This window comes from Aotus nancymaae, unplaced genomic scaffold (assembly GCF_030222135.1).
Source record: "Aotus nancymaae isolate 86718 unplaced genomic scaffold, 86718_ANA_hifiasm-v0.15.2.pri h1tg000033l, whole genome shotgun sequence".
Classification (NCBI taxonomy): domain Eukaryota; kingdom Metazoa; phylum Chordata; class Mammalia; order Primates; family Aotidae; genus Aotus; species Aotus nancymaae.
This window is the reverse complement of record NW_026988447.1, coordinates 10,122,844-10,411,201: the sequence shown is the minus strand read 5'-3', so window position 1 is coordinate 10,411,201 and position 288,358 is coordinate 10,122,844. Positions and strand designations below refer to the sequence as shown.

The window sequence follows — 288,358 nt, the reverse complement described above, 5'->3', positions numbered from 1 at the left end:
GTGAGTGAGCCATTATGTTCTCTGTTACCAGCTGCATGACATTGTAAGAAAAACAACAATATTATTTACCTTTTTGATAGTAAACATATTTTAAAAACCTATGCTAATATACCCACAAAAACCTGAAAATGGTTTCCTTTTAGGTGTTAATTAAGGAATTATTATTTCTTATGATTCATACATTAAGAGATCACCCCCTACAGTGAATTAGCATTTTAAAAGTGTTAATAACACATTGTTTACATCTTTTCCTTCTCATCAATATAAAGGTACAAAAAGACAACGTTTTATTGCAAATATAATAAGATTAACAAACCAAAATTCAGTTCTCACTTTATATATTTTGCTGAACTGTCATTTATAACTTCAGACTTTTATTTAAAAAAAGATATTGATGTAGGTTAGCCTCTAGAGGAATTATTTTTCTCAAAGGCTTTTTTTGGTAAGTGTACTCTTTAAACATGAGCAAGCACTTATTGAATACCTACTATGTTGGTAACCCAATACCAAAATAAAGGAATATGTTATATGTTTAGTTTTGTAAACGTTGACAGTCTAATGAGGGATCAGATTCATAACTAAATTTTTATATTAAAATGTGGAAGTTCTGTAAAAAAATATAAAAACCACAGGAACATAGATAAAAGTCCTTGTATTAATCTGATCAAATGAAGACTGAAATCAACTCTACAATTGTAGAAGAGGTGCTAGAAAATCAACACTAGATTTGTTTCTGTTACCCAACGCAGGAACCTCAATTTTTGATTTCTGCTTCAACAATCTAAAGTGTTCTGTAGTAAACCTAATATTCAACCGTTCACTACAGTTTATTGAGTATATAATGGGTGCCAGCCATGTGCTAGGTACTAAGGAAAAATTCGTGAAAAAACTTACATAGCCGACTTCAGGTGGAAGAGGCAGGTATGTGTGCAAGCTACTCTAGCACAAGGTCCCAAGTACTATGAAAGAAAAAGTACAGGTTTCCACCATCATTCTCAGCAAACTGACACAAGAACAGAAAATCAAACACCACATGTTCTCACTCATAGGTGGGTGTTGAACAATGAGAACACATGGACACAGGGAGGGGAGCATCACACACTGGGGTCTGTTGGGGGGAAATAGGGGAGGGACAGCAGGGGGTGGGGAGGTGGGAGGTGGGGAGGGATAGCATGGGGAGAAATGCCAGATATAGGTGATGGGGAGGAAGGCAGCAGATCACACTGCCACGTGTGTACCTATGCAACAATCTTGCATGTTCTTCACATGTACACCAAAACCTAAAATGCAATTAAAAAAAAAAAAGAAAAAGTACAAGCATCTGAATAACTTTGGATAGGAAGCTTACCCTGATTGAGGAGCAGGGATGGCTTTTCTAGACAGAGGTATTTCTAAGCAGAGCTAGTGGAATTTATAGGAGATATTCAGAGAAAATTCTAATCAGAAGGCAAAAATAAAGCATGGCTTACTGAGGGGATTAAAACAAAGATAGGTAGTTTTAACTGGCTCTTGAGGCTCCCATTCTAAGGAATGGGAGAGGCCAACACTAAGTCTAGAGAGGTAAGTAGGGCTTGCAAGCCCGATCTAGAGTTGGGACTTTGACCTATGGGCAAGGAAGAATAGGAAGAATGACTTGATTCCAACGATGTTTTAGGATACTCCAGTGGCATGGTGGAGACAGAATTAGAAACAGTTCAAGAAGGAAAGCAGAGGGATATTTCATCCCACACAGAGTACAAAGAGAACTAAAGATTTTTGGGTGGCTCTAATTTCTTTCAATATTGTCGCCACCTCAGTTTCAGACATGGGGGTTTCCTTCTAGGGGTGAAAATTGTAGCAACTCCTTCCCTAATCCCCTCTTTTTCAATCTCTTTTCCCAGCCATCCCCACAGTCCTTTGAATCCCTAACAGCAGCTTTCCTGGCCTTTGGCCATCCCTTACTTGCTCCCACTGCCCCATTCTCCCAGAGTGGTGGAGGAGGCCAAGTTAGGACCAAGAATTTTAAAAACATCTAGTTTCTAGATAGACTATTTAAAAGAAAATCAGATCATAAATACAAATTTTAACCTTGAAGGCAAGAACACCTTCACAGTGTGCTTTCAGTATGTCAAATAAGTATCTGTCTCCCCTCCAACTCTGTGTTAGGCTGTCTTTGCACTGCTATAAAGAAATGCCTGAGAGTGGGTAATTTATAAAGAAAAGAGGTTTAATTGGCTCATGGTTCTGCAGCTGTACAAGCTGTACAGGCATCATCTGTTCAGCCCCTGGGGAGGCCTTGTGGAGCTTTTACTCATGGTGGAAAGTGAAGCAGGAACTGGTTTATCACATGCTAAAAGCAGGAGCAAGAGAGTTGGCAGGGGCTGGCTGGGGGGACACGGACGGTGCCATACACTTAAACAACCAGATCTTGAGAGAACTCACTCACTATTGTGAAAACAGCACCAAGTCATAAGGGATCCACCCCCATGACCCAAACACCTCCCAACAGGCCCCACCTCCAACACTGGGGATTACAATTCAACATGAGATTTGACAAGCATGTATATTCAAACTACATTTTTCTACCCTTGGCCCACTAAATCTTGCATCCTCCTTACATTGCACAATACAATCATGCCTTCTCAACAGTCCCCCGAAATCTTAATGCAGTTCAACATCAACTCAATTAAAAGTCTGAAGTCCAAGGTCCAAAGTCTCATTTGCAAATGAGTTCCTTCTACCTATGCATCTATAAAATCAACTCCCAAAACACAATGAGGGTACAGGCATTTGGTACATCCCCATTCTAAAAGGGAAAAAATGGCCAGATGAAAGGGGGTATAGGCCCCACACAAGTTCAAAACACAATAGGGCAGTCATTAAATCTTAAGGCTTCAAAATAACCTTTGACTTCATGTCCCTCATCAAGGACACACTGAAGCAAAGGGTGCACCCCAAGGCCTTGGGCAGTTCTGTCCTTGTGGCTGCTCCCTAGTGGAGCTGTGGAAAAAGGCCACCACCCTCCAGACTCCTGAATGTTAGAGCCACAACACTTGTGGTGACCTTTTTCCCATAGCTCCACTAGGCAGTGCCCCAGTGGGCACTCTGCACGGGGGCTCCAATCTCACATTTCCTTTCCACACTTCCCTAGTAGATGTTTTCTGTAAGTTCTCCTTCCCTCTACATCAGGCTTCTGCCTTAGCATCCAGGCTTTCTCATACATCCTCTGAAATCTAGGCAGAGGCTGCCAAGACTTCACTTTGGTACTCTGTGCTCTCACAGGCTTAACATCACATGGAAACAACCAGCACTTATAGCTTGTGGCCTCCAGAGCAGTGGCTAAGATATACCTGGGTGTCTTTGAGCTAAGGCTGGATCTGGAGCAGCCTGAATGCCAGGAGCAGTGTCCTGAGGCTGTGCAGGGCAGCAGGGCACAAGGCCTGGCCCACAAAACCATTCAGTCCCCCTAGGGCTCAGGGCCTGTAATATGAGAGGCTATCTCAGAGATCTCTGAAATGCCTTTAAGACCTTTTTCTCATTGTCATGGTTATCAGCATCTGGTTCCTTATTAGTTATACAAATCTTTCTAATAAGTGGTTACTCCACAGCCTGCTTGAATTTCTTTCCCCCAAAAAGCTTTCTTTTTCTGCCATATGGCTAGGCTGCAAATTTTCCAAATGTTTATACTCTGCTACCCTTTTGAATATAAATTCCAACTTTAAATCATTTCTTTGCTCCCACATCTGAATGTAGGTTGTTAGAAGCAGCCAGGCCATATCTTGAACATTTTGCTGCTTAGAAATTTCTTCTGCTTGTTACACTAAATCATCACTCTGAAGTTCAACCTTCCACAGATACCTAGGGCATGAACAGAATGCAGTCAAGCTCTTTGCTAAGGCATAATATACATTACCTTTGCTGTAGCTACCAATGAGTTCTTCATTTCCTTTTGAGACCTTATCAGCCTGGACTTCACTGACCTTATCACTATCAGCATTGTAGTCACAACCATTTAACGAGCCTCTAAGAAGTTTCAAACTTTCCCTCATCTTTCTCTTTTTCTGAGCCCTCCAAACTCTTCCAACCTCTGTCTTGTATCCAGTTCTAAAACTGCTTCCACATTTTCAGTTATCTTTATAGCAACTCTTTTGTACCAGTTTTCTGTATTAGACCATTATTGCATTGCTATAAATAAGTATCTGAGGCTGTGTAATTTATACATATAAGAGGTTTAGTTGGCTCATGCTTCTGCAGTTTGTACAATCATGGTGCTGGCAACTACTTGGCTTTTGGGGAGGCCTCATTGAGCTTTTATTCATGGTGGAAGGCAAAGTGGGAGCAGGTACATCTTGGGATGAAAGCAGGAGCAAGAGGGAGCATGGACTGGGGGGCGCTGTGCACTTAACCAGACCTTGTGAGAACTCACTCAGTATTGTGAGAATAGCAACAAGCTCTAAGGGATCCCCACGACCCCACATGACCCAAATACCTCCCACCAGGCCCTACCTCCAACAATGAAGATTACAATTCAACATGAGGTTTGGTAGGGACATATATTCAAACTATATCAACTTCCAGTTAATTCTTTAAAAAACATTCCTTTTATGATATGAATTTTCCCTTCCACCCCTTTGTTTGTCCCACACTGAGAGTAGATAGAGAGTGTGATGTCCTTGGTGAAGGATGTCCTTGGGGAAGTTGGGGAGAAAAAAAAATATCCTCCAGACACACAACAACCTATGAATTAAACTAATGTTCTTAAATAACGAATGTCCAAAATGCACTATTGCGTTTTCTATTTCAAAGCCAAAGGCAAAAAACAAAGAAAATATCAATATCTTACCAAGTCATGCAAAGAAGAATTTTTCCAGCAGTATAAATCTGTGAACTCTGTTCACTGAATGATATGAAATTCAAATTCTAAAACTGGGTATTTTATCACCAGATCCACGTCTCACTGTGAAGAGTCACCAGAAAAGGGTAGCTTATGTTTGGACACGAAAGTTTGCTGTGACAACTGAAGCAGGTTTATCAAATTAGTTGTACTTGGTGGAGAGCCAGCTGACCACAACTTTTTTCCTCCTACCTCGCTCTATAAAACTGTTTTGGGCTCTTCTCCCTTGTGCCTGACCAATGTATTAGACAGAGGTCACAACCTTCTAGTGGCTTTCAGATATTGGCACAATTTCATTTTTAGCTATTAAAATGTTGCTCCAAGTGAATGCCGTAATTCCAGTCTCTCAATGCGTCCCAGCTCAGATGCAGCCATGAGTTCTGCAGCTGAGTCTGGGAGTGAGTAGGCTGCCTTACTGTTTCCCCAATTTGTCCCTCCACAGCTCCTTCTCCTCTCATCATGCTGCAGCTGGCTGCCCTAGGATGAGGAAAGGGTGAAGGAATGAGAGTGAAAGGACCAATTCTTAAGGGACTGATGCTCTTGCAATATGGAATATGGGTCTTCTGTCATGGCAAATGCCCAAATAAAGTTTCTCTCATATTGGATTTGAGAATTTCACATTCCCGTCTTCACCCCTCCCCCTTCTGCAACACAGTACTGTTTCCTAAACCAAGCGATGCATTTTTTTGGCTAACATTTTCCTTACAATTGTCACTCAACTCTTGCCCCAGTGGTTTTCACAGAGGAGCAGAGCAGGCGTTAGTGTAGCGTTCTTTTCTGATGACTCACACCTGGCTACCTTCCAAGCTATTGCTTCTGGCTTTGGGAAACATTACACTTCTTTTGCCCACAGAATTCTTTAAGGCCTGGCCACTCCCCTGGCAGCTGCAATCTTTGCTCTGAATTTTGAGCGACTCCAATCCTAGACTCTTCTAGGAAAGAATCAATTATGAGTGTCTCAACCAGTTGCTTCCATCTGAATCCAGATGATCACAAACTACTAAGTACTTTGTTTTATGATCAGAAATACCTGAATTTCTGCAGCTTAACCCAGTCAGATGAGGAAATACATATATATTTTTTTTTTGAGATGGAGTTTTGCTCTTGTTGCCCAGGCTGGAGTTCAATGGCATGATTTCAGCTCACTGCAATCTCTACCTCCCGGGTTCAAGTGATTTTCCTGCCTCACCCTCCTGAGTAGCTGAGATTACAGGCATGCACCACCACAGCCGGCTAATTTTTTTGTATTTTTAGTAGAAACAGGGTTTCTCCATGTTCGTCAGGCTGGTCTCGAACTCCTGACCTCAAGTGATCTGCCCGCCTCCTACTCCCAAAGTACTGGGATTACAGGTGTGAGTCGTCGCGCCCAGCTGAGGAGATACATTTTTATGTTTCTAGAAAGCTGGAAAGCATCCCGTTTACTACAAATGACTATCTTAAATCAACTACTTCAAAGGTTCTTAACATGCCTTGTCGTTAGCTCTGGATTCTGAGCCAAAACTCCTAGACTACAGGAAAAGTCTCACCTTAACATGTACTTCACAATAGGTGAGTTACAGTAACTTTAGGAGAGCATATTTAGGATGATGTTGGTGCTCCTGGAGCTTAAACGCATATACAAGAACCAAGGTCTCCTTTAATCATGAAATTAGTAACCCTGGGTTAAAATTCTCCACAGGGCATCTGATCCAATTCTACAGGCAATAATTTAATCGATAGTAAAATAACTTTCATAAGTTTTTTTTCCAACTTGGCTTAAATACCCCTTAGATACAAAGAAATCCTTACATCACAAAGCTGACCAAACCATTTCTGTATAGTTCTAAATGTTGGAAAGTTTGAATTTACATGGAGTCAAAATTTATCTGTATGTACATTTCACCCAATTTTTCAGATTTATCATCTAAAAACTCATAAAACTTGACCAGAGCTTGATTTGGCTTTCTGGAAGAGTCAGTATCTAGGATTAGAGTTACTTGGAGATCAGAGCAAAAATTGCAGTCATGAAGCTCACTTTTCCTAAGTTTGTAAGGTTGCAGAAACATCCCAGCACTTTGGGAGGCCAAGGCGGGTGGATCATTTGAGGTCAGGGGTTTGAGATCAGCCTGGCCAACATGGTGAAACCTCATCTCGAATAAAACTGGACGGGCGTGGGGCTCATGCCTGTAATACCAGCACTTTGGGAGGCCGAGGAGGGCAGATCATGAGGTCAGGAATTTGAGACCAGTCTGACCAACATGGTGAAACCCTGTCTCTACTAAAAATACAAAAATTAGCTGGGTGTGGTGGCTTGCACCTATAATCCCAACTACTCAGGAGGCTGAGGCAGGAGAATCACTTGAACCCAGGAGGCGGAGGTTGCAGTGAGCCGAGAGCGCCATTGCACACTAGCCTGTGTGACAAAGCGAGACTCCGTTCAAAAAAAACAAACAAAACAAAACAAAAACAGACCTTTCTGAACATGGGGACCAAGTACTTAGAAGTTTACGTTTCTTAGGGTTTAGGAGTGAGTGGAGTCACTGATGATTTCCTCTTCCATGGAAGTGTCAGAGTCTAGTATTAGATTTCCTTAAAAATCAGATAAAGGATTGAGTCAGAAAACTCACTTATCCATATGGTAGCCCTAAAGGTTTTTTTAGAATAGTGGTCATTTCCCATGTAGACTATTCTTCTTTAAATTAAATTTCCCCCAAATTTGTCAATATATGACAGGTTTTGAAGTTTCCTTACTATTTGGTGACACTTCTGTTATTTTCCAGTTTTTCCAACATCCTATAGTATGGTAGCCAGAATTTCTAACAATGTCCGAATGAATGAAACAGGAAACCACTTCTATTAGGAGTTAACTTTAAAACAAGAGTAAAATCATGACTCTCGTGTAGATATAAAAACACATACATGTTAAAGATTTCATATAATCGATAAGGAAATCAGGCAGATATTTTAACCGTTTCAAAAGAAATATAAAGAGCAGATAGGTTTATAGAACAAAAACATTGAAAAGAAGTCCCAGCTATAGACAAAACTGCTGTTTTGTTTTTGTTTTTGTTTCTCTTGATAGTGGGAAGAGTCAGATAACCAGGAGACTGTCTCGAGTCTAGATTATGCGAAGTTCTCCACTGTAGCACAGATATTTTTCTTACACTTCCTTGCTCTAGATATTATGATTTAAAATTCAGCAGGATAATGATAAACATAGAACCCAACACCTAATAGTTGTAAAATTGCCATATAGCTTTAAAAAGTTTCATTATATTGTCAGGTTTAATAGAATATGCCAGTAAACACTGAGATTAGTCTTAACTTATGAAAAAAAGAGTAGATGTTGAAAGTTTGATCTTCTGTGGTATATCTTAAATGATCAATAGTTTGCTAATTGTATCTTTTCCCTCAAGTTTTCAATATTCCCTTGTCTCTGGATTTGCTAGTTTCAAATTAGTTAACAAATTCAAGTTCATTGAAAAAATACCGACTTAATTAATAAGGCTGCTATATGTACAACATACAAAATAAGTAAAAAATACAGTTTTTTATGGATAAATTATATTTTAGTTGAACAGAACAAGAAGAAGATATATATACACATATTAAAGGCAAATTATAACTCATTTAAAGGCAAAAGATAAGCTATTGGTATTTTTTAAATGAGTTAATATGCTAGGTTGGAAAAATCAGAAAGAACTTAATGAGAAGATTGAATTTCCACAAATTTCAACAAGACAAAGAATACTCACAGAGAATGAAACGAAAATAGTGGATCCTAGATTAGAATAATTGGAAATATTGCTGGATCATTCAAGAGTCTTGATTGTCAAGTTAATGAATTTGTATTTAACTCATAAACAAAATAGAAGTACTAGAATTTTTTAATGTTATTTAGAAAATAAAAACAATTTTGTGATTTAATCTGACATAGTTATGAAGGGTACATTGGAAAACACAGAAAGTGAGATAAGAAGACCACTAGAAAGTAAAATTTATGTAACTTGACAGCAATTCTCCTTCGACTATGAAGCAAAAGGGGATAGAAGTAGAGAAGAAAGAGAAAAAAATGAAAGTTGATTCCAATTTTTTTAGTAAATAATCTCTATTAGCTTCCTAGGGCTGCTATAATCAATTACTACAACTGGTAGTCTTAAACGACAGAAATTTATTCTCCCACCGGTCTGAAGTCTAGAAATCCCAAATCCTGGTGTCAGCAGGGACATGCTTCCTCTGAAAGCCAGGGAAGAACCTTTACTAACCTCTTCCTAGCTGTTGGTGACTCCTGCAATCTTTGCCTTCCTTGGCTTGCAGTTGCATCACATCAATCTCTATCTTCACATGGCCTTCTTCTTTGTGTTTTTCTTCTGCAGCTCTGGCATCCACTTCTTAAACGGACACCAGTCATTGGATTTTTAAGACTTGCTCTAATCCAATTTGAGTTCCTCTTGATCCTTCACTATCTGCAAAAACTCTGTCTCCAAATAAGATCACCTTCTGTGGTTCTTGGTATACACACATTTTTGATAGACACTTATTTAATCCACTATAGATAACTTGGAAAAACTTGGTGTCATGACTTCTAATAAATGTTCTGCTCTGTGCTCTTAGAAAAGCAGTTATTTGGGAAGGCAAATTCAGGTTAAGATTCCTGGAGCCAGATTTGTGAATGGAAAAGGCTGGAGTAGATCAACTCTTGGCTATCAAATGCAGAACCAAAAACAACAACAACAGTAATAATAATAAAAGATGGACTCAGTCGTGAAATTTAAATTATGAAAAAAGAAGACATTCTAAACAAAGCTTTGGTCTGAATTGGTGAAGCAAAGAAGCAGAAAGCAGGTAAGAAATGAAGTACCTTGACTCCCCGAGTATTATCAACTTGGTCCATTGCTAAGGCAAAGCTGAGTTTATTACTTACTCTACAAGGAGGAATACCACTTCCACATAGCTTTGGCAGTATCTCACAACAGGGGAAGGTAAGGTTCAATTTACTGAAAATGAGAAATTTGGTTTAAGTTAGGTCTTTTAATGCAAGGACTTGAGTAGGATTGCATAATGATCACAAATGACAGTCAAGGACTGCTGGAAACCACAACATGAGGATTTTGAGGAGAGGAAATTAAAGAATCTTAGGGCTCAGATTATTGATGCTTTCCACTGAAAAGCTAATGGGTCTTTCAAAAAGTTCCTCGAATTAAGAGGCAGATCATTTACCTGTGCAAAAGTCCGCAGGGAAAGTAAAATTGTGCTAATGAAGACAGTTAATAGCAAACTTCCATGAATGTGAACAATAAAGTGTGATTTCTGGTCTTTGTGCCCTTTCTGAGTATGAAGGTAGACAGCTTCAGGTCTTCACAGGAAACAGATCACAAAGCCACACCCAGTAGGTTTGGAATGAAGAGCCAGAAAAAAAAAAAAAATCTAGATGAATTCTTTGATATGCAGACCACAGAGCCTAAGATAAACTTTCGTTGGGCTTTCATTTTATTAAAAAAATGTCTGCTACCTTGGCTAAGGGTTAAAAAGGAGTTGTGAGTATATACAAATTTTGAAACAGTAATAATAAGTCCAATAAGGAAATGATAATAAAATTAAGAAATATAAGGCTTTAGGAAATACTGCATTGTTGTATTTAAAAATAAACTGGATAGTTTCCATGAAGGTTTATGGTAGACATTACTAAGGCTTCCTAATAGCCAATTGTCTTCTTTGTGGATTTGTGAAACACTATACTAACCAGTCCTCTTTCAAATAGGCAAAGCCACGTGATCAGCTATGACAATAGTTTGGAAATGGAAATAACTTCCATGTGTCACTTCTGGACTGAGGCAATAAAAATCTGTTGCGTGATCCTCCTCATGCTTTTTCAACCACTTAGACTCTGGTGGCTATATATGGAGATTCTGGATCCACAAGATAAAACCAGTCTAGATCTCTGACTCATTTGGAAGGGAGCCGCCCTGGAGAGCCAGTAGACTTGCACTGAACTTTCTGTAGGCCAGAAATACACTCCTTTGCATGCACATGTGTGTGTGTGTGTGTGTGTGTGTGTGTGTGAATCCAATAGAGTTTTGGAATTTATTTATTCCCATATTATATCCTATCCTATACGGTAATACTATACAAATATTGTAAGTGAAATGAAGAAATGATAACAGACTGGGTGAAAAAAATCGTAAAATAATTGTTGAAAGGACTTTGATGATAAAGAAAAAGAGGAGAGGTGATTTCAAGGTCCCAAAAGAAAAAGCACATTTTTCATGTTTTATCTAATTTTTAAAAATTTGGATGACAGAGCACTAAAACATTCAGAATTAACTTTTCAGATTTTTAGGATCATAAAATTAAGCCCTTTTCATCAGATAATGTCCCTCTTTACCTTCTGATCCCCAGGACTCATATTAAAATTCATGTGTTTGGTGATTTGCCAAGAATTTGACCTTATAGCCAGGAGTTTGAGCTCACTGAAACTAAAGGCATGCATTACGTCACTTTGCTCTTTTAAAAAATATTCTCTGTCCCTCTATCCTCCAGGTTATTGAAATATATTTTGATAGTATTTAACATAAAAATATTTTAAATTATTTTTAATTTATCATACACTATTTCCTTGAGAAATTGTTTTTATACTTTTTCTATCAATTGCCAGTTAAGTACAATGTGTTCTCATCATTCCAGGAAGTAGCGTTATGGCTGTCAAAAATGATGTGTTGCATAATCAGTAACAGTAAATAGGCTAATTCTTTGAAGCCATTCCTGCTGGAAGGTGTATAAGAATATTCACTGGAAAGTGTCAAAGTACACCTGCCAACAACTGAAGCCTAGGAGTTGAAAGAATTAGGGAGATAAATAAGGAAATGTGCTATAACTGTCTTGAAATATTGAAATATTAGACTGGGAGGGCATTGTGAAAGTACACAGTGATCCCTTGTTTTATGTGGCAAAGTGTTCTGTTGAGCAAAAAAGTTATCCATGATTAACCCACTTTTACTGCTAAGTTTTGAGAATATATTCTGTAAAAATGTATTAATATGAGAGAAAACGAACACTCGGCTTTTCAAAGCCCAGTGCACAATAAGTATTCAATACATTTTGGTAATAAAGGAAGTAAAAATGAAATAATACAGTCACTGAGCAACTGGTCTAGAAAATGAAAACCTATCTTTCAGTAACATTTAGACAAGCTTTTCCCCCAGGGTTCTTGTCTTCATTGTAAAAGCTTGGGCTGTTAGTGGATAATCTCTCCTGGAGAAAAACAGAGCCAGAGTGTTAGGTTTAGGCTCACGTTGTAAATAACTGAGCTGGATTTGGGAATGGGGATGTGGGTCACATGAATGGTGACAGTTGGTTTAAGTGGCTGAGCCCATTTTGGGACTATGATTTGAGTGACAGTCTTGGGAGGAAGCCAAAGCAGAAATAAGGCAGATGTCCAAAAGAATCACCAGATATTCTCCTCTGAAAAAGAAAAGAAATGAGGTTAAGGCAATGGAGCAGAAAACAGGAAAAACATAAGAGAGAGGATGAATGCTGGGACCCAAACAAATTTTTGGAAATGAAGCGTAATTAATTGTAAGCACTTCCTAGAAGATAAGGTAAATGTGCTGTGGCAGAGACTGCTAGCACTATCCTTACTTCCTTAGTATTAACAACCTTACTGCTCGATGAACATACTGCAGTCCCGGAAAAACTGAGGACATGCCCCATCCCCTCTTGTAGCTGGTTAAGGCCAAGTGACTAAATTTTATCCAATAATCCATAGTAAAAGTGCTGTGTGATACTTAGGGAAAATATACTTAAGAATATATACTTTAAAGAAAATAGACTTTAAGTACACACACACACACATTGTACACACAACACACACACACTCTCACATGCACAGACACACACACACATATTCCCTTACAGTACAAAATGCAAAATAAAAATAAAGTGCAAAATACAATACAAAATAAATGGAAAAAATAAAACATGTTTTAAATATTTATTTATTTAAATTTAATAAATATTTATTATTTAACTATTTAAAAAATACAAAATACAATAGCTATGACAAGCTCCAGAAACCATTTTGGATCATGGGTCTGGAGAAGGCAGAGTAGAAAGTGAAAGGAACTTAGGTCTGTAAGGACTTCATGAAGTTTCCATTGCTAACTCTGAATTGTTTATCTCTGGATCTATTTTACTTAAAAAAAATATATATATATATATATATATATATATATATATATATATATATATATATCTTATTCAAGCTCCTGTTATTTCAGTCTATGTTACAGGAAATAAAGGGTCTGATTGGCCTGGACAGTTACAGCTATTTCTCATTTTCTCTCCAAAAATGGAGTTGTCTTGAATATAATAGAAGCTTTTTGGAGACACATCTAAGTGCGAGCTTGACAAACATCAATAGTGACTCACAATGCTAAGCACTCACTAAGCCTTGAAATCTTTAATTGGTTTTGTGTCACAGTCCAAAGCAGAATGTAGTTTGTAATGGTAGTTTTATATATATCATGGTGAATTGATAGTATTAATCCTATGATTTAGATAGCAAGAAACTTTGGCCAACCCTCTAATATTTCAGATAAAGAGACTGATTAAGGTCTTGACCAAAGAAAGATAAAAAAACCAATTTATAGTAGAAATAAAACTAGCAACTAGGTGTAGTGATTTTCAGTCTATTTTCTTTCTATTCTACTACAATGCCAGTATTTCAAAAGGGACAAAGTTTTCTTCACTTTTGTCAAGATGTAGTTGTATAAGTTCTCTCATTGACCACAGATACTGTTTGGTATATATTTTGAAGGCCTAGAAAGTTATCCTTCAAAAAGTACACAGAATAAGTTACAATTTTTGAATATTATTTTGTAAAGTTTATATAAATTTCCATTCCTACCAGAACTATACTTTCATACTGACACCTTAAAACACAAATAGCATTCCATATTAGTATGTCTAAAGGGTTTTTTTTTTTTTTTTTTGCTGGTACAGAAAGCATCTAGATGATTCTAACATATGTGCAGAAATCAGGAGTGGATTCAGATTTTGTGCAGACCTGGACTTATACAATTTGGAGGCATTCTCTTTAAAAGGAAACAAAATTACAAAAAATGAAATCTCCAGTTTTGTAAACAAAAAGAAAAGAAATCACATGAAACATAAATTTTTAAAAAGTGACAAATTCCACAAACATTATACAATTGAGAAAAATAATATGCCATTTCATAAATTGACCATTATAATTTATAAATTATAAATTTCCCCTGTTAAATTTCTCCTACATTAATTTGAGGTATAGCTGAATTCACCTCTTTCTGTGACTCAATTTTGTAATAACACTTGCTAGAAGAGAAAAATCATTATAAAAAAAGAGAAAATGCTTATTCTTTTCTATAGCATGGTGGGTCAAAGTTTACTTATTTTTGATGGGTTAGAAATGATTGTTTTAGTTTTTCAACTTGTTATTGGCAATATGTTGTAAATTTTAGGATTGTGATAATATTAAAGGAAACCTCCATCTTGTTTATTTCAAATGGGAATTGTATGATTTTAGGACATTTCAAATTTTCTTGTGCCATGACTCATTTTTACCAGAATGTCAAGGTCATTCATTGAAGTGTCAATGTCCTTATTGTAGTTACATGATGTGAATTGCATATTAGTTTTTACTAATGTTAAAAAAGTGTTAATGTTTCATGTTAGTTAAATCATGTTAGTGCTTCATGTGAAATCAATAAGAAATTAATAAGATCATGAATAGCATGACACAGGCAAGCTTATTTTAGGCCAAGGAAAAAGCATTAACAAAATCATGGTCTGGCAATTGGAAGGCACTCAGTTAGAACAGAACATTGTGTAGAGTAGGGCACCATTGGATGATTCGATCAGAAAAGTGTGTTGAAGCCAAATTGGGAGGTAGAACAAAGTATCAAATTCCGGTAAATAGTTGCCGGCAGACTGTATTGCTTGTAAGTTAAGTAATCAAAGGCCTGTTAGTAGATCACAAAGACAACAAAAGGTAATATAATGCACTGTTAAGATCATGAGAAAGTGAAAAACGGCTCAGCTGGCAGATAGTGGATGGTGTTCCTAACTCATAAACAATACTCAGACAAGAAACATTCACTCTGCAGCCATAAAAGGGACTAAACATCCCCTCTTCCGATTCGCATGAGAGATTGCTGCTTCTTTACAAAGGCAGTTGTAGCTCTGCTTTAATTCTTCTGCCTTCTAGATAAAAAGTATTATGATATCTGGGCTCTATCACAGTGTTCACACGTGAGGGTTACAGATAATCACTGGCACAGGCTGGTGGCCCAGCATCTGAATATTTCACCAGAGGTGACATGGGAAATGACCTGGCCATTGTGATTCTGACATGGAAAAGATTTGAGGGAGTAGTGCGTATGTAAACACGGATGTGGAAAACATTCCCAACTGTGGCACGGTGAGTGGTGAAGCTGGGCCTCCACTTTTGTGGAAAGAGAAGTAACCCAGAGACACAAAGCATGCAGACTTCAGGCTGTGGTTAATGTACTTGCCAGAAGAGTGCTGGAAAGAAAAGTACTAAAAGAATCAGAGATAAAGAAATGGGAGGTAAAGGCATGTAGGTGGATATATAAGAATGGGCATGAAGTATAAAGATACTTTGAAAAGCACATGTTCGTGACCACCAGAAAACGTCCACCATGGAAAAGGTATCAAACAATTATGTGGGCCAAGTGACTTGACCAGACTTTGTCATCAGCCATTCAAAAACTGGCACAATGGACTCATAGATAAGGTGAGCATCATGGCAGAAATGGAAAATATACGTGTCCCAACTGGAAAGATTCTCACCAAAACTAACCTACTGCTGCCTCTGAATATCTAACTTGCCAGCAATGGAGACTGATGCTGAACCCCCAATATGACACCATTTCTCAAGTAGAACATGTAGATGATTTTCTGTCATAGGTGGAAGGCCCCATCATCTTCGAAGGGCTAGAATTCATCCTTATAGAAATAGCTACCTGTTCTGGGTAGGGATTTGTCTTTCCTGCTCTCAGAGTCTTAGCTAACACCACTATTTGGAGGCTCACAGAGTGCTTGATCCACAGGTAGTAAATCTCACAACACTTATCATCCGACCATTGAAAGGAATTTTGATACTAGGTTCATTTTTTATGGACTCCACTGATTGTGTTACATAGCACACCAACCAGAAGCAGCTGGCCTCATAAACTACTGGAATGGCTTTTTGAATGTGTACCTGAAGTGTCAGCTTACAGGCAATAGTCTTCAAGGAAGGCATGTCACCCTCTGGGATGCAGTATACATGTTAAATTAGAGACTTCTTGCTGTGGCATGAATGGTTGTCCCCTCTGAAACTCATTTCGAAACTTATCTGCAATGTATCAATATTAAGAAGTGGGGACTGGGGCGGAGGCAGAGGAGATAAAAAAAGGAAAGAAAAAGAAGTGGGGACTTTCAGAGGTAAGGGGGTGATAAAGGCCTACTTAGAACGTGGGATTAGAGAAGCCAAAAGATTGTTTTTTAGGAAGCTTTGTTATATGGCCTGTGGCCACCCCTTCAGTAAGATTTACATTATTATTAGAAAGTTTGGAATTTGATATACTTATATTTGTTTGTTTATTAATGTCACAGTGTAGTTGAGGTTGGCCCAGTGACATTCAGATTCACATGTATGCCTGTATATGGGAAGAGTGGAATAATGACAAGATAGCATGTATGATTTACTTTGTACAGGCGCATTAAAATTGCTTCACATGTATTATCTCATTTCGTTCCCGCAACAACCGTCAGAATTAAGTACTCTCATGACCACCATTTTACAGATAAGAAATTGAGATAGTTTTTCTAATGTGCCCAGCCTCACACAGCTATTAAACAGTGCAGCAAGTGTTCAAATTTAGCCTGACTCTGCAGCCTGTATTACCTATACATTACTTTCAATAACATAGAGAAACCCAGCAGTAATACATTCTTAATGTAGAGAAGTTCTGAATTATCATGTGCTCATGATAAGATCTGCTTTACTAATCTGCTCTATTACAGGGGTGCGCATCAGAAATTAAATGAAGCGGGGAGGATTATGATATTCTTTATGTGAATTAGTTTTGTCTTTCTCTTCCCTAAATATAAATCTCAGCACTCTGTGAATTCACGAGCTTTGGAGGGAGACAAGGCCTGAGTGTGAATTTTAGCTATGTTACTTAGCAGCCATGTTAACTGCAGTGGGATACTATTTCCTTGTTTTTAAAACTAGTGATAGTAGTATTTATTTTACAGGTTGTATTTACGTTAAGATAATGTATATGAAAAGGCCTAGTGTATCTACAGTAAGGGCTCCATATATTTCACTTTTCTTTCCTTCTTTACCAGGAAATTGGCTAATATCATTTTCCTAAGATAAGATAAAGATGCAGACTTATTTTAAAATTTTTATTTCCTTAAATAATATAATATTTTTATTCTGAATATTAATAGATTGGATCTCTTTTGATTAATAATTTTTCATATTGAGGTGATAAAGAAAGCACTGTATAATAGAAAATAATGTGTTTAAGAATTGAGAGTATATTGACATAGAATTTTTCCTATGTGATTTCCATATAAATATGAATAGCTTATTTCTCTTTTAAGAGTTAGTAATTTGATTTGTAGATCTTTTCTACTCCTTAATGCAAAACTTGCTGCTTTTCTGTTTTCCCACAAACCAAAAATATGTGACTTTTCAGTGGCCATGATGCCTGTTGAATATTATCCTTTAACACAAAAATACCCAGTATAAAGATCTTTATTTATTAATTTTTATTAGTTCATTCCATTCCGTGAAAGAGAATATAGCTTTCATATCACTGCTCCAAATAGACATTTTTACATGAAAAATGTGATAATTTTAGTTAGAAGTCTAATTTTAGGGAGCTCGCATGTACAAAAATGTTTTCTTTTTTAAAAAAAAAAAAAAGATATTGCAAACCACAGAAAAATAGCTACATAGACAGCAAACTGTTAGTAGATGCCAATAAAAGTAGTTTCTTACTGACATTTTACAAAATATTTTTGCTTTAAAAATGAATAAATTTGATTGCAACAAATTAGGAATGCAAATTTATTTTTATGAACCATTTGTAACAGTATTAAATCTTAGTCTCATGTATTTTAATAAATTGCTAAGAAGCCTAGCCAAAAAATAGGAAAGCAAATTTATTTTTATAAACCATCAAAATCAATATTAAATATTAGTATCATTTATTTTAATAAATTGCTAGAAGTCTAGCAAAATCATAGAATAAAAACAAAACTTTATATAATACATTGTTTAGCAGATACTCATCAAAAGAATATTGTAAGATTGTCCAAACAAATATTTTGATGCAAATTTATGTTTTCTATTGATGAACAAAATAATATTTGATACCAAGACAGTCAGCCTATGATTGTAATTTATTAACAATTTAAATATAAAAAAGAGAGCAAGGCCTGCTATTACCAAAAAAAATTAATTAAGCTTGTCATTTGATTGCATAAATTATGAAGATAAATGATCATTGCTCTTTGGCTATGAAGGAGTAAGCCTCTGATGCGAGAAAATTCTCTGCTGGTCTCTCATGAATAGCTCACAAGCAGAGCTCTGACAGCTTTTATTTTGGATTATCTTTTCACAGATGTTTATACAGCAAAAGGCCTTGGAAAATAGAGAGAATATCTTCCTCTGGGACAGAGAGCAGGTTTGTTTGTTGTCCACTAGAATAATAAAGATAATGTCTCTCTCCCAAGCAAAGGTTGTGTTCAGGTGTGCTTTCAGGTTTACAGATAATTAGAATGTCTTAAACCAGATGATATTTTCTTACAGCACCACTCACTGTGTGTGCAGGCACCGCTGGCTCTGGTCATGTTGACCTATGGCAATTGGGGCTCATGGAACTTGTGCAGGAAAATGAGGATACTCAGGCTATTGCTATTACTGTGAGTAATAAACTTTCCTTTTCTCTGGCCAAGAAGGACTGTGTCTTCTGCACATCCATGAAACTATAGCAATCTAATGTAGCTTGCAAGCAGGATAAAATCCCAAATCCTTCACTATTTTCGACTGTATTACATATTGCTTAAGGACCTAGATATGGTCTGCTAGATAGCAAGGAAGCACTTTTATACACCTGAAATAACTGGGAACAAATAACTGTGGTAAACAGTTACGTGAGAGAGAGCTCATGACTGTGTAAGAAGTTACAAGAAACTATCTTTTCATTGGTTTGGGATAGGTCAGCACTCATGGAATCCTAGAATGTTTCCAGCAGCAACTCAAAGAAAAGCCAACTTGTAGTGGCTGAGAACACAGGCCTAAAATGAAAACTTCCTATGCTGTAATCTAGTGTGAGAAGATAAGCTGGGCCAGTCGTGGTCTTTCTCTGGAGATTTTGAATGGGAACCAGAATCAGGCAGCAGCAGCTGGAAGGATTAAGAGAGAGGTGCCATGAAAATCCAGTCAGAACCATGAAGACCTTAGGCAAGTCAAACTTTTGAGGAGGAAGAATGTGAGTAAATAGGCAGAAAATAGAGCTTCTCTATAATTTTATAAAGTCTAAAAGTTGTCAAGAGGAGAGAAGTGCAAATGGACGGAAAGCAAGAGAGAGGTGATGAAGCCATGTGCTTGAGAGAAACAGGAGGAGAGACAGGAGGTGACCATCCTTGGAGCTGCTTGAACTGACTGATTTTCGGATTCAATTTATGCTCTTGTCTGTGTCTATTCCCACAATGAAACCTGTTTCTCTGTGTATAGTCCCAATGAGTTTCAGCAACAACAAAGCTCTACAGAGATCATATCTTTTGCCAGTCGTGCTAAGGTACTTCTCTTTGTTCCCAGCTTGATTCTAAACCCTAAACAGAAAAAAAATGGCCATGGCTATGAAAGATCATACATTTATACCGTTAAAAGAAAAACTGCACCCCAGTTAAGTTTAAAAGGGTTTAATTGAGCAATGACTGATTCACAAATCAGGCAGCCACCAGAATCACAGCAGATTCAGAAAGACTCCAGGGATGCCTTGTGGTCAGAACAAATTTATACACACGCAAAAAAAAAAAAAAAAAAAAAAAAAAAAAAAGGGCAGTGACATACAGAAATTGGCAGTGAGGTATAGAAATAGCTGGATTGGTTTCAGGTTGGTGTTTGCCTTATTTGAACACCGTCTGAACACTTAGCAGTCTCTGAGTGGTTGAAGCGTGGCCACTGGGATTGGCCAAGACTCAGCTATTGTTACAGCTGCATACTCCTATGTTAGGTATTCAAACTTGGCTACCTATTAAGCAAGGTTACAGTTTGTCCACAGGGACTCAAAGGTAGAAGTACGGAGTCCTTCTCAGGCCATATTTACTTTTCTTTAACAATACTAAATGTAATACACATGACTTACAACTGGTAATTCTTAAATACAAATTATTAGGTATTTTTGCTTTTTTTCCAGCAGATTGTCTCAAACACTTAAAATAAGTGATTTAAAAGGACCTCCTATATACCTAAAATTGCACAAAACTTTTCCTGCAAATACGCAAAGGTTTCCAGAAGTTGTCTTTTTGTTCTCATGATACAAAAAAAGAATGACATTTAAAATCTATGATTAAGAGGTATTTTAAGAGCTTAGTTGATTCATTCATTCATTTATACATTTATTCATTCACTCATTTAACAAACACTTCTTAAGGTGCCTTTTGTACTAGGACATAGGAGAAAGAAAAGAGGAATATATAAATAAGAATAAGATATAGGCTTTGCTTTCTGAAAGTTCCCACTCTTTCTTTGGGGTTAACAAGAACAAAACATCACAGCACAGTATGTTTGTGGAAGCAGAGACGAGTCAGACCTACAGCAGGCTTATTATGGTGAACAATCAGGGGACACTATTCACTCAGAACCCAAGACATTCTACACATTCCTTTTACGCAGTATCTTCTATGAGAACCGTACTACTAGGAATTGAGCAATGTTGTGATCCTGACTTAAAGTCAGGAAAAGTCATCACATAGAAGGAAGTACTAGAGCTAGATGTTGGAGTGGGTATTGTAGCAGGCAAAGACTAGGGAAGGAAAGCAATTGAGGCATTGAAACGACTATGTTCTGGATCGGCTCAGCACTCATTCTTACTTCCACGTGCGTTCGGCAACTATAGAGGTCAAAAACTGTTTCCTACACTTTCTGGTAGCCAAAGTCTGGATGCAAAGTAGGCTATGCTAATTAGATGCATTCCTGTGAATTTTGAAATGCGGCTGTGTGGTAGGAGTCTTTTATTTGGTGCTTTTTAACTAGCAAATGATGCGACAGAGATTTTAAGAGTTTAAAGAGATGTTAGGGTTTAAAGTAGTAACTAGACTTAATATTGCAGCGTCTATTGTAGCTAAAGGCTAGTCATAGTAATTGCAGGAGCCAGAGTCAGGATACCTGGGTCTGGCTGTCAGCATCAAATATGTCTTTGAGCTCATTGGTCCAGTAGCACTCCTATGACTCCCTCTGCACTCGCCCTTCTAATCATCTTATAAGCACTTCATTTCCTGTGATAGATCCCTTTCTGTTTGCAGTGCCTGTTTACTATTCTAAACTCTGGCTGATACAGCATGCTCAAAGGCAAGGAGATATAAAAATCATCTTGTAGTCAAGGAGGGAGTAGCTTCTAAGAATGTTAAAGCCAAAGATGGACGGGGGTAGAAAATACGGATGGAAGAAGAATAAGGTTTGCAAAGATTGTAGAGAGTTTTTCAGTTCTGTTTCTTCCAAACACTTGGCATCTGGCAGATTTTCATTAAATGTTTGTTGTATGGAATTGTATTTAAAATCTTTAGCGTTTAGCCTTTTTCCTATTGAGTCAGTGGGGTGAAGAAGTATTGAACGTATTTACTTAGAGAAGTAACATGATGAGATCTGTGCTTCTTATTTATGTCTCTGTGTGTTACCCACAGAAAATGAAAAGGAGGTAGAAATGGCTAAAGACAGAGAAACTATCACAGATTGCTCTGTAGCTTATCATGCTACCGAAAAAGCAGTTTACAAGTTTGGTCACATTTTATGCAAAGTTTATTATGTGATTTTACAAAGAATAACTAAAAACATGAATATCACACTTGGTAATATTAAGAGTTTGACAAAATTTTAAAATATTCATCAAATTTACATACTTTTAAAGCTATGTGGCAGAGGAAAATTGTAAACCGTGTTGGCATTATTGCCACACAGCAGCACCAATTTGGCTGGCAAACAGACATGTCTTCTTTAGTCAATACTGTGTGAATTTGTTTATGGGTTTCTGTCTTTGGGAGATTTTGAGATATTGGGCTGTATTTTACCACATAGTGTAATTATAATTCAGGATTTTCAAATGTCCTTTAGTAGTGTCACCTGGAGGTCATTTGTAGTGGTGGCATTACTGCAGTAACTGAATCCTTAAACTTTGAAATCGAGGTTAGATGTGAGGAAATGTGGGGTGGCGGGCTAGGGGAAGGATAGCAGGGACATGAGGGGCTAGGGGAGGATAGCATTAGGAGAAACACCTAATGTAGATGACAGGGTGATGGAAGCAGCAAACCACCATGGCACGTGTATACCTATGTAACAAACCTGCACATTCTGCACATGTACCCCAGAACTTAAAATATATATGTAATTTGTCAGAAAAGTCTAGCATCTCTATCATCTCAGTTTTTGCATTTATTGATTGTATTTTATTAAACTCAGTTCGAGATTTAAAAAAAGAAGAGCAAACTTTAAACTATTAGACCTAGACTGAGAAAATAAAAAGAAACTTTTAAGCAAAAATGTGTTAAAATTGGTGGAAAGCTATAACATTCTCCAACTTATATTTATCTTTATAGAAAAATTAGTGAATTATGTGTTTTAATATAAAAGTTTTTTGAAACTCAATCCTTGAATAAAGTGACTGCCTACATATAACTCTGTTATATCATTTACTATATTATAAATATTTTCTTTCTTTTTCTTTCTTTTTTTCTTTTCTTTCTTTTTTCTCTTTCTCTCTTTCTTTCTTTTTCTTCTCTTTCTCCTTCCTTCCTTCTTTCCTCCCCTCCCTCCCTCCCCCCTTTCTTCTTTCTTCCTTTCTTTCTTTTTTTAGAGGGAGTGTCATTCTTGTTTCCCAGACTGAAGTGCAATGTCATGATCTCAGCTCAGTGCAACCTCTGCCTCCCGGGTTCAAGTGATTCTGCTGCCTCAGCCTCCCGAATAGCTGGGATTACAGGCATGTGCCAACACACTTGGCTAATTTTGTATTTTTAGTAGAGACAGTGTTTCTCCATGTTGGAGAGGCTGGTCAGGCTGGTCTCAAAACTCTCGACCTCAGGTGATCCGCCCGCCTCGGCCTCCCAAAGTGCTGGAATTACAGGCATGAGTCATCACGCCTGGCCTGTAAATATTTTCTTATATGTATCTGTGACAGGAAAACACTGTGTTCTTTACTAACCCATTTAATTTCCTTCTGGCAATATAGAGAGATTCTAGAGAGATTCTATTTCCGCTCTCCTTTCTAGTTAGGTTGGGGCCATGTGATGTACACAGCTACTAGGCTTGTACCTGCAAGTAAAACATCACATACAGTGTTCTACATTTTGTCTTTTTTTCTCCCTTCTCCCCCTTCTTCTTCTTTTTTTGTTTCTTAAAGACCACATGTTGAAGGTGGAGACGCTAGGCAGAAAGAGCCTGAATTTCTGAGTCACTGCATGGAGGCAACCTTCCCTTCAACAAATTTCACCACCTGCCACATATACAGCAATCCATATTAAATTGTGATATAAATTGGAAATTGACTTCAATACTGTTCAGTTGCTGAGATTTTGACTGTTACAGAATTCAATCCACTTCGATATTTAAAGTCTACCACTCTATCTCATTAGATTCTGTGTGCTCTCCGAGGTCAGAGGTACTGCTGTATTTAAGTCTATCATGTTTTATTTGTTAAATCTGGGACAATGCTTAGCATAAAGTAAGTACTTAATGTATGAAGAACAAATGAATGAATGAGTATTCTAGGCCAGAACCTTTAACTAAGGCAATGGCAGAGGGCAGTATAAGAGTAACTAACTAAAGAGATCTTCAATTTAAAAATTGTTTTAAAAGAGAATATTTACTTTTTACAATATTTAAAATTATAAAATGCTTTTAAAATATGATATTTAAAATAGTATTCTTTAGAAAACAAACTATATATTTTCAAATATAAGACTTTCAAATACATTGCAAATATTGTGTCAATTTTCACACAACTTCTTTTTAACTTTTTTCTGAATAAACCTGGAATTGTTATGAAATAAAAAGTAATGTGTATTAAAATTTATTTTTATGTGCAACTTCTAGAATCAGTTGAATTAATTTTAAATTGTAATACCATATGTTGTAACCTAATTAATTTGCTTCATAGCTCTATTGTCTTAAATTCTTTTTCTTATATCAATTGAAAATAAACATAAAGCTTTTTGTAAACTTCCTTCTTATGAGAATCTAGCTAATGCCTGATGATCTGAGGTGGAACAGTTTTATCCTAAAACCATCTCCCTCCCCACCCTGCCCCAGGTCCATGGAGAAATTGTCTTCCAGGAAATCAGTCCCTGGTGCCAGCAAGGTTGGGTACTGCTAGTGTGGTACATTTGTTATAATTAATGAATTATTTTTGATCCACTATTACTAACTAAAGCCACAGTGTACACTAGAGTTCACTCTTTGTGGTGTACAATGTGTTGTGCCATAACTGTGTAATGACATGTTTCCATCATTACAGAATTATGCAGAATAGTTCCACTGCTCCACCTATTTATCCTCTCCTGGCTCCTTTCCCTGAAGCTCTGGTGACCACTGTCTCCATAGTTTTGCATTTTCCATCATGTCCTATGTTGGACTTATACATTATGTAGCCTTTTTAGATGGGCTTCTTTCATTTAGCAATATGCATTTCAGGTTCTTTCAGGCTTTTTCAAGGCTTGATAGTTCATTTCTTTTTATTGTTGAATAATATTCCATTGAATGGGTGTATCTCTGTTTATTTATCCATTCACCTGTCAAAGTACATTTTGGTTGCTTCCATGTTTTAGCATGTTTCTTTAGTTTTATGAATGAAGCTGCTATAAATAGTCATTGCAAGATTTTGTATAGACATAGTTATCAATTCATTTGGGGAAACACCAAAGAGTGCAATTGTTGGATCATACATATGAGTATGTCTGCTTTTAGAAGAAACTGCCAAACTGTCTTCAAAAGTGGCTCTACCATTTTGCATTTCCAGTAGCAATGAATGAGAGGTCCTATTGCTCCATATCAGCACTTGGTGTTGTCGGTGCTTTCGATTTTAGCCATTCTATTACTGGGGTGTGTTGTGCTCCTTCTCAAATATTTATCTCATGTTAATTTATTCTGTCATTTGTTTTTAGGCAAAAGTCCTTCTTACTTATGAAAAGGGGAAGAAAATAGTAGAGAACTGTGGTTTGCATTGGAGAAGCCAAGACTAATGTATTTGAGTCTTAGATCACCCTTGAATCCTAGACTTGACTTTGATTTATGCACCAAGAGGAGATTTCAGATGAAGATATGCCTCTAAGAATCAGAATTCTGTGCAATTTGCTTCATCTTCCCTCCCTGTAGCATTTTTTGGCTGACATCCCAAAGCAGGTCAAAAATGCTGTGATGAGTGAATGAAATGACATTGTGCCCCTGCAGAAATGAGAGGTGGTCTCAATCCTTGTAATGGCCCCCATCTTTGTCTTCAAAGTAGTCATACCCCTCCTTATGAATTTAAGCTTGTTATAAAATGAACAGGTGGACAATTGACATGAGCAGCTGGTATAAAATTCCTTTAGAGCCACTGAATATTTTACCCTTCTCCCTAGAGTTATGAAATATGACAGACAGATAACATAATAGTCAAAGAATGGCTGAATTATAAGGACACATGTATAAGGCTAATGGCACTGATATAGTTGCTTATTGCAAAGTGCCAAAGATCTGTTAACATTCTGAAATGACTATCAGGTGCTGAGTGATATTTTTAAAGGTACTGAGACTGGATAAGCCAAATTCCTCATCAGAGAAGCACATCGTGCCTTTGTTCACACTTTCCTTTCAGCAGTAGGCTTCAGGATGACAGCTCTAAGTCTGAACATTGTATGTAAATATTATCCCAAGGATAAAAGCTAAAAATTTATATAATTCAAAAAAATTTCAAACTCCCCACTAATGATACTGGGAAGAAAGAACGTGGGTTTGATAGTTGAAGAGATTTTACTTTATAACTGGTTCACATTATAGAAAAAATGTATTTCTTAAATGGAAAGCCAGGATAAACCTGGCTGATAGGCAGATTGATAATATTACGGTAGTACTAAAAGGCAACGTATTTGACAAATATACTTCATTGGAGCATTATGGTGACTGGACAAGCTTGAAGTTTGTCCAAAGGTGATAGATTCAGTTTCATATGTTTTGATATTACAGGTATAGAAATCATTATCACTCCCCACTGTTATTCTGGGTTACATATAATGTGTGTTGTACAGACCTAAATGTCTTACTGCATGCTCACTTGCTTCAGAATATATGCTAGCAGTAAGAAAATCGAGACAGCATTTTAATAAAGAAATTTCTGAAGAGCAAGGAGTATATAAGTTTCAACTTTGTTTCAAAATAATATCTAGTTATTTAAACTATTATTTCAACTATTGTGTGAAGACTAGAAGCATAAAAGATACTTTAGCATCGAATCATTAGTGATGTAATATGGATACTTCTATACCTTCATTTCCTTTTATTGATTGACATTGCAGTAAGACCAAAACAATTTAGCAACTGTGGTAAACTGTATTACCCTTACAGATATTCCATCTTCTCTTGCTACTGAGATAAATGCACTTTCTCATCCTATCAATATTGGGCTTTATCGTAGGGCTTGCTTTGGCCAATAGAATGTAGGTGGAACTTGCACATTGACAATTCTGAACTTTAAAAGATACCAGGCCCTATCATCTTGTGGAGCACATCTGAATCCAGTCAAATTCATGGCTGGAGCACGGCTGCAGCTCACAGCTAGAGCCAGTAATGATCGATATGAAAAAGACGTAAGTATTTGTAATAAAGGCCACTGAGACTTTGAGATTGTTTATTTTTCTTTCTGTTATGGAGACTAATCTACAACTAGAAATATCAATACCTAGAAATGAAGTGTTTTTCACAATGACAACAAAAAAATGCAGTGTTTCAGTACTAGATTGGGGCTGGTTTGTGTGGTAAGAGAACTTACGGGAATCTGGAAAAATGACAAACTATGGTAGATAATCAGGAAATATTTGGCTAAGCTTTTGAATGCTTTTGAATACATGAGAGACTAGGCATGCATTTACTGTGTTTGGTGTTTGGAGTTTGTTGCCATTTGCTCTATTTCTAAAGCTAATACACAAAGGACAAGCTCAGACATGAACTGTACTGTTTGTAAGGAGAATGGAGGGTTATATAAAGAGTCTAAGCAATCTTAAAGGACTGGAGAATGAAGTAGTCTCTCTCTTCTGTTAGGAAAAGATAAAATTGAGAAATCCCTTGAGCAATAAATATTTATTAATTTTCAAGACACAATGTCAGAGCAAAAACAAATCAAGGTGCGTGACAATCACACATTTTTTTAAAACTTCAGATTGTGGCCTCCAATAATTCCTTTTGGTTGGAAAGAATGGCTGAGGAAAAGTGACAAAGGACTTGGTCCCTGGGAGCACTGATAAGCAAGAAGTACTTGTAATTAAGTCTAGTGACAGATACCTGGCTCAAAAAGAATTTTGGTATGACTTCATCCCTAGAATAAAGAACATAAGTCAGTGAAGTTTCTGAATGAGTTGGATTACTTAACGCTACTGCTAGCCTGGATTTTTTTAAAAAAGGAGTATCACTATATTAAACACAAACTGACACTTGTATGCCAATTTCATGGCCAGGAGGCAGGCTGAGAAAGCAACCCAGCCACCCCAAATGTCAGAAACCCCAATGGCCTCTTAAGATCTGACCAAAGAACTAAATAGGAGAAAGGGCTTCCCAGAAGTGATTTCAATAGCCATAGAGAAAATAGACTGAGGAACCATTCTCAGGAAGACAAATTGGGGCCTAATCACAAAAACAGGTGCTACCTTCAGTACAGAGGATCTCTGCAACATTTGCCCAGCAAGGTTTCAGAATTTCATGAGCCAGTGACAGCTCGGCATCTCCCAATCGTCCTGTTTTCAGATGGAGTGTTTATTGTGGTTAACCTGCTTTGTCTTACCATTGTATTTAGGGTATACGTGAGGGTAGGTAACTTGTCTTTATATTTCATTGGTCTCAAAATCAAACAGACTCACAGTTAGAGTTGATGTAAAGACAGTCATGAGATCCTGTACTTCCATCCTGGCGCCATAATTAGATGAGACTTTCAATGTCTTCTGTATTAGTCCATTCTCGCACTGCTATAAAGAAATACCTGAGGCTCGGTAATTTATAAAGAAAATAAATTTAATTGGCTGTATAGGAGGCATGATGCTGGCATCTCCTTGGCTTTTGGGGAGGCGTCAGGAAAACTTACAATTATGGCAGAAGGCAAAGAGGAAGCAGGCACTTCACGGCCAGAGCAGTAGCAAGAGAGGAAGGGAAGGTGCTACACACTTTTTGTTGTTGTTGTTGTTTTTGAGATGGAGTCTCTCTCCGACACCAGACTGGACTGCAGTGAAGCAGTCTCAGGCTCACTGCAACCTCCCTCCAGGTTCAAGTGATTCTTGAGCCTCAGCCTCCCTAGTAGCTGGGATTACAAGTGCGCACCACCACGCCCGGCTAATTTTTTTATTTTTTAGTAGAGACAGGGTTTCACCATGTTTGCCAGGATGGTCTCGATCTCTTGACTTCGTGATCCGCCCACCTTGGCCTCCCAAAGTGCTGGGATTACAGGCGTGAGCCACCATGCCTGGCCGGTACTATACACTTTTAAACAATCAGATCTCAACAGAACTCTATCATGAGGACAGCACTAGGAAAATGGTGCTAAACCATTCATGAGAACTCCACCGCATGATCCATTCACCTCCCAACAGGCCCCACCTCCAACATTGGGGATTACACTTCAATGTGAGATTTGGGCACAGACATAGACCCAAACCACTTCATCTTCCTTTTAAGCAGAAGTAGTAAGTCAATGATGTATATGAAAGGAAACAAGACAAAGTGACCAAATGGGCAGATGGAGGTCGATTGCATTACTGTTCAACAAGTATTCATTCTCTTCTCCCTTTTCTCCTGCTTGGGAAAATCATATTTCCCCATCTCACTGCTGTTGGGCTTCAACACTCACCTGCTTTTTTGCCAGTGGACGAGGGACGGAAGTGACACTGCAACAAGTCTGAGATGAGGCTTCATGGAGCCTTGATTCTGACCGGCTCTCTGTGCTGTTGCCTCTCACTGCCTGAGCATCACATTCCAGGTAGGGGTGCTGCACACATGGGCCCTGGGATGATAAGAGATGCAGGAAGCATGTGTGAACCTCACCCTTAGCCTTGGAGCCGATCCACCAGCATACAATGTAACAGAAAAGTAAATACGTGTTGTTAGAAGCTCCTGGGATTTTGAGAATGTTTCTTCCTCAGGTAACCATAGTGAAATCTGACTAATACGGTAATTTTCAAGATAATAGTTTTCTAGAAATAAAGCCAGAACAGAAGCTTGTTGCCTAATATCCAGGCCAGGATTTTAACCACATATCATGTTAAATAGTCCTAAAAAATCATAAAATATATTTGTAAGGTGAAGTATCAGAATCTATTAACAAAACAGACAAAGAGGTAATCTTATTTTTTTGAGATGGAGTCTCCCTCTTGTCACCCAGGCTGAAGTGTTGTGGTACAATCTCAGCTCACTGCAATCTCTACCTCCTGGGATCAAGTGATTCTCCTGCCTCAGCCTCCTGAGTAGCTGGGAATACAGGCATCTGCCATCTTGCCCGGCTAATTTTTGTAGTTTTAGTAGAGATGGGGTTTTGCCATGTTGGCCAGGCTGGTCTCAAACTCCTGACCTCAGGTGATCAGCCTGCCTTGACCTCCCAAAGTGTTGGGTTTACAGGAGTGAGCCACCGCACCCAGCCTAAGAGATAATCTTAACGAATAAAACCTTTCTAGCTTTTCTTTACACATATTGAAGGGTAGATTGTACTATTGCTAAGCAATCTTCACTCTTCCCTCCAATGGCTTGCTAAGGGTAAAAAAGAGATGTTTGAAAGAAAGAGGTGTTTGATAATGACAGTAGCGTTTCATCTTTTATAACAGAGGATTTTTACAATCGATGGGATCATTTTTATGGAAAAAGGAATTGAAACAATATTTTCCCTTATTTTATCTACTTGCCTTTTATTTCTGAGTCGTACTACATTGAAAAGGGAAAACAAATTAAAAAACCAAAGTAAATGCTTCTTTAACTATTACTAAAATCTATAAAATATAAATTGAATAAAAGCAATCTGTAGTTTCTTTTTAAACATTGTATTTCATTTATATCCTAAGAATTTGACTCAGGTGGATTCTCTGAAGCAATGGTGACTGAGTAGATAAATATATTCACAGGTAGTCAAATACATTATTTAACGATTTCATTTCTTTATGATAGAAACAATAAAAGGTATTTTGTTAAATTGAGAAAGAAGGAAAGGAACATTGTGATTTGGGGAGTAGAGGATGCTTTGATACTTACAAGAACTTTACCTAGTCTGAGACATTATTCAGGTATGTTGTTGCTGATTTTATAAAACTAGACCAAGTGGTGGAGGTGAAGAGCCAGATGTCTCAAAGCCTAGAATACACATTTCACTCGAGACTGGGCTGATATTAAAAATAGCACAGTGATGAGCCCAAAGCTTTTTGGATTCATGATCTGCCCTACTTTGTAATTGTAGGTTTTATACGAACTCCTTGAGTACTTTTGAGTAGTTTCTCTTATTTGTCCATGGAATCAGTATTGAAGTTCTCCCTAAGAATTTGGCGACAAGGTAAATGAAGTTGCCATCTACGTGTTCAACAGAAAAGAAAGTCTGAGAAGATGTGTAGTCAATAGTAGAAGTTAAAGACTTAACCCCAGGTCAAAGTATCAGTTAGAATATATTAACATAACTGAAGAAAGGATGGGTAAAGTCAAAGGAAGACTGCTCATTCAAGGTAGTATGGACAAATTCTCAGAAAGAAGTGTTGACTGTGCATGTCTACATATTGTCTAAGGCCCCCAGGTTCCCACTGGAGCGTGGTGTTTTTCAGGAGATTTATAATGAGGCTTCATCTGCTCCAAGAGATTCATTCTCTTTGATGAGAAAAGCTATGAGAGAAATATAATTCTAAAAACAGGTACTTGGCTATTAACTTATAATTAACGTAATAGCTGCTAAGTAGCCTGAGCAATTGAGTGCTCAAAATTACTGTATTAGTCATTTTCTTTCTTTTTTTTTTTTTTTTTGGCAACAGAGTGTCACTCTGGCACCCGAGCTCGAGTACGGTGGTGTGAACTCGGCTAACTGCAATCTCTGCCTCCTGGGTTCATGTGATTCTCCTGCCTCAGCCTCCTGAGTAGTTGGAACTACAGGCATGCACCACCACACTTGACTAATTTTTATATTTTTAGTAGAGATGGGGTTTCGCATTGGCCAGGCTGGTCTTGAACTCCTGACCTTGGGATCCACCCGCCTTGGCCTCCTAAAGTGCTGATATTATGACATGAGCCACCACGCCCGGCCATATTAGTCATTTTCAAAGGAGGCACAGCGATACTCGACATCTATCGACCACTGCACAGACTACTAGGTTGCTCATGAAGCTGGAACTACAAACTCCATGAAACAGCAGATTATACTACATTCTTTCCAGTGATATATCCTTGAAAATCTGAGTTTGAAAATCAAGTACCTTGTAAAACAACACGGAACAGGAAATTAGGAGCTGATTGTGGATAATAATTTATAAATATTAATTTTTAAATTTATTTGTTATTTTCTCATATGGTTATTAAGTTATAGGATAATACTTATTAGATTGGCTCTAACTACTTAAAAAAGGAATAGTTAGGTATTTCTTTTGTCCTGTAGGCAACATTAAAAAAACAACTGGGGACACTAAGGGAACTGTGAACTGAGAAGATGTGAGGCTCTCTGGTGTTGCTGAGTGGAGATGAGTGGTGATGGTCAGTTTGAATATAGACTACACTTGACTCATCTCAGTGGCAGCAAGAATTCCTATATGGAGAGGGGATCATTCTACTCTTGAATGTCAGTAAATAATGGATTCACATGATTAACTTCTTCTTGTTCCACTTCCTTATCACCAGACATCTTTGGGGTACAATGTCAACTTCCTTGAGAGCAAGGTTGCTCTAGCCTGAAAACTCAGGTACTCAGTTTCCTTAGCAGCTGTACCATTAATTATAAATTAATAAACAAGAACTTTTGTTAGAGTTGTATTTCATTTGCAGTACAGCTTTTCTAAACAAAGACAATGAATCTCGTGGAGGATATAATGCCTCATTATAAGTCCTCATTATAAATAAAGGTAATGGCATTGTATCATATATCAGTCTCAAGTCACTCCTGAGAGACCATGATATTTCTGAATTTGGAAGGCCAGGAATCAGATTCTGGTCTAAAGCATTTTACTATAACAATAATAATGCTACTCTGTAATGCTCTTTGGAAAACAAGATGATCTGATCTGTTCCAGGCACTGCCCTCTTTTTTTTTTCTCAATTTTAGTCAAATTTGGAGTAAGACTGCCTGGGTTCAAATCCTAATTCCGTCATCATCTACTTTTGTGACCTTGAGCAAATTGCTCAACTTCTCTGTATTTCAGTTTTCTCATCAGTAAAATGATGATGTATTAGTTCTTCTCATGCTGCTAGAAGGACGTACCTGAGACTGGGTAATTTATAAAGCAAAAGAGATTTAATGGACTCAGAGTTTCATATGTCTGGGGAGGCCTCACAATCACAGCAGAAGGTGATGGAGCAAAGGCATGTCTTACATGGCAGCAGGCAAGAGAGCATGTCACAGGTGCAGGAAAACTGCCCTTTATAAAACCATCAGATCTCATGAGACTAATTCACTATCATGAGAACACCCTGGAAAAACCTGCCCCCATGATTCAATTACTTCCCACCAAGCCCCCCCCACAACATGTGGGGATTATGGGAGCTACAGTTCAAGATGAGATCTGTGTGAGGATACAGCCAAACCATATCAGTTGACAATAATAATTACTTTAGAGGTAGTTGTGATGATTAAATGAAACAATGTATCTTAAAATCTTAGAACATGCCGAGCACATTTTAAGGTCTTAGAACATACTTAGAACACCAAAAATTCTAAATAAACATCACTTCTTATTGTCATTCTTCTCCCTCTTAACATTATTATTTCTATTTTTGGTCACATTCATCTATTTCTTTTATTTTTCAAGCTTCTACATTTTCATCGAATTTATCTATGAATGCACTTAACATTAGCATGTAAGTTGGGTGTTTCATGAAATATCTGACTGCACTCCAAGTCTGTAAGTGTGGAAGAATCAGCAATACCAAATATTTCCATTACTCTTCCATATTTGCATCATGCCCTACATATGAGAGCTTTGTGACTACTTCTGGCCAACTAAATGTTAGTGTAAGTGAAAGTGAAAGAGTGAGATTGAAAAAGCCATACGTGATTCTTCATTTTTCTGGTTCCCCTGCCTCAGCACACAGGGAGAACTTGTGTTCCAGGAGGTGTAGCTATGAGATAGTGGCGCATCTATTAACTCAGATCCTTTTATAATTGACAAAGTGGAGCCACCTGTCAACTTACGTTGGCTATGTACTGTGATCAAGAAATGTGTGTTAAGCCACTGTGATTACCCAGTTTATTTGTTACCATGCTACATATTAACTTACACTAACACTGAATGTAAATGACCTCCAGGCACCTATCTCGTGATGGTGAGTTAATATTGAGGGAATAAAATTACATTTATAAATGCTTGTTCAGAAAACTTAAAGCATATCATACCCCGGTTCTAACTTCGGATCTCTACCATAGTTGAAGACAGACCACATCTGGGACTCTGGTTACCTTAAGTTCGCCTGGTCTGGGTATCCAAGATAGCTCATTTGCAGGGCAGTGGCTGATGGTTTTCACTTGGGAGCTCAGCTGGGGCTTTTGACCAGGATACAAATCCAGCAGCCTCTCACTGAGTAGCCAGAGGGAACTCCCAAGAATGAGCATTTCCAGAGAGCCAGGGATGAAGCTGGAAGTCATTTTATGACCTAGCCTTAGAAGTCCCACAATATTACTTCCAATGCATTCTATTATTCACATAAATCACTAAAGACAGTCCAGATTAAATTGAAATTCACTTCTCAGAGGAAAAAATGGAAAAGAATTTGCATTTACAGTCATCTGTAATTTATCACACCCTCCGCCTTTAATGGATATTTCTCCTCACACACACTCACATGTTAAAATTCTTCCAAGAAGCAGGCTGGATACAGTGGCTCATGCCTGTAATCCCTGCACTTTGGGAAGCCAAGGCAGGCAGATCACTTGAGGTCAGGAGTTTGAGATCAGCCTGGCCAACAAAGTGAAACCCCATTTCTACAAAATATACAAAAATTAGCTGGGCATGGTGGCATGTAATCCCAGCTACTCAGGTGACTGAGGCAGAGGAATCATTTGAATCCAGGAGGCAGAGGTTGCAGTGAGCTGAAATTGCACCACTGCACTCCAGCTGGGGTGACAGAGTGAGACTCCATCTCAAAAAAAATACATATTGCAAGAAGCAGCTATGCCTTATTGTAAGTCGATATCCATATTAGTTCCTATTTCTGAGATTTAGCACCTTGTATATACTCAGTAATAACTACTAGATAAATTTGCAAATGGTATATGTATATCTCTAAATTTTTCCCAGTATCTTCCACAGTTCCTAGATTTTAGATGCTCAATCAATCTCTTTTGAATAAATGAAGGAAGTATTTTCTGCATTAAAAATCAAACTTCAAAGCTTACCTAAGTAACACGTAAAATGTAAACATACATCTTCTTCATCTGGGCAAAAGTTTTAAATTGAAACATAGTGAAGAAAATAGCTAGAAGCACCAGGGATAATTCTTCATTTATATTTATTTATATAAATATAAGAATAAAAAATATGTTTTTCCCCAAATATATATATTGACCTGGAGTTAATTGTGTTTCTGACAAAGTATGGCAAACACCAATATCTCAATACGGAGGAAGACTGCCCTAAAGAAAGGATTGTCTACCAATATTTTTTCCTAATACAACCAGAATTAAAGAAGTCACAAAAGAGGTCCCAATAATTCTTGAGAAAAATATTATGATTAATGTTATTGAAAATTGGGACTTCTTTTTCCAAGTTTATTTGGTTTGTCATTCTATTGGCTTCTTCTTCTGAGTTTGCACCTGCTTAAAACTCAGGGGGTGTGAAATAGAATTGCCAATACCATGTCTCCATATAATGCAAATCAAAGAAGTCTGAGGCTTGTCATTTGTAACATGACTAAAAGAGAATTGAACTTGCATCTCTCAGCTTACCAATGAAATGCTCTCATTTATAAGCAGAAGAATTTAATTAAGCCTTCTAAAGCCTTGAGTCATTTTAGAAATTCCTTCCCTCTGTATTGAGTGTATATTTAATTTGATGTTGTGTTCTAAATGTGGTCTCATGAAAGATCCTGAATATATTAATATCCAAAGTACTCTTCTAGAATTCTATCCAGAAAGGAAATTCTGTTAGAAATGAGCAAATATAGCAAAACAGAAAATAAGTTTTGAATTTAAAATAGTGGAAAAAATAAAAATACCATTTATAAGACTAGAAGTTTAATGTGTCTTTTCAACACATACTTCAACATTTTTCATTGTTATTCATGAGTTTGATTATAAAATTCCTTGGTTTGGGCCAGGAATGGTGGCTCATGCTTGTAATCCCAGCACTTTGGGAGGCCGAGGTAGGCGGATCACCTGAGGTCAGGAATTCGAGACACTGGACCAACATGCTGAAACCCCATCTCTACCAAAAATACAAAATTAGCCTGATATGGTGGTGGGTGCCTGTAGTCCCAGCTACTTGAAAGGCTGAGACAGGAGAATCACTCGAACGGAGGCGAGGTTGCAATGAGCCAAGATAGTGCCACTGCACTCCAGCCTGGGCAACAGAGCAAGAATCCATATCATACACACACACACACACACACACACACACACACACACACATTCCTTGGCTTGACAGGCACTGGTTTTATATATTTTCCCTGGGCTTTTGTGAAAAATCAGTATTTCTCTCTAGTGTTTTACTGACTGTTATTTATTGTTATAGTTTTTATTTCCCTCTTGGTTATTTGCTTGTATAATTCCATTAAAATTAAATATAGGTTGAAATTTCCCCAATTGAAGAGAAAATGAATTATTTATTATGAAATAGCTAAAATATTTAAATTTATCAGAATTAAAGGAAGCTCAACATATTCCTTTGTACTATTCAGTGAAATGTTCTCAGAAATCAAGTACAACCTAAATTTTAAGTCCCCATCTTGAGAGAGAGAGTAGGAGGGATATATATATATGAATAAAGCAAGACTTTTATGACAGCAGTTTAAACAATGATTTAAAATACTTTTTTCTGGAAATTATCAAATTCTAAAATCATATATAAGTATACAATACTAATCTACTTCTGAAACTGTTAAATATAAATCATGCTAAATGTGTATTAAAAATCTGACTCTGTGAAGAAAGTCATTGATAGCTTGATGGGGATAGCACTGAATCTACAAATTACTTTGGGCAGTATGGCCATTTTCACAATATTTGATTCTTCCTATCCATGAGCATGGAATGTTTTTCCATATGTTCTCTCTTATTTCCTTGAGCAGTGGTTTGTAGTTCTCCTTGAAGAGGTTTTTCACATCATTTATAAGTTGCGATCCTAGGTATTTTATTCTCTTTGTAGCAACTAGAAATGGGAGTTCACTCATAATTAGGCTCTCTGTTATTGGTGTATAAAAAGGCTTGTAACTTTTGCACATTGATTTTGTATCCCGAGACTTTGTTGAAGTTGCTTATCAGCTTAAGGAGATTTTAGGCTGAGAAAATGAGGTTTTCTAAATATACAATCATGTCATCTAGAAACAGAGACAATTTGACTTCCTCTCTTCCTATTTGAATACTCTTTATTTCTTTCTCTTGCCCGATTGCCCTGGCCAGAACTTCCAATACTATGTTGAATAGGAGTGGTGAGAGACGGCATCCTTGTTTTGTGCTGGTTTTCAAAGGGATTGCTTCCAGCTTTTGCACATTTAGTATGATATTGGCTGTGGGTTTGTCATAAATAGCTCTTACTATTTTTAGATATGTTGCATCAATACCTAGCTTATTGAGAGTTTTTAGCATGCAGGGGTGTTGAATTTTATCAAAGGCCTTTTTTGCATCTATTGACATAATCATGTGGCTTTTGCCATTGATTCTGTTTTTGTGATGGATTACATTTATTGATTTGCATATTTTGAACCATCCTTGCATCCCAGGGATGAAGCTGACATTGACTTTCTTCACAGAATTAGAAAAAAAACTACTTTAAATTTCATGTGGAACCAAAAAAGAGGCCATATAGCCAAGACAATCCTAAGCAAAAAGAACAAAGCTGGAGGCATCAAGCTACCTGACTTCAAACTATACTACAAGGCTACAGTAACCAAAATACTGTAGTACTGGTACCAAAACTGATATATAGACCAAGGGAACAGAACAGAGGCTTCAAAATTAATGCCACACGTCTGATCTTTGACAAACCTGACAAAAACAAGCAATGAGGAAAGGATTCCCTGTTTAATAAATGGTATTGGGAAAAACTGGCTAGCCATATGCAGAAAACTGAAACTGGACCCCTTCCTTACACCTTATGCAAAAATCAATTCAAGATGGATTAAAGACTTAAATGTAAGATCTAAAACTATAAAACCTCTAGAAGAAAACCTAGGCAATACCATTCAGGACATAGGCATGGGCAAAGACTTTATGACTAAAACACCAAAAGCAATGGCAACGAAAGACAAAGTTACAAATAGGATCTAGTTAAACAAAAGAGCTTCTTCACAGCAGAATAAACTATCATCAGAGTGAACAGGCAACCTACAGAATGGGAGAAAATTTACGCAATTTACCCATCCAACAAAGGGCTACTATCCAGAATCTACAAGGAACTTAAACAAATTTACAAGAAAAAACAAACAACACTGTCAAAAAGTGGGCAAAAGATATGAACACATACTTCTCAAAAGAAGACATTTATGCAGCCAACAAATATATGAAAAAAGCTCATTGCTAGTAATTAGAGAAATGCAAATCAAAACCACAATGAGATACCAATCCATGCCAGTTAGAATGACAATCATTAAAAAATCAGGAAACAACAGATGCTGGAGAGGATGTAGAGAAATAGGAACGCTTTTACACTGTTGGTGGAAGTGTAAATTAGTTCAACCATTGTGGAAGACAGTGTGGCGATTCCTCAAGGATCTAGAACTAGAAATTCCATTTGACCCAGCAATCCCATTACTGGGTATATATCCAAAGTATTATAAATCATTCTACTATAAAGACACATGCACACATATGTTTATTGTACCACTATTCACAATAGGAAAGACTTGGAACCAATCCAAATGACCATCAATGATAGACTGGATAAAGAAAATGTGGCACATATACACCATGGAATACTATGCAGCCATAAAAATGGATGAGTTCATGTCCTCTGTAGGAACATGGATGAAGCTGGAAACCATCATTTTCAGCAAACTAACACAGGAACAGAAAACCAAACACCACATGTTCTCACTCATAAGTGGGAGTTGAACCATGAGAACACATGGACACAGGGAGGGAAACATCACACGCCCAGGCCTATTGGGGGTTGCGGGGCTAGCAGAGGGATAGCATTAGGAAAAATATGTAATGTATATGACAGGTTGATGGGTGCAGCAAGCCACCATGGCACATGTATCCTATGTAACAAACCGACACATTCTGCACATGTATCCCAGAACTTAAAGAATAATAATAACAATAATAATAGTAATAAGACTGATTATAAAGCTAACTGCTCTCAAGTGTTTTTATTTTAGAAAAGAATAAATCACATTTGCCAAGTAATAAATACATAATGAAAACAATAAGACTAATTGTTATCACTATAACTAGAAGCGTACTGAAAAGGGGGAACGAAGAAGGCGGAATAGGTAGGATTGCAGAAGACACTTTGGATACTGTGTGGCATAAGGGCATATGGAGGTTGAAGAATTACGGTAGTGAGAGGGAAATACGCAGGAATAGATCCTTGGTATTTTCAGGAAGCCCTGTAGTCAAGGTCTTCTGGTGTCTACCTCATTTATATTTTTAAAGTACTTATCACAGATGACATTCTTCTATATGTCCGATACAAACTTTATAAAATGATAAATGCAGTGATTTAGGAAGGACTGCCACAGTGTGCCTTAGATTCTAAAATTCCAAAAGAAAAGTATGATAAATTTGACACAAACTGATTCAGAAAGTTATGTAATGTACAAAATATTAAAGAGATAAAATACATTTTCACATAGAATCTAGAGGTTTTATAAAATTAATATTATACAATAGTAGCTCTTAAAAGCAAGATCTAGGAATTGGTCACTGATAGAAAATTGCCTACTTAAGTTTCTTTTTTGTTTTTAGAAAAACATCTAGATTCTCCATACAGTTAGCTAAACTTGAATCATAAATAGAGTGAAACAATTCCACCCAGCCACAAAAGTATACAAATCTAGGAATTTTTAACAATTACAGGATTCTTCTCCCTCTAGGTTGCCTTGTTAACACCTCTTCTTCCTATCCATGGCGCCTTCTTCAGACACCAAATCTCATAACATCACAGTATAATATCACTATCTTTGCTGAAGAACAACTTGACTAACTCATAAGAGAACTTTAAGTGGTGGACTACCGTCACTAATCTGTAGAGGTTTGTTGTGTAATAGACATAGCCACACTTTGTAACACCCAGCATTTGTTGATGGTCTTCTTTATTTGGGGATGTTTTCCCGTAATACAACTGCATTGTGCTCAGGCAGGGTTTCCTGTGCCTTCAGTTGTTACAACCAAGAATACTCCATCTTTTTGACCTTCTGTTTCTCTCTGTATTGCTCTTTTTCTGTCTCTCTCTCTCTCTCTCTCTCTCTCTCTCATGAACAAACACACACACACACACACACTCCTGATTATGACAAAAATACACTATCAGATGTTGATTTACTAAAATATATAATTTTTAAATTATTTCTAGTATTTTTCAGAAAATATAAAATAAAATGTTTTCAGCCAAAAAACACTGAAATAAAAAAAAATCATTTATCAGATCTCATTTTTTCATGCAGTAGGCATGTTGCTTGATAATGGAGATAAAACAATGATTTAAACCATAAGGATGGTATGTGAAATTTTCTCTCATAATGCTTCATAGTCTTATCAAATATTAGACCAGATTAAATTAAATACCCAATTTGATTCATTTAACACACACATGCTCATTACAGATTAATTCCTGACATTCGGGAGAGCAACAGCTGCCCTGAAAATTATATGCATTCTACAACAGGGTAGGTCAATGTGCAATGTTTTCCAGAGTGCTCTGTAGACCATTTGTAATGGAACCACCCAGGATACACACTGCCAACCTACTAAGTCAGAATCTCCAGAGAGTCAATCGAGCCCAGGGATTTTCATGTTTTGTATTCACTTTCTGACGATTCTAAGACACAATGGCAAATTATTTCTTGAGGAAAACTTATCTCCCAAAATGAAAATAGAGGAATTAATAATCTCTTCAAATGCTTTGCATCATGTTTCACACATTCAAAATTTCAGGTATATACATATATGTATATGTATTTTGTCTTGTTTTGAGGCAGAGTTTCGCTCTGTTGCTAGGCTAGAGTGCAGTGGCACAATGTCAGCTCGCTGCAACCTCTGCCTCCCGGGTTCAAGCAATTCTCCTGCCTCAGCCTCCGGAGTAGCTAGGACTACAGGCATGTGTAACCATGCCCAGCTAATTTTTGTATTTCAGTAGAGACAAGATTTCACCATGTTGGCCAGGCTGGTCTTGAACTCCTGACCTCAAATGATCCATCTGCCTCAGCCTCCCAGAGTTCTGAGATTACAGGCATAAGCCACTGCACCCGGCCAATTTTTGCATTTTTAAGGTACAGTTGCAGATGCTAAGCTTAAGGCATCAGTAGTCTCTGTATCCAAAAGTGAAGAAAACTGCAGCAAGTGCTTTCAAATAAAGGAAGCCCTAAGATTTAGATTAAATTTCAATACCCCTAAAATTTTGGCCCCGTACACCATTTAATTCCAAGGTATTAATATTTAGATTCCTTAAGCTTTCCTTTTCTACAACATCCCTACTATAGCAAGCTTCCACAGTAAGGTACAGAATTGGGACAAATATTTATAAGACCAATTTGGGCCATAACCCCAAATGTCTCAATGCTTTGTTTAATTTGACAATGACAACTAACCCGGCTGTAAATTTCAAGAAGATATGGATAGCCACCCAGAACAACATTTTGAAGTATCTCAGCTCAACTACAGGCCTAACGACTCAAGAGTTACTTTATTATACTTGTTTGGTAGCTCGTGAATGAAGATCAGTCAATACTTTCTAACAGGTCTGCCTTTAGCTGTCTGCCCCAGCTGGTGATCCTAGTTTCTTGGTATTGAGTCCTACTGATCTTATTGCTAGAATCTTGGGAAGTACCTACGCCTTCAGCTCCTTACCTTACTGCAGCATATAATCAGTATTATTCTAGAATGATAGCCCAAGCATGTAGACGATAATAAATATCTGTAAGTATACATTTTTTAAACATGGCCCTTTTGGCGAGCCCCAGTTAAAATGATTGTGTACTTTGTATGCATTAGCAAAACAACAATGAATTAAATAGATATTAAAAGGCTCTAAGATTCAGTTGGATGGCTTTGGGTTAAAGTGTTACAGCTTAGGGAAAATCCTCCATTATGTCTTGGTAATATATTCACTGGGATCATAGCCAAATCTATACTCCAAAAAGGGAATTGTAGAACCAAATCTAACCTATTTGTTTATTCAAGAGGTTGAGAGGTGACATCCTTTAGAATAGTCATGCAATGAACTAACATCCTTGAACACATCCATTCATTTGCTTACTTTTTCAAACAACAGCCAGTCTTTGATGTTGATCATTTTTGTTGGCTCATTAATTCAGTTTTCCTTTGTTCAATAAAATCCCCAAATGCTGATGTTGAATTGCCAGGAATAAGAGCACTGATGATAGAAATGGCACCAGAGAAGTCATTGCTATTCTTGGCCACAGACGTTTCCAGTCTGAACAATAGCTGTTTTCTTCATAGCTTTCACCGATGTCATATTTTAAGCAGGGATTTTGTGAGCTCAACAAATGAATAGAAAAGGCTGCATAATATGTTATAGGAATCTCTTGCAGGTAAGCAGGAAATTCGGAATAGATTATCAGGACAGGAAGTTTTATACAGCAATGTCTAGGTCAAAAGACAAAATAAAACTGCTGACGTATGCTTTAAAATGCACTGTGATTCAATCAGCAGCATAGGCACTATTATCCCAGCTGGCTTGGAATCCATTTCGATATGGGGAATGAAAGGAGGGAGGTCAGAAGATTATGCTATTTGAAGACTGAAGTAGTGAGAATGCAAGTTTTATAAGACTAGAAATAAGGTATTCTGTTTTATAACTCAATGTGATAAAATTCTTACCCTTTTTAATGATAATTATTTAAACCAAAATTTTCATAGCCTGCAAATATCCAATAAAAGACTCATTCTAGTGTTTGATGGATATGAATGACAGAGAATTGGGGAGAAAAGCAGTAATATGCCTGCGCTCTAGCTATCTACCTTTCCTGTCTTTTCTATCAAAGATTGAGTGGGAGGTGACACACCTAGAAGAAAACCAAATCCAGTTTGAAAAAACATTAGGGTACTAAGGAGTTTTACTGAAAAATACCTACTACCTAGGGAAACTTCCTAAACTTATTCAAATCTTTTGATCTCTGCAGAATCCTCAAAAGTGATGGCTACTCCTCCAATACTCCCTTCCAATCTCCAAATTCTAGACTTTTCTTGTACCATCATTCTATGCTGGTGTTTTTCTTCTTACTCCAGAGCAATCTCTGTATTGTGTGAGTCAAGATAATTCTTCCTAGACTTTTTTTTTTTTTGATCCCCGTTGTTGATTCTAACAATCAAAGGTACAAATAACCATCCTCAATATTGGATGATAGCAGTACTAGTGATTGGTGTTAGGGGAACAGAAAGACAGATTATGCACTTATATTCTTTTTTCCCTCAATATGCAGTAAAAACTTACTAGCCTAAAACCTCTCTCAATGCTCTTCAAAAGTGACCAAATTATTATAATAAGTGTCCTCTTTTCCTATCTGATTAAAATGACAAAATATATCATGTTTCTCATATTTAATATACTACAACACATTTCTTTACACATGATAAATGCTGAAAAAATGTGCACTGAAATGAATTTCACTATGACACAAAAACCCTAAAACTGGGCATAAAATTTGTATTGACATTAAAATGTATCTAAATGAACTTTCTATGGTATACCAACAGGTTATATACATTATAAGCTGTAAAATGTGATACAGACGGCATGAATTATTATGATTTCATGCCCTCTCTCTTGTAACATGCAAACCAAATTTTCTATGTTAGGTATAATTGTTCCTAGTAATAGATTTGATGATACAAGAACAGTTGGAGGCACTTTTCCAGAAAATAATGTTGAGGCCAAAATAAACAAATATAAAATGTAAATAAAGTATATGATAAACAAATAGAACATAAAAGCAGATTGTTTCCTGCTGGAATAAATAAAATATTAAGGGAACTGGGTCATGTTTATAAAGCCAGCCTAAAGCCACTAACCTATGGGTCTCAGAAGTGGCCTTATCCATGAAGAAAATAAAAAGTCCTGGAGCACACAGGTCCTACAGCTACTGCAGTGTAAATCTATCCTCAACCCACTGTCTCTTGTTGTCATAGGCAAGTGGTGTGCTGGAACCCACTGCTACCTGCTCACAAGATTTGACAGATGCATCTTGTTAGATATTCTGTGAACCAGTTGTTAGAAAGAATTATTAGCAAAAATTAACTTATATAACTTACAATTAAATGCATTATTTTAAAATCAATGGTAATAATTAAAACATCACTTTTAATTATTTCACTGTACTTTGCTATTATCTCTTCTTTTGAGCTGATTCATGCCTATTGTATCTGCATGGTAGCAATACTGTAGAATTCGGTGATACCATACATCTCATCCAGTTCCATATTCAGGAATGTCTTGTCAGACATGGTGGGAGTATTTTATGAAAATTGGAAAATTCTATAAATCATGGATTTCATCTCCCCAAAGAGATCGTTGTTAAGCATGTACTAGCACAACACTAACTGTAAGTCACATTGCTATCAGATGTTGCAGAGAACATGGTGACAGTCATCAGCTCAGAATAAATTATGCCTCCCCTGATACCAGAAATTGTTATTACTTAAGGTCACAGTTAGGAAAATGTTATCATTGAATAGGCTAGTCAATAACAAGAGTGGATGGCAATTTCAAAATTCCTCTTCATGATCCATGAGAGCTTTTGATCCTTGCCACAGCACTGAACTAACTTCAAATTCTAGTCTTCATATATTTCACATTAGGTTTCTGCTGTATAGGAGTCGTATCATTGAGTGCTTTAGCTTGTACAGGGAGAACATGTGGACTTCCTAAACTAATCGCGCAGCTCAAGTCTTAAGCAAGGAAGTGAGCACCTCCACAGTTTGGTAATGATCTTAATGTTTCTCAAGTCGATTTAACTGCCCAAAAATTACAACTTACTTTTAATTTTATCACCAATGTAGCTTATGACATTTTTCATAAATCCACACTAATTGAATACCTTTCCTTTTCCCCTTATCTTTTTGTTTCTTCAAAGGCAAAGTGAGAAATGCCTTGCAAGCTTTTTTAAAAAAAGTCAAAGTATGGATGCGGTGGCTCTTGCCTGTAATCCCAGCACTTTGGGAAACAGAGGCAGGTGGATCTTTTGAGCCTAGGTGTTCAAGATCAGCCCAGGCAACATGGCAGAACCCATCTCTACAAAGAATACAACAAATTAGCCAGGTGTGGTGGCATGCACCTCTAGTCCCAGCTACAAGGGAGGCTAAGGAGGGAGGACTGCATCAGTCTCAATCAAGGCTACAGTGAACCGGGACCGTGTCACGCCACACTCCAACCTCAGCAACAGAGAGAGGGAGAAACTGCCTCAAAAAATGAGAAAAAAAAAAAAATAAGTCTCACTTGTATAGAGTCATCCTCTAAAACTGTTCCATTTATGATATCTTCTGACAGTTAAAATGTGAAATTATATTATTTTGTGAGTGATTTGGGAATCTGTCAAATAAATGAATTGATTCAAATTCAGGTACACTTTATCATGATTCTTACCTTAGACTAGCGTTTCTCAATCTTTTTTACATGATCACCACTCTAAAGAGAAAAAATTAAATAGAAAGTCTTCTTACTGAGATAAGCAAAATACTAAGGAATAAGATTTTCTCAACTAAGTTTGAGTTTGGAGGGATACAAACCATCATAGTATCTAAATATTATTTTTGCCCCCTCAATAAGAATGAATTTTTATTTTGTTGGTGACCATATCCTCCTTTTGAGAATGCATACCTTTCACTAGCAGTGCTATTTTGGGCTAAACATGTGTTTAATTCTTCAAATTTACCTCCAACATCAACTGGTTTCTCTAGTTTTGAAGATATTTCTCTTATTAGTAAGAGCTGATTATTCAGAGATATTATATAGATTTACTGAAGTAGTTTCCTTTAGTTCTTAGACTATAAATTGGATATCAAGGGATACTGTATGAACTGTTAGGCAGTTTTGAGCAGCAGTCTCCAGTAAGATGGTCACTAGACATACATGGCAATATACATGCAAATTGATTTAACTGAAAGTAAAATTTCAGTCCCACTAGCAACATGTCTAGTCTCGATAGCTATCTATGTCTGCCTATCATATTGTAAAGCACAGCTATTGTTCAGCTTCATCACTGCAGAAAGTTCTATTGGACAGTGCTATTCTAGTGTCTCCATATTCAAAGTGCATTCCGTGGACTGGTAGTGTCAATATCATGCGGAAATTTATTAGAGAAGTAGACATGTAGACGTCACCCCAAAGTTACTGAATCATGATCTACACTTTTCACACAATATCTAGGATTGCATATGTAGATACATCAGTGCTATAAAGAGGTCATTTTTGAGTCTGTCTTTAAATACTAACTTCCTTGCAGATGCATAATGTTAAACTGTGCCTAATTTTTGAGCTGTAAACTCCTAGAGATCAGGGATCTATTTCAGATGTTCTTTTCATTCAATGCCAGAACCACAATTAAGTCCTTATAAGTTTATTTTAATAACAATAATTTTTCTACATTGATAATTTTTCAAGTTGTATAAATAAGTTAATCATTTGGTATAATTGTTTGAACATAAGCTTCTTTTAAACTCTGAAAACATGCCTATCTTGTTAGGATTCTCAGAAAAAAGGAATATAGCAAAAGAAAATCACAAGCAAAATCCTGCTCATCATGAGGGAGCACATTTTTAAATCATAAAAATATTTTTCCCAACATGAAGGGGTCAACACCTTGCAAAGTTCTACTGAACGAGGAGAACCACATATCCACACATGTAACAAATGTAGTGGAGTAATCTAATAAAGCAAAGATAATAAATAATGTGTATCCACATTGTGTATACCAATTTAAGATATTTAATATATTTTACAATCATTAAAACAATTCAGTTCCCAAAGTCACAAAGCTGTTCACTGTAGAAACTTTTGAAACTGAGAAAAATCTTGCTTCACATATATTGTATGATATCTCATGACTTATTTCATTAATAGTAAATTGTGTTTGTGACAATGAAAAGTATTAACATGCCAGATATCAGAGTTAGTACTGTGAATCTTCTTAGGTAGACTGACTATAATTATGTTCTACATATTTTTTCTTGAAGGTACCATTTCTTTACAAAATGACAAGATTCTGGGGTAAGAAGTTCTTGTAAAGATGTATAGGGTTTAGTTCAGGCTCTGAAAATAATTAGAAAGTTTCACAAATGGGCTGGCCCTGAATTCCAACCCTTGAGATAAACCAGGGATCCAAATAAAATAAGATAATCTGGCTCAAGCTTTATAAAATCATGCCAAAATTCCATCTTTAACTATTTTTAAAAAATATACTCTGTGGTGGCCAAACAGAAAGTAATCACATTATTTTAAGAGGAAGGCTATCATCAATGTCTTCCTCTGAAGTGAGATTGATTTTTTTCCTTTCTGGCTTGGATTTTCAGCTCAAACCTAATTAGTGAAGAAGTCATTCACAATGAAGTAAAAATTTTCGATCTTCCAAGTTCATAGACCGTCATAAAGAGCTTTCCCTTCACTCACCCTCATCAGATAGCTTTCCCCTCTTGCTATATTTGATATTACTTTTCGAAGCTGAAAGGCAGGATATTAAAAAATATATATATGTCATAAGAACTCAGACTCTTCAATTGGTCCCCAAGTGGTCTGCTGCACTAACATTTTACTAGGAATGTATTACTTTATCTGAAATCATATCATCTCCAAATACTAATTTTTATAAGTTGCAAAGTCCTGGAGTAATTTTTATAAACATTCAAATACATGAATCCTTTTATCAGATTTTTTACCTCCATCTGTGATGGGTGGCATGCGCTTTGAGGAATGTCACTGGGAATAAAAGAGAAAGGATATTGCTGGAGCTTAGAGCACTACCTATGGATGACAGGTTTAGTCAGGGCGCTAAGAAAACAATCTGAGGCTGGACGCGGTGGCTCACATCTGTAACCCCAGCACTTTGGGAGGCCAAGGCAGGCGGATCACAAGGTCAGGGGTTTGAGATCAGCCTGGCCAACATAGTGAAACCCAGTCTCTACTAAAAATACAAAAAAAAAAAAAAAAATTAGCTGGGCTTGGTAGCACTGGCCTGTAGTCCCAGTTATTCAGGAGGCTGAGGCAGGAGAATTGCTTCTAAAAATACAAAAAACAAACAAACAAACAAAAAAGAAAAATCACTTCTAAATACAAAAAAAAAAAAAAAAAAAAAAAAAAAAAATTAGCGGGGCTTGGTAGCACTGGCCTGTAGTCCTAGCTACTCAGGAGCTGAGGCAGGAGAATTGCTTGAACCCAGGAGGCGGAGGTTGCAGTGAGCTGAGGCCGTGCCATTGCACTCTAGCCCAGGCGCGAGACTGTCTCAAAAGAAAAAATAAAAAGGAAAACAATTTGAGCTTCCTGAAGCTCCAAGATGTCCTAAGTGGAAAGCAAAGTAATAGAGAAAGAAGGTAAAAGAACAGACTCAAATTTTATCTATGTCCTATTTGGCCCAGGACTATTATATTGGGAGACTATTAGTTGTGAAGAGCTTTCTAATTCAATCAAGAAAACTATATTTAAAGTCTGAAACTCAGTGAATTTTAAGGACTAACTAAGACAAAAGTCGTACCAAGCAAAGTACCCAAAGCAACACAGACTTTCCAGATATGAATAAAGATGATTTAAATAATCATGTCATTTTTATCTATGTTTTTAATATTTATGAGGAAGTAATTTTTTTGTCTGAAATATCTGTTAATAATTTTTTATTTTTTATTTATTTATTTATTTTGAGACGGAGTTTCTCTTGTTACCCAGACTGGAGTGCAATGGCGCGATCTCGGCTCACCGCAACCTCCGCCTCCTGGGTTCAGGCAATTCTCCTCCCTCAGCCTCCTGAGTAGCTGGGATTACAGGCACGCGCCACCATGCCCAGCTAATTTTTTGTATTACTAGAGACGGAGTTTCACCTTGTTGACCAGGATGGTCTCGATCTCTTGACCTTGTGATCCACCCGCCTTGGCCTCCCAAAGTGCTCGGATTACAGACTTGAGCCACCGCACCCAGCCAATAATTTTTTATTTTTAAAAACATTTGCCCTTGCCACAGATGTTGAAGATAATTTTTTTCAATATCACTTAATTATCACAGAGTTTACGGTGAGGGTAATAGCTGGACTATAATTTACATATTTTTGTTAGTTATCTTCTATAATTAAATAAGTAAATCATTTGCCATAATTGCCTATTTTGCTGGTTCAGGAAAACAGTTTTTCTAAAATCACAGAATAAATGCATAGAGAATAACATAGTTGAATAAACATATGAAAAGCCAAACTGATAGTGATGTGACTTCTGAGTGAAAATAAAATTGTTCATAAAATAAATTATTGATAATACAGCATTTGTAGGAATCACAAGAATTTACCTAGATAAAAATTAACTACAAAAAAGACTAACTTAAGACTATACAGAAAAATTCCTGCAAAACCTTGCATTTAAAAAAATCGGTCTTTTTCTGTATCTTTGTGATATAAGGCATCTATGTGGTAAAAACTATCTTTTATAAAAAGTTAATAGCAACAGTTTTTAAAAACGAGTATTTTTACAAGTATTTCCAGAGTAATATCATGTTCATTTGAAAATTAATAGAAAATTATAAGCATTTATTTTATGCTCAAATTCACTCTAGTTATTAAATCCTCCTAGGAATCCTTCTAAAATAGATGTAGTATAAGAAGTACATTAAATCATTTCTAATTAGCACAGTACTTATATGCTTATATCAGCATTTTTTAAAGGTCTTATATGTCTAGACAACTAAAACTTGGCTAGCTAACATTATGTTTCTTGGATTCCAAAACTATATCCTAGGGAACAAATAACATTTTAATTTCTACATTTTCTCACAACTCTACAAATACCTGACTTAGTTGCACAATTTAGTGATCCAGTGGACTGTATAAATCCACTTTTAAATTTGAAATGTAAGAGCTAAACAAATGTTCAAAAACTGAGAAATAATTTAAATAGGATTATTTATATGTTTCATAAATACTAGTAAAATATAATGTTTATTTTATACATATTTTATATAAATATTTTCAATATAATACTTTACTCAACACTACATGTACTTTAATAATGAACTGTTCAGGGATTTTCAAGGATGATTTGATTGGAACCTATTTTTGTTTTGCGCAGTGACTTTAGAATCTACTTTTGGTAGAAAATATGTTATTTCTCATGACTGACTATTTTTAGAGAACTTTATACCAGAGAAGGTAGACATTTAGAAATTAAGTCTACCATTTTTTCTCCCCTTCTCTCAAATGGTAGAGAGTTCTGAATTTAATAGTACAACATTCTGAATAATAAAGAGAAACAAAATGTCAAGACTTCCTCTTGATTTGGGTATTCTGTTGGAGATAAAGTGCTTTTAAATACGGAGATTTAATATAGGAAATTTGTTAAGCAGTTGTTGGAGGGTTTGGGAGCAAAGAGAAGCACTGAAGCAAACCACATGAAGTAAGAGCAGTAAGTAGCTCTCACCGCCAGTGCTGGAAAAGAAAGGGAAGGGATTAGAATAACCAGAACCCAATAGCAGACCTCTGAGTAGTGGACACTGTCTGGCTGCAGCTGTTACCTCTGAGCAGGAAAAGGCTGAATGCTGAAACCAACTGCCACTGCTGGGGTGCTGCTGATAGGCACCGCAAGCAAACAGGAGTAAAGAATTCCTTCCCCCTTTCCTCCTATCTCCTAATCTCCCTCTATTTCCTTTTATTGGTGGAACTTAACGTGATACCACTGGTAAAGAAGTCCTTGAAGTGTAATTTGCAGAGTTCTGGTTCCAGCTTTACAGAGCACACTATATAAAAGGGTAGATTGGGAGCTGAATGACAAAGATAAAAAAAACAGCACAATTAAAAAGCAGTCATTGACAAGGCTTATTACATTATTCGATTATGCATATCAAAATTCATTTGGGTCTCATTACAAATAGTATTTGCAACAAACTATTCAACGCTAACAAAATATATTTCTGCTGTAAAGCTACATCTTAGTAGTGCTTAAGTTCATAGACTTAAAACCTCTATACATTATTCATATTTAACTACATTTATTAGAAGTTCTTGAAATGGAAAATTCAGGAGATGATGTTGTGTAGAAGAAAGAACTTAAGATTTTGCATCTGAATAACTAGTTTCAATCCATTTTTGATTACTAACTAATTGATTTTGGATGAATCTCTTAAAAATTGCCTGAACCTCATATTCCTCATTGTGGGGCTTTATTTGATGATTTCTAATGTCATTTCAAGATCCAGGGATTAGAAGGTATTTGATTCAATGAATTATGGAACAATCCAATACATTTTGTTATCAATCTTTTCAGAATGCGGTGATAGAGTATAGAATTTACATCCATGACCTTAACAAAAACTAATGATGCTATAAAGAATATGAAGAAATGATTTGATTAACCTATTTCTTTCCCTCCACATAGCTGCGTTGGTATACAAAACTAAAAGAGGCCAGGTGCAGTGGCTCAGTCCTGTAATCCCAGCACTTTGGGAGGCTGACAGAAAGATCGCTTGAGAACAGGAGTTTGAGACCAGTCTGGGCAAAATAGTGGGACTCTATCTGTAGAAAAATAAGTAGATTATTTAAATTAAAATACAAGAAAAAATTATCTGTAGTGATAGCACTTTGTTGAAAGAAGTGCTCAATTGTAATAGAACTGGGTCTTTGTTTTGAATGACATTGCTGCATTAATGTAGTTCAGTTTGTCCCAAATCAGAAGACTATTGTTAATCATTGTCTTAATCGTGCTTTTCTTTGTAAATGTTATCATTTGGAAGGGAAGATACAAAGTACTATAGTTATTTGAAAACTCAATAAATTGAAACTACTGAATAATCTAGCATATACAGACTTTAAGATGTGGAAGAATTTAACATTTAGAAATGTTGCCATTATTCTGACATACGAAAATCAGAATGAAGGTGACATTAGCAAAATACTGGTTTTTGAAACAGGATTAAAATTTAGAAAAGAAATAAATAAATGGAAAGAACTGACTAGGCAAACATGGAAATGAAAATCCTGGAGTGTTGATGCTGACCTCAAGCCACTAGGATTCTGGAATTTATTAAAAAGGAATAATTCATGAAGCATTTGGAAGTAATCTCTCTGCTATATTATGCATTCATGAGATATTTATTAGGATATTGTGGCTACTTTTGGTCACTATGCTTTTTAAATGATGTGGACAAACTGGAAAAAATCAGGGAAGAATGAGAAAAACGAATAAGGTTAGAAAATAGTGACCTGAGGCAAGGTTTAAAGAATCATACTGTTTATAACAGAGAAGAAAAACCCACAGGGCAGTCTGATTGTTGTTATTAAATACCTGAAGTAGTTTCATAAGATATATAACTAATTAGTATTTTTCCTCCACAGTTGTGTTACCTAGAACAAAAGGAAGTTTAAATAAAGAACATATGTGTATGTGTGTGTGTGTATGTGTGTGTGTATATATACATACATGTATACATATACATACATGTATACATACATATATACATACATGTATACATACATATATACATACATGTATACATACATATATACACATGGAAGTGCTAGAATCTTATTTTGGTAGTTCTTAGGAGGATGAATCTCCCTTGACATCTGAAAATAGATCCCTCTCTTTTTTTGAACACGACAACTTCCTTGGTGTAGGAAGGGGCTATACAAGTGTCTTCTAGGTTTTAGATGGTATAGGCCCAGGACATTTAGCCAAGCAATCTTTAGGATGGTAGGTGAGTGAATTGGACAGGAGGGGTATATAGGGCTCTTTGAGTTTTTAGAGTTATAGAGGGAAATCATAAAGAGAAGTTAAACCTCTAGGCATCCAGATACTACTACAGAGCTACGAAGACAGTTGTGAAAATTTTAAAACAGTACTCCCAGAGACTGAGAGATGGCTGAATACGGCTGAGAGAGATGAGCCCAGGTAGCTGGATTATGTGAATCCCAGCAGCTGAGATCCTTGTTTCTTTTTCATTCGGAGACTAGAATCCTTTGGAGATTCATGGATTCAATCACCTAGCTGACTGTGGAGGACCAGTTGTCAACAGGGACACCATGTGGTAGGGAGAAGCAATGGCAGTAGAGAACAGTGAGAAATGAAGTTGTTCCATTTGAGTAGGGAGAGGTGAGAGCCCAGAAAGAATTGAGCTTTCTTTCTAATGTGGACATTTGAGACTGTAATAGAGGTATGATTGAATGTGCAACCAAAATTATGAGTAGCTTTGCAGAAGAGCAGCTATATTAAGAAAATATTCTTTGAAAGAAATAATAAAAATGTGTTAAGTAAAGATAAGTGGAAATATTTAATTATTTACAAATATCATTTGCTCCTGAAAGTTGTTCTTGATATGTCTAAATGAGATAAAATCATTCAATTTTTAACTTTCATGACACCATGAACTTTCGCTTAGAATCCATCAAAATTGAAATTTTGTTTATGACTGTTTTGTTGACAAGTCTGCCCCCCGTCCCCAGAATATACATTTCACAAGTGCAGGTAGGTGCTTACATCTCACCTTTGTATCTTCAACATAGTCTCACTTTAGATTCATAGGATCACCATGTATCATTGATATAGTTTGGCTATGTCCCCACCCAAATCTCATCAACAATTGTAATCCAAATTGCAATCCCCATGTGTTGAGGGAGGGACCTGGTAGGAGGTGATTGGATCATGTGCTTCATGATCTTTCCCCTGTGCTCTTTTCATGACAGTGAGTGAGTTCTCATGAGATCTGATGGTTTTATAAGTGGCAGTTTCCCTGCTCTCTCTCTCTTTCCTGCTGCCATGTAAGACGTGTCTTCCTTCTCCATTCACCTTAAGCCATGATTGTAAGTTTAAGTTTCCTGAGGCCTCTTCAAACCATGCAGAACTGTGAGTCAATCAAACTTTTGTGTATAATCACCCAGTCTCAGGTATTCTTTGTAGTGTGAGAATGGGCTAACACAATCATCGACCTCTATCATGATACATAACATACATTCAGTACAACACTTGGTACATAACACACACTCAATAAATATTTAGGGATTCAATGTCATTTTTTAATAGTCTAAAAGTTAAAGTTGAACACATTATTTAAAAATTTTCTCACAATGATGAAAATCCTAGACCCAGATAGCATCATTGATGCATGTTTTCAAACATATAAAGAAGAAATGCAAATAAGAAATAACACAAATCAGACACCAATTCTTTTAGGAGATTGAAAAAGAGTGAATAGTCTCTTGTTCTTTTTATGAGGTAGCACTCATATCTTAACTCCAAAACCAGACAAAGAAATTATAAGAAAGGTAAATTACAGACCAATCATGAGCATAGATGCAAGCATCCTTAATAAAATATGAGCATTTAAAATTCAGCATTTGTTTACATACATAAAACATCAGATAGAGTTTTTCCCATATTTAAAGTTAGTTTAGCATTGAAAAATCAATCAGTATAATTTACCACACCAAAGAAGAAAGAAAGGGGAGAAAAAGTGCATGATTATTTCGATGTATTTAGAAAATTATTTGACAAAATTCAACATTTATCTATGATAAAACTCCAAAAATACTAGGAATAGGGAAAATATATTAACCTATACATAACTTATAAGAATATCTATTAAAAAAATCCTAGTACAGAAATCTTATACAATAGGGAAATATTGAAAAATGATCTCTTGAAATTAGGAATTAGACAAAGATGTTCACTATTAACGTTGCATTCAATATTGTACTGCAAATCTAGCCAGTAAAACAAGGCAAGAAAAAAAGAATAATCAGAAAAAAATAAATAAAACTATCATTATTCACAGGCCTAATAATCATGTACCTAGCAAATGTAAAGAACTTACAAACAATCAGAATTAATAAGTGAATCTAGCAAAGTTATTGGGTGTATGTTCAATTTACAAACATTTAATTCCAGTATCAAAAGCACAAGAAAAACATGAAATGAAAACAATGATGTAATTACATTAGCATCAACAAGCATCAAATATCAAGGAATAAATATATCAAATATGTTCAAAATCTTTTACTAGAAGTTAAAATTCTTACTAAGTTTAAAGAAGACTAAAAAAATGGAGGGATGATTCACAATTATTGGAAGGTTTGATATTGGAAGGCATAGTATTAAGATGTCAATTTTCTCCAGAGAATGTGTAGATTCAATGAAATCATAACCAAAATCTAAGAAGTTTTTTTAAGAAAACAAAATTGATAAACTTATCAGAGAAGACCAATATTGATAATGCACTATTAAAGAAGGAACACAATGTTAGACCCTATCAAATATCAAGACCTATTATAAAGCTATAGTAATTAAAACAATTTGCTACTTGTGCAGGAATAGACAAGCTGAGCAATGGAACAGCATAACCATCCCAGAACTGTCCCTCACATACTGTCATCTGATAGTGGTGGATGCTCTGAGCTATGAGCAGCCCCTATCCCCCTAATACATGAAGGACTTATTCTCTTAGATGCTGGAAATGCTACCGGAAGACGATTCTAAACTGTCAGCCCTCTATGGGAATTGTCTCAGCTGAAGAAAACTGGCTCGCTCAAGATTACACTTACTTTCAGGCTTAGCTTGCATCCAACATGGTGATGTAAAGACCCAGGCCCTTCTCCTCAACTCAGGACAACTTCAGAAGGTCATCCCAGCTCCCTATCTCTCCCTGGAATCCACAGAAGCTTTTATTGGGACAGATTTTGGTTCAACATCTTTCTCTGAAATCTCGTTTTTTTAAAATAACTCTTCTACAGTTGTGAAATCCCAAGAGCAATTATTAAATGTCTGGCAGTCTAATCTCCTCAGAGTCTGATTCACATGGAAACCAAATTGCAGCAGTTAGTGCCAAGGAGTGTTCAAACAAGCAGATGCTAAAATGTGATTTCAGAGCTAGATCAAGGGCTGCTTGGCTGGAGGATGACAGTGGATTACTGCAGGTCAACCAAGTAGTAGTCCCACTTGCAGCTGCTGGGCCAGATGTGCTTATCTTTGCTAAAGTAGCATAACAGGTGCATGGTATATGGCCATTGAGTTGATGAATGTGTTCTTTTATTATCAGAAAAGAGGATCATAAACTCTGCATTTCTTTGGAATAGACAGGTATAGTTTGTCCCAAGACTATGATAATTCTTTTGCACTGTTATAGTATAAGATGATCTATACTCTCTGATATCCCATACATCATACAGATCCACTATATTGATGCCATTATCTTGATTGGACTGGATAAGCAAGAAGTGGCTAGCGGATTGGAGACCTTGATAAGAGAGCCATGTGTTACAAATAGCAGTAAATAAACTCACAGTGATTCGGGGATTAATCACATCAGTAAAACTTTTAGGGGTCGAGTGATCCTTTACTCTCCACATTAAAAGATAAATTATTGCATTCTGTATTTACCACTACAAAGAAGGAAGGACAATACTAGGTAGGTCCATTTGTGTTAAGAAAGCACCATGTGCCACATCTGGAAATACTGCTCTGACTTTTATACCAGGTAACACAGGAGTCTTTCACCTTTGAATAGGACCCAAGCAGAAAAGGGCTCTGTAGCAGATCCTATAATCTCTAAAAAAACAAAAAAACAAACAAACAAAAAACAATATTCTTCCATACAGAACCTATGATGTTTAATGTATCAGTAGTGAAATATGCTGTGATGAGTTTATGGAAAATCCCAATGAGAAAACTGTAACACAGACTCTTAGGGCTCTGTAGCAAGGCCATGTCATCTTCTGTGAATAACTACATGCCTTTTCAAAAGCAGCATTTGGTGTATTACTGTGCTCTGGTAAAAATAGAGTACTTATTCAAGTGACCATGGGACCAGAACTGCTCATTATAAGCTGAGTTCTATCAGTTCTACCATGTAATGATGTCAAGTGACCCTAGCAACAATCCATTGTGAGAGGGAGTGGTGCATCTGGGGAGTAAGCATGAACAGGAATTAAAGAAACAGGCTAGTTGCCCAAGGATGGAGGTCAGATCCCCATGCCATCCACCACCACTGCACAGTGTGTCTCAGCTCACACTTACGGCCAAATGGGAGGAGAAAAAGGCAAGCTTGATTCCAGTGTGGGACAGCCTGGTATGTGAGGGACAATCTTTCTAATGGAAAGAGCTTTTGACAAGTACCTGGTAATAAACTTTGTGTAAAAAGAGAAATGGCTCTAAATGAGAAATATATGGATTCATGGTCAGTGGCAAATGGCTTGTCTCCCTGCTGGGAGCTGGGAGGGGTAAAATGGAAAGATTTGGGATAAGGAATTCATGAGCAGGAGCATTTGGATGGCCATGTGAGAGTGGGTACAACATGTGAAAATCTCTGTGTTACTTGTTACTGGCCACCAAAGAACATCTGTTAAGAAAGAGTCACTAATCAAGCTAGACAAAAATCACTCAGCCAGTTGCCGTCGGCTAGCCTCTGTACCAGCCAACCCAATGCTGACACATGGCTATATGATGAAATAGTCCTGGTGGCAGAGGCAGGGAAAATGCATGAGCCCCAGAGCATGGGCTGCCACTTACCAAGGCCAAACTGTCTGCTCCTACTACCAAACATCTAGTCTCCCAGAACAGAAACCAGCCGTTATTAATTCCTTCTCATGCTGCTCTAAAGAAATACCTGAGACTGGGTAGTGTACAAAGAAAAGAGGTTTAATTGGCTCATAATTCCACAGGCTATACAATGTGCATAGCAGCATTTGCTGTTGGGGAGACTTCAGGGAGTTTTTACTCATGGCAGAAGGCAAAGCAAGAGCAAGGATCTTACATGGCAGGAGCAGGACTAAGAGATTGAGTGGGGAGGTGCCCCACAATTTCGAAGCAACAAGATCTCATGATAACTCACTCACTCACTCTCACAAGAACAGCACTGAGGGAATAGTGCTAAATCATTCATGAGAACCTGCCCCCATGATCCAATCACCTCCCACCGGCACCACCTCCAACACTGGAAATTACAATTCAATATGAGATTCCGGCGGGACACACATTCAACCATATCACCAACACTCATCCCCCTGTACTATCTTTCATTGAAGAGATCTATCAGTCACTGGGTAGAAAATTGACTACACAGGCCCCTTTCACACTAGACAGGTTAGTGACTAATCTTATAGAAAAAGATTTCCCTTAGTTGCTAAGTTGACACATAAAATTAATAATCACATACCTCAACTTACAAGTTTATTTAAGATATCACTTTATGTACCCTTAGCCTCTGATTTTTATCTGTAATACATCAGGTGTTATATATGTGTGTGTGTGTGTGTGTGTGTATTTGTACATATACATAAATAAAATATTCATTATATACATTACGAGTAGTTGAAAACTAACTTCTTAGGGTTTGGGTAACCAGTGTTATCATCATTTATATCAAGCCATAATTTAGCACTTTTGGTATGTAACCAGACACAACACTAAACTTCCTGGGCCTCATGTCTGCCTGTAAAATGGGAATGAAAATATCTAATAGTCCCTAGGAAATTTATGTGCCAAGAATTGTAGTTTCCTAGCATAAGATATTTTTTGTAACATTGGCTAGGTTTTTGAAACTATTACTTTGGGCTAGGTACTTATTTTCTCCATGCCTCAGTTTTTTCATCCATAAAAATAAAATAACGATAGCACACCCATAAGGGTTTTGTGAGGATTGAATGTGTTATGGCATAGAAAGTGCCTATATAGAAATGCCTGCAATATTCCTTCAATAAACATTTGGTATTAGTCTTCGGTAGATAAGCTAGTCAAGTAACCGATGTGCAGTGGCTATTTCAGACACCTCCTCTATTCTGAAAAGCCCCACTTTCCTTCTCCCATCCTCCTACTTTACCAGACAATCATGCCTCGTACCTGAAGGATAAGGTGGAATTTTCATCTCTCCCTTCGACCTGCATTTATAGCCATGCCCTCCTCCTTTTTGTCATACCTTGTTCTTTGACAAAATTGTCTCCCTCCCTATATGCTCTGGTGGGCGTGTTTCTGGAATCTGACAGTCTGGCCTCTGGTCGCCAAAGATGCCTTTACTCTTCTGCCACAGAACATGCTAACCTTCTGTATTAGAGTTTTATCAGAGGAGCGGAACCACAGGGAACATTATAAACCATGGGATTTTTTATAGGCAATTCGCCTTCTATGTGAAGCAGCTCCTAGACAGCAATTACTTCAGCACCTGGGGCTGGGCCTGAGGTCAGCAGTAGAGGAAGACAGAAGAAAATAAAATGGGAGTGAACAAGACCAAACTGGAACCTCCAAGGACAAGCTGAACCCTGCATTGTTCTCTCAACACCTTCAAGCCTCCAGCTGTGACACTGAGTGTGACCTCTGTCAGAAGCTGGAGTCCTTTGTCATGGAGCCACACACACGCACCTGCCCCAGAACCAGAGAAGCTGAAGGAGGAGGTCTGTTGGGAGCTGAAGAAGCTGCTGGCTGGGGCCACCTCACATCAAGGAGGCGAGCAGGCAGATCCCCTGCCTGTGTGAGCTGCAGCCCTGCTGGACCTCCAGAGTGAACCTGAGCATGCAAAGAGTCAGGCTGCTGCTTCCTGTTCCCTTTGAAATCTCATACAAATGCCTCTTGTGACACAAGTTAACCTGAAACTTTGCAGGGAAGGGAATTCTCAGAATTTTGTGGGTTGCTAGACTGCCACTGTACAAATTTACCACATCTCCTCCCCAAGGGAGACAACAAAATTCCGTCAAGTTCAAAATGCAGGGATGTCTGGGTCATGTGCTGTCTCTCCATGAAGTCCAGATGTGGCTCCTTGTGATCTAGTTACCCATGAACTTAAAATACAAGTTATTTGCTCATCCCTATCCTGCCCCTACCTCACACAAAAATCTATAATATATTGCAGTAGAATATCATAATAAACACTCCCATTCAGAAATAGAAACATTAGAAAACACATAGTAAATAACAATTTTTAGCAATGCTGAAATTCTAGCAGGCTGCATTTCCAGATTTGTCTTTTCTGACATCGAGAGAACTTCCTTGATGAATCAGTGATTCTGCTTGCTGGGACATGATTTCTTGTTCATGTACTTTGTGGTTCCTGGCTGGGCTTTCTTGAAAGTTATTCCTTGTCCCTTACTCTCCATGGCCTCTTCTAAATTAAGAACTGAGGAGGACACTCTCCCTGGTAGCAGGATCACCTTCACAACACACTGTACTTGTTCTGCCTCTGCAAATTTGGGGGCACAAGGGTTGTGTGTTGTAGTTGTTGTTTAACAATTAGATTCTAATCTACATGGATTTTATTTCGATGCCGATGTGAAAAATGATCTAACATTTTTTTTCCCCAAATGTAGAGTTGATTATTTCAAGGTCGTTTATTGATGAGTTCATCTTTTCCATGCTAATTTGAAATGCCAATCTTATCATAAATTAAACTCCCATATATACATGAAATTATTTCCAGACCCTTATTCTGTTTCATTGATCTTTTGTGTCTATACTGCAGTGACTTCAGCTAGGAGAATAGAGTATTTCCTGCCCCAGGAAAATTCGTGATGTCTGGATCCATTTTTGGTTGTTAAAACTGAGGCATGGGATCCTACAGTCATTTAGTTGGTGGAGGTAAGGAATATTGTTAACATCCAAAACACACAGGACAGCCTTCCACAACTAGGGATTATCTGGTCTTAAATGTCCACTGTGCTGAGGTTGAGAAATACTTGTGTAATGGTTTCAAAAATATGACTTTAAGTATTATTTTATGCATATTCTTATGGCATTCTCTTCCAGGTATTCTAATAATAAATTTGAGTTCCACAAATAAATATTGTTTGGGTATATTTCAGGATTTTATTGAATTTATAGATCAATTTGGAAAATGATAACTTCCCTATAATATTGAAAATTCCATGACTTTATAGATTAATTTCGAAAGTGTTAACATCTTCATAATATCAATAATTTCCATTTGGGATTATGATATGACTCTGTATTTACTTTAGTCTTTCTTTACATTTTTAAATTTTGCTTATTTACATTAGGTTTTATTCCTTTTTTTAAATTAATTTTTCTTGTTGCTCTTATAAATAGATTTTTTTTAAGTTACATTTTCTCATTTTATCTGCACCAAAAACTTTCTGCCCTTTCAAATATGATACCTATTTCAAAATATCTATAGAAAATACAACATTCTCATGTATTATATTCACTGTAATTATTATCTGTTACTGACGGTTTAAAAAAAAACAACAGCCTGTTAGTATCTTGAAGTGTTCTTTCAACATTCTGGACCATTCTTCTTTTCATGAGTTCTAAATAAATTAATAAAGAAAACAAAAGAAAGAAGGTGGAGGTCAAAATAATCTATTTTTATTGCAAATGTCTAAGCTACAGGATGTAACTTACAAGACCCAAATGGGCTTGCTAACTGAATTCCAGAATCGGGCAAACAACCCATCCAGTCACAAGCACTGATTGACTGCCTGCAGTTTACTCTCAACAACTATGACTTTTGCCCGTGTGTCACTTTTTACATCACATGTGAGTTTCTGTCATTGGTAGATGCGAAGCCACAATCACCCTGGTAACTAGATCCTGGAAAATGTTATTTCAGGATTCTCTTCTGAAATGCAGAGGAGATCTTAGGAAAGCTTGGCAAGAACTGAAATTGACATTAGGTACAGGTGGGTAACCTAGTGTTCTCAGGCCAATTCCATCCTGCCACCTGTAATTTTGGAATATAGTCATATCCATGAATTGCCCCTGGCTGGTTTCATGCTGCAATGTGGGAGATGAGTATTTGCCACAGAGATAGTACAGCTGGCAAAATCTCAAATATTCATTATCTAATCATTTACAGAAAAAAGTTTCTCAACCTTTGCAGTAGAAAATCTAGTAATACTTTTCGATATATTCTATGAGTATGGATGTTTTGTGTTTTTTTATGTCTTCTTGAGTTAATTTTGATCATTTACATATCTCCTTGAATGTCATCCTATTACTTTTAAATTTATTCTTTATCTTTACACTTTTATGTATCTTTTCTCTTTGCAATAAATGTTTCTAATGTTTTTTGTTTTGATTAGACTTAACCAGAAGTTATTTTACTTGATTTGTGTAATTTGTTATTTTTAATTAATTTTTGCTTTTGATTTTGTTTCCTTTGGTATTTAAAAGGAAATAGCCTTTTAAAAATAGGATCTTGGATTGAATGCTTAAACCATTTATTTAAAATATTCTTGTGTTATAATAATACATTTATAGTTATAAATTTTCTTTTCAATACTGCTTTGGATGAAGTCCATTACTTTTGAAATATGAATGTTTATGATTACTTTCTAAAGTTATGTTTCTAGTTTTAATAAGATCTTTAATTCAAGTTCATTTGGAAGTGTGCTTTAATTTTGAAAGTGAAGAAGTTTATGTCTTTGTGTTATATTTCCAGTTATTAGTAAACTTCTAGTTTATTGCATTTTGGCTTAAAAATCAGGGCTGTATGGATTCCTTTGCATGGAATTAGTTGAATTATTCATTATGGCCTTATAAATAGCCACTGTCACCTATAGTAGGGGCAAATAATTGGGGATTTTGATAATATTATCTATGGATTATTTTATTTTTTGTATATTTATTTTCTTTTTAAAAATCCATTATAAAATTATCTCAAAACTATCTATCATGTTACTTGTGTCATTAAAATTCTGTATCTTTCACTTCTTATTGTTTGCTTGATTTGAAAGAAGCATGTTAAAATCTTTCACTACTTTTGTTGAATTGTGTATTTTTTTTCCTTAATAGAACTTTTTATTATACCTTAGTTATATTGTGTGATACATAAACCTTCGTGGTTGTTTTAATTTTTTAATGTAATTTATTTGCCCAATCTACTAATGAGCTTGTCAAGGCATTCTTCATTTTTATTACAATATTTTCAAATTTCCACATTTCCTTTTTATTCTTACTTGGAATTGTTATCTTTCACTTTTGTTACCCATTTGATGTTGCATGTTGCTACTTTTCCTGTTAGAGCCCTCACTACAGTAATCATAGTTATTTTAAATTCCCTGTTTGATGATTGTGACACGTGTTTTGCATCTGAGACTGTTGTTTTTTCTTGCTTTTGGCTGTGCCTTAGTAATTTTTTGTTAGATGTTGGACATATTTTATTGGATATAGGAACAGAGGTAATAGACTTTTAGAATAAAGTTTCATATTAATCTGGTTAAGAGCTGGGCTTTATTTATATTTGCTATAGCTATAGGTGCCAAAATCTTGACTTGAGTGTTTTTACTTTTGTCTTTTTTCTTCATTTTGGGCTTATAATAGTCCCTCGTTATACACACAGTTTTGTTTTCTGCAATTTTAATTACCTGCCATCAACTATAGTCCAAAAATAGGCAAATATAGTAGAATAAGATATTTTGAGAGAGCGAGAGACCATATTTACATAACTTTTATGACATTATATTGTTAGAATTACTGCTTTATTATAATTGTAGTTAACCTCTTACTTTGCTTAATTTTTAAATTAAATTTTCTCATACGTATGTATGTATGGGAAAAACAGCATGGATAGGGTTCCATATTATGCACAATTTCAAGCATCCACTGGGGGTCTTGGAAAGGATCCCCTGTGGATAAATGGGAACTACTGTACTCTTCCTTAGAGTCTGTTTCTCAGCTGTCATTTACTATGATACAAAAGTTCTTTGGGTGCAGTGGTTAGGTAGGTGAAGAAGAATATTCTATAATCTTCTAATTAAATCTCAGTCTTTCACTGGGGCCTGTGTCTCTGGCCTGTGAGCTTCATAAGGGTTTCTTCTTGAATAACTTCCCTTCTTAGGTGAGACAGAAAAGCTGGAGAAGGCTGGAGTAAGAGGAGTGCTCTTCCTCTACAGCTCTGGAACAAGGCCCTGATAAAGTTTTTTCTCTGGAGAATAGGTCTTTGTTACGGAGAAGCCCATATTCCACCATGATTACTTTTCTTCTCCCCTTGCCCAAGCAAGGAGAATCTTTCTCCAGTCTTCATTGTGAGAACTTGGTAGAGTTCAGAGAAGAAACACTCATGAAGTATGGCGCCCCTGGGAATATTTCCCTCTCATGTTAGTCTGCACTCAGTCTCTAGTAATTTGTCAAAATTACCATTTAAATGTCCTTAGCGGTTTATATTTTTAATAGCTCCACTCTAGGTAGGAATTTTCCTGTCTCTCCAGATTCCAGGGTAGAGGTTTGCATGGCAAGTTTAGCTCTCTGATAGGTCTAAAAAAATCATTGATTTTCATTTTATCCAACTTTTTCTTGTTGAAGGACAGGAATGTCAACTTCCAAGCTCTTTATACATTGGAGCTAAAACTGGAAGTTTTGAATGCAGTCTTTATCATGATAAATATACATTTTTTTGGGGGGCTATTTAATAGATTTAGTATTATATCTCACTTAACTGATTTTTAAATTATCATTTATTTTAAACATGTATAGTCATCTTATATTTAGCCATTTGTCTATGTAATTTTGTTTCTGTGTCACTCCTTGTAAGAAGCACATAGCTGAATTTTGTTTCTTTTTTTAATGTAATCTGGCATTTTAATAGGATAATTTAATAGGATAATTCAACCCATTAATACCATTCTGTCATTGCACCTTCCACCTGTCTCTTTTCTTCTAACACCTGATTTTCCAAATTGATCATTTGTTTTTAGCAATCTATTTTTTACTTCCTCTGTTAACCTTTTTTAATATACAAAACTCATGTTGTTTTTGAGTCTTAAAACCTCTTCTTTCTTCTTTGATAATTTCCTTTAAATTGATTCTTGGATCACCTAAGAACTTATTTTTATTTCCTTACTCATATCTGGGGAATGTTTTACCCAGGTGGTGAAAGGTTAAAAATAAATTCTGTCACCTGCTGGCTAGGAGACAATGGTCTGGCATGGTATAATCCACAGATTGAGTGTCTATGCTTGGAAGCCTCCAGGTTTGTGAGCTCCTCATGGAGTAGAGCAGTAAGTTGCATTCTGCTGGCTTTCCATTCTCCTGCCACCTTTCTTTCCTTAGGAAGGCATATGAGCTGAGAGTATTCTGTTTTTTCCTCTGCTATGATTACAAAGCAGGTAGAAACAGTTCTTCCATGAAAGCCATGGCATGGGATGTCATCACCCTGATTTTCTGATGCAGCTTCTCCTTTCAGACTGCTCAGTCTTTTGCGATTGGAAAGCACATTTTATGAAAGCTACTCCTTGTGGCGCCTCCTTGTAAAAGGGGACATTTAAATGATTGTGAGATTCTCTGCTTCTCCCTAAACTGTATCCCTTGGCCCCAGATTCCCCTCTATTTTCTTTTTTTAATTGCATTTTAGGTTTTGGGGTACATGTGAAGAACATGCAAGATTGTTGCATAGGTATACACATGGCAGTGTGATTTGCTGCCTTCCTCCCCATCACGTATATCGGGCATTTCTCCCCATGCTATCTCTCCCCAACTCCCCACCCCCCACTGTCCCTCCCCTATCTCCCACCGACAGACCCCAGTGTGTGATGCTCCCCTCCCTGTGTCCATGTGTTCTCATTGTTCAACACCCACCTATGAGTGAGAACATGCGGTGTTTGATTTTGTGTTCTTGTGTCAGTTTGCTGAGAATAATGGTTTCCAGGTTCATCCATGTCCCTACAAAGGATGCGAACTCATTGTTTTTGATGGCTGCATAATATTCCATGGTGTATATGTGCCACATTTTCCCTGTCCAGTCTATCATCAATGGGCATTTGGGTTGGTTCCAGGTCTTTGCTATTGTAAACAGTGCTGCAGTGAACATTCATGTGCATGTGTCCTTATGATAGAACAATTTATAATCCTTTGGATATATACCCAGTAATGAGATTGCTGGGTCAAATGGAATTTCTATTTCTAGGTCCTTGAGGAATTGCCACACTGTCTTCCACAATGGTTGAACTAATTAACACTCCCACCAACAGGGTAAAAGTGTTCCTATTTCTCCACATCCTCTCCAGCATCTGTTGTCTCCAGATTTTTTAATTATCACCATTCTAACTGGTGTGAGATGGTATCTCAATGTAGTTTTGATTTGCATTTCTCTAATGACCAGTGATGATGAGCATTTTTTCATATGTTTGTTGGCCTCATGTATGTCTTCTTTTGTAAAGTGTGTGTTCATATCCTTCGCCCACTTTTGAATGGGCTTGTTTTTTCTTGTAAGTCTGTTTTAGTTCTTTGTAGATTCTGAATATCAGCCCTTTGTCAGATGGGTAGACTGCAGAAATTTTTTCCCATTCTATTGGTTGCTGATTCACTCTAATGACTGTTTCTTTTGCTGTGCAGAAGCTGTGGAGTTTAGTTAGGTCTCATTTGTCTATTTTGGCTTTTGTTGCCAATGCTTTTTGTGTTTTGGTCATGAAGTCCTTGCCTATGCCTATGTCCTGAACGGTTTTGCCTAGATTTTCTTCTAGGGTTTTTATGGTGTTAGATCTTATGTTTAAGTCTTTAATCCATCTGGAGTTAATTTTAGTGTAAGGTGTCAGGAAGGGGTCCAGTTTCTGCTTTCTGCACATGGCTAGCCAGTTTTCCCAACACCATTTTTTAAACAGGGACTCCTTTCCCCATTGCTTGTTTTGTCAGGTTTGTCAAAGATTGGATGGTTGTAGATGTGTTGTGTTGCCTCCGAGGCCTCTGTTCCGTTCTGTTAGTCTATGTCTCTGTTTTGGTACCAGTGCCATGCTGTTTTGATACCAGTGCTGTGCTGTTTTGATTACTGTAGCCTTGTAGTATAGTTTGAAGTCTGGTAGTGTGATGCCTTCCACTTTGTTCTTTTTGCTTAGAATTGACTTGGCTATGCGGGCTCTCTTTTGGTTCCATATGAAGTTTAAGGTAGTTTTTTCCAGTTCTGTGAAGAAGGTCATTGGTAGCTTGATGGGGATAGCATTGAATCTGTAAATTACTTTGGGCAGTATGGTCATTTTCATGATATTGATTCTTCCTAACCATGAACATGGAATGTTTCTCCATCTGTTTGTTTCCTCTCCTATTTCACTGGGCAGTGGTTTGTAGTTCTCCTTGAAGAGATCCTTTAAGTTCCTTGTTAGTTGTATTTTAAATACTTAAAATATTCCTAAGTATTTTATTCTCTTTGTAGCAATTGTGAATGGCAGTTAGTTCTTGACTTGGCTCTCTTTAAGTCTGTTATTGGTGTATAGGAATGCTTAAGATTTTTGCATGTTGATTTTGTATCCTGAGACTTTGCTGAAGTTGCTTATCAGTTTCAGGAGATTTTGGGCTGAGATGATGGGGTCTTCTAGATATACAATCATGTCATCTGCAAATAGAGACAATTTGACTTCCTCCTTTCCTATTTGAATACCTTTTATTTCTTTTTCTTGCCTGATTGCTCTGGCTAGAACTTCCAATACTATATTGAATAGGAGTGGTGAGAGAGGGCATCCTTGTCTAGTGCCAGATTTCAAAGGGAATGCTTCCAGTTTTTGCCCATTCAGTGTGATATTGGTTGTTGGTTTGTTGTAAATAGCTTTTATTATTTTGAGATACATTCTGTCAATACCTAGTTTATTGAGGGTTTTTAGCATAAAGCGCTGTTGAATTTTATCAAAGGCCTTCTCTGCATCAATTAAGATAATCATGTGGTTTTTTTCTTTGGTTCTGTTTATGTGGTGAATTACGTTTGTAGACTTGCATATGTTGAAGCAGTCTTGCTTTCCCGGGATGAAGCCTACTTGATCATGATGGATAAGCTTTTTGATGTGCTGCTGCAATTGGTTTGCCAGTGTTTTATTGAAGATTTTTGCATCTATGTTCATCATGGATATTGGCCTGAAGTTTTCTTTTCTTGCTGAGTCTCTGCTGGGTTTTGGTATCAGGATGGTGTTGGTCTCATAAAATGATTTGGGAAGGATTCCCTCTTTTTGGATTGTTTGGAATAGTTTTAGAAGGAATGGTACCAGCTCCTCTTTGTATGTCTGGTAGAATTCAGCTGTGAACCCATCTGAACCTGCGCTTTTTTGGGTGGTAGACTCTTAATTGCTGCCTCAACTTCAGACCTTGTTATTGGTCTACTCAGGGTTTCAACTTCTTCCTGGTTTAGGCTTGGGAAGATGCAAGTGTCCAGGAATTTATCTATTTCTTCCAGGTTTCCTAGTTTATGTGCATAGAGTTGTTTGTAATAATCTCTGATAATGGTTTGTATTTCTGTGGAATCTGTGGTGATATCCCCTTTATCGTTTGTTATTGCGTCTATTTGATTATTCTCTTTTGTTTTTTATTAATCTGGCTTGGTCTGTCTATTTTGTTGATCTTTTTGAAAAACCAGTTCCTGGATTTATTGATTTTTTTGAAGGGTTTTTTGTGTCTCTATCTCCTTCAGCTCTGCTGTGATCTTAGTTATTTCTTGCCTTCTGCTAGGTTTTGAGTTTTTTTGATCTTGCTCCTCTAGCTCTTTCAATTTTGATGATAGGGTGTCAATTTTAGATCTTTCCTTGCTTCTCATGTGGGCATTTATTGCTATATATTTTCCTCTATACACTGCTTTAAATGTGTCCCAGAGATTCTGGTACATTGTGTCTTCGTTCTCATTGGTTTCGAAGAACATCTTTATTTCTGCCTTCATTTCATTGTTTCCCTCTATTTTCTTAACCCAGCTCCAGTTCCTCAAAACATACACACAGAGTAATTAACAAAGAGGTAATTTTTTTAAAAAGAAGGATTCATTAGTAACCTAGAAAATCATCTTTATAGAATCTCTTGCTGATTATTATTTTTTCCAGCTTCTGAAATAACCAAAATGTTGAAAAATAACATCTTTATATTGAAGTCTGTTTAAATACAGTAATATATACCTTAGAAAGGTGGAAAAATGTTTATATTATGGCTTTTATAAGTAAACAAGATCCTCACATTTGAATTAGCTAAAATCCAGAAATATATCTATATCTATGTATTAGAAGAACTCTTCAGGTCAGGTGCAATGACTCATGTCTGTAATCCTAGCACTTTGGGAAGCCAAGGTGGGTGCATCACTGGAGGTCAGGAGTTCTGGATCATCCTGGCCAACATGGTGAAACCGCCTTTACTAAAACAAATACAAAAATTAGCTGGGCATGGTAGCAGGTACCTGTAATTCCAGCTACTCAGGAGGCTGAGGCAGAAGAATTGCTTGAACTTGGGATGTGGAGGGTGTAGTAAGCTGAGATCACATCACTGTATTCCAGCCTCCACGACAAGTAGGGAAACTACGTTTTAAAAAGTAAAAATAAAGATGAGCTCTTCAATTATTATTTTGTATCTGGCCAAGCCAAAGCCCTCAAGTCAATAGTGTCCTATTTATTCACAAGATAGTATTATCCTGATAAATTGTAGAAATGAAGAGACCTATTTCTTGAAATGTATTTTTGTCTACTTGTCAATGTGGAGATAATAAAATACATTACTTCAAAAACAATGGAAATAGTATTAAATTTAGTTAGCTTTATTTACATGTTAATATTCTAGTTTCCTTAGACCTTAAATTTTGGCCTTCTCACTCTTTCTTGCTGGCTTTTCTCATCCTCTTCCAGATCCATTACCATTTGGAGCTACGTATTTATTCAAAGCAGATTTAAATGTTCATAATAAAATCAGTGAAACTACACTGTCATTTATAGTAAAATTTAAAACTTATTATTTCACTAACCTAATAAATCCACTATTACATTTAGCTGTTCCATCAGTAACACTGTACCTGAACCGGCATCTGGCTGAGATATCCTGTCTTGGTTTTCAAGTGGAAACAATTAACTCAATCAATTGTACATATTTTCTAGGACTTATACTAATCAAAATGGAATGGTGGTAAATGAACAATTACTTCTGGAAATTTCTACATTTCTTTTGATAACATGCCAAAGCAAAAATTAAAAACTATAACTTTCTAAAGGGGAACAGACTCAAATCTCTTTCTATCTGTTTTCCTAAATGTAGACAATTATATTCCATATTAGAATAAAGGTAAGTATGTTGTCCTTATACCATCTAAACATATGATTCATCTGGAAATTTCCCAAAATCCACAAACAGAGATTTATATTCAATAGACAGGAATTCTGACTTTATTGTGTTAAAGATTTTTTCTAAAATTTGGTAGAAGAAATCTTTGATTCATTAATCTAATGAAAAAGATTCCCCAGGTATGCTCTAATTCCAAGCCTGAGATATAAATGTCTGTCTTCCTCCTCTTTAAATAGGTCCAGCATTTCTTGCACATGTCTGCCTCCTGTCTGACATCAAGCTGCTGGTGGTCCAGGGACCCCAGGTTGCAGTCATGGCAGTAGAGTTGGAAGTTCCTTGAATAACACTGACTTGTGTTACAGCAGCCATTCTTGCCAGTGATATTTTTTTACTAATTTATTTAGATATAAAATTATTTAACAAATTCACTGAAATAGAGCCAGTTATCAGCTGAGGATATTGATTGATTTGGCACTCAAGTTTCTTATAGAATATATTAATGGAGAGATTTAAAGTTTTAAAAAATTTCACAAAAACTCCTTAAATGAGTTGTACAGGTATTTTAATAAAAAATACCATAAAAGAATTCATATAATGCAAAACTGAAATAACATGGTATGTTATTTTAGAATCACAATGTTACTTTAAAAAGATTTACTCAGTGCAAAATCATTATTTTGTTTGCTTAATCTATTTTAATAAAATTCTTTAATATTTGGAAACAATTCAAAATTAACATGTTCTTTTGCTAATCATACTTCTTAAATATAAATCTGGTCGTGTCTTATCTCCTACTTAAAATTCTTCAGCGGCTCTCCTAATCTTCAGAACAAGGTAAGAATTAACTCTTTAGCATGGTGTTCAATGTTCTTCATTATCAGATCGTTTTTACTGCCCTGGCTTTATCTTTTCCCATTTTCCTACTATATTGCAGCAATACTGATGTTCTGACTAGTGACTAATTGACTCATGCCCAATTCAAATGTTCATACACATTGTGGTCTAACTATTTTGAATCAAAATCTTTGCACCAAAAGGACTTTAATACAGTAAATTCTTAATTGTTTTGCAAGGATCATCCAAGTCATCTCCTTTGAGAAGACTAAGATTCCCCCAGAGTGGGCTAACTGCTTCCGGACTTTTCTGTACTTACCTACAGAACAACTCTTACCATACTGTTTATGAACATCTATCTGCTTTCCTCACTTTAGACCTTTTTACAGGGGGTTCAGTTTCTTACTAGTCATATTATAGTTGTCTACCTAATGTTTAATCCATAGTAAATAGCCAAATAGCCAAAAAATGTTTTTATTAAAAGAAATATAAAATTAGTCTGGATGCAGTGGCTCACACCTGTAATCCCAGTACTTTGGGAGGCCGAAGCAGGCAGATAGCCTGAAGTTAGGAGTTCGAGATCAGTCTGCCCACCATGATGAAATCCTGTCTCTACTATAAATATAAAAATTAGCTGGGTGTGGTGGTGGGTGCCTGTGATCCTAGCTACTCGGGAGGCTGAGGCAGGGGAATTGCTTGAACACGGGAAGCAGAGGTTGCAGTCAGCCAAGATTGTGACACTGCACTCCATCCTGGGTGACAGTACGACTCTATCTCAAATATATATATATATAAATATATATATATAAATATATATATAAATATATATATAAATATATATATAAATATATATATATAAATATATATATAAATATATATATATAAATATATATATAAATATATATATAAATATATATATATAAATATATATATAAATATATATATAAATATATATATAAATATATATATATAAATATATATATAAATATATATATATAAATATATATATAAATATATATATAAATATATATATAAATATATATATAAATATATATATATTTACACACACATATATATTTACACACACACATATATATTTATATATAATATATATATTATATTATATATAATATATATTAATATATTATATTAATTAATATAATATATTAATTAATATATAAATATGTATTAATATATAATATATAATATAATTATATATGTTAATATATTTATATATAGAATATATTATTATAATATAGTATAATAATAATATATTATTATAATATAGTATAATATATAATATATATCATTATATATAATTAATATAATATATTAATTAACATAATATATATTTATATATAAATCTATAATATATAAAATATATATTTATATATAAATCTATAATATATAAAATATATATTTATATATAAATCTATAATATATAAAATATATATTATATATTCTATATATATTTATAATATGTAAATCTATAATATAATTTATATGTTATATAATAATTATATAATATATATTAATATATTATTATATATTATATATTATATATTAATATATTATTATATATTATATATTATATATTATATATATATTTAGACACACATATATATTTACACACACACACATATATTTATATATATTACATATAACATTATATTATATATATATTTATACACACACATATATATATTTACACACACACATATAATTAAAATGAGCTATGTGGTATTCAAACTTTAATGAGTAATTTTCTTACTTTTTGTTTTTTCATATACTCTTGTCACACACTGGGGTCTGTGGTGGGGTGGGGAGAGAGCATCAGGAAGAATAGCTAATGGGTGCTGGGCTTAATACCTAGGTGATTGGTTGATCTGTGCAACAAACCACTATGACACGTGTTTACCTATGTAACAAACCTGCACATCCTGCACATGTACTCAGAACTTAAAATAAAAGTTGAAGAAAAACATACTGCTGTCTGGTGTGTAATTCTAGCTCTCCATCCTTTACACCTTCACCAACTTGTGACAGTGAGATCCTAGGTTTTATTAATTTATAAAGGAAAGTACTGGACACTGAATTGAATTAATTGGAATGAATAAATAAAATAAATGAAACACAAGAATCAGAGATAAATCTTTATCAAAAGTGCAATTGGTTATTTTGTCCTGGGATAAAAAGTTTTCACTTGGGGCAATCAATTTTGAGTGAATTCCATGAATAATTATGGAAATATCCTCCTATTGATGACCCATATGTGACGTTGACAAATGTAAGATTTTGCTTTTCATTAATGTTTTCAGAGAAGATTGAGCTATCTGTCCAACTGTCTACCTATTATCTATCCTTTTTTACCAATTTGATTTTCCCTTCCATATTGTTTTGACTTCCATATTTTTAAGTTCTATATAGATAATTTGCTATAAATTATTCACATATAGCAGGATATGAAAAGATGGTTACATTTTAATCCTGGCCTTAATGCACAGAAAAAAAGAAACATATCTACCTTCAGAATGAGAGATATTACACATAAAGTTTCTGGTACGAGGCAACTGATTCATGCTTGTCTTTAGTCCCTTACTCTATCCATACCTGATTTTCCTGTGAACCCCATCTTACTCATTGAAGATGATGAATTGCAGCCTTTGGCTCTGGTAATTATATTTTTTCAAACTCTGTCTTTTCTTCACTTCTGTGACACTGTATTGACTTCCTTGTCTATATTGGCAATTCCTCTGTCTTTCGTCCTCTAAGTGTAAGCATCCCCAAGGATACAACCGTATCTTCCTGTATTTTCATATTCTCTTGTTTTATCAGTTGGTAGTGTATATTCTATTACATCTCTATCCCTGACACTCTCCTGAGTATAGGGTTTTTTATTTCTTCTTTTTTTTCTTCCTTTTTTGAGATGAAATCTCACTCTGTTGCTCAGGTTGGAGTACAATGTCATGATCTCGGCTCACAGCAAACTCTGTATCCCCAGTTCAAGTGATTCTCCTCTCTCAGCCTCCCAAGTAGCTGGGATTATGGGTGTGCACCACCATGCCTGGCTAATATTTTATATCTTTAGTAGAGACAGGATGTCACCATCTTGGCCAGGCTGGTCTCTTCTGACCTCAAGTGATCCACCTGCTCAGCCTCCCAAAGTGCTGGGATTACACGCATGAGCCATCACACCCAGCTGGGTCTTTCATTTCTAATAGCCTAATAGATATCATCATTTGGTGCCTCACTCTGAATTCATCTGAAATACTTCACCTTTCTTCCCACAATTGTACTTCTTCACTTATTTCATACTTCTAAAATATCCCATTAGGTACCTAGTTATGTGAATCCAAAAACTACAAGTTATCTTTGAGTGGTTTTTACCGTAATTCACATGCACTCAGTTTTCAAGGTTCACGGATCCTTCTTTTGAAATTTCCCTCTCACCATTTTATTCTCCATTTCAGCTTCTTCTTCAAAGTCCTATCCACATATCTGGTATCTACTCCAGGTGCTATATCCAAAGCCTGATTATTATAAGAGGTCTGCAATTTTTGCCTCTACTTTTGGAATAAGGGAATAAATTAATAAGCTGATGTTTAAGTACTCAATAAAATTGTAAGCGTCTTCACTATGCTTCCTTTTATATTTGCTTATAGTATTTATCATGACTGAATTATGTCCCCCCAAAATTGACATGCTGAGGTCCCAAAACCCCAGTACCTCAAAATGTAACCATTTTGGAGACAAGGTCATTAAAAACATGGTTAAACTAAAATGATTCCATTAGGGTAGAGCTCTACCCCAATATGACTGGTGTCCTTCTAAGACAAGAAAGATCCACTAGGGACTCTTATGCACAGAAAGATAATCTTGTGAAGAAGGAACAAGAAGACAGTCTCCTGAAAGCAAAGCAGAGAAAGGTCCCAAAGGCAAACCAACCTTGATCTTTGACTTCTAGCCTCCAGGTCTGGGACAAAATAAATTTCTGTTATTTAAACTTCCCAGTCTGTAGTACAGTTGTTCATCTAACATCTTTGGGGTATTGATACTCCAGAACCTTCCATGAGTACCAAAATCTGGAGATGCTCAAGTCTCTGATATAAAAGGTGAAGTATTTTCATATAACCTATGCACATCCTCCTGAATTCTTTAAATGATCTCCAGATTACTTATAATAGGCTGGTCTGAGTGCAGTGGTATTTGCAACTAATTGATTATAACCAGTTACAGTTTTCTTTGTTCCTTCTCCGCCCCATTGCTGGAGAAAATTTAACCTAATTTTTTTAAAATACAAATTTAAAAATAGATTACTTATGAAAACCAATACAATGCAAATGCCATGTAAAGAGTTTTCATACTGTATTATTCAGGGAATAATGACAAAAGTCTGTACATATTCAGTACAGATGCAATATTTTTTTCAAAAATTTTCAACCCATGGTTGGTTGAATCCATGAATGAGGAATCTGCAAATATGAATGGCTAACCATATTTTGTTATGACAAACAATCTGTATAACTGTATTTTTTATGGCAGCCCTAGCAAACTAATAGTATTGAGCCTAGGTGCAGCAATTTCCAACCATAGCCATCTTGTTTAATCTTTAATCTTGTTCCTCCTAGACATAATAAAGTCAGTTGATTATGTAAGTGGGAAAAAGAAAGTGCCAGCAAAAGGTGAGCCCAGATGTAGATGTAGTGCTTCAGAATCACGATGCTTTTAACTCACTGCTATATTTTTAATTATAAAGTTAATTGTAGGTTAGTTAACCTGTCAGTTTATCTTTACAGTGCTCAATAAAATTTAGGTAAAGCATCAAGTTTATAAAACGAAGTGAGGTGTAGAAGTATCCATTTTATTTCCTCTTCTTGACCTTCTGGATTTTTCCCACGGGTACGAGAAACAAAATTAAACAACCCAGTTTACTTATTTTTCCTTTTGGCAAAAGATAATTTAATTGATTTAATTAAATAAATTAGTAAAATATCTCACTGCACGATACAATATTTCAGACAGGGTCTCACTCCGTTGCTCAGGCTGGAGCGCAGTGGCACGATCTCAGCTCATTGCACCATCTACCTCCTTGGATCAAGTGATCCTTCCACCTCAGCCTCCTGAGTAGCTAGAACTAGGCACATGCCACCATGCTCAGCTACTTTTGTTTATTTTTTGTAGAGATGAGGTCTCACTATTTTGTCCAATGGTATATTTACTGTCAAGGACTATCAGCTGTAGACACATTCCTATTCATAGCTTTGACTAGCCTTTCCTGGGTTACCTGTGTAGCCTTCTGCATTTCGGCCTAGGGAAATATCTAATAAGTTTATTTAAAAAATATCATTAAGTTTCTATTACGTGGCTGTGACAGTGCTAAATGCAAAAGATACAGTGGCGATTAAGATCGGCATAATCTCTAAGAGATCTTACATTTTAGTGGAGGAGACAAACAAGTAAACAAGGTAATTGCAGGCTGTGACAAGGGCGGAAAGGAGACCAAATAGCATAATGAAGTGGAAAGTGATATGTCATGTTAATTAGGGGAACAGGAAATGCTAAGAACACATTTCAGGTAAAGATAAAGGAGAACATTCTAACTGTAGGAAGAATTGCTAAAAGAGCATTCCTCATAAAATGCACAATTGTAAAGGCCTTCCGGTGGAGATAGTTTTGGCTTGTTGGAGGAAGAGAAAGAGGCGAGTGGACTGAAGTATAATGTGTGAAGTTGTACATGATACAAGGTGACTGGGGAAGCTGGATACATAATGGTCATTTTAATTGAAATATTAAGCCCTAGAATATGAGAAGTTTGGAAAGATCTGCAGAGGATTGTATATTTCTAATTTGGAATTCTGGCAAAGAAGCAGTTGTTACATATTTCTGAAACTCCCAGAGAATTCTGGGCTAAAAGAGATTTTTAGGTGATTAATCATTATGGACTGAATGTTTGTGTCTACCTCAAATTCACATGTTAAAATAGAAACCCTCAATGCGATGATATATTAGAAAGCGAGATCTTTGGGAAGTAATTAGGTCATGAGGGTGCAGTTCTTAAGAATGGGATTAGTGCCCTTATAAAAGAGACCCCAAAGATGATTTCTCTCTCAGTCATGTGTGAATACAATGAAAAGACAGATGTCCACTAACCAGAAAGCAGCCCCTCATCAGACATTATGTCTGCTGGTGCCTGACCTTGGAGTTCCCAGCCTCCAAAACTGTGAGAAGGAATGGTTATGGTTTAACATGCTCAGTCTATCGTATTCTATTATAGCAGCTTGAACTGACTCAGATATTCACAGATAGGATGGTATTGGAAATGATAGAAATAGTTGAAATGAACAGAGAGATTATGTAGAGTGAGAAGACCTGAGGGTCTGAGAAGGAAATTTGAGGACCATTCGCTTTTAAGAAAGGTGTAGAGTAATAAGAACCTATAAATGAGATGAAGAATAAATAGTCAAAGGAAGCAGAGAAGAGAGAGTCAAAGGAAGAGCAATTTTCATGTAAGAAAAAAAACCATTTGTTACGTCAAGGGATGAAGAGAGGTCAAACAAGGTAAAGATTCTAGAATGTTCAAATCATTGGTCATGCTGGTTTCAGCAGCGCATGGGCAGTGGAAGACACTGGATTACAATGCGTTCAAGAGACGTGTAAGAAAATGAAGACAGACAGAGGGTTTGCAAGTGTTTGCTCTCGAAGGTCTGGCCGTTGAGAGTCAGAAGTGGAACCTGAATGGGCTTCATACTTAGGCTGGGGCAGTACAAGGTTTTTGTTTTAAATGTTGCAAAGCTTTGGTAAATTGAATAATGGAGTCAGTGGAAAGGGTGAGGATGAAGGTAAAGGAAAGGGAGAGGAAAATTGATGTATCAGAATTCCTGAATTCATGAGAGGTGGATAAAATTCAAAGCACAGGTGGAGGAATTGATCTTGGACAGGAGAAGAAACACAGAAGAAATATTTTAACTGAATAGAAGGAGAAAAGAAAAATTCATAGCATAAATAGATTTGTTGAATGAACTTGAAGGCATTTCCATTTTGATGGCTTCTATTTTCTCATCTCTTGAGACTGAGGAGGAAAAATATGCTTGGAAGTTGAGGAGAGTGGAGAATATAAAATAACTATTGAAAAAAAACAACCATGATAAAATTCCCAAGCATATAAAAGGCTTCTCTATTATAAATGTCATTTAAACTACAGATGTGTCTCCACTTACGTCAGGTTACATCCCAATAAACATAACTTAAGTCCAAAAGTAATATAAGTCAAAAATGCATTTAATTCTGGGAACAGAGCAGATGATCTCTGACAATGTTTCTACTAATGATTTATTGAGTTTACGATGGTGCAAAATTATACACATTCAGTAGAAACCTTGTTGTTCGTAAGAAGCTTCTTGAGTTTTGATGGGGTTATATCCTGATAAACCTGTTGTTAAGTCCAACCACTGTAAATTAAAGACCATCTGTATTCTGTTGCATAATTAATCTGTTGACTCAGTTTGGAGAAAGTAGGTAGTAGACTTTATTCCCATTATTGGAATTTTGTCAAGGGAATGTAGCAGGACAATAAAGTAGTGTAGTTCAGGCTATCTGTAAGAAAGTTATTTCCTGAAAATTTCTAACCACAATTTACATTCCCTTCCCTGGCACTGGAGCTGGGAATTCCAAGATCAAAGTGTCTGCCAATTCAGTGTCTGGTAGGAGTTCACTTTCTGGTTCACAGATAGCAGTCATGTTATGTCTTCACATGGTGGAAGGGGGCTAGAGAGCTCTCTGGGGTCCCTTTTATCAGAGGACTAATTCCATTCATGAGGGCCTACCCTCATGACCTAATTACCACACAAAGGTTCTACCTCCTAATGCCATCACATTGCGGATTAGGGCTTCAACATAGGAACTTTTAGGGTACAAAAACATTCAGTCCATTGAACTGGGTTAAACAATGTTGACTTTTTTTTTTTAATTTATAATATAACAAGCCATGTGTAGTGACCCATGGCACTAAGCATCTAGCACTTTGGAAAGCCAAGGGCAGAGAATCACTTGAGCTCAGGAGTTTGGGAAAAGCCTGGACAACATAGTGAGACCTTGCCTGTATAAAAAAAAATTGTAATGTTTAAAAAGAAGCAACAAAAATTAATATGCTAAAATATTTACAAATCTCAGATATTTAGAAAGAAAGACATTTTTCATTGACTTCTCTCTTTTTTTTAATCCGCATCATGAAGCATCCTGAGGGCTAATGTTGAATAGAACCTGCTTTAAAACAGGCTAACCTGAAGAATTTTCTCCACACATTTTATTCTAGTCCCATTTTTTTTTCTAACCCAACCTAATGCTTTATTAACATTCCTCCTGGCACATTTCCCAGCCAAGCCAGCCTCAGAACTGTATTTTTACCTCTGCTGATGCTATTACCCTAGAACAAATGTTCTTCTTCCTCTGCGCCAGTACTACATATAAATTCTATTGATAAAGAAAAATTTAAAAATTTGGCTAGAAAGATAAAATCTCAAAAGCCCCGGCAAACTCAAGTACTTCCTCTTAATGATGATGACATGTTGAGAGCTTGCTCAGTGAGCTCAGTGAGCCTAATTTTTCTGTTTCCTTTTTCTTTTTTTAAAGACAGAGTCTTACTACATTGCCTGGGCTGGAGTGCAGGAGTGTGATTTCAGCTCATTGCAACCTCAACCTCCTGAGCTCAGGAGATCCTCCTACATTAGCCTCCTAAGTAGCTGGGACCACATGCGTGCACCATGATGCCTGGCTAATTTTTGTATGTTTTGTAGAGATGGGTTTTTGCCATGTTGCCCAGGCTGGTCTTGAACTCCTGGACTCAAGAGATCCACACCTCTTGGCTAGAATTACAGGCCTGAGCCACTGTGCCTGGCGCAGAGAGGTTGTTTTTAAAGTCTTATTTTAGAACTGTAATGATTTGATAAATGCAGAGGTTTTCTTTCTATACCTAATTTTTACTATTTGTATGACTGTTGCCTGTTCACTTGCTTATTCTAAAAAAGTGACTAAAGTCGAGCGCTGGTTCTATATATATATTATAAATGGATTTTACTGGTATGGTTAATATAAAACATTTCCCACAAAGCCAGATTTAGAATTCATAATCTGTATGTTTGGAGCTTTTAGTTGAACTGTGTTGATATTAGAAGATCTGGAAGAATAAATTCTTTACATGGTCCTCATGTAATGCTTCTGCAATATTAAGTGTTTACCTAGATCTTAAAAGAAGGAGATAACAAACAAACAAAAAAAAATCAAGATCGACATTATTGACAAGTTTCTAGAAGACAGATTTTTTGATTGCTTATTAAACTAAGTTTGCAGATCTATTTTAGATTCCAGAGGAAGAGGACACATTATGATCACTTACGACTTGAAATCCTGGCTTGTGGAGGATAGCATGACCTCTTCTCAGATCTGCAGAAATGCTGATGGGCAGATTCAGAAGAGGCAACAATAACTTTGTTCAGATTTGGTAAAAAACTGCTTTTGGAAGAGATTCTGTTTGGGAAATTTGTGGGCCTGAGTTACTAGTCATCTGTTCCTGCACAGTAACTGTCATCATTGCTTCAGAGGAATGTTTGGCTTGGAGCAGTCCTGAATGAGCTGCCTATCACATGTTGACCACAAAACAAGAAGAATAAATATCACACACAAACTGATCTGTGGTTGACAGTTGCTTGGTAATACCTACTTGGATGTAAAGAATTTTGGCTAACATTCCTGATTCTGTATTATGAGTATTGGCCTAGCCTTAATAGAACACTAAATAATTAACAGATTTATTTGTTTTTAAGGCTATTCTGAAACACATTAATAATAATGTCATTTTCATAGAGGAAAGTGATTTTTTTTTGCTAAGGACTTAGAATATATGCCTAATTTATCTAAAAAGCTGTGTCATAGCAGTGAATACTTTGACAATGCATTACAATATTGATATCTGTTTTAAGTCCACATATATCAAGCCACAGATGATTCTTCCTCATGGGGGTAAGCACTGATGGCAGACTGGTACATACTATGATGGGTGATTTGATTGTTCTGGACTGTTTCCTCGATTAAATGAAAGACAGTGAGATGCTCACATTTATACCTGGAAATACCTTATTCACATTTCTTCTTTCTTCTCATATCATCACAATGAGTGTGGTATTTTGGTTGAATAGTATTGCTATTCTGTGTATCATGAGATATCATTAAATATACAATTTATAGTCACACAAAAATATTTTAAGGGCCCAACTTCCAGAATCAGACATATTTAGGTACATATATACTCTCAACCACTTACTAGTAAACTGATTTTGGAAAAAATTAAATGATGCCTGAAGATCTTTATCTGTAAATTCCAACAAGAATAGTATTAACCCCATGAAGGCGTTGAGGAGATAATAAATTCAAAGTACTTTGCTCTCAACAATGATGATGATCATTATTATTTTTGCTATTATTATGTCAAACAGAAAAAACATTAAATATAAAATGACTCACATATTAGCTAATCTTTAAGGCAAATTGGAGTTGGAGGTAAGCACAACCCCTTCAACTTCATTTATTTAATTTTTAGTCACTATTCTGTACAAAGACATCTATGTCTAAAAACTAAGCTTCTTTCACTTGCCTATGTGCAATTGGACTCAGAGTCGGCAATGTTGTAAAGGACATGAAAGATGAAATAATCCTGTCTCCTCCTCATCCAACTCTAATACTTTGGATAAGTTAATTTCCCCTTCTGAGCCTCTCCTCTGGTTTCTCATCAAAAATATGGATATGAAAATAACTTGCAAGTAAATTTTGAAGTTTTAAAAGCATAATGTAGAAAATTTTTTTTGCAATTAATAGGTAATCAATAAAAGATGGCTATTATTCTTTAAAAGTTAGTTTAAAAATAATTAAGAAATTAGAGAACATTTTAAGGATATGCTATTTGAGGAAAACATATGGAAGTGATCTTGGGTTATTAAATATGAAATGTTTTTATTACTCTAATAAGACTGGCTATACATCAACATTTCCTAATGTAAGTTTGACTGTCTTTTAAATTTTATGAATAGTGTTTGCAAGATGCTGAATAACTGCCCCACTATTCTCATCATCTCCTGCTGTAATCTTCTCTTTATTTATATTTATTCTCCCATTATCTATTTTGATACATGTTTAAAGATGGTGATTTAGGGGAGAACCACATTTAAAACAGCTAGATATACTTTTCTTGAAAATATCTGATTGTTACAGTGGTAAATGGACTGAAAGTTTGATGAAAAATCTCATGAATGACTATTACAGTGCAGGCTATCATTAGAGAGGAAGTATGACTCATGTAGAGAGAATACAGAAAAAAAATAATTTATATCTTTAAACCACTTTGTAAGGCTATTTAGGCAGTGACAACAGTGACGAATACTTATGTCACACACACAAAAATGATTTGGTGAGAACATTCTATATCCAAAATCCGATTTCTTAGTGTAACACAGATATTTATGGCTGTATTTAGGTTTTATGATCAAATCAAATCAAATAAATATATCACAGGCCAGGTGAAGATGGATGCATAGAAAATAGGGTTCTTTGCTACGCGGGAGGCTGAGATGAAAAGTTTGCTTGAGCACGAGAGGAGGAGGTTGCAGTGAGTCTAGATTGCGACACTGCACTGCAGCTTGGGCGACAGAGCCAGAAAAAAAAAGAAAAAAAAAGAAAGGAGGAAAGAAAGAAACAAAGAGAAAGAAAGGAAGGAAGAAAGAAAGAAAGAAAGAAGAAAGAAAAAGAAAAGAGGAAAAGAAAAACAACCCAAAAAGAAAATAAGGTTCTTAGTATTTACATGTAGACCTACAAAGTTTTTCCAGTGTAGGTGTACAAGAAAGAAATGGATAACAGGGTCCCAGTAAGAAAAAATCCATGTAGCCACAAAAATTAAAAATAAATAAATTAAAAAAACCAACAACAGCAACAACAAAATTCTATCATTTCATTAAGCAAATAAAAACAAGCAAAAATAGGGGAGGGTAATTATTTGTGACTTTTCTTCTCTAGCAGATTTTTAATGTCAATTAACCTGCTTATTTCTTAGAACAATTCTGCAAATTAGGCATTGTCATTTTCATTTTGCTAATAAGGAAACATGAAATTTGAAGAGGTTAAGAAATGAGGCCAAGATTTACTCATTCATTCAACACTATTCTAGATGTGTGGGCAACATAAATGGACAAAAGTAGATACAAATCTCTGCCTTCATCAAGCTTACATTTCAGCAAGGAAACAGAGGCCATAAACTGTACGTATATTGTACGATAAGCTGGGCTGTAATAAGTACTATGAAAACAAAAAGAAAAGCGGGCAAGGGGGATTGGCAATCCTTGGATGGGAGAGAGTTTGCACTTCTAAATAACACTGGATAAACCTCTGTGAGATGGTGACATCTGGGTTGATGTTGAAGATAAGATGGAGGTAAGTGTGGTATTTTGGTCTGGGGGGAAGCATTTTAGACAGAGGAGGCAATAACCTAAGATGGGACCATAGCTGGCATTAGCATGCTGAGAATCAGCAAGATCAGTGGGGCTGAAAGAGAAAGCAATTGGGAGAGAAGTCAGAGTTAGTGGGAGGAGATTTATAACAACTGAAGGCTTGTAGACCATTGTGAACACTTTGGTTTATAATCAGAGTGAAATGGGGACTAATTGCTGGGTGTCGAGCTGAGGAATGACACAATATGACATATGACATGTTTTAAAGGGATCACTCTGGCTGCAGTTTTGAGATTACTCAGGGATGGGAGAGGACCATGGTAGAGGCAGGGAGAGTAGCTAAAATGCTATTACAGGAATCTAAAGTAGAGATGAAGGTCACTCAGTCTAGGTTGGCTTCAGTCAAAATTATAAGAAGTAGCTGAATTCATGTTACAATTAGAGAGTAAACAGGATTTCCTCAGAGATTTGGTTGTGAGGTGTGAGAAAAAGAGAGGAATCAAGAATAACCTCATGATTTTGGGCCTGAGTAATTCTAAGGATGAGGTTGCCATCAACTGAGAAGAAGAAGGCTGAATGTGGGGCAGATGTTAGGGAGAACAATAGTTCAGTTTGGGACACGCTGCGTTTGACATGTTTATTAAATATGAAAGTTGAGATGTCGAGAAGGCAGTTAGATACATTAGTCTAAAGTTCTGGAGAAACATCTTGTCAGGAGAAGTAAATTTGGGAGCTACCGACACAGTATTTAAAACCATGTGACTGGATGAAATTACTAAAGGAGTGAATGTTGACAGAAAAAAATAGAGAAAAGCAGATCAACACTTGACACAATTGGGGAAAATAGTTTATTTCATGACATTATTTAGAAACATCCCTTTTCACACTATAATATAAAAGTTATGTAAATATAGGTAAGCAGATCATCCTCAAAGAAAAAATCTTCAAAATTCTGAACTTGACCATTTTACAGGCCTAGAAAAAGTGCTTTTAGGGCATCAACTGTTTTTCATAACCTTTGGGCAAAAACCCCACAAACCCATCCAAACTACTGGACATGCTTTTATTATGAATAACCTAATTCTCCAATATAACATCCATGGATGGCATAGAGACAGTACTAGGGAAGGTGAGCAAGTCAATTGTAGGTATTTTCAGCATAATTCTGCTAAATGTGTACATTAGAGTTTGTAAATAAAAGATGTTTATTTTATTATAGGAATCGCAATATCCTATTACTCTAAACTCTCAATTTCTTGATTACTTGAAAACTAAGTGTAAGGTTTTCTTCAACCTCTAAACTCCCCTGGTTGCATGAAAACTAATTCCTTTATTATTCCTCATATAACCTATTCACCAAAAGTTGTATCTTATGAAACGTGTATTATCAATATAGTTCTTTTTAATAAAGTGTTAAAATCCAAAGTTATACCCTGATTCACTTGGGGGGGGGGTCCAATTATTATAGCTCTTTAAATAATGATCATTTTGTAATGTAAATAAGGTAATGATCACTTATTAATGATCACTATTCTTAGGCAGCAGAATATCTCATGAAGCTTATAGAACATGATTATATACAGGAAATGTTTCTTTCCTCCATATACTATGGGTGGAAAATTTATTAGTGGATACATCTGTAGGTCCACAATACAGTGCTAAGTGATGCTCACTTGAGAGGACAATGCTTTTTTAATAAAAAATCAATCAGGGTCTGGCGATGTGGGGTGGGGTGGCTCAAGCCTGTAATCTCATCAGTTTGGGAGGCTGAAGCAGGTGGATGGCTTGACAACAAAGCTAGAGATCCTGTCTCAGAAAAAAAGGAAGGAAGGAAGGAAGGGAGAGAGAGAGAGAGAGAGAGAGAGAGAGAGAGAAAGAAAGAAAGAAAGAAAGAAAGAAAGAAAGAAAGAAAGAAAGAAAGAAAGAAAGAAAGAAAGAAAGAAAGAAAGAGAGAGAAAAGAAAAATAGTGGAGTGCAATGGCCTGTGCCTATTGTCCCAGCTACTCTACTAGGGAGACTGAGACAAGATCTCTTCATCGCCCAGAAGTTCAAGGCTGTGGATTGTGCCACTGCACTCCAGCCTGGGCAACAAAGTGAGATCCTGTTGATTATAAAATATAAATTAAAAAAATCAATCAGGCACACATTCAAGAGGTAATAAGATAACCATACCTGTTATCCAAGTAAGGGCTACTTCTTTACAACGATGAGGACAACGGCATTTTGCGCTCATTAAGGCAGAGACCATATCTGGCTCTGATATGTAAAAATCACTGACTTTGAGTCTCTGGTAAATTTCTTTCAAGATCTGTTATGCTAAGTGAATCTCTTAATATAACTGAGTTTCAGATTCTTCATCTACAGAAGGGGAAGGATGACAAAAACTGCCCAGGAATGTGTTGAGGGCCACACGAGGTAAGGTGAGTGAAAGGTATTTTGAAACTGTCAAGTTCTGTACACATGTTAATTATGTAACAGATGTTAAAAATAGTATCACCTGCATGACTATATTGTCAGTAATTTTGACCAATTTGAGCTTGCTCAGAAAGGTCAGGCTTTTAGAAATTGGAAGACTCGGAGATTAAGTTGGATATCTGGATTCCAGTCACATGATGAAATTACAGAAAATGTGTTTTGTTCTCTTTGATCCAAGAAGGTCATTTGTTGTTCTGTTGTTTGTTGCTAGTGGTCAAAAGCTGACCCCAAGCAACCCCCGCTCCTTGAAAGGTTTTTTCCATCTGTACGGACACCGTCATTCTCGCCCTTCCCCCCAACTCCTTCAGTCCCCCGAGGAGTGAGGGGGGGACACATTTCTGCTCGGTAACCCCTCCAATGCCTGAAGGGGACGGTGCCGTGACGTCGCTCTGTCGGGACACCTCTTCCCTCCCCCACCCGCAGTCGTCAGGTTCCCGCGCGACCCGCGCTGTCCCCGCAGCGGCCCCGACCGCGGCGCGCCACGGCGCAGGCTCCGCGGCCAGAGCAGGCGCGTCAGCCGAGCTCGGCGGTGGCGCGGGCGGCCGGGACGCAGCTGCCCCCTCTCGGCGCCCGCTGCACCCCCAGCAGCCACCGCCACCTCGGCCCGGAGCCGCCAAGATCTCGCCCGGCAGTTGCGGGCAGGGGCGCCTCCGGGTAAGTGCCAGGAGCTCCACGTAGGAGGGGAGGACGCGGGGTGGGGCGGCGGCGGTGGTCTGGGAACAGGAATAGACGCCTCTGCGCGAAGAGCGGGTCATGCCCGGGGCGGCGGGGCGCGAGGAGCACTGCGGCGTGCAGGGGAGGAGGCGCGCTGCCCTGCGCGGGAGAGGGGCGCGGGGCGCCTGGCCGCGGCAGCCGGGTCCCCTCTGCGGCGGCGCCCGCGGAGACGCTTGGGTGGAAGGATTCAGAGGGCCGGGGTAATTAGGGAATGCAAGGCTGGCCAGGAGGGCTCCTTGCGTTGTTTTGTTTATGAGTATCCTCCAGTCAATGCAGCTGTCCCTCTTGAAAAATTGGGGGTGAGGACAGAGCAGAGTGTTGAATTTCTCTGTCGCCTCCTTCGAACCGTTAGGAGGGCCCGGCCCTCCTTTTAGAGGGGTGGGGGTAAGGATGTGAAAGTGAGAGAAGTACCTGCTGCTGTGGGCAAAGGTGTCTGGAAGCAGGTGCCCCTGTCGGATGGGGGAAGGGAGCGTCCAATGCTGTAAAGTTGCCGGAGGAGAAGAACCTTGTGTTGTTGCTGTTGGTCTGATGAGCCCCCTCTGTTGTCTTCAATTTAAAGTACCCAGGTCCCTTTGGTTTGCCTCGAATGTGTGTAAAAAGAGAAATATGAGGGGAAGAATCCTGGGGGGAAAAAGATGAAAAACAAGACAGAGGGAGAAGCAAATTTATGAGGAAGAGACGGGAATTAAGTTAGCGTTGAAGAATATGACAAGTCTTTTACTCCGCAGAAAACAATGAAAGAATAATTTATGTTTAGAAATGAAGGAAGCAGAATAAGTTGAACCTCTCTAGTGTCAGCAGAGGCTTAACTATTTTTTATTTATCAGACTTTCTGGCAAGAATACAATTCTGATTTGAGCATGAAAAATGTTATTAAAATATGGCTAGGATGATAATTTGAAAAAAAGTACAGCACTTGTTTTATTTCATATGTTACCTAGAATTTCTGAAGTTATCTTTTTGATGATAAATGTTAGCAGCCAATAAGTAGGGAAGCTTTAAAGCTAACTTAAGAGGCAGCTTTTTGGGACAAAAAGGTAGCTTGCCAATTTAATGTGTTTAAATAAAAACACAATGAATTTAGAATGTGAAACTCTTTGATACTAATTTTTTCTTTCATTTTTCAGTTTTTTAACACTTAGAATTATCTTGTGCTTTAAAATAGATTGTTTTTGAAAAATATACATACGAATTTCAAACAATATAAAAATTTTAAAAAATACTGCCAGTGTACTAGCCCAAGATAATCATTTTAACGCTGTGTTAAAGCATGCTTCCAGAGGCTTTCTAAACATATTTTGATATACTGTGCAATTCAATATTAATTTACAATTTTATGTAGCTATAGAATCAGAAATTTTACACAGTAACCTATAATATCTCGTTGGGATCTTATTTTCTATGTGCCATTATTTAAACTGACTTTTACTGCTATATAAAAAAGATTTTACAACTTCTATATAAAAATACTAAATATATTGTGAAGTATTACCATGTAGGACTGAGCAATGAGAATTTGATATACAAATGTACTTGCCCTTGGGTAGTAATGATCATACTCCTTACTTAAAGGGACAGTCATAGAGTTAGCATTTGCTTCATAAATGTAAACATTTTCTTGTTCTCTCTTGTAGATCGATCTTCTGAAATTTAAGTTTTCAAGATGAAGCTTTTATTGGCAACTGCCTTTTTAATTTTAATTTCCTTGTGGGTGGAAGAAGCCTATTCTAAGGAAAAGTCTTCAAAGAAAGGGAAGGGGAAAAAGAAGCAGTATCTATGCCCATCGTATGTTCTTCATGTCTTATATTCTTATATGGAGAAATGTTATTGCATGTTTTATAAAAGTAAGAAGGCTTATGAAGACACACATCAACAAAACTTTTCATATCGGAATATATATCCATCTGTTTCATAGATAGAAAATGATAGGGTGAAGAGAGACTTAGAATGTGAGAATAAATTCCCAGTGTTCAGGGTAGTTTTATAGTTTTCTTTAAATCATGACATGGGTTTATATAATTTTTATACATTGTTTACAAAAGTAGGAAAAAGTCACTATTTCTTTCTTATGCTAAATATGCAACTTTAATTGGATACTGATATACTGTGTTTTGAGCAAATACCAGTTCAAAAAGTTTTTTTTTAATTCCTAAAATATTTAATAATTTTTCTTTTCTTTTTTCTCTTTTTTTAAGATGGGGTTTCACCATGATGGCCAAGCTGGTCTTGAACTCCTGACCTCAGGTGATCCACCCACCTCGACCTCCCAAAGTGCTAGGATTACAGGCGTGAGCCACTGCACCTGGTCAATATTTAATAATATTTTATTTAAAAGTCAGATAAGTAAACTGTGATCTTAAAGTCCGTTTATATGTATGCATGGCAAAGGAGATTCGTATGATAGATCAATTTTCTATTTTAATAATTGTAAATAAGTAATATTAGCAAATTACGATTTTTGTAAAAGGCGGGTCATTAACTTTGAAGTTACTTGAAAAAACAAAATCTAAATCCAACACAACCCCCACAGAAGACAAAGCTTTGTCGCGTGGAGTGTTTTTTTTTTAGACGAAGTCTCGCTCTATCACCCAGGCTGGAGTGCAGTGGCACAGTATCGGCTCACTGCAACCTCCACCTCCCAGGTTCAAGTGATTCTCCTGTCTCAGCCTCCCAAGTAGCTGGGATTACAGGCATCCGCCACCACACCTAGCACATTTTTGTATTTTTTAATAGAGACGGAGTTATGCCATGTTGACCAGGCTAGTCTCCAACTCCTGACCCCAGGTGATCTGCCCGCCTTGGCCTCCCAAAGTGTTGGGATTGCAGGCGTGAGCCACTGTGCCCCGCCGAGTCTTTTTTCTTTTAATAGGAAAGATTAACATTACTGGTGAATGAAAGTAACATAGAGCAATTGTACAGTATATAAGCAAATAACTTTCTCAAAATATAATGTGTTTTAGGTAATAATGCAACATATGCAGTGATTTGGAATAAAAATTAATTTTCTATTACAGGTAATCTTCAATTAATATTTCTCAAATGTAATATTGATCATAGATAACATTTTATTTTATTCCACCATAATTATTATTTAAATATATATTATTATAGTTTTACAGACATCCTGCAAGAGATAAGTTACATTTTGGGCAGTATATTTTATAAAGAAAGGACACTAGAAGTGGTATTTTTTAATAGTTGTTTGTGTGACTTTGTGAGAGTAAAATTCTGGAGACAGTATCATGATCCATGTAACATCTAGCATTAAATACAGCTCCATTTTAAGAGCTATCTCCTGATTTTCCCCCTTAATAGTCCTGCTTATTCTAGTGCTGCAGGACAGTCTGACGTCAGGATCCAATTTCTGGGTGTATGACACAATAGCCTTGAATTATGTTTGTGTGTCCCCTTTTGGCCATCTGCCCAGCTGGGTATGAACTGGGAACAATGAAGGCAGGTTCAGGAATAACCACAATCTACAACCATCTACACTGTTACACTTTTTGTGCAACAAGTTGGAGATGAGCATTTTAGGGAACTAGACGTTGTCAGGTCTTAGTCTTCCTAAATGAAAGGACATTCATGTTTTAGGTATTCTTTATATTACCTTTTCTTTGATTAATGTTGGCATATTAACACAAACTGTTGTCTATGTCTTATAGTCACAGTGATTCTATGTATGGAATCAAGCCATCTTGGGTTTCTCTATATGAGGAAGCTGATAAGGCTCTTGTTCTCCCCTGTACACTCACCTCCAACCTTACATCAAATATCATAATGAAATTATTCTGAAGATGGCAACAGCAAATCTTATGACTGCCATATATATTAAGAGAGAGTGTTTTAGAGGATGTTCTATCTCTTTTCAGAACTATATTATTAAATAGCCTTATGTATAGACTGTATATACTTATGGCGTTTATTATTTAAGACTGATTTTTAAAGTTAAGTTTAGTAAATAAAGAGTATAACAGTAAGAATTCTCTTTTGATGAATATGATATCTTCAAGTGGAAGGCCCAACATATACCTGTTAAGCCCATATCTCAATATTTTAGATATGTTGAATAATTAACTGAAATTTCATCTTTGAATTTTTACATTATAGGCTTTTAAAAATAATTATGAGACTAGATAAAGCCTTATTAACAGTTGCAATGGGATGCGGCCAAAAGTCTGGCTTGTTATAAAGTGGATATACCTCGGAAAGTTAGAGTTGTATATTTTTCGTTTGAGCATTTTATTAAGAATTCCGATTTGATTATCACTGAATTAAGAACTTCAGAAGACTAGGGTTGTCCCTGACTATGATTGGATCTATTGTATCAAATTGCTTCAGATATCTTAATTAAGAATTTGAGCTATAATAATGGGCTGTGAAAGAATATGCAAATTGTATGTATCTTAGAGAATGATCCAGTTTGCTCAGCCTATGTAAGTTGCTTATTTATTAAACGTCTTGATTAAGAGGAATATTTAAAATTACAAAACCCCGAAATCAACTACAGACTACCCTAATACTCATCAGGATGGTGAAATTCTTGCCTAGTGATGTTTTCATTTATTTGCGCTTTTGTGTTTTTGAGTAGAGCTGATGAAGCAATGTGGGTGCATATACATAAGCAGTCCATGTGCAGCAATCTGGAGTGAAATCTTCCACTTTTACTGTTATAGCAACATTTTCCCCCAAGACTGTAAATAGAGGAAACATGTTTTAAAATTTAGGAGAAATGAAAGACTTGAGTTCTTTGATATTCTAAGATTTATTATTCTTATAAATCAAATGCTGAACTTGAGTCAGATCATCATATTTTCTTGGCTTCTTTGCTGTTCCTTTTTTTAAACTGCATTGTTTTCAGATGTGAGAAAAATGGTAAACTGATGTGATTATCTGTTGTTTTTTTGATATATAAGTGAAGCACTAGTACCAGATTGACAAAGTATCTGATAAATTTGCTTCCAAAAACTTAGAATTTTCATATGTATGAACAAATAAGAAATAAACTTTAAATTAATAAAAATATTTTAGATAAGTCCTTGGACAGTTACCTTTTTATTTTACAGCTTACATTTGACATTGCCTTTACGCTTTTGGTCTTTCCTCTGGTTATCCATTCTACCTGAGCAGAAATCCATGGTCGTAGTTACCATCTACTCACCGTTAACTCATGAGTCTTTATGTACAGCTCAGACCTCTCTAAAGAGTGTCACACCCATACATCCACCATTTCAACCTCACTGTCCCATCGTGAACTCAAATTTAACTTGAAATGATAAAACCTGAACTCAGAATCATGTGAATAATACAATGAATGATCACTGAGAGTGGTGAACTCCTCAACAGATGATACCATTGCCACCTTTACCATTCATGCTAAAATCCTGGGGATTACCTTAGACCATCTCTTTCTACTTGTAAGCTTCTCAAATTCAGTAGTCACCAGAACTCATCAATTACCATCTCTGGAATATGTCTTAAATTTTCATTCCCATGTGGGATGTTGCTTTAGTTACTCCTTCCCACCCTCTTGGTTGACTCCTTTTCAGTCTTCCTGCTTCTTATCTTCCTCCCTCAACTCACTCTCCACACTGACCGTACTGTGTATTTTCCAGTAGTTTCCTGAGTCTAGTCAGGCCATGTCAATATTGAGAGCACTTTAAGGACTCCATAGTGTTCTGGATAAGGTGGACATTTCTAAGCTCCACACACACAAGGTTCCTGATGAACTGGCTTCTGAAGCTTCTAGCAGTATCTTCCCCAACCGGACCAGTGCCCCTGCCTAAGCCTCACGTGGTCAACTCTCATACACCGTGCTCTTTCACATCTCTGCAAGGGATTTTCCCTTTGCTTAAAAGGCCACTGCTTTTCTTCTCTTTTAGTTAACCTGTGTTAGTGGTTTCATCTAAATTCACGGCTGTAACTACCACTTCCTGTTGGTTTCTATGTCTGTATATAGAGCCCTTACCTCTCTGAAGAGCACCATACCCATATCTCCAACACTTTATTTAATCTGACTGTCCCATAATGACCTCAAACTTAACTCAGACTCAAACCCTATTGTCTTTGGGAAATGTTTCCTAATCCTGACAGTGAGATTTAGATAATTACTTTTTGTGCCTCCAGAGTTCCCTAATTGCCACTCATGTTTATAATACAGTATGGTAATTTATTATCTATTATAATTGTCTGCTTTCCCCACTAGATTGTAAGCTCCTTGAGATCAGTGTCTTGATTAACCCAATCACCGGAGAGTAACAAAGCTCCTGGAACATATACATATAATAAAAGTTTGTTTAATGAAGTGAATAAAAACATAAAGATCTTTGACTACCTCTTATTAAGTCATTATATCTGGATTTTGTTAGGTTACCTGAAATGGACTGATACTATCCCTGTGGAAAATTTAGAAATATGGTCTCAATATTAGGAAAACTAGGTGAGTTAGCAACTGGGTAGTTAATGGAACATCTTCATTCTGGATTATGTTACCTAGTTTGTTTTGGGCCTCATCATAGTCAATTATTTGTCAATGTCTGAAATAAAACTATACAGAGAAAAAATCCAAACTGAGGCTATGTGATATTGGGACATGTAGTGAATATATGAGACAGAATTAGGATTCAATATGATCTTGAAGGGCTAAATGAGGTAGATCTAACACTACTGAAGAATAAATTGCACTTTGGTCTAGAAGCCACTTACACAAGTATAGGATGAGGGAAAACATAGCTTGGCAGAGTACATTTGGGAAAAAAAATAATTATCAGACAAATGAATAGTTATATATTTTTACACATACATGCAATTTAGTATTTTAAGAAAGAAATTCTTAAAATTAACGTATTTTTAACATGAAATTAGTAAAATAAAAACTATTTTAGTAGTAAAATTATTTTACTAATTTTATGTTAAGTATATTACTTAATAGAAATAGTTAAAGAAAGGTTAACAGAAATTTCTACACTGTGCTAGTACAGAAAATATTTTCAGAAGAGAGAAATAGGAATAGTAAAAGTAATTAAAATCATGTCGTATTAGAAAGAGCTGAAGGAAATGAGATACTTGAAAATTGTCTTCAAAGTTTTAAAAAACTGATGGTGATAAGAAAGTAGACTTTGTTGCTTGGCACCAAAAATTAAAAGCAGTACTATTAAATAGAAGCTTCAGGGAGGGATATTTTTAGCTCCAAGTTAAGAACTTTCTAAGAGTTCTACCTAGATGTAATTGATTGGGAAGGGAGGTAGTGAAGTTTACGGTAACTGGAGGTACACAGGCATGTGGGATAATTACTTGGGGGTATATTATAATGTTTGAGCATTAGACAGGCGGTTAAACCAGAGTGTGATATAATATAGTGATGTTAGCGTGTATTATCCTACCTTGTAAATTATCTTTCCTCCAAGCTGTTGGCACTCTAGCTTTAAAAGAATTACATAAATAACTTTTAACTTTTGTTCTTGTGTATATTGAGAAAAATGTGATTTCTTTCTGTTAGATTTTTCATAAACTAAAAATTGTGTGTGCATATATAAATGACCCATAGAGAATTGTGTTTTAAAAATTTTATCTTGCTCTATTTATTTCAGTATGTCTTTATTTTGGGGGAATTGACTTAGAAAGCTCTACTACCAGAGATAATATATCTTGGTGATGTGTTAATAATAAGGATTAAGAAACTTACTATTAAGGCTTGAAATTTCATGAATAATAAGATTTTTAAAAAACATTTCTTTCAAACCCAGAAAAGCTTTTCTCTTTCCTGACCTTAGTTTTAGCTATAAAAGGAAATATGTCAAGGTACTATAGTTTTCAAGAAATGATGAACACAGTATAACAAATATAATGAGTTAATCAATGCCTGCCATAATTTATAAGACATAGTTATATGGATTTGTATTTGTAGGTACATCATATATGAAACTAGAACATGCTATAATATACTTTCAGATTTTTTGATTGAATAACAGTAATTTAAAAACCAGAACTACCTCAAAATGAAAGTGAATATTCTTTGCCATTTCTATTTTTGCTCATAGCAGACATAATAAGCACTTTTTAATAGTGAACTTGGCCAAGCTATACAACCCCTTGTCACATACTACATTATTTTTACCACCACTGAGTTAAGGAAACTTCCATCTTTTGTTGCAGACTGTTTGAATTCCAAACATTTGATAGCTGACAGTAAGGGCAACTAATATGTTTGAAATTTGCATTTGAAATCTTGCCTCTTTTCTCCCCTTTTGGCTCATACTTGTATCTTAGGTCTGGGAAGCTTAATAACAAGCCCATAAGTTTTGAGGGGTGCTATTATTTATAGTGATGTTAGCATGTGTTATCCTACCTTGTAAATTATCTTTCCTCCAAGCTGTTGGCACTCTAGCTTTAAAAGAATTACATAAATAACTTTTAACTTTTGTTCTTGTTCTCTGCGTATATTGAGAAAAATGTGATTTCTTTCTGTTAGTTTTTTCGTAAACTAAAAATTGTGTGTGCATATGTAAATGGTTTAATGCTGTTTATGAGATTTTTTTTTGTCTCTTTCAGAGAGAGATTGTACCATTGAATGAAACCTTTTTTGCACTTCAGTTTATATGTACTAAGAAGGATAGATTACTGTTGAATACTCAATGCCACCACATGGTGCCTGGTTATTATATTAGCCATCTTCCTATTCTGACTCTTTTATCTTCTATTCATTAATAGACTAAATTGATTTTAGTTTAATTCCAGTTTCTTCCTAGTGGAAATATTCAAGACAAAGACATTGGCCAAAAGATGAAAGGGTGTTTGGAACAGGATATGGATAATCTCTAAAATGGATACTATTGAAAATTACCTGTGTTATTACTATTATGTTTCCAGATTGAATTTTTCACTGATGTTTAGTTATGTATTTTCTTATTACCTGTTTGAACAATTCAATTTTAATGGCATGCTGTTATTTTGCTATCAATCGAATTGATCTTCTTTTTTAGAAAGAAATCAGCATCCTTATTATTCCAGTTACCCAGGCATGAAACTTCGATGGAACCTAACATACTCTTAAGATGATCGTCTATATCTGCCATGTTCAAGTTTTTCTTCACTGCATCTGCTCTTAGACCATTCTTTTCTTTTCTTTTTTGGAGACAGGATCTGATTCTGTTGCCCAGTGAAGCACAGTGGTGTGATCATAGCTCATTGCAGCCTTCATCTCTTGAGCTCCAGCAATCCTCCAGCCTTGGCCTCTCAAAGTACAGGGATTCCAGGCATGAGCCACTGTGCCCAGCCACCATTATTTTTAACGTATTTGTTACTATATCTTCCTAGTTATTCACCCTAGTTTTTCTGTCATTATTATCCATCTTAACATGCCATCTGTATTTTCATTTTATTATTCTTAAGAACTTACAATATCTTATTACCTTATGGTTCTTGAACTCCAGTACATACTTCTTACCTTGATTTTTCAAGGGCTTCCCTAACTTATATTCCTAAATTTATGTGAAACAACTCTCTTATTTTATATATGTAGGTATGTATGTTTTTAGAGATAAGGTCTTACTCTGTTGCCCAGGCTGGAGTTCAGTGATACAATCATAGATCATTGCAATCTCAAACTCCTGGCGTCAAGTGGTCCTCCCACTTTGGCCTCCCAACGTCTTAGAGTTACAGGTGTCAGCCACACCCAAGCCTACTCTCTTATTTTGGAAAGGTTAATCTGCCCTTGTTCCTAATCTTCTCTTGCTATTATGTATGCTTGGACATGTTTATGTTTGGAATGACAATTTCTTACTTAATATATCTAGACTTTACTCAGAGCTCATCTTAGCTATTACTTTGCTTTATAAAACATTTAAAACAAGTTTTAGTTGAGAATATGATTAATCTGAATTAATAGCATGTTGTCGTTTATTAATGCTTTTATGTCTTGGATATTGGCAGAAATACAATGTTTAGAAAGAAAAAAGTATTAATCTCATGGTGAGTATATTGCCTGAAGCATTATGTTGAGTTCTGGTTGCTATAATTTATGAGTTAGAATTACATGTGAGTTTGTTTGGAGAATCATGGCCAGTATTAGCACAAATGTGAAAGTCTGTTGTGTTGTTTGATTAATTGTATTGCACATTGTTTTCTTTGAAGAATAGAAGAGTGATCACTTTCTATTTGAAGTGTTGTCATATAAAATGAACTAGACTTTCTTTGTATGACCCCAAGTTATAGAATTAAGACCAAAGTGAGAAATAGAGGAAGGTAAGTTCAATTAAAGGAAAATATAGAACTGTCCAAAGAGAAAATGGGTTTCTTTGGGAACTTCTTTGTTGCTTGAGTGATTGAACATAGCTTGGGTAGGGACATGACCCAAATAACATCACTGGGAAGTTAAGAGTATTTAAAAATTATTTTCATCCCCAAGGTTTCATAGGCCTAATGATTAAAACTGAAATTAAACTCCCTGTCCTTGATATCCCAGAATCCTTTTTGTGCGTACTGGATGTTTTGATACTTGGTTAGAATTAGTTCTTTATACAATTATCTCTTTTATTTTCTAGTTGAACTCTATTGTATAGTTTTTGCTGTCTAACTAAATTGTAAGTACTTGAGATGAAATGGTTATATATACTTTTATATCCTGCCCTACTTCAAAACTGTTTGCAAAAGAGCTCCATTTATGCTTGCTAGTTCAAAGGAAATCAAACGAATAGCTGATGATATAGAAAAATCCTAAATTAATCTTAGGGTTAGTGGTTCACTGGGATGATGTTTAGAGGTAAAACATGGATTGTTTAAAATTTACTCTGTATGTCTACTAAATTATGATGGCTAAGGCATAGTAAAATAAAATAGCAGAAAGAACACCACTGTATCTCATTTAGCACTTTTGCTAATTGGCTGTATGACTTTCAGTAAGTCACTATCAGTCTCAGTTTTCTCTTTGGTATAGTGAAAAATTTGCTCTCAATAGTCTTCTAATTTTATTCATTGATTTATGGCAGCCATATCTTTTATGATACAGTACAGTTTTGTTTATGATTGCTTTGGTAACTTTAAATTCAGGGTTAACTATTTAAGTGTTTCGTTGATGCTTTTTTTCCTCAATTTTTAACCAGTCAAGCCTAACAAATGGGAAAAGAATACACAAAATTCTATTTCTTAAGGAAGTTAACTCCAAAGGGAATCTAATTTCAGAGTTGATTTATCAAAACACAGGTATTTAACTGAACTCCAAAGTAGAAGAGTAAGATATGAGGAAGGTGAATTGTCTGCATTCTTAGCCTACCGTATTTTACAAATTAAGGAATTTGACTTACTGAAATGCATCTTGTTTTTTTCTTGCAGAGGTAAATAATTTCTATAATAGGGTAAAAAATAGAGTATTTTTGCAAAAGTCTCCTATATTTTGCTTTTTCTACCACCTGAAATAGTCATATCATTGCTCTGCTAAAGAGAGCTGAGGTCCCTTTATAAATGAATTCCTTTACTATGGGTATTTTATGAAAATTTACACTTAGAATTCATGAAGTCAATTATTCAAACTTATGTACATGCAAATGGCTCCTTTGAGAAATGAAGTAAATATGAAATAATATTTCTAGAGCTCTGATTGGAATAACAGTGAAGCACTTATTCAATTGCTAATAAAATATATGGAATACCTTGAGACATCTGACCTTTATTAGTCCTCATGTAAGGAAACAATAGTAGGAGCTCATGATTATTCAGGGAATTTACTACTCCTGTGCTGATTCCTGAGAATAACCTAATAGAGAAGACCTTAATGAGTGGATGTGTGATGTTGTTTGTATCACTGTCAACTCTCAGTGACACTATGGACATGGCTGAAAAAATAATCTAAAGGTCTTATTGCAACATTCTTTAATATTCTCTCTACATGCTAGTTATATGTGTCTGGAATCTCTATAATATTTTTGACTTAATCCTACACATGTAGATTTTTCAGTGATCTAGAATCTTGGTTGGTTTATTTTGATCTAATCTTGGCTGAGTCTTCACTTTGGTTCCAAATTCTTTTCGTTACCCCTCAGAGGCTCTAAATTTCTCTCTCCACATTGTTTTTGTCCTTTATCTCGTCATTTAAGTATTAGCCTAAAATTTTAACTTTTATTTTAAAGGAAAAGAATAGAGGTCCTTGGACAGGAACTCCCCCAGTCTTCCTTCATTTTCATTCTAAAGCTACATGAGGCATCATCCTTCTTTTTCTCCTTTTCTCCTGATTTAACAAAAAAATGAGTTTTTTTTTAGATCCCATCTCCTCCACTGTCTTCTGAGATGTATCTCATAGCTTACTTACTCAGCTCTCCTGTGTTTTAAATTTTCTTCTTTTCTTTGGCTCTTTTTTCTTAAGTGCTTACAAACATATTGAAGGGTCTCCCAACTGGAAAAAATATGTTTAGTTTGTACATTCCTATTTCATTAACTTTGGTTTTCCCCTCTGTTAATTACTATATTTCTTGAACTAATAGGATGAAATGGCCTATACTTTCTGAGCTCTAATCACTAGTTCTTTTCTTTACTTACCTTGAATTTCCTTACATTACAAAAGACATGCAATATTATTACAACAAATAAAACAATAATAAAACTCTGTTTCAAAAAAATAAGTAAATGAAGATATGAATTTTATTCTTTAAAACAAATATAGTGACTTTCTTTTAAGTCCTTTTTATTACTCAGTAAGGCCTACCCATCTTCTGTAAATGGAAACAATACCCTATTTCACCGATCCCACATTTGGCTTCCAGAACTTTACTCACCCCGGGCTCTTTGTTAGCCACCTCTCTGACTACAGCTGATTAACCACCTTCACGGGCTATTTCTTTTCTGCCTTTCCTGACATATTGGGTTTTCCAGATATTTATCCTTAGTTCTTTGAGCTTCTTTCTTATCAGTTTCCCCCTGGGTAGTATCTCTTTGTATCTATGATTGTGTCTCTATCTTTATCTCTGTGTAACTTCACTCTTGATTTCCAAGTAATTATTTTCAACTTCCTACTGGACCTCAAAACATATTAAACTGGCTTTCCCATCTGTATTCCCCAGCTCTGCACCCAGCCTTTCATGAGAAATGACAAAAGCATCTTCAAATCCTTCATGCCTTCACTTTCATCATGTCATCGATTACTCATTCTGTTTATGGTTCAGAAATGATTCTTGCATCTAGCTACTTCTCATCATCTCTACTTTTATGGTCCCTGTTCAGACCATAATCACGTCACCTTGAATCTGTTATTGCAGTACTTTTCTAGATTCCTGCACTTGATCCTGTCCCCTCTACTTTGCTCATTCTCTGCAACAGTGATCTCAAATTGTTGGTCTAAAGTCCCCTTGACAACCTAGAGTGTGTTTAAGGGCACAAAGAGCTTTAGTTTATGTGGATTATACTACTGATATTACCTTGTTACAAATTGAAATAGAAATTTAAATGTTATTAAGTCACTTAAAATAACTACTGATATTAACATAAATAACTTATTTTTTATGAAAATTAAATTTCAAAAACAAAAAACTACTGAGAAGTGGGGCATTGTTTTACTGTAGCAATACAGTTTAACGGCTGGCTTAATGGACAACAGCAGGATTCTCGTATCTGCTTCTGCATTCAGTTTGTTGTGATACATTGTTTTGGTTGAAGTACGTGAAGACATTATGACTTCATGCAGGCATAAAATTGAAAAAGGGAAGAGTGTTTTAATGGCCTTGTCATAATTGTGAATATTCTTCTTTAATGTCATGCCAAAATTTAACCAGTGCTAGTTCCTTAAAAGATAGTTTCAATGTGAAATCTGAAATCACATCAGTGAACATTTTGTCCTCTGTTACATTAAAATCCACTAGTCTATCTTGCACTTTGAATGATTCTTTCATCCAGTCGCGATTTTATAACATCATTTGGAAAATATTGATTCTCTGGGTTTTGCAGATTTTCCAAATGTTGACATATTTTATTATACAACATCAAAAAAAGTCGCATCTATCTAATATCACTTATCATCTCATTGGAATGTCTGTGAGTGTTGGGAAGCTGTCAAACTCATGGTAGCTAATATTAGTTTTAAGATTCCAATTTTTGTTTGGAAGTTCATATTTTATCACTGGCAACAAATAGAGTAGTTTTTTCTCAAAGTTAGAGGTTCTCTCCATTCGCTTTTGAAAAATGTTTTCCCAAATATTCAAATCTGAATTACCACCATTTTTCTATGGTGTTTCCTGAAAATGGCCTTTCATGGAAAGTGCCTATCTAGTTCAATCTAATATTAAATCTATTAAGTTCAGTCTATCTAGTAAGTCAAACATTCACTCTATCTCTACTAACTAAACTTGTAATTTTCAAGTAATGTTTTTGAAACAATTATAATAGTTTGGTGTGCAGCACAAGGATTTATGGGTACTCTCCATTTTATCATACAACATTAAAAAGATGTTAAGTTTCAAAAGTTAATAAAACTAATATTTTTATTAATTCTTAAGGAACATTGCTTAGGAAACTGTCTTTTAAAATTCTTGTGTTTTTTTTCTGCTAGTATATGATGTTGAAGAATACAATGGCTTAACAGCCATAGAATACATTTAAGTATGATTTTCTTGATTTGTGCTAAAACACCAGCAGTTTTTCCCACCATTGCTTTTGTACCATCAGTGAAAATGTCAACATGGTGGAAAAAAGTAAATAATATTTTAGTATTATTATAATAAAAATAATTTTGACTCTGTGGACAGTACGGTTACACTCTGTAACCGTACTCAAAGTGTGGTCCATAGACCTCCTGAAAGTGTTTTGGGTAAGTTCAGGAGTTTGTGGCTGTGGACCACACTTTGAGGACTGTTACTCTATAGTGTCAACATGAGTGATACTCAGTGTATATCCAATCACTTACTTCTTTCCTTGTGGCCCATCTTTTCTCTTTTCGATTCTGCTCTACATTTCCAGCATCTTCTGTTATGCTGCACTTCTTGGTGTTCCTGAGCAGCCTGATCTTTTTGTGACACTCTTCTGTTGTCTATTCTTTAACTTCTTCCTAGGGTTTGGCCTTTCCTTTTCTCCTTAATCTGTTACATCCCTCCTTATCCTTCTTGTCCCAGCTAAGTCACCTACTCTATGAACCACCGCCATTAACATTATAAAAAATCAAATGCTAAAAAAAAAAAAATGATACATTTAAGGTGAAATTGGTTGAATTAATACGGAGGAGAAAAGATTGGATTGAAAATTCAGGAGACTTGGGTTCTAGTTGACTGTTACTGACCAGTTTTGCATCACAGATGATTCTCTTTGGGATAAGTGTCCTGATCTTTAAAATAAACAAAATAAACTCACAAACAATATGATTTCTTAGGGTAATTGAGAGAAAAGTTTATTCTTGAATTTTAATATGTGGAAATGGTGTTTTTTTTTTTTTTTAGTAAAAAGACATAGGTTCTACTTTAGAGAAGATCACTTGATATATTTGTGGCCTGGAATAAGTGATCACTTTACTTCTCTAAGACTTCATTTTTTTATCTGTAAAATGATAATAAGAATCTCTACCTATTTCATGGAGCTTCTCTGATAGTATAATCTGGAATTATATGTAAAAGTATTTTCTAACTGTAAAGCTTCTACAAGGTGGATTACCTGTTTGTGATATTCGAGCTTCTTTTAAAAAGTTCAAAGTGATTTTGCGTCTTTACTATTGTTCTTGGTCTCGTTTTTTTAACCATTACTTAAGCTAATAAAGATAGAAAACTTAATCATGGGGAAAATATCTGGGTCATTTTATTACACATAGCTTTCCTCACAAACTCAGAGTGTTAGGGCTGGGATAGATAGAACATCTGTGGCATGACTTTATGTGAGAGTTAATGCCAGATGCTTGACACATGGGAGGTCATCGACTTTTCACAATGAATCTGGACTGCAAGCAGCATCATTCACCCTTCATATATAAATAATGTAGGATGTGGAGAGTGTTCGTATAGCTTTCTTAAGGTCATAAAGTCAGTCAGTAGTAGTCAGGTGGTTGTTTGAAGCTAACTCTTTAGTCATACTGTACATATCAGAGTCCTTCCCCCCTTTTTTGGAAGATCGGGGAACTGTAGTCACAAAGGTAGTAAAATGGCTTTCCTAAGGGCCCACCACTAGCTAGTGGCAGATTTGACAGTTAAACTTAGGTCTTCTGATTCTCATTCCAAGTTTTTTTCACTAACGTTCTTGCCACTACATTTATGTTTGGTTATTACCCTCACCAATGGAAACACATTTTTCTTCTTGATTGTCACTCAGCCTTTGCATATCTTTACCATTTTCAAGCAACATAATGGGTTTACTTATGGTCTTTTACATACATTTAAAACTTATTGAAGTTATTTCACAGATTGTCACAATCTGACAATCTTCCTTTTCATAGATGTGTGTTCCACCACCTAAAAACTAGTCATTGGTTTGATTGGCAGTATGTAATTTGGATGTTAGCTATCAATAGATGTTTTATAAATAAGAAAGCATTCCTGAGCTACTGTGGTCAGGAAACATGATTTATTTTCTTTCCATGCTGCATGTATACATATATATGCATGTAATAAGATCATAAAAACATACCTAAGAAGAAGTGAAGTGTAAGATACATGGTTCCCTTTGGCTCTGCTACCAAGGGATAAAAAGCAATAGACTAATTCTTCAGAGAGAGAAAAGTGAGTTACCTCTTAAACCACCATGAAAAATTCAGATACAGGCATTTGCTTTCTCATATAGGATATTACATACAGACTTAGTTTTAACTGATCAAAGATTATAATAACATATTTTAATTGCTTCATGACATCTCTCTTTCTGCCTCAATCTGTCTATATATGTGTTTGTTCTCTGTGTATGTAACATGCAAATAATTAAACACAAGTTGTTTTTGTGCACTTATTTTTAAACCTTTTTGAACTGTGTATAATATGCATACAGAAAAGTGCACCAATCATAATTATACAATTTAATAAATGTTCGTGTTGGTAACCAGCACCCAGATCTAGAAACAGAACATGTCCAAAACCTTAGAAGTCACTTTATGTCCTTTCCAAATCACTCATTGCCAACTCCAGTGATTACCATTCAGTGGATTAATTTTGCCTGTCTTCAGACTGTATGTAAATAGAAAAATTCAGTAAAGATCTTTTATAACTGGCTTCTTTTGCTCATTAAATCTGTAAGATTTATTCAGTGTTAGATGTAGCATAAGTTCATTCATTGTCTTGCTGTCTAGTATTCCATTATATGAATCACCACAGTTTATTTTTCTGTTCTGCTATTTATAAACATTTGAGTTGTTTCCAAATATACCTGCACACACATACCAATAAAGACTTGTTGAGAATATACAAAGAACTTTTATAAATTATTAAGAAAAAAGCAGACAATCTAATTGAAAATGACCAAAAGAGGGTAGCCTAAAAGCCACTCAAAATATGTAAAGGTGGTCAACTTCATTTGTCATCTAGGGAATGCAGATTAAAATCATCATAGGATACCAATACACATCCACCAGAATGGCTAAATGAAAGAAGAAGAGAATGTGAAGAATCACATTGCTCAAATCCTTCTGGTGAAAGTTCAAAATGGTATAAATATTTGGTAAATCATTTGTAAATGGCTTACCATTTACAAAGCTGAAAATCCATACACTCTATGAATCAGCTATTCTATTTCTGGTGTATAGAGTACTCAACAGAAATGTGTACACATTTACCAAAAAATATGTACAAGAATGTTCACAGAAGCACTGTCTGTAATTATGAAAAATATTTATTTTTTAAGCACTTAGAAGTGCTTTATTGATTCAAAAGAGTCAAACATTTTCACACTAAAATAATATTCAGCATCACATGGGTTGGAGAACTAGAACTTTGGTATTGCTGATATATATATTGAGTTGGCTATAGCAAGACCATGGAGATTTATAAAGGATTAGTGTTTCAAGGAAACAGCCATCAAATACAAAATTTCTATGGCAGGCTTTATGTGTTCAAATCATAGCATGTAGACTAGGAAGAGGGTGAATGATGGAAAGAGTGATAGATATGAGGTGAGAAAAGTTGTAATGGCTGAATGATATATGCCTTGATCACTAAGAGTGATTTCCATGTTTTGGTCCTGAGCCAAAAAAAAAGAATGGTTTTTATTTACTGAGATATCTGTTAAAGACTACAGGAAAAGTAGATAGGAAATGAGGAGAAAACAGGAGTTTAGTTCTGTACGTATTAAGTTTGAGGTATTCATTGGACATTAAGAGAAAATGTCCAATAAGCTGTTGAATACAGAGTCAGAAATTCCAGGGAATGGTCTGGGCTGGAGGTATACATTTAAAGAGTTGTAAATTATGAAACTGGATGAGGTCACTTACAAAATGACTTAGCTAGAAAAGTAAAGATATCTGAGAAATGATTGGGAATGAGATTGGAGAAATGGAAGAACAGGCAAAGGAGAGTGGGGACATGGTGAAACCCTATCTCTACCAAAAAAAAATTTTTAAAAATCATAAAGCTAGAATCATATCTGTCTCTTGTGTATTGAGGGCTCCCTGTGGACTGATATGAACTCACACTGGAGACGTCAAAGGCCAGCTGTGACTGTAGGCTGCAGGAAACAGAACAGAGAGGAGAGGACTGCCGTGGAATAGGAGTGGTTTCTATCTGAGGAGGAAAAGTCATACTTGAGTATTTACTGTGCCTCAGATGTGGTCACACAAGAGACAGCCAGAGAGCATGAGAGGAAGGACAAGTGAAAGCACTGGCTTGGAGTTCACAATGAGGAAAGTTGCCCAGAAGGGCCTAAGTGGCTAGTGGAAGCCCACAGTGTGGACTGCAGAATGCCTGGGGCTGATAGTTAGAATTGGGAGCGGCCAGTTGGAGAAAAGCCACAGGCCTTTCCTGGGAATTGAAATTAGAGGAGCTCAAAGAGGGGATTTTGAGAAAGCCACAAGGATATTATAAACTAGCCAGGCAGGGGGACAGTGCAAAAGCCAATCATGCCCCCATCCCTCTGCAGGCTTTTCTGTCTGGGGAAGGCCTGGCTGGGAGGGAGGGGATATCGTTTTAAATCAACCTCAGATTTTGATTATTACCCAAGACCGGACATCTTGCTTAAGGAAGTGACAATTTTAGTGAGGCTGAAAGTGCCAGGTGGTAGTTTTTATTATCTGAGAATGACTGAAAATGTTATGAGATTTGCTGGAGATTTCATCCAGGTATATTGGGAAGTCTTACCTCACAGAGCCAGTTTGGATGGATGTTGTGGGAAAAAATATAATTTCTTTATCATTGAGGCCTGCAGATTTTAGCTTATTCAATAAAAAAGTTACATTGGTTTCCAAACAGTGGACAATAGGTAGATGAAGGACTGATCTTTCAATATCCAGATGCCACCACATTTACATTGCGAGGAGGCAGTTCATCCCTCAGAATAGCATTCATATTTGTTGCCTCCTATAACTTCAGTGGGATTTTTGTCCAGGACACATACCATTGTTCAGATATGTTGTGAATATTTTAATGAAAATATCATTCAAATTCAAAAGAAAGAGTTTTCTTAACTCTGTATTATGAATCATTTTACACATAAGATATTATATAAAGAGAAACTGCAAAAAGTAGTTAAGGCAGAAACAGGTTACATAGTAGCAGTGGCCTTTGAGGGCTTTTCACCTAGTTTATTAGATTTCCTGACAGTAGCAAAAGCTCTTTTATCCCAAGGCATTATAATGTTCTTTGAAGTAATTTACTCAAAGAGTTATGATGCTTAAATTATTTGTTTCGGTTCTCAGTTTCTGCTCTGACCTTTCTTTCCTTAATTTCCTGGCGGTTTTATGTTTTAGTTTGTAGTAGTAAGAAAAACCCTCCCTTTCATTAACTTGTGCCGTAAATTTCTAGAGAGCATTAAAATTAACGATTTGGAAAGTAAGATAGATGAATTTACAGCTTGCATATATATATAGATATATATATATATCTATATATATACACGAAATCAAGATAGCATGTGTATTTGCTTAACCAAACCACATATTGGTAACTTTCAACTGGGTTGAACTCAGTTTTTTTCTGACTAATTGTCTTATTAATACTTTTGTAACATTGATTTTTGTTTCTCTTCATGTGACACGAAATAGGTGAATTGGTTACCACACAGTGTTAGATACTACTCTATGTTCTTTACTTCTATTACCTAATTTAATTCTGAAAGCAGATATTGTATTTTATGAAGAAATGATTTTCTAGGATTATTATCCCTATTTACAAATGAGCTAACTGAGGTAAAGGGATTAAGTGTCCAAAGCCACACTGTTAGTTAGTGGTAAACCAGGATTTAAATTGAGGTAGTTTGTCTCCAGAGTTGGTGTGCTTCACCACTCACAGTGCCTCACATGTTTGGGGGTGACTGTTTTTTTCTATTTAATGATAAAAAAGGTTTGATATGTGGTTTAGGACGTCCCAAAATGGTATGCTGACAATTAAAAAATTATAAAACCGTGCAGAACAAGTATATAGGATGATAATATACAGTTCAAAGAAGATAATAAATATCATGGATCCACTGCCCAGCCTAAGAATTGAACTATTATTATTCTTGCAATTTTAACTATGAAAGATACAAATATATAACAAATGTTTGCTTATAAATTACAAAATTTGCATCTATTGCCTTATTTAATAAGACTTTGATGGACTGTGTACTAGGGCATCCAAATTTGTCCACCTAATTTTTTTCCATGTTTTAAAAATGTTGAGTTCCAACATTTGGCAAAGTGTATAAATCTTAATGACTTTTTACATATAGCTTATTTACATGTAACTCACTCAGACAAGAAATAGAGGATTTCTAGTAGTCAAGGAATTTCCTATACACCCTATCCTAGTCAATACCTCCTTCCAAGTGTTAATTACTGTTCTCATTTTTATTACCTTAGATTGGTCTTGCCTCTTCCTGACCATCATATGAAGGGAGTGACAACAATTTGTACACTTTCGTATCTAGCTTTCTTTGTTCAATATCATATCTGTGAGATTTCATCCATGCTTGTTGGTATAGCAGTAGTTCCTCCCTTTTCATTGCTCTGTGGTATTAATTGTTAGAATATATAGAATATATTTATCTATTTTACTGTCAAATGAAAAGACAAATCTAAACTTAGGTAAAGATGCATTATTTGAAAGGACTTTTGCAATAGGGAGAATGCTCTGATTGTAAGATCTCTTAGCCTCTCCAGGGTCAGAAAGGGCTTCTCTTTTATAGCAATAAATGAGTCTGGAAGAAACCAGCTGCTGGGGAGTGGGATGAGCAGGTGCCATGATGGAACAGTTTTTCTTGGCTGTAAGCTGATTCTTAGGAGGGGCCATTAAGGAGAGTTAGCCCTTTGCAAACAAGAATGATAATCTAAAAAATCACTTTTTCATAAAAGGAGAATGCCTTCTGGTGATTGCTTAACCTCAGGGGCAGAAGAAAATTGAGGTGTATGTAGGGAGGGGAGAAACCTAAATAAAGTTTGGTCAAGTTGAGTTAGCGTACATTAGTTCAGATTGGTCAGTGAGGACAAACAGTTCAGCTACTCATTTATGAGACAAAGAAGAGAAGTTTGGAAGGCCTGTGTCTGGTCTTATCATAGGCAAACCAGGGGGTCATCCGCAGGTTTTGTCTAGGGCATATGGGGAAGGGTAGTTATTTGCAGTAAGGTGCTTCCTGTAACACGAAGAGTGAGGTTATTTCTTAACTATTTGGTATTCTAGGAGTTCAGGTGAAATTCAGCTATTACTATGGAATATTCATAATGTTTTCAGTCTAAGGCCATTATGATTGAAGGTGTTATGAACTTTTTTTTTTTTTGAGACGGAGTCTCACTGTGTCATTCAGGCTGGAGGGCAATGAAACAATCTCAGCTCACTGCAACCTCTGCCTCCTGGGTTCAAGCGATTCTCATGCTTCAGCCTCAGGAGTAGGTGGGATCACAGGCATGCACCACCACATCTGGCTAAGTTTTGTATTTTTAGTAGAAATGGGATTTCACCACGTTGGCCAGGCTGTCTCAAACCCCTGACCTCAAGTGATCTGCCCTCCTTGGCCTCCCAAAGTGCTGGGATTACAGGCATGAGCCACCTTGCCCAGGCTGTTATGAACATTTGTATACATGTATTTTGTTGGATATAAGCATTCATATCTGTTGGGCACATATCCAAGAGTAAAATTTTTTTGTATTATAAGATATATGTTTATTGAACTTTAGAAGATATGGGCAGTTTTCCAATTATACTCTCATCATCAATGTGTGAGTCTCAGTTGCTCCATAAAAACTTGATATTATTGGTAATCATTTTAATTTTAGCCATCTTCTGTGAGTATAATGATATCTCAGTGTAGTTTTAATTTGCATTTCCTTGATGATTGATATTACTGAACACCTTTTCACCTGTAAACTTATTTTGCAAAATGACTTTTCAAGTGTTTGCCTACTTTAAAAAATGTTGATTTTCTTATTAATATTTAGGCATTCTTTATATATTCTAGAACAGATCATATGTCAGACAGAGGTAGTACAAATCTCCATTCTTTGTTATGCATTGTCACTTTCTTAACAGTATCTTTTGGTGAATTGAAGAACTTATTTTTAATGAAATCTGATTTGTTACTCATTTTTAATTCTTTTGTCTCCTAAGAAATCTTTCTCTACTGCAAGGTTATGAACATCAGTTTATTTTATTTTTAAAAATAAAATTTTTTGCTTTATGTTTCACATTTAGATCTATAATCCATTTCAATTTACTTTTGTGTATGATATGGGATAGTGTTGAGACTCATTTTTAAAATAGGCATATCCAATGAATACAACACATTTATTGAAAAATCCTTGTACAATACTAGTAAATTGCAATTGTGCCTTTATTGTAAATCAATTATTCGACTCTCTTTTCTGTCTCACTGGTATATTAGTTTACTCTTGTGCTAGTAACATACTCACCTATTACAAAGGCTGAATGTCTATAGGGTATGTCCTGGTCTAATTTTGTTCTTCAGGATTATCTTGGCTAATGTAACCCCTTTGCATTTTGATGTATATTTTAGAGTTAGCTTTTCCATTTTAATACAGATAGATAAAATGCTGGGATTTTCACTGACATAGCATGGACTCAATTTTCTTTCTAATTTATATTCAAACATTAAATTAAAAAAAAATAAACTACATACATGAAGGCAAAGCAAACAGAAACCAATTGGGAATAAAGACATTTAACTTCAGATTGGAATAATCACCTTTTCATAAATGTGGCTAGACCTGGGATATTGGTTATGTGAACCATGTCAAATAAATACAAACCACAATGCTGAATAGTACACTGTGAGGAATGAGAACTCAGAAATTTTTGAGGCCTACCCCGTGGACAATTACTGTTATGAATTTGGGGTTGAATCCATGAGGGCAAGTGTTTTTGTGTGTTTTGTTTGCTGGCATTTTTCCAGGGCTTAGAGAAATGCCTGGTGGTAGTGGGCATTTACTAAATATTAATTGAATAAATGAAGGAATCTACATGTGGCAATCTTCAGGCTGTGTAGTTCTATCTAGGTATGAATTCTACATATAATTCTACAAATAATTTCAACTCTTGAAAATTTGCATTCAAAGAACATTTTTTCCCCAAAAGCAGTGTTAGCAAAATACAGAAAATTACAGGTGATAGATGATGTTAATCATAGTATCAATCATTTAGTAATGGTGCTGAATACTATGTCATAATATATTTAAAATGAATTTTAAAAGCAATCACATTAATATATTTTTGGTGATCTATATAACATTCTGAATTATTCTAAAATAAAATGTAGTATATTCCATATTTTATCTTCTAGGTATTCATGTACAACCTCTTATTTTCTGGCAGATACATAAGAACATTTTTCTCGATTTTTAACTTGTAACTTTTAAGGGGAAACTTAATCTATCTGATTCAATCTTCCACTAACAGACACAGAATCCCCCCCTATATTGCCATTTCACTCTACCTCTCCCCTCCTTATAATGAGAAAGTTCTCCTTTGTTTCATCTAAGGCTAATTCAAATTAGATTTAGATCTCATTGCCTACTGTTTTGTGTGTGGGGGTTTCTGAAATTGGAGTAAGTTTTTCAAGTTTTTCCTTCAGCTGCCTCTTTTGTAATATACTTAAGGTTTTCATTACAGTCTAATCAAAAGAAAAATGCCAATATATTTCTTAACCCTACACCCATCTGTAGTTTTCACTCTGTCTTTCTCCTTTTTTAGAGTCCATAGAATCAAACTTTTTTTTTTTTTTTTTTTCAGTTTGGGGTTGGAGGGGGATGTTAAGAAAACTATTATTTTTGAAGTTGAAGTACTTAGGAACATTCATTGAGATTTCATCCTGGTACTATTCACTTTCTATCTTGTCATGTGCCAGATTCTCCTTAGCAGAAAGCCAAGAATTTAAATTGTGCTTCCAAGTAATAGCTTTGCAAACAGTTCAAATAATAAGCCAATTGGTTCAGTAAAAAGGTGAAACTAATTTTTGATGGACTTTTTTCTGAACTAAATTGAGCAATAACTCACAAGTCATCATGTTGTATGTATACATACAGTATGAATTTTTTTGGGAGGATTATAACTAGAGATTGTTTTGTCTTAAATTTTATTATGGCAAGAACCCTTAACATGAGCTCTGCTTTCTTAACTATAGGCACATATCTAGAATTTATTCATCTTGTATAATTAAAACATTATACTTCTTCAATGGGAACTCCCCATTTCCCCTATGCCCAGCCTCTGAAAACCACCATTCTGTTCTCTGCTTCTATGAGTTTGACCTTAGGTATCTCATGTAATTAGAATCATATGGTATTTGTTCTGTGACTGTCTCATTTCACTTAGCATTATGCCCTCAAGGTTTATTCATCTTGTTGCATAGAGTAAGATTTCCTTCTTTTTAAAGGCTAAATAATATTTTCTTCTATTATGAATTTAAAAATTACACAACTTACAAATTTAGAAAGGAGACTTTTATTTTAAGAAGGAGATTACAACCTGCAGGCAGGAAGCACAGCCTCCAGCTAAAAAAACCAAAAGCAAATACTTTAGACAGAGGGAAAATCAAGACAGGAATTTATGCTGAATAGGTTGGCCAAGTACGTATCTTCAGCAGGCTATAGGAGGAGCTCTGAATATTCATGAAAGGAGGGCATGTGCCAGCAAACATGTTACCTGCATGGCACGTTCACCTTTGGGTGGAGACTTGGCATTTAAATGTATAACAATTAGGCTCTCTACATCAAAAGGTGAAGCAGGGACATGAAGGCACTCAAATGCGCAGACTCTGTGAAACTGCCCGGAACTAGTCCATGGTTAGTGGTCTTCTTATCAGGAGAAAGTTACTGAAATCAGTCTCTCGTCCAATCACAGCTGTAGTTATGGCTTGTGGAACAAGGGCCAGTAAGTCAGTGTCTGGTGGTGAGCTGCAGTTGCTTTAATATTGCTTACCTTGAGGCCAGTCCTTGTTTAGCTGCTAAAGAAAAATTAAAACCTTGTGGCAGTTAGAACATAGTTAATACTTCAAGTGTAGAAACATAACTTAACTCTTGTGTTGTTCTTTCCCAAGATTATTTGGCCATTTGGGATACTTCGTGGTTTCACATGAATTCTAGAATTGCTTTGTAAAATTTTCTATATGAATTCCCATTGGGATTTTAATAGAGATCTAATTGAATCTGCAGATCCTTTTGGGTAGTATGGACGTTTTATCAATATTAAGCCTTCCAACCCATGAACATGGGCTATCTTTCCATTTGTTTGTGTCTTTAATTTCTTTCATCAGTGTTTTATAGTATTCAGTGTATAAGTCTTTCATTACCTTAATTAAGGTTATTCCTAAATACTTTATTCTTTTCTATGGCATTACAGATGGAATTATTTTCCTAAATTCCTTTTCAGATAGCTCATTATTGGTATATAGAAAAGTAATTGATGTTTTTTGTTAATTGTATCCTGCAACTTTACTGAATTTATCAGTTCTAACTGTGTGTGTGTGTGTGTAGTCTTTAGAGTTTCCTTTATAAAGATTATGCCATTGGCATACAGAGACAATTTGCTTCTTCATTTCTGACTTGGATGTCTTCCTTTTCTGTTTCTTATCTAATTAGTCTATGTACTATGTACCATGTTGAATGGAAGTGGCAAGAATGGGCATCCTTGTCTTGTTCTTGATCTTAGTGTAAAAGCTTTCAGTTTTTCACTGTTGGGAATGATGTTAGTTGTGAGCTTTTCATATAGGGCCTTTATAATGTGAAGTAACTTCCTTCTATTCCTAGTTGATTGAGCATTTTTTAATCATGAAAGGATGTTAAATGTTATCAAATGCCTTTTATACATCTATTAACATGATTATGTGATTGTTATCCTTCATTCTCTTGATTTGGGTGGTTTATGACATTAATTGATTTTTGTATGTTGAACTATCCTTGCATCCTGGTTATAAATCCCACTTGGTCATGGTATATGATCCTTGTAATGTGCTATTGAATTTAGTTTGTTAGTATTTTGTTTAGGAGTTTTGCATCTTTGTTCATCAGTAATATCAGCCTGTAGATTTCTTTTGATGTGTTTTTTTTTCCTCTGGTTTGAGTATCAGGACAATACTGGCCTCATAAAGATGTTGGAAGTGTTCCCTTCCCTTTAATTTTTTGGAAGATTTTGAGAAGGACTGGCTTTTATTCTTTAAATGTTTGGTTGAATTTGCCAGTGAAACCATCTGGTCCTGGGCTTTTCTTTGTTGGGAGGTTTTGATTACTGATTCAATCTTTTTACTAGTTATAGTCTGTTCAGATTTTCTATTTCTTTATAATTCAGTCTTAGTGGGTTGTATGTGCTAAGGATTTTAGTCATTTCTTCTAGGGTATCCAGTTTGTTGGTATGTAATTGTTCATAGTGTTTCTATGGCATCAGTTGTAATGCCTCTTCTTTCACTTTTGATTTTATATATTTGAGTCTTCTTTCTTCTTTGTCATTCTAGCTGTAAATTTTATTAATATTTATGAAAAGCCAATTTTTTTGCTTTAAAAATTTTTAAATTTTCTGTTACTACTTTTCCTCTTCTAGTCTTTATTATATTCTACTTTCTGCTAATTTTGGGCTTTTTTTTTTTCTTTTTCTAGTTCTTTGAGGTATTAGTATAAAGTTAGGTTGTATATTTAATTTATTCCTTCTTTTCTAATATAGGCATTTATTTTATAAGCTTCCCTCTTAGTACTGCTTTTTTGCATTATATGTTTTAGTATGTTATGGGTTTTTTTTTTGTCTCAAAGTATAGTCTACTTCTAGTATTTTTCATTAGCCCACTGGTTGTTCAAAATGTTTTGTTTAGTTTCAACATGGGCGAATATTTCAGCTTTCCTTTTGATGCTGATTTCCAGTTTCATTCCATTGAGGCTGAAAAGATACTTTGTGTAATTTCAATCTTCTTAAACTATTTAAGACTTGTTTTGGGACCTAACGTGATCAATCTGATAGAATGTTCCACGTATTCTTGAGAAAAATGTATATTATTCTGCTGTTGGATGAAATGTTCTGTATTTGTTGTATATATTTTGTTTATAATATTGTTAAAGGTCACTGTTTCCTTTTGTTCATTTGTTTGTTTCTTTTTTTTATTACATTTTAGGTTTTGAGGTACATGTGAAGAACATGTAAGATTGTTGCATAGGTACACACATGGCAGCATGATTTGCTGCCTTCCTCCCCTTCACCTATATCTAGCATTTCTCCCCATGCTATCTCTCCCCAACTCCCCACCTCATGCCGTCCCTCCCCTATTTCCCCTCAACAGACCCCAGTGTGTGATGCTCCCCTCCCTTTGTCCATGTATTCTCATTGTTCAACACCCACCTATGAGTGAGAACATGTGGTGTTTGATTTTCTGTTCTTGTGTCAGTTTGCTGATAATGATAGTTTCAAGGTTCATCCATGTCCCTACAAAGGACCAGAACTCATCGTTTTTGATGGCTGCATAATATTCCATGGTGTATATGTGCCACATTTTCCCTGTCCAGTCTATCACTGATGGGCATTTGGGTTGGTTCCAGGTCCTTGCTATTGTAAACAGTGCTACAATGAACATTCGTGTGCATGTGTCCTTGTAGTAGAATGATTTATAATCCTTTGGATATATACCCAGTAATGGGATTACTGGGTCAAATGGAATTTCTATATCTAGGTCCTTGAGGAATCACCACACTGTCTTCCACAATGGTTGAACTAATTTACACTCCCACCAACAATGTAAAATTGTACCTATTTCTCCACATCCTCTACAGCATCTGTTGTGTCCAGATTTTTTAATGATCGCCATTCTAACTGGCGTGAGATGGTATCTCAGTGTAGTTTTGATTTGCATTTCTCTAATGACCAGTGATGATGAGCATTTTTTCATATGTTTGTTGGCCTCATGTATGTCTTTTTTTGTAAAGTGTCTGTTCATATCCTTCACCCACTTTGAATGGGTTTGTTTGTTTTTTTCTTGTAAATCTGTTTTAGTTCTTTGTAAATTCTGGATATCAGCCCTTTGTCAGATGGGTAGACTGCAAAAATTTTTTCCCATTCTGTTGGTTGCCAATCTAATGACTGTTTCTTTTGCCGTGCCAAAGCTGTGGAGTTTGATTAGGTCCCATTTGTCTATTTTGGCTTTTGTTGCCAATGCTTTTGGTGTTTTGGTCATGAAGTCCTTGTCTACGCCTGTGTCCTGAATGGTTTTGCCTAGATTTTCTTCTAGGGTTTTTATGGTGTTAGGTCTTATGTTTAAGTCTTTAATCCATCTGGAGTTAATTTTAGTGTAAGATGTCAGGAAGGGGTCCAGTTTCTGCTTTCTGCACATGGCTAGCTAGTTTTCCCGACACCATTTATTAAAGAAGGAATCCTTTCCTTATTGCTTGTCTTTGTCAGGTTTGTCAAAGATTGGATGGTTGTAGATATGTTGTGTTGCCTCCGCGGCCTCTGTTTTGTTCCATTGGTCTATATCTCTGTTTTGGTACCAGTACCATGCTGTTTTGATTACTGTAGCCTTGTAGTATAGTTTGAAGTTCGGTAGTGTGATGCCTCCCACTTTGTTCTTTTTGCTTAGAATTGACTTGGCTATGCGGGCTCTCTTTTGGTTCTATATGAAGTTTAAGGTGGTTTTTTCCAGTTCTGTGAAGAAGATCATTGGTAACTTGATGGGGATAGCATTGAATCTGTAAATTCCTTTGGGCTGTATGGCCATTTTTATGATATTGATTCTTCCTAACCATGAACATGGAATGTTTCTCCATCTGTTTGTGTCCTCTCTTATTTCGTTGAGCAGAGGCTTGTAGTTCTCCTTGAAGAGGTCCTTTACATTCCTTGTTAGTTGTATTCCTAGATATTTTATTCTCTTCGTAGCAATTGTGAATGGAAGCTCGTTCTTGATTTGGCTCTCTTTAAGTCTGTTATTGGTGTATAGGAATGCTTAAGATTTTTGCATGTTGATTTTGTATCCTGAGACTTTACTGAAGTTGCTTATCAGTTTCAGGAGATTTTGGGCTGAGACAATTAGGTCTTCTAGATATACAATCATGTTGTCTGCAAATAGAGACAATTTGACTTCCTCCTTTCCTATTTGAATACCCTTTATTTCTTTTTCTTACCTGATTGCTTTGGCTGGAACTTCCAGTACTATATTGAATAGGAGTGGTGAGAGAGGGCATCCTTGTTTAATGCCAGATTTCAAAGGGAGTGCTTCCAGTTTTTGCCCATTCAGTATGATATTGGGTGTTGGTTTGTTGCAAATAGCTTTTATTATTTTGTGATACATTCCGTCAATACCTAGTTTATTGAGGGTTTTTAGCATGAAGGGCTGTTGAATTTTGTCAAAGTCCTTCTCTGCATCAGTTGAGATAATCATTTTGTCTATGTTTCTGTTTATGTGGCGAATTACTTTTGTAGTCTTGCGTATGTTGAACCATCCTTGCATCCCCGGATGTAGCCTACTTGATCATGGTGGATAAGCTTTTTGATGTGCTGTTGCAGTCGGCTTGCCAGGATTTTACTGAAGATTTTTGCATCTATGTTCATCATGGATATTGGCCTGAAGTTTTCTTTTCTTGCTGAGTCTCTGCTGGGTTTTGGTATCAGGATGATATTGGTCTCATAAAATGATTTGGGAAGGATTCCCTCTTTTTGGATTATTTGGAATAGTTTCAGAAGGAATGGTACCAGCTCCTCTTCGTATGTCTGATAGAATTTGGCTGTGAACCCATCTGGACCCGGGCTTTTTTTGGGGGGTAGGCTCTTAATTGCTGCCTCAACTTCAGACCTTGTTATTAGTCTATTCAGAGTTTTGACTTCTTCCTAGTTTAGGCTTGGGAGGAGGCAACTGTCCAGGAATTTATCCATTTCTTCCAGGTTTATTAATTTATGTGCATAGAGTTGTTTGTAATAATCTCTGATGATGGTTTGAATTTCTGTGGAATCTGTGGTTGTATCCCCTTTATCGTTTATTTATTGCATCTATTTGATTATTCTCTCTTTTCTTTTTTATTAATCTGGCTAGTGGTCTGTCTATTTTGTTGATCTTTTCGAAAAACCAGCTCCTGGATTTATTGATTTTTTTGAAGGGTTTTTTGTGTCTCGATCTCCTTCAGTTCTGCTCTGATAGTAGTTATTTCTTGTCTTCTTTTAGGTTTTGGGTTTTTTTGATCTTGCTCCTCTAGCTCTTTCAATTTTGACGATAGGGTGTCAATTTTAGATCTCTCCTTGCTTCTCATGTGGGCACTTATTGCTATATATTTTCCTCTAGAGACTGCTTTAAATGTGTCCCAGAGATTCTGGTATGTTGTGTCTTCGTTCTTGTTGGTTTCGAAGAACATCTTTATTTCTGCCTTCATTTCATTGTTGATCCAGTCAACATTCAAGAGAGAGTTGTTCAGTTTCCATGAAGCTGTGTGGTTCTGAGTTAGTTTCTGAATTCTGAGTTTTAACTTGATTGCACTGTGGTGTGAGAGACTGTTTGTTATGATTTCCGTTCTTTTGCATTTGCTGAGGAGTGATTTACTTCCAATTATGTGGCCGCTTTTAGAGTAGGTGCAGTGTGGTGCTGAGAAGAATGTATATTCTGTGGATTTGGGGTGGAGAATTCTGTAAATGTCTATTAGGTTTGCTTCGTCCAGGTCTGAGTTCAAGTCCTGGATATCCTCATTAATTTTCTGTCTCATCGATCTGTCTAATATTGACAATGGGGGGTTAAAGTCTCCCACTATTATTGTGTGGGAGTCTAGGTCTCTTTGTAGGTCATTAAGAACTTGCCTATGTATCTAGGTGCTCCTGTATTGGGTGCATATATATTTAGGATCATTAGCTCTTCTTGTTGCATTGATCATTTTGCCATTATGTAATATCCTTCTTTGTCTCTTTAGATCTTTGTTGCTTTAAAGTCTATTTTATCAGAGACAAGAATTGCAACTCCTGCTTTTTTTTTGTTCTCCATTTGCTTGGTAAATCTTCCTCCATTCCTTTATTTTGAGCCTTTGTGTATCCTTGTATGTGAGATGGATCTCCTGGATACAGCACAGCGATTGTTTTTGGCTTTTTATCCAATTTGCCAGTCTGTGTCTTTTGATTGGGGCATTTAGTCCATTTACATTTAGGGTTAATATTGTTATGTGTGAATTTGATCCTGCCATTTTGATGCTAGGTGGCTGTTTTGCCTGTTAATTGATGCAGTTTCTTCATTGTGTTGATGCTCTTTACCATGTGGTATGTTTTTGGAGTGGCCGGTACTGATTGTTCCTTTCTATGTTTAGTGCCTCTTTCAGGAGCTCTTGTAAAGCAGGCCTGGTGGTGATGAAATTGAGTACTTGCTTGTTTGCAAAGGATTTTATTTTTCTTTCACTTATGAAGCTTAGTTTGTCTGGATATGAAATTCTGGGTTGAAAGTTCTTTATAGATGTTGAATATTGGCCCCCACTCTCTTCTGGCTTGTAGGGTTTCTGCTGAGAGATCTGCTGTGAGTCTGACAGGCTTCCCTTTGTGGGTAACCCGATAAAAGTCACTGTTTCTTTGTTGATTTTCTGTCTCGTTGTTTTGTCCATTATTGAAAGTGGGGTATTGAAGTCTCCTGCTGTTACTGTATTGCTGTCTATTACTCTCGTCAGTTTTGTCAATGTTTCCTTATATATTTATGTGCTCCTGTGTTGAATGCATGCGTACTTGTTACATCTTTCTGGTGGATTGACCCTTTTATCATTATATGTCTTTCTTTGACTTCTATGATAATAGTTGACTTAAAGTCTATTTTGTTTAAGTATATCCACCTTATGGTCTAATTTGATTAACATTTGCATCTTTTTTCATCTCTTTACTTTCAGCCTATGTGTATCCTTAAATCAAAAGTAGATCTGTTTTTTCTTAAAATTTATATTAAAATTAAAATAATTTAACCATCACCATTATAGTAATACAATAGTCTTTATTAGACAATATACAATTTTACCAACTAGTTTTACATTTTAGCATCCTTTCAATTCCATGTCTCTTTTTTTTTTTTTACCTTAAACTCTCTTTTCAAACAAGTGATTTTTCTGATCATTAAAATTATCTGAAGAGCTTTTTAAAAACACCAGTGTCTAGCCACATCCAAAACTAATTAAATCTAGAGGTAGGTGATGGAATGAGTTATCAGTACTTTCTAGAACTCAGTTGAATCCAATCTATTTCCCAGCTTGAGAATCCATCAAGAAATTTTTCTAAACTCATGGCCTTAAATACCATTTTTAAGTCAGAATAAGGATCACATGTGTTTGATTCTCAAGTGCATAACTAGTACATGGCAAGTGCATAGCACATAGGAAATTCTCTGAAACTGTTAAATGAATTAAGAAATGACTAAAATGAGAAAGAAATTTGGCATATTGGTTGTGGTTGAATAACTGGTACAACTTTTATTGCTGCTTTAGGAAACTTAGTTTTTAGTTGACATTGACATTTTAGGTTGAACTCTCGTAGAGACAGGGATGTTGAGATGAAAATTTGCATGAAAAATAGATTACCTTTGGAAACATGTCTCAAGAGGGAGTAAAGCAGGCCTAAACACAGAAACAGTGGAGTTGCAACTGAGTGATCAGTCCATGCCATTGGGAGCTCCCAAGATGGGATGGTCCTTCAGAGTTGTCTCAATTAGTAGAAAGGGACCCAGCCACCTTGTATACCTCTAGCAAAGTCACTGGGTATGGGCTGCCTCTAGGACAGGACATCTTACTTCAGCTGAAGGCTGTTCCAGAAGACACTCAGCTCTGAGCCGTAAGCAGCCAAAATTCCCAGGAGCAAGCTTATTTCTGGAGGGGTGACCTTAATGGTGGGGCACTGCATCATCCACTAAGGTGGAATCAGATTTTCAACTGAATGAGATCTGCGACCTCACCTAATTTAACCACTGGTTTAAAGGTGAGTATACTGAAGCTCACAGAGGGTAAGTGCTTTCCCCAGTGTCATGTGGGAAGCTTTCTGTCTATCTGGGGTTAGAACGCTAATCTCTTGACTCTTGGAGAAGTGCTTTTCAATTATACCCACATTTTACTTAACTGTAATTTAACTTCAGTGTGTGTGTGTATATGTGTGTGTGTAATTTTTTTAATAAATATTTTCATTGGGCCAGGAGGGAAATATTTTAAGCTTTTGCTATATTTGGAAAATTGAGAGAAGCTAAGAATCATTGCAGTTGGCTGCAGAGTTAGAAGTATTCACTATGGATTTGTACTTGCTAGGCCAGGACGTAATTCTATTCTGTATAGTATGGAAAGTAACAGCACAGTAAACATTGTGCTTGGATTGAGGTTTAATTCTTTATGTCATGAGCTTTGGAACTCATTAGCAAACCCATTAGAAGTAGTGAGAATGTATGATGTTTTACAGTTGAGCAATATATGATATAAATAGAAGATACTTCTATCATGATTTTCACAGAATGAGTAATCTCACATGTGATCCGAAGTTAAAAGTGACCAACAGATAGCCTTCAATGAGCTTTGAAAATTGCTGGTATTCAAAATCCAACATCTCTCCAAATAGATGCTTCTACTTTATGCAAAATATTTTTTATTTGAGCCATGGATGACATCATTGTAAAATTGGAGGTAGAGAAGATTTGAAAATGTTTCCACAGGCTTCAACAGTTTCTGAAACCCAGTTGAGGGGATAAATAACATGAATGTTGCAGAACACTATTCTTAATTATGACTCTTGGCCCATAATAACATGACATACTTTGCCACACACATACACATTCTACTCATAAACACATTCTTTTCTAATAAGTTTAGACTAAACTCAACTAATCATGTAAAAGGTATCACTCGCTGTCTGCATTAATAAAACTGTTCAGTTTAATTTGTGAAAACAGAATGGAAAATAAATCCAGAAGCTGTCAAGAGAGGTGATAGTAAATTATAGGATAAGTAGGAAAATACAAAAATAAAAAGTGCTCCACAATAATTACACAGTTATCTGTATTAATGAATAGCCACTGATTTAACTTATTAGCTGAATACATAAAGTATTTGTCTGTCTTTGTATGTCTATTTACCTATCTGATTATCTAAAAATTATTGTGTACAGATGGAAATGTAATGCTGAACTTTTAATACACTCATATTGACAGACCAGTAGCAGTGTTTTTTCATAAGCCCCAACCTTAGCACATGATCAAGGCTTCAGTTCTATATGATTATTATATACAGGGTTTTCTTCCAGTTAAGGCTGTGGATTTTGGAAGGAGAGAGAGCAGTTGGCTCTCCTGACTCTTTCAGTGTCTTTCCTGGTTTCTCCCTCTCTTTTTTTTTTTTTTTTTTTCAAATAAACGTTTTATTTTAGAATGGCTTTAGATTTATAGAAAAATTTCCAAGTTCCCAAAAGCCGTGCATCTAATTTCTTTTATTTTTATTTTCCTTTAATATGCTACTTTTATTTTATTTTATTTTTTACAATTAAAAAGCCAGTATTACTAGAATGTTAATAAGTAAAGTCCATTCTTTATTCAGACCTCTTCAGTCTTTACTTAAGCCCTTTTTCTGTTGCAGGATCCTTCCTAGGATGCTATGTTACATAGTCGTCATGTTTCCTTGGGCTTCTCTTGGCTGTGACACTCAGACAGTACTTATTTTTGATGACTGTGAGAGTTTTGTAAAGTACCTGTCAAGTATTTTGTGGAATGTCTTTCAAATCGGATTTATCTGATGTTTTTCTTATGACTAGACTCGGTTATGTGCTTTTGAGAGGAAGACCATACAGTTAAAATGTGATTCTCATCACATCATATCAAGGGTACGTGTTATCAACATGACTTACCATGGTTGAAGTTAACTTGATCACCTGCTGAGGAGAGTGCCTGTGGAGTTTCTCCAGAGTAAAGTTACTGTTTCCCCCCTTTGCAGTCTAAATCCTTTGGAAGGGAGTCACTATGCACAGCCCACACTAAGGAGTGGGGAGTTATTTTCCACCAATTAGAAAGTGGAAGATCTACACCAATTATTTGGAATTCTTCATGAGTGATTTGTCTATATTTCCCCATTTATTCATTATTATTTTTTATCTTTATGTATAAATATAATTTATATTTACTGTATAACATAATATATAAATATATATTTAACAATATATAAATATAATAACATATTTATTATATTTAATAATGAATTAATAAATAATTAGTACTTTTATCTCTATGGACTCATGCATTTTTATTTTGTACTGTGGATTATAATACAATACTACTTTATTTTGTTGCTCAAATCATTACAGCTTTGGCCACTGGAAACCTTCTCAGTTGGTTCTGGTGTCCCTCCTTTGACATGTTTCCATTGTGGTGCTTTTTTTTTTTTCTGAATGCTTCTTTAATTTCTGTTACTTTAAGATACCTGCTCTTTTAAAAAAAATCCTCTGTTCTCATTACAGTTTATATGAGGTTACCAGCTTTAAAATAATGACTGATAACCTCACTGTTGCCACTATTTACAGTTGTATTGTTTTCTGTGATGTAATTCCTTTCTGAGTCCTTTTAGTGTAGTATTCAGAAAGGAATCGTCCATCTAAAACCTCCTCCAATGATACCTTGTGTTTTCTTGTATCTTGCTGTGTCTGAAAAGGAGAATTAACAGTAATCAAAACATCCCACAGAGTCAGAATTCCTTGCTGTAGAAGGGAGGATGATTGCATCTGCTTCCATGAAGAATTCCTTAACCTGTGGTCCACTGGTCCAGGAACCCTCAGAAACGAAACTTTGTATACTCTTTTTAGGGAAGTATAGAGTTTTTGTCAGATTTTCAGAGACATCTGTTATCTAACAACGAGGCAAAGAATCACTGCCTTAGAGCATGAGAAATGATATAATCAATACATATGACGTGTCTCACTCTACCCTTGTGTTTGTGGCTTTGTATTTAAGTTCATGTCCAGCCAAAAGCTGTGCAGCCCTATACTTATACTACATTCAGATCTGAGAAGGCCTCTGACAAATTGTCATTGCATTTATAGCTCTATAGAGAAATAAAACAATTTCTTTAGACTCAGATTTCTGGTTTTAGCAAGAAGATTAAGGCAATATATTCATCCACACCTGTTTTGAAATGAAACTGTGCACCATGGTCACTGAAGGGTCATGTAAAAATAAGAATGTTCTAAAGTTAATAGAAAACTGAACTTCCTCCTTTGGAAATAAATTTCTGGATTTTTCCTTTAGTGCTGGAAAATATTACATCATACAGCTATACAGTCTGACACATTCCTTGCATAACTTTACATACTAGTAATGACATTGGTTCAAGTTTAGGCAAGTGAACAAAAGAGAACTGGTTATAAAAGGCCTTCTGATATAAAACTCTATTTTCTCTAGTCATTTGATCACTTTGCCCAAGTAGAATAAGTTATTTTCTTAAATTAATGTCATATTTCCAAGAAATAAATCCTCCTTTTTAATATACTGGAATTGTTGATAGATTTCATGAAATAAAACAATATAGCGTAGTCAAATGCATAAAACATTGGACTGAGATTCAGAACAAGACTTTAATAACAAAGCAGGCATTAAGTGTGTGACCTAATTAAAATCATTTAACTCTCCTTTTTTCTGTTTATTTTGTTTAAGTAATACTAACTTTCTAAATTATAAAGATATGTATAGCAACATACAGACAAAAAAGTTACATATAAATTGTCTTAGCTCTTTAGAAGAAAGTGACTACATCCATCTAATCTCTTAAATATATTTTTGTTTGTAGACAGGATTTTAATGTTATTTTAGTATTGGTAAGCTAAAAATACGATTTTACTTTTCTAAGTGGGAAAAATCCTGAGTTCTTGCATGTGAATGTAAACTACATGGGATTTCCTTTACATTTTAAAATATTTCTGCATTTCTAATACAAAGAAATGTGAACTGTTGATTAAACATTCATGCTAAGTTACCTATGGCTGAGACATGAAAATATATATTGACACAAATAAGAATGGAAGAAAAGGGGCCATACAATATTTGGTGTATTCCCTGTGTTTTTTGTTTGTTTGCTTGCTTGTTTGATTTTCAAGGGATTTTTGTCTGGCAATATTGAGTTTTTGCTGCTAACAAACAAGAATTTGCTTTTAACTGTGGAGAGATGCAAAAACATTTGGAGATGGTAGAAGAGTGAACTGACAGGAAGGGCCAAGTTATGTTTTCAGTGCTAATGATTTTTAACTATGCTTAGTAAGATGAATAGAACCCAAGGTATCGTATATATGCCCTAAAGCAGTATATGTATGAATGGTAATAAGAACATAGATAATATTTCACTTACACTATGGCAGGCTTACCATGGAACAGGTTCTATTCTTGGCTCTACCACCTTAGAAAAATCTCTTAACCCTGCCATGTCCTAGTTTCTTCATGTACTCTACACGTCCATTTACTTACCATGTACTCTACACGTCCATTTACTTACCTCTTACTTTCTACCGTTTTTTTTCTCATTCTCTCCCTTAAAAAACATGTTTCTGTGGGGTTAATATCTCTTCAGTTTAGTCACATGAATGTGACTGTCAAATGAAAGAATGTAATGAACATAATGGTTGATTCTCCAATATTCATTCCACACCAGAATATTGATCTGAGCCAATTATGAATGTTTCTTCCTCCTTTCCAGTAATTAGTTCAGCAGTGATCAATTCTGGGAAGATTCTCACGGTGGGAGGAAGTCATTTCTTCTAAGGGAGCACCCCAGGTCAAAGTGCTCTATTTCCTCTGGAAGTGATGAGTAGAACTGCTTACCCCTTACAGCACAGGCAACATGAGGCTGAAATATACCTAGAAGAGATGGCAGATGGGAAGTACTTGAACCAATATGTATTTAATACTATAAAAACAGAATAGGGAACTACAAATATATAGAAGCCATGAGTACCTCAATAATCATACTATTTTCATTTTGTCTAGCTGATGATATACCCATAGATAAGAAAAGAAAAGCTACAAAATCATTGCCAAACAATATATTTATTAGTTTATGTTCATTAGAGTAAGGCTGTGTGCTTGAGGCAAGCTATTACAGAGAAGATGAGCTTTAAAAGGACAGGTTTGGTTTAGATTAGTACAATAAAGAATGGAAATTGCAATATTCCAGGAAGGGGGACTGATTCTGTGGAAGAAGGACAAAATTTAGTAGTGAGATAATGAGCTAAAAAATGAGTTTGACTAACACAGCCTACAGCTGGAAGCAGAAAAAGCAGCCAGAAAGTTCTAAACTACAAAATTTAGTGTTAATTGTCTTCATGTTGTCTTTTTGTTGTTTAGAAGGAATGTACTTGTAAAGGATTTTATATGAAGAGACACATTAATAGTAGTCCTTAATGATCCAAGTGTATTTTATAATCAATTCTTTTTCTTCCTTTCAATTAGAAAACTGGTAGATAGCTTTGAACACTAATTTGCATCCTAATATCCAATTTTCTCACATACCCTCATTCCCTTTAGAGTTTTCCATCCTTTGATAAAGAATGACAACTGGCTGTAAGGAAGTTATAGTTTCACCTGCAATGAAATGGAAAATCTAATTACCACCCCTCAAGTTTATGAAGCTGTGATATTGGAGCCAATAAAGCCACGAGAAGCAATTTTTTAAAAATCCATATGATCGGCGGGGTGCGGTGGCTCAAGCCTGTAATCCCAGCACTTTGGGAGGCCGAGGCGGGTGGATCACGAGGTCAAGAGATCGAGACCATCCTGGTCAACATGGTGAAACCCCGTCTCTACTAAAAATACAAAAAATTAGCTGGGCACGGTGGTGCGTGCCTGTAATCCCAGCTACTCAGGAGGCTGAGGCAGGAGAATTGCCTGAACCCAGGAGGCGGAGGTTGCGGTGAGCTGAGATCGCGCCATTGCACTCCAGCCTGGATAACAAGAGTGAAACTCCGTCTCAAAAAAAAAAAAAAAAAAAAAAAATCCATATGATCTCTGCACTTGGGAGGTTTAACTGATTTTCATTTTGTAAAATGCTTTGCACTCTGACAATTTCTATTTGAAATAGTTGTTTGTATCAATTCATAGTATTATTAGATTATTTCATAAATTTCTGTTATATCTCACCTATAATGGTTGCCTCTTTTCAGCAGATTGTATGATAATTAACTCAGAAATGCCTAATAGGTAAAGAGTTTTGATTTCAATACAAAGCCAAACCTGTTGCATCTAAGTTTCCTTCATGTAAATTAATATAATTTATGAAATTGAGACTTTTTACCGTATCAGTACAGAAAAGGCTGTGCTAGATGCTCCAAGTATAGTTTTACTTTTCCTTGTGATTGTCATGGATTTTGTGTGTATGTAGGTATTGGGAAAAAATATTATGCATAAGACTTTATGGGGGGAAAAATAAACCAAACCCAAACAAAAACAGCAAAACATTTTCCTTGGCTTCCAAGAAAGTGCCTTTTTAAAGAAGGGCTTTTAAGCAACCACCAATTTTATCACTTATCATTATTCAAAGTTAACTAAAATAGCAAAACAATGCAGATTTTCCTCTTCTTAATAAAGAGTTGATGACACACATATACAGAAAAGAAATAGGTAGTTATCTCTTACAGCTCTGTATAGTATACTTTACTTGTTTCATTTATCTGATAATAGAGAAATAACTTTTATCAGTTCCTTTCTGCCTCGCAGACTGCCATATTTAACTGAGTGAGGAGACCCTTCATTGTGTTTCTTGGGGAAATATCATTTTATAAATGTCAGCATAATTGTTTTATGAATTCTTAGACCATCTCTCTGGTCAGGTCATTTTTGTGTTGGCAGGTTAACATTACACATTGTTCAAAAAATGTTCTTTGCTGTTTTTTCTCATTGTGTGCACTCCCTTTGTACTTGCCTAGATTTTGATGGCAGGTTGCTTCAGAACAAGTAAGCTATCTGCTTAATTTTACTTGATAGAAAGTAACATGGAGTGTTTAGAGCAATGTTTCATCCATTTAGTGAAATTATCTTTTATATATATATATATTTTAAATAACAATGTCTTCTGGGTTTTTAACAATATTTACTAGTCTCTATTTCTCTTTGAAAAAGCCATGTTATGGTTGTGGATTTGTCTCAAAAAGGCAGTCTTTCCTCCCAATGAAGATTACTCATTTCTGTTGTTTGCTATTTATAACTACTTATAAGAATTTTTCTCTCTCTTATAGTCAGCAGTCAGCAGAGGACCTCGCCCGAGTACCTGCCAACTCCACTAGCAATATCTTGAACAGGTTATTGGTCAGTTATGACCCCAGGATAAGACCAAACTTCAAAGGTTTGTCTCCCACACATAAATTTTCATTTTCATTGTTTAAAAATTAATTTTATATCTATATAATATATACATGTAAAATTAATTGTATGTGTATATGCTTTGTGATATTCAAAACAGTAAGATTTCAAAGTGACATATAACAAAAATTTCCTTAGGTTCAAAGCAATTTAATGCCTAAATTATTCAAAGATAAGTAAAATATGAATTATAATTTTTTATGGCTTACCTATTTTTAAAAATGCAAAAAAGGATATACTGAGAATTAATAGACCAACCTCTGTAATGGGTTTTCTAAGTACTATTCTTAACCTGAGTGGTTTAAAATTTAGTCTCTGGAAATAGATCTGGCTTTCATTCACAGACACTAGAGTTATAATTTGCAGAAGGATCATTTTCTCATTTAGGGAAAGAGAACAGTTCTGATGTATATTTAGATTCTGTCTTACTTTTTGTTAGTATTTCACATTGCTAGAATATTCTCTCTGTTCCTTTGCTGAAAAAACGATGGCTAAATGATTTTTAAAAGCATGTTAACTTTGTGAATAAAAGTGACTACAACATAGATTATTTTTATTCCAATTAGATATTACCATTTATCTGTCTTTTAAGAACCAAAACTATACTTACAATAAAATAAGTCATGAGCAGATTGTACAGTTGCATAGACTTCTTTTGTCCTTTTGATGAATTAGAAAAAAGCAAGAAAAACATCTCTGGAAAACTATAATCCTTGTTGCTGGTTAAGGACAGGTATTAATGTAGATCAGATTAAAATTATAAGGCTTGATGTTTCTTTTCTTTCTTTCTTTTTTTTTTTTTGCCTTTTGAAGAAAAAAAAAGGTCTGCAGCTGCTTCTAGTCAACTGAAGTTATACAACTATGTTGTAAAAATGGGTTTTTGTTCATTACCAGGACCTATTCAGTTACTTTCAACAACAGCCAGGGTCTGGGTTGTCACATGTCTAGCATATATTGATTCACCACCTGTTTTTCATCAGTTAGTGGTTATGTGGCTAAAAGGCTAAATTCACATTTTCCCTTTGTTAGCCCAACCAGCAGCCACAATGAGTTGAAAAACAAACAAAAAAAAAAAAAATAGAAAGAAATTTGCAACATTATACCTTAGTTCTCACTCTGTGAACTTTCAAATTATTTTTCAAAAGGTCAGGCAAAAATCTTTATAATGACTTTGTTATGTGTCCAATTAGCTTTGCATTTTCATGAATTAAAAGTTAAAATGTAATAATTATAAGTAAAATTTATTGAATACTGTTTTACCTATTAAAGTAAGAATTTGAAATGATTAGAAAAATGTGAAAAAATTAAACCCTGTTTTTAAAATAATTTTTTAAAGAATAATTTGTAGTTTCTTAAAATAAATGTATTAGGGCAATTTAAAAAAAGATTTAAAGGTAAATGTATTTTACAGAGTCTCTACAATTTAAGACATAATTCTTCCTGAAAAAAAAGAGCATTATAAAAATACAATTGAACTCATTTTTTTATTTCTATTATGATCCCTATTTAGAAAAATAAGTTAGTAGCAATTATGAATATATTATACTGAAGTCATAGATTTTGCATTCCATGTGGATTGGAAAAAATATGATTATTAAATGTATAAAACAAAAAACTACGATGATTCTGGCCAAGTATTTTTACTGCTAATAAATATATTCTTAATTTTTATTCATAGGCATTCCTGTTGATGTAGTAGTCAACATTTTTATTAACAGTTTTGGATCCATTCAAGAAACAACAATGGTAAGATTGTAATTAATTTAGTATTTTGTCAAATATGTAAAGAGAGGAGATAAAGTCACATTAAAAGTGAAAAATCAGGAGTAACTAACAAAAATGCATGCCCTTTCCTAGTATAAAATGTCCAAATTTCTAGATTTTGTTAAATGAGCGATTTCAGTTACCCACATAATCTTGCAACTCAAGTTTAGCTTTAATGTTGCATTAAAACTTACAGAGTTGGAAGAATTGATGTATTCCTTCTGAAAAACCGTGATTGGATACACAGTTTTTCAGGAGAAAACCTGGAGAAAGGATTTATGCCGTGAAGTCCAAGGAACATTTTTTGGTTTTGTTTTCTAATATGCTTATATGCTGGAACATTAAAAAAAATGTTTTAAGTATTCAGTTTTTTCTTCTTCCAGTTTCCTGAGGAGAATCCTTGTTTTATCTGTTTTGTCCATTTTGTGATATGTAGAGCAGAGAAATGTAAGAAGCAAATAAGAAAATTGATTTCCATAAGATAGGGCAACATGAAGTCCTTGAAAAGATGGTGCAGCAAGATTAAAGGGCCAGGGAAAGGCAGATGAAGATTGGGAAGGAGTGACAGGCAGACTTGTGTCTTGAAAGGAATAGGAAAGAGGTTTGAGGGAGTGGCTGTTGTCCATGATAAGTTGGACTTTAGGGACAAAGTTGTCGATAAAGTAACATTAGCAGATGTCCTAAGCCTCTTAAAAGCCATTTGAAAAAGTCTATTTGCTTTTTAAGGTTCTAGAATATTAAATTTGTGCCATTTTTGACAAACCACATGATGAAATAATACTTCAGATAGAAGAAAGAAGACCCAACTTTTTTTTCCTGTATTTTTTTTGGAGATACTTATATTTTATTAAGTAATAATGTAAGAGTTTGACTGCAAGCTGAGTAAGCATAGCAAGAGTACAGTCTATTTTTTCCAGGAATATCTCAGACTAGTAAAAGAATTACTTAAAATATTTACTCCATTATTCCTAGTAGCAGCAGCATAGCATATTATGAAAGCAATTATATATTGCATTTAATTAATGACGTCTATGGTTTATGTTTTAAATGTGATGAGAGTGTTATTTATTTGTAGAAGTATATATTTAAGCTGAGTAATTGACAATGTGTAGATATTTTTAGAGAATTATTTAAAAGATTTTGGGATTCACTTCAACTGACTTTTTACATCATTTAAATAACATAGATATGCGTTATAAATCACTAGGAGATCTTTCTGAAGTAAAATGTAAATTACGGTATATGACTCAAGAGACAGCATAGCACTCATTAACTGAAAATGTGGTTAATCTATCTATGTACTTCGCTTTCCAAGAGTCAAAGATATCATTTTCTCAAGGTAAACCTTTACCAGAATCTATTTGATCTCCATACCCCATTCTGTACCCTGGTTATCCAGCCTGATACCACTCCACTAATACTGAAACTCATCTATCAAAATATTGCATCCTGTGGGAAACATCCCCACTCTTTATCATGCATGCCTCTGTGATCAGGCCCAAGAGAGTTTTAGGTTAGCGAATGCAAGGATCTCTTTTTCTCTTTTGCAATATAGATAAATTAATGATACCTACTGAGCTAGCTGAGTAGGTGTCATTAAAGTACCTATATTGTAACAAATATTGAATTCCTTCCAAATATCAGGAAGGAATTCTGGTAGGTCTCATCTGTAGTTACTTGGTTGTATTGAGTTGAAAATGCCAGGGAGCACGGGATATTAAAAGAATTTCTTACAGATTATTTGATGCTTATAATAAAATTTTTCATCATTTCTAATATTATATCCTCTCACTCCTCTGCACAGACCCATCCCAGTAGTTAGCCAAGAATAACTTATTCTTGGCACCATATTCAATAAATTCTCACCATGGAGTCTGTACCCTTACTCTTTATACTTGATCTTCTCTTATCTCTAAACAGGGATTTTTCTGGCTACTCTTACCCACTTTGTCCACTCTTTTCAATTTAGGTTTTTTCATCTCTATTATTTGCCTGTTACTTAGATCTAATAGATACTATACTGTAATTAAATTACTTTTGTATGTATTCCTTTTATTCTCTAATGGACTATCAAACTCATAAAGTTAGCAATAATGTATTCTGCTTCTTCATTTTCCATAAAATACATAAGACAGGCACTCAATAAATAATGAACACATAAATAATTTTTCTATTAGCTAGTGTTGAATGAATAAATGAACAAATAAATTTGCTATTTACTTAGTTAAGTAAAAGGATTGGTGGAACATATTTAAACAGTAGACTAATGTTGAGCATTTAGATGGCTTAATAACAGACTATGTCATTAGTACAGAGTGTCATTTTGAAAGCTTTGAAGACCTTTATCTAGAGGAGTCAAATTATTTATATTTGTTATTTCTTTGATCATAAAGCCTGGATGAAAACCAATCTGGCCTTCACTTTGTATTGACCAGACATAGCCTAAATGTTTAGAATCAGAACTACACTCATTAAACAAACCTAAATATTCCATTTTATCATAATTATTTTTTTTTGCTTCTAGCAATGTTTATTTTATATACCCTTATAAAGTAGAATTGTACACATATGTCATTTGACTGTAATATTTTATATATTTGCTCCATCTTCTCAAGGCAAATGCTCTAATACCTTGTTTCTCAATAGTTAGGAAAGCATAAGCTACTATAGATATATAAATAACATTAAAATATCTTCCAAAGGAAAAAAATGGATCTACACAATACTTGTTCTTCATAATTTGTTATAAACAATGGTCAGAAAATAATAGTGATGACTCAGAAATGTAACCCAAAAGGGTATTATTCATGCCTGGACAGGAGTTATATTATGAGAGGATACGTCATCAAAACAAACAAACAAATGCAAAATAAACAAAAACGCTCCCCAAAACAAGAGTTTGAGAAAGCAGAGAATAATAGATTTGTCTACATACAGGATGTACATTCATGGCAATGTAATGGCGGACTGTGTGTGAGTTGTGCCATCCAACAGGCTTGTGTTTGAGTCTATTATGTCCTTGCTGTGTTTCTAAAGGGAGTGAAAAAGTTACAAAATTAAAACAGTGGTATTTTGACTGGCATAGCAACTACTTAGCCAGTGGTGGTGACTCTTTGGTTGTCATAGATTAGCAAATTAATTTAAAATTTCATAATGGTATCTCATCCTTACAAAAATGAATTATTTCTGATTGTATTAGCAGTCCTACTGTATATGTGTGACTTTGTCTATTACTAGCCTCCTAGAAATCTCCTGTACAAAAATAAGGAAATCCTGGCCGGGCACAGTGGCTCATGCCTGTAATCCCAGCACCTTGGGAGGCCAAGGCAAGTGGATCACTTGAGGTCAGGAGTACAAGACCAGCCTGGCCAACATCATGAACCCCGTCTGTACTAAAAATAATAATAATAAATTAGCTGGGCATAGTGACAAGCACCAGCAATCACAGCCACTTGGGAGGCTGAGGCTGGAGAATCACTTGAATCTGGGAGGTGGAGGTTGCAATGAGCTGAGATCATGCCAAAGGAAGTCTTAGCATTTAAAAATCTTCAATATTGCCCTGCACTTTCCTCTGCAGTTCAAACCATTCTACTTCAAATAGCAGTTGCTTATTAAAGAAAGCACAATGTGTAACACAGAGCCAGGGAGAAGATATGACATGAATAGCACAAGTCAGGTGTCAGAAAGACATAGGGCAACTTTTAAAGGAAAAGGGGCAGCACACTTCATCAGTAGATGATATTGATTGTCAAAGAAGCAAGCAAGGTTATTGGCATCAATGTTATTGTCAGTAGATTTTAACCAATTCTATTTGGAAAAAATTTGTTTCTGCTTATTTTTTTCCTCTAAATTTAGATGCTAAATGTTGCTGGCTAAACTAGAGGTCTTCTCATATTATTCATAAACCATTGTTGTGTAGTGGAGGTAAAGTTACACTATATTAATATTCCTTAAGTTTTCCCACATCTCTGTGGTTATGTAACCAGGTGTTGCAGGTTCTTAGTCCCCCTGCCCCAGGAATGGGGGAAGAGGCCCTAGAGGTGCAGTGGGCTCATTCAAGTAAATATCAGACCCAAAGAGTTTTGTAGAAAAGCGATTTATTAGGCAGAGAGAGAGAGAGAAGAAGGGAAAGAGAAAGAGAGAGAGTGAGAGAGAGTGAGAGAGAGAGAGAGAGAGAGAGAACTCCCACACTGTTGTGGGAGGGGATCCAGAGATGGAGTACGCACAGGTGAGGGTCAAGGGGTGTTTTAATCTGGGAGTTACTCCCACCCCATTCAAATTCTTGTCCCATGAGAGGATATCCTTCAAACTTCCTCTTGAGTGATTGATCTTTGACTTTGACATTTGATTGGCTGCCTGGCTTACAGTCCTCCCATAGCTTTTCTGGGGCTTTCTAAATAAAAGAAGCTCCCAAGGGAAAGTTAGACAAATGACTTTAGGCTCCTGGATGGGGGAAAGATAGAGGTATCCTGCTGGGAAGATCTTGCCTTTGCAACCACACCCCTTGTGGACCCAGGAAGGTAAGTTAACATAGTCCCTCAGTTATATGCTTCTTCAGCCTGTTTTGTGGCCTAATTGTGAAGCTTTATAGTTCCTATTTCTCATGTGTGTGCAGTCATTTGTATTTTGCAACCTTACATTTTTGTAAGGCATAATTATTAATTTACTGAGAGTAATAGTAGCATCACCAAAATTGTCAAGTAAATGTTATCATCCTAATTTGAAGTTGCTGGAACAGTCAGTTCTAGTTCTGTCAGTTTATGCACTATTGTTTGTGACAACTGAAATAAAAGCATTCAAAACAGTGAGAAGAATGATTTGTTAAAGGGTAGGTGACATCTCCTCTGCAGTTTTGCTTACAATATTTGTTGAGTTTCCACTCAATTCCTAACTTTGGCTTTAATCAGCAGGATTTTCATAACTGAAAATGTGAACTATTGAACTTATGTGGGGAAAATTGGGTATTATGGGTTATTGTCATAATCTATACACTGACACTTTACCTTATCAGAAATACAGAAAAGCTCTTTCATGGAAATAAAAGCCTGTTTATACAATCCATTTTCTTTCTTTAGATTAGGCATGCTTTGTAATTTTATTGAATTATTATTGCACTATAATTCAGGATCCTGTCAGACTTTCTATGCCTTTCTGTTCCATGACTTTCTGTTTATTTTAATAATAGATTGCAACTCCTTTTGGGAAACACAGCTGTGACTGTCAAGGAAAAAAAAATCATATTTGGAATCCACTACAAAGCTTAATGCTAGTTCTTGGTAATTGCTCATCTTGTTGTTTTAAAGCAATTTTATTTTACATGTTTCTATATTTAGATTTAAAATACATTCCTTAAAATTTGCCTTCATTTGCTATTCTTTATCTTTTGTTTTTGTTGTTAATTTTAAAGCATTTACTATAGAATAATAGAATTTACTGTAGAATATTATTTCACATCTTAGTAGATTTTACATCTTAGATTTCATCTTCATTTTTCTCATGTTATTCATCTTCAGGGTTTGCACCCTGTTGTTGGCTGAATTATGGCCCCCTAAAGATGTTCATATCCTAATCACCAGTAATTGCAATTCTTACATGAAACTCCTAATCTCACTAGAGGCTAAATTTTATATCCTTTCAAACCTGTGGATGTGCTGTTTTATATGATAAAAGGCACATTTCAGATGTGATTAAATATCTGGAGATTGGGAGCGAGTATCCCAGTTTGTTCAAATGGAGTCAGTGTGATTGCTAGCATTCTTGTAAGACAGAGACAGGAAGATCAGGATCAGTGGTAGTAGCTGTGATGAAGGAAGCATGAAGCTGTGGTCAGGCAAGGAAGGGACCATGAGTCAAGGAATGCAGGTGACCTCCAGACTCTGAAGAAGCCAAGGAAACAGATTCTTTCCTCAGAGGCTTCAAAGGAACCAGCCCCTCAGACAGAAACCTTGACTTTAGCTCAGTGAACATGATTTTGGTCTCCTAACTTACAGAACTCTAAGATACTAAATTTGTGGTGCTTTAAGCCACCGTTTTTGGTAATTTTATTATAGTGGCAATTGGAAACTAGTACATATGCTAAGCATTTGTTAGTATTTTTCTCCTCCTGAATTCTGCTGGAGGTTTATCTGATTGCTTATAACTTCTTCCCAAGTCCAGCTGGAGGATTATCTGATTATAACATAACTTTATCCATATATGGAAATGCCAAAAGAATCAGTTATATTTTACTGAGTAATTACTTAAACCTTTCACTCATTAAGGTTTATTCTATTAAGAATGTAATATGTTTTTAGTAGTTAAAATATACTTTAGTCCTTTCTCTTTGTCAAAGTTACTTTTTGTAGTGTATGTACATGAAACTGAACAATTTATTATGAATACTTTCCTCATTACCTTTTTTCTTCAAGTTATATTATTGAGAAGCATTGGTGATTAAACTTCATAACTAAGAGTACCATTAGGCATTGAGGAAGGATGAAAAATGTCCACATTTTGTTTTCTCTTTCCAATAATTTGGTTATTGTTATTAATGAATATGGAAAAAGTTAAATGAATGGTGTGAAGAATGCTAGAAAACTTTCTGAACTGTTAAGATGACACAGAAGGCATTTCCTCATTATTGTATTCAATAGAAGTGTATTGGATACTTTGCATACCCAACCTCAGCAGGTTGCTGTTCTTTATGGGGTTTCCAGTCTAGTGTGGCACCATCGTACCACGTACCAGGCACTCCTAATAGAAATGGACTATGGGGATAGATCTAGAGCAAGTAATTATCCATAAGGTGTTATCGAAGAATCTTTATCTAGAAACCTTGAAAAATGATGTATTTAGAAAAATCACTAATATGTAACCTAAGAGCTTTTACAGACATTCTTACATGAAACTTTTAACCTGACTGGAGGCTAAATTTTAAATCTTTTTCAAATCAGGCTTTTAATAGCCCTATTGACAGAATTTTAATTATAATGCTGCCAGATGCTATAACAGCTGAACTCTTTTATTTATTTGAATGCTAATTTTTGCCATAATGTAAAGAAAACAAATGAATTAAAGATTACATATGTGAGCTATTCTAACAACATTACAAAGTATAAAAGCTCTTAACATTAAAATATCATTTATGAAATTAACTGATTATAGTGCCTTATTGTGAAATATTTCATTGCCTTGAAGAAATAGTTTAATTTGAGTGTTAATTGGCTCTAAAAATTTTTGGAGACCATCCATTTTTCCAGATAATGACTAATAGTGTGTTATTTGGAATGAACAATGAATATTATTTGTCACCAAGTATTTTAAAAGCAATTAAGTAATTTCCCACTCATAAAAGAAGTCTGTTTCTGATGGGAATTTGTTCCTTGCAAAATAAATGATAGAGCTATAATTACTGTGATTGAATAATTGAAAATGAAAATAAATGGGTTTCAAAGATGGTTATCTTAATATAAGGCATTTGAAATGCCAATAACTAGTAATTATTTGAAAATACTCATAAAACATTAACCAAAGCATATAACTAATGAGCTTTTATCTTTTAATGAATGTTCAACCCAAACTATTAAGTTGTAAAATTTTGAAATAAAAGATACGTAAGCTTGCTGCAACTTGTGTTGAATTGTAATGTTATATAGCCTTATAACGAATAGAAAAGCATCTGTGAAGCACCTTCATAATGAAATAAGACGTAATAATCAAAGCGATACATTGAATGAACCAATGACGTAGGCAATTTCCAGTTTTGGTGATGCTCATTGGGATACAGCTCTGATGGAGTTCTATTTAAAAAAATATAATTGGAATAGAGACCCATATGAGCTTTTTTCTTTGCGATATATTGAGGTTACAATGGTACAGCTTAAAGCAAGAAGAAGAGTTTAGGAGATGCTAAAAAAATTTATAGTGCTAAAAATGTATAGTGCTAAGAGTTTAGGAAATGCTGACAAATGGATAATGTTGAGATTTGATATCTAGAGGTGAATGACTGTTCAGTGTAATTGTAGGTGGATCATCTCAGTACAGAGAAACCCAAATATGTTACACTATATGCAGAATTTTTGAAGCAAAAAAGCATATTAATCACTTTACAAGCATTAAAAGGGAATAACAACAGCATAAAGGATATTTCCTAATAAAATGAAAAACTTGTTTAGAGCCTAGTATCTCCAGGTGCAGTTCATGTACTTTACATATATCACCTCATTGAATCCTTCCTAAAACTCTATGTTGTGAGTGTATGATTATTATCCCCATTTTATATAGAAGGGAACTTTGTATTCCATTTACTCCTTAATCCTCTGCAATCTTGTTTTTGATACACTTCTGTACCAAAAATGTTTTCGCCACAGTTTTCAGTGGCTTCTGCATTTGCTGAAAGTAGTCAGTTTTTGGTTTTTTGTTTTTTTTTCTTTACTTGACCTTCTGTGGCACTTACTGCTATTGACCATCACAAAGCTTTTGTTCTTTTGGTTTGGCGAAATCACATTCCTAGGATTTTTTTCTTTTTCTGTTTTCTGGCTAGTCCTTTAAATGCTTACTCTCCCAGGTATTTTTGTGTTGCTTTGTTTCTTGTTTTTGTTTTCATTATGTATTCCTGCTTTAAGTAATAATTTTGAACAAACTTAGTCTTGATTTTTTTTGGGGGGTAATGTTTTGAAGGTTCAGACATGTCATAGCATGTATTAGAATTTTATTCCTTTTTTATGGCTGAATCATATTCCATTGTGTGTGCATATATATACTAAAGTGTGGTTATCTGTTTATCTGTTAATAGACATGAGTTATTTCCATCTTTTGGCATTTTAAATAATGTTGCTATGAATATGGGTGTACACGCATATTTGTTGGAGTGTCTGCTTTTAGTTTTGTGGGATATAAACCTAGAATTGGAATTTCTGGATCATATAGAAATTATGTGTTTAAGTCTTTGAGGAAAATATATAATTTTTAAAAGTTTAAGACAGACTTATAGTGAAGACATATGAATGATTTATTTGACGCACTATTAAGGGAACCAACAGCATGATGAAGCTAATTCAAAGAAGAATTAAAGAGACAGAAGCGAAAGAAATAATGCTGAGATTAGATTGTTAAATAAACAAAACTTGTTAATGTTATTCAGAGAACTATGGGTATCGTCTTGGTGAAATATTTTTTATATGACAGAAACCGTAAGTAACATCAATTTTTTAAAAGTTATCTAATTTTACAGTCATAACCCTAATCAATAGAAAGTATCAATTCAAAGTTACAGTGTCCTGGAGAATCACAGGGCCTTTAGGCGGGCTTGTTAGATATTGCTTTAGTATGATATTGAAAGGACAAACAATTTTTTGCCTTGTCTCAAAATCGTGGATTTTTTTTCTTAACCTTGTATTTCTTCACTTTGATTTTGTTTATGGTAATTTTTTTTCATTCACTTTTTAAAAGTAGACTCAATGTAGACTTTATTGTAGCTTTATTCATAATTGACAAAAGTGTCATTTAGTAAATGAGTGGATAAACACACCAAATTGGTACACTTGTTATCAAATATAATTTGATAATATCAAATATAATTTAACGTTATCATCCAAAGTTTATCATTTATAGGCTTCATTCCTACTTTAGTACATTCTATGGGTTTTGTCAAATGTATAATGATATTACTTCACCATTATAGTATTATACAGAAGAGTTTTACTGCCCTAAAAATCATATGTGCTTTGCCTGTTCGTTCCTTTCTTCTTAAATTCTGACACCACTTCTTAAATTCTGGCACCAGAAATTTTAATTTCTGGCACCACTGTCTCCATAGTGTTGCCTTTTCCAGAATGTCAGATAATTCAAATCGTACAGTATGTGACCTTTTCAGATTGGCTTCTTTCAATTAGTGATATGCATTTAATGTTCCATCTTATCTTTTGATGGCTTGATAGTTCAGTTCTTTTTAGCACTGAATAATATTCCATTGTCTGGATGTGTCACAATTTACTTACCCATTCATCTACCAAATGACATTTTCATCAATTATGAATAAAGCTACAGTAAACGTCCAAGTGAAGGGTTTTATGCTGACATACTTTCAACTCCTTTGGGTGAATACCAAGGAGTGTAATTGCCGGATCATATGGTAACAGTATGTTTCGTTTTGTAAGAAACCACTAACTGTCTCCAAAGTAGCTGAACACTTTCTCATTTTTATCAACAATGAATGAGTTTGTTCCTCTTTTCCACATCTTTGCCAGCATTTGTTATTGTCAGTGTTCTGGATTTGGCCATTCAAATAGACGTGTAGTGGTATCTCATTGTTGTTTTAATTTGCATTTCCCTGATGTCATAGGATGTTGATCATCTTTTCATATGCTTATTTGCCATCTGGGGTAATACCTGTTCAGGTCTTTTGGCAACTTTTTAATTGAGTTGTTTGTTTTCTGATTGTTGAGTTTCAAGAGTTCTTTGTCTATTTCTTGGCCTTGATTTTAACTCCTGCCTTTCCATTGTCTCTTGCTTGGCCCCTGTTTAGTGATGATCTTGAATTTTTTGGGCCATTTTCTCTATCTTGATATTTAATATTCTTTCACATTGTTGATGAAACTGATTAAGAAGCAGTATCTTTTTGCCTCTGTTTTTGTTCTGCTTTTCCCACATGTCACCACCTGTCAAAATTCTTACTCTTTGGGAACCTCACCAGACTCATGTTCTATAGCCTTTCCTGATCCCTTGTGTCTGATGTGATCATTTATTCTCTCAACAAGTATTGTTTTGTTCTTACATCCCTTAGGGTCTTTACCAGTTGTTTCATGACTTGTTTAATCATCACTTCCTGAGGGTATTGACCCCATGTTCTTATCCCTCTCTGACTGGTAGCTCAGACCTTTGAACACTGGAAGTCCTTAATGAATAACTATCGAGTGAATGAACAAATGAAGGAAGGAATGATTGTTTTACACAGCCCAGCAAAACCATTTGTTAAGTGAGCCTCTTTAATCACTGAATTTAATCTGGAATATAACAGGTAGATGTATTATTCTGTTAGTCCATAAATCAGGTTTGCCATGTGAGTTCATGTATCTCTAGTCAGTGAAATCTGAGTAATAGTCTGAAAAATCTCAGATTTGTTTCTAGTACCATTTTGTGTTGATCTCTGTATGACTAGCACCTAATGTAATGCTTGATTTATGGTACATACAATAAGTGCCTTATAAAAGCTTTGGAAGAATTAGTAAAATGTTAGCTTTAATGATGTTTAGCAGCGAACTAAAACTTCTAGGTAGCATCTTTACAACAATAGAAAAGGAATGCTGTCAATAGTAATGACTGAGTATTCAAAATGGGGATAACGGACATAATGATAATAATGTTAGTAATACATATAATAAAATTAATTAAGTTTTGTGAGTGCTCACTTGGGGTCAGGTTTCATGCTTTAGGTAGAGTATCTCCTTTAATTCTTAAGAGTTACTGTGGACTAATTTTATTGACAAAGAATTTGAGGCTCAGAGAAGTTAAATAACTTGACTTAAACTCACATAGTAAATTTTTTAGCACAGAAATTAGACCCAGGTTTCTCTAACTTCAGATCTCAGTATAGGTGTCAATTCATTAGTTAGCTTAAATTTATCTTGAGAATCTAAGTTAGATGTTCCATTGTGAACTGTTTTTTGTTTTATTTGGATGTAGCCTTTTTCAAGTTATGCTTGGCTGATGGTCAATATCCCTCATAGTTAATTTTTAAAAGCAAGGAGAGCTCACAGCTGTATCCTTACTAACTAGATCATGAAAAGGAATATATCATTAATAAATAATTTTTGAATGAATGAACCAATGAGTCAATTACCTACAGATTTAGATAGAATTTAAATAAATGTTTTCTAAAAGTCTATGAAGTAATGTGTAGCTGGATTTCCAAGGATGTAAAATGGGAAGGAAATGAAGGAAACCTGCTTATTTATATAGCATGTTCTATATTAATACTTTACACTATTTTATTTAATCCTCATAATAGGATATATATATATATATATATATATATGTATACTTGTATATATATACACACATATGTATATATGCTTATATATATATACATATATATATAATTTAGAAGGGTTAGGAAACTTAGAAACTTGTTCAGGGTCAAAGCTTTTAAGATTTCGAGATGAGCTCTTAATCAGGCCTTTTATATTTCCAAGTCCATGCTGACTCCATTATATAAGCTTTTATAAATTAGGTTATTATAATTTTTTTTAAAAGTTATTTATGATTGTATAAAGACTAAAATGACGGTTAACTATAAATAAAGTGTTCTTACATCATTTCTAATTTTCCCATAGATGGCTTTTATTTTGTCAATGCTATGTAGGGCTTTTCTCTATCCTACACAGCTTTCTGCTGATTAAAATGCTTGGACATAATACTAATAAAAAACACAAATGTATTCTTGGATTGTGTAGAAAGATTTATAAGATTTCAAGAAGCATTTAGAATAGTAAACTTCATATGGAGAAACACTATTAAAATTGCTATAGAAATTTAAAAAGAAAGCTAATTTTGGTATGTAATTTTAGATCACTTAACAATACCATTTTGATAGGTAGAACATGTAATTATGCTTCCAAAACATGTGTGCATGTATGAACATTTTAAGGGGAATATTGTATAGTGTAGGCTTAATTTATAAACTTTCACCCCCAAAACATAGAATGACTTCTTTTTTAGTTATGCAAAACATGCTGAAGTTAAATATTACCATTTCTTTAATTTCTGTCAGATAATATCATGAATATTATTATAAAATACTGATATAAAATCTTTAGAAATTAATTACTGAGAAGGAAACCAGCCTATGTTCCAAAAGATATTTGTTTTGGTCTGGATAAAGAATACCAATGAGTGGCCGAGTATGGTGGCTAATGTCTATAATCCTAGCACTTTGTGAGGCCAAGGAGGGAAGATTGCTTGAGGCAGACTTTCGAGACCAGCCTGGCCAACATGATGTGATACTATGTCTATACAAATTTAAAAAAATATTACACAAGACTGAGGAAGGAGGATGACTTGAGCTCAGGAGGTTGAGGCTGCAGTGAGCTGTGATAGTTTCACTGCACTCCAACCTGGGCAACAGAGCAAAACCCTGTCTCAAAAAATAAAAATAAAAAACTAAAATAAATAAATAAAGAATACCTATGAGGCCTTAATACATATATCCCTATACATATATGTAAAATTCTAATAAAAGAAAGTAAACTAATATTAGGCTGAAATAAAGCATTCTAACTCTGGAAGCCACATTGGCAATGTTTCTTGGCAGCTACACACAAATAATACTGAAATAGCCTTGTCATGAATAAGGCAATATCTAGACTGTTATTTATTTTTTATCCATCTTTATTTCAGAAAGATTTGAGGTATATAATAACAAAAAATACAATGATGTAATTGAGAAAGAACTAAATGTGCAAGAGTCACACAATGGTAATTGCACGAGGGTATGAGAGATAAATTGTTAATGCAATAGGTAGTAGAGTTAATGTTTGGTTTTCCAGCTACAAGACAAAAAGAAAAACACAACTAAGTCTTATTTTCCAGTTATATGAAGCACATAAAAGCATCAGAAGAGCATATTGATAGTGTAAATTCTGAGGATTAAATGCAGTTTTGCAAAGCACTTGACATTAAGTATACTTAGCACATGGTAAATACCTATATAATGGTAAGATAGTAATATATTTCTAACAAATCAAAAATTAAATAAGGAATCCATCCCCTGTATTTTCATATAAGAGTCATTGATCACAATAAGGGGTCACAGCTTTAACAACAAGTATGTAAAATATACACAGACAACTTCATCTGGTTATTTCTCATACTGAACCTTAATAACAACTTAAGGACATAATGTTTTATCAAAATATTATGAATGCATATTTTCAATATAGCAATTCAAAGTTACAGGGTTTTGGTGATTTACCTTGATAAAACATAGCACTTAAAGGAGGCGACATGGTTTGGCTGTGTCCCCACCAAAATCTCATCTTGAATTGTAGCTCCCATAATTCCCACATGTTGCAGGAGAGACCTGGTGGTAGGTAATTGAATCATGGGGCAGGTCTTTTCCCTGCTGTTCTTGTGATAGTGAGTAAGTCTCATGAGATCTCATGGTTTTATAAAGGAGAGCGCCCCTGCACATGCTGTCTTGCCTGCCACCATGTAAGTCATGCCTTTGCTCCTCCTTCACTTGCTGCCATGATTGTGAGGCCTCCTATCCCATGTGAAATGTGAGTCAATTAAACCTCTTTCCTTTATACATTAGCCAATCTTAGGTGTGTCTTTATTGGCAGCATGATAACAGACTGATACAGAATGCAATAGAATAATTTTCAGTGTGTATAGTTTTAGAATGCCAATAACTTTGGCAAATTATTTCAAGGAAGTTGTTTAGCAAATAATTTAAATTGAATACTATTGAGTGTTCAAAATGATATTAAATGACTATCACCCACATGCTTTTGCTAAGGTTATATAATTCATATTTTATAAGGAAATGCTTGAAACTAATGTATATTCCCTCTAAAGTAGAGGACCATGCATGTCTTCCAGGAATGGATAACATTGTATCTGTTGAAAGCCTTCACTTTACGAGAAAGATAGGCTTTTAGTCTTGGACATTCTTGAATTAATTTTTGTAGGTGTCACAATGATCATCAAATATTAAGTAATAATCTAAATTTCATTATGAATTTTAATTTTAAGATATATGTATATTTGGACAAAAAGGTTTGGGGAAGAATTATAGCAATGTTTAGTGGTTCTTATGCTTTTATGGTACTACCACCTAATCAACTGTAATAATTGGTGTTTGTATAAAGGTAAAGGAACTATCAATAAGATTGTATTCTGATGTTTGAGCTAGCAAGTGCTACAGAATGTCTGTAGAGAGTAATTACATAGAGACAAGTTTCTTTATCCTGCTAATGGAACTCTTCTTTTGTAAAGCAGTTGTTGTAATCCTGGTTGATATTGGAAGAACAGAAATATTTGTGCCACTAATCATTGTATCTCTTTTTGTTTTGTGGCTGAATAAATTCTTTAAAACAGCAATAAACATACACATGTGCACACATGTACTTTTTCTTCAGGACTATAGAGTTAACATCTTCCTGCGACAAAAATGGAATGATCCCAGGCTGAAGCTTCCCAGTGATTTTAGGGGTTCAGATGCACTGACAGTGGATCCAACGATGTATAAGTGTTTATGGAAACCTGATTTATTTTTTGCAAATGAAAAAAGTGCCAATTTTCATGATGTAACCCAGGAAAATATCCTCCTCTTTATTTTTCGTGATGGAGATGTCCTTGTCAGCATGAGGTACTCTTTTATATTTAATATTCGTGCATATATATTTTCCTTCTAAAATCAGTGGATGACAGAGAAGTATATTAAATTATTTCTAAGACGCGTTTCTACTTTCAGATTATCTATTACTCTTTCATGCCCTTTGGACTTGACATTGTTTCCCATGGATACACAACGTTGCAAGATGCAACTGGAGAGCTGTACGTAAATGAGAACCTAATTGATTATGATAATGTGTTTAAAATGTCTGGGAAATACCTTCTACTGACATCTTAGCTAACAATGGTAAAACTGGTGCTTTGATTATAAATAGTCATAAAATAATTTATTTAGGGAAATTATAGTTACGCTTTTATTAATACTGTATTAACTTGTATTAAGATAAATCATTTTCATGCTAGTCTTATTTCAGTTCATTGATGTAGGTGTATGCTCTAACATTCTAATTGGCATTGTTATTTGAATTAATAATACAGGCAAGGTACAAGAGAAAATGATATCCTAATTTCAATAGCATTTCCAATGTTAAAACCACATTTTCTTAGCAGAAAATTTAGAAAACATTGAAAAATATTCTGTAAATCAAGCTAACATTCATTTACTATGAATGTAAATAAATTTAAACAATTTTTTATAAAATTGTATTATTTTATGTTTCTTTGATCATATTTTTTTGAGTTACTAAAAGGCACACTAGGTGTATTAATTGAAATTATCTATCTATAAAATATATTAATTAATTTCCCATGATGCTTATCTTTTGAAAATAAAAGTAAGACATAAACCTTGAAAAATTAACACAAATGCAAGGAATATTTAGCCTGAATACATGAATCATCTTATAATAAGTTCATCTATTACTTTAGAGAGTAAAGAATAATAGCCTGGCAAAATATGTTGTGTATATATTCTAGATTATATGTCTAAAGTTACTTTGTGGTTGTTTTGTAAATAATGTACTGAAATGGATCTTAAAGTTGAGCAGTATTTCTTTCTTTCTAACTATAAAATGAGATTTTGCACATGTAAGTGTGTTTATATGTTTGCACGTTTTTATGTTTTTGTATGTGTTATGTATGAGTGCCTGCATGTCAATAGAGACTTGTATAAAACTTCCAACAATGTATTTTGATTTTGATTCCATTACTGGATGCACTAAAGCATTACTTTCAAAAATACATGTACTTAGAGTTCAATAGTAGACTAGCGTATGCTGCAAAATTCTTTAAACTGTAGCCACATACCTAAGCCCAAAATGTATGCTTCAGGATGCTAAAATCATGCTGTAATTATGTCCCTTTGAGGGCTTATTTTATTGCTCTTCTATGGTGATACAAATCCTTTTAGGGAATTTTGCAGTGATTTCTAAAAACAATTAGAAGTTTCAATGCTTACATTTCTTTTAAAAACTCCAGATAGCATATTGCATGATTGCAAATGTATACATTCAGAAAGCTTGCATCACTTGTTTATTACCTTTTGATTAATGATTGTTAAAAATAATTCTAAGATGGAGAAATGAGTTATTGTATATAATGTCCTAGGATTTTAACTCCGTGCAATATGCTGATTTAGCTTGCTCTTTCTTTAAGATGAGTATCTTCATTTAATACTTACACTAGTATTTCCATTAGTGACCATGGATTTGACCTCTTTACATTTTAAACTACAATGTTATATAAGAAGGCCTTATTTTATTTCCTTTGCTAGGTCTAATATTTGGATTATTAAAATATTTTAAAAGCATTGTTAATTATATTTTAAACTAACGTATTTCTTTACTTTTGTTTATAGTTGGTTACACAACTGATGATTTACGGTTTATCTGGCAGTCAGGGGATCCTGTGCAGTTAGAAAAAATTGCCTTGCCTCAATTTGATATTAAAAAGGAGGATATTGAATATGGTAACTGTACAAAATACTATAAAGGCACTGGTAAGTAATATTCTTTCAATAAAACAAAGTTCTATTTCTGAGATACATTTTAATTAATGTATAGCCAAGGAGAGAGTAGAAAAGAATGAGATGAAACTTAAAATTAAATTAGCAAATTGTTTATCTTTACATTCATATGCTTAAATCTTTCACAGAATTGTATTAATAAAGTTTTTTGAACTTTTAATTATTAGATAGACATGCTTGATTTTTCTTTATGTAATTCTGGTAGTGAGAGGTTTTCAGTTGTTTATGTTAGTAACGAAAACTCTTTCAGGTAGTGGTTTTCAGGTGTTGTCAAGAAATTCTACTTCTGGTAGGATTCCATTTGGGGCTGAACATTTTAAATATGAACAATATAATCTATGTTTGTTCATCCATTGTCTTTTGGGTAGTTTTTAGATGGATATTCTTAATTTTAAAACGCATTGCTCCTTATGCTATGCAGGAAGCAGTAAGAGTGTGAAATACTTAGACATCAGTAAATAGTCCCTGTACAGTCTTCTTGACCTGGGTCAAAGAACAGCAAATTATGAAAAGGACAACAAATTAACCTCATTCATTAAATTACATTGAGCTTTTACAGAAAGTATGGTATTTGCTACTCAGTCCTGTCATAGTATGATTAGTGTTCAACCTTTGATTTTCTGCTGGTAGTTCTAGGTTAGTGAAGGTTTTAGATATTGAATATAGTGTCATTTCACTTAGCAATATAAAGAAGATTATTCAATTTTGATTATTACATTAGTAATAATAATCAGTTCAGCATGTAAATTATCACACAATTCTAATTCTGCTTTTGGAGGTAACTTATAAGAAAAATGTTCAGAAACAGATATAATTAAAGCTTAACTTTATTGCAAAATACATGTTGGCTTGAAATAATAAAATGTATTTAGTTTAATTGTGTAGAACTAGAGAGATCAGATGTTTGAGCTAGAATGCTGTCTTCATGACAACATCAAGGCAATATATATATAATTTAAAGCAGTCCTGTTGATATTAAGAGGTGGAGAGAACATTTACATATATACAGTGTTATAATAAAGACAACACTGTGCAACTTGGGCATACAGTTAGTTTAAGAATCTGTTGCTGACTTTGAAATGCATCGGCAAATGATATAACTTTAATATGTAAGCATTCCTTCTTCTTAAAGCTTATAGTACATTAGGAAAAGAGAGATAATAGTCAAATATATTGCTATATAATTATCAAGGTTTTTAAAAGTAAAAATGGAGAGCTATTAAAAATTTGGTCATCAAAATGTTGAATGAAGAAGTTATAGATAGATTGTTAGATATGGAAGTGATCTAATTGATAATTCTAACCCAGCTCCTTTATTTAACGCATAAAGTAACTGAAGAGCAAAGTGAATAAATTACTTATTAAATTACTTATTACTGGTGATTTATTACTTATTAAATGTCACCAGGCAAATTACTGTCAGCCGTGGGACCAAGAGTAGTATTCCATCTCCCAATTGTACAAATTAAGAAGACCATAGTATTTGGGATTTTTGAGACTGTTGTAAAAGAACGTGTACTTAGGCCAGGCGTGATGGCTCACACCTGTAATCCCAACACTTTGGGAGGCCGAGATGGGCGAATTACGAGGTCAGGAGTGGCGGAAGAATCGCTTGTACCCGGGAGGCAGAGGTTGCAGTGAGCCGAGATCGTGCCACAGCACTCCACACTCCAGCCTGGGCAGCAGAGTGAGACTCTGTCTCGAAAACAAAGAAAAAAAGAACGTGTACTTAGTAGATAGATTTTTGATCTCTTGCTATACTAGGCATTGTTTTTAGTTCTTTCTAGAAATTATTTAATATAATCCTCCCAACAATTCTATGGATTAAGTAATTTTATTATCCTCATTTTACACATTAGGCTAATGAAACAGACACTTGCCCAAGGTCATACAGTTACAGTGATGCTGTGGGAGAGGGAATCTGATATTATTATACTATTAATACCTGTGGAGTCCTATTATACTTTGAAAATTGTTACCTACATCCAGATTATATGCTAAACATTTCAAAATGAGTAGTGTCTAAATTGTTTTGAGAAATTTGAAGGAGACCCTATTGAAGTTTTAAACTTCTTAGAGATGAAAATGACACCAGCAACTTTATTTGTAATTTTATGTAATAGCACATGATTATGTAATAACTTTGAAAGTCCTAGGAGTGTTCATTTTTTCACTTTTAAGCTCTACTTTAAAAAAATTCTTCATTTAGGGATTCAGTAGTGAATAAAAGAAAGGTCCCTGCCCTTTAGAGAGCCATATTCCAATGTGATAAACAAGTAAACAAGTAAAATATAATTCATTTTAGTTCTTAGAATAAAATTAGAAAGTGTGCTGTGGTAGACAGAATTTTGGGGATTACTTAAGAGTTATAAGTTTTTTGTGGTATTTTTTGAGTCATAAATAACTCACTGAAATCTCATTAGCTACAGAAAATAATGACAAAACAACTTATACCTAACAATATTTTTTGGCACTTAATATGTTTCAGGGACTTGATCTGTTCTTATATGAATTATTGTATGAATATAGATAAAATATATTTTAATGTTTGGATAATTAGAAATATGTTTAGAAAAATAAGACATTGAAAATACATTCAATACTTAACAGTGTACAACAATGGGAAAGTATAAATATATATGTGAACAATATATAAAAATGATAGCCAGTATTTACTTTGTATAGAGATAATAATGCAGCTTCAACTTTATTAAAATTATGATTTTATGATTATAGAAATAGCAAAAGTGGATAAATATGTGGGAAAGCAAGTATACAAAAATACTCAAATGGGAAGCCTGAGTGAATAATGGAATAAAACTTCACAGGAAATAGAAAGTAAATTGAATTTGCCCAATGAACATTTATATCAATTAGCTGCCCACCTGCCTCTCATAAATGTAACAGTACTAGGAAAAGATCAAACAAAAAAAAATCAAGAAATGTTTCTCATAAAAGTTTATGGAGCAAATCACTATAATATCCAAGCATGTATTTTACTGCTAAATGCATCCAAGTCTTGTGAATCTCCCCTAATGGGTACCTTCATAAAAAGGGACATGGTGGAAACTTGCTTCAAATCACAGGACTCATGTTAATGGGCTATCATTTAAACATAATGGGATGGAATGCAAAATTTTATTTTAAAGTATGCTACTTTGTAGTAAGTTGTTATAATATTTGTGTCAACTGAGAATACTTAAAAATATGTAATTTGTTGAGAAACACATTTCATACACACTCGGTGAATAGAAAACTAATTTGACTTAATGATGCCATTACAAAGTGATGTACTTCAGAATCAATTTTAGGAAATACTTTGAGCCTTCTTAATTGTAGCAGTTGTACTTATGAAAGATTCTATTTTTGAAATATTGCACAGGATTGTTAGTTAGAAACATATGTTCTTAGTTGTCCAGCAGGGAGTTAAGGCGAATGGTGGGGAAAGAAAAGGAAGGGAGATTTTTCATTGTTATGTTTTTACATCCTTTTAAAACCTGTGAATGGCTTGATATAGTGCCTAGTTTTAATGAAATTAAATGGTAAAAAAGAAACACTTGCATTTCTTGTCTTTAATATAATATAGAAGCATTTGGCGTAATTAGAATTTATTTCAGTTGAAAGCAACTATTTTTATTACATATTAGCTCTACTGTCTGTGTAACCTCTCAGAGAAGGCAATGATTCTAAATCTCATTGGGAAAGGAAAAGATTCCTAATCTATTTGTTGAGGATATAAATAACTATTCTTGTATTCCATGTTTATAAAGGTCCTATTCTGTGCAAATACTGCTGTAGGTGCTATTAATATGTAGATTATTCTTGTATTAGATATATGCATATTCTTTTCAATTAAGAAGATCAGGTAAATATTATTTTTAAACTATAAAATAGGAAAAAGTAACATTTCCCCCACAATTGTTTCATTTATTTGTTTCATTTATTTATTGTTCATTTATTTGTTTCACCATTTAAAAAAAATTGTGTAGAGTTTATGCATAATCTTACATTTGTTAAATGGTAAATGACATTCTTATCTAAATTAAGCACTTTTGGCATTAAATATTATATTTAAATAGCTAAATGAAAGTACCAAACATTTAAGAAATAATCTCGAACATCTGGAAATGCCTTTTCTATTTGAATGCAGTACTGTGAGCATATTCGTGTTACCATTTTCTTTCTCAAGGTAGCAAAGGCTATTATGAGGCTGCCCATAATTTATGATTAATTTGGGGGACTAGCTGATGTCATGGCCACTCTAGAATTAGACTGTAAAATAATTTCTGCATTTGTGTTGGCATATGAAAATCAAAGATTTTTTTTTGTTTTTTCATTTTTGTTTTCAATTGGGGTACTTTTGAGAGCCTGAAGTAGAGGTGGGGAGAGAATTGAGAGGAATATCAGATGTTTGCACCATAAAAGATGCACCATGTACATCTTTTATGTATATGGATTGAAAACACTGATTTTGTAGACTTGCTAATGTTTACTTCCAATACCTTCTTAATTTGTAAGGTTTATCTATATATGAGAGTTATTTTAGACTGCCATCCATCCTAGATAAGAAGTGGTACATGTGGCTGAAAAATTATACTGGTAATGTGTAGTCCCGGAGTGTTTCTTTTTAGACTTGTTCTACTTTGATTTACTACTGCCTATATGACTCCTTTAGATCATTGCCCTGAGAGTACCCACGGGTAAGGAAAAGTTCAACTCTATTGCCAATTCTCTGAACAATGACCTAAAAGGCTAGACACTGACACAGTGGAGCAGCATGTGGGATCTATTTCTCAATGTCATAATGAAGTTGTGAAAGGTCAGCTGAGACTGGTTTCATAATGTCACCCTTTTAGATCACATAAATTATATATCTGTAAAGAAAAACATTTTTTGAGGCATTTACTCAGTGAAATTGCCTCAAATAGAAGTGACTTACCATTTCCAGGTCTGTCACTGATGTTTGCTATTCTGTGTGGGTGAGAACCTCACGCCTTGAATGTGTTTGCTTCTAAAAGGCTACTACACATGTGTGGAAGTCATCTTCACCCTGAGGAGGCAGGTCGGCTTTTACATGATGGGGGTCTATGCCCCAACCCTGCTCATTGTGGTTCTCTCCTGGCTTTCCTTCTGGATCAACCCGGACGCCAGTGCTGCCAGAGTGCCCCTGGGTAAGGTGTTCCATGCTTTTTTGTCACATTAAGAACAGCTTTTATCTTTCTCTAACTTACCATATAATCAACTACTTTGAAACAATGAGTTTCAGAATTTTTAACAACCAATTTCAGTGTTTAAAGTCTTTCTTCAAAACTCGATATTGAACTAGATTTTCTCAATGTTTATGTACTCTATAATTAAGCTAAGTTTTTCTTTTCGTGTCCTTGGGGTATTATAAGCAGTTAATCTATTTTTCTGTCATGAAATAATTATTTATAAGTGATTTTCACAGGTAACTGTGTCTAAAACCTTCAGTAGTGCCAAACTTGAAAATGAATAACTATGTTGAAGGAAATCTTTCTAAAAAATGGTATGTATTATCATATATGCTTAGTCAGGGAATAGTAATATTTGTTTTCTAAAAAAAATTAAGAAAAATTATGTAGCCATCATTTTCCCAACCATTGGTTGTTGTGTGCTATATCACAGGGGCTACTAATTAGGGTCAGGGCTGGTTGGCTCTCCTTTGAGGGCCGTTGCTCTCCAGTTTATTTTCAAGGCTGTGACATACAAATACCACCAGCCAGTTGGCCGGGCGCGGTGACTCACGCCTGTAATCCCAGCACTTTGAGAGGCCGAGGTGGGTGGATCACAAGGTCAAGAGATCGAGAACATCCTGGCCAACATGGTGAAACCCTGTCTCTACTAAAAAATACAAAAATTAGCTGGGCATGATGGCACATGCCTGTGGTCCCAGCTACATGGGAGGCTGAGGCAGGAGAATTGCTTGAACCCAGGAGGCGGAGGTTGCAGTGAGCTGAGATCATGCCCCTGCACTCCAGCCTGGTGCCTGGTAACAGAGCCAGACTCTGTCTCAAAAAAAAAAAAAAAAAAAAAAAAACAAGAAAAGAAAAGAAAAGAAATACCACCAGTCAGTCTTTTGAAAATTATGTCTGTATAATGACTAAAAAGCCTTTGCTTAAGGAAATAAGCAAGAGCCCTCTCTATGGATAAAGTGAACAAACCTCAAAATATGTAATTGAGTCAACAAATTTTGATTGCTTGGAGTGTTTACAATTTTTTCTATTACTGTGTGTCTGTGTGTTTTCTGAATATCACCTGTTACTCACACAGGTGAGACTGTGATACGTCTCACCTCCTCAGTGAGTTTGTGGTTGCTACATTTAAATTTTCTTCCATTGGAGAGGCCTTGTGCTCATCTCCCTCCTGACTTATTGGAGGAATTAAATGAAATACAGATCTTAAAGAGTAGGAAACTAGGAAAGAAGCCATGAAAATGGCAATGTCGTATGAATAAGAAATTGGTTTTTTTACACCTAATAGAAATGACACAGACTAAAACTATAACCAAAAGTGAGGGAAATTTCATCATGAATAAAAATTAACTATACATTATATTTACTGGGAAAATAACCAAAAAACCTGAATTTAAATTCTTAGACTTGTCAAACATATATATTTCTCTCAAATAATTTTGTTTTTGTTGATTAGAAGTTCCTTATGTTCATGCAGTGATATAAATGTCAGGCTTTCAAGAGTACTTTGGAGACATCCCAATTTCTGACATATCCTTTGAGGATTTTTCATCTCCATTCATTGCAGAACTTCTGATACCAGGTCCCTGAGCTGTGACTCAATATCCAGGAGACTTGTCATGTGGAGAAGTGTTCAGTGGCTGAAAGTCAATCTCTAGAGTTAACCTGTGTTTGAAAGCCCGTTCTGTATTTACTAGCTGTGACAAGTTGGACAACAGGTTAACTTCTTTAAAAATAACTGCTGAAATATCAACAGCAATGGTAAAAATATCTGAGAAGCTCCAGAGTATTAAGAAAATGAGTGAAAGCCTATATTTCACATTCGGGAGTTAATAATGTGCTACATTTTTGTATTGCTTTACAGTTTGCAAAGCACTTCTACATATTTTGATTTCTTCAGCTAGTATTTGTTTTGTGCTATGTACTATGTACTATTCAAGAAGATGGGGATGTAGTTAACAAAATAAACAGCTAATAAGTAGTTAATAAAGTACATTAAAAACACTTAGCTTCAATGAGTATATATGTTATTGGGAAGAAACAGACACCAAATAAATATAATAGATCATGTGTAAGATAATGATGTAGAATATTTAAGTTTGGAGGTAGCAAACTGTGTGTTAGAAAGGCCTCAGTGAGAGGGTGATACCAGATAGAGGAATGAAGGAAGTGAAGAAATGAGTCATTTCTAGGACAGAGTGGGCCAGACAGTGATCATCCTGGCTGCATTCCTGAGGCAGGAGCATGCTTGGACATTGGGGAAACAGGGAAGGCAGTGTGGCTGGAGCAGAGCAAGTCAAAGGGAGAGTAGTGGGAAAGGAGATCAGAAAGATAACAGTGATGAGGGGTGGTCTACGTGGCATCAGCTAAGGCATCCTGATGATTTGTTTTGTTTTGTTTGAGACGACGTCTCCCTCTGCCACCCAAGCTGGAGTGCGCTGGCCCAATCTTGGCTCACTACAACCTCCACCCTCCATGTTCAACCAATTCTCCTGCCTCAGCCTCCTGAGTAGCTAGGATTACAGGCGCCCACGACCACGCTCGGCTAATTTTTGTATTTTTAGTGGAGACGGGGTTTCACCATGTTGGCCAGACTGGTCTCGAACTCCTCCTGAACTCAAGCAATCCACCCATCTCAGCCTCCCAAAGTGCTGGGATTACAGGTGTGGGCCACCATGCCCAGCCAATTTTGGTTTTTATTCGGTGTGAAATAGAAAGTCCCTAAAGGTGTTTACACATGATCTGACTTAAATTTTATCTAGATCTCTTTGCCTAATTTCTTGAGGAGAGAATTACACGGGGCAAGGGGAGAAGCAGGGAAAGTAGTTGGGAGGCAATTGCAATAATTCAGGTAAATAATCATGGTTTGGGCTAGTGAGTAGTAGTGCAGGTGCTGATAAATATTTGATGATGAGGCCAAGCACGGTGGCTCACGCCTGTACTCCCAGCACTTTGGGAGGTCAAGTGGGCAAATCACCTGAGGTCAGGAGTTGGAGACCAGCCTGGCCAACATGGTGAAACCCTGTCTCTACTAAAAATACAAAAATTAGCTGGGTGTGTTGGTGAGCACCTGTAATCCAGTTACTCGGGAGGCTGAGACAGGAGAATTGCTTGAACCTAGAATGCAGAGGTTGCAGTGAGCTGAGTTTGTATCACTACAGTGCAGCCTGGGCACAACAGAGTGAGACTGTCTCAAAAAAAAAAAAAAAATTGATGATGAATGGCAGTGAAGGTTGAGATAAAAGGTATTGGTAGGTATGCTGAATGGGAGACTAAAGAAAGCAGAGTCAGGGTTGACTTCAAGATTATTTTGGATGAAAAACCAGAAAAAAATGAAATTGACATGAGCCAAAATGGGAAAAGGTACAAGTAAATACGGTGGGTTTGAGAAGATAGGCAGGCCAGGAGCTTAGCTTTAGACATCTTAAGGTTACAATGTCAGGAGGAGATATCAGACAGGCAGTTGGATATTCGAGTCTGGGTTTACTTGGAAATTTTAGAACTGGAGTAGGAATTTAAATTTTGTCAAAATGTACATGGCTTTCGGTCTCTGGTTGGAATCACAGAGGAGTGAGTGTAAGCAGAGAAATCTACTTCTAAGAGGGACTGAGAAAATGAGGAAAAACAAGTATAGTGTGGTTTCCTAAAAGTCAAGCAGAGAAAGTATTTCTAGGTCAAGAAAGTGATCAACCAACTGCTCATAGATCACTGACTTACTTTTAGAGCTAAAAATTACCATTAGGTTAAAGGAGCTAGGAAGGTCATTGGAGTCTATGACATGGACAGTTTCTTTGAAGTGAGAAGAAGAAAGCCTGATTGGAGTGGCTTCAAGAAAGAAGATGAGGGGAGGAATTGGAGATATCTAGTATAAATAACTCACTGGAGGTTGTTAGCTATAAAAAGAAGAAGAATGGGAAAATATCTACGGTAAGAATAAAAGTCAAGAGAGTTTTTTTCATTTTTTAAAGGTAGATAAATTCATAATATGTGTAGTTTAATTTTGATGAAGGACAGCCAGTAGTGAAGGAAAAATTGAGAGATGGAAAAAGTGCAGGAGCAGTGACCTTGAGAAAGGAAGTGGGGATGAGATCCAGGAAATGGAGATATTGCCCTTCACTAGGAGCAAAATGTGTTTGTCCCAACGATAAGCAAACTCCTACAAAAGGCCGAAGAGTAGATATTTGAGGTTTATGCATCATACAGTTTCTGTCACTCCATTAAACTCTGCTGTTGTATGTTCTATGGTAAAGAAGCCACAGACAATATATAATTGAACAAGTATGGATGTGTTCTAACAAAACTTTATTTATAAAATAGATGGGTCAAATTGGCCTACAGGTCATAGTTTGCTGATCCCTGGTCCATTGTATCAGAAGAGAAGGCAGAGTATATGGGCACAGAGTATATGGGCACAGAGGGAGGTAGATGGGTAGATATTTAAACATTTGTGTGGGCCAATGTAATTCACCTCTATTTGGTGAATTATACCAATTGATTTATAGATGTTAGATGAGTTGTGAACTACTAGGACAAAAAGTGTTCATAGTACTCCCTTTTCCTTTTAATGTCAGGCTGTAGTAATAATGTCCCATCTTTCATTCCTGATATGATTAAATTGCGATTTTCTGTTTATTTTCTTGATCACTAAAGCTAAAGCCTTTTTTTTTAACTGGTATTTTCAAAGGACCACTTTCATCTCATTAATTTTCTCTATTTGTTTATTTTCCTTTTTATTGATTTTAGCTATATTTGTTATTTCCTTTCTACTTACTTTGTATTTAATTTGATCTCTTTGCAAATGCTTAAAGTGGGACTCAGATAATTGGTTTTAGATTTTTCTTCTTTTCTAACATGGACATTTATAGTTGTAAATTTTCCTGTAAGCATTGCTTTAACTTCAGTACACAAATTTTGGTGTACTGTATTTTCATCTTTCAGTTGAAATAGTTTGTAACTTAGCTTGTGATTTCTTCTTTGCCCTATGGATTCTTTAGAAGCGTATTTAGAGTTTTTCTGGCATTCTTTAGAAATGTATTTAGCGTTTTTCTGGGTACCTGAATATGATTGCTTTCTAATTTAATTCAATTTTTGCAGGATAATATACTCACTTATATCAGTTCTTTTATGTTTGTTGAGACTCTTCTTTAAACAGCCCAGTCTAGCATATACCTCCCGGTAACCACACCACGTGCACTTGCAGTGTGTGCTAGTCATTGTTTGTTGTTGTGTTCTGTAAGTATCATTACGGTCAAGTTGGTTAGTAGCTCTGTTGAAATCTTTTATCTCTTTTGTCTAGTTATTGTTATTAGTGAGAGCTGTTAAGATCTTCAATTATAATTATGGAATTATCCTGCAGGTATTTGGAAGGTCTGTTATTAGACACAAAATTATAATTTTATCTGAAAAGAAAAGGAAATAATACTGACTCAGACTAAATTTCAGGATATCCAGTTAATATAGCTGTTTTGATTCTGCATATCTTTCCTTACTCTACTATTTCCCCCCTACATTCTCCCAAAGGATTAAATAAATAAGTTTACCAATCTCTTTCTGTTATGGCCTGTAGTTTTTATTTTCTAAAAGCTAGCAGACAACATAGAGCATAAAGTAATTACTTTAAATTGCCATAGATTTATTTTGCTTTCTAAAAAAATTAGTTTTGTATTCTACTTTCATTTTTCACCCAGTCTTTTTGTGATTTACTTTCCCCATTGTTAACAAGCATCAAAAGTTCCTTGGCGAATTTTAGGTAATGACTTTTGTCTTAAGCTATTTCTCCAAGTATGGTAGTAATTATGCACGGAACTATTGAAGCAATGTTTGTAGTACTCTTAACTAAGTAAACTATACTATATCTTTTCCTGTTACATAAAATAGTTTAGTTGCTGCCCTTTAGAATACATTTTTTTTAACAAATAACTTTCAATTATAAATATAAAAAGACTAATAATTTGGGTCAAAGTTCCCTTTTAGTATTCTTCCACTAAAAATTATGAAATAACAATATGCTATTATAATTTATTAATAGTAGTGCTTTTAAATGAATTTTCATTTTATTAATAACTCCATATGTACAAATCTGGTGTTTACCACAGTACGAGATAAATGATTTGGAGATGAAACAGGCGTTGGCATGCGTGCACTGAATTGCTCCTTGACCTGCTCTGTTGGTTCATGGCATTGGTTATTAATAGCAAATGCCATACTGTTTCTGCCTTCTATTTCTTTTCTTTTCCTTTTTTAAACTCTATTTTCCTTTCTTTTTTCTCTTTTTTCTTTCCTTGTCTTTTCTTTTTCTAGTTTTTAATTTTTCTCTTTTTACCAATATGTTGCTAGTACATGTGCTGTTTGGGAATTATTTTGCAGATTCTTCCTGTGTGATTGGCTGGACAAGAAATCTGTGGACATTCCATAGACAATCATAGCGGTTACTGTACATATCTTGAATAATTGAGATGATTTGATTATTATACAATTCTGTGTACATGTTGATGAGCTAAATAACGTCAACCCTGAATTGTTTATGGAAGATTTTGTTCAATTCAACCTCCTTATAAAGCTTATTTATTAATAATTTAATTTATATCGTTTGCTGGCTTTAACTTTTCCTAGATGAAGACTCTACATCTAATTGTTAAGGGTCAGTACCAATTTCATGATATTTTGCCTGATTCAAAATCTGAGGTTTGATTTGTTTTTACACTATAGAGGAAATAGTTTGACAAATAAAGTCTATATAATTTAAATGTGTTTTAGAAATATTATACCAAAGAGTCCTAGAATTTATTAAAAAGGAGCATGGGGGTAATTTATTAAGAATGTAATATTAGCACTGTAAAAATCCACGCTTTTATGGGTGATAGCTTTACATTTCTTTCTGTTTATAATTTATTCAAATTTAGATAATTTCACTGTGTACCATTCAACAATGAAGTAATTCTATTTGAAGGCTATATTATGATATTGCTAAAATATTTTTTCAAAGTAGCATTATTTGCTCATATTTCTTATTTTTGGACAGAAAATGCTAATAGGTGGTTTCTATTATAATATGATTTCTCAAAGATAAGGCACATAATATGTGTTCGCGTTCTTTTCCTTAACTTATTTCATTTTCATTTTTACATCTCTGAAATGATAAAAGTCTTGGATTCACTACCATTGTTTCTAACTGAATGTAAGGAATTATGAATACTCCCCTTTTTCCCTCCAAAATCTGTAAATATTCTGTCACGCCTTTTAAAGACAATCCCTTCATCTGTTCCCTTTTCTGACACCAAAGTATCTTTACCTCACAAAGTCTTCTCTCTTTTCAGACATCTCTCTGAATGATATTGGCTAATCTTTTCAAAAAGTTCTTTCAGATTCCCAGGTGCACTGTGCTGTGTCATGATCATGGGTTCTTTGTTCCCTAGTCTTTATCTAATCTTTCAATGTTTTACTCACGAAGTCATCTTTTCTATAGGTCCCTCACCATCTTTTTATGGAAACTCTTCCAGCCATCCTGTTCATAACTTTTTCTCAATTTCTTTCCTTCTTCCCTGAATCAGTAACTCTTTTCAAATGTTTTCTTGAAAATTATTTCACATCTATCATATCATAACCTAGGCTTTTGTTTCCTTATACTTTGTTTCCCCAACTACTATTTTTCTTTCTCAGTCTATTTTGTATCTCCACACCAAAGTAATGCTACTTAAACATTCTTTTGATAATGTAATTTCTCTTTTCTTTATTTCAAATTTCTGAATGTTCTCTACCGAACATGGTATAAAAAACCATTAAAGAATTCTGAAGGCCTTCTATAATCTGAAATTATTGTATATTTAATCATAAAGTTTCTAATCTATCAGGATAAATAGTCAGGTATGCAACTAAGCTTACTAAAACTTGGTATCTTCTAGGTTATTGATCGGTATGAAATGCTATGGAAGCACAGATGATAGTGTCAAAATAGTTTATCTCAAGTCAGACTTGTTTTTGATTGGTAGTTTGACTCATAAAATTTGACAAAGAATAGAAAAATTGACTTAGAATGATGGTTTGCCAAATTAATTCCCATGGCTATAACCAACTAATAAGGTCTTGGATTTTTATGTTGCTTTCCATTGCCGGACTAGAAAACATTAAGACCTACATTAACTTTTAAAATATAGTTCTATCAACTAGTTATTAGTTTTCCCTAGGGCCAAGGATAATTACACTAAAAGTAAACTAGGAGCTTATCAAGTTGTTATATATTGAATATTGTTTTCATCTGCAGAAGTTATATTTTCTTAAAGAATTTCTAATAGAGAGCATCTTAGGTTCTTGAACGCAAAAAAAAAAAAAAAAACCTTGAAACTCTTCAGAAGCATCTGAAATGATGCCATTGATATAATAGATTTTTCAATGTTTAACTGATTATTAATACTAATATAGTGCTTACAATTTCATGGGAAGGGAAAAGAGAGCCAAGTATACATTTAATTATTAACAGTGATATATACATTAATTCTCATAAGTGGCCAAATCTAAGAAGAAAAAGTACACTCAATCCAGTATGTGAGATGGACTCACAGAGCCAAGTCAGATCTGTTTTCTACTTCAAGAAAAGTGAGTCTCCCTTGACATTGAATGAGGTTCTTTTTCTGACTCAGCATGTTCCTGGTAGCCCATGCCAACAGGTTATATTTCATCATCTCCTCTCCTGAAAATATGAAGGTAAGGAAAAAGAGAGAAAGGGTAATGCAAGGGAGAGTGGCAAATGGGAAGAGAAAGACAGCAATAAATTATTACAGTGCTTTGGAGTCTAACAATTACTTCACTTAAATTAGTATATGATGTGTTAGCTTTCAATGAAGGGTTACTATTACATGAAATAGAACTTTATTCTTTTCTTTGAAAAGCTGGAATCATGTTCTCACTCAACACAAATATTTCCTATTGTGTCTTCTCTATTAGGTATTTTTATTATGAATCTTATCAGAAAATTGCTTTATATGTTCTGATTTAGTTGCTCATGGAAACAAAACTCAGCTCTATAACTGAAATCTTTCTAAAACAAAGCTGAAAAATAAAATATGTCATCTGTCTAATAAGAGAGTTCTGTGGCTTCCTGAGAGATACTATCCTATACAATAATTTTACACATCTTTAATATTGAAAACAGCTCTAAATTTTATTTTTATGGCCTGGTTTAAATTTCTATTTATTTTTCTAAATCCTAAGTATATACAAAATCCTTAACCACAGTCAATAATCCTTACATAAAAGGCATGTACCTGTAATTTCTTCTAGTCTTTGAGCTTTAAGGGGACCTGACAAATTGTTCATGGTCCACTGGAAGTTACTGGAGACGAATTTAGTCAGAGGGATGACTGCAGAACATCTCATAGGGGTAAAAAACAATTTTCACTCCTCTCTGTTTCTGTAGGTATCTTCTCAGTCCTCAGCTTGGCCTCTGAGTGCACGACGCTTGCTGCTGAGCTTCCCAAAGTTTCCTACGTGAAGGCTCTTGATGTGTGGCTCATTGCTTGCCTTCTCTTTGGGTTTGCTTCCCTGGTGGAGTATGCTGTTGTCCAAGTGATGCTGAACAACCCCAAAAGGGTTGAAGCAGAAAAAGCCAGAATTGCTAAGGCTGAGCAAGCAGATGGAAAAGGTGGAAATGTGGCTAAAAAGAATACAGTGAATGGAACAGGGACTCCTGTTCATATTAGCACTTTGCAGGTAAGGGTAAAATTATCCAATGAAATTGTTTCCCCCAACCTCTTTGTAGTGTCAAGAGAGATACCTTTGTGTATGTGACAAGTTTGGATGGAATTGGCATTTGCTTTTCTCTCACAGATGAAAAGGAACTGAGCACAACACACTTTTTGGGAAATGTGTACATTTAGGTCAAAAACCACATAAGGAAAAAATTAATGCCTTATTTTTGGAGGACTTTGCACTGAGTTTAAGGATACAATTCTGCTTTGATGGTCACCATTGATTATGGAGACCTTGCTGGAGTACAGACCTTCCTATTGTTTCTCATTCAATAGATCTCAGTGAAAGGCCAGAGGACTGTGGGGCATCACTGATCATCTGCCTTACATAAAAGGGCCTGGAGAAGCCCATGCTCATGACTAAATCACTCACCATTTCCCCCATCAAGTTAGAGAGCCTCACATGGAACACGTCAGGCACGCTGTTTGTTTATTGGATATCTGGCTCAGGGAAATGATGCCCACAGTGAGGAATCTGTCCCGCTCAGCAGTGAGTGGCAGGAGAAGGAATATTTGAGATTTTACCCCATTACCCTGCCTTGTCAATTGATTATGGGCAATTGATTATAGTCAATTGACTAGTGGGCAATGATAAATCTCGAAGTACCAGGCTGTGTAAATGATTACGGTTAGCTGTCTGTTTACCCCAAATTGCCCCTCATTGATGACCTCTAGATGGGTGGACCAGTCAACCAGAAGACCATTTCCATTGAGCTAAGAGCAGTAAATTCCACAGAAGACCAATAGGTCCATTCCATCCTGCAACCTTGAAAATCTTACTTTGCATGCCTCTCCTCTGGCCCCACAATTACTCTATCAATTTGTTAATGACAACTACTCCCCTTGCCTAGAACGCTAGAGCATACCACATGTTTTTAGATGCAGAAGCAAAGGAACCATGCTTATATGATGCTGTCTGTGGCCATTAAAAAATATTTAAGTCAATTGTACTCATTTTCTGAGCCTAAAGCCCAGACCCTCTGCAAATACTTAGCTGAAACCTTCAGGGAAGCTTCTTGAAGCCTTATAAATCCTTTATGCCTTTCATAAAGAATATGGATAAAATTCTCATTAGTCTAGAGCTATCATGTCCTTAAAGATGTTGTCCTTAATGTATCTTTTTCATACTTCTACATCCAGTGTTTCTATATCATTATATTTGAACTGAGTTTCTTGTAGACAACATATAGTTGGTGTTTGGTATTTAAACTGCTCTGCCATTCTCTTGTTTGAATTGTTATATTTAGATCATTTCCATTTAACGTAATTATTGATATATTAAGGGTTTACTCTATGTTTTATTTTTTGTTCTGTTTATTTTGCTGTTTGTTTCTCTATTTTCTATTTCCTTTTTAATGTGTGTTACTTGAACATTTTTTTTAGAATTTCATTTTGAGCTTTCTGTGTTGTTTTTAAGTGTGTCTCTTTGTTTAATTTTTTTACTTTCCCTTTGTCTGAGAATGTTTTGATTTCTTCTCCATTGTTGAAGGATATTTCCTCTAGATGTATGATTGTGGGGTGACAATTCTATATACATTTCTTTTAGCACCTAAAGACTATTGTGTTCACTTCCTTCTGGCCTCCATGGCTTCTGATGAAAACTAGTTATCCTAATTGTTTTCCCCCTGTAGATAAAGTGTCACTTATCTCTGGGTGCTTTCAAAAAGATTTTTTGTTTGGTCTTTCGGTCTGTAGTGATCAGAATTTTGATTATGACGTGTCTCTATGTGAATTTCTTCGAGTTTATCTTGTTAGGAATTTTTTTTCAGCTTGTTGAAAATGTAGATGTATGCTTCTTGCTAAATTTGGAAAGCTTTCAGCTAGTATTCCTTGTGTACTTTTTCTCACTTGCCTTCTCTCTTCTCTTTTCAGGACTCCAATAACACAAATGCTAGATTTGTGATACAGTTGTCTCTAGGTATCTGTAGGGGACTGGTTTTAGGACTCTTCTCAGATACCAAGGTCTGCAAATGCTCGGGTCTCTGCTATAAAATGTGAAACTTGGATATTTATTATTTTTGCTTATGATTGCTCTGGCTACTTAGGCTCTTTTTCAGTTCCATATGAGTTTTAGGATTGTTTTCTCTAATTATGTGAAAAATGATATTGGTATTTTGATAGGAATTACATTGAATCTACAGATGGCTTTGGCTGCAATATGGTCATTTTCACGATATTGATTGTTCCAGTCCACGAGTGTGGGATGTGTTTCCATTTGTTTGTGTAAAGTTATTTTAATGTTTTTGCTGCTTTGTAGAAGGGATTGAGTTCTTAATTTGATTCTCAGCTTGATCATTGTTGGTGCATAGCAGTACTGCTGATTTGTGTACATTGATTTTGTAACTAGAGACTTTACTGAATTTGTTTATCAAATCTCGGAGTCTTTTGGAGGAGTCTGTAGGGTTTTCTAGGTACACAGTCACATCATTGTTGAACAGCAATAGTCTGACATCTTCTTTTCTAATTTGGACACCCTTTATTTCTTTATTTTACCTGATTGCTCTGGCTAGGACTTCTTGAACAATGTCTTCTGTAATCTTCCAGTACACAGATTTTTTCCCTCTGCCCTATACATTTTCCTGTTGATCTGATCTATGAGCTTTACAGTTTCCATTTGATTTGTGTGTAGTTTTTTCATTTGTTCCAATCATATTTATAATTGGTCACTGAATAATTTTTATCATGAATGTTTTAATATCTTTCTTAGATTTCTCAGAATTCTCAGATTTCAAAAAGAACAATCAGTAGATGCCAATCCCTGTCATTGACATCTGATTGTCTTTCTTTTGGTTGTATAGTTTGAGATCTTTTCCAGATTTTTGTATGAGGAGTGATTTTGTATTGAAAGTTGGACATTTTGATGATATATTATGAGACTCTGAATCTTGTTTAAGCCTTCTGTTTTAGCTGGCTTTCTCTGACTCTGTTCTGTCAGGTGAAGGATGGGTGCTGCCTCATTACTTCCAAGAAGGTACAAGTCCAGGTTTCCCACTTGGTCAAGGTAGAGCTCCTTGTTACTGCTGGGTGAGACTGGGAGTCACCAGTCCCCATGTTGTCTCTACCAACACAGCAGCAAGGGTTGCCTTCATGACCAATTGGTGATGGTGAAAGTCCTGACCCTCCATGGCCTCTTATGACATCACTTCAGTGAGGAGGATGAGGAGCATCTTGTTACTGCTGGGTGTAGGTATAAGTCCATGCTCCCTACATAGTTTCCACAGACACTGCAGCAGAGATCAGGGCCTTGTTACTGGTCTATGACGGTGGAAGTCCTGGATCATCACTTGACTCTGCTTCAGTGGGGATTGGGCTGTCTCATTACAGCCTCTGTAAAGTCCAAGGCTTGGCCCCCTCACTTCTTGGACGTTGCTGGCATGTGTGTTGGGATGGGGTGGGAGCACATATTTTCCGTAGTATTTGGCAAGAATAGAGAGGTTAATGTCTAAAAGTGTTCTGTATAGCTGGGATGTCCAGTTCTTTGTTCTCTGGCTAAACAGAGCAGGCCGTTGGTTATTTTTATTTATTTATTTATTTTATGTCTGCGCCCATTGGCATTTTTACTTGATGACTTCTTTAGCCCCAAATCTGGGATTATATGAGACAAAAAGGGAATGCAGGAACTCACCATTGTGTGGTTCCTTGAGTCCTGAGTTCCTGGGCTGATCTGCTTCCTCTTCTCTACCTTTCATAGTCTGTGTGTGTGTGTGTGTGTGTGTGTGTGTGTGTGTGTTCTAATATAATGTCCAGGATTTTTTACTGAACTTAGCAGGAGGAATAGAAAAGGTAAGTCTACTTTATCTTCCTGGATGTAAAAGTCCTTTGTGCCTTTCAAGACCCTCAGCATCCTCATCAGGCAGCATCCTGCACCCTGCCTATCACATTCTAATAATTAAATAGATGTATCAATGGGCTACTTTTATCACTTTCATTAATGTGTTACTACTCCGTCTACTGGGTCATTTCAGACTTACTGCAATCCTGCACCAGGAAAACACGTTTGGAGTAATTATGATTCCCTTTCCCAATATTTTGTTTTTGTCTCTGTTGCCACCCAAGTCTAAGAAGCCACATAATATCTATAATAACTAAGGGATTGCTTAAGGCATGCTTTGGCATGACAAAGAACTGGTATTGGAAGCATACTGTTTGTGAGAACTTGTGCTTCCCCTTCTAAAGCATACACTTACTTCTTCATGCCAGAAATGAAAGGAAGAATATCTGAGAGCCTTACGTTCTATGGAAGTGTTCTTTACCTGATTGTTTGACACTAGCTATCTACCTCGATTGTTTGACACTAGCTATCTACCCCCTATCTTTTACCACTTCCTCACATTTCCAGCCCACCAATTCCCTCTAACTTGACCTCTGGTTAAGAGATTTGGATACAGAAAGCAAGGATATTCTATATAACAGGTGCATGATTCCTAGTAATCCCTATGATCTGCTTCATTGGCTGGTATATTATAGGTCCTCAGTAACCACAGAAATTATGTAGTAACAGAATACTAATGTGCAATGATCCTGATATCTTAATATATTCCACCAAGTGAGGTACTGATGGAAGGAGGCTAAGTGGAACCGGCCTTCTAGAGCATTGTAGAATGTATTCGAATTATTTATGAACATGAATACCAAGGATAAGAGTATCCATGAAATAGTAAACCCAATTTTGTTATTTTAAGTTTATCTTTCAAGCATTAAAATAATTACCCAATAAATAAAAGTTAAACACATGTAAGAACTTTTATATTTTAATTCTCTCTGTTTTTAGCTGCTCGTAGAAACACATTTGATTGAATTCTGAAACTACTATGACATTTTGCTTCAAAAGACAATGAGAGATTCATAGAGAGTTAAGAATTGACCCGAAATTTTAATTTTTAGAAATAAATGTAAATTACTCTTATTCTTTATTAGACAAAATGCACTTTCCGGAGTAAACTTTGTACCCATAGACTATTTATTTTCTGAGACAGGTTTCAAAATGATAATAAGTCTAAAAATAACTTACATCAAATGTGTAACTTGGTAAGTTCATAAGATTGTTACATATTGACATATGAAAGAAAATGTAAAAGTAGAAATTTATAAGTTTTGTCTTCTCAATCCAATGGTTTTGCACTGAAAATGTAATTAAAGTTTTGGTTTCAAAATGCATTTGTTCTAATGTACTTTGCTTTTCTAAATGCAAACTTTTCCCAAATAATTTCAATATTGTTATTCAATAGAATAGCAATAATAATTAGTGGAAGCATAATACAATTTGGATTGTAGGAAATGTTTGAAGCTGATGTATAAAATAATACTGTGTTTCTTAAGGAAAGGAATGATTTAAAAAGTAGAAAAAGATAAATGATAATTTCTAGTGTTTACTATGAGGTTTTTATAATTTGTGGCCTGAATACAAAAATATGTCACCATACGTATATAATTGTCTGGAGGGTTTGTTTTCCTTGTAAAGGTGGTGCTTTTTCAGTCATTCCAAAAGCTTGGTTACTTTTGTTTGTTCATTCATGTATTCCTATTTCTACCCAACAAAACTGTTAAGAACCCACTCTTGTCAATGTCACCCTATTCCTAACACCTAGGGTATGTGCCATACACAAAGGTTTTATGAATAAAAGACAAAGAAAATAGTACCTATGCCTACAATTTTATATAAATTAAAAAATAAAAGCTGCTCTTAATACATAAGGAGATTTTTCAATGGTAATGTTATATTTTAATGGACTTCAATTTAGTAAAACATATACAAATTATTCCCTCTGAACATACTTTATTATCATCTGTAGAGGATACAATTATTACCATGAAATCATGCCTAAGTGTTCTGGTCAAGAAATATTACATAAAGTTATTTGCTTTTAAATTTGTGTGGAATGAAACTTAAAAGAACCACAAAGAAAATCTTAGAGGCTAAAGTTGGAAGCATTAGGAAATTTTTAATAGCATCATTTTTTATTCTTGACAGTTTCATTATTGCACTACCTCATTTTTGTTACCAGTAATTTTCAGAAGTGACAGAAGTTTATATGATTAAAGTAAATGAGACACATATTCATAATAAGGAACAATTGAGAAATTATTAATTGTTGGTTAATACAGCCAAATTCGCTTTTAAGAATGCGTGTTAAGTAGGATTAGTGTCTTATTTATAAGCAGTTTATTTAATCTCTTTTCATGTGATATTATAACTGTTTAAAATAGTATTTATAGTGTAAACTCTTTTGTACTTTCATGTATATATTTGATATGATAATAAGGTATAGGCAGTATTAACTGAGAAAGAAAATTTTCTTTGTGTAAAATCTGTGATGAATGGGGCAAGGAGATCAGCCAACTACTTGATGAATCATGACATATTTAAGAAGCTCTGAGTACTTCTCATTAGGGAACCTAACCTTGTTCTTTATTCAGTTGTGTCATATCTGTAGTAGAGGTTCCGTCCACTCCACATGTGTACCTTTACTTGTTCTTGAATACAAGAATCTTCAAATATATCTCCGAGCGTCATGTTAAAGCATTAAATGGCTAGAAATTTAATATAATCAATTTACAGCTTTTTTGGAATGCTTTGTAATGTTATGGCTTCAATGCTGAAAAAAAAAAGATTCTCTTACTGACGTTTACTATATTTAAGTAATCTCTGTGAATAAACATAATATTCTGTATCTATAGTTTGAATAAACTGTATGGTTCAAATCCTAAAACACTTTAAATTGCTGGAAGAATTCATATAGTTATGTAAATAAAATAGATTAGAAAATTTGAAAAATTTATTTGTGACCTAGGTTATAATATATAAATGTGGCCATTCATTTAGTTGTTTACACATATTAAAACCACACCTAAAATTATGTAAAAATATGATTTGTAGCAAATGCATTTCTATAGTATATTCTAAATATACTTGGTTTTAAGTCATTAAGTCTATAGGCAGAATCTAGGGTACTCCTTTGTTTTGAGAAGTAGGTTCAAAAGTATAGTGAGTATACCTAAAGCCTTTGGAATGAGGAATTCTAAAGGGAGAAACTGTGATACCCATAGAGTCCTTGATTTTAAAGCTTGCAGTTCAAATCCATGTCATAATTAATTATTTTGTATATTATAGGGGATTAATTTCAATTTAATGATTCAGAAATTAGTAACCGAATAATAATCTCTGTAACATATGGTCTATCTGATAAGTACAAAATTTCTTTGTATTCTCTGAGTGTGTTGGTTAAGTTCAGCCAACAAGTTGCAAATGCCTATCACTAGTAAATATTGGTTCAAGATAATTGTGACCATTTTTTAGTTCTTGTTTGTGAATGTGGCTTAGAGACAGTCTGTCTCATTGGAGGGATTCTATTTGGAAGGAGGATCTACAGGGAAGTCAAAGATTAGAAATACCAGAACATTTTTGTAACCCATACATTGTAGAATTTGTCTCTATCATGGTTAAATATTGGAGCAAGGATGTATTTTTATTTATTAGTCTTACAACTGAGAATTTTCTTAAGTCTGGTAGCACCTAAAATCAATCTGAGCTTTGATTCCTTAGCTTAAAATAAACAATCAAAAGTCCATTGCATGACATTAACCTTATTATTATTATTATTATTTTTAATTGCATTTTAGGTTTTGGGGTACATGTGAAGAACATGCAAGATTGTTGCATAGGTGCATATGTGGCAGTGTGATTTGCTGCCTTCCTCCCCTTCACCTATATGTGGCATTTCTCCCCATGCTATCTCTCCCCAAATCCCCACCCCCCGCTGTCCCTCCCCTATTTCCCCTCAGCAGACCCCAGTTTTTAGTGCTCCGCTCCCTGTGTCCATGTGTTCTCATTGTTCAACACCCGCCTATGAGTGAGAACATGCGGTGTTTGATTTTGTGTTCTTGTGTCAGTTTGCTGAGAATGATGGTTTCCAGGTTCATCCATGTCCCTACAAAGGACGCGAACTCATCGTTTCTGATGGCTGCATAATATTCCATGGTGTATATGTGCCACATTTTCCCTGTCCAGTCTATCATCGATGGGCATTTAGGTTGGTTCCAGGTCTTTGCTATTGTGAACAGTGCTGCAGTGAACATTCGTGTGCATGTGTCCTTATAGTAGAACGATTTATAATCCTTTGGATATATACCCAGTAATGGGATTGCTGGGTCAAATGGAATTTCTATTTCTAGGTCCTTGAGGCAACATTTTAGAGCCCTAAGTGCTCAGGCAATCTGATTGTTTAATCAGATGACCATTCTCTCCGTCAGTTCTTTGTGACATAAGCAAATACCTCTTCTGGAAACTAGCAATTTAAAAAACATCCTTTGAAGAGACGTGTTTCATAAATCAAAAATTTCTAAATACATGTCTTTAATATTTATTCTTAGGTTGGTGAGACCAGATGCAAAAAAGTTTGTACTTCTAAGTCTGATCTGAGATCTAATGACTTCAGCATTGTCGGAAGCTTACCAAGAGATTTTGAATTATCCAATTATGACTGCTATGGAAAACCCATTGAAGTTAACAATGGGCTTGGGAAATCTCAGGCTAAGAACAACAAGAAGCCTCCCCCTGCGAAACCTGTTATTCCAACAGCAGCAAAGCGAATTGATCTTTATGCAAGAGCGTTGTTTCCTTTCTGCTTCTTGTTCTTCAATGTTATATATTGGTCTATATATTTATGATAAATCTTTTCCATTTGTACAAAATAAAATTCCATTCCATTGTGACCTACTCCATTAATAAATGCCAATCTGTGAGAACTTTTGAATTTTCATAGTAACATTGCATTTTGGGTGCCATTTGATTGTAATAAAAACGTGGCACCTTAATTTTGAATGGCAGCATGATGTAATGTCTGTGCTCTAATGATGTATATATGTATAGTGAACATATTGCTTTAGAAATAAAAGAAGGATAAGCATACTACATAATATAATTCCAACAATTCTCTTCAGTTAGTGTAAACTGCAAATACTATAGATAATTCTGATAATAAAATAATATGCACGCTGAATCCTGCTATGGTCACCATTCTAATGTATGTAGTATTTCAAATTTCCTTCCTCATAACTTTCAAAGAAAGCCATCTTATTCTTGTATAATTTTAGATGGTATTATCACAGATTTTAAAAAGTTGTATTACATATTGTTTAAACTTTGTAAGTAGAAATATATCAGTTATAATTATGCGGGCTCTGTGGAGAAATAAAGTTTAGAAAATATTAATTTGTAAAACCAGCTCATTTTAAAGTCTGTTTGTGTTGTCAAAGTATCAGATAGTAATACACAGTAAGCATTTTAAAACAAAGATAAACCTATATTTATGTAAATATATACTGAATTCTGACAAAATAAAAAATTAAAGATAGCTTATTCATTAAATATTTAAGATAAAGAAAACTCTATTTAATTCACCTTAAAACCTAAACATATTTTCATGGATTTCATTTGTTGGTGCATATTACACAAAACACTGTGCCTTAAAAAGAGTGATACATATTTTAAATTGGAATGCAGTAATAGATACATGATTTTACATCATTTTAAAGAAACCAAGAAGAAATAAAAAGTTGAGAAAGAAATCCATAATTATTAAAATATTTTAACTTTTTATTTTATTAAAATGCTTGCATATTTTAAGTAAAATTAAAAATGTTTTCTGAATTTATTTTTTTATTTGAATATTTTGGGATTTGTTACAAAATATTTAGAGATTAAGTAAATAATATCTTTGTTTGTATTAGACTTCACTTCTACTTGTATTTTATTTCTTGTTAAAAGTCTAGACAACTGAGATTTACTTACTTTGAACTTGTTCCAACCCAAAAGTAAGCACTAAGTCTCATTTTATGAGACCACCATTTCTTATTATCATATCCAGTGCAACTTTGTCTTTCTGCCATATATGAAATAGAACTGTCAGTAATTCACATAGATAAACATAAGACTAAAGAAGTATATTTACATTATTCGGAGAGTTTTGTTGCAGCTAAGAGTTTGTATGGCAGATTCGATAATAAAGTATTATTTATGCAAATTCCCATATGTAATTCAGTACTATTCAATTTATTGAATCTTTGAATTTTTAAGATTCTCACTGATTACATTATTTTTAATGGGATATAATTGAATCCTTTGTAGTCCTTCAGCACCCTCTAGTTGTAAAGGAGACATTGGAATAATTTTACAACTCTATGAGTAACCCTGTCAATGGACTTAATATCTTCTAAGACCCAGGGCAAGAGCATTTTAATGGGACTGTGGTAAGAAAAAAAAAATGAATAGGATTTAAATCACTTAAAATGTTTACTTGTAATAATTACATTTGCTTATAATCTGTTTTCTTTATTTTGGCAAGTTTCGTTCATATTAGGGAATTTGATCTAGATACGAAATTTTAAGTGGAAGATGTACCATATTGAAGACAGTCTCATTATACAGAAATTTATTTGTGGAAAATAGTATAAATGAATTACTTTTCTGTAATATATTGTAGCCTCTTAGGATCAATTTTAATACACAAGTATATATAAATAGCTATCCCAGGATTAAGTGTGTATGTATAACTACAAATGGAACACTAGAAAAAGATTATAACAAAGAAGTACAATGAGTGTCCACTGACAGCTGGTTTGTAATTCTTCTCAAAGATTTAGTCATGGAACTCCAGAGTAGTTCTGATCTGTGTACTTTCAGTGTTATATATTTCTAGGAGATTTGCAGAATATCCACCTGGAGCATCTGTGGATACCTCAAATTCAGTGTCTTTAAAGTAAAAACTATCATCTTCCCACAAGTCAGTAGGTTCTCACAAGTCAGAATTTTGATTTCTGTTAAAGCCATTGCTACTCCAGTCACTCATGTTACATTCGTCTTCCTTTCTCACATAGTCTGTCCCTTCAAGTACCAAGTCCTGTAAATTCTCCCCTTATATCTGCCACTCCCTCTCCATTCTGGCTGACACCATCCTAATTCAGTTACTTATTCTATTTAATCAGACTCTAAGAGCAGTCTACAATCTCACTTATTTTTGAACTAACTTTGTAATTTTTATTTTTTAGTTACACAGGCCATACGTGAATGTGTTGATGTATTATAAAACGAACACGTATTTAAGTCAGTAGTTAAAGTTGCTGTTTTCCTTCAAACTATTCTGTCTCTTCCCCAGAGGTCATCATTGTTTTGTATCTATCCAGAACTCATTCTAGGCATTTTCAACATCTATCTAATTTTTAAATATAAAAGATAATGTAGCATAATAAGATATTACCTAAATGGGATTTTACCTTACGTAGGGGTTTGCAATTTTTAAAATTTAACATGCCCTAGAGTTTTTTCCTGGTGCGGACATATTAGATATTCATAAATTGAGCTTCTGCTATTATTCTATACAATGAATGTGTCTTAATTTATTTTTAAGTAAAAACTCAGTTTGTTTTTCCTCCAAATACAAAATAGCGTTGCAATAAATTTCATTGTGTACAAATGTATATACTCCCATGAGGCAGATGCCAAAAGCGGAGTTGCTAGATTGAAAGATAAGTTTATATTAAATTCTGATAGGTTCCGTCATTTTCTTTCCAAAAAAAACTGCTAATGTAGATTTTCACCATGATATGCCAAATTCTTACAGTAGTACTTAGTCTATTTTATGTGGCAGATACAGACATTACTTTTCTTTCTTTCTTTCTCTTTTTTTTTTTTTTTTTTTTTTTGAGATGGAGTCTCATTCTGTCGCCCAGGCTGGATGGAGTGCAGTGGTGCCATATCGGCTCACTGCAACCTTCACCTCCTGGGTTCAAGCGATTCTCCTGCCTCAGCCTCCTGAGTAGCTGGGATTACAGGCGCCCACCAACACGCCCAGCTAATTTTTGTGTTTTTAGTAGAGACAGAGTTTCATTCACCATGTTGGCCAGGCTGACCTCAAACTCCTGACCACGTGATCTGCCCCCTCAGCCTCCCAAAGTGCTGGGATTACAGGTGTAAGCCACCATGCCTGGCCACATTACTTTCCTTTTTTTAAAAAAACTTTTTTGACATTGTTTCAGACTTTCAAAAATATTGAAAATTATATTATGAAGAATTTCTGTGTACCCTTCACTTAAATTCCCCAAATGTAAATACTTCTCATACTTGCTTTATTTTTCTTCCTCTACTGTGCATGCATGAGATACTTTATTTTGACATGTTTAAAGTTGCAGAGGGGATGTTTCATTATGAATGTTTCCTAAAATACAAGAACGTTTTCTTTCATAACAATAGTAGAACAAGGTATCAATATCAGGAAATTAACATTGATAAAATGCTAGAATCTGGAGAACTAATTCAAATTTCCCAATTGTTCCACTATTGTTGGTTGCTGTTCAGAATTCATTCCGGGATCATGTTTAATTGTCTGACATTAATTTCTGTAAAATAGAGCTGTGATGCTGGCATTCTGCTCAAACATCATTATTGTCTTGCTTTGTCACATGAACTAAGTAAAAAATCCTCTCTCATATGAAATTATCCCTATTAAATGTTTGGCTTATCTTTGCAGATGTTTCTCACACTACTACTCTTCTTATATCCTAAACTCCACTCAAACTGATTTTGACCATTTTATATCACAGTTAGTAGTGATTGGAGTACCAAGTCCAGCCAGTTCCTTTCCTTTGAAGTAAGTGGTTAATTTGACGTTTCACTATTTCTTTCAAGTGGACCAGGCTTGGATGTTAAGTGTCTTCAACTAATTATTTGAACTAATATGTGTTTATTCAACATTAGGTATTTTACTTTTTTATTGACACATATGTACATCTTTTTAGGGTACATATGATAATTTGATACATTTTCACATAATCAAATCAGGGTAATTAGAGTATTCATCACCTTAAATATTTATCTTTTTTATGCTAAGAACATTGGAATTGTTCTCTTAGCTATTTTGAAATACAAAATAGATAATTTTAACTTTAGGCACCCTATTGATCTATTGAATACCCGGTCTTATTTCTTCCAACTGTATGTTTGTTTCCATTAATTAACCTCTCTGCATCCACTCCTCCCTACTACCCTTCCTGTCTTCTGGCAACCAGCAATCTACTCTCCCTTTTCATGACATCCACTATTTTAGCTCCTACATACAAGTGAAAATATGTGATTATTTTTCATCTTGTGGTTTCATCTCTAGTGAATAATGAAGTGAAAATATTTTCCATTACAAATGCGTTGCTCAAATTAAGCTTCTTTAAAAACAACTCAGTTGTTATTTATACTACTGAAAGTTTCCATTTATATAAATAAGTATAAAATTTTAAAATACCAAGCCTAAAATGAGAAATAGTTTGACATACTTTATAGCCTTTACTCAATGCTTACTTGATAGAATATTATTGCCTTGTTTTAGAATAGCAGATTTATTCAAATTATTTTTAAAATAATTTCATATGTTTATGCCATATATTAATAAGTTAGCATTCACTCTCATTTTTTAGTGAAGCTAATCTTAGCCATTTAAGAGGTTAGGGTCAAGATTTTTCAAAGCATCAGCCACATCACTGGAGTAATGCTTGCAGACTTTCATGTGATTAACATTAATGGAAAATATGGATGCCAAAATCATAATGGGTTATACTCTGTGTATGTACCATATATGCATGAACTTGGTATTTTATACTTTGATACATTTTGTGTTATTTCTACATATGTATATAGATATATATTATGCATGCATTTGCATTATTTTAATATGTCCTTAATAAGAACAATGAGAAAGTTTATGAATTCTGTTCCAGTTGGATTTTCTGTATTCCAAACAATAAGTGCATTTTCACTCCCATATCACTCCAAGTTTCTTAACTCTCACATATCACATCCAAAGCAATTCTTTCTAAATCCTCTAAGAGAATATTAAACAAGAAAATTGTAAATTATTAAATATTTATTGACTACTTCATATGTTAAATGCCTGTGTTAGCTAAAAACTGTAAAGATAAATAAATCCTAGTTTCTACTTTTAAATGAAAATATAGTCAATCATGTGAGAAGGAAAGATACACTAAATATACAAATTGCTATAATACAAATCAGAATATAATACATATTATTTTAAACACAGAAGAAACAAACCCATTTGTCTATTTAAAAAACCTGCTTTAAAAAAGAATAAAAACATTTTAATACAGTTAAGGCAATTTTAAATACATCATACAATTTTGAAGCTAGAAATTTACTAAAAGTAAATAAAAATATGAACTGTAAAATGCAGAAACATTGCAAATGAAAAATCTTTAAGTGTTATTTGAATTTTATTTCCTAGTTAACATTGTTGAGGAAATAATGAGCAGTAGGCAAGTTTTCCTTTGCTGATGAGGTAATGCACTTTAGCTAATGTTTGTTTCTTAGCTAAAACCCACATCTGATCTTAATCCTATAACTTGAAACAATTTTCAGTAAATCCCAATTTGCAGCCTGCAGCAATTGCAGTTCAATTAATATCATTGACAGTGACGTGGCCAAAAGGAGGGTAGAAACCCCCATGGTTTAGCAAGAATTGCAATCAAACTACAGGTTCTTAGCAATTACCTCACTGAATAGGGATTTTATTAGTCAATTAGCATTGCCTCACCCCATCCCATTGATGACACATAACAGAAACCCCTTTTTGTTAAATGGTAAACAAGATAAAGAAGCAAAAGATTTTAGCCTTTGAAAAACTCAGCTCAGTTTATTGTATGTTCCCATGGGATGTTGTTTTAAGTGTTAGAGTTGGAAATGTGGCAGAAGGAAAATGGCATTTAAAAATAGTAAATGCTTATCTGCTTCTCTTTGAAGACTACAGCCTCACATCTTACAGCTCCTGGAAATGCATGTTTCTTAGAACATGCATTTCTACATTTACAATGGCAGCATCATATCAGCTTGCTTTAGTCACAATCTCCAGCATTTTTCATAAGTCTAAGTTAGAATCTGCAGGCTTGTCGGCTACAAAGATGCTCTTTAACTTATTAACTGAGAGAATATTATATGGAACTCATTAAGAGGGAATACCTAATAAATTCTGCCTTGGACTATTATAAAACCTCTTTCTAAACACAGCTGCAGTTTTCTGGTACATTCATTTGCAGGCTCAACAGCTCTTTCTTTCAAAAATCACTAGGCTCCACTCTGTCCACTGGCATCTTAGAAGCTTTCAAATTTTTAGATGAATTAATTTAAATATCCAAATTTTTATGTGAAATTTTCTAAGAAATACTTGTGAAACACGCACCATTGCAAAATAAACCACGGATCTAAATAAGCCAAAATCCAATATTACACATAAACATGTAAGGAGGCAGAAGAAGGCAGTAGAAAGACCCTTGGATTGGAAGTGATCGTACCCAAGCCAGTTTTGGATTTGCCATTTAAACCTCCTTGCACACTTTGTCAAATCATATTTCTTATCTTCAGTTTCCCTATTTTTAAAAAGGAATAATATAAACAATTATTGATAATATATTATTAACATAATATAAAAATCATTGATTACAATGTGTGAGACTTGGAAACAGCCTAGGCTAGAGTCTCACTAGTTGTATAAACCTTGGAAAATTATTTAAGATTTGTGAGCCTCAGTTTCCTCACTTATAAAATATATGTAATGATGACTACCCCATCACATGATTGTGAGAATTTAATGTATCATCATATGTAAAGTGTACAATACAGTTTCTAGTGCATAAGTGTGCAATAAATTATGGTTGTTATCTAGTTTTACTTCTCACTATAGTTTCTAGTGCCAAATCTGCTACTAATGACATTTCTTTTTAAAAAAAAATTTCTTTATTAAAATAAAATAATGAATGTTACGCTATAAAACACATTGACATTTTGGTAACAGGTGCCTATTCTACTCATAAGGTATTTTAGCATGCATAATCATTGATATCAATTTAGAATATAAAATAATTTAAGTATGGGTGAGGTAGAAGAACTAGAAAATGCATAATAAGATATTCTTGGTTGAGTAAAGGAGCCATAGAAATATTTAATTAGTGTCTGCAATTAAATGTTAGTAATGCAATGTGGGTAATTCAATATAATAATTCTAGGAATTCAGAAATCCACATATTTAGGGTCATATTTTACCTCTTAGAAAAGTAAATGAGAATACTTCTGAGCTTTTGAAAGAAAGAAGAAAAAGAAGAAAAACTTCCTGGATATGTTAAACATGCAGTAAAAATGGAGCTTAATCTCTTATTAATTCATGCATGTATGAAACTAATAAAAAATAATTAATCCTCATACTAATTATCCTAAAAACTCCATGGTTCTGATTTTTTCTAAAACAGAGTGGGAATATTTTGTTATATTAAACAGAATTGGAGGTGTTAATGTATTTTATTGTATCCTAGATCTTTGAAGTTTGATAATCTAACTACTAAAACTAATGGTATTCCCAATTAATCAAACTATCCAATTAACACCATTTAGTACAAATGATAATGTGTTACTGTCTAACTCATACTTAAAATGAATGAGGTTAACTTCTAACTTATAGAATCATGTTTAATTCTCCTTAAGGCAATATATTTTATGTTATAGCCCCAATATTTATCTATTTATTGAAGAAGCATTTGTTAAACACTTTACAAGTATAATGCTGAATAGACAGGAAAGTAAAATTAAACTACTAAACTAGGAAGTTTCAACTGCAGATATATTTTGATAGAGGAGACACGGGAAGAAGGTATCATAACATCAGGAATAGTAAAATAATGAGTAGTTTGAAAATACTGCAAAACTTTGTCCCATTACTGGAATAATTAGGGTCTTTGCTCTTGAAGTCATATATATATATATATTTTTAATCAAAGGGAAACTTGACTTTTAGTGAAAGAGAAATTTCTCTTTTAATCAAAGGGAAAGGGAAGGTTTGCAATGTCCTGTATAAGACAATTAATTAAAACTGAGATAAGCCCCCAAAGATATGGGACAATTATTAATCAAGGATTTCCTTAAAAACATATTTGCTACACTTTAGGAGGCTGGAGGATGCTTGAGCCTAGGAGTTTGAGACCAGCCTGGGCAACATAAGGAGATCCCTATCTCTACAAATAATTTCAAAAATTGGCTGGGTGTGGTGGTCCACACCTGTGGTCCCAGTTACTCAGGAGGCTGAGGCAGGAAGATCCTTTTAGCCTGGGAGGTGCAGAAAGACCCTATCTCAGAAACACACACACACACATTTGTTAGGTGTAATTTCATTACTTTAGGTAAAGAGTATCAAAAAATAACCAAGACAGATTATTTTACCTGTGCTATAGGAAATGTCTTTGAAATTTGACCTAAAGTATGTTAATCTCTTAAATTTTAGGGCTAAGTCAGTGAGCATATTTTTAAGACATAGATAGAATACATTTATTTGTCTGCTTTGGTGTGTATTCTACCTACAAAATAACAAGTTAGATTAGAGTGACGTAGATGAACACATATGTACGTGTGTGTACATATTATATTTGTGTATTTTGTATGTGTATATACACAGAGTACAACATCATTGATTGGTGTTCTACTTGCAACTAAGACATACTATATTTTTGCCCTTTTTGAAGTCCTGCAGGGTATCTATTTAATGTATATATGGAACAGTTTCACAGTAAGGTTACATTAGGAGCTCTTTGAGAGAATGCCTAGTTAAAGATCAAATAAAATAAGAGTGTGCTAATTGATATGAACCAGATGGCCCACAGAGAAAAAAAACTTAGTCTCAACAGATTGTTTCATTTATTTATTTGTGTGTTTATTCGTTTTAAAACACTCTCATTCTTGTATATATCCCAGGCTCATTCTTCCCCACCTCATAAAGCGACCTACAACCTCCCCCACAGCCCCTTCATTTCATACATCAAGAAAAATTCCTGTTTGCTAAGTGCCAAATGGTTTTGGAAGGCAACATATCCTGTTGCCTCCCTACTCACCTAGTATAGTTCTTTTAGATTTATACGAAATTCAGGCTAAGGTCTAAGCCTCAACCAAGGCTGAGGTGGGAGCCACAGGCAGCAATCCCAGTCCTCCATGAAAAGAGGTGACCTTGTATTTTCATGCATCCTGAGGCCCACGTAGGTCCTTCTACAAAGGCCACATTACTGCTGTTCTCCAGGAGGCTTGGGGCCATGCAGAATATCCTGTCTTGTTAGGATGTCCTATCTTGGCAAATATTCACGAGTTGCCGCCTTTGACTGCAGCCTAAATCCAGACTGTTTTTCCACTTTTGTGGCTCAGTTCTTCTCTAGTTCTCACCTATCTAAATGTTTTTCTCTGTAACCTCTAGAATGCCTATGTTAGTACAAAGCTTCACATTTACAACGCTTTATGTATTCCATCCCTTCCTTTGCCTTGCCTGTACTTAATCAGAACGCTCCAGAGAACTGTTCAAGTCAGATATCAAACTGTGAAATAGATATTAAACTTTGTCTATTGCAAGGAGTCACCATATGTGGGTTTTGGGACTTAAATTCACGTTTTTTCCTGCTATGCAATAATGTTCCCAGATTATTTCTCTACTTATGCAAACTTCTTTCTTTTGAAGATTGATCTACCTTTTTATTGTAATTTTAAACATTCTGTGTATGTCCCTGTGTGTATGACGGGGAGAAAACAGAAAGAGAAAGAGGTGAGAGTGGAATAAGAAAAATGCTCCAGATAAGAATCACCCACATTTCAACACTGAGAATCAAATCACTTTGACTTTTTGTTACATTTAATTTAAATTTTACTTTTTTAAAATAAGAGAAAGTGAATACATTGTCTTAGGTATACCTGAGGCTGTGATCACCTGCAATCATTTATCTTGGTTCTCTGCAATCATACCTAGAGTCATTCATGATTATTAGTTTGCTTATAATTTTAAAAAGTTAAAATACTTGAAAGAAAAGATACATACAAATATTAGTGTTTTTAAATTTACAAAAATGATAAACCATAAATATTACTCACAAAGTGTTCTTACAACTATTCACATAAATATGTACTCTGTTCTGTCATATGTGTGTATCATTTTATTTAAGAATCTTTATCTTGTTCAAACATTTTTTATTATTTTAAACAAAGTTTCAATAAACAGCTTTACGCATATCTCCCAGCATTTATGTCTGAGTGATCTTGTGTAGTAATTACAAGTAGAATCCCTCTATTAAAGGATACACACTTCAGCAATTATTTTTTTAATTAAGAAAAAAGGACCTGGAAGGGGCTTCGGGATTGCTGATTAGAGGTATTTTCTGTTTGCCTCCTCCACTAAGAAGAACCAAAATGGTGAGTAAATAATCACACTTCAAATAGATCATCTAAGAAAGAACAATGGAATTCAACAGAGAGGTGGCAGGAAACACCAAAGCCAGGAAGGAGAGGGAAGCCAGACAGCTTTATAGTCCAGGACTGACTAGCAGCCAAGAAGGCTCCCCAGTGCAGAGAAAGGGTGAGTGAGAGACTCCCAGAGGTCCACATTCTCACCTTGCCTTGGACTCCTACAATCCTAGCCACAGGAGAACTGTTTGATGTTGGACAATTGCAGGCCATGAATCTAACATAGCTTCCCAGAAACTGCCTGAAGGCATTGCTCCAGAGCCAGAGCTCGTGTTGGATCCCACAAACCCCAAATCCTAAACAGCAATAGTATGGCACTATTTTAAAAGCCCAGACCACAGTGGACTGCATCCTGCTGTGCAACCAAGGCTGAGGTGGGAGCCACAGGCAGCAATCTGAGTCCTCTAAAAAGCGGGGTCACCATGTATTTTCATGCATCCTGAGGACCAATTTCACTGCCTGCAACTGCCAGGGCTGCAGACTACTGTGAGCTAAAGTGCAAGTGAAGCCTGTGTCCCACCCTCCCCAACTGCCTACCTACCATTAATCCTAAAGAAAGCAAAGCCACCCTTCCCAATGTCACATTGCAGCTGCTGCTACGGGCCTTCCACCAGCACCCTGGCCCATACATACCATAGCCAGTGGTATTTGCGTATATTTGGCCATTTCTATGTCTTTGGAGAAATATCTGTTCAGGTCCTGTGCCCATTTTTTAACTCGGGTTGTTTGTTTTCTTGTTATTAAGTTTCTTACATATTTTGAACATTACCCACTTATCAGATACAGTGTTTGTAAATATTTTTCCCATTCTGTAATTTGTCTCTTCACTGTGTTGGTGATTTCCTTTGACGTGGCCACTGCTACTGTCCCCAGTACCTGTGAAAGCCACAGGAAGATCCAAGAGTTAGCCTGCTTGGACATGCTAACACTGGTTCCAGCTCATGCCACCCCAGGGCCCAAGAACAGGCACCTTCCATCTACCACTGCCACCACTGGGGACTGAAGACAGTCTCCCAGCCCCCAAAAAATCACAGATACAACTGATGCTGTTTATAGCCAAAGAAATCATACAGAGATGACACTATCCAAAGTTCCCTCCTCAATCAACACCATAGGAACATCTTCAGGAAAAAGTCCCTGAAGGTTTTGAATATACTTTTGTATATTTTTTGTATATTTTGTATATTTTGAATATAAAAGTATATTCAAAAAATTGGAAGAAGCAACATTTATACTAGATGTGTAGAGATCAATGTAAGGACACAAGAAATATGGAAAAGCAAGGGAATATGACACCTCTAAAGAAGCACAACAATTTCTTGGCATCAGATCTCAATCAAAAAGAAATTCATGAAATCCTGGAAAATCAATTCAAAATTTTTATACTAAAGAAGCTCAGTGAGATATAAGAGAATTCTGGGGAAAAAAAAAAACAAAACAAACAAAAAAAACCCCACAAACCAATCAGGAAAACAATTCAGGATAGAAATGAAAAATTTATCAAACAGAAATTCTGGAACTGAAAAATTTATGGAATGAAATATAAAATATATTTGAATGTTTCAACAATAGACTAGATCGAGGAGAAGAAAGAAAATCAGATCTTGAAGACAGATCTTTTGAAGTAACCCAGAGAGACAAAAATAAGAAAAAATAAAATAAAAAGACAATAAGCAAAGCTTCTGTGACATATAGGACACCAAAATGTGACCAACTATTCAAATTACTGATGTCCCAGAAGGTGCAGAGAGAACAAAAAGTTTAGAAAATGTATTTAATGAAATAATAGATGAAATCTTTTTTTTCTTCCTTTTTTGAGTGGATAGAGTCTTGCTCTGTCATCTACTCTGGAGTGCAGTGGCACAACATCAGCTCACTCCAACCTCTGTCTCCTGGGTTCAAGTGATTCTCCTCCCTAAGCCTCCCTGGTAGCTGAGACTACAGGCATGCCCCACCACACCTGACTCATTTTTGTATTTTCAATAGAGACAGGTTTTCACCATGTTGGCCAGTCTGGTCTCAAACTCCTGACCTCAGGTGATCTGCCTGCCTCAGCCTCCCAAATTACTGGGATTACAGGTAGAAGCCACCATGCCCGGCCAAAACCTTTTCAGGTCAAACAAGAGATACAGACATTCAAATACATGAGCCTAAGAGATTCTGAAGAAAATATAACAGAAAAAAGACTTGGCCATGACACATTATAACCAGACAGCTATACATAATGACTGTACTAATTCATATTCCCACCAATAGTGAACAAATGTTCTCTCTCTTCCACATCTTCACCAGCACTTGTTATGTTTCATCTTTGTGATAATGGCCATCCTAACAGACATGAGATGATGTCTGATTGAGGTTTCAATTTGTATTTCTCTGATCAGTGATGTTGAGCATTTTTTGCATACCTTTGGCCATTTGTATATTTTCTTTCAAGAAATGTCTATTCAGACCCTGTGCCCATTTTTAAATTGGGATTTTTTTCTTGCTATTGAGTTTCTTATATATTTTTGATCTTAATCCTTTATTAGATATATTGTAAATATGTTTTCTATTTCCACAGATGTCTCCTTTGATCTGATTTGATCTCCTTTTTCTCTTGCACATTCACCATAAAGGGAAATAATCTACTATAGGCTTGCTACTAACTTTTCGTAACCCTGTTGATGATTTCTTTTGCTGTGCAGAGGTTTTTAGTTTGGTATAATTCCGTTTATCTATTTTCAGTTTTGTTTCTTGTATTTTGGAGGTCGCATCTACAAAATTGTTTCCCAATTCACTATTTTAGAGCTTTTCTCCAATGTTTTCTTCTAGAATTTTTACAGCTTCAGTTCTTACATTTAAGTTTTTAATGAATTTTCAGGTTTTTTGTTAAATACACGATGTGAAATAAGGGTTGAATTTCATTCTTCTGCATGTGGATACCCAGTTTTCCCAGCACCACTTATTGAAGAGACTCCTTTCTCTATAATGTGATCTTGGCATTGTTGTAAAAAGTTGACTTACCATAATGTGTGGATTTATTTCTGGAATCTTAATTGTTTCCTATTTGTCTGTAAGTCTGTTTTTATATAGTATCATACTGTTTTGATTGATAGCTTTGTGGTGTATTTTGAAGTCAGGTAGCCAGATGCCTCCAGCTTTGTTGTTTTTGCTCAAGATTGCTTCAATTATTCAGGGTCTTTTGTAGTTCCATTTAAATTATCTTTTCTATTTCTGTGAAAAATGTCATTGGAATCTTGATAAGGATTGCATTGAACCTGCAAATAGTTTTGAGTAATATGGGAATTTTAATAATATTAATTAATCTAATTCATGAATGCAGGATATTTGTTTCATTTATTTGTGCCTTCTTCAATTTCTTTCATCAATGTTTTCCAGTTTTCAATATACAAGTCTTTCACCTCCTTGGTTGAATATATTTCTAAGTATTTTAATTTAGTTTTATTGTTTGATAGCTAGCATTAATGGGATTATTTTCTTGATTTCTTTTTTAGATTCCTGGTTGTTAGTGCATAGAAATACTACTGATACTTGTATGTAGATTTTGTATCCTGCCATTTAGGTAAATTTGTTTGTTAGTTTTAACAGTTTTTGGTGGAGTCTTTAGGGTTTTCTATATTAGAGATGTCATTTACAAACAGGGACAATTTAACTTCTTCCTTTCCAAGTTGGATGCCTTTTATTTATTTCTCTTGACTTATTTCTCCAACTTAGAAGTTGTTTTGTGTAGCAGGTTACTATATACTGTGGTGAACTTTATGAGCTCATGCACATATGGAAATGTCTATGTCTCTCTCTTAAATGACTGTTTAACTGAGCACAGTATTTTAAATTTAGTTATTTTCTTTCTTGTTTTAGATGAAATGTCTGATATCAATCTAGGTCTTGTTTTTGTGTAGGGAACCTGCCTTTTCTCACAGTAGCTTTTAGGAAAATCTTTTTACATGATAGGCTAAACTTTGTTTCAGTATCTTTATTTTAATCAGTTCATGTCAACACTCTGTAGATTTTTAAATCTGAAGGATTTTGTGTTTCTTAGTTTGGGGAAAATATTTAGTTATTGCCTTTTAAATTATAGCCTCGTCATTGTTTCACCTACCCTCTCTTTCTGAAACTCCTACAATCCTCAATCTCTTCACTTTGAAAATTACCCAGTGTCTATCTTTAGTAATAATAATTTCCATGATGTCAATAGCACACAGAAGCAGAGGTTCAGGACTGCCAAGTGTACTCCTTTCTTGATGCATTAGGATGTGCAGTGGACTCACTTTTACATATCAGACATCGAAATGAAATATATAATCCTATAATTTACCAGGAGGAAGCTTAATTTTGTCATTAAATATTTCCTTTTCATATTATAATAGTTACATGGCTTACATTATATTTTCCAGGGAGCCATGAAATTCATATACTTCATGTTTGTTTATCACGATTAATTTTAGACAGACTAGGTATATCCTCCTAAAAACATTCTAAAGCTAAGGACACTTGCTGCTAATGTGTTTGCCAGGAAGTTTTCCATTAGCATGTTTATGAGGAGATTTGATATCTTTTTTTTTCCTGCACATTCACCATAAAGGGCTGTAATTTTCTGTAGGCTTGCTACAACCTTTTCCTTGCCAGTCCACCTTCTGACCTTATTTGTCGTCAAAGTCTCTTCGATGTATACTTATCAAGAACTTTTTATAATTTTTCTTGTTTAATTTTATGGACTATTTTATATTAAATAATAAAGCTCCTAATCCCCTTAACAACCAGAATTTGAACGATTTAGTGTGTAGGAGGAATTTTCTCTATAAAACATGCTAACTGTAACCATATCCTTTCAAGATTCTTTGATTATTTTTTTTTAATCATTCTTTTAACTTCAGCATCAGGACTTACTTAAACTTTTTAAAAAGCACATGTTGACTAAGGCATTTTGAATGTTTTAAAGGTGAACTTATGATTATTTTTCTAGCAAACCTGTTATAAAAATTTTTATATCATTTGGGCTTTTGAATTTGCCTCTCAATTTTTTTTCTCATCCTGGAGGTCATCATTAAGTACTTAATCCTACCTATAGACCTAAACATACTGTATTACTCATAAAGCTGTGGCAGATAAATAAAAGGGATATTTGGCACACTAGCCATCAGTGAAATGACAGTGTCTGTCTCCATTCATTCCTAACAAAAACCATGTTTTTTTTTTTTGTTTTCTTCTTCTCGGCTCACCGCAACCTCTGTCTCCTGGGTTCAGGCAATTCTCCTGCCTCAGCCTCCTGAGTAGCTGGGATTACAGGCACGCGCCACCATGCCCAGCTAATTTTTTGTATTTTTAGTAGAGACGGGGTTTCACCATGTTGACCAGGATGGTCTCGATCTCTTGACCTCGTGATCCACCCACCTCGGCCTCCCAAAGTGCTGGGATTATAGGTGTGAGCCACCGCGCCCAGCCAAAAACCATGTTTTATATAGTGCATATACTCAGAGCAACTGGGGTGGTGTTTAGAAGCTTTTGTTCAGTAAATTGTGGATTCTGTCTGGTTTGTGGACATAACCATGCCCCATATATTATAGAGCATATTTTTACAGAGCCTGATGTCAAGGGTCATAGTGTATTATATTGTTTATTTATCTCTTCAATCCTAACTAACTGCATCATGGCAATGACATTGTCCTTTTTTATTCATGGTATTAGACCATTAGAGAACAGTAGGGGTGAACAGTCTGCAACATTTCACCATAACTTACCCTAGCCCTCAATCACTTCTTCTAGAACTAAACTGTATATCAAATTCCATCGTAATTCAAAGGTCTTTCCTGGGTGATGGTATCAGTTCTTTCTCATCATTGTTGAGAGATATGGAGTTTCATTAATTATTCAGTTATTCATGCTCTTATAGTCTAAACAAAATAAGCTGAATAATAGTTGGAGTAGACTACAGGTACTTTGAGTAGTTGGGATGATCTTTTCCCCATATTATACCAATGGAGTTGTTAGGCAGAGTTCATGTATCAACAAGCATTCAATTCTGCTTCTCTAGAGAAAGTAAGTTCAGGGTCTCCCCCATTGCCGGTAAAATCAGCCATTTGTCAGTGCCAGACATGAGAGCATTTGGTAAGATATTATTCCCTTGTTTTTAGTTACTCTTGTGGAAGTATTATAATTGCATTCCTTTCTGGGATTGTGAATTGCTTATGAGTTCCTATTCCACTTGCTATCATTTCCCCTTTGTTTTCATTTACTGTGCCTCCTGGTAGACTTTCTGACTCAAATGTGCTATTCACCTATAGGGCTGAACATAGTAGCAGCCTTGTTAATTTCCCCATTTACCCTATCTGTCAGCAGATCTTGCAGAATATGACAGATAAAGGATGACAGCATTGTTGCTACCATCTGGTAATGGTATTTCATTCATAGCCAGCCCTAGTTCTTCATCACCTCACACACTCCCACCTCTTGATCCTAGAAGTCTCTCCAGTAGATTCCTTGCCTTACTTCGGAATTTCATAGACAATGTGAGGACCAAATCTTTTAAACATCCAAACCATTTGTTCAAGATGTCCCTATTGCCTATATTGAATAATAAATATTCAAATTGCCTATTCCAATGAAAATTTTAAAATGTTGTATGTCCATATACTATTTTTTTTTCCCATTTTTCAAAAGAAATATATCCAGGTGGCCTGAAATGGTAGAAAATTTGCTATTCCAAAATTTTAGTTGTTTTCCCTAAGGTTGTTTTTAACGTAGTATGAGAAAAGCCTAGAGTGAAATCGGTGCCAATTCCAGTTAAACCTGTTAATACTCTTGGGGCTATTGGTAGAAGTCCAGTGTAATCAGCTTTGCAGGTACTGATTATTCCATTCCTATTGACAGTGGGCAGCTTTTATCTCATTAGCCTATTCGTCAGGTCTTAGAGGAGAGGCACATGACATCTCTCAGGCCATGAGTACCTGTCCTGAACACATGCATTCCCACTTACTTATGAACTCATGAGCTAACTAGGCATCTACCCTTTTTTTCCAATCCCTTTCTTATCTGACAACAGTATTTTCTTGGTGGACATCTATATGAACCAATTTAATTCTTTCTCTAAATTCCTGTAGAGAATTCCATATCTGAATGCTCTATATGGAGTATTGTTTTTTATCTTGCAGTTGTCTACAGCTCATTTGCCTCATCATATAGCAAGTCCTTTGGCTACAGCTCAAGTCTATAAATATGCAAACACTCTTTAAAGGGTCTGAGCTTAATTCCTCTTCCACTTTTAATTAACAGCTCTCAGCAATTTTCCCTGTGTGAACTTGCCCTTCCTTTCTTTCATCAAAGTTATACCACCCACTGGGCACATTGTGGCTGCTTCCCAAATAGCAATATGGCTCTAAGGTTGGGAACTCCCAACTAGTGGCCAGAAAGCGCACTTTTCCTCAGTTGGGAGAGTGTAAGGTTCTTCCTACACAGCATTGGAAGCAAGGAGTTCCTCTGAGGTCACAAGGTCTGTGTGCAGTGAGGCAATCTATTCACGTACACAATATAGCCATTGAACTTTCTCACCCATTCCTTGTCTTCTTGCTGTTCTTAATATACCACTTCCATTTTAAGAGTCGACTTTGCTGTACAGCTCTTTCTCTGTTAGAATACTTCTGTGACATCAGCTAAGTCCTAATTGGTATTTCTGGCCTTAGATTTATCTGACCCCATTTGTGGTGGGTGACATTTTGATTAACATCCAATAACAAGCCAACAAGTATCTTTCAAGGAGACTAGAATTAACAGCTGTCTTAGGCTGTTCTCAGATCTAGAACCTGAGAAGCCTTTGTTGGGTAGCTTTAACCAAATTTGCTAAAGTGTCCAGTCTGTGTATATTCTGGTTACAGATATTTCTTTCTTTTTTGAGATGGAGTTTCGTTCTTGTTACCCAGGCTGGAGTGCAATGGAGCAATCTTGGCTCACTGCAACCTCCGCTTCCTGGGTTCAAGCAATTCTCCTGCCTCAGCCTCCCAAGCAGCTGGGACGACAAGTGCATGACACCATGCCCAGCTAATTTGTGTATTTTTAGTAAAGATGGGGTTTCACCATGTTGACCAGGATGGTCTCGATCTCTTGACCTCGTGATCCACCCACCTCGGCCTCCCAAAGTGCTGGGATTATAGACGTGAGCCACCATGCCTGGCCAGATATTTCTAATGTAATTTGAGCATTTAGGTCTTCAGAGCTAAGTAGGGCCACTTGTGATACCGCTTTCTGTAACTCTTTTAATTGTTGCTTCTGCTCAGAGGTCAATTCCAATTTAGATGTCTTTCTAGTGACTTTGTGATTAGGAGCCAATAGGATTTCTAGATAAGATTGATTTGCTAAAACCCAGAGAGTCCTGATGATCACTGAGCTTCTTGTTTATGGACAGGACCTGTGAGAAATAATAACTGATTTCTTGTGGCTTTAGAAATCCCCAGAAATGCCACAGACCAGGCTAAATCTGAATTCATCGGCCAGCCTCTATTTGTTTAGCCCTTAGTTTCTCCTGAGATTTCCCATCTGAGGAAGCAATTATAATATCTTTTGTTTAGGAGTTTAACTTATTTATGAAAGTTTTCAGTGCCTTCTTTACACTATTGTATTGTGCTGGTAAGTTAAAATATTCCTGTAACAAAACTGAAGGTGTATACTCCATATGAGGGGAATGCAAACTATTCTGGCTGGACTTCTTCAAAACTGAGATTGGCAAATAAGGTTTTGGCCAGATACATGGGAGCATATGAGTTTCCCTTTCCCCTTGCAGTTCTTACATAGCCTTTGCATATCAGGTATACTGAATGAATCAAAGGGTTCACTATATGGAATTCTAACTTTTCTACTGTTAACCTTCAGGAACTGTCTACCTAATATACTAGCTAGACAGGACCAATAAAAGGGGAATTAGTGGGAATCAAAATTCTCACTTCTCCCATTTCCTTAAACAAAACAGTAATATCTCATTGCCCTTCTGGGTTTTTATATTGCTTAGTGTTTTCTGCTGGGGAGAGCTCAAGCAATTCCAAAGTTCCTGTTTACTGAGGCCAATTGAAACTGGATCAAAGGTAGGCTTAGTTTACACCCCTTGTGAAAAGCATACCTGTTTCTCATTTACACATAATATCTATTCCAGTTATGCATGTAGTTAAAGACAAGGGGGCCACAGAAGAATGTGTCCACTTCCAATTTCCAGGTTGTAGTTTCATCCATACCTTCGTTTCCTTCACTAAGAGTCTGAGTCTCCATATCCTCCCACTTTCGACCTTAGGACTTTCAGAGGACCATCCCGGTCCCCAGTAGGTCTGACTGTTTTAAGCAGCGAAGCTTCAGCTTGTGCTCCACAGTGATCAGGTTGAATCTGGGATCTCCCCTGAAGTAACATCCTTCCTGGGTCACTCTCCTTCCCTAGCTGGCTTCTGTCACTCCTTAACTAGTTTCTCCCAGGCTTACATTATAAGTTATTTGCATTTGAATCTTTGGCTCAGGTTCTGCTTCTAGGAGAGTTTGGCTTAAGATACTTGGTTACTAATCTCCAATTTCTTTCATCTTTCTGAGTAACTTTTATGTCTTAGAGGAGAAACGGCAAATAGGTGGTATTTCGCTACCAGGCTTCCCCGACTCCCGCTGCTGTCCATTATTAGGTGCATTGCACATACCCTGGCACTGTTCCTGCTGAACTCACACACGGCTTCAGAGTTCTCTACAATGTGCTCCAGAAAGTTACAGGTCACCCTTAAATGTTTTAAGTTCTAAACCTCATTATAAAAACAATAGCCAATAATAATATTAGTTTTAATCAATCTCCCACTCTTAGTGATCTAGAGAATTTCATATACAAATCAGATTAAATCTATGCTATATTCTTTGCTGCACTACTTTTAAGTGAGTGTACGCTGACATTTTATTCCCCAGTAAGGAGTTTTAAAGGAATTCTCCAGCTATGTGGTCAGAGACTAACAGCGTAATATTTTGCTGTATGGATCATATTGGAGTTATCTTGGAACGTTTATGAGTTTACTTGGAGTGTGTTTTGTGTTGAAGGTAAGTGTATTAAAAGATGTGTTTTTTTACCTTCTGTTCCTAGAAAAGACAACAGCTTCCAGTTGGTTTCTCTGATAACCATTCTTTAAACAGAAATTCTCCTGCCCTTTTTGTCATCATGTATCTGTTTAATTCTTCTTGTTTCTTATCACAGTCTGTATCTATTTTGTTAGTTTATAAATTAATTCCTTGTTGGTGTCTGTAGTTATAATGTAAAAAATATTAAATAAGAATTTCTTAAAAACAGGGACCACAGTCTGACTTGCTTGACACTGTATCTCCAACAGTCCCTTGCCTTGCTAATAGGAGGAATTCAATGAATACATGATGAACAATTTAACAAGGAATCAAAGAATAGGAAGAGGCTTGTATGAGGGATGTTCTGCGAGGTAGCTGGCACATGTGAGTCAGAAACTGAGGATCACAGCTTCTTTCTCATTACCATGATTTTATCATGCATTTATGTTCTAGAGCAGCGGATCACACATGGTTTTAGGAGTTAGACGCAATTTACTTTTATAGCCTTGTCTATCACCTACTAGTTCAGAGTTGCTTAAAATTTAAGGACTCAGTTTGTTCCTCTATAAAACAATGTTATGCCTAAGAGGGTTGCCATGAAGATGAAAGGAAGTGAATTTTTAAAACATCCAGTGGTTGGCACATAGTAGGTATTAAGCAGAGATAGTTATTCCAGAATTTTCAGCATCCATTATGTTTTCCTTTATATATCATAAGAATAAATGGAGCAAATTATCATTACTCTCATATGTAATATAATTATACTCACCTGTGTGAACACAGAACTTAGCTGAAGAATGAAACTTTGGCTCTAATATGAGACATAAAAGATTGGAGATCATCTTGTCCATCATTCCCTTAGACAATTTCAAGATTTGCTGTTCTTATGTCTTAGACTCCTTCCCTGTACAATGATTTTAAAAAGTACTGAATTTGAAAAGCTACTTTAAACTTCTAATGGTCAAATGTAAATAGATAGTGAATGGAAAATACCATTTAAAGAAAGCCAGAGATGGGATGCCCATCTCTGTGATGTGAGTAGCTCCTTCAGACCCAAATTCTCTTGCTAATCTGTGGAGAAACTGAGCTGCATAAATGTTATTCCAGCTCATCTTGGGCTTCTCCTCAAGCCTCATCTGGATCATGACTGGAAAATAGGTAGTATAACTGTTTTTTAAATAATGTTTACATTTGCAGAAAATGCTGTTTGAGAAAGCTGGACATTTTAGTACTATCCCTATCTATTTGGCCTTTTATTAACTCCCTATCTATTTGCTTTTTCATTCACACTTGAGGTTGCTTAGAAGCCAGGTATTTTGATTTTTTTCTTTTGAGACGGAGTCTGGCTCTGTCGTCCAGGCTGGCTGGAATGCAGTGGCATTATCTCAGCTCACTACAACCTTTACCTCTTGGGTTCTGGTGATTCTCCTACCTCAGCCTCCAAGTAGCTAGGATTATAGGTACCTGCCTCCAGCTCAGCTAATTTTTGTATTTTTAGTAGAGATGGGGTTTCACCATGTTGACCAGGCTGGTCTTGAACTCCTGGCCTTAGGTAATCCACCCATCTTGGCCTCTCAAAGTGCTGAGATTATAGGCATGAGCCACTGCACCCAGACAGAAGCTGGGTATTCTAAAGGTGGCCTTTGCTTGAGTTCAGTATTGTTTTCATTGTAATATAATAACATTTTTTTTCCTCTCATTAGTTTCTACCTTAAAGAAGGCTTTGGGTTTGTATAGAAGCATTTTAGATGAGTAATGTTTTTCTTTTTCTCTCTCTTCACTATTTGGAATTTAAATAAGGAAATTATTTTAGTATTTTGAAATATGCCAAATGAAGGGGAATTTTAATTATTGATGTCAGTTGGAGTGTAATACCGATCAAAAGTATAATAAATAGAATATATGATTTCCACCCTCAATTGTAAGTAAGGTCACAGTACCCTTATTTTACTAAATGAAGTTAAATCTGACTCTGTGCCCTCACATTCCCAGAATGGAGAGAAATTCAATTTGATCATGTTTTTGAGAGATCATTCCCCTTCCTAGGGTCACATGACAAACGAGAGAACTTTGTAATGCCCAGAATATGAGAGGAAGAACTACATTCTGCAGTGCATCAAGTTGTTGACAAGACGCTCATTTTCTGAGCCGTATGATCATTCAGACGTGAGCAGCTCAATCCTTCCATGAGAAACATGAGCAGAATCCTAACAGTACCATGGCTGTTAGTATTCTCCATCTCTCCAAGTATCCACATGCCACCCCATCATAGGTTCCAGTGGCTCTCAAGTCCATATTTCTCCATGTCTTGTGAAGAACCACATCCCCCACTACTCTTAAGGGAAAATAAAAGGTCAAAACCAAAATGAACAAAACACCCATCTCTACTCTTGACCTCAAAAACATTTTTCAGAAGTTGAAGCTCTTTTAGCCTTAACATTCTCTTAACCTCAGAACCACACCCTTCCATTTATGACAATTTAATTCAAAGTTTATTATATCTGATCTTAGAAAAAGGTAATCCTTCTTCCTCTAGGACTCAAAGTCCAGCAAAACATTTCAAAAGGGTTGAGTGTGAGAAGGAAATAGTTCTCATTCTTTAAAATTCTTTTTAAGAGCAGGATCAAAACATAATATTATTTATATCTATAAATTATCTCACCACTAATGGTACCAGGACTTCTTGACACTAAAAATAAGCTCTGTAATGCATTCCAGTGGAAAGTAATGTTTACAGTGCACCTGAACTAGACTTGTGTGCATAGTCAGACAGGGGCATTGTTCTAAAATTAATAATGATTGGTAAGATTATATAAATTTATAATGAATTTTTCAAAATGTTGGGGGGTTGGTGAGACTTAATTTCAGGTTTCTTTGTTTCTGTAAGTAGCTTTGAGCCTTGCATGCAGTACAATGTACTCTAAGTAGAATTTTTGCTTTAATGTTACCATCTGAAAAATATCTCTTGGTTGCAATTTTAACACATTCCTCATAGGTGATATAAAGTACAACACTGTTTTATTACCAGCATACCAGTCAGTACACTGCTGTTTAAGTTCTGAAAAATAATAGACAAACAGAAAACAACAGGACAACAAAACAAACTTTGTGGTCATTTTGTGATCACATAAAATTTTGTTCACTCTGATTTTTTAAAAAATAGCTATCTAACCATGATATATTTTAGCATCGTTGCACAAAAAAACCTTATTATTGTTGCCAGAAGGAGAGTGCTGAACAATGATATTTGTGGGATAAAATTTCTATTATGAAACTCATTAACAGACACAGAAATATTTATGAAGATATAAAACTGTTGGAAAAAAGAAGACATTCAGTATAGTTTAGGATTTATTTGGACCTCAAACTACTTTTATGACCTTGAAATTCTTCTAGGTTGTATGTGGGGTAGCAAATGATGCTATTCCATGTGGGTCCACAGAGTTTATATAATGTGCAAGGAACACCTTTGAATTGAGACTGACAGGCCTTATAAGTCGATTTGATCACTTAGATATAATTTGCAGTGAATACTACATTCAACCTGCATAGCAAAGTTACACTGAAAGTCTGTATAAAGGAGAGGGTTCTGTCCTAGTAATACAACCTTGAATATCAAACCTCCATTTTAAAAATAAGTAGTTTACGAAAGCTATATTCACAGCAAAAGATATATAAGTGATCAAATCCATTTAAAGTTGTTTCTATCTAAAGTAAATGTGTTTCTGCATGAGTCACAGAATTTCTTCTTTATTAGAATTAGCCTTATCCCCGTCCCCCATATTTATCTGCTCTAAGGAACATTCTTGTTTTTCTCTTTAGCATCCCTTTCTCATTCCCCGTCATTTTGAAACAACGCCGACACATCTCACTAACTCCCAGCTGTAGTGGTAGGTCCCACATAACACTGCATTTCTTTTCCCCTGATGTAAGTATTGGGTTAACAGTGGCCACGTGAACTAGGCAAGCCAGCTAGATAAACCTCAGGAAATGCACTTAGAATACTGTAGCCAAAGCACTCTCTCTACAAGTGGTGTAAACACCAGTTTCTACAACTGTAAGAGGAATTAATCTTAACCTTAGACTAAAATGTATTTTTAAAAAATCAGTGATTGTAGTGAACTGGATCAGCCAAATTCTGCTATAACTCTGGAATTCTAGTTATATCAGTCAATACATTTATGTTACTGTTAAGACAATTGGAGCTGCAATTTCTCCTGTTTGCATAAAACTTCACAGACTTAGTAACCAAATTATCCTTTTTAGAAAAGGAAACATAAAATAAAATATTTTCTTATAAATGTTAGTAAACAAGAGGAACAGAAAACATCAGTGGTTGCCAGGGGCCAGAGGAGACTGAATACAAGGGGGCAGAGAGGAATGTTTTTGGTGATGGATCTGTCCTGCCTATCAATTGGTTACAAAATCATACATTTGTCAAAGTTCACAGACTAGACACTAAAAAGGGTGATTTTACTGAATGTAAATTATAAACCTTTTCTTTAAAAAGAAAAAGAGAGATCAAGGAGCTAAACATCTACCCTAAGCGGGGTGCTTATAATAGTTTTTGTTTGTTTGTTTTTTGAGAAGGAGTTTTGCTGTTGTTGCCCAGGCTAGAGTGCATTGGTGCGATCTTGGCTCACTACCACCTCTGGCTTCTGGGTTCAAGTGATTCTCTTGCTGCAGCCTCCTGAGTAGCTGAGATTACATGTTCCTGCCACCATGCCTGGCTAATTTTTTGTATTTTTAGTAGAGATGGTGTTTCACCATGTTGGTCAGGCTGGTCTTGAACTCCCAACCTCAGGTTATCCACCCATGTCGGACTCCCAAGGTGTTGGGATTATGGACATGAGCCACTTCGCAGGACCAGTTTTCTCTTACAGACAGTAAAAACAAGTACCAGGGATTTAAAGCAAAGGACAGTAAGAGAGAGATCTTCAATATAAAGTTTCAAAATGTGAGTGTGTGTGTGTGTGTGTGTGTGTTTTAGAACAACATGCTTATACAAGAGGTAAGACTTGCTTTTGTATTTGATTTGATAATTCGACTTGGAATTTTTCAATGGGAGTGTCAGCATGATTATTATTTAAATTTCACAAAATTTGCAGGCAGTAAGCAAGGCCTTAGAGCCATTGAGGGCTTTAACACTAGTTCTATAAAGCATATTACTGTAAAAAGATGTACATATTCTTAATAGAAAAGTATATTCCTTCATAGTAGAAAATAGTATTTGAACAAATAGTCAACTTTCCTTAAAAGACAAAAATTCATACTGCTTATAAACTATTTATTTAGCTAAAACTGAATCAAGCTCTTTGTAAGAACTGATTCCAAAATATACATATATGAAAGTATATAACTAATACGTAGAAGCTCTTCAAAATCTACTGTAAATTAAAAAGTTAAAATTGTCCTCACGGCCTGGTATGGTGGCTCATGCCTGTAATCTCAACACATTAGGAGGCCGAGGAGGGTGGATCACCACCTGGATCAGGAGTTCGAGACCTGCCTGGCCAACACGGGGGCAGCCTATCTCTACTAAAAATACAAAACTTAGATGGGTGAGGTGGCCGGTGCCTGTAATCCCAGCTACTCGGGAGGCTGAGGCAGGAGAATAGGTTGAACCCGGGAGGCGGAGGTTGCAGTGAGCCCAAATCATGCCACTGCACTCCAGCCTGAGCAACAGAGCAAGACTGTCTCAAAAAAAAAAAAAAAAAGAAAAGAAAAGAAAAGAAAATGGTCCTTGCAGTTTGGAGCTACAGCAGATCAGCCAGCAATGGCTATAGGTATCTGCTGCTTTCTTGGTGCCTGAGCTGCAAAGCGGACCTGTCAAGGAGGGGCTGCTGTCTGGGTCACTTTCCCTCTGGCTGCTTGTGGCGTAGATGCAGGAGGAGCTCAATCTTGGCCTGGAAAGAATGCCACGCACTGGAAGTCTGTGAAGAAGTAAAGACAGTGAAGGTGCGCAAAGTTGTATTTACTCGGAGGCAGTGGAGCGGGTCCAGGGCAGTCCTCCTTTGCCAGGTTAGTTTTTAAAGCACTTTTTTGGTTTAGGGTTCAGCTTTGCATGGTCACTTTCATTATCATTGTCATTCTTCTCATCTTCTTCCCTCTTTTCCGCTTTAAGCATTTTCGGGTATTTACTAGCTGAAATCTTCTTTTGCAATATATCTGCAAGAAACTGAAAAGTTTCTGATTCCTCTGCAAGGAATCACTGAAAGTCAATGTTTTCTCTTCCTTCCAACTGCCATGTCTCTACGAATAGGGGGCTAGATATTGAACAGAGTTCCTCCTTGGCCGTGAGCACCGGTGCCTCCTGGTTGACGCTGGACATCTCAGGGGAGCTTTTCAAGATGACACGGATATAGGACAGGGGCAGCCAGAGGAGCCGCTGCTTCCCACGCCTTTCTGTGCCCAGGACCACCTCTGCCATCTTCTCACCCCCAATGGGGCAGCAGCCTGCGGTGGTGCAGGGAAGTGGCTGACTGGCCAGCCAGTGTGTGCCGGGCCTGTACAGCATATTACTACACTGAATACTGTAGGCAATTGTAACACAATGGTATTTGTATATCTAAACATATCTAAACATAGAAAAGGCACAGTAAAAATATGATGTAAAAGATAAAAATGGTGTATAGGGGCACTTCCCACAATGGAGCTTGCAGAAATGGAGGGTCTCTGGGTGAGTCAGTTTACATTCACTGGATGAGTGAATATAAAAGTCTAGGATATGATTACATATGATCATAGACTTTATAAACACTAGATTTAGGCTCACTAAATTTCTAAAAAATTTTTTTTCTTGAATGATAAATAAATTCATCTTAATATATTGTTTCTTTTTTACTTTTTAAACTTTTAATCTTGATTTTATGTGTGTGTGTGTGTGTGTGTGTGTGTGTGTGTGTGTGTGAGACAGAGTCTCACTCTGTCTCCAGGCTGGAGTGCAGTGGCGTGATCTCGGCTCACTGCAACCTCCGCCTCTCGGGTTCAAGCGATTATCCTGCCTCAGCCTTCCAAGTAGCTAGGACTACAGGCACGTGCCACCACACGCAGCTAATTTTTGTATTTTTAGGAGAGATGCAGTTTCACCATGTTGGCCAGGATGGTCTCAATCTCTTGACCTGGTGATCCCACTGCCTTGGCCTCCCAAAGTTCTGGGAGTACAGGTGTGATCAGTGGGGCCACAGTGCCCGGCTGAAACTTTTTGACTTTGTAAAAACACTGGGCTTAAAACACAAACGCCTTGTACAGCTTTTCAAAAATATTTTCTTTTTAAAATATTCTTCTATAAGCTTTTATCTATTTTTAAAATTATTTTTACTTTTTAGCTTTTTAAACGTTTTGTTGTTGTTGTTTTTATTGTTAAAAGTTTAACAAAACAAAGACCCAAACACACACATTAACCTAGGCCTACACTAGAGTGAGAATCATCAGTATCACTCTCTTCAGTCTCTTCATCTTGTCCTGCTGGAAGGTCTTTAGGGACAATAACATACACGGAACTGTCATCTCCTGTGACAACAATGGTTTCTTCTGGAATATTTCTTGAAAGACTTGCTAGAAACTATCTTACAGTTAACTTAAAAAAAAAATAGAAGGAGTAAATGCTAAAATAATAAAAAGTACAGCGTAGTAAGTACATAAATCAGTAACATAGTTGTATATTATCATTATTAAGTATGATGAACTATACATAATTGTACTTTCATAAAACTAGTAGCATAGTAGGTTGTTTATATCAGCATTACCATAGACACATGAGTAATGCATCATGTTACAATATTACGGTTACAACCTTACTAGGTTATAGGAATTTTTCAGTTCCATTATAATTTTATGGAATCACAATGTTATATGTGACCTATTGTTGACTGAGAAATCATTATCTGGTGAGTAATGGCACATTTGCTTATTCTTTCTTTGTGTTAACAATTATTGTTAGAAATGTAATATTTCTTTCTAAATTTAGACTATTCTGTCTTTAATAGTGTTTGGTTTGGGTTGGATATTTTAGAAACTCTTAAAGATAATTGCTCTATTAAAATTTTTTAATAAATTGTCTTTGCCATATTCCAGTAAAAAATTACTAGAGAGTAAATTTTTTATGCTTCTTATCGGTCTGTGTTGGAAACAATGGCAGATTCCTGGCCTTTCGGGCTACCTCATTTCTATCAACAAAGTTACATAATAGAAAATGAATTCAGAAGGTCAGAGAAATGTCTAGTCTGGTCAAGTAGGAAAGGTAACCAATTCTCTAAAAACTGATCTCAGCAGTACAAACTGTATTCCCCCAGGTCTTCACGGTCTGTGTTTTCAAAACGTGTCATTTAAAAAATAATATTTAAAAATTTACTGGCTTTTGACACCTTCTGCAAAATACAGTACATTAGCCCTTCCAAAATTTATTTTCACACATCCGTGTGTCTCTGAAGTGTTCTCACATATGTTCCCAAAGGTTTCCTCCAAGATTCTTCAGTTCTCTTCCCCCATCGATGTCAGACACTTCTGAAACTATTCTATGGCAGAACCTTTGCCATTTCCTGATGCAAGTGCCATATGTGAGAACATCTAGTTACTTTCTAATGTTTCCCGTAATATAGTCTTATCATTATCCAAGCAAATTTGGGGCAGAGCAGTAGGGGGTAGCAAGTATCTAAAATGGCACAAATTGTGCCATTCTCTCTTACAGAAATTCCAGCAAATCAACTCCTCCATTATCTTCCTATCTCTCTAAAGTGTTAATCAGGGGATTGGAACCCAAGTGGACAGATAGCACACTCTTCTTCTCTGGCCTTAAAACAAACCATCTACCAAGCCACCGGCCCACTAATCATTGCCAATGAAAGCAACTTCGTCTCCCTCCTATGTTTCTATGCAACTCAACTCTCAGTGTCTCTGCTTAGCAGTTCATCTCTTATTCTAACAGTCATCTGAATCTTGATTAAGCTTAAGAAAGTATGGCCTATGTGTACTGGTATATTTGTACCTCCTCTTCGAATTCATTCTCTCCCCTTCTCCACCCTGCTTTTTGCTTTAGGTGGCTGATCTGTATAAACTACATCAACAGGCTTCCTCCACTCTGCCTTTCAGTTGACCTATACCAACAAGGAGCCTGCAGAAAGGAGAAAGCAGAGTGAGGTCAGAATAGTTCCCCCTCTGGCTTCCTTCCTGATAGGTGAGCTCAGGTGATCTGAATGCTTTCACCAAAGGTCACTGTATCTCTCTAGGTGACCATCTCTAACTGACCCTCTCCTGTATTCAGGGACTGAACTGCTTCTTCAGCCTAAGGATGTCAACAGCTCTGCTGCTAGTAACCTTGAATTATTCCACCGACTTTTATGGTTTCCCTCACTTACACATATATTGTAAGTAAAATATTCTTGGATCGGACTGTTTGAATATGCCATCTGTTTTTGTTTTCTGTGGGGACCCAGACACAGAGCAATTGGTATTGCAAGTGGCCCTACAAAACAGGACCTCACAGTAGGATTCAGAAGAATTATGTTGCTAGAGATATACTCCTTACAAAAAGAGGGGATGAGACATGGGAAAATTCTGGCAGATGAAGGCGTCATGATTACCAGCATTCATTTTCACTGATTATAGCATAGGATGAAGAGGGACTTGAGGGAAATCAGGTTGCACTTTGTTGTTATGAAAATAGTAGTGATTTTAGATACTGGAGCTATTCAGCTGCTTATTCTGGTCCTAGAGAACAAACACAGGGAATATGAGAAATTAAAACCTGTGAGCATGCAATTAGGGATATGCACGGGAGAAGTAGAAAGAGTCCCTGAAGTTTCGAATGAGTCCCTCCTCTCCTGTAATAGAGAGAAATTTATAACTTGTGGGAAACCTGAATTTTCTTTTTAAGTAAACGGAGTTTCCAGTGCCAATTAAATGCTCTACTACACATCTCTAAGGTAATGGTATTGGTGGTCAAGGACTGAAATTGTGACACACAAATTAAAGACATTTATTTAGACTTAGATAAAGCTGAGAGGTTTAAACTTCAAATTCTCCCAAATTTCTGTGCAAGCAGAAACAAATCTTTTAATTCTCTTAGGGAATAATCTCTTATCTGAGGGAGAAAAATGAAAACTGAAAAAAACCTGATTACATACGGGACAGTTGCTTCCCAAGACAAAGCCAATTCTTTCCCACTCCAACATCTCTGATTGTCTCTAGGTTGAGAGTAAGAGCTCGATACCACTTTATTGAAAGAGGTACAAAGATTGTTCTGGATGTGATGGTCTCTATAGCACATTCAGTTAATACATATATTGAAGAAACCATGCTAATTGTACCTGGTGAGCAAAAAATAACAAGTTTCTCAGATGCATTAGTAAAAACATGTGTGACTGCAGTGGAAGATAAATCCCTCAGAAGTTAGAGGTCTGCCTCACAGGTGAAGTTTTTTAAGTGCCCAATAATCTGAGGCTAGTACCTTATACCACGCATCACAATGCTTGGTAGGCTTCTTTGGATTACGCAGGCAATATGTACCACATTCGGGCATGCTGCTCTGACACATTTATTAGGAATAATCTGTAGGGCAGATAGATGAACCCAGAGAAATAAAATGTAGCAGCAGGTTCAGGCTGCAGGACAAGCTGAGACTTGAGTCTTGAGGTTCAGTAAACACAATGGTATTGGAAACAGCTGGGGCAGACAGAGATGCTAATGGAGAGCCTGTGGCAAGCTCCGTGAAGAAAGTCACAAGACAGATGCCCAGTGCTTGAGGTCAGACCTTGCCCCCCTCTGCTGGCAATTCTTTTTCATTTCATTTCGATTATTTTTCAGTAGCATCTGGGGCCGGCCACGGTGGCTTATGGATGTAATCCCAGCACTTTGAGAGGCCAAGGTGGGTGGATCCCAAGGTCAGGAGTTTGAGACTAGCCTGGCCAACATAGTGAAACCCCGCCTCTACTAAACATACAAAAATTAGCTGGGCGTGGTGGCATGTGTCTGTAATCCCAGCTACTTCAGAGACTGAGTCAGGAAAATAACTTAAACCTGGGAGGTGGAGGTTGCAGTGAGCCGAGATTGCACCACTGCACTCCAGCCTGGGTAATAGAGTGAGACTCTGTCTCAAAAAAATAAGTAGCATCTAACTTGCCACTTGGCCCGGGTATATACTTGAACTTCTGTTCAGAGGATACCACATAACTGCAACCTGATCTTGCCATCCTGAAGAAATGGGCATGTGTGATCCATTTTATCATTAAATTTGACATGATCATCAATACATCATTGTAAAATAGAAATAGAATATACAGATCTTGGCCTTAGCAGGTCTAGAGGACACAAATTGCATAAGATGATAGCTCAGATTTCCATTGTACCTTTTCCTACAGCCTTGCTACCTCTCCTTTAACACACATTGTGGCCTCTTGTGTCCCCTATTCTCCGTTACTTTGGGAAGTTGGGGGAAGGACAGGCTTGGTTTAGGAATGGTTATGCATGTTGTATGAGCACCAGCTGGAAGTGGATGGCTGCTACACAAAACCTCACCCTGGAGTGGCCATGAAAGACACTGGTAAATTATATTAGATGGCATATCATGTTTTTCAACTTTATATGAAGTGAGAAATTGCCTAAATCCAGAAACATATGGACAATGACTAATGGGTTGGTTAGCTGCCAAGGGCTGGAAAGAATAGAACTGAACATTTGTGGTAGGGAGATGTGAGACAAGTATATGGATGTGCATATAGGGTGAAGACACTTATGTCCTTCACTGATGTCCATCAGAGGGACAATCATCTTGGAAGAGACTCTTAATCATGAACAAGATGGCCCATCCTGTGGAAGTCGGGTAAGCTCTTTGCCCAGCCACACTGTTGTTTTCTTTGCAAGTCCACATGCAAAATGGCTTTGGCGACAGCAGGGATTGAAGTTATGTCTGAGGTCAACAGCGAATTCTTCTCATTGCTAAGACTAAACCAGCTAGGGCCATTGCTGATTTGTCAATTTGCCAGTAGTAGCAACTGAAAATTTTCTGATGGAAAATAATTAATGACATGGTCATGTTGGAAAGGCTCATCAGAGAGAGGAAGTGCTTTGTTCTTACAGAGTAGACACATTCTGGATGTGGATTTGCCTTTTCTATACTCAGTACTTCATCTGGTACTGCTACTACTAATTAACTTGCAAAATTTATTACCGTGGAATCTCTTGCAATGTTGCTTCCTACCAAGAAACATATTTTAGGGCAAAGGGACTATAGTAATGGATTTATGCCCCTGAAATTCACTTATCGAGCTATGTATTCCCTCACTCTAAAGCAACAAAGTGATGAATGTTAAGGATATTAAGTCCAGTAATCCAGTCACAGAAGGGCAAACACTGAATGATTCACTTACATGAGATGTCTAAAATAGTCAAACTTGTAGAAGCAGGGAGTAGGGTGATGGCTCTCAGAGGCTGGATAGTAGGGAGAATGAGGAGTTGTTGCTGAATAGGTAAAAAATCTCAGTTAGGCATGATGAATTAGAGATCATCTGTACAACACTGCACCTATAGTTAACAATAATAAGCTGTGTACTTAAAATACTAAGAGGGTATCTCATATTAAGTGTTCTTATCACAATAAAATTAAAAAAATAAAAAACAATATCCCAGCCACTTTCACTAAATACTCGTTCCATATCTTCATTTATTTTGTCCACACATCTTGGCTAGACAGAATTCTTTAGTTGGTGTGTATAGTGATAACCTGTAAACAGCGAATGGTTGAAAAGTATGTGAAACGTTCTGTAAAGGATCAGTAATACAAAGAGATCAAAATATTTACTCCATTATGTGTGAGGAAGTCCATCGTAAAATAGTTAAGAAAAATCCTTAAAATTGTACATTTCTAGGATTTAGCATTCTGATTGCTTCACAAATATTCTTAAGTTCTCATTTCACTTTAAAGAAACCAAAAAGAGAAATGATTCAGTAAGTCTATGCTCAAGATAATGGCCTTGGTCTCAATTTAAGAAAGTGGAAAATGAGTATATATTTATCAATAGTAAATCAAAGCTCAATTTTAAAGGTAGGCATGTGTCTTCTTTTTTCACTTTTCTTGCTTGTAATTTTTTTTTTTTTTGCTTTAAGTAACTTTTTCAAGAAATGATAACTGTCATGAGAAACACTATAGTGTGACGAGTCTCAAATTTAACTTCCACATGAGGCCTCTTCCCTGAATTTTAGAATCAGTGTTAACTGCTAACACAAAAGGCGAGGGATGCAGCCCATTGATCCTGTAAACCCAACATGTCTAAAGGTGAATGCTTCACTTCGCCTGCATATCTGCTTTCTAGTGTTTTCTCCATCCCTTGGTAAAACCAATCTTCTCCTGGGTACTCAGCCTAGTACCCTGGAAGTTGGCTTTGTTTTTTCCATGTCCTTTACCTTCATTACATAAAACTCCACTCACAAGTTCTACTAAGTTTCATCTTAAATATTTCATAAAACCAATTTTTTCTTCCTATTTGTACTATTACTCCCTTAATCCTTACTCTTATTACCCACACCAGGAATACAGCCTTCTACTGGGCTCCCTTCATTCAGTGTGTTTGCCTTTCAATACATTTTCAAACACCCTCAAAAATGTTCCACTGAAAATGCAGATCTTAAGATCTAACCCTCAAAATGGTGCTCTTTTCCTATAGGCTAAATACATAGCTTTTGTTATTGTCTTGTGTGTTTCTGTGGCTATTTTCTTGATACCTCCCTTTCTAGAAGCATTGAGTTCCTTGTAATTTCTGGACCTCACACATGCTTTTGCTAAAGTCATTGTATTTTCATGAAGTGTTCTCCTCTGTTAATTCCAACCCTGCACCTAGCTAACCCTTACGTGATTCAGTTTAGGCGTCAGCCTTTGATGACCCTTTTCTGTCCTGAGCTCCAAGATACAATGAGAAGTATAGATTTTTTATTGCTGCCATCATATTGCCTTAATGATTTGCCTACCTCTCCCATTTCTTATTTCTCTCATCACATGATCTTCATTATTTACTTACTTAAATTCTGGGAACTTCATAAGAAAGGCATCTGTTGTGTTTACCATTTTATCCACCATATCAAGTACAGTATTTGAAATATAGTGGTCTCTTAATATATTTTTTGAATGAATGAACTGAAACATTGTATGTTCTAATAAATATTTCTGGTATAGAATAGCTATCTATAGGGATAAAATGAATTAAAAATAATATAATCAAAGCCCTCAAAAATAAAAAATGAAAGCCATAATTATTTTCCCATTTTAAACTTTTTAATTATTATTTTAAAAAAATCTTACAAAAGCCTAGCTTTAGCTATGCATTGTAGGGTCACAGATTTTATCTTATTGAGTTAATGACTTAAAATTTTGTTACGCAAAATGCATAATCGATATGATGTTAATCTATGTAACTATTTTCATATTATTATTATCTTAATAATATGTTAATCTAAATATTTTCATATTATTATTATCTTAATATCTTAATAATTAAGATATTATATATCTTTTTTTTTTTTTTTTTTTTTTAACTTTCTGCTGAAGTGGTAAGATTGCAATAGAATGAAGGGAGAAAAACAGATAACTTTCTCACAGGTAAGTTTTTTTTTTTTTTTTTTTTTTTTTTTTTTTTTTTAGAGAGAGAGAGAATAGGAAGGAGAAAAAAGGAAGAGAAAGAGAGAGAGAGAATGGGGAGGAGGGAGAAGGAAAAGAAAGAGGGAGAGAGAATGGGAGTATTGCTTTCTTGCCCAGGCTAGAATGCAATTTAGTAATGGGTATTGAAAACCTCTTTTATACTGATAATTATACTTAATGATGTAATCAGGAAGGAGTAAGGGAAGAAGATAACAAACAAACAGCCAACCAATATTTAATTTAAACCTATGAAATGCTATGCGATTACTGAGGAGTGATTTACTTCCAATTATATAGTCACCTTTGGAATAGGTGTGAGGTGGTAATGTATGTTTTGTGTATTTGAAGTGGAGAGTACTATAAATATTTATTAAGTTTACTTGTTCCGGGTCTGAGTTCAAGTTCTGAATATCCTTGTTAATTTTCTATCTCGTTGATCTATAGAATCGTTAGCTCTTCTTGTTGCATTGATCCTTTTGCCATTATATAATGTCATTCCTCGCCTCTTTTGATCTTTGTTGCTTTAAAGTCTACTTTATCAGAGGTGAGAATTGCATCTGCTGCTTTTTGTTTATTAGTTTATTTTTACTCTCTGTTCAATTGGTAAATCTTCCTCCTTCTCTCTGAGTCTTTGTGTATTGTTTCATGTAAGATGGGCCCGGATGCAGCATACCGATGGGTTTTGGCTTTTTATCCAATTAAAATATATGTAAGTTTAATACCAGCATTTGATGCTAGCTGGCTGTTTTGCCCATTAGTTGATGTGAATTTTTTATTGTGTTAAAGTTCTTTGCTTTTTGATATATTTTTGGAAAGACTGATATTGGTTGTTCCTTTATATGTATAGTGCTTCTTTCAGAAGCTCTTGTAAAGCAGGCCTGGTGGTGGTGAACTCTCTAAGTACTTGTTTGTTCGCAAAAGATTTAATTTTTCCTTCGCACATAAAGCTTAGTTTGGCTGGATAGGAAATTCTGGGTTGAAAGTTCTTTTCTTTAAGAATGTTAAATACTCAAGCCTGTAATCCCAGCACTTTGGGAGGCCGAGGCGGGTGGATCACGAGGTCAAGAGATCGAGACCATCTTGGTCAATATGGTGAAACCCCGTCTCTACTAATACAAAAAAATTAGCTGGGCACGGTGGCGCGTGCCTGTAATCCCAGCTACTCAGGAGGCTGAGGCAGGAGAATTGCCTGAACCCAGGAGGCGGAGATTGCGGTGAGCCGAGATCGCGCCATTGCGCTCCAGTCTGGGTATCAAGAGCGAAACTCCGTCTCAAAAAAAAAAAAAAAAAAAAAAAAAAAAAAAAAAAAAGAATGTTAAATATTGGTCCCCACTCTTTTCTGGCTTGTAGGGTTTCTGCTGAGAGATCTGCTGTAAGTCTGATAGGTTTCCCTTTATGGGTAACCTGAACTTTCTCTCTAGCTGCCCTTAGTATTTTCTCCTTCATTTCAACCCTAATAAATCTGGCAATTATGTGCCTTGGGGTTGGTCTTCTTGAAGAATATCTTTGTGGTGTTCTCTGTATTACGTGGAGTTGAATATTACCCTGCCTTGCCAGGTTGGGAAAATTTTCCTGAATGATATCCTGAAGAGTATTTTCCAACTTGGATTCATTCTCTTCATCACATTCAGGTACACCTATCAAACGTAAATTAGGTCTTTTCACATAGTCCCATATTTCCTGGAGACTTTGCTCATTCCTTTTCATCCTTTTTTCTGCATTCTTGTCTTCTCGTTTCATTTCACTGAGCTGGTCCTCGACTTCTGATATCCTTCCTTCCGCTTGATCAATTCGACTGTTTAAACTTGTGCATGCTTCGCGAAGTTCTCGTGTTGTGTTTTTCAGCTCCATCAATTCACTTATATTCTTCTCTAAATTGTCCATTCTCATTAACATTTCGTTAAACCTTTTTTCAAGGTTCTTAGTTTCTTTGCATTGGGTTAGAATAAGTTCTTTTAATTCACAGAAGTTTCTTATCACCCACGTTTGGAAACCTGCTTCTGTTATTGGAATACCGGTGTAATCTATTAAGCCTTGTTCCGTTACTGATGAGGAATTGCAATCCCCTGTAGAGGGAGAGGCATTCTGATTTTGAGTATTCTCTACCTTTTTACGCTGGTTTCTTCCCTTCATTATATATTTGTCCGTCTGTCGTCTTTATAATTACCGACTTTCTAACTGGGTCTCTGACGTCCAACTTGTTGATTCCCTGCGCCGAAATCTGAGCAATCCACTGAGCCGGCCAAAAGAGCGGTGTTAAGATTGATGGTGCTTTTCTGCCCGGGAATATCCGGATTCTGCACCAAGAACTGGCGTGCTAAGGCACCAGCAAAACCGCCACGCCGGCCACAAGAGTCGCCCTGGCGACCCGTGGAGCTCCTCCACTGGGAATCTCGTGGTCCGTGAGCAACTAATATTCGTCTGAAAGTGTGGCGTCCTCTCGTTCTTTGCGCTTTCACTGGGAGGTACGTGCCCGAGCTGCTAATCATCAGCCATCTTGGATCTCTCTCCAAGATATTATGTATCTTAATTAAGGAACTGAAACTCCCCAGAATGAATATCCCTTTTTAATTTATAGCCCTGAGTAATTACAGTCCTCATGTTTTCTTCTTTATTTGTTTCTTTTGCTCCTTATCAGCCAATAGGATCTCATGTTTGAAACATGTTTCTTCTGCAAGAAATGCTATCCTTTGCCATCTTCTGCAGAAAGTAGAAGGACACTCAGTTTTTACTAATGCTGCATTGCACCTAAGTCTGTTAGATGTCCTACATTTTTACAGTCCCAGAGAATCAATAGGAAGGGAGGGAGTGAACTCCATTTTGGTCAAACTTCCTCAATAGGAACCGCAGCACTGACATTTATAACTTAATTTTGATAATAAAGTCAGCTAAAAGTTTGCTCTGCCAGTAATTTAAAAACGGTTTACTAACCAACTAACTAGACTAACAAATGATATGGTGGATCACTTTTTTATTTCTTTTACTTTTTACTGTAACTTATAATTCTTTCAGTGGAAGCAATAAAGTTTTACATAATTGCCAAAATTGAACAGCAGAGGGCAGAAAATAGCAAACTCTGTTTCTTGTGGCACACTATTCCAGTCAATTGTAAACCTAGTAGTTTTGAAATTTTCAAAATTGATTAGTGATCAATTTGAGATACATATTCCTGAAATAGGAAGTTGTTACATGTTAAAAAATAGAGCTGTGTACATTCAAAATATAAATTCCAGTATTTTTCCATGTATTTGTATAAACAACCATTTACTGTAGTCAATTTAAACTTACTACACTTACATTGACAGGATTCTGTGCTTGAAACATACATGCTATTAAAACATTATAATAAATTTGAAGAAGTATCATGAGTGATAATATTAATGTAATTATGCTGATATAGGAAGTAAGTTTCCAAATATCTGAAAGGTATATACATAACTACCTTGTGAGTATAAATACATAGAATAGCAGTTGAATTACAAGTAATGCTTGCTAAAATTTTTATTTCCATCTTATATATAAATTATAATTGGCCACTAGACAGTAATACTTTTCTTGAACTCTTACATATTAGTTACTATGCTTCATGATTCAGCAAATTCTTATTTTTACAGCATTTGTTTTTTATAGAATGTAACTCAGACAATTTTGAGTTCATATCTGCCCTTGACTTTAAAACAGGCTAAGATGAAAATAGTCTGAAAACATTCTTATCTTTTAAAATTCAATTTACCTCAACACACATTTTAAACATCATATTTTTTTCATAGTTAAGCTTCCCTTCTCTCTCTGTCCTTGCTCTCTTAAATTCTAAGTTACTTTCTATATCATTACAGTTTTCCTGTGGAAACAAGTGAATCGATAAAAAAAAGAAAATAACTACAGAGGCATTTTCAATTTTGCTGTGTTCTGTTATGAATGCTTTTACATTAAAAATTTTTAAATAGGGAATAGTTTCCAATCATTTTTATGCCTTACCTCACAAATCATTAAATATGTATGGTTTATTTAATATTCTTTATGTCGCAATTTTGAATATATATGTAAGTTATGTCTCTCTTAATTTTATTTATTTTTTATCAATTTATTGTAATTTTGTTTTTTATATGCTACTTTGATTAATTAATGCATTTTGATTTAGAAGACCTGCTTTATACACAGTGTGGAGTACTTACACTAAAAAAAATCTAACTGATAAAATTAAGAGATATTTTAGCCTATAGTTTATAAGCTTAATAATAGATTACAGCTATTCTCACTTCCTTGTTTAGGACTATATCAAAAAGAGAGAAAGGTCTTGAAATGACAGCAATATAGGATCCAAGAGCCATAGAAGCCACTTTTGCTCATCATCATTTTTAAAATGGGGAAATTGAGGCCAATGCGATTAAGAAGCAAGCATAAGATAACACAATCAGCAATGAAGCTGCAAGCACAAGAAGGCAGCCTGATATACTCTCATGGCATTTGGAATACTAGGAGTTCTCCTTTTAGTATTGTAAGCTCCGGTCTCTCTCTTTCCAGAAACAGTCCCTTGCTCTCAATCTTCCTTTATTTGTTTAAACCACTAAAGCCATGCAACTTGGTGGGGCTTTTCTGAGTCCGCACAGGGAATTGTCAGAGCAGATTCCCAGGAATGGGCTTGGAAAGCACCCTGAAGAGCATAATTTTCACATGGACAAGTCCAATCATCCGTCTCCCCATCAACTCTCTTCTCCCAAACTTTTACTATCTAACCTCATCTTTCTTTCCCAGTGGCCCACGTGTTCAACACAGCGAGGTAGCTTACTTTCTTTAGGCAGTGATTTTTCCAAACCCAGGGCTAAAACGCGATGGGGAAACAAATTTCTAAGTAAGTCCCTGGGAAAGAATCTGCATCTCTGTGGCCTTTCTAGACTAGCTTCATCTTCTAATCACTTTCCTCTAATAGCTTTTCCTTAAACCAGAGTCTCTTGCATTCAATCTGTATAAAGCAAGGGCTTCTAGGAAATCAAGTCTATATGACCCTACAACGGGAGGGATTGCAGTGAAAGCTGCAAGAAAGACCCGTGCGCCCTGTGGCTAGACGAGTCAGCATCACAGCCCAGTGGAATATACTCTAAAGATGGGATTTTCATGCAAAATGTTTCAAAGATTCCATCTTGATTTTATAAGCGGCTTTAGCATTTAAAGATAGAACTCGGGGTTCTCCCCGGATCCTGGCTACATCCCGTGAAGCCCAAGTCCACAATTTTGGAACATTTCCTCCATGAGTGCTTTGCTTGCTTGTTTGCTTTCAGCTGGGTCAGGTGAGGTGGATGACAGGGCTTCTGTATTGCTAAATGGGTTTTCACAGGAGATGTAAGATAAAAATCAAATTTACTTTTAACGTAAGACAGCAGGGCCTGGTGAGAGGACGCTTCGCCGCCAACAATTAGCAATTCGGCTTCTGCACAGCAGCCGGAAATCAGCTTTGCTGCATTTGTTCCAAGTTGGAGCATCTCCGCAGCAGCTGTAACAGTGGCACGAAGGTAGCTCTCTACTGGGAGCGAGGCGCTGTCCTCGGTGCTGAAAGGCAGAAGCGCGCGGTGGGCCCGACAGCCGGGAGACCCGAGGTCTAGCGGAGGGACAGCTGCTACCGGCCCCGCAGCGCCGCGCACGCGATGGGTTCACGGAGGTGCGGGGTGCCGGGCGCCGTGCGGGGGAGGGGTCGCGCGCGCCTGCCGCCTGCTGCTAGTCGCGCACGCGCGTCGGGGACTGCCTGCCCCTCTCTGTGACTTGCCTGTGTGTGTGCGTGTGTGTATGTGTGTGTGTGTGTGTGCGCGCGCGCGCGCGTGAGTGAGAGAGGAGAGAGGGAGAAGAGAGCGCGAGAGAGGGTGAGTGTGTGTGAGTGCATGGGAGGGTGCTGAATATTCCGAGACACTGGGACCACAGCGGCAGCTCCGCTGAAAACTGCATTCAGCCAGTCCTCCGGACTTCTGGAGCGGGGACAGGGCGCAGGGCATCGGCAGCCACCAGCAGGACCTGGGAAATAGGGATTCTTCTGCCTCCACTTCAGGTTTTAGCAGCTTGGTGCTAAATTGCTGTCTCAAAATGCAGAGGATCTAATTTGCAGAGGAAAACAGCCAAAGAAGGAAGAGGAGGAAAAGGAAAAAAAAAAAAAGGGTATATTGTGGATGCTCTACTTTTCTTGGAAATGCAAAAGATTATGCATATTTCTGTCCTCCTTTCTCCTGTTTTATGGGGACTGATTTTTGGTGTCTCTTCTAACAGCATACAGATAGGTAGGTACCCTTTGTGCTACGCTTTTGAATTGTGCATAATTTGGTGGTAATCTTTGTTCATAGTGTACAAATTAATTCATGTCATGTAGACTTATGTCATACCTTGACTGCATTCCAGATTTAAACTACCTAGAATATACATGTTTTTCTTAGGATGAAGCAAAAGGAAACGACTACGCCTTTTATACAAGAGAGGAAAAGGTCCTCTCATTTCTGATCCCCAAATTTTATTAATTATGCCTTAGCGACATTTTCCAGTTCGCTCAGATTCTCTTGGGGTCTGAATGCAAAGCTTGTGATTACAAGGAAAGGCGAAGGTTTCTGGCCGCCTACCTCCCCCTCAGACTCTCATCTGGGTCTTGACCCCTTGGCTACCTTTTGGATATTCGACCCCCGCTGTCCGAGTCCGTAGATGTGTTTATTCGGCCTATTAGCGTGAATAAGAGACTCTTGGACTGTTGGGCGCTAACGCGCGCCCCTCCTTTCCCTCCCGGACACTGACACTGTTCTCTTTGCTTGCTGTTTGTTCTTTGCAGGGGGGCTATTTCCTAGGGGCGCCGATCAAGAATACAGTGCATTTCGGGTAGGGATGGTTCAGTTTTCCACTTCGGAGTTCAGATTGACACCCCACATCGACAATTTGGAGGTGGCAAACAGCTTCGCAGTCACCAATGCTTGTAAGTAATGAATATTCATGCCTTTTGGGTGGTGCACGCGGAAAGCTAGCAAGTGTGAGTGTGTGTGTGCGTTTCTGGGGTGGTGTGTGTGCATTTCTGTGTGTCAGTGTGTGGGTGTGAGTGACTGCACACGCGCGTGCGTGTGACGGCGTAGAGAGAAGGTGGCTGTAATCTCGGGGACCCCCGCTGGCTGGAGGGGGCTGAAGAGGGAGCGAAAGGAATTGAAGAGTGTGCGCATTAGGGAGCTGGGGTGAGGGTTGAAGCGGAGGGCTGCTTCCTTGGGTTCAAGGGGTTTTCGCTCATCTTGAGTGCTTCAGGAGAAGCCCTCCCACCTCGCACCCCATCGTGCGCCTGTTGGCTCCCTAGAACACGTTGTTCCCCAGGGCGCGCAGTCGGGCTGTTGGACAGATCCCACGGGGGACTGCCGGAGCCCGGTGGCCGCCCACCCCGGCAGCTGCAGCTCGCGCCCGCGGCCCCGGGTTTAGATCTGCAGCGCCGGCTGGGCTCACCCTACCGCCCTCGCGAGCCCCACGTTCTCCTCTTCGGGACAAGTTGTTGAAATGGTTCTGGAGTTGGGATGGGGCTGTTACATAACGCCCACCCGAGGGGCGAGGAGCGGGACTGACGCAGGCCCAGGCCGGCCGGCTGGCGTGGGGGTGGGGCGGCGAGGAGGGGGCAGGGGGAGCGCTGTCAATTTCTCTGCTCAGTTGCGCTTCCGCCCAAGTTGGAGGGGGCGAGGCAGCCGGGGGCGCCGGGGTCAGCTAGCCAGCCGGGCGCGCTTTGTTCTCAGGTACCAGGGCTCCAGCGGGGGCAGCCAGGGAAAAGGACTGGAAAGCCCTAGGATCCGGCCGAGTTTGAAAATCTGAATAAGTCGCTGATCAGCCATTTTAGTATTTGCAGTGCTCCATATTAGCCCTCTCACTTCGCACAGTGCTCCGGGACTCGCTAGGAAGCTCTGTGGCGGCTTCAGATAAAGTACTGGAAGCCGAACAACTAGGGATCTAAAAGGATTGGTGGGGAGGCCGGCGGGCCCCGGGCCCTGCGCTCGCGCCCCCGCGCAGGCGTGGGCAGGCAGTTGCGGCCACTTTGCCTTCCTGCCCTCTTCCCGGCAGCTGCCATCATTTCCTGCCGGCTGCTCTGGGGTGATTCTTTCCTGCCCTATGTTCGCAGTCTTTAATTCATAGATAACAATTTGGGGGAGATTTGCGGATGGCTGACTTCCCACTTTGGCTACACTGAGAAGGGGCTGGGGGAAAATTACCACAGGAAAAGCCCAACTGCAGCTTTCCCACGTCACAAAAACAACTGGTTGCCATCCCACCTCCCTATTTTAAGCTTTAGTCGTTTATTCCGTGATTTAGCTTGATTATCTTATCAGGCCCATCATCAACTCTTGCAACTACTGTCACCTGGACGAATGAAGAAACAATTTTCTTTGACTGATAGAATAGGGGCATTGTGTGGTAATACTAGATGCTTAGGATTTAATTGTTTATAATGGACCTCTTTAAGAAGGTTTCACTGCTACGTATTTCCTTCAAATGCTGATGCCAAGTGAGAAAAGAAGGAAGAGCGGATGTGGGGGTACAGAACGAGACGGGGGGGGGGGGGGAGAGAGAGAGAGAGAGAAAGTGGATTTGCCGCTTTGAAAAACGTCCGTAATAGAATATCTCACAAAATTTTAGTACATGACATAAAAAGAAGTCGACTTAATTAAAATTTGAAGGCTTTTATATTTGACCTATTTACCTAACAGATTTAGACTCTTCATTTCATATCAGTAAGTTCCCATTTTTTGTGCATTACAAGTTTGTCATGCAACTGTTCTGACTGTATGCAATTGTATACTTACGTGAAAATGCTTTGAAAACTAATGAATCCTAAGAAAAGACTGTGGTTATGGGAAGTACATGGATTTTAAATGTGAAGTGAACCTATTGACAGCTATACTTTGTGAAAACAATGATTGCCAAGTTCACTCATTGGTGAAAATAATGAGAAAAACTTTCTGAGAAAATAACATATGTCCATTGACAAAATGAATATTCCTTGATTTCAACAAATGCTGAATTACTATAGTGGAGTCTTGTAAAGATAAAAGACTGTGGTTAGTTTAGGTTGTTAGGTTTAGATGCTCATTCTCAATATTTTTAAATGATTTTTTTAAAAATAGAAATTTTTCTGAAATAAAATATACAGCCAGAATATGTATATATATTAAACACATATGTAAATTCATAAATTTGCAGTGAACACATTCATGTAATCAACATGTGGATTTCTTTTAAAAAATTACCACACAATTTAATATGTCCATAGTTCTGAGAAGCTGGAATAATCAAGTCTTCATTAGCACAATTCTTTTCCCCTCCTCAGGAAGTGAAGCTGAAATAAATATGTGCACAGTTCCAGAGCCTAAAATTACTCCTGCATGAATTATTATAGGACAGTAAAACAAATTATTTTTAAGAACAGAACACATTTTAAAGATGACAACGTGAGAATTCACAATCATGGCATTTGCAACTCCCATGTTATAAGTAATCCTACTGATTGCTAAAAAGAACTAGGAGGGTACGGTGACAGAAGAGAGGCTCATTGGATAGAAATTTCTGGAGCTGACATCGACTCATTGACTGGGAAAATCACTTAACATATTTGTGATTCCGTTTCTTTATTCTCTTAGGCATTTCAAAATGTAGAGATTGCAAAATGAAATAGAGAATTTGTATCCTTCATTTTTTTTTTCTTTATGGTTTTGTGCTATGGACAATAGAAAATGTAAAATTAGTTTAACTCTTTTGAGATGAGAGAGAAAGAGAGAGGGAAAGGGAGAAATACTTGTGTAAACTGAAATCACAAAGTCAAGAAATGGATGAAAATCTCCAGTGTCAAATTTGTCAAGATGGGTCTTGATCATTTCAATCCTGCTTAAGGTTTTTCTCCAATGCTTATCCTTTGTTTTCTTGCCTTTTTATTCAGGGAAATCTATGATTATTTCCATATTAAGTGGAAGCAACAGCATTAAATACATTGACGGCTAAGATCAAAACATCTTTTTCCCACTTCCGCCAGAAATCTCAGGAGTTTTGCTATTTAACGACATTATTAGATGATATGTGTTATCATGCAATGCTCTTAAAATAGTTTGCTCTTCCAATCATAAAAATCCAACAGGGCTAAATTTGTATATTTTAAAAGTAGAGTTTTATACCTTAGCAATATAATTTCACAAAGGAAAAGTTATTAGTTTACTAATTTAATTTTATTCCTGAAATGGAGGAAATAATTGGGAAATGTTGAAGTTGACATTGATATAAGGATCCAGGGAGATCCACTGAATGGGTTAAGGTTATACAAAGAAAATGAAGTCATTCTATTCTGAACTGGGTAAAATGACTGTGTGCATCTTACTGAGCTCCCACATCCTTCCCTTTCACAACACAGTGGGATAATGAAAGTACCTATTTTGTTCCGTTTGTTTCCATGGGTACCTGAGGCAGTAGAACAGATTTTCAGTTTCTTTCCTTTTTTTCTCCATCCTTCCCTTTTCCTTTTCCTCTCTCCCCTCAATCATTTTTTCCATTCCTACCTCTCTTTCTTCTTAGCTAAAAAGAGTACTAAGAATTTTTTTTTCCTTAAGGTTGTTCAAACGTATGCCTTCATTATGAAAAATACAAAGCAGAAAACCAGAATAAAAACTCTGACACTAGTATCTGATGTGTTCAGCAGTTGAAACCAGTGATGGGTCCTGGGAATACAATCATTCGTTCAATAAATATTTAGTGAATGCCTTCAAGGCATCAGAGAACAAATGACTGCTTTTTTCATGTTAACATTTTTTTTTTCTAGCCTTTTCCCTCTATGTTCTTTTAAATAGTTTTCAAAACCTGTAGGCCTTCATGCCTTTAGTATGCATTGGTAGCTGTGGTTTTGTCCCGGAACTTTAGTATGAGGATATCAGGGAACTCCAGTAGTTCTTAAGCATAAGCAGTTTAATACAGTAACTAAAAAATTCTGCCTTCTTGTGAAAATAGTAACTTTGATATATATATATATATGTATATGTACCACGTATTATATGTAGCTAACGAACAAAACAATAGCAAATTTTAGGAACATACTAAGTATTTTTACATTGTAAAGGATTTTAGTAAACTTTAATGCTATGCTAGCTACTAAAGCTTGCTTAAAATAAAACTGTGTAAAAGGGCTGGAAACATGAGTACTTGATTCTATAGGGTTTGAAAATTAAAAGTATTAAATATTGAATTTACTCTTCAAAATCTTCCCTTTCTATTTCTTTTGATGACTGAATTTAACACATAATTATTAGTCTAAAGGTAATTTAATAGTTTTACATTTCAATTCCATATAATAAAATAAATTATAAAAAATATTACATTGAAAGAAACAGCAAATAAAAACCTACTTTTTCTCTAAGCCAGCAGATGGAGATGTTGGAGAAAATATTGTTGTTTCATAAAACTGTTGCGCACACCAAATACCTTTTAAAACATTGTAAACAAATTTATATAGATAAAATGAAAAAAAAAAGACATCTATTTTGAAGAAAACTATTCAAAATGCTGTCTTGAAAATTACATTCATTGCCTTTTAAAAATAGATTACCCTATGTTTTATTTTTTAGAAGTTAAAGACTGTTAGAATAGATTGTAAATGCTCTTGGAGGAGAGAGAATTCTAAAATTGTATTTTTTCAGTTTTTAAATCTTGATTCTCCAGCTATCATTTTTGAGCTGTATTTATTATCATTAAATTTTAGTCACAGATTACTGAAATTGTGTATCTGTGTTCATAGAATTAATTGATGTTTGCTAAGGCTTTATTACACTTGGATGAATGGACTTCTGTGTGTGTGTATTTATAGTTATAATTATAGAGTGTAAGTAGTTACAGATTGACTATGCTATCTTGTTTTGTCATGTTTGTTGACGTATTTATGAACACCTAGGGTTACTGACTTTATTATATGCAAAACTTTCATAAAACTAGACTCAAGTTGTACTCTCTTAAGCAAAATAAGAATTCATGGTATGAAGAAAACCATGAACACATGTGCCAGGACACAATACCGTGAAACCAGGTGTTGTAAATATTCAGTTATATTCAATTGGAAATTTTGATGAAATGCCTTTTTGTATATCAGAGTAATCTGTTACTGAAGTATTTGCAGTTAAAATTTCATACTTCACTTATCACTGAAGAATTTCAAGAAAATGAGTGTATTAAATAGAAATCAAAGAATGACATTGTTTGAAATACTCTATTTTGAGATGAGAGAAACTAAGTATTTAAATAAAGATTACCTTATGAAATTATAGAAGCTTAAATTAGTAAGAATTTATTCCTATGCTATACTATCTCTGTTTGAAAGTCTTGCAAGCTTCAACCTGCTGGCTCAAGAGGGATGGAGCATTTACATTTCACATCAAGCCTTTAAAGTGCTGGGGACATTGTACTGAGATGTTATGACAAGTGGATATTGATTCATGCCCAGATCTCAAATTTTCTCATAATCTCTTCCAATAACACTTAGCAAACTTTCCAACTTCTTAGAACCTTGAAAATTTTCAGGAAGGCTGAGAAAGGGCAGTCGTTTTCTAGTTATTTTAGTGCATTGCTGTATAATTGAGTTTTCAGAGAATATGTGTTTTTTTCTCTTCCTCCTCCTCCCTTTTAATAAAAAAGTCAGTAGAAGTACTTAATCTGCCGAGCAAATGCTATTACAAGAAAAAAAGTATAAATTGAGATAGAGAACTTTTTTTTTTTAAGTCAGCCAAGAGTGCATTACATTCAGAGGTAAAATCTTGTATTTGATGTAAATAAATGCCAGCTGGGTAGATTATATTTCATATCTTTTGACAGTAGATGTATTGAAGATACCCCAGATTTCATTAGGTGTTTACTCTTTTATTATTATGGCTATTTTAAGTAAACATTTCTTAGGTTCTCTCCAATGATCTACATAATTGCCAAACCTCTTCTATGACTGTGCTTCTTCAGTACAACAGGGAAATGAGTTGCTGAGTTCAATGTTAAAATTAGAAAATCTCCCATGATTTGAAATGTTCAAATATCAAAATGTTTATCAAATCAGGTTTTACTAGTTTGGAATAAAGAATGAATGTGATTCTTACAATGCTGTTGATGTCTAACACCAATTATTTTTCCGTGCTATTCAATTTTAAAGTATTTTATCGTCTTTGATAATTTTAACTGATAGAATGAAAACATTTTTAAATTAACAAAGAGAATGTAAAATATGGCCTTGTTGAAGGAAGGCCCTTGCTGCTGTTAACTGTGTGCTTTTCACAAGGCCTAGCTCAATTTCCAGTGCATTGATTCACTTAATAATTATTTACCTATTCAACACATTTAATTTTACAGTAGATGTTCTTATTATAAAAAATTATAATTTTTAGAGTTAGAATTTTGTGTTTGCTACATATTTGGATTTCGGAATACACAATTTACTTTGTAGCTTCCTTGAATACTATTTAGACAGAGGTGTAATATATTTATTTTTCACTTTCATCTACAACCTAGATATTGTCAAAGTTGTTATTTTTATCTCTAAGGCTATACTGATATATGTTAAAATGATACGCTGAATATATGTGCAATATACATTTTAAAAAGGATTTATAAATGCTAACTGTGAGAATGATGCAAAAACCATGTTGTGGCTGGGTGCGGTGGCTCACGTCTGTAATCCCGGCACTTTGGGAGGCTGAGGCGGGTGGATCACCTGAGGTCAGGAGTTTGAGACCAGCCTGGCCAACACGGTGAAACCCTATCTTTGCCAAAAATCCAAAAGTAGCTGGACGTGGTGGCATGCACCTGTAGTTGCAGCTGCTCAGGAGGTTGAGGCAGTAGGATTCGTTGAACCCAGAAGGCAGAGGTTGCAATGAGCCAAGATTATTCCACTGCACTCCAGCCTTGGAGACAGAGCAAGACTCCATCTCAAAAACAAGAAACAAAAACAAAAACCATGTTGCAAGTGGGTAGAACAGAAGATGCCCTTATAAGGGGCCCGACTGTTATGGGTCTGCCAAGCTTTGATTTTGGTTTTAGATGTTCCAAAAATGTGACCATTCATATTCCTTGAATGGACACAAAAATGTTTTAGTAACTCCCTCCCTGCCCCCAACCAGGATATTTTATACTACAGTTTTCTGTATTAATTCCTTTAATTCATTTTAAAAATGTACAGAATCAGAAAAGTATTATTTTTACTTTTTAGATGGTATCTGGGAATGAGAACTTTCTGGACATAGTTTCTCTTTGTGGACCAGTTACTCTATTTACATTAATATGTGCAATTATTTTGTATGCATATCCTTATTTTTTGTTTTTTAAGCCTGCAGTCTATGTTTAGGGTTTGTTTTCTAATAATTTGTTTTGTCTTATTTTCATTCTGTGGATAACTTGCTTGGGTGAAACACATTGTTATTACATGTTTTACTTTTCACACATTATCATATTAGTGGTAAAATCATCCAAAGTGCTTAATACTATCCCAGCCTGGGTGACAGAGCAAGCCTGGGTGACAGAGCAAAACTCTGTCTCAAAAAAAAAAAAATAATAGAGTCTTGAAATTTATAGATATCTTCAGCTGAATAGAACAAATAGATTTAGGAGATGCCAGGTTCCTTATAGAAAGGGAATTTATGAGTAGCTAATTTCTTAGATTGTTTACATTTTCATGGTTCTCAAACAAATGACATATGTAATGTTTATAGTTTTACTATTTGGATTGTTCTTCAGAATTTTACTTTATAATTTTATATATTTATGGTTATGTTATGTTGATACTTATATTTTTTCCTGACTCTTTCAGTATTTCAGATATAAGCACAAACTGGGTTGAATTGAGAAATGGCCTAAATTTTAGTTCTTTTAAAATACTTTCAATAGGGCATTTTATTTCATTTCCATGAAGTTTATTTACCCTTCATGTAAAATTGATTTCACGTAATAAATACTATGATGTTTACTTATTATAGTCCTCTAATACTTTCACTCTGATGAATTCAGTGAACCTGAGAAGGTAGTCCTGCAATGTGAATACTTTTAGTCTATCATTCCTAAATACCCGACTTACTGATAGAAATGACTGAAAAGTGTTTATATAAACCAGGTATACTCTATGCTTATTAAAACATGGTAGAATATTACCTGATTATTTATCCCTATAAAAATAGAATATGACCTAAGTTAATAATGTCTAACTTCAGCCTGAATTGAATGGAAACTCAAGTTAAATAACTTGATATAAGAAAAGTTTCCTCAGCCCATAAACCCTTTGCAGCTAAAGTTAAGTCTCTGTATTAAAATACCATTCTGTTTCAGATTTAGCATTCATTTTATAATTTCTCTAGCATCAGTATTCAAGTTATTGCAGTAAGAATATGTCAGCAATTTGTTTCTCTATATATTATTTCTTGTTCATGAATTAAAGGATAGAGTGGGGATGTTAAAATAAAAGTTTCAGGGTAAGAAAATATTTTTTTCCATATTGTAGATTAAAATTACTGTATTTCTTAAAAGTGATGGAGGGGAAGCTGTGAAGAAAAGGGCAAAACTCTAAGAGGCAGCATAACTTGGGGTACTTGGCAGGGCTGTAAGAATTTGGAACTCGAAATTAGTCTCTCCTTCCCTTCCTCCCTCCTTCCCTTGCTCCCTCCCTCCCTCCCTTCCTTCCTTCCTTCCTTTTCTCCCTTCCTGTCTTCCTTCCTGCTTCCTTTCTTCCTTTTTTTTATTTCGTTTAAGCTTCTCTTTGATTTGATGTTTGCTTTGTTTTCATGTCCGTGGTCAATCTGCTATACTAACATTAAGCTACTATAGAACAGTGCGTTCTTATAATAATAATAATTTTATCAAATAATAGAAGCTAGTTACTATTTCTAGAGGGAGACATGAAAAAGAAAGGAAGCAATATGTACTTTTTTTTCCATTTTATTATTTTATTTTCTTTTTTTAGAGACAGGATCTTGCTCTGTCCTTCAGGCTGGAGTGCAGTGAAGCTATCACAGCTTGCTGCAGCCTTGAGCTCCTGGGCTCAAGTAATTCTCCTGCCTCAGCCTCCCAAGTACCTGGGACTACAGGTGCATGCCGCCACTCTCAGCTAATTTTATTTTATTATTACTATTATTAATTTTTGAGACTTAGTCTTGCTCTGTCGCCAGACTGGAGTGCAGTGGCGCGATCTCGATTCACTGAAACCTCCGCTTCCCGGGTTCAAGCACTTCTACTGCCTCAGCCTCCCCAGTAGCTGAAACTACAGGGTCACGCCGCCACGCCTGGCTAATTTTTTTGTATTTTAGTAGAGACGGGGTTTTACCGTGTTGCCTTGGCTGGTTGTGAACTTCTGCGCTCAGACAATCCGCCTGCCTTGGACTCCCAAAGTGTTGGGATTACAGGCGTGAGCCACCGCGCCCGGCCATAATTTTATTTTTTATTTTTGCTGAGACGAGATTCTCGCGATGTTGACCAGGCTGCTCTTGAACTCCTGGCCTCAAGCGATCCTGTCACCTCGACCTCCCAAAGCACTGGGATTATAGGCATGAGCAACCATCCTCAGCTAACAATATGCATTTCTCTGAGGCAAAAACACAAATTTAAGGCACTTTATTATTCTGGGCTGGCAAAAAGCCATCCTTGAAAATTATGAGGTAAAATACTGACTGAAAAGGTGTGAAAAATTTTATAGGTAAAAGTATACACTACGGAATATACTACTAGACTGTGAATTTTATAGAGAGCATGCACTGTGTCATAGTAAACTTTGTCTTTTGGTTAAGGTACGTGAAATGTAGCAACTTTTGATAATTACCCCTGGAGCTCATCTTAGCAGAACAAAGAAAGGTTTGTCTTTTAGTTTATGTTATACTCATATTGTATTTCTATTTCCTTAACACCTAAGTTGAAGATTTTTTTTAAATTAAAATGTCATGTTTTTCTTTATTCATGTATTTAGTATGTCTTGGAAGAATATTTAAATTAATGATAATTCTGAAACGATATGTAATTTTTCGTCATTGAGGTTACTCAAAAATGATTCAAAGGAAAATTTAAGACTGAAATACAGAGCACAGTGAGTTTTATTCTGAAAAATAAGGACTATAACATATACAATAATTAGCTTGGTCTATGTATTTGAAAATATCGTCATACACACTTTGGTGATACTAATTTGGAAAATTGAAAACATATTCCTTAAGGGCTTTAAGCTATTATGAATTACATATATATTTAAAGGGTCTACCTGTGTTCACTGATTCAGGTACCACATAAATTGTTTCTACATTACATTTCTACAGTGTGGGTAGGGTGGTTTTTTGTTTGTTTGTTTGTTTTTGTTTTTTGTTGTTTTGTTTTTTGTTTTTGAGCTGGAGTTTAGCTCCTGTTGCCTAGGCTCAAGTGAAATGGTGTGATCTTGGCTCACCGCAACCTCCACCTCTCGGCTTTAAGCAATTCTCCTGCCTCAGCCTCCTGGGTAGCTGGGATTACAGGCATGTGCCATCACGTCCAGCTAATTTTTGTATTTTCAGTAGAGACAGGGTTTTTCCATTTTGGTCTGGCTGGTCTCGAACTCCCGACTTCAGGTGATCCTCCTGCCTTGGCCTCTCAAAGTGCTGGGATTATAGGCATGATTCACAGCACCCGGCCAGGGTTTTTTTTTTTTTTTTTTTTTTTTTTTTTTTTTTTTTAAGCACCTCTCATCATTGGAAGTCTAGCAGAGAAAGATCTCAAAGTGGAGCTCTCTAGAGATGTGTGTGTTTTGCTAGGTTTTCTTGAGACGTACATTCCAAATCATGTCATAATTTTTTTTCTTCATTCATGTGTTATCTTCTGTTTGTGAGAAATTGAAGAATTTCTATCTTGCTTTTAATCTATGCATGAAATGGGAGATATTTTGCTTTATAATTTCCAAGCACCTTTACCATTTATAATTTTACTTTTATTTTTTATCAGGTTTTTAGTTGTTACTGGTTTATGCTATTATTACTAATTTACATATAGAAAGGAAATTTTGAGAACGTAGGCAGCAATTCAGAAGGGGATATGAGGAAGCTGCGTATATAGTTTCTTTGGAGGGAAGGATCACAAAATATTCTTCTTTATGTTTTAGAGCACACACAAGTTCAGGGTTGTCATCTTAATGATGAATACAAAAGTTTTTCATCTGTCAAGATAAAAAAAAATTGATTCTTTGTAGTATGTTGGCTGCATTTATTGGGATTCAGAATAGCATGGGTTAAGCATCTGCACTTGTAACCAAAATCTGGTCTTTGTACTAGATGTGTGACATTGGACAAGTTTCTTAGTCTACGTATCAGTTTCCACCTCTATAAAAGGGAACCAGACATATAGGATTGTTTGGAAGATACACATTAGTCATAAAACACTGTGAGCTGTGTTTGGCCCATGTAAGTACATAAAAATTAGCAATATTTTATTATTACTTCCCGTGTTAGATTTTTTTGGGTAGTTTTGATGAGCACTTGCTATGAGAGGCAGAAGACAAAGAAAAATGCACTTCTAACTTCCTTGCTGGCATCTTTTTCTACTGTTTGTAAACCTAGGCAGGACATAATGCCATTTGTTGACAAAGAAGAGACTGACAAAATAAATCAGGTAAATCACTTAAAGATATATTTGGTGCACTACAGTATGAGAATGATTTTTAAAACCCGAGATGTTGAAATTCAAGTAGTACTTTGAATTCGATCTTCCCCTTTATTGCATGTCAGTTACATTTCAGAACGTTGAACGATTTAAAACTCTTATATTTTTAGTAGATATTTCAAGCACATAATCAAGATATCTCAACATTTCATGGAACTGAGCACATTATGGATTCCTAATGTTTTATTTTATTTAATTAATTAAATTAAATTCATTTAAATGAAAAGCAGTCAAGAGAACATAGACTTTGAATTTAGTCAAAAATAGGTTTGAATATAATTAGTAGCTTTATGATACAGTCTGTGTTTTTTCCTCTTTGTAGAATAAGGCTCAGTTTCCTTGTCATATCTGATAATGAGACATTACATGAGAAAATAAATGTGTAGATTGATTTATCAGAAACGTTTCCAGTATTTCCTTCTTCCCTCTATATAAGCCCTTTGCTGGGAACCAAACCCCATGCTCAGAGCAATGGAGGAGAATAAAATGGAAGGTTCGGCTTGAGAAAGCTTAGATATTTTATAACTTTATGTATAATTTTTTTTCTTCCTGAAACACTTTCATGTCTGGTTGATCCTCACTGTAGCTCAGTAAAATTTATAGGATAAGTGAAATTATTATTATGCCCATTTACAGACAACAAAACAGAAATGTACGTGATTCATTCTAAGCTGCTATAAATTTGTGGAGAAGCTTTCACCTACAAAACAAGTTGGTGACTTCTTAAACCAGAGCCTCTGTTCATCTCAGTTGGCAACATAGCCAGTATATTTGAATGGGCAGCCATGAATTAAAATCATGGCTTCACCATTTACTAGTTCTATGATGTTGTATGAATCAGTTAAACTTTCTAGCCTTGTTCCCTCCTCTGTAAAATAGGGGTCATTAAAATACCTGCCTCATAATGTATTTGTCGGGTTTAAATGATAGTAATTGCCCTGTATAATATAGTGAATAATATTGCCAGTTTCAGGGATTCCAATTCCCCTGAGTGTATATGGCTCAGATATACTTAGCTCCGTGCTTACAGGTGCATGGAAGAGAAGGTAGCTAATAGTTTTCTTTATGTAATTTTCAAAATAATAAACTTTAATATAATCCAACCATTCAAGCTAAAAATAGAGACTAGGATTTTACTTTATCATTATTTTTATAATTCTACTGAACATGTACATTTTACAAGAATTTTGATGGGTTCTTGATCCACAAACCCTCCCCCTGCAAAATTCAACGGATATATAACAAGAACTAAATCATGCATAATTTAAAAAATGTGGATGGGGATTAACATTTAATATGGATATCTGATACTATTCAGTTACCAATTCCACCACTGATACATTTGCACAATAAAAATGATGGTAGATATTTCCCATGAATAAGATCTTATTAAACTTGGGACAGGTTCAATTTGACTTCTTCCCTGGGGATCTGTTTTCTGCATGTTGCTGCTGGTTGGCTAGGTCACTGTCATCTTTTTACAAGTTTCTTCCCCAGCATAATATAAGGAGGCTCTTTTTGTCTGTTGCTAGTCTGTTGAAAGGTCTGGAAGGTTTGAAACATTTTCAAATAATTACTTGGTCAGAGATTACTTCTCTTAGGGAGCAGAGAGATGTGCAGTTGTGTGGGGTGGTGGGGGGAAGATTTTTACTTACTGATAATGAATAAAAAGAAGGACTTCCTACATATGAGCTTTGTGTAGTTCATAAAATATTCACTACCTTATTCTGAATTGACTCTTATTATTCTTATATTGCAGTTAACAGCAGTGACATAAACTCTTTAATGTAGGATCATAAGACCTTTGGTCAAAATTACTCTTTTTAAGCAAATCTATATATTTACAAAATAAAGTTATATTCCTGACTTTGGCTTTGGATTGGAGATGGAATACACTGATAAATGCTAAATACTTCCTCAAGGATCTAGAAATAGAAATACTGTTTTAACCAGCAATCCCATTACTGGGTATGTACCCAAAGGATTATAAATTGATCTATTATAAAGACACATGCACACATATGTTCATTGCGGCAGTATTTACAATAGCAAAGACTTGGAACCAACCCAAATGCTCATCAAAGATAGACTGGATTAGGAAAATGTGGCACATATATACCACGGAATACTATGCAGCCATAAAAAAGGATGAGTTCTTGTCCTTTGCAAGGACATGGATGAATCCAGAAGCCATCATTCTCAGCAAATTGACACAAGAACAGAAAACCCAAACACTGCATGTTCTGAATCATAAGTGGGTGTTGGACAATGAGAACACAAGGACACAGGGAGGGAAACATCACACACTGGGGTCTGTTGGGGGGTGGGGGGTTAGGGGAGGGATAGCGGGAGTTGGGGAGATTGAGGAGGGATAGCATTGGGAGTAATACTTATGTAGATGATGGGGGAATAGGCAGCAGACCATCATGGTATATGTATACCTATGTAACAATCCTGCAAGATCTGCCCATGTACCCCAGAACTTAAAGTAAAATAAAAAATAAAAAAAAAAAGCTACATACTTATCTTTGAAGTTCTTATATCTACTTTGTATGCACCAAAATCCTATCATAGGACTTTCTTCTTTCTTTTCTTCCTTTCTTAAATTTTTAGTAGATACCTGCGCTATATACCAAACTGTTACTGTCTAAAGTGACAAAGAACAAGATAAGGCTTCTGTATTGAAAATTGTTATGGGTTCAAAATCTTTTCCCTGTGGCAAAAGTAGAAGTTGTTAATCTAGGTTAGCTAGATGATTTATTATATTACATTAGTCTCTGTAATAGACATTATTTCTAGGTCATTTGTAAGTGTTATCCTATACTTTGGACCTAGGTTTTAAATTATCTTATAAACAGAAAAGATAATTCCAAAAATTATAAAGAAAACATTAAAAAGATTCTCAATGGAAGGTAAAGCCATTATCTCAAACACTGATTTAGAATATATTGCTGAAAACCTGGGTAGCCAAATGAGTGGTACTGCTGTTAACAAACTAATAATGCCAATTGCAGATCTGTTAACAACAAATTCAATTTTTTGAATCATATTTGGAGATGACAATTTATATATGTTTTTGCATATGATTGTTTTCTTTCATTGCCAAAGTCTCTTCAAATCCATTTAAAGCGACATAGGCTACATAAGTTGCTGGGTGGTGCTTATATAAATGAATTTATGTGAATTAATTAATTAATTATAATAAATACTATTTTAGGTTGTTAGCTGAAGAAGCAAGTTGCAAGTTTTAAATAGTAAGTTTTACAAAATATTTTAAAATGTCAACACATAGTTTAACACTTTGCTAATATCTCTTGTTGAAACGGATTTTACATAATTTAAACCTTGATTATTATAGTAGTTTGAGAATTTCAGGTAGAAAATCATGATTATCTCAAAAATGTTGATGCAGCTTTAACATGCAACAAAAATTATATAAAAAGAATTAAAATATTTGCTTACAATAACATTTTGGTACTGTGGATGATTTAGAATGTAAAACATGCAGAAAAATTGAATTTAGCTTCGTGTGGTCTTTATATTTTGAAGCTTAAAAATTATGATGAAAATAATCATGTGTATGGAAATTTAGAAAACACTACACACGGGATATAATAAATATTGTCTTTCTTTCAACTCAGTTCTATGTCTCTGAGTTAATCTCTATTGATGGTTTCTACAAATGGTAGTATGATATGCATTGTTCTTTATCTTGATTGTTTTCTTCTTAACATAAATTGAGTGCTCCTTTTATGTGCAGACACTTTCCTCCTTTTTTTGTAGTTATTGCATGGTAGTCTGTTGTTATTTAGCCTGCTTTTTGTTGATGATTGTTTTCATTTTTGCTGTCTCTTTTAATAGTATGTCCAAGTGGGTTTGTAGAATAAATTGCTAGTCAAAAAGTGTTTGCATTTAAAACTTCGCTGGGTCTGCAAAAAAGGCATCTCAATTTACAATCCTACCTAGAGTGTATGAGTATATCTGTTTGTGCCTAATATCACAAGGCGTACACAATGTTAAACTTTTTAAAGCTTTGCTCTTGGTATCTCATTGCTTACATTTACTATGGTAAGACATCATTTGTATTTCTGTGTATGTGTGTGTGCATACACACACCTGTTCATTTCTTTGCCCAGTTTTCTTTTGGGTTGTTGATCTATATATGAGTGAGTTTATTTATTATTAGTTGATATGTACATTAAAGTAACAAACACTTGGTGATGTGTTTCAGCTATTTTACCTGGTTTTTTGTCTTTTTAACCTGTTTATCACTTTTTGGAATGACAATTTCAGTTCATGATTTTGATGAATACACATATTCTTAAATTTTAATTAGTCAAATTTAGAAATTGTTTGCTTAATTTCCACATGAATTTTGTACTTTGCTCAGAAAAACATTTCCCACACTATTTTTTTTTTAACTGCCCATGATTTAATACCATCATATTTTGGTTTTATGTTTCCAAATCAATATGAATCATCTGGCTTTATATGATTTAAAAAAAAAACCTGAGAGTCCAATTTTTTTTACCTTCATAAGGTTAGCCAATTGTCACAACACAGATAAACATGAATTTTTTCTTAATTGATTTAAATGTGTAAGTTATTTTGTTTTGTTTTGTTTGTTTTTAATTTTGAGATAGGGTCTCACTCTGTTATTCACCCGGGCTGGAGTGCAATAGTATGATCATGGCTCATTGTAACCTCAAACTCCTGAACTCAGGTTATTCTCCTGCCTTAGCCTCCTGAGTAACCAGGACTACAGATCCATGTCACTGCCTGGTTAATTTTAAAAAATTGTCTGGCTGTGTGGACCAGGCTAGTCTCGAACTCCTGGCCTCAAGTAATCCTTCCATTTTGGCCTTCCAAAGTGCTAGGACTATAGGTGTGAGCCACTGCACTTGGCCTAGATTTTTTTCTTAAGTAAATAATTCCTTAAGGAGTTACAAACAGATAGGGAATTTACCCAGAATGTGAAATAAAGAAGATTAAAACTCTATTACAAGTAGAGAGATGTAAAGTCATGCAAGGCATTTGTTTCCTGATCAATGTTGTTATCATAAATTGTGCTTTTGTGTTTCTGGGGTCTCAGATCAATAAAAGAGGATGTCAGATTTTGAACATTAACTGAGCCCAGAGGGATAAATAAAGGATTTTATTATGTTTTTTGGCTCGTGTCATAGCAGCAATATCACTTAAATAGACTACTCGTGTTGCATATTTCTTAACCTACATCAAGATTTAAGTAATGGGTTATGATTATGTGTTGGTTCTTGAATATCACCTGAAGTTAATTCAGTGTAACAATCCATATGTGTTCACAAATAGAGTATTAAAACTAAAGACCACAATCTATATGCAATAAAGAAAGGTGAAGGAACTCAGATACTATGGCTTTATTAACTAATATTGTATTCAGCTTCATCCCCAGTTTGTCTTAAGAACCGGTTATGTGCTCTACTTAAAGCTGAGTATCATGCTATTTATGATATAAATTTGATTTAAACTGGAATACTAAATAAATTGCTAAAATGTTACTTACATCAAGATATACTTTCAGCCTGCCTTATGGTGCGTGTCATAAGCTGCGTATTTTTGGCCAACCATCAGGGAAATTTAGAAATCTTTAACCACTTCGTTTTGTGGAATTATGAACTGAATGTGGGCTTACCGACAGGGGCAAAAGATGAGAAAGGACCTTGAAGACCCCTTGGCTTTCCATGACTGTTAAGGTGGAAAGATTTTAACTTTCAGTATAGTTTAAAGCAATGTATTTTGTATAATCTGCAAGACTCTACTCATCTGCTTATATTTTAATGTATCGTTTCTTGAATAAAAAAAATTGCCCTTGTTGAAAAAAATAAATTTACATGAGCAGAACTGCATTAAAGCCATTTGTATACTTCATTTTCATAGTTTCATAATACACCAATCATTTCCATTTTTGCAAGTTTTTAAAAATTCTTCAGTTTTTGCAAGTTTTAAAAAATTCTTTTATCCATTATAAAATATTTCTGGAAATGAAAATTCTTTTGCATATATATTTTTCACCATTTCAGATGACTGAAGTGTAATTACTGGATTAAAAGCCATTTAGAATGTAGTTAAGTAAATCGATTTCTGATATATGCTAAGGAAATCCAATCCAGTTTATAATCCTATCGACAGTCTATGAAGAGTCTAGTCTTTCACACCCTCAGCATCAGTTATAAAATTTTAAGTTCTTACATGTTTCATATCTAAAAACATTTTTGTTATATAAAATAGTTTTTCATATTTATTATTGCACATTTTTTTCTTTTTTAATAAACAGTTTATTAAAGTCTTTTACTCAATTTTTATTGTCATTGTGGTATTTTTTCCTATTGAATTGTGTGAGTTATTTATTCAAGATGACTATGGCAGAGGAAGATGGAACTAGAAAGTTGCAGATCTTGCAATTTGATGATTCTTCCCAGACAAGAACCATGCCATATTAGCTTGCATGTCATTCATTAGAACTATTCCCATGAAATGCCCAACCTCAAGTGGGAGGAGATTAATCATCCTTGTGTTGAGAATAGAACTGGACATTATTGGTGAATATTAGTAATGCCCACAATATATGGCACCCCTTTGCTAATCAAAACATATTTAATTCTTTGCCATGGTTTATTTTTTCTTTCAATTTTGTATACGATTTTTTTAAAGGTACGGTTTCAAAGATATGCATTTTTTTTTTAAATGTGTTCCCCTCTGAAATATCTGCAAATGTTTAAAATTTCCAGTAACAGAGGAGGACAGAATGGAAAAGAATTTGCCTCTGCCTATTCTTCTAGTGGTTAATTCTAATTAGCAAAAAAATTATATTGTTTCTTTTATATTGTTCTATTGTTTTTCATTATAATTTGTAATAATATACTTGAAACCATATTTTTAACAGAAATATTGTCTTTCGACTACCTACTTTATGAATTGATGACATTGGTGAGTCAAGATTGAGAACATCTATATTCTACTTTGTATTTATAATTAATTGGTCCTATATACATATACATTATATATCATTTACTTTAAAAGCAAAAAAAATCAGTAAATATTATTCAATGCAGTCAAATACCATGCTATAATTAAATTTTCCATTTTTATAATTTTTTTCTATATATTTGAAATTTCCAAATGTCGTTATACATTATGTGGTTTTAAAATATGCTTAATTCTTACTATCATATATATAATTCATGCATTCTAGTCTTTCCAAATACTTTTTTTTCATCTCCCTTATGCAAACTAGGTTGGTTTCTCTTGAAACTCCTGAACAACTGACATATTGGGATCGCACTGTCCTTTTGTAGTTGACCATATAATTATTTCTTGACTTATTTCTTCATATGCTTTAAATACATTTTTCTTTATTACTTACACTAGATTACTTAAAACATATATATGCACACACACATATAAGTGTGCATGCATGTGTGTATGTGCATGGGTGACTGCGTGTATAATATTTTAATGAAATCCCTGATTGATATGTTGGAAAAAGGCATAAATGCCTTCATGATATCCCTAATATTTTTCATCTTACTGAGTCTTTTCTATTTTCAGAATACATTCCATTTTTCTTTTCAAGATCAATTGTGTTCCAATTTGGAGCAATTAATCTAGGTTTAGATAACATTTTTCCACACTGTTTTTAAAAATATCTTGGAGTTTCTCATTTTATTTTTTTTATTTTTTCTTGTACTGTGGGACTTTGTCTTACATTTCATTTATCTCCTTTTCTTCCTAATGTATTTCTTTCTCCACTTTATGCCTGGAGAGCACTCACTGGAGTTTCCTGTTTTCCTACAATTTGAAATCAGTGTTCTCTAATCTTACTGCATTGCCGTCAGCTGGGACCTTCTCTTCATTCTTTTGATTTGAGGCTTGTTTTGTGAACTCCTAGATTTTAATTTCTTTTTTTCTCTTTCTGATTGTCTCTAGAGCATCTCCTTAAGTAACTTCCTAACAAAGGGTATTTTGGAGGTAGATTATCTGACTTTTTGCATGTTTGCAATGGTTTTAATTCTCCTTTCATGTATGACTGAAGGTTTTGCTAGATACAGATTTCTAATATGAAGATCACATTTCCTTAGAACTTGGAAAGGAATGACCAGCTTGTCTTCTACCATCAGATGTTGTTTGAGAAGCCTAATCCTTGTTTTTTTGTGCATTTATTATTTCCTTTGTGGCAGCTTTCAGGATCTTTATCATTAGTCTCCTTAAAATTCACAGTGATGTATCTAAATGGGGACTTTAAAATCCTTCCTATTTAGGACTCAATGAAGATCTGACAAGTTCTCAGGGATGAATACTTAGAGGGCTTACCTCTCTCCATTTGCTTTAGTTCTTTCTAGATTTATGTTTAGTTGTTTTTGTCCTTCTTGTATTTAGTGTAACATAGACAAAAAAGATCATACATATTTTTTTCTGATATTATACCTTTAAACATTTTTACTAATATAATGCAATTAAAATAGATTACATAGCATTCATCTGTTTGGCTATGTAGAACATCTATATACTTCTGAGATTGCCTTGAGTGGTTCTATCTAAATAATACCCTCATATTTGCTTTATCCCTTCTTCCTCGTTGTATGGCTATTAAAAAATACAGCTTTCATGGAATTTTGAAAACCATAGAGAATTGTTGGGAGAAAAGAAATGTGTTTCTAAGTGTTGATGAAAAGGATACAAGAAGCAATAACTGAACATTATAATAAGGGAAAGAGATGAGCAGGAAACCTTAAGCGATGGCATAAACAATACATTAATTGGTATGTGTGTTCCACATTACCAGTTCTTATTTCATCTTTGTAGTCCTCTCTCTTGTATTTAATTATAAGTTGCCTTTCTTTTCTCTTTACAAGAGTCTGTAAAACTTTACATTCACAGCTTTTATCTTTGCTATCTCATTCTTTTGGTAGAGTCTTTCTTTATGTTGGCAGGGTAGTTGAACATTTTGTATCTTTTTGCTATTTTATCTTCAGCATATGGTTTTGAGTTTTAAATGTGAAGATCATGATAACCTTCATATCTAGAAATTTTTCTCTAAAAATCAGTCAGGTTTAGGCTTTATTTATGTTTTAGCAATACACTAGTGATGAACAAATAGATACTCAGTAGAAAAAAACTATTAAGTAATTGATGTAAGAAACAGAGCCCTGGAAATGGCAGGATTTTATTGTTTATTGCCTACTTTTTCTTATCCTTTACCTTGTTGATAATGGAGATGATCTGTTGCCTCAGAAAATAAAAGCACACTGAAACAATAACCACATGAATAATGTGTTTATGATTGGGAGAACGTACAGTTCACCAAGTAATATTTTTTGATGAAATTCAGGCAGATTAATTTTATGCTTTCTGATGATAGAAGTACTGATAAGATTACAAATCTCATGTAACCATTCAGAAAAGTTTACCACTTTTCCCCTGAAAATAATCTATAATTGATTTTCATTATTTACAGTAGTTATATTCTAAAAATTCTTCTCTAACACTGAATTAGCAAATACTGAACCATTGCTCCTAGGAGAAATTGAATTAGTTTCCTGTGAGTCTCTCATCACAACATTTTCATCAACTGATCAATACATAATATTGTTTATGCGTGTTTATGTTTACAAACATCTTATTTCATATATATTGTTTACAGATATCTTTTTAAATATACATTGATCCACCAACACTGAATTCATGCCCAACAGTACTATAATTCAAGCCTGAAGGGAGCTTATCTAACACACATATTTTCTCAGTAAAGCACATCACAGTCTTCTTGTGCTTTAGAATGCTAGACAACAATGCATATCTATGCTGGGCAGCCACTTTAAACAGTGAAATTACTAACAAAAAGTGCAAAGATGCAAAATGAAAATGGAAATTAAATAGATTGCCAAAAGGACACTTGTTTACAGTATGGAAGCTGACATAAGAAGGCAAAGTGTTGCCTTGTTCGATCTCAGCTGGAGACGTATGCCAGGTAACTCAATTTTTCACTGCTCTGCAAATGTCCATGAATGACTGTAAAAGTGCTGCAAGTATAGATTTTGAGGTTATAAATACATTTTAGTGAGTAGGCAAATTCACAAATAATAAATCTGTGAAAAATGAAGATAGTTTCTATTTGATTTGAGTGAGTTTAGGCAAAACAGATAGCTTTTTATTTATTTTAGAAATCTGACAGAGTTTAAAGGATTTCACCTTGCTCTGAAATGTTTATAATTACCTGTGCTGACAAAGCACCTTGGATTTGGAAGGATTTGGATCTGAATCTGTGGAAGAAATTGAGGGGAAATGAACACGCTTATTCTCACAAATTCAAATTCATGGTGGCACAGCTGAAGGACAAAGCATTTTCTTTTGTTTTTCTTTTCTTGTAGTGAGTGTCGCCTAAAGGAGAAAGATCTAAAGCACTGAAAGACGTTAAGCTTCTTTGAGGCGTCTAAGCAACAATTTTTGTGAATCCTGTTATCACAGGATTTTTCCACTTTTGTTTTGCTATTCTTTTCACTGGGAAGGTTAGAGTGCTAACAAACATAAAGAAAAGTGAGGTTGTGTGCTGCATGTACCTGTGCAGAATTGGCACAGTATTTGGCTCTGAGTTTGGATGGGCATAGGCTTTACATAGGCTTACCAGAATCTAGCTATCATTTTCTCTGCCCGAAAGGTTATCCTAAGCTCTGAGGGGTTAGAGGTGAAGAGGACTAGAAAGGTGTACCCTCATGAAGCCTGTGTTAGAATGGGTGAATGATGATAGACAAATAACAATAATAAAAAAAAAAAAAAAACAGAAAAAAGTGTTACAGCTTGGGAAATGAACTTTAAATGAAATCAGTAGGGAGCAAGATGGAGGAACTAGATGAAGACGCTATGCTAGGTAGGCTGAGTGAGGAAGGCCTCTTATTTAAACAGGTAAGACCTGAGCTGCGACAGGCAGATGAGAAGCAGCTGGACACATGAAGAGTTGGGGAAAGAGCATCCCTGCTAGAGGGAACTAAGTACAAAGGGCCTGAATGAGAACAACCTTGGTGTGATTACTCTCAAGTGGAAAGTAACTTTGCAACGGAGAGAGACAGCAAGAGAGTGGGCCAGAACAAACAAACCAACCAAGGAAAGCTAGAGAGATCAGCAGGAGGCAAAGCGCACAGCTCATTGTGAGGTATAGTAGGCAGCTTGAATTTTGATTTAGGTGAATTGAAGATCTGCATAACGTCAGACTGAAAGGTACATAGTAAGGCAAGAAAAAGATCTTAACTGCCTACCTCCTTAGCTTCATCAGAGCGAAGGTCAGCAAAAATATTCAATGGGAAAAGCGAAAAGATTTCCATATTCACAAAATCATTTCAGGATAAGCAAATATGTTTGTCTGATTGGATTCAGATTTTTCCTTTTTTTTTTTTTTGGTTGGAAGCAACTTGTTCTGAATCAACATTTCTCCAGAAATGTCTTCAGCAACAAATAGTTTTTATTCTTAAAGGGATGTAAGGTTCATTGTGTTGTGGATTGTCCTATGTAACAGAGGCCACTAACACTAGAGTGATTACTCAGAACCTTTAAAGTTTGTCTCTTATTTTGGCACTGAAACTATTTTCTGACAGTAATCTGTTGGCTTTGACTTCCAACCTCTTCACTGTGAATGATTTTAAAAAAATCATGGACGGTCTGGCCTCAGGGTCACCATTTCCCTCTTTGACTCCTCAAGCTGAGTCAGAGTCGCTAGTTGTGAGGATGAATGAGGCCTTCCTGTAGGCATGTCGTTGGTTACATGAGTAGTTTGTACTCTGCAAGCCAGAGTGGAGAAAAATCTGAAATTTAATTTGCTCATCTTCTGATTGTCTTGATAGGCCTGGCCAATTTTTTCATTGGATAAAAAAATGCTACATAAAAAAGTAATAGCAGAAATATTGTCATTTTCTGAAAATTTATATTTTTCTCAATTTGTTTGTCTGTTAGACAAAAACAGCCATCTACATAGAGTAAATGAGGTGATTATTTTCAAATACAAAATGGTAGCAGGCTTAGAGAGTGTAATCAGAGCTTCCAGTATACAAGACTATTTAGGGAAGCTGTGATCGTCCTATAATCTCCAACATGACTATGGTTTCTATTTTCAGGTGATAATTAAAGTGGCATCATATGCTTCAGGGCTTGTTTCTGCTGCCAGGTTCAATCTATGTCCATGGAATGAACTCTGCCTTCCTTGTGGAAAAAAAAAAAAAAAGAAAACACTCTGCTTTTCTTTTCTCTTGATGTTAGTGATAATAGACTTGGAGTTACAGGTCATTCAAAGGAATAGAGTCCAACCTAAAAACAAGTCTCCTGAATCTTCTCCTATCTGCTTCATTAGAATATTTATGATTTCTAAGTGAATTAAGAGCAGTTTTTTTTTTTTGAAACTGTTAAAATCTAATAACTTTTGAAAAATGAAAGTTTAGAGGAGGTTTCCTTGTACTGCCAGAAGCATAAGTGAAATGAGATCCAACTATAAAATATCAGGACTTCAGAGCTCCAGGATGAATGTCATGCTAAGTAATAAAAACAATAAATTATCAGTATTTGGGGGGTACTTTCTAGAAAGAAAGATTCTAAGACCTCTCTCGATAATCTTCATCACAATGTAACTCTTTTTTGTCAAGAAGTTTTGCCTTATGTCTGTCTAAATTGTATTCTGCTGTAACTTAAACATCTTTTCATGTAGGCAGCCCTCTGAGATAAAGACAAAAAGGTCTATGCTTCCTCAGCATGGCAGAACTTTATATGCTTGACAGCAGAAACTCAGCCACTTATTTGCTATGTAAAGAAACTCAACTCTTAGGCTTCTCACAGAACATGAATGTTTTTTCTGGTTTATTTTTCTCATCATATACAACCTCCATCCAATTTTGTCTTTATTAAAATCATTGAAATCTACGTGATACAAAAGTAATAATTTTTGGCTCATTTTGTTGATGGTAGAGGTTTATATTCAAGATAATCTGTGTTATTTTATAGTGAATACATTCTAGCATTACATTTAGTTTTAAAATAACATCTTCATATCGATGACATACATTCGATAAATAGTTAATTTATTTCTTTGTTATTCCTGTGTTTAGTTAGGAATCCTAACTCTACTACTTATTGTTACTCTCTGATATTGCACAGGCTAGTTAATTTCAACTGGTCTTAGTTACATTGTCTGTGAAATTTGAATCACATGATACCGTCTCTATAAAAACATTTAATAACATACTTTATATGTAGGAAGTGCTCAATAAATATAAGCTTTGATTTTGATTACATCTATTTCTTTATATGAATTACATGCATCTAACATGTTTACTCACATGAAAAAATTGGTCTGTTAAACTTTATTCTGTTTTTAATATACAATTTTAATGATACAATTAGGTTACCTTTGGTTCAGTTTATACTTTAGTAGTAATAATACTGACTTCAGAAATACAGACTATCAGTTGGATATCAAGTTCATGGAGATTGGTTTGCTTTTTACAAATTAACTTTGGAATCTATTCAGAATTTACTCATAAATTGTGATGAGCTGCATGTATTATAATGTACTCTGTAGTATCATCTATCGAAATAAAGGGGATGTATCCTACAGTTAATGTGATATCATTTTGTAGTTTTTTAGAGATTTTCACTTCTTAGTTCATAGGTTTTTTCTTCACGTAAACATTGAGTAGTTACTGTTCTTGGTTTTTGATCTTCCTAGCTCCAAGTGTCTCAGGAAACATACTCACATACACATATATTAATGCACATGTTCATTTTCTGTCCATTTTCACTTTGGATTTCCATGTTGTTATCATGAAACTAGTGGTAAAAATTGAAGGCTGTTTCCTTTTGCAGTGATATTTCACATGCTTTAATTCATTTTCTTTCACTAGTAGATAGGAACGTGTTGCTTGGCTATTTATTTTATGTTGCCTCATCGAGATAAAGATGAAAGTCTTGGGACTAAAGATGAATAGTTGGGACTTCTCAGGCATGTTTCTGTTACATTGACTGAACACATCGCGCTCTCCATAATCAGCACGAACTTTACAGGTGTATTTACTGTGCCTGGCCTTGTGCCAGGCTCTGTTAGGAAACGAAACTTAGATTTATCATCTCCCAACATATTTCAAATACACCAGAAGAACAAAAAGACAAATTCACTACAGATTTGAAGATGGAATACTGTATGCCCCTGAATATGTGTGGTATATGAATTCAGAAAGTACAGGATCATTGTGATTGATGAAACTGGGAGATCCCTGTCTTTTGTGAAAATGTGGGAGTAGAAAAAAGAATTACAGTCATCACTTGTGACTCTTCAATTGGTAAGGTGCCCAGAAAGGTACCTGGCATGTAGAAGGTATTTAATGAAGGATGTGAGACAGGGTCCAAGGAATTGTTATTTTTGAATGTGAGGCACATACATAATCACACAAGAAGACTTGCCATATTGTTACAAGACTGGGACCTAAGCCAGAAAAGTGAGCAGGTCATCTGGAGCAGTGCGCATGCTTGGCTCCTGCCTGCAGATTTATTTGTGGGGAGGAAGGACACTTGCACTTTTTCTTAGCTCTGGGGAGAAAGCTGAGATCAGAGTTATCCAATGAATGTGGGAATGCTACAGCTCTGCTTTAAAGGGAATTTCAGAGTTTCACACCAGGATGAGGCCCAGGAAGGGACATGTGCAATAGGTGGAGTTCAGGGAGGAGTTAGTGAGGCAGGCACAGGCAGAAGGGGCTCACCATACAGACAGCATCAATACTTTTCTGGAGGAAATGCTTAAGATTTGACTTTGGATTACAAGACAGATGCCTAATCTTCGCTCTTATTATCCTCACTGGGAAATCATTTGTTATTCTTTTCTCAAATATAGTAAGTATAAACTCTGCCTAGGTTGTAGAGTTCTCCCTTAACATTTTGTGCTCTTGGAATAGCTCTCTGACATATATATATACATTTATATTGTAATTTGATATCCAGTCAATAGTCTATATTTCTGAAGTCAGTATTATTACTACTAAAGTATAAAACTGAATCAAAGATAACCTAATCATATCATTAAAATTGTATATTAAAAACAGGATAAAGTTTAGCAGATAGCTTTTTTTTTAAATATGTGAGTAAATGAATGTGTTAGTTGCATGTAATTCATATAAAGACATAAGATGTTCTCAGGGTCAAAGCTTATATTTAAATAATATATTAAAAATATAAAATATTAAATATAAAATATTAAAATATATAAAAATACAAAATACAGAATATGAAATAATACAAAAAATAATACAAAATATTAAATACAAAGCTTGTATTTAAATAATTAATATATTAAAAATACAGAAATTAGCCAGGCATTGTGGCACATGCTTGTAATCCCAGCTACTCAGGAGGCTGAGGCAGGAGAATTGCTTGAATTCAGGAGGTGGAGGTTGCGGTGACTATATATATATATATATATATATATATATATATGTGTATATATATATATATACGTATATATATATATACGTGTATATATATATATATATATATATACCGACCATGGCAGAGGGTTCCTTTCTTTCACTGTGTGTGTGTGTATATATAAATATATATATATGTGTGTATATATATATGTAAAGTAATTCTTTTTTTATTGAAAAAGATATTTTTGAGACAGGGTTATTCACTCTCTGTCACCCAGGCTGGAGTGCAGTGGCATGATCTTGGCTCACTGCAGCTTTAACCTCCTGGGATCAAGCGATCCTCCCACATCAACCTCCCAAGTAGCTGGGACTATAGGCATGCACCAACACATGTGTTTAATTTTAAAAATCTTTTGTAGAGATGAGGTCACTCTATGTTGCTCAGTTTGCACTGGAACTCCTGGCCTCAAGTGATCCTCCTGCGTCAGTCTCCCAAAGTGCTGGGATTACAGGCATGAGCCATCATGCTCAGCCCACAGATATTTTCAGTACCTCAAATGTGCTAGACACAGTGTTGAGGGATAATATGCAGCCATCTGGGAGTTTGCAATCTGGGGAGAAACTTTAGTACCCTCCAGAGCCACTTGAAAGTCCCTGTGTACTTCATAATTTGAAGTACACAGAACTTTCCTCTGGCTGTTCAAGAGTTTAGATACATCCTTCAACACCAAATTCCACATTCTTATCCACTCTGAACCCTTTCTGGAGGATTTTAATCCTTACTATCCCAGAGTCTTTAAAATTACCAAATTATATCAGTCACATTGTGAAAGTATAGACTCATCAAGGCAGAAAGAGATTTACTGATCATTTACTGAATGCTTTTAACATACAGAGGAATTGATTCCAGAAAGAGCAGGTGATTTAGTCAAGGGTGACACAGTTATTTATAGAAAAAGCCAGGATTTGTACCTAGACTTTCTGAATCTTAAAATAATCATGTGCCTGGCAAAGTGCCTGGGATACAGAAAGTAATCACTGAAAGATAGTAGTCTCGTTCCTCACTGGGTTACAACTTCTTTAAGAATGACGTTATGCTTAACACTTCCATTGTGTGTCCTGTAGAACCGGCGCAGGTCTGAGTCCACTGTAGATACTAAGGATACTTTTACTGTTAATTGTTAATATGAACCACTTTCCTATTGTCTTCATGTTACAGAGGAACAAATATCTTGAATGAGAACCACCATTTTAGTGGTAAGCTCGATTGCCATTGTGTCTTTCTTGTAAATAATAATTACGGTTCCCGAGTCTTGCAATCAAGCAATGGGCATATGCTGGAATCATTTCTCTAGTAAAAGCCATTTATTGATTGTTTTTATTTCAAAGAACTATCATGATCTGCAAATATTTTTAAAGCTACCATTATGCAGTTATTCCTTAAATTGGAATTAGTAGTTATGCATTAACGGGACTGTTAGAATTGTTGCATTCTATAAATCAAAACAAAATAGATCCCTTTTTGTTGATAGATATTTACAGCTCCAAGCTTTAACTTCAAAATACAAGTATAACTGCTTCAAGACTATAGTCCTTAAGGAAAGATATTGCCTTATGAAAAGTAAGAGTAAAAACATAAAGACCTATATATTAATGTTTAACTTGATGAAAAATCTTATTTAATTGATATCCATCTAAATTTAAAGCAAATTATTATATCTTAGGACACTAAAGACATAGAAAAGAGTGGATTGGGCTATTTTCTGTCTTATCATTGAGGCACAAGGAGGTTATAATTATGGCATACTGGCGCTAAACCTGAAGCAGGGTCAATTTTCACAATTGAAGAAAAGAAGTTATAATAGTGGGTCCTTGTTTCTCACCTGGACAATGCATGCATTACATAAATATCCAGAGTTTCTTTCTATTCATTTTCAAATGGAGCCAGATGCAGATTTAAAGATATAAATGGGGCCACCCCCTTTTAAGGTTCACAAGATACAGATCTATGTGGATGATAAAAGTGATAAATATATAGGATCACATAAACACATAAACTTCACTCCCAAGTTAAAACCCACAATTAAATCAAGAAGACTCATTTGCTACCTGGCAAAAATAACAAATCAGGAAAAGTATATGATAATCATGCTATATAATAAAAATGCGTTCTCCACATCCTTTTACATAAAACATAATCTTCTCAACTTATTCCCAAAGTAAAAATCTTCCTCCCCTCACATACTTCGTGATCCAAGGGGACATTTATGATATTAGCACAGTTACCAGAAAGTAATGAGAGGGTGCTTCCCATTCTTCAGCTATGCTTGCTTTTCCTCTTTTTGTCTTAAAGTTTCTGCCTTATTGCTCAGTTTTCTTCTTTTTACCTTTTTCTAGGGGTTGGGGAATGTGAAAGAGCATAACCCTAGAAACAGAAACAGAAATCTAATTACCTGTATTTCTCGGATTTGATGCATTATGCAGCCTATCAAAAAAAAGGTGTATATCTTCAAGTTTTTTACAAAAAATTTCATTTGTCATTTTAAATGAAGGAAGGAAATAATAACTGGAGGAGAGAGAGGGTCAAACTCACATCCTTGTACCAGGAGGTGGAGAATCATAGAAATGAGAGATGCCATGGAAAATATCTCAAAAAGTATTTAAAATGCTTTCCCCACATCCTTTTACATAAAACACATTTTAAAAAATATTTTTTCTGATTGTGGCTTATTAAAAGAGGAGTATAATATTATTATCTTGAAAAGGGCAGAAAAAAATAAAAAGAAATGTGGACTCTCAACTGGCATTTTAGTTTATTTTTTGAGGAAATTTCCTTCAGCCCATTTATTAACTCATCTGTTCACTTAGAGAATAAAGGTTTTTCACTGGAGTCTGTGCAGTTAAAATTTTCACCTAGGTGTTATTTTAGTACTGTGGTACATTTTTCTCTTTATTTATTTTACTTCATTTTTCTTGGTAGTGACAGCTTGCTGATGTTCACTATTAATGTTGACATTATGAATGAATTGCAAAACAAATGAAGATGCATATCTTTCTAATAAAGAACAAGCAGAGATGAATATTCTTCCAATAACATTGTCAATGGCAGAGACTGCTACAATGAAATGTCCATTTTTAAGATTATTTGCTGCATGTCACTGCCCGGATGGGAATTCAGTAGAAAAATTCATTCGTTCAGTCATTTTGAGAGTAATACAATTAGTAGTACCTCTAGGGCAGAAGCCTATACACTAGTCTGGTAGTTCTCAAAGTGTTGCGTGAGGATCCCGGGCATTCTTGAGGCCCTGTACAGGGATCTAGAAATAAAAATTATTTTCATAATATTAATAATATCAAGACATAGTTTGCCTTTTCCACTTTGTCGCTTTTGCACCATTAACGGAACCACTGGCATGAATCAACTGTACTGAGTAGTCATTGTCTTTATCATTGCCACACACTCACAAAAAATCCCCCAAAACAAAACAATTTTGCTTAAGAATGTTTATCACGAAACAGTAAAAATTGTTGATTTTATTGACTCTCAACCCTTAAGTAGACATATTTTTGTATGCTATAATATCAAATGAAGAGTATGCAGGAAGTTCTTCACTGCCACGTGGAAGTCAAAATCATTTGTGTGGTTGTGACTGCCAGCCGACTGGGCCACTTCTGTCATAGGCCATTCTTTTATTTCTTCTTTGAGACAGGCTCTTGTTCTGTTGCCCAGGCTGGAATACTTTAAGGAATGACTGATGAACTAGGGTTACTTGCACTTGGTTATTTAACCAAAATTTATATTTTAAAAGAGTAAAGTAAGTGTCACATTAAAAGAAACAATGGACAGTTTTTGTTGCCAGTTCTAAAATTCAAGCTTTTAAGTTAAAAATAGTATTTTGGAAAAATTGCATCTGCCATTGTAAGCTTGTCATTTTCCTGATAATTAAAGACTTCTCAGATGAGACTGGTGGTGATATTAAGGAAAATAATATTTTGATATTTTATAGTGAAATATGGCAACATTTGGGTCATCTGCCTAATTCTGTGAACTGGTATTTTCTAAATGATCAATGCATAATATTACAGAATTAAGTGTGAGTAAATGATCTAGTCAAGCACAAGATAGGCCAGTGTATTTTTAATGGACTAGAGTACAGAAAGTTTATTTCTATGGGTTTAGATTCCACACTATAGATAACCCTTCAAACACAACCATTTGCCAACTGTTAGTGCGGTTTCAAAGAATAATATCCACACTTACCTGAAAAGGCTAAAAAAATACTCTCTCCTTTTAAAATTACAGATCTAGATGAAGATATATTTTAAATCCACCAAAGCAGAATATGAAAACCCAACTGTTCTATTTAAAAAGGAAATTAAAGAGATTTGCAGAAGCATAAAGCAGTGTTACTCTCCAAATTTTTTTGGACCATGTAGTTATTTTTCACCAAATTTGTTATTAATATAGAATTGTGGTGCTTATTATTTTTTTAAGTGAATTGATAAATATCTTAAGCCCCCCACATTTTTTTTTTTGAGACAGTGTCTTGCAGTGTCACCCAGGCTGGAGTACAGTGGATTCATCTCAGCTCACTGCAACCTGTGCCTACCGGACTCAAGCAATCCTTCCACCTCGACCTCCCGAGTAGCTGGGACTACAGGCACACGCCACCATAAGCAGCTAATTTTTGTATTTTTGGTATAGACAGGGTTTTGCCATGTTGCCAAGGCTAATCTTGAACTCCTGAGCTCAAACAATCTGCCCTCGTTGGCCTCCAGAAATGCTGGGATTATAGGCATGAGCCACTGTGCCTGGCCCCCTTCTGTTTTAATTTAAAATACGGTTAAGTGGGAATAAGTATAATTCATGTACACAAAAGCTCGTTGAGGTTCTTAATAATTTTTAAGATTATAAAAGTATCTTGGTCTCAAACTGTTTGAGAACTACTATCCTAATCTATGGAGATTTTCTACTGGTGGGGCTTAAAATATTTAATTGAAAACAGGGTAGAATACCAGAACTTACAAAATTGGAGCCTCGAAATTTTGTTTGATCAATTGCCTCTACCAAACTTTATTAAAATTACTGTATTTGGGCAAAATTGCTTCTTTATAGAAATCAAAATGATTAGTCAGTTCCTATTGCTAGTCCTGTTTCATACCCCACAAAATTGATACAAGCAGAAAATTTCACTGGAAATTTTAACTAGTGTTGAGACAAGCTCATTAATGTTTGTTACTATTCTGTTTACCCCCACTTTCAGGCGGAAGCAAAATTTATCTTATGCTAATCCTAGAAATGGCAACATAAACATTTGAGGAAAAACCTTTGTAAAAGATTTGTCAAATACAAGTAAAATAAATCTGTTTTTTCAAGGAGTAGACTTGTCAGAAATATTTTAAAGTGGAAGTGCACGCACAAATACTTTCTTTTTTTTCCCTAATGGCAGTCATAGGGTTAGACTGAAAATGAGAGGCATTAATGCTCTTTTTTTTTCTGTCTAGAAATTCCCAAATATACATGTATGATTATACTCTAAGGATAAAGGAAGTTTTTTAGTTGTTGGGGAGGGTGGAAGTTATATTAATCTACCAATGATTTGAGAACAATTAGATAATTATTTGGAAAAAATTACATAAGCTCTCTATTTTCTGTATGTGCTGTGAGAACATACAGAAGAGTCTTTTTATAGTCTAGGCCTAAACAGAGGTTATCTGTCAAAGATATAACACAAAGAACATTAGCCATAAAGGAAAATATTAGTAGATTTGATGACATAAATCTCAAAACCAATTTATGTCATAGAAGATACACTTAACCTGTTTAAAAACTAAGATGGGGAAAATGCTTCGCCTACTGTAATGATAAATGGTTAATATCCATAGTCTATAGTCTGGAAAGAGCCACTACAAATCAATAAGAAAAAGGCAAACATCTCAATATAAAAATGGTCAAAGGTCAAGAAATGCAATAATAATAAGAGAAACAAATATCTGGCAAACGTTAAGAAACTGTCAAATTGATAATTTTATAAATATTGGAACTATCCTGTGTTAGGGTGTGTGAAATAGGCAATGAATGGGTGGTCATCCCGAGTCGGAGAAGTTTTAACTTAATCAAATATATACAGTTAACCTAGTCATTTTACTTCTAGCAATTTGTTCTTGGGATATTCACTTAAATGGTCAAAGATATAAGTGGAGGATACTCACTGCTTTTCAGTGGTGAAAATTTGGATTTGACTTAACTAGTCACCAATTATGAATTAGTTAATTAAATGATGACCAATCAATTTGACATATTTCTATACAGTTATAAAAATGTAGTGCATATAGTTTTAAAAAATTGTATAAATTTAAAGGATACAAGTGCAGTATTGTTAGATGGATATCTTAGGTAATGGTGATGTCTGGGTTTTAAGTATAACCATCACCTGAATAGTGTACATTGTACCCAGTAAGTAATTTCTCCTCCCTATCACTTCATTTCCTCTTACCCTTCCCAGCCTGCACGTCTGTCATTCCACACTCTATGTCCACGTCATTCAGCTCCCACTTATAAGTAAGATCATGTGGTATCTTAACTTTCTGTTTCTGAGTTGTTTCACTTAAAATAATGGCCTGCAATTCCATCCAGGTTGCTGCAAAAGACATGATTTCATTCTTTTAATGGTTAAATACACACACACACACACACACAGCGCACGCACGCCACATTTTCTTTATCCAATCATCTGCTGATGGACATTTACATTTACTCCATATCTTTGCTTTTGTTAACAGTGAAGTGATAAAAATATAAGGGTAGATATCTTTTTAATATAATGATTTATTTTCCTTTAGTTATATACAGAGTGGTGGGATTGCTGGATAAAATACCAGTTCTATTTTTAGCTCTTTGAGAAATCTCTGTACTGTTTTCCATAGGAGTTTTTTAGTTTACATTCTTCCCAGCAGTGTATAAGTATTCCCATTTTCTCCATCCTCACCAACATCTGTTGTTTTGTGTCTTTTTAATAATAGCAATTCTGACTGGTGTAAGATGATATCTCATGGGACCTAATTAAACCCAAAAGCTTCTACACAGCAAAAGAAATAATCAACAAAGTGAACAGACAACCTGCAGAATGGGAGAAAATATCTGCAAACTATGCCTCCAGCAGGGGAGTGATATGCAGAATTTACAAGTAACTAAGACAACTCAATAACCATAACAAAAATACAAATGACCCTATTAAAAAGTGGGCAAAGTATATGAATAGTCTTTTTTTCAAAAGAATACATACAAATGTCCAACAAGAATATGAAAAAATGCTCAACATCGCTAACCATCAGATAAATGCCAAATAAAACCTCAATGAGATATCATTAGTACATGTAGTTTTATATACAGTGAGACAGAAAAATTTGATCATATGTTAAGTATAAAAATTCTGTGATTCTTTTAAATAAAAGTACTGTGTATATGTGTGTGTAATACATATCAATATGCACCACTAAAATGTCTTCAGAGGATACAGCAAACTATTGAGAGCTGCTTTACATCAGTGATACAGTTATGCTAGGTTTCCACTCTCTTTCACTGTTTTATGTTTTTTTCTTTATTTTTTAACAATGAGCATGTATATATGGTAAACATAATTAGATTTCAATCTCACCCTCACCACACACATAACTTGAATAGGCTCATTAAATATTAATTGAATTTTTCCAATGAAAATAATGGAACAGTTCAAAATACGGATACAACTTTAATCATGATTTTAGAAATCAGTTCTGAGATTATGATCACACAGACCCATTTATGTTCTAAGGAGCAAACCTTCTGTCAACTCCTCCCTCCTTTTAAGAGACTTAATTTCTTATTGAGGAACTGGCCACTCCATCTAGTCCACACTTCCACGTTCTCCCTATAATATGATAATTAATTAATCTGTAACTGAAACTAGGGAAAAATACAAAACTTTTTTTCAGCCATCATGACTTGATATCTAGAAAGTAGGTGATATCTAGATATGTAGAAGGACTTGATATCCAGAAGGATGAACTCTAAGATATGTAGAAAGGGGAATGGTTTTGTAATGAGGAGAGTCAAAGTTGGATTCTGCTTTGTTAATTGCTTGATTTATTTGTAGTACCATCGTCTGTTAAATAGGATTAAATTATAGGTCATTGTGAGTGTTGAGGTATTTGGAAAGCATTATTTTTTGTAGTAGATTTTTAAAATAAAAAACCTTATCATTCCAGTTTTAGTAGGAAGCATTAAAAAGCTAATCAAAGTTGGAAGAAATCAACTATACTTGTAAAATAACCCAAGTAAAACCAAGACAAGAAATTGTCAGATAAAAACAAGCATCAGGTAAACGCCAGATAAACACAGAGGTTAACTTTCCTAGTGTCACCCTCTAAAAAGCTGGGGTGAAATCTATCACTCTTTTATCCCAAGCCTTATGACTTTTTTACTGGGCTGTGCTGCTTTCAGATATATCATGTGCTTTCTTCTCTCTAATGTTTAATCGCTCTCTGAGGTTGTGATTTGTTCATGGGATTTATTTTGCTCTTTCACACCACTGAAGGAAGATTTTATCTTTATTGCTTTGGAGTCCGAAAAAGTGAATGTGTTTTAAAAATATAGGTCTAACTGCTTACAAAGATTAATAAGCCCTTGACTACTTTCTCTAAATATTACTCATAACAGATGATTGCATTGTCTTCTCAACTGAAATGCAAGAAATAACAATGTATAGAAAACTTCTGAAAATCTGAAGGATTGATTTCAAAAGCATCATTCATCACAGCACTTCAGCTTCACTTGTGAGACCAGAATATAATTTTATTCTGATCTTTTAATCTAATTATGAAGATAATTTACTTTCTTAGAAGAATTTTTATGGCAACCAACTAAATTTTCTACTACAAATAATATCATCCAACACAATTGAAGAGTATGAAAATCCAAATGTTGTAGAATCTTGCTAACTCAGCTTCAACATTACTGATTCTTGAAAAAAAATGTTGGCGTTCCAATGGTTACAAGGCAGACAGAAACAGAAAGAAATTATAGAAGATGAAGAAGTGAAGGGGAGACCCGGTTGTGGTGGCTCATGCCTATAAGACCAAGACGGGATGATTGCTTGAGTTCAGGAGTTCGAGACCAACCTGGGCAACATAGTGAGACACCATCTCTACAAAAAAATAAAAAATAAAACATAGGTAGATGTGGTGGTGTGCACCTGTGGTCCCACCTACTAAGGAGACTAAAATGGGAGGACTGCTTGAGCCCAGGCAATCGAGACTACAGTGTGCCATGCTCGAGCCACTGCACTCCAGCCTGGGCAACAGAATGAGATGTTGTCTAAAAAATGTAAATAAATAAAGTGAAGACGAAGAGAAAATCTCTTTGACACCTTCACTAGAATTTACAAATTAGGAAGCATCAAAATATGGTCCAGCATACCGGGATTGGAGAGCTGTCTACTACTGTAGTGAAGCTCCCTTGAACAAGTCATTTTGCTTGTTTGCATGTTACTTTCTTTAACCATGAAAGTAGTTAAACCTTCTCTTAGCTCTTTCATGCTGTCCAGACAATCCAAGTTTCTTTACAGCTCTGTAATCCTGTAGGGAGTTTATTTCACAGGCCATTTTATGTTCACAGATGATATGAATCTTAGGGCACATTCATCCTGTGTCCTGGAAGAACAAAACACAAATAATTTAAAAGAGGATTAAGAACATAATGTGATTCTGTTTTCTGTTCTCTTTATTTCATTCCGTATAATCCTTCCTGCTCATTTTGTTTACTACCAAGTCTTCCTATCTGAGAGAGTACCGAATATAGATAAACTCTAACTCATCCTCTACACTTGCGTTTCCAATTGTCACAAGGACTTTATTAGAATTTAATATATTTTTAATAATTCCTTATAACCAATTGCCAGGTAACACCATTAAATCTGTACTTCCTTTTATGCTACTTAACTAGATTAGAATTGTATTTGATTACAGGTATTTTTTGTGCCTCCTTCTTGCTCACGCATTCTTCTTTTTTACTTGCACAATTCTGTCAGTTCAATCTCCAAATTAGATTTCTTCTCATTTATACTCCTACTGTTGTGGTCACAAGTCTATGTTATAACAGTTTATTGTCCTTATCTTGAGTCTTTCTTCCTTATAAGTTGTTCTACACATTTTATTTATTTTTCTAACACACATATTTGATCATGTTCTACTCCTTTTGAAAGTGATCTGTGACTTTCAATTGCAGAGAAACTAAATATAATCTCAGTTTAGACTTGTCCAGATCTTCACTTCCTAGCTTCATCGTTAATTCTGTCTCTCCCAGACATTCTGTATTTTATTCATATCAGACTATTTACCATTTCATAAATTCATAGTGTCAATTACAATAAAAAGGGACCCTATATAACTGTGGCTTAATCAATATGAAACTGTAATTCTGTGTCACATAGCAACCTGAATATAGATGATCAAGGGTTTATATGACAGGTATTTCATGTTATTATTTTAGAAACCCAGATTCTGCCATGTGAAGCACTGTGTCCCTTTCAGCATGATCAATGGTGACTTGGAACCATGTCCCTAATCCTGGCACCAAGAAAGAAGAAGTGATAAAAAGATCACTCCCCCTGCCTTTAAAACATATCCTGGAATTTCCATATATTACTTTCTCTCACATGTCATTGGCCACAATTTAGTAACCTGGCCACATCTAGATGCATAAAACTCTGGGATGTGTCTTCTTCATAATAATCAAATATATCCCCAGTTTAAATTGCTATCACTTTGGCAAAAAAGGGAAGACTAGATATTGAGGGTAACAGGAGTCTTTGTCATGTTTTTGATGTTATTGTGATTGTTGGTGGTCTCCTCCTCTTTCTCCTGCTTTAGTTCCTCCCCCTCCTCCTCTTTCTTCTCTCCTTCTCTTTTTTCCCTTTCTCTCTTTCTCCTCTACCTCACCTCATTCCTGCTTCTTTTCTTCTTCTCAGCACTCTGACTTCTCATTTTCTCCGTGTATGTGGCCTTTCATTTAGCTCTGCCTCTATTGCTAAAATTCTTATTTATTGTTCAGGGCAAAGTCAAAATAATACTCTGTAAGACTTTTCAAGATACTACATATGTTAGTCCATTCTCATGCTGTTATAAGGACATACCTGAGATTGGGTATTTATAAAGGAAAGAGGTTTAATGGACTCACAATTTCACATGGCTGAGGAGGCCTCACAATATGGGAAAAGGTAAAGGAGGAGCAAAGGCACATCTTACATGGCGGCAAGCAAGAGAGCTTGTGCAGGGGAACTGCCCTTTATAAAACCATCAGATATTGTGAGACTTAATCACTATCATGAGAACAGCAAGGGAAAGACCCACCCCCATGATTCAGTTACCTCCCACTGGGTCCCTCCTACCACACATGGGGATTATGGGGGCTACAATTCAAGATGAGATTTGAATGGTGACACAAGGAAACCATATCACCACAATTCTAAATAAATATTTTCTCCTGATTTCCATTGACATATGATTTTATATATCAGTATTTAACATACACTTTTTAAATCTTTGTATTCAGAATATGGATATGCTCTAAATCTTATTTTACCTTTGTGTTCAAAATGTGGGTATACAGTAAGTGTTATTTCTATTTTGGTCTCTATAATATTTGTTTACATTGCCTTGTGTATAGTAAAATTTGAAAATGATGTATTTGGGCATCTAATATGTTTTTAGTACTATTTTAAAATTTCATGTTATCCTATCAGCAAACAACACCAAACAAACAAACCAAAAATAACAAGACTCAGAAATTAAGTAACTTTACTAAAATTATTTAGCTAAGAAATTGTGGAGAAATAATATAATTCACTGAATGACAAACTTGTCACATAAGACGGTTTGCTGAAAGACAATTTGTGGAAATTAGATGAGCTTAATTATTAAGGATTAAAAAATACTTCCTTCACCTTCTAGTTCAGCTCAGTTATATATTGTCTTTGGGTATTTACATTGTTCTGGTGTTTAGTATTTTGTTTTTGCAAATATGCATCTTTTCTGTTATGGCAGTGTATAATATTGTCTCCTTTGCCCCCCTGTTCCCTACTTTTCCTGCCATCTTCCTGATTTTGCCTTTGAATCAGTTCTTGCCTCAGTCAGTCTGTGGAAGGCCTAGGATTTTATAGGAGTCCACAAATGATTTTGTTCTTTCCGTTATACCTGTGCTTCATTGGTTATATGCTCAAAAGTTTAGATGAATTCAAACCCCTGCTACCCTCTTGCTGGGAAACATAATGTCCTCTTTATCCAAGTTAAATAATTGTCTTTTAATAACTTGTGAATTTTTTAATGATCAAAATTGTCTTCTATATTTTGGTCTTATCTTCCTGGCCAGTATAAGTATCAAAATTGCATGACTGAAAAGGTTTCATTACGTAACTTCATTTGTAATCTTCATAAATAAGGAGACTTAGTAAGCTTCTTATCTAAATTTTCATATGGAAGCTTGGTGAATACATTTACTTTGCATTTTGAGCAGCCAAGCATCAGGCTACTGTTTATCGTCCCTTGATATCTTTCTGCATCCCTGTCCTTCTCAAATAATGGTAACTTTTTTTTTGCTGGATGGGCTCTAACTTCAAACTCAAGTCCATAGAATTATTGGGCCAATCTTAATAAAGGAAAATCAGGAAGAAGATTATTAATTTCCAGCAAACCAGTTATGCACTTCCAATAAATTGTCCTGGCAATCATTTCTTAGACTTAGAGGGTGTCAGGAATGAATTCTGAATGCCCACATGGCTTCTGAGCTACAGTCTAGCTTTCCTCTAAGCCTGTCTCCAATTTCAACCCAGTTTCTATTCTGCACTATTTAATTGATTACCTTTTGTGTTGCATCCAAACAAATCTCTTGGTATATATTTATCTTTTACTAACAGAGACACACTATACTCTTTTTAAGCTCAATTTCTCTCTCTCTCTCTCTCTTTCTCTCTCTCCCATTAACCTCTAAAGAAAGGGGCAGAATAACAGCAAGGTACAGAAACCACCATAAAAACTTCTTAGGGAAACTCTTTGCTTCCATTTTCCATGACATTAATACCTCCAAAATGATTTATTAGCGATCAAAGTTATATAAGTAGAACTAGAAAAAGAAACACAAAACCAAGTCCTTAACCACAACTAAGTTATACTTTTATAAAAAAGACAGATCATATAAACTGTTATTTATTTAGCCCAGAGTAGTTAACACATGCTTTCTAAAAATATGACTTTTCTGGTTGACATTTAAAATTGTCAAGGTAAGCTACAAATAGCAGGATTTCTGCAAACTAGGCCACAATCTTACACAGTTATTTCCTTTGAGTGGAGAATCAGAAAATATATTATATTAAGGTCTTCAATTTAAAGTGGTTGATATTTTACCCTTGATTTTTTTCCAAAGCAGCATTCTCTTTTTGTCTTCTTTTTTTTTTTTTTTTTTTTTCTGTTTTCTTTTCTCATTCCCTGGTGAATACTCAAAGCAATAAGCAGACACTAATAGATTACTCTGAGATGACTGGTTTATATTTGCCTTCCTGAAATTATAAATATTTGGACTGTTTTAAATAAAAAATAATATCTTTTCGTTGTATTCCTTTGAAGTGATTTTTCCATAGTGGCTCAGGATTTTAAATGTGGTTTAAAAACAGTATACCAAAAATCCATCTAAACATTCTTGTTGCTGTTTAAAGAAGGCAGACCTCATGTATTATAATTCTATTCTATTTTATTGGAATTAATTCAGAAAATATGGGCCACCAGGTGGGATCAAAGGGTTTTGCTACTTCTGAAGAGATTAGCATATAAATGCATCATGACATATGGTTAAAGGATGTTTTACAGGTGTGACAGCTTCTGTATCTTGTTGCCCTAAACCAATTTAATAGTATGTTGAGTTAGCTGCCTTGGCAGAGATATTTAGCTGTTTAAAAAATATCTACACAGTATATATTCAATGAGAATTTTATTATAATTGCAATAAATTCAACAGTTTTGTCCCATGAGGAGTCAGGAAGATGAAGTTCTCTTTCCCAAGGAAGAGTCGAGATCATAGATGCTAAACTTTCTGGTGGCTATTTGCACTCAAAATTCCTCAAATTATTACGATTAACTTTATTTTTTTCTACTATTTTCCTGTCTTTACCTTTCCTCATTTTTGAACGTTACTCTTAGTTGTACAAAACTGAAATATTATCATCTCTTTCAGTGGTATAATATATTAACAAAGGAAGGTAGAAGAATCTAAATGGTCCCAAATGAAAATATTGAAAAAAGTATCATACATTCCACAACCATTTCAGCAAATATATCAAGTATTAAGCTTTGAAATTGCATGCAGTTTTATGAGTTCACCACATTGATTGGGTAATGTATTGGCTTTCTATTGCTGTCCTAGCAAATTACTACAAACAATGATTTATAACAATACAAATCTATTATTTTACAGTTCCGAGGTTAGAAGTGTAAAATTAGTCTCCGTGGGCTGAAATCGAGGTGTCAGCAGGGCTGCTTTTCTTCCTGGAGTCTCTAGGGGATAATTATTTCCTTGCCTTGTCGAGCTTCTAGGGGCCACTTGCATGCCTTGGCTAGTGGCCTCCTTCCATCTCCAAATCCTGCAATGGGAGATATGGTCTTTCTCGCATTGCATCTCTCTGGTACTCTCCTTTTTTTGAATTCTTTTTTACTTACAAAAACCTTTACAATTACAATGGCGCCATCTGATTAACCCTGGATAATTTCCCCATCTCAAATTCAGCTTATTCGCAGCTTTAATTCTACCTGTAATCTTAATTCCCATTTGACTTATAACTTATTCACAGGTTTAGGGAATTAGGAAATGAGGGATCATTTATTCTGCCCACCACAGATGATTGTGACATAAAAAAAGAAAAGGAAATAAGAAGGTGCAAAAGAAAAAAAGTCAATCAGAAAAGTGGTTGCTAGTCCCATCTCTGCAGCTAGCTAGCAAGGTGAACTCAGAAGAGTATTCAATTTCTCTGCTTTACAGTTAATTATTTTGATAAATAAATAATAACAACTAACATTCACTGGGAGCCTTTTGCCATTGGTTCATAAATACACACACGTTCTCTCTCTTTCACTCACACACACATACATACACATAATATAATCTTATTTAGTCCTCTGAACAATGTTACCCCTACTTTTCAGATAATCAAACTGAGACAAAGAGTGCTTATTGCAACATTTCCTGATCAGTCGGCAGTAAATACAACAGGCATGATTTAAACCATGAAGTGTTGTCTAAAAGTCCAGCATCTTTAATTATTAGGTTATACTGCCTTTTTTGAGATAGGAAATTAATAATTTACTTCTTCATTTATTTGTTAGTAATATCAATCAATAAATATTAATTGGGCATCTATGGTAAACCAGTAACTCTGGTAAGCATTGAAAATACAATGGTGAACAAGCAAAACATAGTTTCTCTCTCTCTGAGTTGAAATACAGACAAGATGGAATATAAACATTTGTTCCTGTAATCTACTGTTATATAACAAACCAGCCCAAAACTTAATATCTTAAAACAATTATTTCATTACCTCTCATGAGTCTGTAGGTTTACAGGTATCAGCTGGGCGGTTTTGCTACATGTAAATTGAGCTGGGCGTCATGCAGTGCGAAAATCTGAGAGAGTTCACTGTCATGGCTGGCAGTTGCAGGCTGGAAGTTGGAAACTCGCCATGTGACTTGGGCTTCTAATTGCATGATGACTGCATCCTAAGGAGTGTCCCAAGGACGCATGTTCTAAGAGGGAAAGCAGGTGCTGCCAGTCCTCTTCAAGACTAGGGCAGGGGCTTAGGTAAGGTCACTTCTGCTGCATTCTATTGGCTAAGCCTCCATTGAATGAGTCTATATGCAAGTGGAGAAGAAACTTATTTCAATCTTTAATAGGACTGTGACCAAGAAGCTGTAGCCAACTTTATTCCGCCACAGTCAGAACATGGAAAGCAGGTGGGAGAGCTTTATGAGATGAAGCTAGGAGAGGATATCAGTGGCCAAATCTAGCAAGTCCTCATAGCAATTTTAGAATCTAAAATGACAATAGAAAGACTTTGGACAGTTTTAAGAAGAATATTTAAGCATAATTCAGAAATAAGATCGCCTTGGAAACAAGAGTGAAATTCCAGGATAGGAACAATGGTGACTTAGACTGGAAGGGTAGGTAGGGATGAAGGGAAGTCATGTCTAAATATTGTATAGAAGGTGTGTTTAAGAAGTCATGGCAAATGATGTATGTGGAAAGTGCGGTAGCAGAAAGCAAGGATGTTCCTTCAGTCTTGATAGCTTAGAGTGTTATTTATTGAATTAGTTCTCAATGGAAGAGAGGAAGGCTCTGAGGGAAAATGATGAGTTCAGTTTTAGAGCTATTTATTGAACTTAAGAGGCTCATAAAACAGCCAATGAAAGTGGTCTAAAAAGTAATCAAATATATCGTATGGGATTCAAGAGTAAGATCTGGGTTGGCGATGCAGATCTGATTATTTTCTGCACTGCATAACTGAAACTGTGACTATGGATGAGAGTACCTAAAGTGAGAGTGTGGTTTAGAAAGAAAAGTATGCTTAGGACATTAGCCAACAGTTAATAGTCAAGACAGAAGGTGAAAGTCAAAGGTAACTGAGAAAGAGCATCCAGGAAAGTAGGAAAACAATTCTGAAAGAGTATGGTGTCATGGAAGGCAAGTAAATGCAGTTTGCAGTAGGTTATGGGGATCTCTGTGAAATGCTGCTGAGAGGTGAGTTTGTTAGCTGGAGAAACAGAAAGCTCTTGGAGACCTTCGCAGATGAATACTGTAGGCCTGTTGGAGTGAGCTAGTGAATGATGGAAAGTGAGCAAATGGAGATCAGGTGTGGGCCATGTACTTATCTGGAGATGTTTGGCTGTGGAGAGAGAAGAGAGTGGAGAATGAGGTGTTCAGCAGAGTTGTTCTATCTTTTGAGAGACTTGAACAAGAGAAGCAATCAGTTAAAAAATAAAGGAATGGGCCGGGTGCAGTGGCTCATGCTTGTAATCTCGGTACTTTAGCACTTTCGGAAGTTGAGGTGGGATGATTGCTTGAGGCCGGGAAATGAGTCTGGGCAACAGAGTGAGATCTTGTTGCTACAAAAATATTAAAAAATTAGCTGAGTGTGGTGGTGTGCGCCTGTAGATTCAGCTACTTGAGTAGGCTCAGCTGCTTGAGAGGCATAGGCAGAAGATCCCTTGAGCCTGGGATTTCGAGGTTACAGTGAGCTATAATTGTGTCACTGCACTCCAACCTGGGCAACAGAGTGAGAACTCATCTCAACTAAAAAAAAAAAAAAGAAAAAAAAATGAAAGGAAATGTTAAAAATCTAGGAAAAAGAGAATGCTAGCTTTGTGTTAAAAAAAAAAAAAAATGTTTGGCCGGGCATGATGGCTCATGCCTGTAATCACAGCACATTGGGAAGCCAAGGGGGACAGACAATGAGGTCAGGAGTTCGAGACCAGCCTGGCCAATATGACGAAACCCCATCTCTACTAAAAACACAAAAATTATAGGTCGGGTGTGGTGGTGTGCGCCTGTAGTCCTAGCTACTTGGGAGGCTGAGGCAGAAGATTCACTTGAATTGGAAGGTGGAGGTTGCAGTGAGCCGAGATCGTGCCACTGCACTCCAGCCTGGGGAACAGAATGAGATTCCGTCTCAATTTTAAAAAAATGTTAAAAAAACTTTGACTCTTTAGTGTGAGAGGACTATGAAAAGCAAAATTGCTAAACAGTATAAGGAATTTCTGCAAACATTTTTGTTATTAAAGACCTGTCATCCTGCTGCTGTTATTGATATATTTCTAATTAACATTAAACATTTTTCCTGTATGTTAAAATTTAAAAATATGACCATGTCTGTGACTTGGCATGTATACGAGTGGTTCCTTTATTGTCCTTGTTTGTTTTTGCTTGGAACTTTTGAATTAAGAAATGGCATAGTGTATTTGTCCTTGGGAATTTTTTGCACTGTCACTTGTAAGAGTAGAGACTATCTTGGAATCAGAAGATTTTAACTTGAGGAGCACTTTTTTAGAATTCTTCTTGACATGGCTGAGTAACCAGTTTCAGAATTTCTTTCACATTTTAGGATTTTGAAATTGAAATGGTCTCAACTTTTAAATTTTTTATGTAATGTAGTTAAAGGAACTCTTTGTATGAAAAGTTGAAGTGCTGAAAGGAGAGATGATCAAAGTTTTTAAGATTTGGAAGATAATAAACAAGAACTTATCCAACACATTTTATAATGTTATAATTAAAGAACACACATTGAATAACAAGAAAAAGAGATTTAGAGCAATTAAATGAAATATTACTTTAAATAGTCTGTTTTAAACTTATGAAATACTGAAGAGGTGGGGCACATAAAAATACAAACAGATCCAAGGGGATTCATGAATGAGATAGATCTTAGGTAGTTTTTGCGTTGTTCAAGGTTATATTGAATGTTTGGAAAATGACTTCATATATTTTCACAAAATTGTCCTTCTACAGGACACAGATAACAAGTTACATATGCCCAAGCGGAAGCGTGGTGTTTCTAGTATGGGACTGGTGTTTTATGTTTTCATGTTCTTGAAGTTAATAGTATCAAATATTATTGAAATAAGTAAACTCACTGCCTAAATTAGAATCTTAGTTCTGTGGCTTATGTATGTGCCTCCTTGAGCAAATTATTTAATTTTGTTGTGTCTCAGTTTTTTTATAGTGAAAATAATAGCATGTACCTCAAGGTATTTTAATGAAAAATATATGTATTAACATACATAAAGAACTTGTCTTTACTGTTGCTGTTATACCAAGATACTGCATTATTGGTTTTATTGCATTGGAATTTTAAATATTTAAAGCAGTTTCAAACTGAGCTCTATACTTCTACATAAATAACTAAGGAAGGATACTATACTCCAGAAATTCCTTTCCTAAAAATATAATTTATTTTGTATTAGTTTCTTAATCCAGCAGAGCCTCCTTACTAATATATTTAATTTAATTTATTCCATCTGAGCAAATTATTAAGCTTTAAATTCAGGGAATATTTTTACTTATTCTAAGAATATAAGTTGTCTTTTCTTGTTGGTGATTTAGGAAAACATAGAAAGTAATTTAAAACCAAGAAAGGAAGGAGATTGTATAAAAGTCACATAAATAGGCCTGTTTTCTTTTTGAATTTGGAAAATGGTATGGGCATGGGTTAGAGAGAATTAGAAAAGTAAAAGTATTTCATGTCAAACCCACCTACCATATGTGCATGTATGCATGCATGCACCTGCATAAACACACATGCATACACAGGAATTCTGTGTTACGTATACATACACACACATACAAGTACACACACATAATATAGGCTATAGTTTAGTGAGGATAGTGATGGTATGGGTGGTTCAGTTGGGACGGTTCTTTTTTTATACTCGCCTCGCCCCTCTTTTAATCAATTCTCTCATTCTATTTGATGCCACATGGAAAAGAAGATGAAAAACATTTGTGGAAGACACAGAAAATCATTTTTAGCATCAAGAAAGGTCAAAACTAGGTTTCCCCCTTGGAGGAAAGAGAAAGATGAAACCTGAAAAAACCTGAATGACCTAACTATGGTCTAGGTAGACAGAAATTATCATAGTTGTTATTAAAGTCCTGTGTATTCTTCCTCCCAAAACAGTTCTGAGAAACAATCATTTAATTTGAATGTTAGAGCTTAAAGAAACTCAGAAATTATCTAGTAACATTCACTTATTTTATAAATTAGTAAACTTACCTCTAAAAGCTTAGAGGTAACTTGACCCAGATCTCAAAGGGAACTAGGAGTTGAAGTAATAGTAGAGTTCTAGACTCTTCACTGGCCTGAACTGTTCATCATAATCACCACTGCAGCTTCCGAAGAGGCACGACATGAGCTTTCAACTGATATCTTTTCTTTTCTCAGCAGTTGATTATACAAGCCTAGGTGCTTCATCATTTAACAAGTATATTATCCTTTAGATATTAAATCAAAATTATTTGAAATTTTATTTTTTGAAGACAGTTACAGACTGCTTAACTATCTTGAAATGTAAATTTAAATGTACCTGTTAAATTTTACTTTCTCAAAATGATTTTTATTCAGTGTCTTCAGCCTTTATCTGGTGTAGGTGTCTTTTTTTGCTGCGATAGAGACTGCATGATATACTTTTAAGCTTTCTTTTATGCTCACATATAAGTATCTTGAAAAGTGGGCCCGTCGATTTTTTATAAATGAACTCAGATTTCTCTATCTTTAATAATTCAGAACTGCTTTCTATTCATATCTGACTTTTTCCATTAAAAGTGGCTTCTTAAGAGGCTTTATGTAAAGTGATTTTGATAAGATTCCCTTTATAAGTATAAACTGTTTTCATAATTAATTCAAATAATGCTCCTTACGTTTGTATAACTTCGAACTTCATATATGATACTCCGTTTTTTGAGTGAGAATTGGAGCTTTATGTGGCAGAAGAGACTTCAAGTACTTCCCTCCTTCCACTGCCTTGTGCCTTTCCAGAAAGTTGGTGTGGGTTCCATGTAATGACACCTGGAAGTCCTGCAACTCTAAAAAGCAGTAGGCCATTTGCTTCAAGGTACTGGCTCATGCTGAGAACATACCACCTGGCAGCCTCCACCGTCTGTGCTTTCAGGTTTCCTTTCAGCAGGGAACTCAGAGCGTTCAGTTTGTGTTAGAAATTGTTGAATAGTTAAAACGTGTCAGAGATTGAGTCATATTTTCCTTGATAATTAAAATAACTTAAATATCACCAAACAAATGATATTTATGAACAAATAGCTCATTATTTCATTCACATATTTAAGATTTTTAAATCTTTTCTGACCACTATTCTAGGCCATTTTCTGTGCTCCCTGTTGATGGAAAAGTGAAATATAGTCTTTAACTCCAACTCATACTCTGGCTGGAAAGACACACAAGTGAACTGATTATAAGACTATGACACCTTACGTGCACCCTTATAGTGAAGGATTACACAGAGTGCTACAGCAGCGCCGGGAACATTGGACCCAGACTGGATGTCGGGAAGGCGTTCCAAAGAAAAGTGAAGCATTAAGGTTAAATTTGGAGGAGGAGGAGGCAGTCTGTAGTGTAGTCAGGAGCTGAATGTGTGGGGAATAGAAAGACTCACAACTCAGTTGCTGGGTAAAAAAAATGGTACATTACTGGACCTACAATTTATTCTTCTTTTACACTCTACATTTTTTGATGAGCTGTTTATTTCTATAAGTTTTTTTTTTATTTTTAAGTATTAAGCAAAGTTCAGAAAAGGAACTATCTGATTCATTTGGATGAGAACCAAACATATTAGAATATAGACTGTTACTGGTTAATACCAGTAGCTTATTGAGGGTAGAAAAATCTCATGCAGAAACTTAAAGCACTTTTTCTATTTTCTTTTTTTTTTTTTTTTTTTTATTGCATTTTAGGTTTTGGGGTACATGTGAAAAACATGCAAGGTTGTTGCTTAGGTGCATACGTGGCAGTGTGATTTGCTGCCTTCCTCCCCCTCTCCCATATCTGGCATTTCTCCCCATGCTATCCCTCCCCAATTCCCCACCCCCCCGCTGTCCCCCCCACTCCCCCACAACAGACCCCCATGTATAGTGCTCCCCTCCCTGTGTCCATGTGTTCTCCTTGTTCAACACCTGCCTATGAGTGAGAACATGTGGTGTTTGATTTTGTGTTCTTGTGTCAGTTTGCTGAGAATGATGGTTTCCAGGTTCATCCATGTCCCTACAAAGGACGCGAACTCCTCGTTTTTAATGGCTGCATAATATTCCATGGTGTATATGTGCCACATTTTTCCTGTCCAGTCTATCATCGATGGGCATTTGGGTTGGTTCCAGGTCTTTGCTATTGTAAACTGTGCTGCTATGAACATTCGTGTGCATGTGTCCTTATAGTAGAACGATTTATAATCCTTTGGATATATGCCCAGTAATGGAATTGCTGGGTCAAATGGAATTTCTATTTCTAGGTCCTTGAGGAATCGCCACACTGTTTTCCACAATGGTTGAACTAATTTACACTCCCACCAACAGTGTAAAAGTGTTCCTATTTCTCCACATCCTCTCCAGCATCTGTTGTCTCCAGATTTTTTAATGATTGCCATTCTAACTGGTGTGAGATGGTATCTCAATGTAGTTTTGATTTGCATTTCTCTAATGGCCAGTGATGATGAGCATTTTTTCATATGCTTGCTGGCCTCATGTATGTCTTCTTTTGTAAAGTATCTGTTCATGTCCTTCGCCCACTTTTGAATGGGCTTGTTTGTTTTTTTCTTGTAAATCTTTTTTAGCTCGTTGTAAATTCTGGATATCAGCCCTTTGTCAGATGGGTAGGCTGCAAAAATTTTTTCCCATTCTGTTGGTTGCCGATTCACTCTATTGACTGTTTCTTTTGCTGTGCAGAAGCTGTGGAGTTTGATTAGGTCCCATTTGTCTATTTTGGCTTTTGTTGCCAATGCTTTTGGTGTTTTGGTCATGAAGTCCTTGCCTACGCCTATGTCCTGAATGGTTTTGCCTAGGTTTCCTTCTAGTGTTTTTATGGTGTTAAGTCTTATGTTTAAGTCTTTAATCCATCTGGAGTCAATTTTAGTGTAAGGTGTCAGGAAGGGGTCCAGTTTCTGCTTTCTGCATATGGCTAGCCAGTTTTCCCAACACCACTTATTGAACAGGGAATCCTTTCCCCATTGCTTGTTTTTATCAGGTTTGTCAAACATTTCTATTTTCTTACTCAAAAGCAATCAACACAGAAGTCTTCTATGACCTTATATAGGTGGGGTTTCTTCACACACCAAGCAAGCAGTAATTTCTGTAGCAGAAACCAGATAGGTATCCTCCAATTTAATTCTGACACAGTCTACCTTGAGACAGCATCAGATCCCAGTGGTTGAAGGCTCAGTCCTCAATAATGTTCTCCTCCCTGCTATGGCCTTCACATGCTAATCACAAGCCACAGGTTGTTTTGGCTGTGCATTGGAGGCTATAAAACAGGGTTCCCATGATGCTCTTTTGGGGTTTGATTAATTTGCTTAAGCAGCTCACAGAACTCAGGGAAACATTTACATTTACAGGTTTATTATAAAGGCTATTACACAGGATAAAGATGAAGAGACACGTAGGGTGAGGTAAGGGAGGCTACTCCACCCTCCAGAAACCTCCACATATTCTGCTAACTAGAATTTCTCCAAACTCTGCCCTTTTGAATTTTTATGGAGGCTTCATTACATTGGCATGATTGATTAAACCATTGGTCATTGGTGATCAATTTGGCCTTCAGCCCCTTTGCCCTCCCTGGAGGTTGTGGGTGGAGCTAAAAGTCCCAACCCTCTACAGACCTTGGGTTTTCAGGCAATCATCCTCTGTCCTGAAGCTACTTGGGGTTGCCAGCCATCTGTCAGCTCATTTGCCTACAGAAAGACATCACTTTGAAATTTCTAAGGATTTTTAGGAGTTGTTTGCCAAGAAACAGGGTTGAAGACCAAATATATATTTTACAATATCACACATTCTGTGCTTTCCTTCTGCAAAGAATGTCTTTTAGAACTGGAAAAAAGGACTTTTGGAGAACATAATTTTGTTTTCTGCCAAGTAAACACCCATAAATTAAGAAAAATTCAATAAACTCTGGTAACATTGTATATCAATCAGTTATGAGTTGTTTGTTTTTTAAAAATAACTTTTGTTATTTTCAATATATTTATATTATCTTGGGTTTTACAGCTACCATATGAAGTAGCTAATGTTGTTTACAAATAAAGAATCAGCATGGTAAAGGGAGGGCAAATGACTGACCAAAATCAAAAAGCAGGTCTTCTCATTTCCAGACTGGTATGAAAAGACCTTAGAATTTGCCACTCCATTAAACCAAGTTAAAATCTGAACAGAAAAAATCAACAACCTATTCTTGATATAACACAGAAGTGAAGTCACAGGGCAATTTGCCACCTCTAATATTGGAGAGACACATGGGCAGATACATCAGAGAATCACAACCTACTGGAGCAGAAACCCATAAGGAGAAACCTCCACAGGAAGAAGTAGGAAAGCCTGAACTGTAATTGAAAAATTGTGGCAGGCTCAGTATGGATAAATCTTTGAGTTAAAAACTCCAGGGAGACCCAGTCATTGCTCACTCCCTTCATCACTTTAATGTGTTTCACCTCCTAGAGTTCTACCAGATTCTCACAGTGAATGTCACAGAAAAATCCTCTTGTGCATTCGGCAGTGAAAGGGGAAAATGGCTATTTAAAAATATACCAGAGCATTCTGTTCATCTTAACCAAAGCCTGCCTTCGAGAGAAACTATTTCACCAAAGCCTAATATAATGGGGTTTTCTTAGAGCCTAGCTGACCTAGAGAAGGGGAACTACTCAACACCACCCTCTGCCAAACACCCTATCTCATTTAAGGTCATGGAAAATGAAAAAAATACAAATAAAAACACAGAGTAACAAATATTTACATAGCATTTATATTAGATTAGGTATTATAAGTAACAGAGGTTATTTAAAATATATAGGAGGATGTGTACAGTTTATTTGCAAATATTATGCTGTTTTATATAAAGGAACTAGAGCATCCACATATTTTGGTATCTATATGGGGTCCTGGAATCAATTCCCTGCAGGCATAAATGGAGAATTGTATTTACGCTGGTTCCTTTTACCCAGTACATCATGTCTAGAAAAATAGGAGGGATACTAAAAGGCAAAAAACAGCTGGAACAGACAGAACAAGCATGAGCACCAGAGTAAGCTATGGAAGGAATGTTGGAATTATCAGATGATGAATTTAAAATATTCGTGATTAATATACTAATGGCAAAAGTAAACAGTATGTATAATGTAAGCATAGATAGGAATTCTAAGAAAAAATAAAAAAGAAATACTAGAAATCAAAAACATGGTAACAGAAATAAAGAATACCTTGTTAGTAGACTGGAATGACTGAGGAAAGAATACCTGAACTTGAGGTTATGTCAGACACTTTCGAAACTGAAAAACAAAGAGAAAAAAAGATAGAAAAAGTAGAACAAAATATCCAAGAACTATGGGACAACTACAAAAGGTGTAACATGCATACACATATGGGAATATCACGAGGAAAATAAAGAAAAGAACAGAACTAATAATGACTGAGAATTTCACCAGTTAATGTCAGACATTAGACTACACATCCAGAAATCTCAAAGAACACCAATCAGAATAAATACCACACACATATACACCATGAAATACTATGCAGCCATAAAAAATGATGAGTTCATGTCCTTTGTAGGGATGTGGATGAACCTAGAAATCATCATTCTCAGCAAACTGACACAAGAACAGAAAATCAAACACTGCATGTTCTCACTCATAGGCGGGTGTTGAACAATGAGAACACATGGACTCAGGGAGGGGAGCATCACACACTGGGGTCTGTGGTGGGGGGAACTAGGGGAGGGACAGTGGGGGGTAGAGAGTTGCCAGATGTAGGTGATAGGGAGGAAGGCAGCAAATCACACTGCCATGTATGTACCTCTGCAACAATCTTGCATGTTCTTCACATGTACCCCAAAACCTAAAATGCAATAAAATATATTTAAAAAAGAGTAAATGCCACAAAACCCCACACCTATCTACATATTCAAATTATAGAAAATCAAGGATAAATTTAAAAATATGGAAATAAACATACATGGGAAAAATATCTCACCTATAAAAGAGCAAATAAAATAATTATAGGGGAGTAAAATATTTGAAGTGTTGAGAGAAACAAAACCACTAACTTAGTTTTATGTATTCTGCCAAATTATCCTTTAAAAGTGAAGAAGAAATACATACTTTTCCAAGCAAAAATGGAGGGCTTTTTCTTTTTTTTTTTTTTTTGCCAGTTGACTTACCTTGCAAGAAATGCTAAAGAAGTTCTACACCGAGAAGGAAAATTATATAGGTCAGATGTACAGATTTACATAAAGAAAGGAATTCCATTGCAGAAAGAATAATGAAGATAAATAAAACATTTTGATTTTTATTCTTAATTGGTTTAATAGAAAATAATTTGTTCAAAATGGTAATAGCAACAACATATTCAATTGTGTGTGTTTATATGTAATTGAAATGAGTGATAGGAAGAATACAAGTGATGGAGGGGAGAAATTAGAGATATTTTGTTATTTTAAGGTACGTGTATGACATGTGAAATAGAACAGTGTTATTTGAAAGCGGACTTGGATTAGTTGTAAATGTCTATTGCAAACTGTAGGACAACCATATCATGGTGGCTCACACAGGTAATCCCAGCACTTTGGGAGGCAAATGCTGGCAGGTAACTTGAGGTCAGGAGTTCAAGAGCAGCCTGGCCCACATGGTGAAACCCCATCTCTACTAAAAATGCAAAAATTAGTCGCACATAGTGGCAGGTGCCTGTAATCCTAGCTACTTGGAAGGTTGAGCCAGGAGAATTGCTTGAACCTGGGAGGCAGAAGTTGCAGTGATCTGAGATCATGCCAGTGCACTCCAGCCTGGGTAACAGAGCAAGACTGTCTCGAAAAAAAAAAAAAAAAAAAAAGAGATATATATAAAGAGAAAGAAATACAATTGTTATACTAAGAAAGGATAGAGAATGTAATCACATAAAATGTATGTTTAAAATTACAAATGGCAGAAAAAGAGTAGAAGACAATGATGGGAAAAAAGAAGAAGGATAACAAATAGAAAAAGACATTAATCCAACTGTATTACTAATCACTTTAAAGGTCAATAGTCTAATACATCAATTAAAAAAGAGAGACTATGAGAGTGGATTACAAAAACAAGACCCACCCAATTCTATGTTGTCTACAAGATACCTACTTTAAATATAGAAATACATTAAAAATGAAAAGTAAATGGATAGAGAAAGCTATGTCATGAGAGCTCTAATTAAAAGAAAGCAGAAGTCGCTATATTAATTCCAGGCAGAACTGCCTTCGGAGCAAGAAAAGTAATCAGGAATAAAGAGAGGAATTACATAATGATAAAAAGATCAATTCTTTAAGACATAACACTCTTTAATGCGTATGTACCTAACAGCAGAGTGTCAAGATGTGTGAGGAAGAAACTGATAGAACTACAAGAAGAAATAGATGAAGCCACCATTATAATTTGAAACTACAACACCTATCAGTAATGAACAGAAGCAGCAGCAGAAAATTAGTAAAGATAGAGCTGAATCCAAGGGCACCATCAGTTAATTGGATATAATTGACATCTGTAGGTGACTGTATTCAACAACAACACAATATACATTCTTCTTGAGATCACATAGACTATTACATAGACCACATTCTGTCCCCTTAATATATTTTACAAATGAAGAAATAGAAGTTATACAATGTCTATTTTCAGACCAAAATGAAATTAAAGTAAGCATCAATAACAGAAAGATAGCTGGTGAATCCCCAAATAATTGTATATTAAACAATACACTTCTAAATAATACATGTGTCAAAGAAGAAATCTCAACATAAATTTTAAAATATTCTGAAAATGAAAATGCAACTAATCAAAATTTCTAGATGCAGCAAAAGAACTGCTTAGAGGGAAATTTATAACACTGAATGCACATATTAGAAAAGAAGAAAGATATAAAATCAATAGTCTAAATTTCTAACTTAGGAAACTAGAAAATGAAAAGCAAATAAAATCCGATGTAAGCAGGGGAAAAGAAGTAATAAAAATCGGAGCAGAAAGAAATGAAATTGAAAACAAAATCAAGAGTGAGAAAAATCAATGAAACCAAAAGGTGTGTTTTTTTTTTTTTGTTTATTTGATTGTTTTTAAGATCAGTAATATCAGCCTCTAGACAGAGTAACTGAGAAAAAAAGATTATACAAAATACTAATATAGAAAATGAAAGAGGCGCTATCACTACAGATCTCGTGGAGATGAAAATGATAAAAAATAGAGTCATACATTGAGTAAGTCTGCATCCATGAATTTGGCGATCTATATTAAATGAACTAATTCCTTGAAAAATACAATTCGTATTTTTCACAATAAAGAAATAGACAATTGAATAAACCTATTATCTGTTAAAAATTAAATCAATAATTAATAATTTCCTGAAATAGAAAGCACCAGGCCCAGATAAACTACTGCTGAATTCTACTAAATATTTAAGGAAGATATTATACCAATTGACAACAAAAGCCAAGGGAGTACTTTTTAACTCTTTTTATAAGCAGCATCACCCTATCACTAAAAACAAAAAGACATTACGAGAACAAGAAAACTATGGATCAATATCTCTCATGAACATAAACACAAAAATCATTAACAAAACACTAGCAAATGAAACTCAATAATGTCTAAAAATAATTACACACCATAAGTAATTGAGATTTGTTTCAAGTGGCAAGGATAGTTCAGCATTCAAAAATCAATTAATGTGATTCATCACATCAATAGACCAAAGAAAAACCACATAATCATATCATAGATGCAGAAAAAGCATTTGACAAAATTCAGCATTCATTCATAATAGCAATTATAAGCAAATTTAGGTTAGGGGGAACTTCCTCAATGGATAAAGAATGTCTGCAAAACACCTGTAGCTAATGTCATACTTATTGTGAGAAACTAGAAGCTGTGTTGCTAAGATCAGGAACAAAGCAAGAACGTTCTCTCTCGCCGCTTCTTTACAATATAGTAGTGGAATTCCTAGCTAATGCAATGATACACGAAATGGAAATTAAAGGCATACAGATTGGGAAGGAAGAAATAAAACTGTCTTTTTTGCGGATAATTGTCTATGTAGAAAATCTACATGACCTGGCAAAATAAACTCCTAGAGTTAATAAATAATTATGGCAAGGTCGCAGAATTCAAGGTAGATATACAAAAGTCAGTTGTTTTCTATGTAACAATGTTGAACAAAAATAATTTGCAGTTAAAAATACAACCCCCATCAAATGAAATACTTAGGTATAAATCTAATAAAAAATGTATACTATATATATATATATGAGGAAAAGTACAAAGCACTGATAAAAGAAATCAAATAACTAAATAAATGGGGAGATAGTCCATGTTCATGTATAGGAAGACTCAATATTGTCAGGATGTCAGTTAATATCAACTTGATTTATAGATTCAATGCAACCTCAATCAGAATCTCAGCCAGCTATTGTGTGGATATTAACAAACTTATTTTAAAGTTTATGTGGAGAGGAAAAATACCTAGAATTGTCAACACGATATTAAAGTAGATGAACAAAGTCAGGGGACTCATACTATCTGACTTTAAGACTACCTTACTACAAAGTTACAGTAATCAAGACAGAGTTGTATTGGTAAAACAGTAGACAAATAGATTATATTGGAACAGAACAGAGAGCCCAGAAATAGACTCATATAAGTATGGTCAACTGATCATGAAAAAGAAACAAAGACAATACAATGGGCAAAGATAGTCTGTTTAATACAAGGTGCTGGAACAACTAAATATTCAAAACCCCCCAAAAAATTTATGACACATATCTTATGCCTTTTGTATAAATTAATTCAAAAGGAAGTGTAGAACTAAATGTAAAGCACAAAACTATAAAATTCCTAGATGATAACATATTAGAAAATCTAGATGACTTTGGGCATGTTGATTACTTTTAGGATAGAACACCGAAGGCATGATCTATGAAAGAAATACTTGCTAAGCTGGATTTTATTAAAAGTATTTTCTGCTCTGTGAAATACAGTCAAGAAAATGAGAGGACAAATCACAGACTGTGAGAAAATATTTGCAAAAGACATATCGAATAAAGGCTTTTATCTAAAATATGCAAAGAACTCATAAAACTCAACAATAGGAAATTAATAACCTGAAGAAAAATAGGCAAAAGACTTGAATAGACATCTCACTGAAGAAGATATACTGCAAATAAGCATATAAAAAGTCTTTCCACATCATATTTCCACAATGAGATATCACTACATGCTTATTAGAATGTCCAATATCCAGAACACTGATGACACCAAATACTGGTGAAGGTATGATGCAATAGAAACTCTGCTGGTTGTAGTGCAAAATGGCACAGCCAATTTGGAAAACAGTTTGACAGTTAGTGCATAGCTGAACATACTTTTATAGTATGATCCAGCAATCATGCTCCTTAGTATTTATCCAAATAATTTGAAAATATGTCTATACAAAAACCTGTACCTGGGTATTTATAGAAGTTTTATTCATAATTGCCAGAACTTGTAAACAACCAAGATGTTCTTCAGTAGGTGAATGGCTACTGTGGTACATCCAGACAAAGGAATGTTATTCAGCACTAAAAAGAAATGAACTATCAAGCCATGAAAAGACATGGAGGAAACTTTATTGTGTAACACTAAGTGAGAAAAACAATTTGAAAAGGCTACATTCTGTATGATTCCAATTATCTGACATTCTGGAAAAGGAAAAACTAGGGAGATAGTAGAAAAATCAGTGATTGTCAGAGGCTGAGGGAGGGAAGGATGGATAGGTAAAACACAAATAATTTTAAGGGAAGGTTGCAGTGAGCCAAGATCATGCCACTGCCCTCCAACCTGGGCAACAGAGCGAGACTCCATCTCAAAAAAATAAACAAGCAAACAAAAGCGAAAATGAAAACTAAGAACTGTATGAGTCACAAAAGTAAGTAGAATATTTGTCTTGTTATTTGGCTAAAGATACAATCATACTTACAAGTAGCAAAATATTTGGAAGATGAATATTCTTATTAATGAAATGTCAAGGAACTATGATGCTTGAGAGTTGAAGTGTCAGAGGAAAAGTGAGCTTGTTGAAATCCCATAGAATGAAAATAGAACAGGCAAATAGGGAGTAGTGCCCAGTGCTACAATCATCAGGTGGATTTCTGAGTGTCTTGAAAGATCTTAGACCATAAATAAAGAGGTGGTTGTATTAATTATATATTACTCCCCATACTCTTTTTTCCTAAAACATTGTGGCTTTAAACAGCTATTTCATTTCTCATGAGTGTGTGGTAGATTGTGAGTTTCTTCAACTAGTCTTTCTTAGGTTCACTTAGAGGTCTGTTTCTGTTAGTGAGTTAGCTGGGAGCTGGGATGGCTGGGTCTCTCTCCTCGTGTGTGCGTGTATGTGTGTGTGCTTCCCAAGGAGGCTAGACTGGACTTCACACACAGTCTTAGAACAGTGTTCTACCAGAGGAAGCCCTAGTGCACAAGTGCTTATCATTCCATTTGTATTACATTTGCTCATGTCCTATTGCTCAAATTAAATCACATGGCCATAACCTGAATCAAGAAGGGAATTACATGCAGGCATAAATAACAGGAGTCATGATTTATTCTGAGCCATTATTGTTAAAGTCTATTATGGTCTGTCCTGCGGCCCCGATGATTCAGGTGAAGATACACATATTACACCTCCCCACCCCACCCGCCAACACCCTTAAAATCTCATTCAATCAACAAGTTCAAAATCCATGATCTCATCATGGACTACATGCAGATGAAACTTTTTGGCTAAAACTCCTCCTTACTCAGAGAACTGTGAAATAAAAAATAACGTAGTTTTTCCCTGTTCTCCCATGTACAATACCCAACATAAATAGGTAAAAGGCACAGAATAACCTCAATAATTCAATTCAATAATTTAATAACAGAAACAAGAGGCACATAGAATTCCCTGGTCCACAGCATGGCTGAAATCTAGCCATTGTATACTCCAGGGGTAGAAAATGTTCACTAACTGGGATATCATACTTTCTGGAAGTTTCCCTAATTCATTGCTCTCTGCTGCACTTGGTCCTGTTTTTGGGGTAATTTTCAAAAACAACTGGTCCATGCTTTCAATGAGTAGTTTTCTCACTTGTTTATTTACCATAAAAAAATCATTTTAAGCTATTTGTATACATTTTAGTTCTAGCAGATTTAGCTCCCTTAAAACTTTTGTGGATTTTTTAATGGTTTTATATGGGGTTCATTCCATGTCCCCAAAGCCACATCCAAAACTTTTTCAAGAGAATCTTTTGCTTTCTAAGGAATTCTTGTGACAATGCCTTAATATTTTTTTAAACCCTTTTTTTTGTCTAATTGTAGGGATCTCCTCAGCCAAAGCCTCACATCTTCCCAAGGTCTTAACAAAGGGTTTTGTAGAAACATCTTTGATTCAGTCTTTACCTTGAAGCCATTTCTTAACTGTGCCAGGTGGAGATACTAAAGATGTGAAACACTAAATCTTCCAAAACAGCATGTCCTAGCTTTTTTTATGTATCCTCTAAATTCTACTTGCAAATTGAACAGGTCTCTCTTTAGCTCAGTTCTTTCTTGTACCTTCTCATAAGCATCTAAAAGACACAAATTGACACTGTAGCATTCTGTCTCAAAATGTTCTCAGCCAGATTGACAAAGTTCACTAAATACATTTCCAGTCTTTCAATTTGTTACAGGTGGCGGTTATGCCAGTGTTTTCACTAACACAACACATGAGTTTCCATTTTTACTGTGTCCAATAGCAGTTTCTACTGCCTTTTTGCCTTCTGTTAACTGTTTGCTATTTTTCTAAACTTTACTAATAGTCTCTGTGACGATTTTTTTATCCTCCATTGTTTGGTCTCAAAGCCAGTGCCAAATGATTAAAACAGCCAATCACATGGCCGAGCCCAGACCCAATGCAGAAGGCGAGAAGGCAAGAGTATGGGTACTGGGAGATGTGATTTATTATAGAACACGAGTGTAACAATCTACCATATTACCTGTGTCAACAGGTACCCTTTCTATTAAGTAGTAAGAAGTGTGAATCTTAAAAGAAGGCTCTAGAAAAGGAGTGTCTTTAGAAGTAAGACAGTTTTGAGGAATTATAAAGATTAGGCAATAAGAATTTGGGAAAAGTTTAAGAATGAAGAAAAGAGTGTGAGGGATTGTCGATATGGATTTTCAAAGACCTAACAGGAGTTGATGTAAGGGTCAAATGGGTTTAAGAGGAATAGGGATAGGCCAGGCGCAGTGGCTCACGCCTGTAATCCCACCACTTTGGGAGGCTGAGGAGGGAGGATCACAAGGTCAGGAGTTCAAGACCAGCCTGACTAACATGATGAAACCTCGTCTCTACTAAAAATACAAAAATTAGCTGGGTGTGGTGGTGCACACCTGTAGTCCCAGCTACCTGGAGGCTAAGACAGGAGAATTGCTTGAACCTGAGAGGCAGAGGTTGCAGTGAGCCAAGATCGTGCCACTGCACTCCAGCTTGGTTGACAGACCAAGACTCCGTCTCAAAAAAGAAAAAAAAAGAGGAATAGGGATGAGGCAGAGGGAGACAAAACAGGTTTCAGGGGTTTGCACTTTGGATCAAGAAGGGATGAGAAGGAGATAGCTTTATCCTGTGCCAATCTGGTAGGAATGATTTTGTTTTGGGTATGTTTTACTTTAGCCAGAAAATGTATTGCTGATAATTTATGAAAATCCCAAACAAGATAATACAATTAGCATCCCTCCATACCCCTGTGTAGGAGCACCACTCAGGTTATTTCCAGCAGTGTTTACCAGAAAATATGAGCTGACATCCAAGAGAATGCTCTGATTTCACAAAAAGATAATTAAACAAATTGGGTTACCTACTTTATTCACTGACATAGAGTTTGCCTAGATAGATTTAAGATGGTCTTTTTGCAAACTCAAATATATGTCAGAGAAATATGGTGGAAAAATCAGTGTTTTAAAACATTTAGATTTTGTTTTTGAAATGTGAGGCTTTACACTATTGAAATAGCTACCTCTAGACTTCATACTTTTTCAAATATAAATGCTTTTCTAAACTTTCCTACTGTTTCCATATATAAAAGCTTTTCCATACATAAAAGCTTTCCAGAATCTCCCCCAAATTACACTGCAAAAGCCTCTCAAAGGGAATGCTGTGTTGATTTAATTTTCTTTCTGTATTATTAGTATAGTCACCCCAGTTAGCAAAATAAAGTTTGAGACAGTTGGACTTTGCAGACCAGTGCAAAGTCATGGTCTGAGAGAGAAGATAGTATTCTATTCTGTCTTTCCAGAAGAGGCATATCTCCTAGCTGAATAATCCGAGGCTGAAATATTAGATCTTTAATGAATGTGAGGAAGACCCGCAAAAGAAATTACCATAATTAATGCAATATTTCTAAGTATTAAATTATTTATAACATAGGAATTATAAATATATTAATAATTACTTAGCTTAATTAAATTAAATAAACCCTTAATAAGCAAAAAGAATTTCTTCAGTGCAAAAATTCATCTTAATCACTGGCCTTATGCAAACAGTGGATATGAGTATTACATCTTTGTCAGTTTGGATGTGGAAATAAGCCTTTTAGTGGCTTTAATTCTATTTACCATATTTTAATATTTGCATTTCTATGATCTGATTTTCTTTTGTATTTTTCACTTTTAACCTTTGATTTTAAAAGTTGTTAGAAATTGATGTTCTCCCTGAGGTAAATTAAGACACTCACTAGTAATCTTGAGAGAAAATCAGCCAAATCTTCATTGGTAAAATAGAGATAAGATTTATTTTATTACCTTGTGATTATGCTACAAGATGAAAGAGATATTAGATATGACATCTTTTCCAAAGGTAAAGGTTTAGAATTGTAATAAATGACTAGTTAATGACCTACTTTTTGAGATTAATACCCAGGCTAGGATAATGTTAGAGAGGTTTTTAATATTGCATCATTAACATAATAAATTTATATTTAGTAGAAAACAGATATCTAAAGAGAAGTGGATCTCAGGTTTCTGTAACACAATAGCACTTTGACATTTAACGTTTCAACTATTTGTAAGTGTAGTGACCCAGAAGAAACCTAATGAGATGTAATTTAAATTCTTCTGAAGCCCAAGTTTGAAATAAGTTGTTGTGTGAGAAGGAGAATTGGGTCAGCTAGTGGACTAATTAAGTAGTCAGCATTTATTTCTTAACACAGCTTGGTTGTTACTTTATTGAGAACTTTAAAAAAGCTAATTAGGACACTGCAAGTGGCCTTAAACTTTCCATGCTTAGACTTTTGTGAACTTACATTGAATGTGCTGTATTTTCTGATCTTTAATGACTTTAATCAGATTTTTATATGCCCTGACCTCTGAAGCAGCCATTATTCACTCAAATCACTTTATTAAATATGTCAGACCTACACACAGTTATACAGCATATTAAAACAAATATCCTGAGAATGCGGTATCCAGTTCAAGGCATAAAACATTACCAATAAGATTGAGATGTCTTGAGTTTCTTCCATTATTGTATGCCTCCCATGTAACTCATATCTCAAATTTGATGTACATTGTTTCTGTAAATTCCATTGCATCTTTACTACCCATATGGTTTGCTCTAAAAAGAGTATATAGTTTTTTAAATTTATGCAAACAGATTGTCTACCTTCTGTAACTTGGTTTTTCCTTACTCAAGGATATGTCTTTAAAATCTTTCAGCACTTAATATTTGTAGTCTTTCATCATCATTTTCACTGCCAAGTATTATTTCATTATATACTCCAGTGTGTGGTGGTTTGTTGATGTGTGTTTTTGTTGTTTGGGTAGTACAAGCAATGCAGCCATGAATATTCTTTTAAATATCTCCTTGCATTCGTTCCTAAGTGTTTCAGAGCACAGGCCTGAGAAAGAAATTATTGCTGGTGTGTACTTCTTTAAGTCTACAGGATATTGCCCAGCTGTTCTCCAAAATGGTTGGACCAATTCACATGCCTTCTATCAGTATATGACAACTTGTTTTTATATGTTATTCATTGGTATTATTCGACTTTTCACTTTGCCTATTTGTAGATACGGCAGGGTACCTCAATTGGTCTTAATGAGCATTTCCCTGATTTATAGAGTAGATGAGCATCTTCTAATTTTTTAATTAAGCCTTCTGAGTCCCTTTTAAATGCCATGTCTCATGTTATTCTTCATTTTATATTGAGTTTTCTGTCTTTTATAGTTCTTTAGATATCCACAATTCAAATTCATTTTTACTTATATTGGATACAAATATCTTGATCAATGTTGTGGTTTGCCTTTTTATTTTCTTTATGGTATCTTTCTATATAAACTTCCAAAGTAAATGAATTTTAAATATTTTTCTTTATGGCTTCTACTTCTTGTGTCTTGCTTAGGCTAATTTTTCCAACCTTCAGTTTACAATGATATTGGCTTATATTTTCCTCCATTTTAAAAAGTTTTTATTTTTAGATTTAGTTTTTAGCCTACCTATAATATTTGTGTGCGCGTGTGTGTGCGTGCGTGTGTGTGTGTGTGTGTAAGGCTGAGATCCAACTTGCTCTTTTCCTTATGGTTAATAAATTGTCACAGAAGCTTCTAACTGAAGAGTCTACTTTCTCTCCATTTTGCTGAAATGCAACCTCTATTTTAAACATTTTCTAGTTGTGAATTTGCTTCTGAGCTCTGTGTACTGTATTGATCTAATAGTTGAAAGTGTCTCTACTATTCTTGATCTACTGCTTTTTTAAAATAAAAGTTTAATTCATTAATTGTTATAATAATAACAGTGACTATAATTTATAAATCACTTATTTTTCCAGCAATGTGTTAACTCATAGGTGAGTGTGTCTACATTTATGTTGAGGAGAGTAGAGTAGAAGATTAAATAACTTGGGAAATATATGCAACTAGTAAGTGATATAAGAAAGATTTAAACCTATGTCCACCTGACTCTTGCATGTATTACTATTTCAATAATATTTCTGAAATTAAAACAAGAATAGCTAAAGTATATTAAACTCTATGTATCAACCTTTAAAAAGTTGTTTTCAAGAATCATTTCCTTTAATCCATACAAATAATATACCTTATTAAATCTATTTTATAGAAACTATCATAATCTCATTTTTACAGTATGAAAATGATCATATAATGTACCCAAAGTCATAAAGCTATTATTCCCAGTAATACTTGATTTTATTGTATACTTTTATGGTGCACAACATGATGTTTTGGAATACACAAATTTTCACATATCCTTGTCAAGTCTATTCAAATTTTTATTGGATATTCTTTTTCTGTGATCTTGGACAAGTTATTTAGACACTTTTATTTCCTCATCAGTTAGTTCTCAAGCTAGTAACAAATTATGACACTTACAGGTTTTTATTTTCTTGTTTTGGAGAGTTAAAAATATTAAAACTGTTTTATGCCCAAAGTTAGGGCTTAATAAAAGATAGCTTTTAATATAGCTTTTAAGATAGCTTTTAAAGTCCTCTTTTAAAGAGGACATGACGTCTTTATGATATTGTCTTTCTATACATGAAAATGATAAATCTGTTTATTTGTTTTTCATAATATCTTCCAATAAAGTTCATAACTTTCTCTATATATCTTATGTTAGATTTTATTCTTAGGTGCAACTATTGCTATTCTTTTAGTGGTTGCGTTTAGTATTTTAACAGACATTTTTATTTCAGCAATCGGTATAATCATAGGTGACAATTTATTTTCTCCTTATTTTGAAGATATTGCTCTACTGTCTTCCAAATTCCCTGGTTGCAGTTAACACATCTGCTGTCATTATAATTCAAATTCCTTTAGAGCCATTCCTCCTTTTCTATTTGATTACTCTCACCTTCATCTATTTTCCTTGACAAACAGTATCTGAAGCAGGCTTTTTGGAAGTCAATTTATTGAGTTGTGTTTTTTCAAATTTAAAATATTTGTTTTCATCAATTCTAGAAAAATTTCAGCTTTCTCTTTAAATATTACCTGTCTCCTATTCTCTCCTGAAACAACTCCAACCAGTTGTCTAATGTTATCTATTTTCTTGCTCGCTTTAATGATTCTAAGTAATTCTCTGTAAAACATCTATTTTAATAATTACCCGCCAGGATGATCTAATATAATGCTTAAATTTATCCATTGGATTTTTATGTTTAATAGTTAAATTTATTATTTTGGAGATTATTTTTCTTTCAAATTTAACTGAATATTTTATAGTTTCTCACTACATGCTCATATTTTCCATATCTTATTTACTCTTTAAAGACTTAAAATATTTTACATTATGCATCTGAAATGTAATTTTGCTTTTTTTTAAATTTCTGTTGATCTCTGTTTCTTTATTGTGTGTGTGTTATTGTGTGTGTATGTATCTTTTTTTCTTTTTAAAAGTTTTGAGTTAATAGTTGGGTCCCATTAATCTGTTGGAATCCCAGGGGTCCTGGTTGGAGGGTACATTTTGGTTTAGGGAGCATATGTGTTTATTTGCTTTTGTTTAGTGATTAGAGTTCAATTCAAAATTACTTTCAATTAATTTGCAGAGTTGAGTTTTTCCAACATGTAAATTGAAATTGAAAAATGGTGGGTTTTGCGGCCTAAGGTTATGAATTCCAAGGGGTGAATTTTTTTCCACTCAGAGCAGAGTGCTGTAAGATTTTTTTTTTTTTTTAATTTCATCCCCTTGCCGGCTGACCATCTTTTCACAATTCTGTCCTATGTTCTCACACTGAGGAGTATCCAGTCTTTCTCTTTTCCCCCCTGAGCCATTAATACTCCATGTTCTAGATCAAACTGAAAAGTAATTGTAGCAAGGACAGTCTTCCATGTCCTGCCTAACATTTTTGTTTTCCCTCTATTATTTTGGGTGTTTTTCTTGTGATCTCAGTCTTGCATAATAGAACATTATATTAAGGAAAAAAGAATTTTCGGGATATTGAGCCAGTCAGATTGCTCACAAAGAAAATCCACCTAGTGTGCTGTGAAAATACTGAAAAAATCCTAATAAAGTATTATACATTTTTGGACCCCTGTTTAGGAATATTAAAAAACAAATATCTTCAGGTGTCTCAAACTATTATTTGTTTAAAATTTTAGTATGAGCAGAATCACAAATTCTTGTACTAATAAGCTTGAATGCTGTTGAATGGTAAAAGGAGGTGCCAATAATTGAATCTTTAAATTGAAATGAATCTTTGGCATCACCTGGTTTCAGCAGCAAAGTGCCAACTTCGAAAAAACCACAGCCAAAACCAAAACCAGTTTACATCTACTTCCTCCTACATTTTTTCTCTTTTAATCTAACTCTGTCTTTAACTTTATTTTTTAAGGTCTCAGGTTACTCAATCGCCATTGGAACATCACTATGGCAGCGTGCGTCAGCATTTTATAACTAAAGTTGCTGAGTCCTAAAAATGTTAAGTCAATTATCTAAGGCTATAGTGGATAGTATATGGTCTGCGTCCAATACCGGGCTTTATTTAATTATTTTTTACCACAACATATATTTCCTTTATGAGTATCAAAATTATTTTGTGTATACTTTATATAATTTATATAACCTCTTTCAAAATTCAAGGAAGTTGGGCTGTTTTTTTGTCTGTTTGTTTTTTGATATGGTGTCTCACTCTGTCTCCCAGGCTGGAGTGCAGTGGTGTGATCTTGGCTCACTGCAATCTTCGCCTCCTAGGTTCAAGCAATTCTCTGCCTGAAGATTTAGCTATTAGAAACACACAAATATCCTCTGTAGTCTGTATTCAGATACGTGGTTATGTCTGCCAATGATAAAGTTGAGATTAGGGATATTTTGGTATATTTCTATATTCAGTAGTTTTGCATAAGGTATTCCATTTCTTTATCCTATATAATTTCTGGATGTTATTTTAGAATTTTTATCACATATTTGGGGTATGTTATAGTAGTAACTGAAAGAAACATTGAGCAGAAACAGAAGTAAAATTGAGCCTTGCTTATTTTGGGGTGAAATATTTTTTAAAAATTTGCTCCTTTTTAAAAATGTATTTGTTTTTAGCATTCGCCTTCCTCTGCAGCTTCATTGCTGACCCAGGTATGAAGTGGCAGAAAGTACATTGGAGCTCTGCTGTGACAAACGCTGAGGAGGCAGCAAATATTTGATTTGCAATCAAACTGGTTTGGTTTTAAGTATTCTAAAAACTGTTGTGAAGCGAAAAGGTCTACCTGAACAGGGCCTCTTTTTCAAAAAACTAATTTCAATATGCCTCTTAAAATTTTTCCAGAATAATGTGGAAATGAGCGCATAAAGACTTATATAACTAAAGAATGGTTTTTGTTTAGTACCAGAGCAATGCTAAAAGTAACAAAAGTGTATATGAGTCTATCAGTGCCCCGAAAATGTTACATTTATGAAAATTAAAAAGCATATTGTAGCCAGGCGCGGTGGCTCACGCCTATAATCCCAGCACTTTGGGAGGCCAAGGCGGGTGGATCACGAGGTCAAGAAATTGAGACCATCCTGGTCAACATGGTGAAACCCAGTCTCTACTAAAAATACAAAAATTAGCTGGGTGTGGTGGCGCGCACCTGTAGTCCCAGCTACTCGGGAGGCCGAGGCAGGAGAATTGTTGAACCCGAGAGGTGGAGGTTGCTGTGAGCCGAGATCGCGCCATTGCACTCCAGCCTGGGTAACAAGAACGAAACTCCCATTCAAAAAAAAAAGAAAAGAAAAGAAATACAGGTGACAAGAAAATATACAGGTGAAATTCAAGCTTCTTAAAATGTCCTGGATGCACAATGAAATTCATATATCAATACTTATCTTCATTTAACTTGTTACTTAGAATTGCTTTCTCGTGACTTAAGGGAAAAGGTATAGCAAAGATTAAATTCACAAATTATAAATACCTATTAATAAAGTTCAAGATGGACTCTTTATTCTATTTGGAAGCATATCATATGGTAGCATACAAGCATACACACATGCACATACACACAAACATGCACACACACACAATACAACCGGTTTATATATTAAAAATATAATAAAATAATTTCAAATAAAAAGTTATATTATTTTTCCCTAATGCCTTTTGACCTAAAAATTCTATCACTACTATGGAATTTTTTTTTTAATCGTCTATTGAAATATATTTTCAGGTTTTCTTGTGTGACATTTTCTAGCTACTCCTAGATGGCCTGGGTTCAAATTTCAGCCCTACTGTCACTATCTAATCTGTGTTAACTTGGGAAACTTACCTGTCTGCATTTTGATTATTGGGAGCATTAAATGACTTTATGTATGTAAACCCTTACATAGTTCTTGGCACATAATTTTATATGGAAGTTTTACTTGTTACTTAAAAGAATAATTGTTGTGGAGATCTGACCTACTCTCCTTTTCCTCAAAGCATTTTTAAAAATTGCATTCAATTAAATGGTAGATTTTGGTCATACAATTATACAGTAATAATACATAGTACATCATACTAACTTACTTTATGGGAAATATTATTTTGTGAAAGTACTATATAATTTGACAAATAATTTGGCAAAATCCTATCAAATCAGTATATAGTTACATTTGGTCCAATGCTGTTTATTATTTTTTGAGAGCATGAGATGTGTTTAGTAAAAGAAAGGTATACTTACACACAAATATAGCTTTCTCTCTTCCTCATTAATATTCATGTTGTCTTGGACATTCTACAAGATTCACATTCATAAAACTCCATTCTTGTCGTGTTACATCGCTGCTTTTTTATTATTTTTTTATCAGATTACCCTAGAAGGATTTATTTCACAGAGTAGACTCGCAATTTCATTCATATATTGATCCAGCAGGCATATTTTAGTTTTTCTAACTTTGGTGATGACTTACTTTGTATTATTCACATTGATAAAAGATCCATTGTTATCCTTATTGAAGTATGACATATGCCTTAACTTTGCTCTTAAAGGTTTTGAAATCAGAACATGAGCTTCGACTCACTGAGAAAGTTTTTTAGAAGCTCGGGTTCTCCCCAGCTTGTTTGTTTTCATGACATAATGTCTTAAGGAATGGGCAACTATCTAGTGGCTCTGAAGACCTGGATAGTGCACATTTCAGTATTGGTTTTTTTCTCCTGCTTTGTTTTCACCAGTCACATTTAATTTAGACACCTTAAATTGACAATTCTGCAATATACTCTGTTATTTATATACAAAAGTGCATGTGTTCTCTAGAACAGGACATTCATTCATTTAGATACCTTCAAAATGATGGCTAACTGAATTTATATGTGCCTATTTTCGTGATCACATGCAGCTGAAATAACTTATGGTGTAAGCATATTATTAATATTTTCCCTCGAAATTAGCTTTCATCTACTCATTCCAATTTTCTCCAGGTTTCTCTGTCATAGAAATTAAATATTTATTAGAATTCTAATTTCCGCAGAGCTTCATGCTCTCTCTTTCCCGAATGCCTCCTTTTCAGCTGTTCATGTGTTGTCCACTTCCTTTCTCCCTCTCAATAGTTGAGCTCCATCTTCTGGCCTTTACTAATGACTAATTGTTGCTTTTCTATTTTTAATTTGCCTTGTTGTAGCTATGGTGGTATATTGAGAATATGCTATGAATAATTATAGAAAAAAATGGAAAATAACTAAATATTGATGTTATGTAACTTGCAATACATTTTCTCCTGTTTCTTATTGTCTAAGAACCACAGAGTAAAACAGAGAATTAGGGGAATTATTCACATAATCTATGGGCTTTTTAAAAGCCCATCTATTATCAAAAAGGAAGAATTATGAGCTGCGTAAGAGTTTAATTATATGCATTGATCAAATGCATCAGATGATTCAATTTCTCAATTTTCATTGCACAGATAACATTAATTGCACAGATCCCATATTAATGGTATACTATATAGTTTATTATTTTTATTAGAAGTACAGTAGAACTGCAAAACTAAGGAGAAATGTTTTCACAAAGTGAAACGTTCCAAGAGTGAGTAGAGTAAAATTCTTACAAAAATAATTACTTTCTCACCTAGAAGAATCCGAAAGAATCAATCCAAAAGCTCATAGAACTGATAAGGGGATTCAGTAAGATCACTAGATATACAATTATGATTTGAAAGTCAATAGTACTATCAATATCTAAAATAAAAAATATAAAGAAAAATTATCTGATAGTAATGTAAGAAAAATATAAAATATCTAGGGATAAATCTAATGCATGAAAGATATGAATAAAAGTGTGAAACTACTGAGAATCATAAAACAGTTCTGAGTCAATAGTGATTGGCTATAAAGTTAATGCAGTGAATATTAATCTCTACCAATTAGTTTGTATTTCCATCTTATCCTAAGCAAAATCCTAAAAAAAAAAAACATGCAAAACAATAGCTAGGAAAGTTTCACAAAAGGACACTGACAGCAATAGTTATTTCCAAAAATGGGTAGTAATTAAAATACTTGTTTTCATCTTCACAAATAGGCATAGGCACATAAAGAAATGTAGCATATGATAAATGTGACATTTAAAACCAAGGAAAATCAATACAATTACATTAAAAAATTGGGAAATTGAACATCTATGTAGAAACAAAGTAAGTTTGGCTTTTACCATTCATAAAATCCAGATATTAATATTTGAAGAATTTAATGTAAAAGGGATTGTTAAAAAGTCAAACATCCCAGAATATTTTGAAAATCTTTGAATGGGAAATCCTTATTATACAAGACAAAATATTTAGGAATCATCAAATGAAAGATTAAGAATTCGATTACAAATGTCAGTATAAACACAGAAAAAGGTAAGAGAAAAATGGAAGAAAAATAAGGGCCTTACATATGAAGAAGACTAAAGTATATTAGAAATCAAAATTTAAAGGGTAACAATAGTAAAAAGAAGTGTGTAAAAATCTAGGAATAGATGATTAATAGAGGAAACCATAAAAATAGATGCACTTTCTTAATAATGATGGGAATCCAATTTTCCTGTTTATTAGTGATGAAACCAGCTGTGGAGTCAGGTTGCCTGGGTTGACATCCACTCATCTTTTTCTAGAGGTGATATCTGAGAAAATTACTTAACTTCCAAGTTTTTTCATCTCTAAAATATGGGTAATATTATGACCCATGTGGCTTTACAGAAGTACAGATTTTAAGTTAATAAATAAAATACACTAAGAGCATTGTGTGCTATCACAAGAGTACAAAAATGAAGATTTTCATTATTAAAACAAAAACAAAATGTAATTTTTACCAGTTAGATTAGTAAAAATCAAAATGATGAACATTATCAATTAGTGAATTACACAAAAAATAAAAAGTTATTTTATTGATAAGAAAGTAATTGCTACACTGAATTTGAGTGATAATTTGATAGCATGGAAAACCTTTTACCCAGCATTACATTTGACCAAGCAATCCTACTTTTAATAATCTGTTCCGCAGAAATAATAGCACATGTGCACAAAGATGTATGTACTCACGTGTTCACCACAGCCTTGTTTGTAATCACAAAAAATCGGAACAATCTAAATATCTTTCAATTAGGGAATGTTAATAAAATGTTGCTGCTACCTCCAAACAAGAGAATACCATACAATGGCTTGAAGAGTGAACTAAGTCTGTATCAACATGGTAATTTCCCTGTCATATATCAAAGTAAGCCACAAGACAATTGTTCTATGGTGTCCTTAATCAAAAATGTAACAAAAACAGAAACAAACAAAATCAACTCTTACTAGAATGATGGGCTAGAAGTACACCCCACATTATTTTTAATAAAGGTTGCTTCTGAGAAGAATAGTAAGCAAAGGGACGTTATATCCTTTTAATCAGTATGCGTGTTTAAATTTGTATAATAATGTACTTCTATTATTTTTGAAATGTGGACATTTAATTTAAAGTATTAAAATAAATGTAAGGGCCAAAAAATAAATAAGTTACTAATCCTTATTGAAAGGAACTAGTTTCACACCATCAGTTGTAACTAGGCTCATATGATCGAATTGGTGTTGCAGTGGAGTAGGGTGACTCTCAGGACAATGTTAGAGCAATGTGCCATGATCCCTTAGCAAGTGTGAATTCATAAGTTCACCAGGACTCAATGCATCAAGAGTGTGTGAATTCATTGTGCTAAAGATAATCCCTCCAATTTCTTGGCAATTTAGAGATATATGCTAATGGCCCAGAGCATTTTAGCATATTTATATAATTCTGCATTATACAATATTCAAAAAAATGTGTTCTTTGAAAATAAATGTATGTGGGTTAACACATAAGTACTCTGTCACATGCTTAAGAACCCTCTCACTTACCAACAAGTAAGCTGAGTAAGGAAGTTCTGTGAAACCTTCAGAAACTCTTTGATTCATTCAAAAGCAAGAGGGTTATCCAAGCTAATTTGAGGGTATCCAGACAGTAAGGTGATAAAGTTCTGTCTTTTTCTCTATTTCATTTAATGGATAAATTTTAAGTATAAATCTTATAGGAATTTGAACATTTTTCAGTTATTTTGTTTAAAAGTAGGTTTTATCACAAATGGTAAAGGAATTATTTAGACTGATATGTCATTGAATCTGTGTTGAATACATACATAATACCTCAGTTTTATGAATTCTAATTAAGATCAGACAAGAGATTGCAGGTGTTTTAGACATTAAGATCAAGGGTGGCTGTAAATGTGAAGAAGACAAAAAAAAATAAAAGAAAGCAGAGCAAGAGGAAAGGATAAGAAATATGAAACAAAGAAAAAGGGAGAGCAAGAAAAAGTAGTAGAACAAAGAGAAGATATTATTTAATTCTTGAAATTTATTGTATCTCACATACGTTATCCATGAGAAAGTATGTGATGAATAATAAATATCTACTACCTGACATGTTCTAGAATTTCTCTCTTTGATGTTCAGCCACACAGGCCAAAGTATGAGCTTTGAGGGCACGGAGACATTTGAAAGTTGAGACTTGCCAGCAGCACACAGCTGGCTGGTGTCACAGCAGGGATTAGACGCCAGGCCTGCAGACATTTATTCAGCCTGGTACTCTTTATCCACAACATTCAGATTTCATCAGAGCATAGAGTGCCCAGAACTTACGTAGAGCATGAATTGAGCAAGAATTTGCAGAGGATAGAACTGTGTGAATTTATGAAGAGAATATAAGTATCCCAAGGAAAAAGAATGAGACTATCTCTTGTGAAATAGCATCTGATAGAGCCAGAGGTAATTCTCTTTCATTTATGTGTCCAGAACCCATTGTTAACATTCACATGAGAATTATTGCCTATTACTGCTGGTTCTACGATTGCCTGCTATCCCAGATGATGAATGAAGCTGGAATAAATGTTATAGATTTTTTAAAGCTGTATATAATATGGGCAGCAGCAATAAACTTACACCATTTCACCTCAGTCAGCAAACATAACACGAAGGTCAGGGGGTAAATATTTGTTAGAGAGAAAGAAAAATGTATCATTACAGCTTCATTGTTTTCTAATACTGAGTGATGATGTTGCATCACATTTAACATTTCTGTGAAAAATTAGATCAACATATATGCAAAAGAGAAGTAATTTATCATCATAAATATTTGTATCTGGGCTATAGGGAAAATCATCAGTGATATAATTTATAGAAAATGTCACTGGGGTATATGTTTATTATGCTTTGCATTTCCTCTGAATCAGTTGGTGTTTGATTCAGTAGCTATATACTGAGTGTCTGTGCTAGGAGCTTTGCTGGGCTCTGGGGAACAGGAATGAACAAATAAAAGTGTAAGGTTTTAAAAATAAACGACAGTTTTGTGAGGGATGTTACACGGCCAAGTCTGGAATGGGAAATCCTTTCTGTCCATAGATAGGAAAACAAATCTGCCACAGTGGAAAAATGAACTTTAAAATAACGGCATTAATGGAAAGTAGATGGTTTAACTCAATTTCATCATAAGAAGAGAACATTGTATTTAACTAAATTTTGTGAGAGTAAAGGAATCACAGGTCTATTTTTATGATTTTCCCAAATTTTTACATGGAAACCTAACGTTACATGTACCATCTGTTACAACAATTATATTCTTTAGAGGAGTTAATATTGCTTTATAATAAATTTTAAGGCTTGAACAGTTTATTTGAATTACATAAATAAGACATTTGAAATTGTGGGAATTTTTCTGTATATTTTCATGTGCAAAATATGTTACTGGGCATATGTTCCATGCAAAGAAATTGGATGTCTGTTTCAGGCAAAAAAAAATCACCTCATTTCATTTAGGTTTCCAATTGCATCTTGCTCTGTGTACCTTTTCAGGTTAGTAACATCATCCCTCTTGGTATAAACTTCTCCACTTATAAAATGTATATGGAAATCCTAAAATAATAGAATTTCACAAATATTCTAAATATTGTATTTTCATACTAAAAGGCTTATTTTTTCCTATTAAGAGAACTAATTAACTACATTTCATAGGTAATTTTAAACTAACAGCTGTTATTTTGCAAAATGATAGCAAAAGATGCAAATACTGTTTCAGAAATACCCCAGTACCAACAGAAATAAAATTTTATAATAGGAACCCATTTTATGTCTTTGCTAGCCCATTGGTTCTGATTATATGTTCATTTGCAAAACACTTAGTAATTATATAATTGTGAAAATTTCTGATTTGGGTATTGCACAGAATACAAAAATTGTTATGGTTGGATTTATTGTCACATTTACCTAATGATTTATCATTTTTTTCCAGCACATCTCTATATATTGTCTAATTTAAACTTTAAAGCATTCCCATAAGGTAGACAGGAGAGGAATTAATATCCCCATTCAATAGATTAGGAAGCAGGCTTAAGATCAGTGACTCTTCTACCAGGTGCCCAGGAAAAGTATAGAGCTGGACTTCTGATTCAGGCCAGTGGGGAGGTAAAGGTAGGGTGCTAATGGGGTTCATAATCGGGGAGGATCATATTCAGTTGATGGTAAGGAAGGAACTCTTCCTGGAAGAATTGGTATTTATTAAATGACACTTATCAATTGCCTGCTGTGTACCAAGTACTTGACGGGCATTCATGGATAAATGGCACTTCATTCTCTACTTTCAATTAGCTCACAGTTTATGGGCAAACTAGACAATTATAATATAGGCTAACATGCAGAAAGACAGATTGCTTTAGAATCACATGCAGGAGCAGCTTGTAATTCAGACCACATGGAACAGGTAACACCTGAGCAAATGCTGTATGTGGTCTTCTCTAAGCAACTGCAAGAAATTGATGGATTTTAAGCAGGAGGGTTATATCTGCATAAGAGGAAAGAGATTTATTATGAAGGAGGCTTTTTGGGAGCTTATTGCAGCCATCTAGTCAATAGATATTTAAGGACAATATTAAGGCAATGTCATGAGAGCTGGGGAGCACAGATAGAAAGGTCAAATGGGCAATATTTGATGATAATTTGTATGCTAAGAAAAAAGGAAGAGAAGTCAGGAGTGATTCTAACATTTTTTGGCCTGAAGAGATGGGCTTGATTTCAACACATAAACACTTGTCTTGGGGAATTAATGACTTTTAGGCTAAAGGAAAATACAAGTAAAATCCTGGTGCATGATTCATAAATATTAATATCAGCATTAATTAGAATATTGAAACATAGGAAAGTCATGAGAGACTTACAGGACCAACACTCTTTTCAACTTATGTTTACTTTAAAACTTCCCGGTCCCACAATGAGGCAGGTAGGTAATATTTTTATTTTTTTTTCACAGATAACTAAGCTCAGACAGACTAGTAAAGTAACTTCCCTAACCAACCCAGGTAGAAAATGGCAAAGCCAGGATTCAAACCCAGTTTGTTCTCACTTTTAGTGCTTAGAACTGCTGTTTCTGAGGTCAGAGCCTCTCAAGATTCTTGAAAACAGAATAATAATGTCTCTGTGATATTTAATTTTTGAGATTAAAGTATATGTGTTTAGATGTTATAAAACCATGTCGTTTCGTGTATTTCCTTTTTTGTTCTAGAAAGCTCAAGCATAAGGTCATGAAATAATTGAA

General features: G+C 35.3%; 2 protein-coding genes and 1 pseudogene across 5 annotated transcripts in view; 2 read left to right on the top strand and 1 right to left on the bottom strand.

Annotated features, from left to right (window-relative positions):
- The first annotated feature begins 86,338 nt into the window (after positions 1-86,338).
- On the top strand, positions 86,339-171,440 carry GLRB (glycine receptor beta). Its single transcript, XM_012448486.2, has 10 exons — positions 86,339-86,486; positions 88,181-88,331; positions 127,271-127,377; positions 129,073-129,140; positions 144,275-144,504; positions 144,610-144,692; positions 146,287-146,427; positions 151,473-151,625; positions 161,080-161,372; positions 169,781-171,440. Exons 2-10 carry the CDS (start codon positions 88,210-88,212, stop codon positions 170,075-170,077), a joined length of 1,494 nt encoding a protein of 497 aa, XP_012303909.1. The 5' UTR covers positions 86,339-86,486; positions 88,181-88,209; the 3' UTR covers positions 170,078-171,440.
- Positions 171,441-190,273: 18,833 nt separating this feature from the next.
- LOC105714571 (chromatin accessibility complex protein 1-like) lies at positions 190,274-197,220 on the bottom strand (annotated as a pseudogene).
- Positions 197,221-211,173: 13,953 nt separating this feature from the next.
- The window catches only part of GRIA2 (glutamate ionotropic receptor AMPA type subunit 2), a 142,426-nt gene continuing 65,241 nt past the window's right edge, over positions 211,174-288,358 (top strand). For all 4 annotated transcript variants that reach the window (XM_064383791.1, XM_064383790.1, XM_012448485.2 and 1 more), the window contains exons 1-2: positions 211,174-211,679; positions 212,216-212,356. In XM_064383791.1, coding sequence (XP_064239861.1) covers positions 211,592-211,679; positions 212,216-212,356 — 229 coding nt within the window. In that variant the 5' untranslated portion in view covers positions 211,174-211,591. The remainder of the gene's footprint in view (positions 211,680-212,215; positions 212,357-288,358) is intronic.

What these genes read in the sequence shown, in the direction of transcription:
- GLRB (XM_012448486.2), top strand. Translation starts at nt 88,210, where the DNA reads ATGAAGCTTTTATTGGCAACTGCCTTTTTAATTTTAATTTCCTTGTGG. An exon ending in AAGCAGTATCTATGCCCATC is followed by an intron (nt 88,332 to 127,270) that starts GTATGTTCTTCA and finishes TCTCTCTTATAG; the next exon opens with TCAGCAGTCAGCAGAGGACC. An exon ending in GATAAGACCAAACTTCAAAG is followed by an intron (nt 127,378 to 129,072) that starts GTTTGTCTCCCA and finishes TTTTATTCATAG; the next exon opens with GCATTCCTGTTGATGTAGTA.